Source organism: Patella vulgata, chromosome 2 (genome assembly GCF_932274485.2).
Source record: "Patella vulgata chromosome 2, xgPatVulg1.2, whole genome shotgun sequence".
In the NCBI taxonomy this organism is placed as follows: Eukaryota; Metazoa; Mollusca; class Gastropoda; family Patellidae; genus Patella; species Patella vulgata.
The window spans coordinates 93,102,658-93,384,738 of NC_065880.2; the positions used below are offsets into that span (position 1 = coordinate 93,102,658).

Genomic DNA, 282,081 nt, shown 5'->3' on the forward strand with positions numbered 1-282,081 from the left:
TTGTAAAACTGACTGAAGACTAAAGGGGGGTAACTCATTACAAACTGGTGCACATTTACACCCATTATGATTTAAAAAATATTGATATGATTTAAATAAGTCAAGTATTCATGTTTAAATTACAAAAAAGTAAAATTTATAATTAATTTTTTTTATAACCCTTAATCAACATTTTGAAACGATATTAATGCTAATTCTGTAGACTAAAGGGGGGTAATCGGTGTCTATGTTCCAATATCCTCATTTTTCTTTTAATCCAATGAATTAAGTCCCCATATGAAATGATTTTTACAGAAAGAGAAAACAGTGATTAAAAGAAATTCGTATCCAAATAAATGTCGACAGTCGTTTGAATAAGGTGAGTTAAATTAGGGTCATCAGCTGTTCGAGTAACGGTTTATATAAGGGAGGTAACTAGGTTCTAACCTTGGCATTGTGACCTTGAACTTTGACAGCGAACGGATTGCGTGAGCTTGATGTACTATAATCACGTTTATATACTGTATCGGTGTTGTTATTAGAAAGTCATGCTGGTACAGTTGTACGTCCGGTTTAACAGTAAAAGTCAAAACGAGTTTTAGATATATTTAACTGGTCTGTTCTAGATTTTCGCTGTAATATTTCGAGAGGTCAACTGTCAGTTACTGTGTCACGTTATAAATGGCCATGGCAGCCCCAGTGGATAAAACGAAGAGGACGGGGAGATGGTATTTTGGGGGAATGGCAAGTGCTGGTGCCGCTTGCTGTACCCATCCTCTTGATCTTTTAAAGGTGAGGACGATCCATTAATTTCATTACCCGGTACTTGATTTGATATACGGTTATTGTTCATTGTTTGCAATGTCTGTGTTGGGTAGGCCCTAAGTAGTTTGACTTGAGTGTTTTTGTCCACAGATTTGTCTTGTTATGGACTTTGTTTGTGTGTTGTGCGGTCCTCCTGCGAGAGAGAGAGAGAGAGAGAAATGGGGTTTAAGGTCCACTCAACACAAACTAGCTCATTTCGGGACTAACATGGCTCAATTTTATGTTTCAATAATTTGCTTGTGTTTAGGGTTCTTTAGTAGTGGGAGGAAACCCACACGGCGACCCTTTTCCTTGTCATGTACAACCGGTGATTCGAAACCACGCCAGTTGACTTAATGACAGGCCTTAAGATAAAGCGCGCACATGCTAACTATTCGGTCATCCAATTCCCTGCCCCTGGTCCTCCTGCACTTACACAATCATTTTTGCTTGACCTTTATCAATTTATACTTTTACATCATTGCACTACATGTAGGTACAATGAGATAGGATTGAACTTTAGACCTTAATGTCTGTCCTTGGGTCAAATGGTGTGGTTCTGATCCCACACTCGTATGTGGCAACGAATAGGGTCGCCTGTCCAACCTCGTGGGTTTTCTCTGGTTTCTACCCACTGCTAAACACCCCTACTCATGGGCGAATTATTGAAATAAAATTGAACCATATGTGGTGCAGGACAGCATACCTGGCAGGGGTCAATGTATAGTCATTCGGATGGGACAAAAGATGAGGTCCTGTGTACTCATTGGTGTGCACGTTAAAGATCCCTTGTCAGTTGGAGTGGATGTAAGAGTAGTCTGCAGCGCCGCAGTCCGGGCACAATTTATCTCAAAGCACACTGTATGATGTATGCCTATCTTCAATAGCCCAGTCGGAGCAGAACAGTAGGACGTTAAACCCCACTTCATTTCATTTCTGTAAGCACAGTAGAAATTTTATTTTCTCCCAAACTTGATCTATTTAAAAGTGATTTGAATCTGAGGACTTGAGAAATGTTTATAAATACAACACATACTGGTATTTGATATACTTGTATTTTACACATGTAGGTAGTCTTATTTTGTAATAGTCAGTAATAATGGCTGTTATATACACCTTTGTTAATGATCGTTAGTTACAAGATGATGTTGTCAATCAATAGGTATTAATTACTATTTATCATACCGTGTAATAAGTATAATATCCAATGAATATGGATTGATTGGCATCATATTGTAGCTGTTAATTAAAGCAGGTGGATACAGGTGGCTCTGCTTCATTAGCCCAGTTGGTGCCACATTTCTTTTCATTTAAAGGAGGCTCAGTGAATATTCCTGTCTTCATAAGCCCAGTTGGTGCAGAAAAGTAGGACGTTAAACTCCATTTTATTGTTTTAAAAAGACATCTAGCACTAGATAGAAAATAATTACAGCTACTCAAATTATTATGGATACCTCTCTCTCTCTCTCTCTCTCTCTCTCTCTAACATTGAACTCCTGAACTTTTAGTTAATGAATGAATGCTTTTGTGATGTCAAGTTACTGCATTGAACACATGTTAGCCTGACAGTTATCTCAATTTTACACCCATTTACCCAAAATAATTTCTTGAATTGACATAGTTGTCATTTCTGATCCATCAAATTTATTCATTGATCTAAAAATGAATCGCTGTGAATGGATGATGTGTACATGTAAATTCTACTTTTGTTTTCTTCATACATCTTGACCAGTACCCCATTGGTTAGATATGATACATGTACATCTCTTTTACCCTGGCTAGACATCGTTTACCCTGTCTCCCCCCTCTCTTCATTTAGTTAATTTAACATCTCTACTCCCCCTGGCTAGTTAATTTACACTGCTACTCCCCTGGCTACTCCCCTGGCTAGTTATAATACAACCCACTCCCCTGGCTAAATATCATACACCCCTACATGTCTGGCTGTTATAATACACATCTGCTCCCTATGGTATCATTTAGTTGTACGGTTTTAGGAGAAGTTTATGTATCTAATGTTTAGTTTCAAACCATTGTTGGCAAACTGTTCAAACCGTTGAGAATTGGGTTCCTGTAGGAATTTCCTTGTCACCAATTTTAAAAGGGTTAAAACAGTCTGTCTAGACTACATGTAAATCTAGAGATAATTAATGAGTATTGGGTTTACAACTGTTTTATTTTCACTAGGAGGTGTCGAGTAATTAACAGATTAATTAATTACACCTCTACTATATCCTGGCTATTTATCATATTGATCCACTAGCCATATAACATTTACATGTAAGGTACAAATTCTAAAATTAACACATACCGTATATAATATTGTATACCAACAAATTCTGTCTGATTAGTTCTTCAGATTGTACAAAAATAAATTCCAGTTGATCAACTTGTTGTGTCTGAAACTATTAGATGAAGTTGAAACCAACTAGTTTTGTTTTTTATGGTTGATATGATTATAATAAACTGTCATATTATTGTTATATGATTGAAAGGCTCAGGGCATTATATTACAATAAAATATTGTGACATGATTTTACATCATCTGGTGATCTACATTACTGGAATTTGTATAGATTATTTTTTAAACTATAACTCTAATGAAATTTTAATATATTGTGACAGGATTTTACGTAGCCATCATTTACATTACTTGAATTTGTATAGATTATTTTTTAAAATATAACTCAGGAAATGGATTTATATAAGCTTCGGCTTGTTTTCAGGTCCCATAATTAAATGTTGTATCTTTATAATATGTAAATATTGAATAAATATTGTTAGAAAAAAAAAATATATATATATATAACTCTAATAAAATTTTAAAATGATACCTTATTGATGAGTGATGTTTGTTTTAACATAACGACTTTTATACAATTTGTTTACATGTATGCGTACATTTCTGTACTTTATATTTGTATTTTATTTTGTAAAACGCATGATAATGAGAGTGATTCTTTGCTATTTAGAGGATAAGATTTGGAGCCTTATATAGTAAGTCCAGGGGGGCTGTACCACACATAATTTACACAAAAACAAATATACGGACAAGACATATTACGCAGAAATCACACGAACAATTCAAATGAAGTGAATGGATCCGGGGGCTAGCCATAAGCGTTCACTGCGCTGTACAGTCCCAGACCTGTAATGATACGGATTTCACTCAAATTTGAAAACAATCAGGAATAAAACCCAGAGGAACCCTAAGAGCCTAATCAGCCTATATACATGTATGTAGCCAGGACTTCAGTAACGAGCACAATTACACTTTTAACCATTTATCAATATTTAAATTATGGAGTGTGATTTTCAGCTGTAACATGCTCGACAAGAAACTCTCCTAAATAAAGATGCAGAACAGATTCTTGATGGGGCCCAAGCTCAATCACTGCCTATTCCCAGAAAGATTGACTATACCCCCATTGCTCATTACAGTTTGGGGGGGGGGGGCACAGTGGTTCATGGGTTGCAAAACAGAGGCCTGGGTCTGCACACATTGGCGTGCACAAGAACCTGTGACTGTTGGAATTTGTTGAAAGGGTAGGCAGAAACACTTCCATCTAGACAATATTTGCCCCCCCACAGATTGCACAGATAACCCTGGAAATTAAATTGGTAGAAACAAGACCAAAATATCATTTATTATTTTATTTTATTGGTGAGATTTGTTAATTTTAAAATTGTAATTTTATATCATGTGATTCAGGTACACCTACAAACCCAACAGTCAGAGAAAATAGGATTATTAAAGATGGGGGTACGTGTGGTTAAATCAGACGGTATATTTGGACTGTATAACGGCTTGACGGCATCTATTTTAAGACAGGTATACAGAATTATATTTGTAAAGTAGATAAGTAGTTTGATTGCTCGATACTTTTGAAAAAGATAAACATGCAATTAATTAATATATGTCATCTATTTATTTGTGCTGGAGAAATCGGGCTCACTGTTGGCGTGAGTTTTCAATGACAATAGACAATGTCTAATTATTGTATTTTATACAGTTAGCACTAAAGAATATTCGACCCGTATCCCTAGACAGTACAAAACTATTCCCTCTTAGACTGTCTCAAACCTTGTATTTCATTTCTTTCAAACCCCATTTCATATAGAAATATTTGGTTACATTTAACGTATTTTATATGTAAAACAAGGTTACGTTTAGCGTATTCTACAGGTATAACTAGATTTACAATCTAATAAAACATTAAACCATATTTCACTTCTTTTAAACCCCATTTCATATTTACAAATGTATTTTTACAGTTGACGTATTCTATGACAAGATTTGCGATCTACGAGACTGTGAAGAAGGAACTAATAAAAGATGGACAGACTATGCCGTTTTATCAGAAAATATTATTAGCTGGGGTTGCTGGGGCAACGGGAGGATTAGTAGGGACACCTGCCGATATGGTCAATGTCAGGTAAGTTAGACTAGTAGGGACACCTGCCGATATGATCATTGTTAGGTTAATTAATAGTAGGGACCCCTGCCGATATGGTCAATGTCAGGTAAGTTAATAGTAGTGACACCTGTCGATATGGTCAATGTCAGGTAAGTTAATAGTAGGGACACCTGTCGATGTGGTCAATCTCAGGTAAATTAATAGACTGTTTTATTATTTAATGGAGAATATTTGGGGGATGTCGTTTGTTTGATGACATTTTACATATAGGATTTACAGTTGGTGTGAATTCAGCAAAAATTTATAAACAATTGTTTATTCACTGATTTGGTTGCGATTTGATAATTTATTTTTTCGGTGCTTGATGAAATATTTATTATTAAATTTAGAATGTTTAATTATGTGAAATATATTTTCAGAATGCAGAATGATATCAAATTACCAGCTGATCAGAGAAGAAAGTAAGAACACAGTTAAAATATTCAGATTTTTTGTCTCTCTCTTCAATAGCATATAGTCCAGATCGGAATTCTGAATAATAGTCACGATCATGACTACATTTATTAGAATTCTACAAAGATACGTGAAGAGGAACGGCACCACTCCCATTAAAGAGTAGCTAAGACACGCTGTTAGATCTGTGTGGCTTACTGGATCAAACGATGATAACGGCAGGACAGGAACACATGAATAGATATTTAAGAATCCATGCACACCAGCAGTACAATAGATTTAGGTAGAAGTTCTTTAATATGAATTCTACCAGGGAGAATGAAGTACAATAAAATGGGTTTTAATTAGTATCCAACTGTTCTGGCTAATTAGGTGAATCAAGACTGGTATATTTGTGCGGCATGCAGTGAGTATTGAAGATAACTGGCCTACTATTATATTGAATCCCAACTGGCATGTGACTTCTGTATTTTGTCCTATCTGAATGACTAGACTCTGGTCTTGTTTTTTACCAGTCTCTCCCACCTGCACCACTCACAGCGGAAGGTAAAATTTCCCTCATAGCACACTGTATGATGTTTATCGGTCTTCATAAGCCCAGTTCGTTTCATTTTATTTATTTTTTTATAGTTATAAACATGCTGTCGATGGTTTGTATCGTGTTTTCCGTGACGAGGGATTTCTACGATTATTTTCTGGTGCCTCTACAGCCAGTTCTCGTGCCGTTTTAGTCACGATTGGTCAGGTTCGTATTCTTCTATTTACATTCCAGTAACAAATTCAGATTGTTTAAGTCACATTAAAAAAAAACAACCAAACTATATTCCGTAAAAGTTTTGTGTTTTTAAATTCATATTGTTTAAGTGATATTAATTGGTCACATTAAAAAAACAACAAAACATAATTTGTATTCCATGAAAGTTTTGTGTTTTTAAATTTAGATTAGTATAACTTGTGTGTCTTATATTGTAAAGTCTATTTTTGGAGTTGTTTTGATTCTAAGTAATAAGTAATGTGGTTGCCTGTCTGCAGAGAGTCGTCGAATTTTCTTTGGGTCTATTATTGGAATGTTTTCGATTCTACTTAATAAGTAGTGGGGATGCCTGCCTGTAGAGCATCATAGAATTTTCTTACTCCAGCTTTCTCCCACAGCTAAACACCGCTGCACACAACAGTATTATTAACATGAAATTATACAAATGTTAGTCCCAGTATGACCTAGTTTGAGTTAAATGGAGGTTACCCTATTCTCTCTATCTTTAACTATGTGATCTCAACTTCATTCGTGGCTAAGTAAGCCCAGTTAGAGCAGAACAGTAGGACATTAAACTTCATTTCATTTCTCCATCATTCTCGTTTGTTCACCCTGTCGTCTTTATTTTTTTTCTGTCATTCTGTTGCTTTAATCTCTCTCCCTTACTTTACCTTCATTCTCTTCAATGACCTATATATCTTTATCTTATGTATAACGACTGTTGACCGCTGTCTACGTAATGTTTACTAATCTTCAGTAAACTTTATTTGATATAATATCACAGCTGATCTGCTGTCTGTAGATAAACACAATGACGTAAAACCATCAGCCCGTAAATTAAACCTGATAATAAACCACCGGTCACTGACAACAGACACAGTCTCTCTTTGGTCCCTTTCATTTTATCTGGCAGAAATTTGTCTTTTTTATGTGTTTTCATTAAATTCAATATGTCAGCAAGTCTGGAAATAAGGCGGCTATTGAGGACATTGTTACACGAACAATCCCTCTGGTCCCTATCAGCTTGTCTGGCATTAATTGGCTGTTTTACAGAGTTTTCATTACTTTTTTTAAAATACATATCAAGCAAATCATTGTTATATTGTGACATGTACTGTGTCATTTTGTCTGTGGACATTATGTACTTTTGTCTGGAAGCATGGTGTACTGCAACATATTATCTTGCAGGCATTGTGTACTCAAACATTTTATCCTGTGGGCATTACAGTATGTACTGTGCTATTTTATCCTGTGGGCATTGTGTACTGTGCTATTTTGTCCTGTGGACATTATGTACTCTGTTATTTTATCCTGTGGACATTATGTACTCTGCTATTTTATCCTGATCCCATTGCAGACATTAAAATGTTGAATAGTCCAGGAATTTGATTGAATAAATTTTAAAAGGTCTTTATCACCATTTTAGGGGTTTCACTATATTTAAATCTATTGATTTTCAGCAAGTTCTGTTAGTTAATATTAGAGTTATTGCCCTTATTAACCATACCATATTTTGTATTTTTATATTACAGTTAGCGTGCTATGATCAGATTAAAACAGTATTATTAGGTTCTGGTGTTTTTAGTGATAATTTATTAACGCATTTCTCATCCAGTATATTAGCGGTAAATATTATTATATTATATATATGGAAAAATCCCTGGTGGGGTAGGATGGCTGAATGGTTATCATGTGCGCATTGTATCATTCCCAATAAAAGCATGGCAGATTTCATATACTGGGTATATGGAAAGTAGAGACGGCCAATCTTACTAGAAAAATACTGGATTCCCTGAAAAACACCCATGGGGCAAGCAATAGGCAAAAATTTCAGGGTATCACTAATTATCAGTCCAACAGCTTATTGTCTGCTAGCTTAACTTAGGGAGCGGTTGTTATTTCATGATTGACCAGTTAAGCAGTTTTTCGGAACACTGAGGGGTTTAAACGTTCAACCGACTCTGCAATTAAATGGCAGAAAAAGATGTTGGTAGAAGATAATCCAAGAATTTACTTAAGCTTCAATATGTATGGTAAAATGGACAGTAAGTAACAGAAAAATAGATTCAGAAATGGACCCTCCCTCAGTCAAGTTACATGACAAGCATGGCTTCTAAAAATATCTTAGGGGTTTTTCTCCTCAATACAATGTTTTGAGACGGATTTGAAGGAAATTTTTGATAGAAATGAAATGAAATGAAATGAAGTTTTATGGCACGTCAGCACCCACCGGGCTATATTGCGCCAAACATATGGTGATTTATGTGAGACAAGTTAAATAAATATCACAGATAAAGTATTATATGCATAAATAAAAACAATATCACAGTAAATAAAATTAAAAATAAAATAAACCTTTTATGCATATTAATATTTAAAATACAAAAATGAAATGATAAATATACAATTAAAATTTATGATAAAAACATGTCTCTTTTAAAAAGTCTAGTAGGTTACAATATAAACCCGGTTGGGCATTTTTGATAGAATAATTAGTTTGAAAATATTTTAAGTCCAAATATATCATCAAATTACCCAGTTTGTACATGGGAAGGCATGTTCAAGCACCATTTCATTTCATTTAAAAACAATAAACACGTTACTATAGCAACATTTTGTTTGTAATATTTCAGGGTACTATAGCAACATTTTTAACACAACCTTTAGATGTAATGAAAACTAGATTAATGAATGCAGCACCAGGTGCATACTCTGTAAGTATTATTTGTGTAAAGTTATCAGGTTGATTTACGATAATACCAGCTTGTGAAATGATAATAATTGATGAAATGCTAATAAGGCCATATATATATAAAAGATATTTTTTTCACGTACTCCTGCATCACTGAAAAAGAAAATGTTGAGATTAATATAGAGTCAGTTACATTTTGAATAGCATTTGAGTGTTGGTAACAAGCCCCTACAATAAGTACCTAAAGAGAATTTGTTTAAACATACATTATGCAAGAGCTAAATCTGCCTATTGCAGGTCTTTCTTTAGGCCTTGAAATGTTATATAAACTATTAATTAACTTATCCAGGCCATAATCAACTCTTGATGCCATTCAATGGATTTAAACACGTTTTGTTGTGGATAAAATAACCGTAAAATTGGATAATCGAGACTTAGTTTTTTATCGTACCAACATTAGCAACGACAATCGAGGGTAGCCTAAAATTGAATCGCTAATATCTTGGCTCATAGTGAAGCAATTTGACTGAAATTTTCAGAAAATTCTGTTTTCATTTTCTATATTTTAAGTATTATATCGAGAACTGTCAAGTCTTTATCTAATCTTAGCCTTTAATATTACAGGGTTTAGTATCATGTGCTGTTGATATAGGTAAAAATGGACCTCTAGGTTTTTATAAGGTAAGACATCTATTCAATAAAAATTTGGGGGCCACGGTGGTTAAGTGGGTAAGTTGCTGGCTTTCTAGCCTTGAGGTCGCATGTTTGATCCTTGCATTGGCAGAGAAAGTTCATTGGGATTTTCCGACATTGTTTCCCCTTGTCAAGGCATCTGTCTAGTCATTCGTTCAGGACGAAAAACCAAGGTCCTGTGTATACATTGGCATGCACTTAAAAGATCCCTTGGCAGTTGGAATTCGATGTTAGAGTAGGTCATAGTGCCACTGCCTGGGCAAAATTTCCCTCATAGCACACTGTAAGGCGTATGCCCGTCTTCATTAGCCCAGTTGGAGCAGAACAGCAGGATGTTAAACTCCATTTTATTTCATTTTATTCAAATTGAGCGAGAGTGGAGAAACTTGGTTTATAATTTCATTACATCAATACCTTGGCTAGGTTCAATATATGGGCATTTTCTGCTCAGGTTACGTAGAGTGATAATCAATTTGATTGGTCCAGGAATTATAAAAAGATCAATGTGCAAGGAGATTAAAGGAGCCGTCATTGGTTAATTTGGAGCGAAAGAGCTTTAAAAAATCTTTATATTGTAGGCCTTTACAACTATTTAACGCTCTGTAATGCCATCTGTAATGCCAAGTACTAAGAACAACCTTGTTATCCCAAAATATAAACTCGAGTCTTTTGGAGCTCACTCATTTAGCTGCCAATTTGTGAAACTGGCTACCTGAAAATCTTCGATCCAGTCCATCGTTAGACTCCTTTAAATCCAGATTGAAACTTATTTGAGAAAATTTTTGCGAGAGTGATTGTGTTTTTTATAGCCTATGAGCACGGCTATAAGTGGAATTAGTGCAATATAAATGGACTTATTATTTATACTATCTGTTTCCCCATTGTCAAGTGGTTAGCACGTGCACGCTGTATAAGGTCTGTCATTGAGTCAACTCGCATGGTGTTGATTCCCTGGTTGTACATGACAAGGAGTAGGGTCGCCAGTCCAACTTCGTGGGTTTTCTCCGGGTTCTCCGATTTTCTCCCACTGCTAAAGACCCCTACGCGCAAGCGAATTATTGAAATAAAATTAAACCATATGTTAGTGTTTAAGTAGAATTAGTGCAATATAAATGGACTTATTATTTATACTATCTGTTTCCCCATTGTCAAGTGGTTAGCACGTGCGCGCTGTATAAAGTCTGTCATTGAGTCAACTCGCATGGTGTTGATTCCCTGGTTGTACATGACAAGGAGTAGGGTCGCCAGTCCAACTTAGTGGGTTTTCTCCGGGTTCTCCGATTTTCTCCCACTGCTAAAGACCCCTACGCGCAAGCGAATTATTGAAATAAAATTAAACCATATGTTAGTGTTTAATGGACGTTAGACCCCATTCCTCCCTCTCTGGTTGTTTGGATGATAAAGGCCCTCTGATATTTGGAAATCAAAATAGGATGTTATACCCCATTTTATTTTGATTTCACATGTCATATAATAATGTTTACTTCAATTTGTTTTTCAGGGTTTTATACCAGCATTTATCCGTCTAGGACCTCAGACTGTTATTACATTTATACTCTTTGAACAGATTCGTTTCCATCTTGGAGATGATCCTAAAACATAAGGGTGTATGTAATATTAACGTTATTCAATATAAACACAAGGATCCCATTTTACAAGACACATGCAAACATGTTCCTAACTTTGCATGTATGCTTCTTGAAACTTAAAATTGATTGTAACTTTAGTTTTTAATTTAAAGAATGGCAGCTGAAAGAAGTTTTTAAATCAATTGTCTATTATAAGGTACAATCAAGATTTCAGTTTGAGTAAATTATGCTATAAAATATTTACTGGTTCCGATTATGGTGAACACCAGTTGTGAATAAAATTCAACATTCTTAATGCTATATAATTACTAGTGAATATGGTAAACACTAATTCTAGATACTATATAAAGGTAAACACCAGTTGTGAATAAAATTCAAAATTCTTAATGCTATAATACTTAATGACTGCTTCAAATTATGGTAAACACAAATTTGAAATAAGATGAAACATATTTTACTATGCAATTAATCGCTAACACCAGACACCAAGTAATACAAAGATTTGTTATTGAAAATACTTGAAAAATTCTCCACTACTACTCAAAATAACCAGTGCTAGGTTCCTACGATCACAATTCGTGCTACGATTAAAATCGTGGTTTAATCGTGGTGATCCTATCAGGTCTTATTATGTATTGATGTCAGTCGTAGCAATCGTGTTGACTGTATCGTAATTTTATCGTAGTGCATCGCACGACAGTGGGAACCTGGCATAAGCAAGATTTTATAGAAAAATTTATACATTATTAGATAGCGTGTTTATTTGAAACTTTATACACATTGTTATACCATATATACCATACATAAAAACTAATAAGGGGAACCATCTTAAACTTAAACCTGCCATATTGGTGTGCACCTTACACTTGCCTTATTGGGTAATAAGTGGAGCCATATTGAACTTAAACCTGCCATATTAGTGATATGTTGTTGTATATTAGTTAATATTTTATTATTTATCTTATATTAAAACCGTTCAAAAATACACTAGGCCTAACTGAAATATAAATAATATCAACTTCAATCAGCAAATAAGGACTCTTGTGTGATGTCATTATGGTAACTGTCCACCAATATTTATAAACAAAACTGTCTTGGTATTATAGCCATTCTTCTTACTTTGTCAACTAGTTTAGTCCTGAAATGACCTAGTTTGTGTCGAGTGGATGTTAACCCCTTTTCTAAAACTTCTATCTACACAAAACACAATAAAACTGGCATCACAAGTAGCCTTGGTTAAATAAAGTGAAAATTATTTATATTTTCGGTTGTGCTTTTTAAAAAAAACTATTTTAATATTAGATAATGAATAAAATTTGATTTTTTTTTTATGAAATTCAACATTATTATGTATGAGTTAAATACCAAAGATTAGTGTGTAGAACCATATAAAACTATAAATATAATTGTATTTATTGTATATTAAACATACGTTATGGGAGATTAGATATAGAGCTGGCAGTTCTCAGTATAATTGTTCAAAACTAGATAATGTAAAGGCAATTTGATGAAAATTTCTGTCAAATTAATCTACTCTGAACTGAGAATTTAGCGATTGAATTTTCGGCCTTGCCTTGATCATCATTACTAAAGTCAGTACAATAAAAAAAAGTCTTGATTATCCATTTCATGATTTAATCATGAATGAAAGTTGAGCAGCAAATCGGACCCTAATCCAGTAAATATTGCAGGCTTGCGATGACATCGAGAGTTGATTATGGTCTGGATAAGTTAATTAATGTCTCATTAATATACCTGAAACAAGAGGCCAGGTAAATATACCTGAAGCAAGAGACCAGGTAAATATACCTGAAGCAAGAGGCCTAATATTAAATAATGTTATATTCAATGATATTTATATGAGACGTCCAGAAGAAAATTAAATTTGTTACGCACAATTTGAATAGTGCCTCACATTGTTTTTGATATAATACACAAATTTCCAGTCCTGATAACCTGGATTAATTATAATTGTTCTATGAAGGTAGCTTTATCAATTTGTACTGAGATTTTAGAGATGATTTTGTTGTTTGTAATTTGTTTTTGTTAAGAATTTATGAGTGATGCAATAATGTTGATTATATAAATTACAGGTTAACAAGCCTGTAAATAAGGCACCTGTTACAAATAATAATGTTGATTATATAAATAACAGGTTAACGAGCCTGTAAATTAGGTCACCTGGTACATTGTCAGGCACAGATTCAGGATTTGTCAGATACACCCCTGCAGTATATACCATATACCAGTAGTGTCAGATGCACCCCTGTAGTATAAACCATACCAATAGTGTCAGATACACCCCTGCAGTATATACCATACCAGTAGTGTCAGATACACCCCTGCTGTATATACCATATACCAGTAGTGTCAGATACACCCCTGCTGTATATACCATATACCAGTAGTGTCAGATACACCCCTGCTGTATATACCATACCAGTAGTGTCAGATACACCCCTGCAGTATATACCATATACCAATAGTGTCAGATACACCCCTGCTGTATAAACCATATCAGTAGTGTCAGATACACCCCTGCTGTATATACCATACCAGTAGTGTCAGATACACCCCTGCTGTATATACCATATACCAATAGTGTCAGATACACCCCTGCAGTATATACCATACCAGTAGTGTCAGATACACCCCTGCTGTATATACCATACCAGTAGTGTCAGATACACCCCTGCTGTATATACCATACCAGTAATATCTGATACACCCCTGCAGTATAAACCATACCAGTAGTGTCAGATACACCCCTGCAGTATAAACCATACCAATAGTGTCAGATACAACCCTGCTGTATAAACCATATCAGTAGTGTCAGATACACCCTGCAGTATATACCATACCAATAGTGTCAGATACAACCCTGCTGTATAAACCATATACCAGTAGTGTCAGATACACCCCTGCAGTATATACCATACCAATAGTGTCAGATACACCCCTACAGTATAAACCATATACCAGTAGTGTCAGATACACCCCTACAGTATAAACCATACCAATACTTTGCAAGTATAATTTCTCTAACACATGATCTATAGCAAACATTTCAACACTTTTTAGATTTGTTTATTACAGTATTTTAGCATAATATTAAAATTTGGGCCATATGGTAGTTTAAGCTTTAGATAGAATTGTATATTTTAATTTTTAAGTTTATTGATTAGTGCTAGATGATTTTTTTAAATAATGTACGGTGATTTTTGATTGATTATGATGTTTTTATAAAATATATGTTATTGAAGATTGAAAGCCAATGGGAAGCAAGTATATGACAACAGGAACATATCATCAGAGCGGTGGTGCCAGAATTTAAAAATTAGTGTATGTGCTATTCTTTCAAACCCAGCCATATCCATGCTTCATGAAAGTAGTATCGCCTTCCTAACGTCATGGGTTTTCTATGGGTCCTCAGGTTTTCTCGCACTGCTAAAGACCCCTACAACCAAACGAATTGTTGAAATGTAATTGTATAATATTAGTCTTGAAAAGACACAGTTTATGTTGTAGACTTTAAAGCCATTTCTCTCTCCAAAATCCATAACCCTATTTTCTTTCCCCTTTTAGATTGACACAGTTATTGTGATCCAGTATTTAGGACATACTTGTACTACAAATTGTCTGAGGAAGGCTCCTTGCACTTCTTCCAGGGGGGTGGATGGCCAAATGGTTAGCACGTGCACACTGTATCATGAGGCCTGTCATTGAGTCAACTGGCATGGTTTAGAATCCCCGGTTGTACGTGACAAGGAGTAGGATTGCCTGTCCAACGTCGTGGGTTTTCTCTGGGTCCTCCGGTTTCTTCCCACTGCTAAAGACCCCTACCCGCAAGCGAATTATTGAAATAAAATTGAACCATATGTTGGTCCTGAAATGACCTAGTTTGTGTCGAGTGGATGTTAAACCCCATTTCTCCCTCTCTCTCTCTTCACCTCTTCCATCTTGCTGTGAAATTCTACCGCTACCACTGATATAAATAATGTACTGTGTAGTTGTCTCCCTTGGTGTATATTTATGGGTCGTTATAATATGATTGTTGTTTTTGAATGAGAAGACCGTATATATAATAATTATGTTGTGATGTGTATAAGTGAAATCCGAGATTATAAAAACTCTTTTAAAGTTTTTTTTATCATCCATTGGCATATTTTAAACAGGTACAGGATTGTAACCTTGTGTGTGCAGTATTAATGAGAAATTTTATTATGTAAGAACGTGAGTAAATATCTTCTACTGTTCTTTGAAAGGACGTATGTCGAGCACAAGAACCAAACCGACCGCTATTGAATAAAATATCAACTGAAAAAAAAAATAGAGCTCGGTTCTATAATATGGACGGATCATTTTTGTCAGTAGTTATATAATTTTATTATTATGTTGATTTTCTGTATATTGTCATGGTCAGATCTAAATATTAAGGCCACCTGCAGATTTCGTCAAGGTCACAAGCTGATTGTTGCTGAGGATTGTGGGTTAGGGTTGGTGTTAGTGTTAGCCTTAATATTTAGCTCTAACCATATTGTTATTGTTTATGATTGTATATTTTCGTGGATAACGAAACCAAATATAAAGTTGTTTGTCATCGTCTTGTAAGTGGAGTGCTCTCCCTTTATCAACCCTTGGTTAGGATCATCTATTATTGTTGTTTTAATAGTGAAATGAAAATGCAATAGTTGACAGAGACGCATTAGTATTTGTTGATGTATTCTATATGTAAATCCAGAAATATTTTAATATTTAATTCAATAAAAGGAGTGAATGATTTAACGGTGGATAATATTTCCCACAATATTTTTAAAATAAAGAAATATTGTAATTTTTTTATGGGATAAATAAAGAATTTAAACAAAAAAAAATCCTTGTCTGTTGTTTACAGAACAGATATGGTGTAATAATGAAATTTTCTCATGAATTGAGTGGCATTCCAAAATTGAACAGAAATTCTCACATAAATTTACAATCAATTCATATAAAAATTTTTGATTGTCATTTGAGTCTTTCCTTATTTTAATGTGAATGTTTGAAATGCCTACTTCTCCTACTTATTTCTCTGTGTTAGTATTGTAAAACTATTTGACTTGTATCAACTTGGCAAGGTCAGTACAGTATGCCTTGCATGGAGCTTAAAATATTATTAGACCAGAGCTGGTACTGAGTGACCGATTGGTCAAAGATCTCTATGGAAGCCATGACAAGGAATAATCAGATCTGCTGTTGTTTATAGGTTTTCACTATGTACTTGTGTTGCTTCCCATTGCAGACGAGAAATGAAATGGGAAGGGGTGGGGGGTTCCAGTAATTGTCAAGTCCTACTTTTCTACAATTTGGCTGAACACTATACAGTGTGTTATTAGATCAGGCCCCCCCCCCCCCCCAGTTCACAAAGCATTCTCAGACTTAAATTTACTCAACTTTCAATCACTGTTTATGAGAAATATCTTTGATCAAGAAACAAAAATTTGGAGATCTTATTGATGTATTTGATACATTAAAAACAACAAAAGTTGTATAAAAGGCTATATTTTAGTTAAAATAAGGGGAACAATTTTGAGTAAATTCTTAACTTAAGTCTGGGAATGCTTTGTGAACTAGGGCCAGTTCTTATTTCCAAACTATCCAACCACTTATACACTGTATCTTGCCATGCAATTCCTGTACAACTGTACCACTGACAGGGAAACCACCCTGGAAAATGATGAGGATTTTAAACATCCTATTGTTTTGCCCTGACTGGGCTAATGAAGACAGGCATATACGCCATACAGAGTGTTATGAGGGAAATGTTGCCCTGACAGTGGCACTGGCAACATACTCTATCACATTCCAATTATTAAGGGTTCCCAGGTATCATTTAATCTTGTGTATCTAGCACTAATTTCTTTCACATTTGTTTCATATCAAATCTTTGTTTAAAATTTGTAAAAATCGTTTAAAATCACCCCAAATCATCTAATTTGTACTTGTGTCCAGTTTAAAGCTGACTGATTAATTTTGGTAATAAGTGTCAAATTTACAAGTATTTAATTTCCTGACCACTGTTCAATAATTAATCATTATACATCAATAATCAATTGGGTTGTTTATTTTTTTTACAGTGATTGAGAAATTAAACACTTGTAAATTGGACACTCATTATAAAAATTGAATGGTCAGCTTTAAACTGGACACAAGTACAAATTAGATGATTTATGGTGATTTTAAACGGTTTTTACAAATTTTTAAACATATGTGAAAGAAATTAGTGCTAGATACACAAGATTAAATGATACCTGGGTTACAGTGATTTTACGTGCACACATGACCTCAGTTTTTGTTCCATCCGAATGACTAAACTAGTTTCAACATCCTGCTGTTCTGCACTGACAGAGAGAAATGGGGTTTAACGTCTACTCGACACAAACTAGGTCATTTAGGGACTAAAACATGGTTTAATTTTATTTCAATAATTCACTTGCCCGTAGGGGTCTTTAGCAGTGCGAGGAAACCGGAGCACTCAGAGAAAACCCACGAGGTTGGACAGGCGACCCTACTCCTTGTCACGTACAACCGAGGAATCGAAACCCCGCCAATTGACTCAATGACAGACAGTATGATACAGCGTGCGTGCTAACCATTCGGCCATCCAACCCCCCCCATTATACATTCAAGTTCAATAATACGAATAACTACAGTAACAAACAAACAACAAAGTCAAAAGCTTGATTTGTATAAATATTTATTTACAAATTACTAGCAATTCATTGTTTGCACTTTTGAGACAAACTACATTTTAACATCGTTACATAGTTGTTTATATCTTCATTACATAAACAAATATTGGTCTCCCTATTTACATACACAGGGATCTTAGATAAATAGATTTTACACTCGCCCAGCTGTAGGCAGGTATATAGGGTAATAGATTTTACACTCGCCCAGCTGTAGGCAGGTATATATGGTAATAGATTTTATACTCCCCCAGCTGTAGGAGGGTATATATGGTAATAAATTTTACACTCGCCCAGCTGTAGGCAGGTATATATGGTAATAGATTTTACACCCGCCCAACTGTAGCCCGGTTATAGGCAGATATATAATAGATTTTACACTCGCCCAGTTGTAGGTGGGTATATATGGTAATAGATTGTACACCCACCTACTCGTCTTCTGCATTTATTGAGAGTATTAAAGGATGACGTAAAGCCACCATCCAGCACAGAGTTTCTATTACTGATCGTTATTGACAATAATTATATCTCAACTGAACAGACAACTTTAGCCTTATTGACAATAATTATATCTGGACTGAACAGACAACTTTAGCCTTGATACCGGTTATTCCACAATAATCAGTTTGCTACCTGTAATATTTCCATCTTTACTAACCATATTTCTCATACATATATATTAACATATAATTATGTAAATATTGTTTTTAATCTAATTATGTAATTAATATTATATTAAACTGACTGATATATTTATTCGTCCTCTTGGGTAGTATTTATAAAACTTCTTTAACGATATTAAAAATAGTCATAGGTTTATAAAGAGAGAGAGAGTGAGAGAGAGAGAGAGAGATTGGGTTTAAATGTTCACTCCACACAAACTAGGTGATTTTGGGAAAACATATGGTTCAATTTTATTTCAATAATTCACTTGCGCGTTGGGTCTTGAGCAGTGGGAGGAAACTGGAGGACCCAGAGAAAACCCACGAGTTTGGACAGGCTACCCTACACCTTGTCACGTACAACTGGGGAATCGAAACCACGCCAGTTGACTCAATGACAGACGTTATTATGATACAACGCAAACATGCTAACCATTCGGGGCCATCCAAACCCCCTCCACTGACAATTAGTAAAGAGGTTAATAATGGTTTATCAGTTAAGAAACAGATTGTAATTTTTAAGACCTTAAGAAGTTTAATAAATACGGAGCCAGATTAACAATCAGTAGGCACTTATATCAAATTCGTTTGATTAACAAGCTCAGTGTAATGTAGATACATGCAGTATTATTCATCTTAAATAATCTTATTTAAACTTATTAATAATATAAATAATTTTAACTCGCTCACAAGCAATGAAATATCTTAAGTTTAATTATTTTGTGAATTGCCCCCAGAGGTTAAAATCCAAAATGAAATGTCTTACTTTTATGAAATGAAATGAAATGGGGTTTAACGTCCTACTGTTCTGCTCCGACTGGGATAATGAAGTTGTGCTATGGGGGAATTTTGCCCGAGCAGCCTTACTTTTATGCACCAATCAGATTAAAGTAAGCTTCGTCTTTATGTATGTTTATTGATTGTTATTATTCGTGTCTTGGATATGTGCACTTTGGATCATTAGGTCTGTCACTGGGTCAAGGGTTTGTGGTTTCGGTCCCAAGTTTGTTCATGGCAGGGAGTAGAGAGCCGTCTGTCTAAACTAATGGGTTTTCTCTGGATCCTATAGTATCCTATGCCAAAGACCTGTATTTACACACAAGCGAATCATTGACATGAACAGACAAGAAAAAATGTCGACCTTTAGGTACAGAGTTTCTAGCAGTGATGTTATTTCAAAATTTTTCCTGTCAGACAGTTTTACCAAAAATAAAGGGGCATAACTCTTGTTATTTACGATGATACACCAACGTGATCATTTCAGGAGTCATTTAATTATATCCCAACTTAACGAAACAAACCTTCTGAATACAACAGAAGGCTCAAACAAGGGACATAACTATGATTTACTCGTCTTCCATTCATTAACTGTATAATTAACTCTGGTCTATCATATGATCTAATATCGAGTTAAAGGGACTCGACCTGACATCTGACTGACCTAAAAAAGGATCTCGTCATTTCATTTCGTCAAACCACCGTCACATAACCATTGACAAAAGCAGACGTCAACCCCCCTCTCGTCCACTATTTAGATGTTTGACCCTATATTTATTTACTTTGTATATATCTTTAACGAAGGGCCTTCTAGGCCTATTCTCAACCCTTGTTAAATATAGATGTTATTAATGTTTCTATTAGATTTAAGATGTCCGAAAAGACGAAGGGATACACTTATTTACATGTCCCGCCCACAAGAGACAGAAATCATCCAGTACTTCTTCGTGCACTTATCCAACACTTGATGGATTCGAATATTTGATTGACATTTCATTATAAAATTATTTCATTCATAAAATTTGTTATGAATTTAAAAAAATCAACATTTAATACAAATTCATCAAATCGCTCATAATCAAAATGATAAAATTATAAGCACTTAGAATAAATCAAAAAATCGTATAATATTGATATTAATAAATAAATCTCCATGACAACAGGTCAATCACATGTCATACACAGTTAAAACAATGAATGTGATTGGATGATAAAAATGAGCTTGTCCAATCAAAAGATTTCTTTCTGCCATTTTCAGTAACAATAACAGTATAGAAACAACAATTATTTCAAAACAGGAATAAAATTCTTTAAAAAATGTTTTCTAGTTTTTAGACATGAATTTACAATGCATATGGTGGCTTTAAAAAGCCTTAATTGTAACAAATTTAAACAATTTTGATTTAACATTTGGGCACCGTACACCCAAACAAGAATAGCCAAGGTTTGAATCCCTGAAAATGTTTTTAGAATTTTCCCAAATAGTTTTTAAGAGGTGTGTGTACTAGTTTCGGACGAATTCCCTCACCATGGTTACATCTGGTTACATCAGGGGCGTGGTCAGGGAGCCATGGTTACACCAGGGGCGTGCTTAGGGGGCCATAGACAGCTTGAGTAGACATTCAACAAAGTGGTACAAATATTAGGGGTGGTACAGGTGGGAGGATTCTCTCTCGCAACCATTGAAGATTTCTGTTCATGAATCATGTACCCCACCTTGACAATCGGAGAACTCCTCAGATTTGACCGACTATGTTTTCCTTTCTCAATTTCTTCACCAATTGCTTTCCTTTAGCTAAATTTTGTGCGAAACAGATTATGATTGTAAGTAGCAGCACAAACATATGAGTCGCAAAAAAATTAATAGGAACACGAGTATCTGTCCTGGTAACCTGACTGGCACCTCTCCCTTGAATCATATTAAACGTAAATCAGTTCTGGAAGTTCACAGAAAATTGAAATAATCCAAATATTTCAACAAATTCTGTTTAAATGTCTTGATACGGCTCTAGTAATATCATACACTAATTATTAATTATTAAATATATTACAAAATACATTCCATTAACTGACAGCCATTGTTCTCTAAATTAGCAAATCTTATTTGATTATTTTTATAAATTAAAAAAAAACTATTATTTAAAGCTAAATATATAACATATTGTCATCTAAATAATCCATGCACGAAAAATGAATTCAACTGTCATTCTTCCATATATGGTTTTCATAATCCAAATAAGGAGATATCACAAAACTAAAATACAGCAGTTCCAAATATGGTCATATCCTCTCATGACCATGTATATTTCTCACTGGCACTGTTGCTAGTGTAGACAAGATCATCCAGCAAGTATGATCTTAATTACTCACTTACACAGTTTCTATGTAGGCAAGATCATCCAGCAAGCTGTGATCCAGTCTTGTATTTTGGCACACTGGTATACACTCTCGACGACGTTATAATCGAAAGCTCCATCGCACGTTCTCCGTCAATTTGTTTCTTTAACACTAAAGGCAGATATTTTTGAACTTCTTTAAACAAAAACTAAATCCACTTGAAATGAAAGACAAACGTAAAAATGAGATTCATTGAATGATCCAGAAGTTTCAATATTCAAACGCACCAATCAAAAAGCTTGCTGCCCCCAATATAATGAAAAGAAAAACAATCACAAAATGACGTCTGGTAATATAACAAAGAGTTGTTTCCCTTTCATTCAACCAACATGGCATCTAGCTCTTCCGTTAAATCTTGTAACATATTGTCTATATCGGATAATACATCGCCAGTTTCTGTATTTCGTGAAGTTTTCCTAAAAAAGAAACAAAATTAAACAATTGTAGTAAAATTTGAATAGTATTAACAATGGCTAAATTTTCATTGTTTTTAAAAATAGTTAGTCAAAAGTGTAGATGGAGGTAATAGAAGCGAAGAGAGAGAGAGAGAAATGGGATTTAACGACCACGCGACACAAACTAGGCCATTTCACGACTAATATATGGTTCAATTTTATTTCAATAATTCGCTTGCATGTAGGGGTCTTTAGCAGTGGGAAGAAACCAGAGAAACCCCACGAGGATGGACAGGCGACCATACTCCTCGTCATGTACAACCGGGGAATCGAAACCATGCCAGTTGACAGACATTATGATACAGTGCGTATGTGCTAACCATTCGGCCATCCAACCCCCTCACATTTAGAAGCATCACGATGTGGATCTTCTACTGTTTTAGAGGTTTACGAGATTTACCAAATTTTTTCCCCGCATTGGCCGAGAAAGTTCATCAGAATTTTACGACATGGTTTCCCCTTGTCAGTGGTGCAGGACGGAGGTCCGGATTAGGACAGCTGTTAAGTCATTCGGATGGGACGAAAACCAAGGTCCCGTGTATACAATGGCGTGCAAGTAAAAGATCCCTTGGCAGTTGGAATTCGGAATAAGAGTAGGCTCTTGCACCCCTGTCCGTGCAAATTATCTTTCATAGCACACTGTATGGTGTATGCCCGTCTTCATTAGCCCAGTCGGAGTAGAACAGTATGACATTAAAACCCATTTGATTTGATTTGAATTCATTGATGAATAAACGGAAATGTCTCTACCTGGGTATAATTTCCCTAATAGCACACGCATGATGTACACTCATCTTCATTTATTGTCAGGTTTGGGTATACTACAATGTTTCAGTAAATATACTTACGGAGACAATGGTGGTTGTAATTGTTGTTGTTGTTGTTGATTTATGTTATTAGGTAAACTTGGTTTGTGGGAAGGTACAGACGGCCTTACTACTCCTGAAATAAATAAAGATTTAATCGTCACATTATAGGTTGAATGATTAAACACCGTTATTGTTATAGGATTAAATACTGTTTTAATATATATTATTTCTACTGCCCTTTACTAGGTAATTTAAACGATATCCTAGACTCACAGACACTGGGGAGAGAGAGAGAGAGAGTTTAATGTCAACTCAACACAAACTAGAATATTTTAGGATCAACATATGGTAAAATTTTAATTTTTTTTTCAATAATTTGCTTGTGTGTAGCAGTCTATATAGGTGTCAGAGGACCCAGAGAGAGAACCCACGAGGACTAACATATGGTACAATTTTATTTCAATAATTTGCTTGCAAGTAGCAGTCTATATAGTTGTTGGAGTACCCAGATAGAGAGAACCAACGAGGACAGATCTTATTGATCCCAATCCCAAAATATTCCAATCATTTGAGTTCTCGGATGATGAAATGGCAAATGGCAAGTTGGAAACGCCAACCGGGCTTGAAAAATGTCACGAATCAAGTCAAACCCTGAACTATCAAAAACTACGCAACTTACCTTTAGGTGGTACGACAGGCGCCGATCTACTCATCAAATTATTATGTGGGATAAACTGAGCACTACACGATTCATCGAATAATCCTGAATTGAGATCTATATTTCTCTCTCCATCCATGCCATCCATCGACGTAACAATAGAAGGTTTAGCCACATTTCCTATTCTCTGTTTTATCGTACCAACATTTTCGTTGGCGAACGGAAGAGTATTAGAATCGCCACTCGATACTGAAGAAGTTGACTCAAAACTTGAGGTAGAATCGCTTCGTTTTTCACAAAAGTTCGCTTTTATTATTTCAACGTCCGTCATTTTATCACGACCTTGAGATTTAACAAGGTCACGACCAGGAGAAACATGCCGCCGTATTTGTCCACCAACGAAAGAACGATCACTGAGTTTTTCATGAAGCGACTGGCTCATGTCCTTTTTAATTTTATTCTGAACAACGAATTCTGGTGGAACCGATTTTTCCGTTTTACTTGGGATTCCGTAGTTTCTGATTTTAGGAGTGATGATATCCATAGCGATTGGTGGAGGTGGAGGAGGGAAATCCTCCCCGTCTGACGACAACGTGTCTTGAGCAACTTCCTCGTCTCGTTTCTTGCCAAATCTTTCTGATAAACTTTTCACACAATCGGCAAAATTCTGTGGCTGTGCTTCTGGAGCTGTTTGTTGATTCTTGATAGCAGAATGTTGGGGTTTTGGAGGTGGAGCCTGTTGATAGACAGGTGACTGCTGTTGGTAGACTGGTGATTGCGGCAGCTGCGGTTTTGGAGGCGGAGTTTGTTGTTGAATGACAGAAGTATGCGTTAATTTAGATGGTGTTATCTGATGTTTGATTGGTGATTGTGGCAAGTGTGGCTTGGGGGAAAGTGCTTGGGGTTTTTGCTTTACGGGAGATTGTGTCAGCTGTGGCTTCGGCGGAGGTGCTGGTTGTGTCACTTGCTGTAATTGGTCAGTTTTTTGATGAACAGGGCTTGATTTGTTTGATGTGTCAGCACCATTCATTGGTCCATCTCTGATCGAGTTGGTGCGCTTTGGTGGAGGGGGTGGGTTCTTTTTTGAACGCCCAGTAGGAGATGGTGTTTGCGATGTCATTTCTTGATTGGTTGCTATGAATAAAGGACTGGATGGTCCTTCCATGTTTGTTTTTGGTAAAACAAGGGGTTTAGGGGCTTTTGGTGGGGACACGTGAGGAGTGTCGTAAATATGTTCCTTCTGATACGCGTTATTTTTACTACTTCGCTTTAATGTTCCTCCTGCGTATTGAGAATTTGAACCGGGGAACTGATTGGCTAGTTTCTTTCCATCTGAATTACATTCAGACTCATGTTTTTCGAGTTCCGCAAAATCTGGAGACATTTCATGGCTTGAACGTTTAGTTTTGGCGATGATTTTTGCCACAGGTTTTGGTTTTGCCGCTACTTTTGGCGCCATGGGTGCTATGGCTACAGGTGATTGATGATCTGGTTCAATGAAAACGTCTCCACTCTCAGAAGTCTTACGTGGCATCGTTCCTTGAAAAGAACGGTAGCTGATTGGCTGACCTCCCATGTCAAGCCCTTCCCCGGCTCCATCTACTGACGAAGTACTGGTCTTCGATTGGTTACGATTGACCTGGATCGCGATCACATCAGGTTGATAGCCATTAGAGTTATTGCCTATTTCAATGATTTCTTTAGTGGGAGGTAATCTGGTCTCTCCGCTACCACCACTTCCAATCGTACTGATACTTTCACCTGAAGATGATTTTTTGGGAATAGCTCCAAGAAGTTCATGACTTACAGCCATGTCAGTTGACCATCTTCCACCAGCACCAGGTGGAGGAGGTGGTTCCAGAAGTTCTGTTGTTGATCCATGACGATTGTGTTCAACTGATGATAATCTTTTACTGCCACTCGATATCCTTTTTAATCGTTCAATGGCCAAAATAATCTTCTTTTGATGACCTGAAAGATGTCAACATTTTGTTATTAGTGAAAAAGAAATGAGTTAAACATTCACTCTACCTTAACTAGAACATTTAGTTAACAAATTTAACTTACGGTTCTTCTTGGCCAATGAAAGGATTCAAACTAGTAAAAAGTCTAGTCCAGTGCCGTGAATGCTCAACTACTAAATACACCTTGACAGAGAGCAAAGAGAGAGAGAGAGAGAGAGAGATCAGGTTTAATGTCCACTCAGTGTACACCAGGAGTCTTAAGCAGTGAATGAAAACAGGTTGGACAGGTAGGCAATCCTTCCATTAATAATGATCTACTCGGTCACCAAACCCTCCTCTTCCGCTACCATCGTCTTTTAACAAGTGAAATAGATTATTGGGCTGAAATTCTCTGATCATTATTTGAAGAATTTAAATCCAGTCCGAACAACAAATTTTTAAATCTGAATCTCTAAAATGAATATCAATCCAAAAATTCTCTGTTGATGCATACAAGCCAGAGATGCTTGGTTTGAAAATATGAGCAAGACAGAGAGATAGAAATGGGGTTTAACATCCACTCGACACAAACTAGGTCATTTTGGGACTAACATATGGTTCAATTTTATTTCAATAATTCGCTTGTGCATAGGGGTTTTTAGCAGTGGGAGGAAACAGGAGGTCCTGGAGAAAACCCACGAGGTTGGACAGGCGACCCTAATCCTTGTAACGTACAACAAGGGAATCGAAACCCCGCCAGTTGACTCATTGACAGACCTTATGATACACCACGCACGTGCTAACCATTCGGCCATCCAAGCAAGACATGTTTATGTGGATTGACAAATATCCGTACTGGAATATGCTAAATCGACCATCAAGACATGCCTAATCATATTCAAAATTCCAAATAATATTTAATGTTCTGAGGATATAGCTGTTGTAGTATTCCTAATCATTAATAATAGGTGAGATAAACAAAACCTTTAAAATTCTATCGTTTATCATCATCATTACCTAGTCTCTGTATTCCGATTTCCTCAAGATCTTCCCAGGTAATACCAGTAACATATTCTATATCATCATATTCTTGTCTTACTAACGTATCATAATACTGTCCTAAACCCAACAGATGTAACCATTCCATTAAATCATTCTGAAATAAAACAATCATTGTCAAACTGAAAACATCATTCTCAAATCTACATTCACAAACAGAAAATATTTCATTCGGAAATTTATTTTTTGCAATTCCCAAAAGGTTCAACATGTAATGGCATGAAAATGTTGAACAAAAATGTCCTTTACTATAAATTTCAATTATGCTTTTTAAGACTCCCAATAACCTACTGGTATATCTACTGTAAATGAGCAGGAGAAATGGGTTTTAATGTCCACTTGACATAAACTAGGTCATTTCAAGACTAACATAGCTCAATTTGCTTGTGCGTAGGTTAGGGAGGTGGCCCTACTTTATGTGATGTACAAGTTGGGAATCAAAACCCCTCCACTTAACTCAGTATACGATTTGGCTACTCTACCCCCCTTATTGGAAGAAAGAATCAAACTTACTGGTTTAAAATCTGGTATACCATCAGGAATATTGAGACGGGCTATTTCTGCTTTCAAACGTTTACGATGAGCTGGCTTTGTTATACCTATAGCTGTCAAATCCTGGAGGAAAACAAATTCAATCAATTGTTAATTCACTCTTTATGATTACAGTTATTATAGGAAATTAAACAAAAGGCAGAAGAAGGGAAGAGGAGAGGGAATGTGGGGTGGGGAGTGGAGGGGAGGGAAGAGGGGAGAAGAGAGGGGAGGGGAGAGGAGGGGAGGGGAGAGAAGGGAGGAGAGGAAAGGGAAGGGAAGTAAGGAGTGAAGAGGGGAGAAGAGAGGGGAGGGGAGAGGGGAGGGGAGGGGAGAGAAAGGAGGAGAGGAAAGGGAAGGGAAGTAAGGAGTGAAGAGGGGAGAAGAGAGGGGAGGGGAGGGGAGGGGAGAGAAGGGAGGAGAGGAAAGGGAAGGGAAGTAAGGAGTGAAGAGGGGAGAAGAGAGGGGAGGGGAGAGGGGAGGGGAGGGGAGGAGAGGAAAGGGAAGGGAAGTAAGGAGTGAAGAGGGGAGAAGAGAGGGGAGGGGAGGGGAGAGAAGGGAGGAGAGGAAAGGGAAGGGAAGTAAGGAGGGAAGAGGGGAGAAGAGAGGGGAGGGGAGTGGAGAGAAGGGAGGAGAGGAAAGGGAAGGGAAGTAAGGAGGGAAGAGGGGAGAAGAGAGGGGAGGGGAGGGGAGAGAAGGGAGGAGAGGAAAGGGAAGGGAAGTAAAGAGGAGGGAGAGGAAAGGAAAGGAGAGAAGAAGAGGGGTTTAACATCTCATTAAATAGTTGGAGTATTTTGAAAATAAAATACAGTAATTGTTATTTCTATGGTTACATGTGTAATGAGAAGGGGGGGGGGGGGGAGTTTGCTCAGAGATGTTTTCACCTATACTTATTCATATTTCAGAGAGATTCATCTATAGTTTCCAGGTGATTTAAACAATCTCTCAAATAACAATGAGAAACCGTCAGGCCTCTTCATCTTCCTAAATGTTTGTGTTTTATGATGTCTAAAAGTGAATTGTCCGCAGCCATGGTGTGAAACCCAACATTTTAGGAAGATGTAAAGGCCTTACAGTTTCTGATTGTGATTTGAGAGATTATTAATCTCTTGAAAACAATAATATTGTGAAAGTTGAATCTCAGAAAGATATAGAATGGTTGAATTAGGTTGATAAAGTTTTCTACTATACCTCTGGTGTCATTCTAGATATGGTGGGCATATCGTAACCAGCTTGTTGAAAGTTACTGTAATATTCTTCATATCGTAAATCATGCAACCAGGCATGGAGGACCTCATGATCCTTAAAATATAACAAAACATTTCAAATATAACAAAACATTTCAAATATCAATTATAACAAAACATTAACATAGAATGTTGGGAAAAACAAATATACAAACACTGTTGTCTGAGCTATTTATTATATTTATCTAGAATTAAAAACTTGAAAGTTTTGAGAAGATGTTCTCAAAAACCGGAAATGGAGTTTAACGTCCTACTGTTATGCTCCAACTGGGCTAATGAAGACAGGCATATGTCATACAGTGTGCTATGAAGGAAATTTTGCCCGGCAACAAAATTATGCACGTCAATGTAAACACAGGACCTCGGTTTTTCATCCTATCCAAATGACTAGACAGCTGGGAAACCACGCCGGAAAATCCTGATGAACTTTCTCCGAGGGATCGAGCATGCGATCTTCAGGCTAGCGACCTTCTGGCTAGCGACCTTCAGGCTAGCGAGAAACCGTCTTACCCACTTAGCCGCCGTGGCTCTCCCTTAAAAACTGGAAATATAGTGATACAAACTAACACAACAAATACATAAGTTGTTATAATGCACTTCAGGTGATGTACAGGATGGAGGACAGCTGTCTAGTCGTTCGGACGTGGCAAAAAAAACCAGGTTTTTTTTATAAGATGCATCGAAACTTGATCCATTGATCAAAAATCACATAACATCATAATCACCAAAGTGTAGATTTATTTTATTTGAAAATTGCGGTACAGAACAGTAGGACGTTAAACCCCCTTTCATTACAATTTCATTCTACAATGCACTAGTCTAACCTGGTAATATTAACAGCTTGTATTATAATAAATGTCAATAATTATATAAATACTTCAGAAAGAGTGTTACTTATTAACTTAAACATCTAGACGGCAATTTTAACACCCTTTTTTAAGAGTTTAATTTTCTATGTAATTGTTCTATTACATCTAGCACCTAATTTTATTCCTCTTTCTCTACTTGAGATAATTCCATAAACATAAATAAAAATATTTCTCGTTAAAGATACTCATCATCGACTTCATAATATTATTTCAAGGAGAGAGAGAAAAATGGGGTTTAACATCCACTATGTCATTTTGGGACTAACATATGGTTCAATTTTATTTCAATAATTTGCTTGCGCGTAGGGGTTTTTATCAATGGGAGGAAACTATGGAGACCTGGAGGTCTTATGTTTGATCCCTGTGTTGGCGGAAAAAGTTAATTGGGATTTATCGGCATCGTTCCCTCTTGTCAGTGGTTTAGGATGGAGTGCCTGGCAAGGGACAAGATATAGTCGTTCGGATGAGATTGAAAACCAAGGGCCCCTGTACATATTGGAGTGCACGTAATAGAACCCTTGACAAAATAAGAGTAGGCCGTAGTGCCGCTGTCCAAGCAAAATTTCCCTTGTAGCACACTATGGCGGATGGCCAGTCGGAGCAGAACAGTAGGACATTAAACCCAAGTTTCTGTGTGTTATCGGAAGTAGTATAATCGTTAGAGGAAGAAATACATCAACCATTACGACAGTTTCAAGCGTTTCTAACGAGCATTAGATTAATCTACTAACAATAATTTAAATGTTTTATTGAAATATAGTTTAAAATTAAAACAAGACAGATGTCTAATTAAATGTATCATAAATGGATACAGATCTGATTTTAACCGCCAGGCACTTAAAATGAAATGAAATGGGGTTTAACGTCCTACTGTTCTGCTCCAACTGGGCTTATGAAGACGGGCATATGCCATACAGCGTGCTATGAGGAAAATTTTGTCTGGAGAGCGGCGCTACGACTTAATCTTATATCGAATTCCAAGTGTCAAGGTTTTTTTTAACGTGCACTCCAATGTGTACATCTTGAATGTATGAATATTGTTTATCTAGTAAACAATATCTTTTTATTATTTTCGTGTGCAATTTCTGATTTTTTTACGAGTTCCAAGAAGAATTCATGTTTTGCAAGAAAAAGGACATTTGTAATTCAGTAATCACAGTGTATAATCAACATTGTCAAAACCACACAATTTCTTTTTCATAGCTGCTAATATCCAGAATCCAGACCTCATCTTGATCTAAAAAATATAATACTTACGGGAACTCCAGCCTGGAAAAGTTCTAGCACGTTTATATTGCTGGTTGATCCACTCTCCTCTAGACGATCTAGACTACCTAGACTTGAACTTGAGGTACTATGGTAACTTTGTCTGGATGAAACACCGGATTCATAACTCTGTCCAGATAATCTGTGCTGGTTGTTTACTTGTACATTTACAATATTAGGTATCTAGAAGAAAACAATATAGGTTGCCAGGCCTTAAAACATATTCACACAGCAGCAAAGTTGTCCGAGCAGTCAACTATTGAGAAGAGGGAGAGGGAAAGAGAGAGAGATTAACTCCACTCAACACAACTAGGTCGTTTCGGAACTAACACATGGTTCAATTTCTTTTCAATAATTCGCTTGCGCATAGGGTTCTTTAGCAGTGGGAGGAAACCGGAGGACCCGGAGAAAATCCATGAGGTTGGACAGGCGACCCTACTCCTTGTCACGTACAATCAGGAATCCAACTATTTACAAGTCACTAAGAGCAACAACCGAATAAGTAAATATTATAAATCATTAGAATTTGTTACTCCAGCAGACAACACAATTGAAGGGAATTAAACCCATGACATTTGTGAGTCCAGTGCTCGACCAGCAACCCTAGGGTGAACACTAGATCACAGACACTTTACCCGATTCCAAAATATCAAATATCTATGAAATATTAGTCAATAACAAGAAAATATACAAACCTTATGTTCAACATGTCCGGTACTAAAACCACGACCACTATCACTACTAGCAGCACTGTTCCTGTTCGAATTAGCAGGACTTTCTTTAGCTGGACTTGACCCCCTCATGTCACCGGCCATACTGTAATTTGACCATTCGCCATGATCAGTGTGATTCGCAACAACTCGTCCTCCAATCAACTGCAAGTAGAGAAAATCACACGAACATCAATATAAATGTATTCTATATATTTAAACTTGTATTGTAGTCAAAGATTTAACATAAATGTATTCTATATATTTAAACTGACATTGTAGTCGAAGATTTTATACATAAATGTTTATGTATAAAAACCTGCACACATTGTAGATTCTTTCTATTTTAATCATTTTCTAGTATCAAAATAGTTTAAACCATTCAGTATTTTATAAAATAGTTTGAACCATCTAGTATCAATCTATTTTAATCATTTCTAGTATCAAAACAGTTTCAACTATCCCGTATTTTAATCATTTGTTAGTGTTAAATAGTTTGAGCCATCCAGTATCAAGCTATTTTCAACTAACCATCCAGTATCAAGCTATTTTCAACCATCCAGTATCAAGCTATTTTCAACCAACCATCCAGTATCAACCTATTTTCAACCATCCAGTATCAAGCTATTTTCAACCATCCAGTATCAAGCTATTTTCAACCAACCATCCAGTATCAAGCTATTTTCAACCAACCATCCAGTATCAAGCTATTTTCAACCAACCATCCAGTATCAAGCTATTCTCAACCATCCAGTATCAAGCTATTTTCAACCAACCATCCAGTATCAAGCTATTTTCAACCAACCATCCAGTATCAAGCTATTCTCAACCATCCAGTATCAAGCTATTTTCAACCAACCATCCAGTATCAAGCTATTTCCAACCATCCAGTATCAAGCTATTTTCAACCAACCATCCAGTATCAAGCTATTTTCAACCATCCAGTATCAAGCTATTTTCAACCAACCATCCAGTATCAAGCTATTTTCAACCATCCAGTATCAAGCTATTTTCAACCAACCATCCAGTATCAAGCTATTCTCAACCACCCATCCAGTATCACAGATAGTTTTTGTAAATGTGGAACCAATGTAAACTGTAATATGGCCTTAGATTGATTAACAATACCATTGTGAACAAATGTATGTTTCTACAACTGTATCTTTAACTTATATTTTTCAAATCTTGTATTTTAATGCTTTAAATATCTAAATGCACTTCAATACCCCGTCAGACCTGGGTGGCGTTGTTACTGCTTTGATGCGACCGTAAGGCAACCAGAAAATACACAAGGTGAATACAATGCAAGAAAATGTCCTGAAAAATTACAAGCTTGTAAAAAGCCGTGGTATCACTACTTTCCAGGTCAGATCGCAGAACCTTGCCGTTTACACCTGACTTGGCGCCCATTGAGATCACAACTCAATATCTGGCTATTTTCCGTCGTCATAGCAGTGCAGTAAGGACGCCACCCTGGTCTGATGAGGACATTACACAATGTTCTAGTCATTGGTTAGTGCATGTATGTATAAACATCTCCAACTATACATGTAGATGTGCACTATTTATTACTCATTATATCAGACTGCCAGAACAAGTTTGTGTAAATTTATTTATTTATAATCTTCATGTTTTTGATTCATGTGTTCATCATTTATCATGATCGTGGTATATTACAAGATTTCCTATTTAATCTGACAACAGTCATCTATCATCAACAAGAAGTAAACATCATCTGAGATACAAGATAGTTTTAATGGTAAGAAATGGTGTTTAACGTCCACTCGACACAAACTAGGTCATTTCAAGACTAACATATGACTCAACTTTATTTCAATAATTCACCTGGGCATAGGGGTCTTTAACAGTGGGAGGAAACCCATGGGGTTGCACAGTGACAGCTCCCCCCACCCCTGATTTGATGCAAATATCGTATTTACATAAATAAGGATTAACAACCTACTTTTCTGCACCAACAGGGCTAATAAAGATGGGCATACATATGAAAACAGAGCTACGGCCTACTCTTATCTTTTACGTGCACATCAATGTGTACACGGGACCTTGGTTTTTTGACCCATCTGAATGACTAGACAGCTGTCCTTGTCAGGCCCTCCTTCCTGTACCACTGACAAAGGAAAATCGGCCAACACTGGGAGCGAACTTGTGCTTCAACAAAAGTGATATCACAGACAAACCCTAGGAGAGCTATCCTTCTGTAAATTACAATATGATTTTACAATCTTTCCATTGGAGGCCTCTGGCCATGGATTAGTTTGGTAGGATGTCCATCACTTTATTAACAAAAAAAACACATCGATGTTTCTGGAGTAAACCAGCTCACTAAGAGAATGTTTTTGAGATAAATGACTTTATAATATAACGACAACAATTGGCCATGTTCTAACCTATTGTTTACTGGTAGACAGTTACGACAAGTTTCCTGTTTAAATTGATCATTAGCTAGTCATTAAATGACAAGTTAGCCAGAAAAAAAACAATTCTTAGTAAGATGTTGTCGGTCATCTTTTAACGCTTTCACAATAATTACCATATGTCTATATTAAGGACAGGGAGACTGCACCACACACAATTACACAAGACAAACCTATGGACAAGACAAATATACGGACACCACAGACAACAAATACATATATCAGATCATGTGAATAAATACCAATCAATCTGATTAAAATACAGATCAATATTTCGTTTCGTGTTTTTTATACTTTCGATGGCCTACACTACATGAAGATCTGACAAGTTATAGCGATAGGTCACGTCAGGGGGTCAAAAGACCGACTTATGACCTATGACGTCAGACATTTGATTAACCAATCAGCATTGTTGTTACTAGTGGATTACCCACAGTTCTGTGCAAAACACCCCTAAAGCTCGCCGTAAAAGACCGTTTTATTGGCTTATCCCTGACACCATTCAGAACACGAGTTAAATAACAACTCTTCCAGATCCAAGTGTAGTAAAGACAAGTAAAACGAAATTTTGAACTATAAAAACGAAACGAAATAGGATCTGTGTTTTAACCAGATTGAATACCATTGGTCTATAAACTACAATTTGTACCTGTTTTATTAGCTCAGTCGGAGCAGGTAGTTTGTTAAACCCCATTTCATTTCATTACTACAATTTGTCTGTAAAATGTAAATATTCTTTTCTCTTGGCAGTACCATCCTCGGCAGAGATATTAGGGGAGGGAGCCAAAAATTGAGCAGGAAAATACAGAGGGAGAGAGAGAGAGAGAGAGAGAGTTGGGAGAGAGAGGGAGAGAGAGAGAGAAAGAAAAATGGGGTTTAACGTCCATTCAACACAAACTAGGTCATTTCGGGACTAACATGGTTCAATTTTATTTCCATAATTCGCTTGCGCATAGGGGTCTTTAGCTGTGGGAGGAAACCGGAGAAAACTCACAAGGTTGGACAGACGACCCAACTCCTTGTCACGTACAAGTGGGGAATCGAAACCCCGCCAGTTGACTCAATGACAGACTGTATGATACAGCGCGCACATGCTAACCATTCGGCCATCCAACCCCTCAAGAAAATATAGAGAAATTTACCATCAAGGTCCTAACAGAATAGTTTCATGTAAAGTTAAAGTCACTTTTTAAATTCAATTCTAAAATATTGCATTTTTTTTTTACTGAAAATTTTTCAGCTGTAACTATTGATCATTTTTAATTTGTTACTTGCCAACTTGTTTTTAATTTGTTATTAACCAATTTGTTTGATAATAACGCGTCAAGATTATTTAATAATTTCACTCGACTTCTCAACTTAACTCTTAAACACGACACATTATCACCATTTTCATGGCACCATATAATATCAAATAATAGCTTTTCCTGTCAAAAAAACAATGGACGATAATTATCTGTAGTGATATTACCATGCCAACACACCTATTCTCTTTATCATCCAGACAGATTTATTCCTTTATATATGTTTTTATCACTTTTTTTCTCCCTGACTTTCTAGTGTATGCAGTTAATATATATACCGTGTTTAACCAAATAAACGTCCCTGCGTAACATCTCGAGCAGCTGTTGGATTTTTCTAAATTATAGAGAGAGAGAGAGAGAGGAGGGAGAGAGAGAGAGAGAGAGAGGAGGGAGAGAGAGAGAGGAGGAGAGAGAGAGAGAGAGAGAGAGAGAGAGAGAGAGAGAGAGAGAGAGCGAGCGAGAGAGAGAGAGAGAGAGAGAGAGAGAGAGAGAGAGAGAGAGAGGGGGAGAGAGAGAGAGAGGGGAGAGAGCGAGAGAGAGAGAGAGAGAGAGAGAGAGAGAGAGAGGGAGGGTTTAACCTCCACTAGACACAAACTAGGTCATTTTGGGACTAACATATGGTTTAATTCTATTTCAATAATTTGCTTGCGTTTAGGGGTCTTTAGCAGTAGGAGGAAACCGGAGGACCCGGAGAAAACCCACGAGGTTGGACAGGCGACCCTACTCCTTGTCTCGTACTACCGATGAATCGAAACCATGCCAGTTGACTCAATGACAGACCTTATGATACAGCACGCACATGCTAACCATTCGGCCATCCAACCCCCTGAGCAGCTGTTGGATTTTTTCTAAATCATAGAATGATAATGGTAAGGTTTTAGATTTATTTCAATGTAGCAGAGGTTGGAACAAGTTGAGAGACCTCAAGTCTGAGTCCCGGGTCGCTGACTTTAGGACCGAGTTGATTCAAGTCCCAAGTCTTCACAAAGCCTGAGTCCTGTTTAAGTCGCAAGTTTATCAAATGAGCCAGCAATTCATGGTGGATAAGCTAAGTTAGAGTTATGCCCCTTAGCTGCATCTCCGGTCCTAACATCTTTCAAGTCGCAAGTCGTCACAACTGTCGGGTCAGTCATGCGACTTAAATCGGACTCAAAGGAAAACCTGAAAACATACTATAATGATTTTTATATTAAATACGGTATTTTTTATAAGTTAATATTTTTATACAGGTGACAGACAGTAAAAGCATACTGTGTTATATATCATGACAAGCATTACATTGTTATATAGCCAGTCCCCAATAATATAATTTATAACAAGATTTCAGTGTCCTTGATTCCATACATTGAGAGAGAGAGAGAGAGAGAGAGAGAGAGAGGGTTTAAGACACATGGTTCAGTTTTATTTCTATAATTCGCTTGCGCGTAGGGGTCTTTAGCAGTGGGAGGAAACCAGAGGACCTGGAGAAAACCCACGATGTTGGACAGACGACCCTACTCCTTGTCGCATACAACCGGGGAATCGAAACGACGCCAGTTGACTCAATGACAGATCTTATGATAGAGCACGCAAGTGCTAACCATTCGGCCATCCAACCCCCATTTGACTCAATGACAGACTTTATGATGCAACATGACAGACCTTATGATGCAACATACAGATCAATTTTATTTCAATAAAGGCTATAGCACAATGTTTATTTCGTAGTATAAACAGATCTTTAGAGAACTTGGAATAATAATAGACTATCACAGGGTATAATAAAAGTCGAAAGACATAATTCCTTATAAACATATATAATCTTGGTATTAGGCTGTTTGCATATTTCTTATTCTTATAATTGCTAAACACTTCAAAATATAATTTATCAAATGAAAAATTCGTCTTCCATGAATACAAGATTACAGATAATTATCCCCCAGTGGATCGTAAGGATGATTTACGATGGTTTTACGATTATTTTGTATTGATTTAATGGGATTATATTAAACGCGTTGTGCTCTTATATCAGTCTATAGAATACCCAACCTGACATCTTATACACATTCCTGTATTTAAACTAGCCATATTCTTATTAATTTATAATGATAAGTTGCCAGGTAACTAAATTGTCTGAGCAGTTGAAAAGGGGCATAACTCTAGAAACAATAAATGGAAATTGTTGAAATTCAACAGCCTTCTTCATTTCACTAATAAATAGTGCATATCATAAAGATCGGATGATAAATGTCCTTGTTTTGAGCGCTCTACAAAGTGAAACAAGGGTCATGACCAGAAGTAAATGAAAAAAATTCAATAGGCTTCTGCAGTTCACTAATCTAAATAGTGCATATCAATTTCATAAAGATCGGATGATAACTTTTGTCATTAGAGCTTTCACAGGGTATAAGAAAGTGAAACAAGGGCTAGAGCTAGAAATAATGATTATCGGAAATTATTAAAATTCAATAGGGTTTTTCATCACAACGCATGTATAAATTTGAAAAAGATAGGATGATAAATGTAGTCTGTAGAGTGTTCACAAGAAATTGTGGACGGGCAGACAGACTGCCTGACAGGGTGACGACAATACATGAGCACTTTCAGTCCTAGGATAGTATATTACCAGAATCTACAAATTTATTGAAGCCAATACAAACTTCCAACATTTGAAACGTCTTTAACTCTTAAATTATTTTATGAAACAAGTTATATCTTGAACACTTCAACTTAAACATTCACTTATTGAACACCTACATAAAGTTATATCTTAAACACTTTAAAGATCTGTTTTTACTACGAAATAAACATTGTGCTATAGCCTTTATTGAAATAAAATTGATCCGTATGTTGCGTCATAAGGTCTGTTTAGATTCCCTGCTTGTACATGGCAAGAAGTAGGGTCGCGTGTCCAATCCCGTGGGCTTTCTCCGGATCTACCAGTTTGATTCCAACTGTTATAGACCCCTATGCACGTGTGAATTATTGAAATAAAATTGAATCATATGTTAGTCCCAAAATGACATTCACTTAATGAACACCAAAATCAAGTCTAAACACTCTAGCTCAATATTGTGTCCCAAACAGTCTGAAAAGTTAAAACACTTCAAATTAAACATGAAATACACCTAATGAACATCTCCACCAAATTTAAACATTCTGGCTAAGAGTGACAGTTCGATAAACCTATTTTGACTTTAGTTCACTGCTTTCCCCCTGTAAAGTACATGATATATTTTTTTCAGATGAAACTAAGTGGTTAGTACAAGCTTATGTTGATGTTTAATATATCATATGTGTTTTTATAATTACAACTCTAATCCTCGCGTGGCTTCGGTATTTCTCACCTGTTGGTTCACTCAAAACCATATTTTTATTTCAATTCTACACCTTTCTTCTTTTACTACTAACACTTACGGTACTCTTATCTCAGTTACCATAGTAACCTGTTGCTAAACAACCATTCCATACACTCACTCACTGTAAGCTGCCATCTTTACTCACTTACTATTCTTACAACCAAAACAATCACAAGTTTTTTACAAGATTCCTGGAACATTTTTTATCTATAGTCAATGTTCAGCATTGGTGAAGTTGCCATGTGTGGTTGACATGAATCAATATACACTGTATCCAGATGAAGAAAGTGTGCAGCAAGGGACATTTTTCACAGACAGTGGCGCTAAAGGGTTCTTTTACGTGCACACCAACGTGTAGACAGGACATTATATTTTTGTCCAATCCAAATGATTAGACATTGTTCCATATGAAACCACGTAGGTAATTCACAAGGAACTTACACAGCCAACACCAGGTTTTAAATGAAATGAAATTGGATTTAACGTCCTACTATTCTGCTCCAACTGGGCTAATGAAGATGGGCATATGTCATACAGTGTGCTATAAAGAAAATTTTGCCCGGACAGTGGCACTACGGCCTACTCTTATTTCAAATTCCAACTGTCAAGGGTTCTTTTACGTGCACGCCAATGTGTACAATGGACCTTGTTTTTCCATCCTATCCGAACAACTATACATTGTCCCTTGCCAGGCCCTTGGTCCTGCACCACTGACAAGGAGGAACCACATCCGACAATCCCGATGAACTTTCCGCGAGACACGAGAACAGAGCTGTTAAACTGAGAATTTCAAATTTTCTAAGAAAGTCAAAACATAATTATTTCTATGTCTTTTGCTCAATAGGTTATCAAATCACTACTATACGATCATGGGAATTATTTCCCACCCTTAAAAATCTATGACACAGGAAATAACAACACAATTACCTCCCCTGTTTTGCTATTGACAACATGGGGCAGCCATTTTCCAACGTTGAAATTTGAAGTTAAAAATGATATTTTTGCCAATTTCTCAGCTGGCAATAGCAAATTATAGGATCAATAGGATTATTCTTTAACAAGGTAGGATGGTTTATGGATACCATCTATTTTAAGGCTTTATCTTAATACATTTTAAAAATATAACTTGAAAATTTGCAATTGCAACTAACTTTAAAATAAAACTTTAAAAGCTTATATAGTTAGACAGAACGTGAGTAGGAAAAGATCAAAGAGATTCATTGGTCAATTTACAGAATACTAAAACAACCGAAGAATCTCAAGAGAATTTTATCAGTTGTTTTCATATTTTTACAAGAAAAACATGGTTTGTAAATTAAGTTGGCACTTTAAACTCGTCAAGGCATTAAATATGGAAATTGGCCGATATGGAAGCAAAAAGGTCAGATGTATCCCGATCTGGCAACTTAAATGAGAGTATATTGATTTTAGCAACCGATACGAACTCAATGCTCTAGTGTCGATCATTTCCGCTAGTTAAGAATTCACTCTTCGTCCGATACTGGACATAAACAGATAACATGATTCATGTATCAACTTCTCTAACAAGTTGCGATCATTCATCGATGGAAATTAATCTTCAAATATAAAAGATTCTGCTTTCTAATTTCAGTTTTTAGAGCAGATTAATCGTCTTTCCTTATAACGCAATTTTCAAATAAAATAAATTTTATCGGAACTCTACACTTTGGTGATTATGATGTTATGTGATATTTGATCAGGATTCGATGCATCTTATAAAATAAAAAAAAAATGAGGTCTTTAGGATTGAGAAATGAAATCGAGTTGAATATCCTACTGTTCTGCTCTGACTGAGCTAATGAAGACGGGCATATGCCATACAGTGTGTTATGATGGAAATTTTGCTCAACAGCGGTGCAACAGCCTACTATTATATCAAATTCCAACTGCCACAAGTTCACTGACCTGCATGCCAATGCAGCATAACACCCGAACGACCATACATTTTCCTTTGCCAGGCCCTCTTTCCTGCATCACTACGCTGGAAAACCCTGACAAACTTTCTTGGCCAACACTGGGATTAAACACGGGACCACCAGGTTAACAAGTTAACTTCTTACTCACTGAGCCACAACGGTTCCCCACAATGCACCTTATTAAAAATGGCAATCAGTCTACGTAAGATGGAATAAGGTTTTTAAGATACTAAATATTGATCATATATATTATATCAGTTGTTCTAAACAATAAATGACAGTCAAATTTATTGCTCTATCCAGTTACTAAATTAATACCTTTAAAAGATTATAAAATACATGTACATGTATTTTCTCCAAACCTTTCATAAAAAAAACTCCCAAAATGATTGACTTGTTACCATGGTGACAAAAATAAATGATTATGTTATAAATAAAGAAATGAAGATTTCTAAGTGATATGTGGACAGTAAATTACATCCTATCAGGTATCCATTGACAACTGTCTGGATAACTTTTAGGTTATCATCATTTATTTAAGTTTTTTCTCAATTTATGATTGAGATGAGGTAATTTCATGGCCATATATGGGTTTTAATAAAGGAAATTAAAATGTGGGTTGACGTCCTACTACTTTTTTATACCAACTGAGATAATGAAGACGAGCAAATGCCCAAGTTTCTCAGTTGAAGATTGAGATGAGGTAATTTGACTGTCGTATATTGGTTGTAATAAAGGGAAATATAACGGGGGGTTAACGTCCTACTTTTCTGCACCAACTGGGATAATGAAAGATGGGCAAGTGCCACGTAACGTGTGCTCCATCGTACAGCAACGTTTCTGCCTACTCTTCAATGAATTCCAACTTCCAAGGGTTCTCTTACAGGATTAAACCCAGGCAGCATCTCAAGGTTAGTGAGCCAGCTTCATACCAACCCAACCACCATGGTTCCCAAACAGAAACAGGATTCAACCCAGGCAGCTCCTCAAGGTTAGTGAGCCAGCAGCATACCAACCCAGCCACCATGGTTCCCTGAGAGAAACAGGCTTCGTGTTTTTATCTGTTTAGAACTTGACATCTAGTAGACAGAGGTAGGAACACATCATGGGACCTCGAGTCCAAGTCAAGTCCCAAGTCACAGTCGAGTCATAAGTCAGGAGAACCTCGAGTCCAAGTCAAGTCCCAAGTCACAGTCGAGTCATAAGTCAGGAGAACCTCGAGTCCAAGTCAAGTCCCAAGTCACAGTCGAGTCATAAGTCAGGAGAACCTCGAGTCCAAGTCAAGTCCCAAGTCACAGTCGAGTCATAAGTCAGAAAACCTCGAGTCCAAGTCAAGTCCCAAGTCACAGTCGAGTCATAAGTCAGAAAACCTCGAGTCCAAGTCAAGTCCCAAGTCACAGTCGAGTCATAAGTCAGAGAACCTTGAGTCCAAGTCAAGTCCCAAGTCACAGTCGAGTCATAAGTCAGAAAACCTCGAGTCCAAGTCAAGTCCCAAGTCACAGTCGAGTCATAAGTCAGAAAACCTTGAGTCCAAGTCAAGTCCCAAGTCACAGTCGAGTCATAAGTCAGAGAACCTTGAGTCCAAGTCAAGTCCCAAGTCACAGTCGAGTCATAAGTCAGAGAACCTTGAGTCCAAGTCAAGTCCCAAGTCACAGTCGAGTCATAAGTCAGAGAACCTTGAGTCCAAGTCAAGTCCCAAGTCGCTGAGTCAGCATATCATGGCAAATCAGGCAAATTAGAGTTATATTCCCTCATGACAGATTGAGTCCTTAACTTTCAAGCAGTGAGTTGTCATGACTGCCTTGAGTTCCAGTCAAATCTCAATAAATATTTCAAGTCAGGTCTTCAATGCGACTTAAAGTGGGACCCGAGTTCCCCCCTCTGGTAGTAAAATGTTGTTATAATAAATGTTTTAAATCAATAATAAAACTCATTGTAAGTTTTATAAACAGATGGCAAGCACTTGATAATTCAAATTAGTATCCAATTACAAAACTTGACAACCAAGTCAAATATCAATAAATGGATTATTATCCAGCCTTGGCAAATAAATGTAATGAGAATGTTATTGTTTTCCAGAAATGAATCTCTTTTAAGCTAATTAAATGTCTGGACAATCAAATAGAGTAGGGTAGATTATCCAGAGATGTCAATCATGACTGAAACAACAATGTGTTCAATACACAAAATTAGTCTCTTTAAGTTAATTGAAAGACTGGACAATCCAGACAAATCTCATATCAATAGAATATATTATCATGTCTTTTCAATGAATGGGGAGGAGAATTTATGGTAAATTAAGCAAATACAGCCATGGATTTCATGGATTAGGCTTTGTTTATCGGTTGAAAAATGGCGCGGAAAACTGGTGACCCAGGATGATAAAATCAAACAAAATGTGTGGGAAATATTTACGGTTAATATTCACAAGATAAAAACTGGTATTGATTCATGAATTGTTAGAGTAGTTCTAATCGAGATGTTACACCATAAATATTACCATAAACCAATACCCTCCTGTTATCACCCATTGTCAATAAGCTAGATAATCTATCATAGTACCCACAGTACACAATATAGTCAATATACTCCATCATAACATAAGGTCGAAGGTTATATGAATATATTATCTTGTCTTATTGTCATGACATAAGGTTAAAGTTTATACGAATATATTATCTTGTCTTATTGTCGTGTAGTAATAATTCTATACTTATATGGTCATCATAGAAATAATTGTGGTGGCTTAGTGAATAACGCGCTGGCTCACTAACCTGGTGGTCCAGGATTTGAAATGAAATAAAATAGGGTTTAACATCCTACTGTTCTGTTCTGACTAGGCTAATGAAGATGGAAAAAATGCCATATAGTGTGCTATGAGGGAAATTTTGCCCGGCCATCGGCACTATGGCCTATTCTTATATTGAATTCCAACTGCTCAGGGATCTTTTATGGGCACGCCAATGTATACATGGGACCTCAGTTTTCCATCCCATCCAAACAACTAGACAGATGTTCTTTTCAGGCCCTCCGTCCTGCACCACTGACAAGGGGAAACCACAGAAAATCCTGATAAACTACCTTTGCAAATGCAGGGATGAAACATGCGACCTCCAGGCTAGTAAGCCAGCGTCGTGCCCACTAAGCTAAGGTCCAGGGTTTGAACCCTGTGTTGGCCAAGAAAGATCCCAGGTTCCGTTTCCGTGCTGAGCCGAGAACGTTCCACAGGATTTTACAGCCCTGTTGTTTCCTCTTGTCTGTAGTGCTGATCAGAGCCTGGCAAGGACAGCATCTCATTATTTTACAGCACTGTTTCTTGTCGGTAGTGCTGATCGGAAGGCCTGGCAAGGACAGCATCTAGTTATTCGGATAGCATGAAAAATAACCAATGACAGTAAGAGTAGGCTGTAGTGATACTGCCCGGGTAACGCTTCCCTCATATATCACACTGTATGGCTGTCTTCATTAGCCCAGTTGCTGCAGAAAAGTCGGATGTTAAACCCAATTTTAATTCTCATTCCATGATATTCCAATCAAAAAGTTATAATAATAGTAAAACCATTCCATGATATTCTAATCAAAAAGTTATAATAATAGTAAAACCATTCCATGATATTCTAATCAAAAAGTTATAATAATAGTAAAACCATTTTCAATTCTATTACATAAACACGATACATTACCAATCTGTGTAATTCCTCTACAACACGTAACAAAATATCTAATCAATATAACGTTGAGAATTGAACAGGATAGACAGCTCTCCTTGTAGCGTTAATTCTATCGGGACCGTTCTACCGTTATTCTCGTACTTCCATATGTAAATAGAGCAGTCGTCAATTACAGCTAATAAGACCAATATTTCCAACTCCTGATTATCCTTTATACAACATAGTATAGAATAACAGCTAGGCGAGTGGGACCAGGCCATCCCCCCCCCCCCCATCGTTCGCGCAATACACATTTCTTTTTTGGTGCTCACATTTACTGACACGTCACAATCTAACGTGCAAAAAGCATTACACCTAAATTAGCAGAATACAGTCTCCGAGTTTATGATTATATAAAATTCTTGGATAATCCCCACAGACCTCAAGCCAAACTTATCCCCCACCCCTGCTCACACAGAACATATTCTTTTTTGGCTGCTCACATTTATTGACATAACATTTCACAAACTAACATGCAAAAAGCATTGCACTTAAATTAGCAGAATACTGTCTCCGAGTTTATGATGATATAAAATTCTTGGGTAATCCCCACAGACCTCAAGCCAAAGCTTATCTCCTACTTAATTCGAATGCTGTTTAGAAACATTTCTAATACCGATTCTAAATATTCCTTGCCTTCAATCTGTATCTTTTGGTCTGATAGTTGATTCAGTTCATGTTTTATCAGTGAAATACAAGGCGGCCATTGAAAGATGAAATGGTTCATGAGAACTTCCTCTTATCAAATTAACGTGTAAGTCAGGCATTAATCAATATACAAGTATAGGGGTTAATTGATATTCCCGGACCCAATAGATCTAAAATCCCCCGACCCAATAGATCTAAAATCAATCTTAAGAATTGGGTTGTTTATATGGGATATAGAACTTGTTTTCGAAGCCAATATCTGAAACTCTCAGGAGTTATATTAATCCATGTAACCCCTATCTTTTTATTAACAAATTGTGGTACAGAGAGAGAGAGAAATGGAGTCTAACATCCACTAACATGTGGTTTAATTTTATTTCAATAATTCGCTTGCGCGTAGGGGTCTTTAGCAGTGGGAGGAAACCGGAGGACCCGGAGAAAATCCACGAGGTTGGCCAGAAATTGTGGTACAACCCCTCCATAAAAACGAATAATCAGCCTTTGACTTTGGTCATCTTGGGACTAAGATATAGTTATTTTTCTATAGTTATGTGTATAATGGTCGAGAGGGGAATTTGGCCACAACAGCCGTATATTGGCTTACTCTTCAACAGGAGATCAGACAGGATTGAAGGTTATTTTCATAGCGAGAATTTGTTTATTGATATTTCTAGGTTATTTGTAATGTTACCCAACCCTACCCCTCGTCACACTGGACCCTCTGTTAGCTGCTATTATACCTGCTTTGCACGCAATGATCCACTTTCAATTTCACATCAACTTAAGTTTTATTTCTACACTCTAAAAGTAAGTGCAAGAGGATGGAACTACACAAACAAAGCAAATGAAACGAACTTGCAGAGAAGACAGATAATACACAACACTGCAAGAAATAAACAACACATATCAAATCAAGTGGTTACACAGCCCAGCAGACTTTCCTGCCAAGTTTAATTTCTACATAGACCAGCATACTCTCCTGCCAAGTTTAATTTCTACAATCTGTAAGAGGTTACACAGCCCAGGACACTCTCCTATCGTGTTTAATTTATACACTCTATAAGAGGTTACACAGCCCAGGACACTCTCCTGCCTGGTTTAATTTTTACACTGTAAAACTAAAAGGTATACATATGCTGGCCAGTATATACTCTACTGCCATGTTTAATTTCTACACTCTTGAGATGTTACACAGCCCAACGTACTCTCCTGTCTACTGCACCAAGATGTTACACAGCCCAGCGTACTTTCCTGTCTACTGCACCAAGATGTTACACAGCCCAACGTACTCTCCTGTCTACTGCACCAAGATGTTACACAGCCCAACGTACTCTCCTGTCTACTGCACCAAGATGTTACACAGCCCAGCTTACTTTCCTGTCATGATTAATTTCTACACTCTAAAACTAAGAAGTTATGAAGACCAGCATATACTCTACTGCACCAAGAGATTACACAGCCACCAGCATATTAAGGGATTACACAGACCAGCTAATACTCTACTGCGCTAAGATGTTCAGATTAATTTCTCCACTCTAAGTACAACTGAACAATTAAACTAGTCATTACAATAAAACAGCTGACATCTTGTTTTATGTGGATATTACGAGAGATTTACACACAGTGTTTAGTTAATTACTAACCAATCAATAACTTTTGACTGCTCGGTGTACGAACAAGAGTACCACTATACCCCAGTCGAGCCTTCTGTCAATATCTACTACCAGGCGGAAAATTGTCTTTGAATCTTACTTAAGACCGAGAGCAATTTCAACCTAGCTTTCAGGCTTTCAGCCATCTTGAGAACTAAAATGTCAAACATCGTCCACTTCCAATTATTCAATTCTCGTGGATAATAAATCAATTTGAAGCAAGGACAAGAATTGATAACTGTGTATATTAGACATTACGTGTATATCTCTATGCATAGGCGTACGTTGAAATTTTTGACTGGGGGGGGCGGTGGTGGTTGGTGCCCCAAAAATGTAGTTACATGTAGGTTCTTAGTATGTTTTGCATTTTTAAATTATATGTCATGCAAAGTTTCCCTCATACTGTATCACATATGGTCAGTGAAGTGTCAAAAGGGTGTATCTCGGGAAATTAGTCAAATACACTTTTTTGCATTTTTAAAATCTCCCAATACAATTAATATGCACATTTCTGTCTAAGCTGTGTATCTCTACGCCAATTAGAACTGTTCTGGGTATCATGTGTCCAAATGTTGTATCTTGATTTGTGGAAATTTTGAAATGCAAAAGGTTCTATTTCTTAATCTTTAGAAATTCTTAGATACACCCTTTTGACACTTCACCAACGAATGCCTATCTTCGTCCAATCGACGCAGAACATTAGAATGCTAGACCTTATTTCATTTCATTTTCAAGAGGTTTCATAAAAAATCGTACCATAAAGCTAAGAGTGAATAAAATGAATATATCACCAGAAATTAAAAGTATTTTACCAGAGGCATTCTGTTATTCAAATTCTCTCTCTTAAATCAACCCAATTTGTAGGGAGAGATAAAAGAATGTTCTAGCTCCGTGGGGATTCGTTGTCTCAAACAATTATATCTATTCTATAATTACTGTATAACTACTAGCTTTTCTGTTTAACTAATTATCTCCCCTGTTTTTATTTCCGTTAATTCAATCAACGTCTGTAGAAAGAGATTCTCGATAAATATACGACTACAACTGAATCAACAATGTACACGTATATCTATTGTAACAATACCTCTACCTCAATATTAAATAGGTTTTAACGTTCTACCTTTCAACACCAAGTGGGTTGATGAAGACGAGCCCCAGACCGTGCAGTATGCTATAAGGGCAGGATCCAGATAACCTGGTGGGGGGCTCACGGCAAGCAAAGTGTGGTCCTCCCTAATAATTTTTTAAAAGACTCTAATTTCGATTTCCAGTTTCAGGGGATGTTTAAAGTACTGTATATGGTATACACTATACAGGGTACCTCAAGTTTTTCGTTTCATCCAACAAAACAAAATGAATGAGTGAGAGAGAGAGAGAGAGAGAGAGAGAGGGGAGGGGGCAGGGGCTGGGAGACAGAGAGATTCATCATCCAGACCCAGACAACACAAATTATTTAATATTCCTGGATAAAAATATGCTTGCAATCTAAAAAAAAACATGTCTTCTAGAAAGAGTATGCATACCCTGCCCGAAACATGACACTCACTATCACTAATATATATATTCAAAGATGGCCACCAGTAGCATCACCAGCGAATGAGAAATGGTACCAGATGTTCTATGAAGTGTAATCAACCTGTCCTTGCCTACAGAAGCCATCCATGGATTACAGAACACTTGTGTTAATTCATTTTAAAATTGAAGAGCATCTCTGTATCTCTACCCGTTTATATCAAAAACTCTTGAATATAACTCATCCACCCATTGATTTCGAATAGACTCAATCGATCCAGACAGTGATACACGTCAATCTAATTCTTCAGTAAATTAAAATAAAATCTTCTAGCAGACGACAAATAGTAGATCTTTACCCTTATAAGGAGATAAAAATTGATTAAAACGATTAATCCACCATTAATAAATCAACACAGGGAACTCGATAATTTTCAGCTTACAATACAAACAAATATGAGCATAATATATGGAACAGGAACTGCCATAAGTATATCTCCGAATATAACCTTATATCAAAGAGAGAGAGAGAGAAATGGGATTTAACATCCACTCAACACAAACTAGGTCATTTCGGGACTAACATATGGTTCAATTTTATTTCAATAATTCACTCGCACTTAGGGGACTTCAGTAGTGGGAGGAAACCGAAGGACCCGGGGAATCGAAACCATGCCAGTTGACTCAATGACAGACCTTATGATACAGCGCACAGGCGCTAACCATTAGGCCATCCAAACCCCATTAGCCTACGTGTCTTATCAACTCTGGTGGATGGCAGAGATTTAAACGGATTGAAACATGTTCGCCATTTAACAATTTAATTTTAAAATGGTGAAACGAGGCAGGGTCTCGATTAAAAAGTACTGTTGCTACAATAATAAACAATATATACCATATCTTGTCAAAACTGCGATCAGAATAAAGTAATTTGAATGAAATTTTCAATATATTCATCATGAATTATCTATTTTGGAACTTATAGCAAGAACGGCCAGCTCTTTATCTAAATCTTATAATACATCAGTAATTACTATCTGGTCTCTTCATTTTCTATAGATATGCCACTAGAACGAAACAGAATTATCATCGTGAAATAAGAAATATCTAATCTCTCATCGCTATCATATTGCACCAATTAAAATCTTCAACACAAATTATCTTCTCACAACACTTATCTGATTGGCCGAGTCCCAGTTTTTTTAATTTTCTTTCCAATAAATTTTCATTTTATTTTCACACAGCTAAAAACAGAAACTTATGTCAATGTCAGCATCATGAATAGTTTAGTGCTTTCACCCATTGTTTCAGCATGCAGTACATTTACAAGAATTGATTTCATCTCTGAAAATATAACAGCACTGAAAACAATTCCTGGAGTGGTATACATTGTAGATAGATAACATTTCTGAAAATGTCAACTACTAAAATTAAACAGCAATAATTATCAAACAATTCCTGGAATAATATTTTAACAATGTGAATTATGCTTCAAATTTAACCAATATAAAAAAGGATTAGAATATTCGCAAATAATTTTCTTTCTTAATTAAAGGGCCTTATGGGAAATCAGACAAAGATCTGACAGTTCTCGCTATAATAGTTAAAATATAGATAACGTAAAGAAAATATGCTGAAAATTTCAGTCAAATTGATCCACTCTGAATTTTAGGCCTAGCCTCGATCATCATTACTAAAGTCGATACGCTAAAAAACAAAGTCCTGATTATCCATTTTGACGTTAAATTATCCATCACAAAATGTATTCAAATCCAGTAAAGATCACAGGCTAGCAATAGCATCGAGAGTTGATTATGGTCTTGTTTTGTTAATAAATGTCTAATTAACACTTTAGAAAACATTTCAGGCCTAAAGAAAGACCTGCAATAAGCAGATTTAGCTCTTGCATAATATATTTTTAACTGATAGATAGTTCTGTCTCAGAATTTGCATACAAACTACTATGCATTCTCCCCGCTCCTGCACCCCCCCCCCCCAACACCTCTCAATATAACTACAAACTAACTAGGAATTGTTTTACCAAATGGAAAAGGGTACATTCTAGAAATAGCTAAGCTTAATTATAGCTTCTACGATTTCTTCTTTAAAAACGTACACTGAGGAATTGTTAGGAACATGTAATTCCTTTCACCAATCATTTAGTCAACATTAGTTCAACCATTAAACGTTTATTGTTCACGGTAATTAGTAAAGTACAACAACTCTTTTGTTAATCGAGATTTGATTATTGTAGTGAAAGCGTTTTAATACAAATATTGATTATAGGTAATCTATATCCAGATTGTAATAAAGGAAATAATCAATCGGTAATTACGTACAACGCATTAAATACAGGTTCAATATATGCAATGACATGAAATGATTTTTTTTAACCTCCATCGGACTAATGAAGACTAGTACACCATGTAGTATGCTATGACTGCATTTTTTACCAGGTCAACTCTTTATTTCAAATGCTGACTTGTCAAGGGTTCTTTTATGTGCACACCAACATATACACGGGGCCTTGGGGTTTTTTGCCACATCTGAAACAAATAGACGCGACAAGGGGGAAATCATCAGTCCTGCACCAATGACAAGGGGGGAACCATCAGCCCTGCACCACCAACATGGGGGGAATCATCAGTCCTGCACCAATGACAAGGGGGGAACCATCAGCCCTGCACCACCAACATGGGGGGAATCATCAGTCCTTCACCAATGACAAAGGGGGAAAAACACACGGGAAAATCCATAGAAACTTTCTCAGCCAACAACGGAATCAATGAAATGAAATTTAACGTCCTAAAGTTCTGCTCCGACTGGGGTAATGAAGACGAGATACGCCATACAGTGTGCTATAAGGGAAATTTTGTCCAGACCGTGGTGCTATGGCCTACTCTAGTCTTATATCAAATTCCAAGGGATCTTTTACGTGCACGTCTATGTCTACACAGGAACCTGGATGTTACAATCCAATACATGTATGCGCTAATATTGAAAGGAACCGAAATCTTTGGGATATAAACATACTTTTCTAGTTTCATCAAAATTGGATAAAAAAATATGATTTTTTGTACAATCAGAATGGATTGGAATTTTATGGCACGTCATTGTACAATCAGTGGCTAGAAACCATGAGGCTACGATCTGATACATGTACGTGTTAATATCGAAAGGAACCAAGATCTTTTGTGGATAAACCCATATTTCAAGTTTCGTCAGAATCGGATAAAAATTATGACCTTAGGTAGAGAGTCCACAAACACAACTGTGGACGGACGGACGGACAGGGGCGACAACAATATATCAACATAAAAATCCATTAAGTTATGGTCCGATACATGCTAATATCAAAAGGAACCAAGATCTTTGGAGATAAAACCTATATTTCAAGTTTCGTCAGAATTGGATCAAAATTGTGACCTCGGGTAGATAGTCCTCAAACACAACTGAGGACCGACGGACAGGGGCGACAACAATATATATCAACATGAAAATTTGGGCGTATAAAAATCAGGTATATGAAACATGGATTCTAGGATAATTCTTCCACCAATATTTAGATATTTATCAGGTGGAATGATAAATGGTATTTTTATGAGAATCACCACCAGAAGAACATAAATGGTTTTAAAAAATTTATCAGTAATAATTATACGACAACTGTTATATCATATTTCCTTAACAAATTCTACGTCTCTCTCTCTTCCTCGCTTTACAGATATTTTACGCTTTATTTATTCTATTGCTAGACAGAGAAATAGTTTTACGCGTAAATTAAATAATCTGGCATCGGATCAACCAGTCTCTTGCTATTTTTATCGTATAATTTGTGGTTTAATCATCAGATAAGATTTCTGGTAGAATAATACAAATTATTGTTTTATATCCATTTGTTAAAAATAAATAACAGTAAATCATGATGTGTCGGATATATCTCACAGAATATTACAATTTATTTTAGTTTAAAGCCATATACTGCATTTAAATAGAGTTTCAATATTGTATTTCATTTACACATTGAAATTAAACCTAAAATATCCAAAATCCCATCAATATCAGTATAAAATCAGAGATATAAATAGTGGGATATTCTTGTAATTATTGGATCAGATACCTCTAACAGTCTATAAAATGGTAAGGCATTTGAATTGAGTTTCAATATATCGTATTTTATTTAAACATCGAAATTAAACTAAAAAAACACAAAACACATAAATATCAATATAAAATACGAAGTAAAGATTGAGGGATATTCTTGTATTACGATAATTATTGGATAAGATATCCAATTTTATCTTATTCTAAAGTCTAAAGTATTATTTGAATTTGGTTTTAATTAAATAAACATTGAAATTAAACAAACTTAATAATAAATTATTTTCATGTCCTGATGAAGTCGTGTCAATTTACCCGATTATCCACAAATACCCCAAAACACCAAATGATTTTTAGCTAAATGTTGACTAGCAACTGATTGCAAAGGCAAGGTGCAGGAAATAGCAACACCAAATATGGACAAAAGTTGGAGACAAACATAAGGACAACATTTAAACAATGACTCACTTACCACAATTCTACGAAATAGAGATTGAGGTTTGGTAACTCTGTACGGCCATGATAGTCTCTTTAATACCTTCCTGACGGGGAATTCCTCCATCTTTAAATTATATCAAGATTCAATTAATAGATTCCGTTAATCTATGAGAACATCCATGAACAATTGTTATAATCACTATCACATAGTTGTAATCCATGAACGACAGTTAAAACTTCTGTCAGACAGTTTAAATCCATGAACGATCAAATAGTTTAAATCCATGAACAAAAGCCGAAACCTCTGTCAAATAATTTAAATCCATGAACGACAGTTAAAACCTCTGTCAAACAGTTTAAATTCATGAATGACAGCTAAAATCTCTGTTGTAATTTAAATCCTCTATCATATAGTTTTAATCCATCGTCTCTTTTTAAATCCACGAATTCACAAATCAATATATCAAAAGAAAATGATTTTAATCCAATGAAAGTTTGAGCAGATTTTTTCCCATATTCATAGCAGCAGATTAAGTCATTCTCAAATTCCGTCAAGAAGTCACTTTTTTCTCCAATTCCCAAGAGAAAGTCACTTTTTTCTCACAAATTCCCAACAGAAGTCATTCTTTCTTAAGAAGTCATTTCACGATTCTACATAAAATATAACTTAAATAATAAATACACTTCCTGTGTTTGTAATTTCAATGAAGAACCTCTTCTAAGTTAAGGAACCCATGCAATATGTGACAAAACTTTTCTCCTCGAATATTAAAACTCTTTCAAAGAAGTAATCATTTCAGAACAATCAATTTTTTAGCACATTTTCCAAGTCAACATAAGTTTCCTGTTATAAAAATGTGATAAATGTGATAATCACTATTCAAGCTTACTGTTTTTAAAACCATTTTAATATTTCTTTTATTAAAGACAAAAATCACTTATTTATTAGTAAACACACAAAATGTATCTTGATTACGAATTGTTGATATTTAACTTTTACATTTTGCAAAAAGGTATTTTAAAAGAAAACTGTAAGTATTTTTCTGACATTGATAGCGATTTGTAAAAAAGCTGTTCACTTTTTACTAATTAACGTTATTAACTGAAGAATTTACCAAAAACAACATATTTTCAATTCTGAAAGAGTCCAACAAAGTAACCAAATCGAACAGACAAAAAAACAACATCCTTAAGCGTCACAATTCCCATGCATACCTCAAATACTCTTAATCCTAAAATTCTTAAATAAAACATTTTTCAATGTCTAAACTCCCGATTCAAACCCCAAATTGCAAGATACAATAGAAACTGTTTCGTCAAAAGAAGAAACACAGCCTCACACAAACTGTTTCAAGATGCCTCACCTGTTGTTTTTCCTCCATTTTAAAAATCTGTTACTACGGTAACAAATTATATTAAACATTCTAAAATCATGTGGCCAATATTATTATACATTAAGTAATTCTCTTGCTAGCTTTTCAACACATGCTTGGAATTTTTGTAATTCTGTTTTAAGATGGCTTGGGATTTTAAAACCTGACAAAATTTGGCTGTTTATTTCTGGCGTCGTTTACACAAGGGTTTTCTCGCGTCCTTCTCAAAGAATGAATGATAAACTAAAAGTACAGTATTTTCGTCACGGAACAGGAAGGGACGAATATTGTGATAAAACACATCCAAGAATACTGAGCTCCTGGTTCCCTGGTTGGTATCAAGAGAACTTTTCTAAAACAGATCCAAGAAAAGACAACCAGTTTGAACTACTGTTACAAGCAGCCATCTCAAATAAAATAACCAATTTATTAGCAAATATTATTTTCAAATGCCAAGATTTCAATATAGAGAAAAGGATCCTCTTACAATAAAACAATTTTTTCGATGATATAACGATGTACAATAACAGACATATTGGAAACCAATGGCAACATCTCCAGGGACTATACAGTCTTAGATATCCTTCATTTCCGTGACCAGTCTTTGATCTAATTCAGACAACTTCTGTTTTTATTCTAATTGATATTTTCAGAATGCTTCAAGCTTCGTTGAACACAGTAAAAGAAAAAGAGCAGATACTTCTTGACTTGCGGCTAAATCTCATCTCAGTTTGTATCCGATCTGTAGTATGAGTTTTCTTTGTTTAGAACAAATAAACTTTTGGTGATTAATGGTCTTCAAGATCAAAATACATCTCAAAATGTAAAAAAGAGAATAAATTAATCTTTATTCCAATTCCAAAGAGAGAGAGAGAGAGAGAGAGAGAGAGAGAGTTTAAGTCAACTCAACACAAACTAGGTCATTTCGGAACAAACATAGTTCAATCTCATTTCAATAATTCGAATGCGCGTAGGGGTTTTAGCAGTGGGTGAAAACCGGAGGACCCGGAAAAAAACCCATGAGATTAAGTCAGCAACCCTACTAAATATCATGTGATTTTAAGAGAGAGAGAGAAATGACTTTCGGGCAAACATATTTTTCAATTTCGATAATTTTTCCGCGCGCTTGGCCTGGCAATCCTACTTCTTGTTATGTACAAGCCTAGGATACAAACCAAGCCACTTGACTAAATGACAGACCTTATGATCTGAAGCAATGACGTTAGACCATTTGACTAAATGACAGACCTTATCGTCTAAAACAATGTTGTTAGACCACTTGACCTTATCGTCTAAAACAATGATGTTAGTCCACTTTACTCAATGACAAGACCTTATCGTCTAAAACATATTCATAACAAATACCATTCTTTTACCAGTTGTAATAAACCTTTAAACATTCATTTCCTTGTGTATGTACTGTTTAGTTTATCGTATTTTCATGACCATATCTTTTAAACGATATAAAACAAATTGCCATCAGTTTCAGGATGTTATCTTTTCCCGTCTCTCTAAAAGATTTGTCTCGTCAATATTTGATTATTTCATACAAAACACTTTTCTGCACATTTATAGAACTTTAATCGACAGATAAAAACTGTAATAGCAATTAATGCGAGGAAGGAGAATTTGTCCCGAAAAACATCTTTTCTGCTTTCATCTGTTTTTGATCCCATCTAAAGGACTAGGCAGACTTTGCTTGTGTATGTTTTGGAATCAGTTACGTCTTTTGTGACATAATCATTCATAAAACATCCATAAAATACTATTCACATTTTCCTATTCACCAAATAATTCTATGTTTTAGAACACATCCAGGCTTAAGACACCTAAAACTTTCCATTTCATATCACAACACAATCCAGACTGTTCTAGCCGTGCTTCGGAAACACATCTACATGTTTGTCACCTACTCTCATTCATAAAATATCCCCAGAAATTATTTCGGTATTTAGATCTCAATAAAGTTCCATCCTTTTATCACGTTGAGCCAGAGAGAATAAAACGGTCAGAAACTACAAAACGTCTACAACAGCTTCTGAGAATTGTAAATAATAAATCAGAAGCTGTCAAAGTTTGAACATGGAACAGGTGCCCCCCTCAAACTCTGACAACTTCCCTAACTAACTACTCTATTTAAAATTATATGCAGATGATTTTCAAGTCTTGCAATATATTTATCTAATGCGAAAACTATCAGAAACTAGTCCGTACAATAAAATTACAAGATTCATCTTCAAACTGATATTTGTTTCTGATAATCGCCCGATTACAAGTTCATACTACTTGTAATATATTTATTACACATTTTAGTTTTGTATCAAGTTCTACGTACGTATAGGCTGCTCACAAAACTCATTAATTTTAAATCAATATGAATATGAAACGGTGGAACTTGAAAAGTTTATTAAACATATACATCATGGATATAAAACAAATAAAAATCTTTAAAAAGAGTGAGAGAGAGAAATGGGGTTTAACATCCACTCGACATAAACTAAGTCATTTCGGGACTAACATATGGTTCAATTTTATTTCAATAATTCGCTTGCGCGTAGGGGTCTTTAGCAGTGGGAGGAAACCGGAGCACCCGGAGAAAACACATGAAGTTGGAGAGGCAACCCTACTCCTTGTCACGTACAACTGGGGAATCAAAATCACACCAGTTGACTGAATGACAGACATTATGATACTGTGCACACCTGCTAACCATTCCGCCATCCAACCCCTCTCCAAAAATCTTTAAATAAAATTATTTCATATTCGCCCAACTATAGTTCATAGGTTTCTAATGAATTTAAAAACCCATTTATCAGCTACACACACTAAAGTATGCGAGTTTGGATCGCAGCCATCAGGTACAATACACTCTATAATATACCTGTTGAGTTTTTTTTTTTACTATTTTAACTTGTTTTAAGACAAATTAGAACACGCTGCCCACTTCAGATCCTTTGAAGACAATTGGCGCCAATTAGCTTTCTTGTCTGTTAGCGCCAAAGTTTGGTTTGAATCATTTGGCTGTTGGCAACAGCATCAGAATAAAAAAGTTTCCATATATTTTTGAACGTTTGTTTAAAGAAATGAAGATTTTGTGAATCACATTGTAGCCTATGAATAGAATGAATATTTGACCATAAATCTAAAATAACGGTATTAGGATTATTGCTTATTTACTTCTAACATACCAGAGGAATGTTCAGGAATTTCAGGAATTCTGAGTTAACATCTAACTAATGATCAGTGGAATAATATTTACTGCTAATTATATTTCTTTAGGCCTCTGATCTCCATTTGTAGAATTTTTTCTCCTTGCCAACTACAAGATTGTGCCAGTTAAATCTTTATAAGACAGGAACGTCATTAAAAAAATTGGTTCAATTCCTTTCAGTTTTTAAAAAGAAATTCAATAGGCTTCTTTGTTTCATAAATCTACAAATGACATACATGACCCCACCAAATACAAGAGCACTTTTAAATTTCCTTTAATAAAAAAAAGCTTCCATAAAATTTACAAGTCATTAACTGTTTGGTTTCCTATCACAAACCTACAAACTACAGATAGAGAGAAATAGGGTTCAACGTCAACTCAAAACAAACTAGGTCAATAATTCGCTGGCCCGTAGGGGTCTTTAGCAGTAGGAGGAATCTGGAGGACCCGGAGAAAACCCACGAGGTTGGACAGGCGATCAAACAAACTAACTATCCCTTTTATATAAATAGATGTAGTACAACTATATATACAGTATATGCTACAATGAAATTTGAAAGTTGGATTTTATTTATTTTCCTAATTTTGAATTATATCAACAGAGACATGACATTTCCTTCTAAGATTTACAAAATGGAAATTGCAAATTGTTAAGACATTTCCTTCTCAATCATTGAAATTCTTTCAACTGAAGCCAAACCATTTTGAATTTTAAGTTCTTCAAGATCTAGGGGAGAAAACTAAAAAGTGCAATCATATCATTTTTTTGTTTTTTACTTCATACATTTTTATTTTTTAATCAGAAGAATGGAATTTCGACCCGTCTTTCAATTCTAGTTTATTTAAATAATTTACTGCTATAACACAAACATATTATTCAATTTTAAATCCATTATCTGTGCCAAAAGAAATTAAGAAATAATATCACTAAATCTAATTCTAGAAAAAATGAGTCAACAGCTAGACCATGAAAATATTTTCTAGAAACAATCTGTTGGCGATGTTTATCTTCGTATGATCTAAAACACAATTAAAACAAAACTTATTCATCCAGAGCAGACCTCCAATAAACAACCGTTCTCATTCCTTCCACGACCATAAATAATTCCCCGATTACACACAAAAACTCCCATCAAAATGAAATTTGAATCACAAACACTTTCACAAAATCACCGTAAATCATGTTGAATCTAGTTTCATCTGGAAAATGACGAAAAACGGTCAGGTTCCGCAACAAAAGAGAAGCAATAAAATTGTTTTGATGGTCTGTGAACAGTAGGTCGTAGCTGTGTGGTGATTGAAGGTAGGTATGGCGATGATTTGAATTTAGAAAGGTATTTATTAGCTAATTATTATCGTCGGAGGAATAATTAGTAAGCTACGTCATATCTTAATCTGTTTTCTTCCTGTTTTTTACCAGATGATCTATATAGTTTATTCTTCAATACGTAAAGGTCCACACATTAGTTCATGTTTGATTCCATCCACAGTATCCAATATTTCGTACGTATTTTATAACCAGTGCCATCTTGTTTATAATAATATAGGAGTTCAGATTTGATGACAAATAAAATATGGCACTACAGCGGAGGACAGAATTTGTACCCATCCATCCATCCATTCATAACGACTAAGATTTTACGTATTTACAATCAATATTTCGTTGGTTTAGAATTTGTTTACAATAATATTTTGTAGGTTTAGAATTTGTTTACAACAATATTTCGTATGTTTAGAGTTTGTTAAAGGCTCAATACCACTCTTGTTGTAACTGAATAATATGTCCCAATCTTTATTCTGGTCAACAAATTGTACTATTTTACAATATTCCAATAAATTGATGATTCAAATTTCATCTTAACACACCTAATTTAAAATTGGGAAAATTCAACTAAATGATTTGAAAAGCCTGACGTAAAGCTTTTCAAATGTGACTTGGATTTAAAAATATTTTTGAACCCTCTGGACAAGTAAAATAGGATTTAATGGATAATTTACACAACAGGTAGGACACTAACAGTATTTTGTAGTTTTAGAATTTGTTTACAGTCAATTTTCTATCATTGAGTCAACTGGCATGGTTTCAATTCCGCGCTTGTACGTGACAAGGAGTAGGGTCACCTGTCCAACCTTTTGGGTTTTCTCTGTGTCCTCTGGTTTCCTCCCACTGCTAAAGACCCTTACGTGCAAGCGAATTATTAATGTAAAATTAAACCATATGTTAGTCCCCAAATGACCTAGTTTTATCATGCAGGACGGAGGGCCTGACAAAGACGGCTGTCTAGTCCTTCGGATGAGACGTAAAACCGAAGTCCTGTGTATACATTGGAATGCACGTAAAAGATCCCTTGGCAGTTGGAATTCGATATAAGAGTAGGCGATAGTGCCGCTGCCCGGGCAAAATTTCCCTCATAGCACACTGTATGGCGCATGCCCGTCTTCATTAGCCCAGCATAGGAGGAGAACAGTAGGACGTTAAACCCCATTTCATTTCATTTCCTAGTTTTATCAGTGGACCTTAAACTCTCTCTCTCTCTCTCTCTCCTCTCTCTCTCTCTCTCTCCTCTCTCTCTCTCTCTCTCCTCCCTCTCTCTTTCTCTCGGGATTGTAAGAGTATTAAGAAGAATAAGATTTATGTTTAGACCTTTATAACTGTAGTTGAGTGTTATATGTTATAAATTATAATATTAGTACCGGTTAATCGACTGCTTGTTTCTATTCGCGTTAAATACGCTAATTTAATTCAGGTGTTCTATACACTTCTATGTTAAAATAGTTCATGTATTTATGAGGTTCCACTTAGGCAAAGTCAAATAAACAATACTATTATCTTATACTGTTAATAAGAATATACCACCCACATAGATCCTTCGCTCATATTGAAGCCATATTAATTTCTACAGTAATAAATATGTTAATGAAATTTAAATTCAGGTTTCCAGAAAACAGGTTGTTAACCCTTCTTCATTTAAAGAGACAATACATAGACTTAAAGTTACATACGCAAGAGTTTGACAAGGACAGTTGTCTAATCTTTCGGATGGGATGAAAAACTAAGGTCCCGTATACACATTGGAGTATATATAAAAGATCTCTTGCTAGTTGGAATTTTATATAAGAATAGGCAGTAGCGCCGCTGTCCGGGCAGAATTCACACATAGCACACTGTATGGCGTATGCTGATTGCCTGTCTTCATTATCCCAGTTGGAGCAGAACAGAAGGAAGTTAGATCATTTCAATTTATTTATTAATAGGTACGTAACGTGTTTAAATTATACAAACTAATAGAGAATAATTTCTGTTAGAATTTCACCAGGCCCTCTGTCCTACATAACTGATGGGGAAACCGAGAATTTTGGCGGACAATCAAATTTGCTAACACCTTATTCACTGGATAAGGGGTGTTAGAGAGAGAGAGAGAGAGAGAGAGATAGAGAGAGAGGGTTTTAGTCCACCCACTCAACACAAACTAGGTCATTATTTCAATAATTCGCTTGCGCTTAAGGGTCTTTAGCAGTGGGAGAAAACCCATGAGGTTGGACAGGTGAACCTACTCCTTGTTACACAAGCAAATTATTGAAATAAAATTGAACCATGTTAGTCCCGAAATGACCTAGTTTGTGTTAGGCTGACAATAAACCCATATCTCTCTCTCTACAATGTACAGGGCTTTTTTCACACCCCAACTAAATGTGTTAGAACAGAAACCACACCACAACACCCTCCCCTTGCCTCCCCTCCCCTTGCCTCCCCTCCCCTCCCCCACACACAACTAAACTTCACAGTTCATCGTAAAAGCAAGAAGTCTGAATAACATGGAATAAGCTTTATTTAATTGATATTTGCATCCAGAAGGTTTATTTTTCTTAGCAAGATTTGTCAAAATGAGTACAAATCCTCTCAAAAAGTCACAGAACACAAGCCACACCCCTAGAAAATCTTACAGCTAATTGACACTTAAAGCAACGAGTACTGGATAACAGAGAAAAAACTCTTTATCATTCATACTAAAAGCAGGAATGTCTGGATAATTGACTCTATCTGCTGAACTTTTAATCAAGGAAATATCTCGAAGCTGATCTGACGAGGAAACATCAAAGTTAAAACCATCCAGATCTTAAAACCACGAGATTTACTCCAGTGATGGCTAATAGCTTATCTTGTCTTTATCAAATATTGGTAAATTCTGCTCTTAATAACTTCTGTATATCAGGCTGCAGGTGCCCCGCTAAAAAAAACCTCAGATTCCTGGCAAAGGTTCAGGTTTAGAATCAAGTCTGAAATGATCCACTAAATGTCCTTCAATTTGAAGTCTGGTTATTTTCAAAATCGAAATTTCTCTGTTTTTTTTGTAATTTAATGAACAACCTTTGTATCTGATGTTGGATAATTTTTTCTTAAATTTAAAAAAACAACCGTATAGGCAGGCAACTCAGTGTTTCATTATCAACTCTTCCGACTTTCTTGTGAACCAATTTCGAGATCTGCAGTCTTCAAAACTTAAATTTGCTTTTGGATACTTGAGCCTGCATTCACTGCTGCATTAGCTATATGTAGGAACGTTTAATACAAGAGTACATGGCCTGTTTTAAGATTACGGAAGAGATTTTAAGAAAACCAATTTTACCTCTTTTATTTATCCTACTTTTTACATAATATTTTTTTTAATGAAAGGTCCAATAAAAACTTATAAAGCAAACAAAAAGTTATTTGAAAATGTCCTTGATGTGACCTACCTAAACAAGTAACCCTATAAATTAATAACCTGTTGGTTTACATTATGACTTTTACCGAGCTTTAAAATCAGAAAATGAAAGTAGTATAGTTTAATGTTCTAACACTATTTATTCTAAAAATATTTACATAATAAAGTCTGGCACACAACCCACCGTACAAGTTTTGACACACAGCGGTCAAAGGGTTATGTAGCTGGCAGACGAGCGGCAAGAAACCGGGGGAAATGTTATAGGTGCTGGACCAAAAGTCTTTACAGCCCTTCTGCAATTTTCTAATTTTCTAATGAAAGTAGTATAGTTTAATGTTCTAACACTATTTATTCTAAAAATATTTACATAATAAAGTCTGGCACACAACCCACCGTACAAGTTTTGACACACAGCGGTCAAAGGGTTATGTAGCTGGCAGACGAGCGGCAAGAAACCGGGGGAAATGTTATAGGTGCTGGACCAAAAGTCTTTACAGCCCTTCTGCAATTTTCTACCGTGCTGGACGTACAGCTGGTTGTGAGCTAGGTCTCTACTATGCTGTTTGTCCTCTCCTCTCGATTCCTGCATTGACCGAGATAGTTCATCCCCTTGTCAGTGGTGCATGATGGAGGGCCTGACAAGGACAGCTGTCTAGTCGTTTGGATAGAACCAAAAACCGAAGACCTGTGTATACGTTGGCATGCTCGTAAAAGATCCCCTTGGCAGATTTGAATTCGATATAAGAAGAGTAGTGCCGCTGCCCAGGCAAAATTTCCCTCTTAGCACACTGTATGGCGTATGCCCGCCTTCATTAGCCCAGTCGGAGCAGAACAGTAGGATGTTAAACCCCATTTCATTTTGTTCTCTCCTCATTTTGTTATGCAGTTATCCTGCAGGCTATAGAAGTAATTATTTAGAAGCCTGTAACAGGAGACCAATCAGTCTGAAGAGCTGAATACTTACAAAACTAGTCACTCATTGGTACTGGCCATCCATTATATCATCATTGTAGTTTTATAGAAATTACAATCAAATCTGACACAACGAAAGATTTTACAATTCAAATCACTATCTTTACTAGGTCACACATGTCTTGGAATATATAGATGAAATTAAAATGTTTGTATTCAAGTGTAAATATATTTGATAATCTACAGGGTATATAAATATATAAGCTTGTTTAAAAACTGGTTTCTTGTTACTCTGTTACTTGTGATTCCCAGAGATACAGAACCTGTATATATATTCTCGTAAACTACAATGACATACTTTTATCCACATCAACCCGGAGTGCATATCCACTGCTTCTCTTATTAGCTAAAAGTATAGATGGATGTTGTACACAAAGCAGTGCATACTTACTCCTTCTGGACTGATTAGGATGTTGGATTGTTGAATGGTTAGCATGTGTGCTTTGTATCATGAAGTCTGTCATTGAGTCAGCATGTGTGGTTTTGATTTCACAGTTGTAAGTGGCAAGGAGTAGAGTTGCCTGTCCAATTTTGTGGATATTCTCAGAGTTCTCTGGTTTCCTTCCACTGTTAAAGACCCTTACGGGCAAGCGAATTATTGAAATAGAATTAAACCATATGTTAGTCCCGAAATGACCTAGTTTGTGTCGATTGGAGGTTAAACCCCATCTCTCTCTCTCTAGAATGACTATTAACATCTGTACAGTAGGCAGGTAATATATGGGAGTTATAACATGTGCTGTGCATGTGGCAGGGTATACTTACTCTTTTCTAGAACACCTGATACCAATACTTATTCAACAAAGTTTTAATGGATAACAAATTAGTTTTGTATTTTTATTTGTAAATATATATGACTATCCGTTTTGTTGTATTTTTGGAGAAAGCCTGATGTTACACAGGTGAGACAGTAAACAGATGGTGATGTAATAAGTCACACTGACATTACAGGTAAAAACTTTATACAGGTAAAGATAATACATAATCCTCTATGCATACACAGGTAAAAACTTGGTTTATACAGGTAACAATTATACCAGGTATTATACAAGTAAAAACTACCAACAAATAAAACATCCCTATCACAGTCCTTGATAAACTAATAGGTAAAAAATATATTAACGCATATTCAAACCCATTTTCTCCATTCTACACCAAAATGCCAACAGAAATCATCATGCAAAACCGGCACAAAGAGAAACGGAGAGAAAGGGAGAAAAAGACTAAAAATCGAACGAACCATTTGGAGTGTGATATTTGGTGGTCTGCATCCATTCGGTATGTTAGTATGACAAAAGCTTATCAGGGTACAGTATGACGGTCTAAATTTAAAAAATCGCTTTAAAAGATCAAAGGTTTTCTTTGCATACCAAAATGAATATATGAAGTAAATTTAAAATAGGTTTTAAACCATTTATACATTTAGTACTATGCACACAGTTACAGAAGAATTTTTAACGACACATTTTTTTCACCTGTTGGACAAAATAATCTCTTGTTCATGTGTTGATCACCACACCTGGAATTTTAACGGGATTGTTTTTTTTCCAATCGTTTCTTTTCAGATAATCTAATCCCAATCACATGAACATTTGAAACACTCACATATAAAATAGCATTTATTCATATTTACCAACATGAAACAAAATGGGGTTTAACGTCCAACTGTTCTGCTCCGACTGGGCTAATGAAGACGGGCATATGCCATGCTGTGTGATATGAAGGAAATTTTGCCCTGATAGAATAGCAGCACTATGGTCTGCTCTTATTTCAAATTCCAACTGCCAAGAGATCACTTACGTGCACATCAATGTGTACATGGGACCTCGGTTTTTCATCCCATCTGAACAACTAGACAGTTGTCCTTGTCAGGCCCTCTGTCCTGCACCACTGACCCGTGATAATTACAAGATGATTAATTACCTGAAATTATTTCAAAAGACATATGCTATTTTTTCTCCATATTAACGAGAGAGAGAGAAATCGGGTTTATCGTCCGCTCAACACAAACTAGATCATTTCGGGACTAACATATGGTTCAATTTATTTCAATAATTCGCTTACGCAAGGGTCTTTAGCATTGGGAGGACCCGGAGAAAACCCACAAGGTTGGACAGGCGACCCTACTCCTTGTTCCGTACAACTGGGGAATCGAAACAACGCCAGTTGACTCAATGACAGACCTTATGATGTTAAAAATACTACCAAAATAAAATTTGTACATACTTTCATTAATTTCAAGGCCTTATCTCCATATTTTGTGAGTGGAACCGGTACCAGATAAAAATTCCGTTAACTACTGACGTATATTCAATATTCAATATATAATCAAGCATGTGGTGGTTTATTGGCAGCGTAGATTAATCACGGAAATGTACTGTAATATCGGTAATAAACATCAACGCCTGGGGTATCATATGAACGATGGTTGAATATACATTGCTTATTTTGGAGTAGTACCAAGATGAAGAAATATTTTAGCAGTCGTTATCTGGACACACTAATCAATATATACATATATATCACAATTAGTCAACTGATCCCGATCGTACATTTTTGGCCGTAATAGACAGAGAGAAAGAGAGAAATGGGGTTTAACGTCCACTCAACACAAACTAGGTCATTTCGGGACTAACATATGGTTTAATTTTATTTCAATAATTCGCTTGCGCGTAGGGGTCTTTAGCAGTGGGAGGAAACCGGAGGACCTGGAGAAAAACCCACAAGGTTGGACAGGCGACCCTACTCCTTGTCACGTACAACCAGGGATTCGAAACCACACCAGTTGACTCAATGACAAACCTTATGATACAGCGTGCACGCGCTAACCATTCGGCCATCCAACCCCCCATGTACAGCACTGGTTTTTTTTTTAATTTTTAAAGTGAATCAATTATTTTTCTCACCTTAATCCAAGCTAATATATTCTCAATTGATTATTTAACATTTATAATTAAAATAACTGTATAACTGTAATCAAGACAGTGAAGTCAAACAGAATAATTGTTTTTTATTTTATTTTTTTTTTTTTAAAGAATAAACGTGAATACGTTATAAAACATCGGTTGCATTGAACATTAATCATCAATTTATAGACTACGGCATGTTAAACTGTAAAATCAATAGCTGCCAACCTGTAACCTCATAAAACAACATTTACACAGAACATACAATACATCTTCACACCGAGTGTCGTAATAATGCTTCAACTTTTAACAAATCAATGAAATGTAAAGATCAATTTTTTTTTATGTGACAGATTTCACCTGGAACGATTGTAAATCGACATTCACATCAAATTGATGTAGCAAATAATATTGATTATTTTTGTCTTTCATCGAACCACCTCCCACTATTGAGAGAGAGAGAGAGAGAAATGGAGTTTAACGTCCACTCGACACAAACTAGGTCATTTTGGGACTAACACATGGTTCAATTTTATTTCAATCATTCGCATGCGCGTAGGGGTCTTTAGCAGTCGGAGGAAACCGAGGACCCAGAGAAAACCCACAATGTTGGACAGGCGACCCTACTCCTTGTCACGTACAACTGGGGAATCGAAACCCCGCCAGTTGACTCAATGACAGACTGTATGATACAGCGCGCGCGTGCTAACTATTCGGCCATCCAACCCCCCTCCCACTGTGGAATATAATCATCTAGCCATGAGTAAGTGTGTACCATTTATGTTTTGAAACATGAAATGAAATGGGGTTTAACGTCCTATTGTTCTACTACGACTGGTCTAATGAAGACGGGCATCCGCCATACAGTGTGCTATGAGGGAAATTTGCTCTGACAGCGGCACTACGGCCTACTCTTATGTCGAATTCCAACTGCCAAGAGATCTTTTACGTGCAAGCCAATGTGTACACGGGACCTCGGTTTTTTGTCCCATCTGAACAACTAGACAGCTGTCCTTGCCCAGGTTTTCCGTCCTGCATCACTGACAAGGGGAAACCACTCCGGAAAATCTTGATGAACTGTCTCAACCAATGCAGGGATCGAACACGAGACCTCCAGGCTAGCAAGCCAGCGTCTTACCCATCGTTTATGTTTTGTTTTGAAGTTCTGCTGAGTATATACGTAAAGGAACGGAACGGAAAGCCAGAGATTTTAATACAGTACAATAAATCTCATCTGAACAAACTATAAATTGACATATGTACATTTATACATTTCAGTGGGCATTAATTATTCATTAGTTTGCTTTTTACATTTCAATATTACGTGGTCTATATCTAGTCTAGGAAAGTGAAATCTAATTCTACTGTCTCTAGTGTATAGTTTGTCCTGTATTCATTTTATTCTACAGTTATCAAGTATTATATCTTTTCTAGGAATATTTTATCTAATTGTACTGTCTGCACTGTGTTGTATTGTTTGTTATGTCCGTGTTTTGCTGCACAATTACCTCTACTTCAATGGTACATTCAGCACTGTATATTGTTGTACTGCTAAATATCATGTATTATTATACCCATTGTATTATAAGCAGTAACATTATAAGAAGTTGATTGGCAATATACTGTAGGTGCGTCACATCCATGATGGCGATGTTGATACTGGATGGTATATCTGATATTTGTTGATCAATATCAAATGGAATGTTCATGCCAAATTATAATATTAATATCAAATTACAATATTAATATTAACTGTAAAATTGATATAATATTGCAATGCCAATATTCAATTGTAATATTGATATCAAATTGTAGTGTCAATATCCAACTGTAATATTGATATCAAATTGTGATGTTAATTTCATACATCACTATAATACATGATATCAAATTGTAATAATTGATATCAAATTGTAATATACTTGATATCAAATTGAAATACTTGATATCAAATTGTAATATCTGATATCAAATTGTAATACATGACTATAATTTAGTATTGAATATAAATATGATGTCTTACCTGGGGATGTAAAGAATATGGTGAACTTGATCCTGTATAACTCACATCTGTAATAAACAAACAATCATCATAAAAACACCCAATATAATATACCTGATAAACATTCATTATAATATACCTGATAAACATCCATTATAATATACCTGATAAACATCCATTATAATATACATGTTAGGTACGTGATAAACTTGCGGTAAACAGTATACTTTACACACAAATTTAAAATTATTCTTCAAGGCTTTGGGAAGATAGATGACAATCTTCATGTTTGATTCCAAGCACTTGAAGGTATTATACTCCTAAAGGGTTGGGCACTGGAATCTTCCTGTTTGATTTCAAGTGAACACATTACACTCTTTAAGGTTTGGACACTGAAATCTTTATGTTTGATTCCAAGTGAAGATATCAGACTCTTTATTTAAGGTTTGGGAAGACAAATGAAACTGGAGTCTTCAGATTGATGCAAGAAAAACGTGTGTGAAAATACTAAAATCATTTTCCAAGAGTAGATGTTAAAATCATTCTCCAGGTGTATATAGTACACTCTTCAAGGTCATGGCTTCATACAGGTACTGAAGGTAAAATATTAATTTTCCATCTAAAATAATCAGTTGTATTCACCATGACTACACACACGATGGGACTCAGTGCTCAATCCGTCATTCGGAAGTCCTCAACAATCTCTGTTATGCTGTGTTTGACCTCGGGGATTATACAAAACAAAAAAACATGTTTTATACCGAGTGATTTATTACTTCTTTGATCTAGTCAAGGTCAATTAAATTGATTCAGCATCGTGTTATTCTTATTATTGTCAAGAAGAACATTTCAAGAATTTGTTGTTTTCTACCTCTCTTAATTCTAAATATTTTTTTTCAAACCCTGTCTGGCCATCTATAAATCGAGCATATGTCATATTTAACAAAAGTGGGATTGCGTAACTCATCATATTGTGAATTCCACTGTCCAGTTGTATGAATGACTTGATAATCAAAACTATCGCCTACCACATAAGTGTTTAGCAAGTAGGCAGACATGATAATCCAGACACTTGAGAATAGCGTAGAATTTGCGAAAACTGAATGTTTCCATGCCTTTGAAAAAGCATCACAGAAATTAAGATAAAAATAAAAGGTTTCTAAGAGTCTTTCCCACAGAATTAACACATTTGAATTCACTGCGAGACATAACAACAGATTCAGATATCTTTATTTGATTTGACCGGGATGTTTCTAAAATAAACGTGTTTTATTCTATAAGTATTTTACCGGGATGTTTCTAATATACTTTCAGATCGAATAAACAAGTTTTATTCTATTAGTAAGTTCACAAGAACTGGGCTACAAGTAACAAAAAATTGTAAGATGCGGACAAGACAACTATACAGACAACTAGAAATAAACAAGTGAATGGATCCACCCCCCCCCCCCCTTTAACAAGGAGATCTATAGCCTATGATAATTTGTTTGTGATCTATGATAAACCAATGTGATTTATATTAACGATATCGTGAACCACGTTAACCCTCTTGTTATAACTCAACATCTACACAAACAACACAAACTAATATATAAATATTCATACAATAGTCTGAGAGTTCCGTAAACTCACAATCAGAATGTAAATGAAATAATACAAGGGGTTTAACGTCCTACTTCTCCGTGAAGGGAGGATATTGACCATCCATGACTTATACCATTTAATAAAACTGTCTAATCAATGTCTTTTGATTCAGACACTGTGTGATATGAGCTACATGTATCAGTAGTGATCAGTGTTGTGTATGTGGCAGGATATGTTTACTTTCAAGAACATCAGATACCACTTGTGTCTGTGTTGGTTTAAGTTAGTAACATGTATCATATACAAGGCAGGGAATGTTTACTTTCTAGAACAACTGATGCCACTTGTCCGCCGACTGGTTATATGCTAGTGTCATACATGAGGCAGGGTATGTTTATGCTTTCTAGACCACATGATACCACTTGTCCTACATATGCTTTATAGAAGACCACTTACTTGTCGGCCGACTGGTTATATGCTGTTTGAATGGCATTTAGTAATTGAACACATTAAAATAAACACAATAGTTCTATGCTAGTGTCATACATGAGGCAGGGTATGTTTATGCTTTCTAGACCACATGATACCACTTGTCCTACATATGCTTTATAGAAGACCACTTACTTGTCAGCCGACTGGTTATATACTGTTTGAATGGCATTTAGTAATTGAACACATTAAAATAAACACAATAGTTCTATGCTAGTGTCATACATGAGGCAGGGTATGTTTATGCTTTCTAGACCACCAGATGCCACTTGTTCTACATATGCTCCTCGTCATAGAAAAAGATCTAAATGGCATTGATATACAGAAATATGTGCCGATCTTTAAGTTGAGATACTGCAGTATGGTACATGCTCCACATTGAGGAGGTCCTGGGGGTTCGAGTCTGGTGTTGGCAAAGAAAGATGCCCTAGAATTCTCCAGTCTGTCAGTAATACACAAGTGATCTAGTTGTTCGGATGGGATGAAAGAGAGATGGGTTTAGCATCAACTCACCACAAACTAGGTCATTTCTAGACTAACACATGCTTCGATTCTATTTCAATAATTCGCTTGCACATTGGGATCTTAAGCAGTGGGTGGAAACTGGAGGACCCAGAAAACACACGAGGTTGGACAGGCAGTCCTACTCCTTGTCACGTACAATTGGAGAATTGAAACCATGCCACTTGACTCAATGACAGACCATAACCCCCGCCCCCATCCTAGATAAAAAATAAGATCTAAGTCAGAAATGAAATGAAATGGGGTTTAACGTCCTACTGTTCTGCTCCGAACTGGGCTAATGAAGATGGGCATACGCCATACAGTGTGCTATGAGGGAAATTTTGCCCGGACAGCGGCACTACGGCCTACTTTTACATGCACGCCAATGTGTACACGGGACCTCAGTTTTACGTCCCATCCAAACGACTAGACAGCTGTCCTTGTCAGGCCCTCCGTCCTGCATCACTGACAAGGGAGAACCACGCCGGAAAATCTGGATGAACTTTCTCGGCCAATGCAGGGATCGAACACCCGACCTCCAGGCTAGAGAGCCAGCGTCTTACCCATTTAGCCACCGTGATCCCCCAAGATCTAATAAGTCAGATGACATATAAAATATAAAATATATAAATATATACCTATAAGATTATAGAACCAAATAATTATATTTAATCTATGCTGTTTCAACACGATGTCCGTCCGGTGGTGTTATAAACTACAAGACCACTCCAGTCATATTCAGTGAATTATCATAGGAATCCATGAATAACAAATGACATTTATTCACTGGTACACACAAATAGTACAACAAGCAATAATTCAACAATAGGATGTCCATTTTACAGAAATCACAAAAAATACAGCAGAAGTCAATCCATTCATTGTATCAATAATATACAGTTGAAGCCGTCTGCTAGCCATCAATGACACTCATCATGCACAAAGACACCTCAAATCTCTTTTATTTTTATACGCCCGCGAAATAAAACAGCTGAATAAAACACTTCATTGTATTAAATCACCAAACCACTCGCACCGTTTTGTCTGCGGACACCTTGCAGAATACACAACAACAACTGTAAAAACCAACATAACTTAAACGAGTTTTAAATATCCGTACAGTTAGAGATGTTAGAATGTTTATCACTGGAAGTAGAAGCTGTTAGATTAAACTGGTGAATCTGTCCATCAGTCTTAAAGAAACTAGTCAGTAACACTATCTATAGTCTAGTCTTTATACTATAGCCTTCTCTATACCTCCCAACCTTACAAGCTTAACTTCAATATACTCTGTTTCTAGAAAGTGGTACGTCGTTTCTCACAGTAAGCTACTATTATACTGAGGTGGGGAATTCTATAGTTCCTTTTCAGAAACTGTTCTCCCTTCTCATTGTAGTACCAGTACTCAATAAATATGACCTCATTGTATCTGTTGAAATTCAGAAACTGTTCGGTACTCAATAAATGACCTCATTGAATCTGTTGTAAAATGGAATTAGCGATAGAGGAACTGTGATTTTCAGTTGTTTTAAGAGATAAAATTTTATTGAGGATTGAAAGAAAATTAAAATCACCTGATGGTAATTTAAAGAATCGCATCATTCACATATATCTCACAATACTAATTTTAATATAGACATGGTTATTATTAGATAATCAAACATGATGTAATTAAAGTCTCTGAATTGAATATGTCCAATAATAACTCAATAACATTCAGTATTTACTAAGATAATATCGCCATCTGAAGATATAAATAAGCTAGCACCATCTGTATTGGGGTAGAATCTTTTGATGGGCCTCTTTCAATTGAACTGAATACAAGCTGGAAGATTACCTACATGTACCCAAGATATTTGATTTTTTTATCTATATTAAATGTTCAATAATCAATTTTAGTAGAATTTAGTGTGGATTAAACCTTTATAACTTAGATAATGTTAAAAAAAACTGTTTGGGATCGGCAATTTTAGAATTTATCTATAATCATACCTTGTACATTGATACATTTTTATTTTTACCTGACCTCAAGATAAATAAGAGTTACCTGTACAGGTTCATGAGGTCAACTATGAGACTTATTTTTTTTAGAAAGTGTCAAAAGAAATTAAGCATGTAGATTGTCATGTTGGGTTTGACAGGTGACGTTTCTCAGTCTTAAAACATTTCAATCAATTAGAGAGAGCGAGAAATGGGGTTTAACGTCTACCCGAAACAAACTAGGTCATTTCGGGACTAACATATGGTTCAATTTTATTTCAATAATTGGCTTACGCGTAGGGGTCTTTAGCAGTGGGAGGAAACCGAAGGACCCGAAGAAAACCCACAAGGTTAGACAGGCAAATCTACTCTTTGTCATGTACAATCGGGAAATCAAAACCACGCCAGTTGACTCAATGACAGATCTTATGATACAGGGCACACGTACGTGCTAACAATTCGGCCATCCACCCCCCCCCCACTCCCACCCCTTAACCAATTAAGATTATATTTCTGTCTTCATTAGCCTAGTTGGAGCAGAAGAGTAGGAAGTTAAACCCCATTTCATTTAGATTAGATTAAAAAGTTCCACGTTTCCAGTCAGATCCATTTTCTATACATGACAATACTATTAACATACTTGACACAAACTACATGTAGGTCATTTTTGAACTAACAAATGGGTCTTAATTCAAAGTGGGAGGAAACCGGAAGGTCTGGAGAAAATTCATGAGGTTAGACATACGACCGTACTCCTTGTCACACAGAAGCTGGGAATCGGAACAACTCAATGACAGACCTACATGTACTGATCAAAAGTGTACGCAGTAGTCCCCCCCCCCCCCCCCCCCGCCAACAGGTATCCTTATCAAGCAATATAATGAACTATAAGAAGTAGTAATTGAAATGAAATGAAATGGGGTTTAACGTCCTACTGTTCTGCTCCTAAACTGGGCTAATGAAGACGGGCATATGCCATACAGTGTGCTATGAGGGAAATTTTCCCTGGACAGCGGCAATATCGCCTACTCTTATATCGAATTCCAACTGCCAAGGGATCTTTTACATGCATTCCAATGTATATACAGGACCTCAGTTTTTCGTTTCATCCGAAGGACTAGACAGCTGTCCTTGTCAGGCCCTCTGTTATTATGAATATACTGTTTAGATGCTTATTTCTAAACCAGTTATAAACCGCTGGGGTTTTTAAGACCGGGTCACGTTGGGTTTACACATACTATAAGCCAAACCAGTTTAACTATTCTGATCTCTTCGGTCGCATGTCAGAGTTAACTACGCATAGGTAGCTTCATATTCTTTATTCGATTCTTGCACACTTTTGATAACACTGGCACTGCATTACACTGCTATTTTCCCAGGAATGGAGCCAGGGTTTTTAAGCCAACCCATTCAGGCAGCCAAGATGAACCAGTTTAAAATAAAAAAAGCCTTCTTGAAGACATGTCGCGAGCTGGGTTTTTTAAACTTCTTTATTTGCCCCACATTTGCATTCAGACGACAAAGATAAACTGATTTACCGATCTCCAGGGTTTTTAACCCAGTTAACCTTAAGCGTCGGAATGGGGCTATAATACCTCTACTTGTAAATTTCATTCATAGATATTAAATTTAATCCAACTGACACTTTCATTCAATGTTTTATAGCCTTTTATGGTAATGTTTTTTTTACATCATATGAATAAAGCAGTCAGCTAATAATTCATACATAAAAGGCTTCAGATTATAAAGAATATTCCTAATCTCTCCCCCCTTCTTTATCAATGGGGTTTATAGCTTAACAATAAACAAGTGAGACTTGATAATACTGTTCTGTAGTCTCTATTATCAAGTGACATATAGAGAGGATGTAGGTGTGTGTATAAGCCTTAGGGTAACAAGAAGTGAGACTTGATAATAGTGTTGGGTAGTCTCTATTATCAAGTGACATATAGAGAGGATGTAGCTGTGTGTATAAGCCGTGGGGGTAACAAGAAGAGGATGTGATAGTATTGTCCAGAATATAAATCATGAAACTAGATATCAGGACTTTAAACGTCTGCGTAACATTATAGTCTTTTGTATACAATCAGACATCTTGTTAAACATACACAGAAAAAAATTACATTTTCCTGTTCATTCTCTAGTTTAAATGTTATTTCATTCATCATAAAGAAAACTTGTGACCTTACATAACAGAGAGTCATTGAAATTTGATGGAAAATATAAAGACTCTTTCATCTGTTTTTAACTCATTGACTTTAAATCTTTTATGTTACAGTCACTTAAATTAAATTCCAATCACATTTTTTACGCTCAATGCAAATCAAAAAATACTCAAATTTGATTAACATTTTTTTATACTTTCGATGGTCTACATTACAAGAAGATCTGACTGGTTGTACTGGTAGGTCACTTCAGGGGTCGTACAGGCGGCTTTTGACCCTATGACATCAGACATTGATTAATCAATCATCGTTGACGTTTACCCACAGTTCTGTGCATTGTAAGCCAAGACATCATTGTAAACAGATGGTTTCATTGGCTAATCCCTTACATCCTCCAGAGTGCGAGTTACATAACAACTCTTCCAGATCCTTGAGTAGTAAAGACAGGTAAAACTAAATTTTGAACTATAAAAACGAAACGAAATAAGATCTGTGTTTTAACCAGATTACCCTTGATGCAAACTAAAAAATATTCAAATTAATTATCTAACAATTGATTAACGATGCTGATTGTCATTAGCATATTCAACCGACCTATGCTGCTCGCAATCGTCGCATTTAACAAAACACAGCCATCTTTTATCAGTAGTGGAGAAATCTGATAAATCTGTTTAAATCCAAGCCTGGAGATTATCTGGTGTTGGTAATTTGATTTTGTTTTCTTAATGAAATCCTGATGAACTTCCTTGTTCGCTCCCTGTGTTGGTCAAAAAAATTAATTGCGATTTTCCGTCACAGTTTCACCAGAAAGAAAGAAGGTCTGATAAGGACAACTGTCGAGTCATTCGGATGGGACAAAAATCTGAGGTCCTACGTATACATTGTGCACGTAAAAGATCCCTTGGAAGTTGGAATTCAATATAGAGTAGCCTGTAGCGTCACTGTCCAGGCAATATCCCCCTCATAGCACACTGCATGGCATATGCCCGCCTTCATTAGCCCAGTCGGAGCAGAACAGTAGGACGTTAAACCCCATTTCATTTTGTTAAAAAATTAATCCGAGTAGATATTTAGTGTGTATTAAAACATGAGAAATTTGATATTTAGCGAAAACGCATCAGGGCCATTAAATTTGTAAATATTTTAAATTTTTCACATCATTTACAGAAGTTGTAAATTAACATCTAAAGTTCTCACCTCATCTCTTAATCCTTCAACACCTATAAATCTACGTCTTATATCGGAGTCTGCTGTGAAATTCATTCAATATAGGGGCAACACAAGGGATTATTTTACAAATGACTGATGTTTTTTTTGCGTTGTTATATCAAATGCAAGAATTTCAACAATTTGTAACTTGCTCCTTAAACCATTAAAATTCAAATGTGTTTTTTTTAGTGTAAAGATTTTTTGAATGATGTTATCTTGAAGTCATTATATGGCAATAACTGATGTGTAACTTTAGCAGGTTTTTTGAATTGAGCAGACAACAATGGCCACAGACAAGATGCATTATATTTTATTATTCTGTCAGTTCAGTTAATCTAAAATAATCTATATTTTAGAAGAGGTTACAGATTATCTTTTCTGATAAAATAATCAGTTTTGGTCGGATACTTTGCTACTCTTATATCGAATTCCAACTTTCATGGTTTCCTTCACACCAATATGTACACAGGACTGTTTTTTTTTGTCCGATCCAAATAAATATATGTTGCCCCTTGCCTGGCCCTCCGTCCTGCACCCCTGACAATGAAAAGGGGGAACAACCCTGGAAAATCCTGATGAACTTTTTTAGTCAACACCAGGTTAACAAGTCAACGTCTTACTCACAGAACCACTGTGGCTCTTTCAAACAACAGACAAAACAAACGTGGGAAAAATGGGGTTTAACGTCCACTTGACACGAACTAGGTCATTTTGGGACTAACATATGGTTCAATTTTATTTCAATAATACGCTTGCGCACAGGAGTCCTTAACAGTGGAAGGGAACCGGAGGACCTGGAGAAAACCCACGAGGTTGGACAGGCGATCCTACTCCTTGTCACGTACAACTAGGGAATCAATACCACGCCAGTTGACTCAATGACAGACCTTATGATAGAACGCGCACACGCTTTCATTCAGCCATCCAACCCCCCATATGAATACGAAACTAAGTGAATGTATCGTGTGGAGCCCAGTCATAATTGATTATTGGATCATATTAAATCTATTAGATATGACAATATAATAATTGACCAGTAGTTATTGATATAAACCGTGGTATACGAGATTAGAGACTGTTTGTTATTATGTCTATAGGGAAATACTGACCAGTGTATCATCAATAACCATGGTATATATGTATAACTAATAGGATAAAGTGTGTAATATTATACTCTGTTAATAATATAGCAGATATTACTGATACAAATAATACAACACACAGAGTACAATATAAACACTTCCTTATCAATCAAATCATAGAAATGGGGTTTAACGTCCTTCTGGGCTAATGAAGATGGGCATACGCCATACAGTATTCTATGAGGGAAATTTTGCCTGGGCAGCGGCACTATGGCCTACTCTTATATCGAATTCCAACTGTCAAGGGATCTTTTACGTGCACGCCAATGTAAACACGGGACCTTGGTTTTTTATTCCATCTGAACGACTAGACAGTTTTCCTTGTCAGGCCCTCCTTCCTGCAGCCCTGAAAAGGGCAAACCACATCGGAAAATCCCTATCAATGGGAGAGAGAGAGAGAAATGGGATTTAATGTCCATTCCACACAAACTAGATCATTTTGAGACTACTTCCGATTCAATTTGTTTCATTAATTCGCTTGCGCGTTGGGGTCTTTAGTAGTGGGAGGAAACCGGAGGACCCGGAGAAAACCCACAACACTTGACAGACGGAGAATCAAAACTATGTCACTTAACTCAATGACAGGCCATAACGATGCAACGAACACACATTAACCATTCACCTACCGCCTCTAAACAAGGAAAGAACACACATTAACCATTCACCTACCGCCTCTAAACAAGGAAAGAACACACATTAACCATTCACCTACCGCCTCTAAACAAGGAAAGAACACACATTAACCATTCACCTACCGCCTCTAAACAAGGAAAGAACACACATTAACCATTCACATACCGCCTCTAAACAAGGAAAGAACACACATTAACCATTCACCTACCGCCTCTAAACAAGGAAAGAACACACATTAACCATTCACCTACCGCCTCTAAACAAGGAAAGAAAATCGGAGATAAATAAAATATGGTTTGCGACTATTGATCTACATCAACCAGATTAATAAAGACGGAAATGTTAGAATTTCTAAATTAATATAATGCATATTCCATAATATATACTATGATCCTGATTACTACTATTAATAATAGTGATTATTTTAAAGGGAGATAATAATTTAACTCTTCTAAAACGACATGCAGATATATATAACGTAAAGGGTTATGCTGAAAATTTCATTCAAATTGATCCACTCTGAATTGAGAATTTAGCGATTGAATATTGGGGGCTAGCCTCGATCATCATTACTAAAGTCGTTACGATAAAAAACATAGTCTCGATTATCCATTTCATGATTTAATCATGAATGAAAGTTGAGCAGCAAATCAGATCCTAATCCAGTAAATATAGCAGGCTAGCGATGACATCGAGAGTTGATTATGGTCTGGATAAGTTAATTTATGTCTAATTAATAATTTAGATAACATTTCAGGACTAAAGAAATACCTGCAATAGGCAGATTTAGCTCTTAAATAATGTATGTTTAATATGTTTGTTGATCTAATTGAGAATTTACAACAATGACACTAAAGGTGAATTAGCCTAGTTGTTAATTCTTGTGTATGAGAGAAACGGATAATATAACTCGACATGCAGAAAGGGATTACAGAAATACACAAGAGAAAGAGATAATATTACTAATTATTACTTGACATGCACAGTCAATATTTGACAAGGCTAAAAATAATGAAAACATAAATATAACACACCTATAATAATCACAGAGATCATACAGTCAATACGACAACGTAAATATGACGGCCTGAAATTTATTACGCAGTAAATACGTTTTTAATTATTCAAATACTTATTACACTCTTCAATCATAGAAATTGTCTCAAAACAAAATGATCAATCCTCCAAAATTTGTAGTTAAAAGTGAAGATGTAGTTGTTGGCAGTAGGAGAGAGAGAGAGAGAGAGAGAGAGAGAAGAGTGAGTGAAGAGGAGAGAGAGAGAGAGAAGAGAGAGGAGAGAGAGAGAGAGAGTGTACCATCCACTTGACACAAACTACCTCATTTACGGAGTAAGATACCGTTCAATTTTATTTCAATAATTCGCTTGCACATAAGGGTCTTTTTGCAGTGGGACATATCAATTAACAACAGACAACCCAACTACTTGTGGATCGAAACCACTTACTCAATGATCAAAGAGCTTATGATTTAAAATGTACATGACTCAGCCCCACCCCTCAGCACTATGTAGATGGCAATCAAAGAGAAATGGGCGGAAATGCCACCATTTAGATTCTCTATCTGAAAATTCGCTGACTTCTGGCCAAAAGATGAGGTATGAGGTGGGTGGGTGGGAAAGGGGAGTAACTGACCTCTTCTCTATGGTCAACAATAACCTCTGTACTCACATAAGTCAACTAAACACATGGGTTAGGGTTAGGGTTAGATGTACAGTAAGGAGATCTAATACTGAATTAACATGTGTATTAGCTTCTATTTCTGATGCTTTTTAATTATTTATCAACATGTTGTGTCAATATTAATATTACTATAAATAGAAATATTGGATTTATACCCTAATTATAAAATCGTGTGTGTTTCATGCCATTTTGTCTTTGATATAAGATAATGAGAATATTGATAATAATGGCTGAGAGATCAATATGTCAATATATTCTGGGAATCAGGAGAAATCGTGTGTCTGTTTTTCATAATTGTCTCATGCATGTCTGGAGCCTGTGCATGATATACTGTCTCCTAATGTCTGAAATTCAAAATGAAGATGGAGCCATAGTGGCTATAGGAGTAAGGCATTGGTTCCCTTCCTAGTAATAAGGAACTGGATCACTAACTGGTTTTCCCAGTGGAGGATGGTGGAGGGGCGAGCGGGTGAGAGAGGGGTTTTCTTTTTTGGTGTTTAATAAAAGAATCCTTAATAGTTGGAAATCAATGAGAATGAGAGAGAGAAAGATCAACGTCCACAAACTAGTTCATTTCGGGACTAACATGTGGTTCAATTTTATTTCAATAATACACTTGCGCGTAGGTGTCTTTAGAAGTGGGAGGAAACCGGAGGACCCGGAGAAAACCACGAGGTTGGACAGGCGACACTATTCCTTATTACGTACAAAGAGGGAATAGAAACCACACCAGTTGACTCAATAACAGACCTTATGATACAGCAGCCCGCACATGCTAACCGTTCGGCCATCCAACCCCCCAAACACTAGACAGAAACACCGCTCTCCAGAAAATGTTTCCCACATACCACATTGTGTATGCCTGTCTTCACCAGACGGTGCAGAAAAGTACGATATTAAAACTCTTGTATTTCATTTCATTATAAGTAACAAAGAAAATAAAATATCTCATCTCTGTGTAGAAATTCCGAGACCTTGCATCTAGTAAACAACATATTGAAAATGAATACATTTTTGAGCTCATGTTTCCACAATTTGTGAATTTAGATGCATCAATGCATGGCCACGAATGAACGCAGCAGACTGTCACCAAACTGTTTTTAATTGTCTGCCATCAGAGTTTGACGTTTAAAAACTTTAATATGTACAAACACGGGTAATCGTAATTTAATCCTAAAGATTAAAACATGCTCTCAAATGAATAAATTAAAATATTTAGATTGGAAGGGTTTTTTTTAGTTACAAAGCTCAACATTCTTGCTCTTAGTTTTGAATACAAATTCAATGAATTAAAGGGAGACAACTCTATAAGTACAATAGTCAGCAAGATGAATATGAAGACAAATTAGCTAATTTAATCTAATGTATTAGATGAAGATATTTCTTCTGATCAATGTAAAGAGTATTTTAAATTGAACTAATCTATCAATCGATGATATAAAAGGAGAGAACTCTGTCAGTACAATGGCCACCAAATAGATAAGCTTTTTTTATTCAGTTTAATGTATCAGATGAAAATACATATGGTTCAACTTTAAACCTATGAGGTTGGACAGGTGACCCTATTCCTTGTCACGTACAAGCGCGGAATCGAAGCCATGCCACTTGACTCAATTGCAAACCTTATGATGCAATACACACATGTTAACCATTTGGCCACCCAACTCCCCAGGGAAAAAACCAAACGGTAAGGCAGTTGACTTTACTCCTTGTCCCCTACAAGCCGTGGATTGATACCATGACACCTGACTCAGTGATGATCTAAATTACGTATGCTCGTTAAATCACCTGAGTTCCCATCACACTCTCTTTTGAAGCAAAAGTTACAGTAAATACTCACAATTTGCAACCTGTCAAACAAAATGTTTTTTAAACTGACAAATCAACCAGGAACTATTAAACCTAACGTTGAACAATACGGATATCTGAACAAAAATGTCACATGGTTTCTATATTGACCAATCAACAGTAAGGAAATAATCTCATCTAGTGTCAGACAATAATTGGGATATCAAACAAAATGTCACATGGTGTCATGATTGACCAATCAACAATAAGGTAATTATCTTACCTCTCGAAGGACTATTAGGATATCCTCCTCCTCCGGGTGATGGGGGTGGGGGTAAACTATCATCTGTACTGGAACTGCCGTAAGATCCACGATCGTGACTGTTGTTAAATATCATACTCCGATTTAATAAATCCGGAACTTGAGGCATATTGATTCGTTTTGATTGTTGCTGCATTGCATTCTGTTTTGCTAAAGCTGAAAGAACAAAGATACATTCTAGTTGTTTTAACTAGTGTTTAAATCCTTCATGTGGGTTACCCATCAGGAAGTTTGAGGGAAGGAGGTGAAGGGGGAAAGGGAGGGGGAATTAAGGCTCCCAACATCACAAACAAAGTTATTTTGTAGATCTTTATTTCAAGAAGTCTTCAGCAGAGGGAGGAAACTGGATGACCAGGATTGAAACCCCTCCCAACATCAGGAGTGAAATATCTACTTGATTTCCCCTTCAATGTGATGTTCATTCTGTTTTGTTTAAATTAATTTTAATAAAAAGTTTTCATTCAGAGTCAATCAAATACTACTTGATTAATAAAAAGTTTTTGGAATGTTCAATTCCTTTCAAATGAACAGTTTTTAGATATTTTTAATCTTTTATATTAATATATCAGTTTATTTATGAATTTGGTTGATTTCGTTGGATGAACACTAGTTTGAATAAACACCTACCTTGACTGTCAACAAGTACCACATGATTGGCTGGAAAATAACCTGTTTTAGCCAATCGTCCTTCTTGTACTACATAACCCTTCCATATCCCATCAGACCTCTGTTCCAAAACCTGTAATTAATCAAAATATGGTTTGTTAAAATCTAGAAATTTAACTTATGTGCTCTAAATACAGTTGTCCCTAACCTCCTTCGCACCTAACCTTTGATAGAACTAATCTTCGGGTTGTCGGTTAGAGAAACTCTTATATTTTGTCCTGTTTTTCAGGCAATCCAGTATTTTTCTAGTAAGATTGGATATTTCTATTTTCCATATATACCAAAATTGCCATACTTTTATTGGAAATAACCACCCGATAAATACTTTTCTGGGTACGTATCTTTAAACACATTGAAATGAGTAGAGTTGCCTGTCCAACTTCGTGGGTTTTCTTCAGGTCCTCCAGTTTCTTCCCACTGCTAAAGACCCCTACGCACAAGCAAATTATTGAAATAAAATTGAACAATATGTTAGTCCCGAAATGACCTGGTTTGTGTGGAGTGGAGGTTAAACCCTCTCTCTCTCTCTCTCTCTCTCTCTCTCTCTCTCTCTCTCTCACCAAAGGACGATCCTAATTATTAGTAGTGCAGGACAGAGGACTGACAAAGACAGGTGTCAATGAGGCAAGAAACCAAGGTCCTGTTTATACCATGACCAGCACTTTAAAGATTTAAAATGAAAGTAGATCATATCATTTCTGTCCGGACAAAATTTCTCTCATAATTCATAGCACACTGCATAGCGTCTGTCGTTCTTCATGAGTCTGGTGGGTGCAGAAAAGTAGGACATTAAACACCATTTTTTGTACATCTATCTTGAAATTTAAAACATCAAAAATAATATTTTAGAATTTTTTTGCCACTCAGAAATTCTAATCAAAATTGTCTTTGATGCACCAAATAACCACAAACTAATTCAATTTATATATGTACTACTTAAATATGAAACCACATCACATCAAAGAAAAGTTTATCTTCAATACACAAGTATAGACTGTCAAACTGTTCATGAAACCTCAAGGAATTACGTCACAGTTGTTTTATAAAGAGTAAAACGCTGAACCACAGAATATCTGTCTGGTAATGAGGCATGTTATAAACAGACAGATGATGTGAAAACCATGAATTTTACATTTTAACAAGTGTAAAATGGAAACCCTGGGTATAACATCACCATAAAATATCTTTTAGGAAAATTATGGAGTATAATGTCTTAAGAAATTTAGACATGGCAACTGCCTTTCCTTTCATATTCCTGAAGAAATGGCCAGAGAAATCCCTCTCTGGCCTTTGCTGGATGGTTCCTGATACTTGAGTTTTTGAGGGAGTGTGTCTATTCTTCCTTTTCAATCAAATCTATCCCAAGTACAGCAACATGACAAACCTTCGTTTAATCTTGGGTCTTCCTTGAAATTTGGACAGTGATTAAAAACGGTTAAAGTATTGTTTGTCTCAAAACAGTATTGTTTACATTGTATCTGTTTTAATAGCCTGTTTGTCACACAATTAGTTTTTTCAGCAATATTCTGCTATGCACTGGTTAAATGGGCGTAATAAAATTGTAAGTCCTGACGTAACGTTATGTAAACATATTTGGTTCAATTTGGAGCACTGTTTAAAGCATAATGATATTGTTACACTACTGGTTGTTAATCGAACTATTGACCAGTCATAATTTGGAACAGAAATTTGCTTCCATTACAGCAGTGATAACTGGGATTAGCTCTAATTCTTGTGTAAAGTTTTTTTACTAACTGAATGAATCCAAACCGGGAGGAGATTAACTACTGTTGATGTTTTGTTTTCTTAATTCAATGTTACATAGAGCACGCACATGCTAACCATTCGGGCATCCAACCCCTGACTAGCAAAGGACAATGTAAAGTTGTTTGATTGGGATGAAAAACCAAGGTCCCATGTACACATTAGGCGTACACGTAAAAGGACCTTTGACAGATGGCATTCAAAATAAGTGTGGGCCGTAGTACACTGTGTGGCGTACGCCCTTTTTCATTAGCCCGGTCGGAGAAGAAAAGTAGGACGTTAAACCCCATTTCATTTCGTTTTTGTATGGATAACGAAGAATATAATATATATCCCTCGAATCAGTAACATTATAATTCTTGGCTGATTACAACAAAAACTACACTGCACCGAAATATGAGAGGATTTAATTAATTCGACACGTTTCTCGTGTGTTTATTCAGTGAGCATGTTTCTTTAACTCTGGGACTAACTTAACACCAGAATAAAAACAACAAAAATATCCTCCAAGCATTAACATCGTTGGTTTTAACTCAGGGACTTACTTTACACCGGAATAAAAACAACAAAAATATCCTCCAATCATTAACATGGTTGGTATTATTTACAAAGAAAACTTCATCATTCCAGTGAAACATATCAAGGGGTTATTTTAAGATAATTTATTTCTATTTATAGATCTAGCAGTAATGAGAAACACCAGTTTTAACAGTTTTTATTGTCAGTTAGAAATTACCTTTTATATTCCACTCATAAACAAGTATCAAATGAAATGGAGAGAGAGAGAGAGAGAGAGAGAGAGAGAGATAGATGGGGTTTAAGTCCATTCAACACAAACTAGGTTCTTTTAGGATCAACATATGGTTCAATTTTATTTCAATAATTTGCTTGATCTCAGGGGTCTTTAGCAGTGGGAGGGAACAGGAGGACTCGGAGAAAACCACGAGGTTGGAAAGACGACCCTACAACTGGGGATCGAAACCATGCCAGTTGACTCACTGACAGACCTTATGATACAAGGCGTACGCACTACCCATTCAGGTATTGTGGTCAAACGGGAATATAATAATCTTGGAATACATATTCTTTCATTCATATTTGTTCCATAATTTATGGAGCCACAGTGGCTCGGTCAGTAAGGCATTGGTTCGTTAACTTTGAGGTCCTGTGTTTGATCCCTGTCTTGACATCGGTGCAGGACGGAGGGCCTGGCAAGAGACAATGTATAGTTGTTGGAATGGGACAAAAAACAAAGGTCCTGTAAACACATTGGCGTGCACGAAAAAGAACCCTTGACAGTTGGAATTCGATATAAGTGTAGGCAGTAGTGCCACTGTTCAGCAAAATTTCTCTTTACGCCATATGCCCATCTTCAATAGCCCAGTCAGTGCAGACCATTAAAGTAAACCCAATTTCATTTCATCTGTTCGGTAATTTAATTTTTAAGATTAAGATGGCCTATGATATATCACCCGATGTCACATGGTTAGAATGTCAAAAACTATAGAATAAAATGTTTATTATTGCAATAAACCCAGACAGTACGTACAGTATATATGTATACATACATGTACCAGTGTATTATTGCAATAAACCCCAGACAGTACTTACAGTATATACATACCAGTGTATTATTGCAATAAACCCCAGACAGTATGTACAGTATATACAGTATATATATATATATACCAGTGTATTATTGCAATATACCAGACAGTACGTACTGTAAATTCATACCAGTGTATTATTTCAATAAACACCAGACAGTACGTACTGTATATACATATATACATACCAGTGTATTTATTAATATCTATATACTTACATGTATAGAAACAACAACAATCAACTACATACTATTACAAAACATAAAATCTATTTACAGAGAAACACTTTAAAGCAATACTGTTTGCTCAAGTATAGATCCGTTCAGATATGAATAACGAAGCTTATTATGTGACCTGGTAAACAAGTTGAAATGCACAAGTTAATAGTGCAGAAGGTGTAAATGCTATTTAATGTCTGAATAACATAGGGAGTCACAGTGGCTAAGTTGTAAGAGAGAGAGAGAGAGAGAGAGAGAGAGAGAGAGATGGGTTTAACTTCAACTTGACACAAATTAGGTCATTTCGGGACTAACACATGATTCAATTTTATTTCAATAATTCGCTTGTGCGTAGGGGTCTTTAGCAGTGGGAGGAAACCAGAGCACCTGGAGAAAGCCCACAAGGTTGTATAGGCAACCCTGCTCCTTGTCACGTAAGAGAGAGAGAGAGAGAGAGAGAGAGAGAGAGAGAGAGAGATGGGTTTAACTCCACTCGACACAAACTAGGTCATTTCGGGACTAACACATGGTTCAATTTTATTTCAATCATTCGCGTGCGCGTAGGGGTCTTTAGCAGTGGGAGGAAACCGGTCTACCCCGAGAAGACCCAAGAGGTTGGGCAGGCGACCCTACTCCTTGTCATGTACAACCGGGGAATCGAAACCCCGCCGGTAGACTCAATGACAGACCGTATGATACAGGACACGTGCTAACCATTCTGCCATCCAACCCCCAAGTGGGTAAGATGTTGGCTCGCTAACCAGGAGGTCGGGTGTTTGAACCCTGGATTGGACCAAGACAGTTCATTCAGATTTTCCGGCGTGGTTCCCCCTTGTCAGTGGCACAGAACAGAGGGCCTGTCAAGGGACAATGTATAGTCGTTGGGATGGGATAATAAACTGAGGTCCTGTGTACACATTGGCGTGGACGTAAAAGATCCCTTGGCAGTTGGAATTCGAAATAAGAGTAAGCCGCAGTGCCGCTGTCTGGGAAAAATTCCCCTCATAACACAGCGTATGGCTTATGCCCGTCTTCATTAGCCCGGTCAGGAGCTGAACAGCAAGATGTTAAACTCCATTTTATTTCATTTCAATACCACTAAATATAGCTCCATTGATCTTAATTAAAAGAAATGGGGTTTAACATCCTACTTTTCTGCTCCGATTGGTCTTATGAGATGGGTATATTATGCATAAGCACTGTGCTACCACGGAAACTTTGCCCAGAAAGCTGTGTTTTTGCTTTACTACTCTTTGTCTAATTTCAATTATCAAGGGTTCATTACATTCACCCAAACCAGTACAAGAGTTGGTTTTTTTTATGTCCCATCCAAACAATTAGACACTTTATCCTGGCCATACACTCCATCCAGACAAGGGAAAACCCCGGGGAACTTTGTCGGCCAGTACCAGGATCGAAGTCAGACCTCTTGGTTAGTGAGAGAGTGCCATTCTCAATGAGCAACAGTGGCTCCCTCTTCCCACAGAATTAACCAGTCGTACGTCCATATTTCATGTACTCATTTTTACCGTTTAAATTGAAACGTTCCCATTACATTTTCGCTGGTAAAAACGTGTACATGGAAAACAGGCTCCATTCCCTAAAATATATACGAGATGGCTCCTTTAAATTCTAATGACTTAACAACTCTATAAAAAGAATTTTTGTGATTTTTATCTGCAGTGTCAATAAGTGTCTGAATGATTCAACAATTCAATCGTTTTATATTTATGTAAAAGGATTATCAGAATCACTTTAATTGAAATATCCTGAACAGTAAATTCACTATGTTGTGGAGAGCATAATATATTTGACATAAAAGAAAACACAACCGTCACTTGTGGACTAACATAATAGTCTGATGATTCAACAATTCAATCGTTTTATAGTCGTTATGTAAAAGGATTGTCAAAATGACTTTTGAATGAATTATCCTTCATAATAAATTTCACGATGAAATACATAAAGTTCTGTTATTTCTGGACTAATATCTGGTATTTTGTTACTTCAATAATTGACACACAGGGTCCTTAGCTGTGGAATTGAAATGAAATGGGGTTTAACGTCCTACTGTTCTGCTCCTAACCTGGGCTAATGAAGACGGGCATACGCCATACAGTGTGCTATGAGGGGAATTTTGCCCGGGCAGCGGCACTATCGCCTACTCTTATATCGAATTCCAACTGCCAGGGGATCTTTTACGTGCATTCCAATATATACACGGGACCTCGGTTTTTCGTTTCATCCGAAGGACTAGACAGCTGTTGTGGAATTGAAAGCTCAACATTTGCATCAAGGACAGACCTTATGACACCCAACACCCCCTTTAAACAGTGTGAGCAACCCTACTCCTTGTCACGTACAACCGGAGAATAGAAACCTCACCAGTTGACTCAATGACAGACCATATGATACAACGTACTCACATAACCGTTCGACCATCAAACCCCCACCCAGTAGTATAATACAACCAAATTAGCAACATGGTAAATTTATGCATATTTAGCTTTCTGTTTATCAATAACGTTCCTCTTTGGAACATCAGATAACACTTCCTCTGTTATTATAAACAAATGTTACAATAATTCTATTTACTTACTGTGATTATGTCCCCTTCTTTAAAGGCGAGACTGTGGGGATCATACACACTATAGTAATCCTTCACTGCTCTGGCTTGCACAGCAAAACTCACTTCTGAAAAACATCAGATTCATAAATTTTTAATAAAGTAATTAAAATATTTTATCAAATAAAAAAATGTCACGAATAGGATTAATTAATTCAGAAACTTTTTAGTCCAGATGAAACTGTTACATTTCTTCCTAGAAATTTGAACATTATTCTCTGATATTTATCCCATTCATTATAAGTTACGTAACTGAGGCAATCCTAGGCATACACCCCTAGTAAGGTGTTCAAATTTCAACGCCCAATTTTAAAGATTATTTTCTTGAGAAATATGTTCCTTCCTATTTAATTTCATTAGAAAATTCACAAGCACCACCATCGCCACACCCATGATGTCAACTGGTAGAATGTTGCAGGAGCATTGCAGAGACCAAATGTTATTCATTTGTTGATACTTTAGGAGCGATCTGCCCTCTTCTACCCTAATCAATATTACATTTCAGAATGGCCTACTCCCTTGAGGATTGAAACAGCAAATTATGAACATAGATCAAATAATGTGAACTATTTTAACGAAACAAATATTGCAAAACATAATCACAGACCATATGATGCACATACCGAACACTTTTGATCTTTAGGAAAACCGATCTTGTCAAAATAACAGATGATAAACAGCAGTTTTACAAGCATTTAAGTTGCATAAATGGACTGGAGATTTTGCATCTTGTCAACACAATATTATATAAAGGTCATGCAATTTGAGAATTTTGCTCAGGCAGAAGTCTTATTTATGTCTATTCTTCTTCACAGAATGAATGAAATGGGGTTTAACGTCCTACTGTTCTGCTCCTAACCTGGACTAATGAAGACGGGCATACGCCATACAGTGTGCTATGAGGGAAATTTTGCCCGGGCAGCGGTCCTATGGCCTACTCTTATATCAAATTCCAACTGCCAAGGGATCTTTTACGTGCACACCAATGTGTACACAGGACCTTGTTTTTTTGTCCCATCCGAACGACTAGACAGCTGTCCTTGTCAGACCCTCCGTCCTGCATCACTGACAAGGAGGAAACCACGCCGGAAAATAATCTGGATGAACTTTCTCGGCCAATGCATTCTTCACAGAAAGGTGGGTCATTAAACCCTTGTTCATTACAAGGTGAAATGAAATCAGTTTATTGGCCTACTTTTCTACATCAACAGGGCTTACACAGATGGGAAAATTAAAGATCTCAGTTTTGCATCCCAAGTGCCAACACCACCCTTAACTAGAACAAATCTTCACTGTCAATTTCAGAATTCCATCTGGGACAATTCTAGTCCTAACAGCTCGACTACCACAGGTCCTTAAATATTGGAACCAAATTTCAACAACTATTCCAACTATGCACAACATATTGCACATATATAGTAGCCACCTTCCATATCAATTTTTTCTCATTCAACAAGAATCACCAAAACTGACATTAGGAGTTCACAGCTACTGCTGTTTAAACATTCTTCCTGAATTAACATTTCATTCAATATGGTTGTGAAAATAAAACTTGTTTTTACATCAAACAGAAAATTATTTTTATGAAGGATTTTAGAGGCTATTGTTATTCAATAACTGTGAGAAATCTTCATGCAACACATCAAAATCTTCCCATTCCCTGGTCATATAATTCATGGTCATAGACAACTATAGTAGATTGGGCTGGCATAGATTTCAGATTGTGATATTGCTTGGGTAGTGGCAAACTGTTAATCGTGAAAAGGGCAGCTGGGGGCCTGTAATTAATAACAATACTCATAGATTAGTGAAGAGGTACATCAATTACTTCTTGTAGTGTGACAAATGGTAAATCTTTACTTCAGTAGCTTTAGGACTAGGTGGGTTGGATGGCCGAATGGTTAGCACGTGCGCGCTGTATCATAAGGTCTGTCATTGAGTCAACTGGTTTTGATTCCTTGGTTGTATGTGACAAGGAGTAAGGTTGACTGTCCAACCTCGTTGGTTTCCTGCGGGTCCTCCGGTTTCCCCCTACTGCCCAAGACCCCAACGCGCAAGCGAATAATTGAAATAAAATTGAACCATATGTTAGTCCCAAAATGACCTGGTTTGGGTTGAGTGAACATTAAACCCCATTTCTCTCTCTCTAGCTTTAGGCCTAACACATGGTAATTATTTATTTCAGTAGTAAGAGGAAACTAGAGTTTATTCACAAGGTTATATACAAATGGGTGTAGTACTCATGACTTGCATGCGTGACTATTTTATGATCTAATTAGAGCAAATGGTCACCTCCACCTCAAAGGTGAACTGAACTGTACATTAGTTCATGTTGATTTCACATCATATTTATTTGTCCCAGACCAAAAAATAATAAAGAACCATCTGGTTTGTTGTGCCTTAAACTGGATTTATATCTACTCAGATCATTTGTTCAATGTAAGGGGGCGTATCATTGGTTATTGTTGAGAAAGCCTGGCAACTGACCAATGAAAACAAACGTAAGATGTAGATGTTGAGAGAATGAAGTCAAGGTTACTGTAATAACAGATGTGGGGAACGACCATTTGGTTTTCATTGAACAGGTGGAATTGATTCCCGATATTCTTAAAGCTCGGATGATTTTACAGGAGAATGGGGAAAAAGAACAACAGAAGTTGACTTGATTGCGTAAAAACCCATCAGATTGTCAAATCATAAATTCAATTTGCAAAAATAAAATATTGGGTGTCATTAATGGTGCACAAGATCTATCATATATAATTTGGGTTTTTTAAAAGTTGACAAGTAATTGTGGACGCTGGAAAGATAAGCAGAGAAGGGTTACAACAATATACGACCACATTTCAATGTGGGCTTATAAAAAGGACCCATTTGTGTACTGTGTAGTCATCAAGATAAACTCCCAACAAAATATCTTCATCCATTTTCCATTACTGAATGAAATCATTGTCAAAAAACTGGAACACAAATTTAATAGCTTTTAAAATTATTATCAGAAATCACTGAAATTGAATAGGCTGCTTTATATCACTAATCTAAACAGCATATAAAAAATTTAGAAAGAAATTGACTGACATGACCACATTTGCATGTGGGTTTATAAATTTTAAAAAAATATCCCAGCTGTTGATCATAGAGTGTACTAAAAGCAGAAAGAAAACCAGTTTGGTGCCCAGACCAACTTTTACTTTACTTCTAAATTGTGTGTTAAACGCTGAAATGTGATAAAGAACAAAAGTATTTAGGAATTTTTTCTTGAAGAAATACGCTATAATAATGCACCTACCAATGTCGAGAGCGAGATATTAAACGACTTAAAATACAGACACCCTGCACATGCTTTTACTGTGAAATACGTCACGCGAGTCCAATATTTCACTAGTATAAATAATGTACGATTGGCAAGTTGCCTGTACGATTACTTGAAATAATGGTACGCCAACAAAAAAAAGGGTGACGTCACATCTGTATTTTAAAGAAGTATAAAAACATTTGAGTGCCCTGACAATTTTCTCTTACAAACAAACCAAAGTCTTTACCTGAGTTATAGAAATGCACCTACCAACATAGGATGCACTGGAAGTGTTAAAAAACATTTGAATGCCCTGAAAAAATTTTATTACGGTCTTTTCCTTTACTTCTTAGTTAAAGGGCTGTATAGAAAATTACTTCAGAACTGACATAAATCTCTACTTTGCAGAAATCCTTATACGACATTTAGTAACTGAACATATGATATAAAATACAAATTTATATGGAAAACAATTACTTGGTTTATTTCACACTATGTTTCAACAAGTTCCTCTTGTCATTCTCAAGTAACCCGGTGATTGTTTTCCATATAAATTTGTTTTATACCTTGCAGAAATACTGATAATAATGCACCTACCATCTGGAAGCATTTAGCTACTTACGTGGGAGAATATTATAGCGGATGAACACGAAAACGAAACAATCGCCGGAAAATGCTTCCCACAATTTAGACCAGAAATAGCAGCAAACTGTCAACAGCTTTTTTTAATTTCAAAATATCAACCTTTTAAAAGATTATAAAACCTGAGCTAAAAATATCATGAGGAAATTAGAAAAAAAATATGAATCCCGGTAATACAAGGTAACGGAACTACTCACTGATTGTGACGTTGGTGATTACAACCAAATGTAGAGTTTATGATTGGTTGGTTTATATGACATTTGAGTAAGTAGCTGATTCATAAAAATCTAGGTATAAATGAAGTAATGTTGTTTATCCAATATTTTTGTTGGCAATATGAGATATTCTATTTCCAACATATTGAAACAATATGGCTAGGTCATAATCCCACTTTGATATATTATAAAATCACGCTCGCTATTTTTACTTCTGTTCCGTAATTTAATCAAATTAATTATTATGGAGAGATTAAAATTAATAATTATGGCGAGATTAAAATAAATAATTATGGAGAGATTAAAATTAATAATTATGGAGAGATTAAAATTAATAATTATGGAGAGATTAAAATTAATAATTATGGAGAGATTAAAATTAATAATTATGGAGAGATTAAAATTAATAATTATGGCGAGATTAAAATAAATAATTTAGAAATTATTTATGAAATGGGGTTTAACATCCTACTGTTTTGCTCTGACTGAGTTAATGAAGACAGGCATACGCCATACAGCGGCCTACTCTTATCGAATTCCAATGAGTACTTGTACGGCAATGTGTAAACAGGGCCTCAGGTTTTCGGCCCATCCAAAAGACTATACTTTGTCCCTGACAAGGGAGAGCCTGGCATAAAAAAACTTTCTCTGTTAACAAGGGATCGAAGACAGAACCTCTAGGTTAGCGAGCCAACATCTTACGCAACGAACCACCATGGCTCCCTAATAGAATACAAATTTAAAGGGAATAATAATATATATCCAAACTACAAACTGATTTTTTATCATTTTTAGTCAATAGTTTCATTTTGACTGTTCATAAGAAATATTCTATGTTTTCTAGAATCAATTTCTATCTTAATCACACCCACACCCTTAAATCGCCATTAACTCTTATTGTTCACTCGACTATTTGACTCATCTTTATTCGGAAATTAACATCATAATTGTGTCTATTAATGCCTTCCTTATTATAAATTTTCTGATCCACTTTCCTCATTATTTTGAAATCAAGTTTCAAATTAGATGGATAACGCAACCTAGAAATCATATAATTTGTGTAAGGAAAGAGGTTTGTTTATTTACGTTTAATTTCGCTATCAGTTAGATAATATATCATCTTATTTACATACATCTCAAACGTCAGCTGGTTCCGATATCTCATTACAAAATAACCAACTTAAACCAGTTAATACCTTCAACTAAAACATATAAAATCTAACATTTCAGAGAGAGAGAAAGGGAGAGAGAGAGATGGAGGTTTGAAATGAAATGAAATGGGGTTTAACCTCCATTTTACACAAACTAGGTCATTTTGGGACTAACATATGGTTCAATTTTATTTCAATAATTTGTTTGTGCATAGGGGTCTTTAGGAGTGGGAGGGAACCAGTGGACCGGGAGAAAACCCAAGCGGTTGGACAGGCGACCCTACTCCTTGTCACGTACAACCCGGGGAATCAAAACCATGCCAGTTTAACATTTTAAACCAACTAATCAAAGCTACTGGTACATGTATATCTTTACTGGGTTCTGATTTTCTCACTATATAAGATCATGCCCCGACTTTCTAGGATTCCTACTGTTACGGTTCCTTTACGTGCACTCCGGTGTATATATCAGTGTACCTCACTTTTTGGGACATTACATTAAAATATATCAATAGCTTATTTGGTCTATAGCGGTGTTTGCAAGAAAATGAACAAAAATATGACATTACCTACTTTTTATACTCTTATCAATAGAGGGAGTCACTGTGACTCAGTGAGTAAGATGGCTCGTTAAACCAGAGGTCCTGTGTTCAATCCCTGTGTTGGCCAAGAAAGTTCATCAGGATTTCCTGGCATGGTTCCCCCTTGTCAGAGACAGAAAACATGCCCGTCTCCATTAGCCCAGAAGACGCAGAACAGTAGGATGTAAAACCCCATTTTATTTCATTTCTTATCAGTTGATAATTGAGAATTTCAAAATTTGAAACTACTTGTTATGCTTGATAACGGCTAGAGAAATCTTGTTGAAATCTGCATGTATATGATATAGTGATTGGTATCCATAGAACTGTGTTTTTCTTGTTATAAGTACATGTACAGTACTGATTACCGTCTTCAGTAGGACGTCAAACCCCATTTCATTTCATTTCAAAGTACTGATTTGGGACTTGATGACACAAAGTTTCCTGGCACAGCTAATATCCCACCAAACAAAATAAAATTATCAAGTACTAAAAAAAATCTGATAAATGCTGATGGTTTGTTACAAATTACCACAAGTAAAGATTATATCACAAAACATTCTAATCATCAGAACGCATAAAAACAAAACCCACAGTCATAAACAACAATAACATCTTGTTTATAGGAGAAGATCTGTTGATACCAGTCATTAAATCACTAGTTATCATTAAATACACAGTAGGAGTTGATAAAATACAAATCAAGTTTTGCGTAGATTGTCCCCAGTACATGTAAGTAACAGAACTTTGCCTGCACTAAAAAGTATGTTTATGCATTCATACTGCATGTTCAATCTTCAGGCAAACCATAATAAGTTCTTTTTGCTATCTGCACTGTTCAAGAATCATTTCAATTACTGATGACTATCTACATGTAAATAACAATATCAAATGAAGGTTTTAAACAGAAAATATCCTTCTTGGGAATGCATAAATCTAATACTAGTAGTAATAGAACTCACCAGCATGGATGCCTGAACAATTGTCATAATTTGTGCCACGTAATTTCCTTTCGGTGTCTGCACTGTTCCTTTATCATTTCAAACACTAATGACTAAGTTATCAATTGACTATTTTTAACTGAAAGTTTCTTGAGATTACAGAAATATGAAATATGGTTTCTGCACTGTTTCAGTATCATTTCAAACACTTATGTGTTATCAATTGACTATTTTTAACTGAAAGTTTCTTGAGATTATAGAAGTATGAAAGAACTTACCAGAATTGATTCCTTTCGAACAATTGACACAATTTGTGCCACCTAAACATTCGGGTAAACAAAACTTCATTTTGGAACTAGATCCTACATTTAATAATCCCAGAATTTTAACACTAGAGAGGTTTGAAATAATCAAAACCTCTAATAAACCTATATTTCTATTAACTAACTATAACTGTGGCATATTGTTGATATTGCCCTGTTTGTGTGGTGTATATTAGAAACATATATCACATCAGCCTCCTGATCACCATCTATATTTCACCCTAGCCTCAGAATGAGTCTGGTACACATATACCACAGAAATAGCTGATGTTAAAAATACTTCTCTAGGTGGTGTTTATTGTGTCGTAGAAGAAGCAATTTAATACGCTGGTGTAGAGATATGGTCTAGGTAGAATATGGTTATTACAACAGGTATGTAATACTAATTAGCACCTAGATTTCATCATCATATACCTGTTGTTACTTATTATAGACAGATGTATAAATTGGTGCGACTAGACCACCATCAATATTGTTGTTTGTAAAACTGTACTCAGATTGCGGATATAAAGTTATCGGTAAGCTGGATAGGAAAAATTATAAGATAATTATTTATGGTTGATGATGATGAAAAACAAAAGCAACAAGATTACCAACACACAGAGATGATGAAATGAAATAGGGTTTAACGTCCCACTACCACTGCACTAATGAAGACCGCTATATGCCATGCAGTGTGCTATGAGGGGCATTTTGCCCAGACAGCAGCACTACGACCTGCTTATATTGAATTAACTGCAAAGGGTTCTAGTACGAGCATGCCAATGTATATACGGAACCCCCGTTTTTTTTTTGTTTCGTTCGAACGACTATACGTTGTCCCTTGTGTCTGGCCCTCTCTCCTGTCTAAAGATCAACAGGTAAAAGAAGTAGAAGAAGAGGAGGAAGAGAAAGAAATGGGGAGGAACAAAACAACAAAGATAATGGTTCAATTTTATTTCGATAATTCGCTTGCGCGTAGCGTTCTTTAGCAGTGGGAGGAAACCGGAGGACCCGGAGAAAACCCACGAGGTTGGACAGGCGACCCTACTCCTTGTCACGTACAACAGGAGATTCGAAACCACGCCAGTTGACTTAATGACAGACGTTATGATACAGCGCATGTGCTCACCATTCAGCCCCACCCCACCCCCGATCAATAGTTCAACTACAAAAGTACATCAAAGCATATTAGCAATAAGAAGTGATATCACACATTCCGTGTAGAGTATTAATAACTATTATAAGTCATAGTGTATTAAAATAGAATATTGATGCCATAAACAACTGTTTACATCAAGTGAAACATGTAATATAATTTGACACCATGTTCTAAAATAGACAATAATTACTTTCACTCATGTAACAACGATCATGATTCCTTCAGGCAATTTATACACCAACATCTTTACTTTCTTAAAGGTACACCAAGCCAGATTGGATTTGGTCCCAAACTTGTCAACAGTTTTCATTTTGAGAATAACACATCGTCTCAAACTCTATATGGTGTGTAACGTCTCGTCAACGCCTTTCATTTTGAGAATAACACATGGTCTCAAACTCTATATTTAGAGAGAGAGAGAAATGGGGTGGTTTAACGTCCACTCGACACAAACTAGGTCATTTCGGGACTAACATGGTTTTAATTTTATTTCAATAATTCGCTTCCATATAGGGGTCTTTAGCAGTGGGAGGAAACCGGAGGACCCAGAGAAAACCCACTAAGTTGGACAGGCGACCCTACTCTTTGTCTCGTACAACCAGGGATTCGAAACCACGCCAGTTGACTCAATGACATGCCTTATGATACAGCGCACAGGGGGCACATGCTAACCATTCAGCCATCCAACCCCCCAACTCTATATTTAACTGTTAGTATGAAGGGAAAGGAATGGCGTGTAATGTCTTGTTTCTTAGATTGAGTATAGTCTTAAACTCAGTTTAGAATATGAAAGGAATGGAATTTACTGTCTCGTTAACACATTTGTTTGGTCATATTGAGACTAATATATGGTCTTAAAACTTTCTATTTAACATTTAGCATGAAAGGAAAGGAATGGAATGGCGTGTAATGTCTCGTTACACAATATATGGTCTTAAAACTCTCTCTTAAACTTCAAGTATGAAAGAAAAGTTATGGATTTTAACTAACACGCAGTTATTATCTTCTCTATGCCTATGTGAACCTCATTTTTTTTTGTCCCATCCTAACAACTGGGAACACTTTCCTATCCACTTCCCCTGACTAGTGTCAACCAGGCTTTCCTGTAACCAACAAAACCATATGAAATGAAATGAAAGACGGGTTATGTGCCACCAATGTGTACATGGTACCTCAGTTTTTTGTCCTATCTGAATGACTATACACACCAGTGACAAGGAGGAACCACGTTGGAAAATCCCAATGAACTCTCTCTGCCAATAGTGGGATCGAACATGGGACCTCCAGGTTAGCGAGGCAACATCCTACTCAATGAGCCACTGCGGCCATGAAATGCAATAAAATGAAATGGGGTTTAACGTCCTACTGTTCTGCTCCGACTCGGCTAATGAAGACGGGCATACGCCATACAGTGTGCTATGAGAGAAATTTTTGCCCAGACACCGGCACTGTGTCATACTTTTATATCGAATTCCAACTGTCAAGGGATCTTTTACGTGCATGCCAATGTGTACACGGGACCTCGTTTTTTCGTGCCATGCGAATGACTAGACAGCTGTCCTTGTCAGGCCCTCCGTCCTGCATCACTGACAAGGGGGAACCACGCCGGAAAAACGGGATGAACTTTCTCGGCCAATGCAGGGATCGAACACCCGACCTCCAGGCTAGCGAGCCAGCGCCTTACCCACTTAGCCACCGTGATCCCCTACATTTAGCATGAAAGGAAAGGAATGGAATGGCGTGTAATGTCTCGTTACACAATATATGGTCTTAAAACTCTCTCTTAAACTTCAAGTATGAAAGAAAAGTTATGGATTTTAACTAACACGCAGTTATTATCTTCTCTATGCCTATGTGAACCTCATTTTTTTTTGTCCCATCCTAACAACTGGGAACACTTTCCTATCCACTTCCCCTGACTAGTGTCAACCAGGCTTTCCTGTAACCAACAAAACCATATGAAATGAAATGAAAGACGGGTTATGTGCCACCAATGTGTACATGGTACCTCAGTTTTTTGTCCTATCTGAATGACTATACACACCAGTGACAAGGAGGAACCACGTTGGAAAATCCCAATGAACTCTCTCTGCCAATAGTGGGATCGAACATGGGACCTCCAGGTTAGCGAGGCAACATCCTACTCAATGAGCCACTGCGGCCATGAAATGCAATAAAATGAAATGGGGTTTAACGTCCTACTGTTCTGCTCCGACTCGGCTAATGAAGACGGGCATACGCCATACAGTGTGCTATGAGAGAAATTTTTGCCCAGACACCGGCACTGTGTCATACTTTTATATCGAATTCCAACTGTCATGGGATCTTTTACGTGCATGCCAATGTGTACACGGGACCTCGTTTTTTCGTGCCATGCGAATGACTAGACAGCTGTCCTTGTCAGGCCCTCCGTCCTGCATCACTGACAAGGAGAAACCACGCCGGAAAATCTGCATGAACTTTCTCTGCCAACACAGGGATTGAATATAGGGCCTCCAGGTTAGCAAGCCAACATCATACTCACTGAGCCACTGCGGCCAAATAAAACAACAACATGTGAACAAGGTGTTAAAGTAATATGTACTTTGTTTTGACAAGTAACCAACTGACAAGACATTTCAAATAATTCATTTTTTTCTACACTGCGGAACAAAAAAAACAAAAGCCAAATGAAGTAACCATCGACAAACCAACAAATAGATATTTTTACCAATGAACATAAAAACATGATTGATAATTCTCTCTACCTTTTTTATATTTTCGTCTGAATCTCCTCTTCTTCGCGTTCTCTCGTGCCGAAAATAACAACGAAGGCATGATATCCTGACAGTTTATTTTTCTTCACTCTAATAATAATAATAATACATCAATCCATTTTACAGGTTGAAATTATAATCTGAGTTAGTACGAACGAACTGAGTATGTAATAAACTCTAATAATAATAATACATCAATCCATTTTACAGGTTGAAATTATAATCTGAGTTAGTACGAACGAACTGAGTATGTAATAAACCGAGTACAATCCTGGAGACGTGTAAAAGAAGTTCAATATCTATTTAAGCATCCTTGACATTTTTTTGCACAATTCTGAAAAACTGATAAATTTTAAATACACAGAATAAGTTATTTTTTTTCAGGTATCAAACAAACGTTGTTCAGAAATGTTGCTTCTTTTCCTCCCTACCACGTGAATAGTATTTTGTCCACACATTTGTGGAAAAACGTTGATGTTAAATCATATTGAATCCTTGCTGTTCTCTCCGATCACATTAATAATTTATTGTCCACGCATTTGTTGAACAGAGTCGATGTTAAATTATTAGGAATCTTGACAGTGTTCCCCCTCGACCACATTAATAATATATAGTCCATTCATTTGCTGAACAAAGTTGATGTTAAATCATTAGGAATCCTTGCTGTTCTTTCATCACATTAATAATAATTTGTCAATCCACAGTAGAAACAGAAAAAGTCAGTAAGGACATAAAGAAAACGATCAGTTCTCCTACTCGTTGAGTAAAGTATAATGTCTATTTCTGTAATAGATGTCAAGATTGTACGATACGGTCCGTGCATAAAGATTGTAAGAAAGGTTGTAATACTTTAATGTATATATATAACGTGACTCAAATATCTGTTGAGAATTTTTTTATATTTTTATTTCCTACATAATAGACACCGTAAACCTGCTCAAACATTGACTGTAACTCCACCCACATTGACTTAAAGAGATGGTACATAAAATTAACATTGTATGGTGTTAGACATCAGAGGTCAAACTTATTATACAGTTTTTCTTGTTCAGGTACAAACAACTTAGATTGTAGTCTAAAAAGATACAGAGAGAGAGAGAGAGAGAGAGAGGAAAGAGAGTGAGAGAGAGAGAGAGAAGAGAGGAGAGAGAGAGAGAGGAGAGAGAAAGAGAGGAGAGAGAGAGAGAGGAAAGAGAGTGAGAGAGAGAGAGAGAAGAGAGGAGAGAGAGAGAGAGGAGAGAGAAAGAGAGGAGAGAGAGAGAGAGGAAAGAGAGTGAGAGAGAGAGAGAGAAGAGAGGAGAGAGAGAGAGAGGAGAGAGAAAGAGAGGAGAGAGAGAGAGAGTGAGAGAGAGAGGGAGAGAGAGAGAGAGAAGAGAGAGGAGAGAGGGAGAGAGAGAGAGAGATGGGGTTTAACTTCAGTTTTTATTTCAATAATTCGCTTGTGCGTAGGGGTCTTTAGCAGTGGGAGGAAACCGGAGGACCTGAAGAAAACCCACGAGGTTGGATAGGCGACCCTGCTCCTTGTCACGTACAACTTGGGAATCAAAACATTTTGCCCTGGACTGTGCATCTCCACATATACTTTTCATCGAATTCCCGAGAAATTTCGAGATTTTCCAGCATGGTTTCCTTCCTTCCCCTTGTCAGTGGTGCAGGACAGAGGGCTTTACAAGGACAGTTGTCTTGTTGTTTGGATGGGATCAAAAACCAAATACAGATCTCTTAATTTGACTATTTACTGTAGATCAAAGGTCAGACTTATATTATACAGAATTTTCAGGTACAAAGGACTTATAAATGTCTGAGCGTATCTTGAATAAAAGACAGGGTACTTTTATACCATTTACTGTATTGTATAAATCTTATTCAACATTATAACTTCATACTTGTATGACCGACTTTAGTGGGCAATTTAATAAAGAAATAAAATGAAAAAGAAATAGCTGTCTACTCTTCTTCAAAACCTGTTGTCGAAATGACTTAGTTTGTATTGGATCAATAGCAAATGAAATGAAATGAAATGGGGTTTAACGTCCTACTGTTCTGCTCCTATGGATCAATAGCACCATACAAGGCCTTGCATTTTGTACCGGGCCACCTCGTCCCTTTAACAAACCATATATTAAAAGTGAAAGAATAAAACTATCATTTCAAGATCACCTTGAAAATAAACGTTTAAGCATAATGAAATTAATCGTGTCATTTAAATCTTTATTCATGTAACACAAAAGCCATATTGTATGCTCATAATACGTATCATTTTATTGTTAATAAAAATTAAACCATACGATTGACAAGAAAAAGCTTCTGAAAATGATATTACTGACACGATCCAGCCTCGCCGTTGAGAGAGGGTTTTATGTTCACACAAAACCTAACCATTTCTTTTCTAGACATTTTTACAAAAATAATTCAGACACTTGAAGAAACTGGGAGGAAATTGAAGTACATTATTCGACCTTGCTAACATTATTATTACTAATGAGTAAATGTCCAAATGGACTAAGGGGGGTTGGATGGCCGAATGGTTAACACACGTGTGCTGTATCATACGGTCTGTCATTGAGTCAACTGACAGGGTTTCGATTCCGCGGTTGTACGTGACAAGGAGTAGGGTCACCTGTCCAACCTCGTGGGTTTTCTCCAGGTCCTCCCACTGCTAAAGACCCCTACGTGCAAGCGAGTTATTGAAATAAAATTGAACCATGTGTTAGTCCCGAAATGACCTAGTTTGTGTCGAGTGGACATTAAACCCCATTTCTCTCTCTCTCTCCAAATGGACTAATACCAATATAACCTTGGTCTATTCAGTAGTTCTTGCCAATATTAATGAAAACCCATAGATAACGTTTCTGAAAAAGATGTAACTAACATAAGTCCGCCTCCCAGTTGAAAGACAGAAAACAGAGTCTTTAAAACCTACACAAAACCTAGGAAGTTCATTATTGGACCTTGACTGATCCAGTAGTTCTTGCCAATATTATTATTATTATTGAATACCGTGCCCTAATGGTGTTATGTGTCCGCCTCCCAGTTGAAAAACAGACTGAAGTTTAAAACCTACACAAAACCTAACGAGTTCATTATTTAAATAATATGACAGTGGTCTATCCAGTAGTTCATGCAAATATTATTTTTATTAATTAGTACCGTGCCCTAATGGTGCTATGCGCCGGCCTCCGAGTTGTAGGACAGAATAAAGTTTAAAACCTACACAAGTTCATTACTGGACCAATATGACCCTGGCCGATCCAGTAGTTGGAACACAGAATAAAGTTTAAAACCTAACGAGTTCATTACTGGACCAATATGACCCTGGTCTATCCAGTAGTTCTTGCCAATATTATTATTATTAATGAGAATTCTGTGACATAAATCAAGTCATGTCAGGTTATAATTACCTACAGATTGATCTATTTATAGGTATTATTACCTACATCAATACCTAATTGACCATGAACTATCAGAGGTCAACTTCTACAAGTCTTTAATACCGTACACATGTTTATAGACATCAACTGATTATCAAGGAACATGCAATAAATGGGGGGGAAGTAGGGGAGGAATTAATACATCCATTCATTATTAAAGCACAATATATCAGAGATAGTGGTCAAAACACAATTCAGGCTAATGAAGACGGGCATACCCCAAACAGGGTGTTATGAGGAAAAGTTTGCCTGGACAGTGGCACTACTGCCTACTCTTTTATCGAATTCAATTGTCAATGTGTACAAAGGACATCAATTTTTGGTCCCATCTAATTGACTATACATTATCCCTTGCCAAGGAATTGGGTACCACGCCTTAATAATTCCAAAGAACGATTTCAGTAAAATTGATCCCATAAAGCTTCTGATCCCTTGCAAAATACGATATTGTGAAAGAAAGCTGAATCTCTTAATTCTTGGGGGGGTTGGATTGCCGAATGGTTAGCACATGCGTGCTGTATCATAAGGCCTGTCATTGAGTCAACTGGTGTGGTTTCGATTCCCCGGTTGTACCTGGCAAGTAGTAGGGTTGCCTGTCCAACCTCATGGGTTTTCTCCGGGTCCTCTTGTTTCCCCCACTGCTAAAGACACCTACTTGCAAGTGAATTATTGAAATAAAATTAAAACCATATGTTAGTCCCAAAATGACCTAGTTTGTGTCGAGTGGACGTCAAACCCCATTTCTCTCTCTCTCTCTTTTAATTGTTAATAGGAATATCAACCGAGAAATTGTTCAATTCTGTTCCGTACTTATAATGATATGATGAATGAAAATTTCATAACATTCTGAAGATGATATAAACAAACCAATCAGGCCAAAATAAAGATGGGATTTTAATTAAATGAAAGTCTAGTTAAATTAAAATGAGAGGAACCTGAAATGAATTCTAGCTACTAAAATGATTTTTTTGGAAGAAACAGAATTCTAACTAAGCCATCAGTTAAATTTATTTCCTTTCTTGCCAAATTAAAACATCACATTCTAGTTAAACATACATTATCTTTAGGCCTGAAATGTTATAAAACTTATTAATTAGACATTAATTAACGTATCTAGACCATAATCAACTCTCGATGTCAACGCTAGCCTGCGATATTTGTTGGATTATAATCCGATTTGCTGCACAACTTTCCTTCTCGATTTAACGATTAATTGGATAATCGATTTGTCGTACCGACTTTAGTAATGATGACTGAGGCTATGCGGAACTTTCGATCGCTTATTTCTCGGTTCATAATGGATCAATTTGACTGAAATTTTCAGCAAATTGCCTTTACATTATCTAGTTTTTAACTATTATAGTGTGAACTGCCAACTCATTATCTAATCTCCCATAATGTATCTTTAAGCTAAAATGAATTTGATTTGCTAAATAAAATCATGGAATGAAATTCTAATGAAATTAAAATAAAATTGATTTCCTTTCTAGCTAAATTAAAGAATATAGATGTTTATATGAGGAAATTAAAACATTTACAAGAGCAAATTTAAACATGTTTTAAAAAATTTATATCAGCAAATTGAAACACGTTTTAAAACATTTATATGAGCAAATTAAAACATGTATAGAGCATTTAAGATGAACCTCATGAAAAAGATTTAACCGAAATCTAAAAGAAATATTATCTAAAATATCAGTCGTTAAAAACCAACTTAAAACAAAATGGTGCATCAAGTAGAGTAACATAAAACGAGTTTGTGACCATCAAAAAGATAAAATAAACTAAAACACACTGAATTTAACACTTATCATTTATTTACTAGAAAACCTGGATTTTTTCTTCATCCCTTATAAAAGCTATAAGATAAGCCATACATGTAGCTATAGGCTGTTTCATATATTTGGCACCAGGTGTAAAAATAGAATCTATTATTCCCTTACCATTCAATCACCTTATGATAATCATAATGGGGTTTAACATCCACTCAACACAATCTAGGTCATTTTGGGACTAACATATGGTTCAATTTTATTTCAATAGGAAACCAAAGGACCCAGAGAAAACCCAAAAGGCTAGACACAACCGGGAAATCAAAACCATGCCAGTTAACTCAATGACACCCTTATGATACAACACACATGCGCTAACCTTCGGTCATCCAACCTCCCCCCCACCCCCCTACAATAATAAAACGCTAACCATTCGGTCATCCAACCCCCGGCCCCCTACAATAATAAAGCGCTAACCATTCAGTCATCCAAACCTCCCTACAATAATAAAGTTTAAATCTTGTTGTACAGGTAAGAATATTATTGTAGGGTGGTCCATGATGAGGTACTTGTTCAATGGTTGTGAAATGAAATGGGGTTTAATGTCCTAATACAACACAGTTTACTGGGGGGTTGGATGGCCGAATGGTTAGCACATGCGTGCTGTATAACAAGGCTTGTCATTGAGTCAATTGGCTTGATTTCGAATCCCAGGTTGTACGTGACAAGGAGTAGGGTTGCCTGTCCAGCCTGAGCCTCGTGGATTTTCTCCGGGTCCTCCGGTTTCCTCCCACTGCTAAAGAACCCCACACACAAGCGAATTATTGAAATAAAATTAAACAATGTTAGTCCCAAAATGACCTAGTTTGTGTCGAGTGGTCGTTAAACCCCATTTCTCTCTCTCCATTATTTGCTATGAGAGAAATTTTGTCCAGGCAGTAGCGCTATGGCCTTATCCTTGGAGTTTTAATTTCACAGCTCTGATTTTTGTAAATGAAGAATTGAAGATACTCGTTCCTGAAGCAACGACTGCGAGTTTTACAACATCTTGACATTGCTAGATTACTTTACAATTCCAAAACTTATCGCTACGTAATCTGCAGACACGTGAACAGTAGCATCCAATTAAAGGTTGTGACGTACATGTAGTGATCTCAACGGAAACATTGAACTTTGCAACTTGATTATCACAGGTAGGCATTTTAGCTGGAAAGCGTAGGACTTGGTATTCGCGATGATCGAGGAATCTGATAGGCTCTCAAGCTGGGTGAATACCCAATCGAAATTAATGACGAAAATATACAGGGTATCACAAGATGTACGTAGTTAAAGTGAGATCAAACTTTCTATTGAAGATGGAAAAGATATAGAGTATGCCATCTTTAATTCCAATTAGGATGACATGGGCAATGGTGGAGAATTTTGACTAGATATTCAATTGTGTTGAGTAGGTGGAGAGAGATGGAGTTTAACGTCCATTAGACACAAACTAGGTTATTTTGGGACTAACAGATGATTCAATTTTATTTCAATAATTTGCTTGTGCGTAGGGGTTTTCAGCAGTGGGAGAAAACTGTAGGACCTAAAGAAAACCCACCAAGTTGGACAAGTGTCCCTAATCCATGCCATGTACAAGCAGGGAATCAAAACCACGCCACTTGACTCAATGATAGCCTATACATGATCAAACCCTCAACACCCCCACCCACCAGGTAGCTGAATGACATATTTAAAGTTGCAATTGCAAATTTTCAAGTTATATTTTTAAAATATATTAAAATAAAGCCTTAAAATAGATGGTATCCATAAACAGTCCTACCTTGTTAAAGAATAATCCTATTAATCCTATAATTCACTATTGCCAGCTGAGAAATTGGCAAAAATATCATTTTTAACTTCCAATTCCAACGTTGGAAAATGGCTGAACCATCTTGTCAATAGCAAAACAAGGGAGGTAATTGTGTTGTTATTTCCTGTGTCATAGATTTTTAAGGGTGGGAAATAATCCCCATGATCGTATAATAGTGAATTGATAACCTATTGAGCAAAAGACATAGAAATAATTATGTTTTGACTTTCTTAGATAATTTGAAATTCTGGCTTTAAGAAGATTTTTCAGTATATTCTACCGGTGTTGGGTGTAATTTGATCAATCGATACCTATTACAGTATCTTATTATGTGTAGAGATTTTGTATATAAGCCTCGATGTTAATACTATAGGTGTAACTGAGTAGTATTATAATAGTATTATCTATAATAATCTACTTATAAAACAGTTATATGATATAACCCACACTCTATATACAAGGTGGGATATATAATATTAATATGTGAGATATAACTAGATGGGTGGTATATGCAAATTAAATAGGACTTAATATTGCAGAGTCAACAGTGAGTGGAGTGAGGCTGATGTCTACCACCTAAATAAACAAATGACGCTCATTAACTACTTGTACATTTATCTTTTTTAAAAGTTTTTATTAAGGAAACTTTTGTCTCCCTAAAAATAGGGTTTGGTCAGCCATGTTGGCTAAGTGGGTAAGACGCTGGCTCGCTAGCCTGGAGGTCGAGTGTGCGATCCCTGCATCAGCCAAGAAAGTTCATCGGGATTTTCCGATGTAGTTTCCCCTTGTCAGTGGTGCAGGATGGAGGGCCCTGACTAGGACGGCTGTCAAGTCATTCAGATGGGATAAAAAACCGAGGTTAGTGTAAACATTGGTGTGCACATAAAAGATCCCTTGGCAGTTGGAATTCGATATAAAAGTAGGCCATAGTGCCGCTGCCTGGGAAAATTTCAATCATAGCACAATGTATGGGGTATGCCCGACTTTATCAGTAGGATGTTTAACACCATTTCATTTCATTTTTTTACAAATGGAGTCTAAGAATAGCAAGTCATTCTTAATTCATACCAAACCAACCCCTCCCCCGCCCTTACATGTACATATACCATGAACTACCAGTTCAATACAACAATTATATAGATATATTGTTCCATACAACTTTAACACCAGATGTACCACGATACACCCAAGTTATACAAGGGACATAACTCCATTTTAGCCTTACATTATGTTTGCTCGTTTGGTATTGGGAGAGAGAGAGAGTGAGAGAGAGAGAGATGGGGTTTAACGTCCACTCGACACAAACTAGGTCATTTTGGGACTACCATATGGTTTAATTTTATTTCAATAATTCGTTTCCATGTAGGGGTCTTTAGCAGTGGGAGGAAACCGAAGGACCCGGAGAAAAACCACGAGGTTGGACAGGTGACCCTATTCCTTGTCACTTACAGTTTGGTATTGGGAAGTAAACGGTGTATTTTGTTGGTAGGGTAGTTTTGTTATTAACACACTATACCTGATAGTGAACCAACTCGTATCCTCTCATTCATTGATAGGGAATAAAACCACCGGCTGATCATTGTTGGCATCAGAATTAACGAACAATGGCAGCATCCAGTATACATGTAGGTGTCTGGTAATTCTGACTAATCTGACTTATTTCTGAATTCCAACTGTCGAGGATCCTTTTACTTGATTAGCACTATTTATACTGGGCCTCAGTTTTTTGCCCCATACCAACGACTAGTAGCTCTTTTTCCCAGGCCCTGACAAACGTACTGACAAAGGTACACCAATCTAGAAAATTTTGAGGAATTTTCTCGATCAATACGGAGATCAATTCACTGCCTTACTAAGTCACTGCAGCTCCAACAATCTATATAAATAAATTCCAAGATATCTGTGATCATGTATGTTTGCCCGCGCTCCACACCACCATATATATGGTATAAAATTTACCAGCATGACCCTGTAAATGTTTTAGACCATCGAATTTGGGCTGGGCAAATCACTCCACATCCACATATGTGGTATCAAATTACCCAGCATCACTTAGTGAGTGTTTTAGGCCGTCGAATTAGATTGGGTCCCTGACTAATTTGGGCCCGGGGTGATTTTGGGCCCCGGGAGAAGCCAGATATTCTGCTAGACTATGAATAACAAAGAATAAGTTGTCTTACCTTTGAGTAAATGTTTCAGTTCTTTGGCACCTTTTGTTGTTGTAAATTTATTAACAATATCTAAGGCCGTTTGGTCATAGGAGTTGGGACGGTTGACATCGATACCACACTGAAAATATAATATCAAACAGATAAACACATTGACATCTAATGGTTTGGATTGTTCGTACTTGGTTTTATTTTATTTATACAAATAAACATATTGACATCTATACCACACTGAAAATATAATAATTTACAAATAAACATATTGATGTTTATACCATACTGAAAATATAATAATTTAGAAATAAACATATTGACATCTATACCACAATGAAAATATAATAATTTAGAAATAAACATATTGACATCTATACCACAATGAAAATATAATATTATAAAGAGTGGGTTTAAATTCAGGTTTTGTTCTAATTCTATGAAGGTAGTTTTATCATTTTTTACTGATATTTTAGAGAGAGAGAGAGAAATAGGGTTTAACGTCCACTCGACACAATCTAGGAATAACATATGGTTTAATTTTATTTCAATAATTAGCTGGCGCGTAGGGGTCTTTAGCCGTGGGAGGAAACCGGAGTACCCGGAGAAAACCCACGAGGCTGGACAGGCGACCCTACTCCTTGTCACGTACAACGGGGGATAAGAAACCACACCAGTTGACTCAATGACAGGCCTTATGATACAGCATGCACATGCTAACCATTAGTGCTAACCATTCGGCCATCCAACCCTCCTGATATTTTAGAGATGATTTAGTTGTTTGTATTTCATTTTTGTTAAGAATTTATGAGTGATGCAGTAATGTTGGTTATATAAATTTAAAGGTATCAAGCCTGTAAATAGGTCACCTGTCACAGACAATGTCAGGCACAGATTCAGGATTTGTCAGGTACATCTACCCTGGTGCCTGTCATTTTGTCTGGTGCAGATATGTTATTTTTCAGTGTTCTAAATGATATTTATAAAATTAAAATTTCTGGTATCTGTTTAATACATTAATGCCTAAAATTTTGTCAGATACAGCTAAAAATATTATTACTACCCAAAAGCATTTGTTGGCCTGTGTTGGGACTTGAACATAGGACATTTTAATCGAGATATGAAATGTTATATAAATTATTAATTAGATATTAATTAATATGACAAGACCATAATCAACTCGCTAGACCACTTGATGCACAAGATTTTAAGTAGAACAGAACAGTCAGCCATTTACTGATTTAATTCAAATATAGAGAAGCGAGGCTAAGCCTTGAATAACCAGTACTGTGGTTACGATAATAGACAATCAACGCACACATCTTGTCAAAACTACAAATAGTGATAACTTCACTCAGAGTAAAGTAATTTGAATGAAATTTTCAAAACATTTATTTTGCATTGTCTATTTTTGAGCTATTAGAACAAGAACGGTCAGTTCTTTATCTAAATCTTACATCTCTCTACAAATGTTAAATAATCAGTCTGCATCCATTTTGGCTTGGATTAAGTTGGAGAAAATTTGATATTATCGAAAAATACAAACGAAACACAGAGATTTTATTAGGCAAAAAATAGGGCATGGAAATGTTTTTTCGTTTAATCATTATTAAATCATGCTGGGAATCGGTCTCCTATTGCTTATTTTCTTTGAGTCAAAGCTACGCAATATATAAATTAATCAACTCAGAAATAGGCTTATCCCAGTGGGCAGTATTTTATCAGCCAGGGGGGAGTAACTCTAGATAAATAGTCAACCGGGTAATTAGTAACAACAAATATGATATGCTTAGAGCAGGGATCAGACAGAAGTGTGTTATCTTTGAAACTTGGCCAAGAAACCAGTCACTGTAATAAATTCAGAGATACTAGATCCTTTTCATGTACAGTACCCGTCAGTATTCATTTAGATAAATAAATAACCTTTAATAACTTAAGTCAGTATTCAGTTAATATTATACGAAATTAAGAAAAAGCCATTTTTTTTTTTTTTTCGTAGGTAATAACATTTATTTCATAGGCATAACAACCCATTTTTTGTTTTAGAATAAAAAATATGACACATTTCATAACTTAACTCATCATTCTCATACATGTAATATTAATGACAAGCCATTTTTTATTTTTATTCATAATATAGCACCCTTATTTTTTAGAATAAAAAATATGACATCTATCATATTCCAATATATCTTTTGAAAATTATAATTATGGAATTCAACATAGGAACATGTTTACTCAAAAAAAAAAAAAACCCAAAACTTTTAATAATTTTAGTCTATTGAAATGAAATGAAATAAAATGAATAGGGTTTAATGTCCTACTTTTCAGTTTTGCAGGTTGTTTTTTTTCTTTTCAAGAGATGTTTTTTTTTTTTTTTTTTTCAAGAGGTGTCTCTTTCAAGAAGGGTCTTTTATTTTTAAAATGTCTTTTTGCATTGTAAATTTGAATAGGCTGCGTCTTTTTGCATATTAAAACTGTTGTTAAAGAGGAGTCTTCCTGTACCGTATATTGAAACTGTTTTTGAAGGGAAGTCTTTCTGTATATAATTCTGTTTTTGAGTAGTTATTTTAGCTAGAGAGTATAGTAGGTTAAGAACTAAGATAGTGTTTAGTATGTTATAGTAGTGATAGTAGTTTGTAAAGTACCATTAATATGCTATAAAGCTGGCTGTATATATACATATATAAGATTAAAGGTAAAGAACATATGGTTGATATAAATCACCTGAACAACTAGTAGATACATAGGTATATATCAACACCTGAATTACCTGAATACTACCTGATACTAACACAGGTATATACCAGGGGTTGAGAGAGAGAGAGAGATGGGGTTTAAGGTCCACTGGACATAAACTAGGTCATTTTCTAGATTAACATATGGTTAAATTTTATTTCAATAATTCGCTTGCATGTAGGGGTCTTCAGCAAAGGGAGGACACCAGAGGACCTGGAGAAAACCCAGAACGTTGTACAGACAATCCTACTCCTTGTCACTACAAGCAGGGAATAGACCTTACGATACCCCTCCCCCCCTATATGGGGTTTAACATCCAACTGTTCTGCACAGATTTGGCTGATAAAGATGGACACAAATCATACTATTTTGTTCGGACCTGCTCTTATATCAGCCAAAGGATTGTGATAGTAGATGGAATATAGGACAGAGGAAATGAAATGAAATTTAACGTCCTTCTGTTCTGCTCCGACTGGGTTAATCATGACCAGAAAATAATGGTTTATTTCGTCTGAGAAATGATTGGCCATTTTGGGGGATATTTGTGAGAATAGTAGGTTGAGAAACATATGGTTAATATTATTATATAGCTAATCCCCTGTAGATTTTTACTGATGGTATACAGAGATAAATACAATCTATCAGGTAAAACACAGGTATTCTCTACTGGACAACACCAGGTAAGATGACCACATGGTTATATAGAGATACAATCTACCTGGTAAAAACACAGGTATTCTCTACTGGACATCACCAGGTAAGATGACCACATGCTATATAGATACAATCTACCTGGTAAAAATACAGGTATTCTCTACTGGACAACACAAGGTAAGATGACCACATGGTTATAGAAATATACAATCTACCTGGTAAAACCTGTCTTCATTAGCCCATATACAGGTCACAATTCTATGGAATACAATTACTGCTTATTACTGAGCGACGTTTCAACTAGGCTTCTCTAGTTATTATCAAGTAGCCTAGTCGAAACATCAGTAAAATAAGCAGTAATTGTGACCTGTTTTTTCATCTTCAATTACTAAATGCTATTGAAACAATTCATTAGCCTAGTAGGAGCAGATGAGTAGGACTTTAAAATCCATTTCTTTTTGTTTCATTTCATAAAAATTTGGAATACGATATAAACAGAAATCTTTCTGGCAGAACATGCTGATGGCGGAACATGCTGATGGCGGAACATGCTGATGATGAAACGAAATGGTGTAACTGGTCTAATGAAGACGTGCATACACTATACAGTGTGCTATGAGGGAAAGTTTGCCTAGACCGTGCAATCTGTGCTTACTCGTCATTGAATTTTAACTGTCAAGGGTTCTTTAACGTGCATGCCTATGTGTCCATAAGACATCACTTTTTATCCCATCCAAATAACTAGATCCTGTTCCATCCTGCATCACTGGTGATTTATTGAAAGTTGGTTAGATTAAAAGTCAGAATAAATAAAACAAATCAAAATTGTAGTCTAATTTTAAATAAACTTTCGTATATCTATTCATTCCTATTAAAATACATTTCTTACCGTTCCCATTTTAATCCTCCGTCCAAACTTTCGACCGAGAGGTGCTGATATCGTGTGATATTTTCTCTTGGGTAAAATCAGGGGTTTCACTGTACGTTTTTCTTCTGCCATTTTTTATGATTAACTAAATCCAATATAATTTAAGTTTCGAAATGTCATTCAGAAATCTTTTTAACTTGAAGAATTCTAACAGAACATCCAAATTTATTGTATTGTTAATCAGCATCTAAACAGTTCACAGATTTGTTACTCATCCGATGTCTTTTCAAAAGTTTATGATTTAAATCACAATTTCAATATTTGTCTGGTTTGAACAAAGCATTGTTTAAATGGTTGTTCATACATGTACGAAGCATCAGATATTGAAATGGTAGTTCATACAATTCATCAGGATTGTGTTAAAAAAATCTTAGGATATAAGACAAATCAAAATCTTTTTTTTTTTCCTCCTTTCAAGTTGAAAACTCACAAAAGATAAAATCACTCTTTATAATTTAATAAACACAACAGTAATATTATGATTTTATACACTATGCTAGAGCTCATTTGTGAAATTCACCAATAAATTTCCAAGTGTTCAAGTAACTGACAAATTATTGTTCATCACTGGTATAACTAAAAGGAACAAAACACTTATTAACAAAAATTAATAATAAAAAGAAAAACCTTTAAATTTATTCACATGAAAAACCATAACACTTCCAATTACTGTTCATTTACATGTATGAACCTTCAACACACGAAGTCAACTCAAAACCACAAAAACTTTAGATTTATGATATAATTCACATCAAGTACTATTTAAAAATAAAAAATCTTTTTAGAAATTTGATATATTCCAAAAATATACTCGTGATTAACATTAGTTTCTAGTCCATCATCAGTCAGTTTCACGGTATCAATATCTTGTTATTTCACACATATTTACTACTTCAATATTCCCCATTAATCTATCAATGTAATCCAAACATTTCCACATGGAGAACATATTTTTTATCTTTTTAGTGATATTATATATCTCAACGTTTCTTCGAATCTGGGACAAAGATAAGTAATTTGTAGATAAATTGACTTGAATCGTGATGACGGGTGGCCAACAACCTGTAATTATGGAAGTTATCAACGATCTCAAACTATAACCCAGTAATGAATGGACTCATCTCATTTGATTTTAGTGATTTTTTAAAAAAAATTTAAAGAAAATAATAACATTATCAACATCTTCTAATTCGTTTTTTTCATTGGACGAATTTTCAGTACTGGCAAGTTAAAAAGTCAATACATCTTGACTAAAACAATCAAAAACCGCATAAAACTACTGGTTCCTCTCGCTCTTCAAATCAACCAAGTCATTTTAACTATTTTAGGATAGTATACTACTTCCGGCGGTTTGAGGCATTCTCTAGTGAACAGAGGTTTTGAGAGAGAGAAATGGGGTTTAACGTCCACTCGACACAAACTAGGTCATTTCGGGACTAACATATGGTTTAATTTTATTTCAATAATTCGCTTGCGCGTAGGGGTCTTTAGCAGTGGGAGGAAACAGGAGGACCCGGAGAAAACCCACGAGATTGGACAGGCGACCCTACTCCTTGTCACGTACAACAGTAGTTTTGAAACTTAGCTACAAATCTCAATGTGACGTTCACATCTTATGATATCATTTCACAGTCCAGCCTAAAATCATTTAAATCTAGAGTTCCCTAAATCATAAAATATCGAAATCCTCTTAAATCCTGAGTCTCCATAAATTACGAAACATCAAAATCCATTTAAATCCAGAGTTTCATAAATTAAAAAATATTCAAATCCTCTTGATTTTGGAGTTCCCATAAATTACAAGATATCAAAATCTTCTTAAATCCAGAGTTTGAATAAATTACAAACTGTAAAAATGCACTTAAATCCAGAGTTTTCATAAATTACAAAACATATCAAAATAGTTTCTATAAATTGCAAAACATATCCATTCAAATTTAGATTTTCCATAAATTACAAAAAACATCAAAATTCAATCAAATTCAGAGTTTCCATCAATTACAAAACACCAAAATCCACTTAAATTCAGAGTTTCCATAAATTACAAAATATCAGAATCCTTTAACTGGGAACACAGAACATAGTTTTACTAGGTTTGTAAAGAATCCAACAGTCAAACAAAACAAACACAAGCGAATGTTACAAGTCACTGCTCCTAACCTGTCTTTTTCCCCATATAAATATATGATATATCTACTCCATGGTACCAGTAGAGACTAGAGGAATAGTGTATCTTCTATATAGGTATCAGGAATGCTTGCTTCTCAAACAATTCAACACCTATCAGTCAATCCTGTAAAACCTACTGTACAGTTCGACACTCTCAACACTATACAGAAGAATTTGTATTCTAAAACTACTAATACATGTTTATATATTTATGTAAGCACGCTGGACAATGAAGGCTATCTTAAATTTCTTAGGTATTAAAAATACTAGAACATCTCGGGAATTTTATACCTTATAGCTTTAATCTACCAGTTCTGTGCGTAATCAAACATATATGATGCAAGAGCTAAATCTGCCTATTGCAGGTCATTCTTTAGGCCTGAAATGTTATCTAAATTATTAATTAGACATTAATAAACTTATCCAGACCATAATCAACTCTCGATGTCATCGCTAGCCTGCAATGTTTATTGGGTTAGGTTCCGATTTGCTGTTCGACTTCCATTTATAAGTAAATCAAAAAATGGATAATCAAGACTATGTTTTTTATCCTACCGACTTTAGTAATGATGATCGAGGCTAGCCCCAATATTCAATCGCTAAAATCTCGGTTTAGATTAGATCAATTTGACTGAAATTTTCAGCAAATCCTCTTTACAGTATTTAGTTTTTAATTATTATAGTGAGAACTGCCAGCTCTTTATCTAATCTCCCTTAATGCATCTTTAACCTATATTAGCATGTAATTAAAAGATCCCTTGGCAGTAGGAATTCAACGAAAGAGTAGGCAGAGAAAAACAGGTTGTTAATCACGATTTGATTTCATCTAAAACCATCTATACGATGATTTACGACAAACAATACGATAAATGTTGGGTCACACATCAACACATGAAAGATTAAAACCTACATCTGACATGTCCTTATCAATAATATAACTTTAACTTGATATCTTCACATATTCTGACTCAACTCATGATTACAACATAACAGAAAAATACAAACAGGATTAAAAGCCAACAAAACGGGTAATGAATAAAAAAAATAGTTTGCCATATAAAACCATGAAAATGGAATATGGTTTATTTTTTTCTATGATCTCTTCTTGTGCAATACTATAGGGAGGTAAATTTTGCCTTGGCAGTGGAGTTTTGATCTACTTGTTTTCGAATTCCAACTGTCACGATTTTAGTTTACTTGCACACCAGAAGGTCTATTAACACTTTACTGGTCAGCCCTGCACACTCTACATGTACCTCTTGACAAGCTGGAACAGGGCCTAAACATTCTGAAGATTATTTCTGGAAATTCTTGTTGAGACTGGCTTAACTCATATCCACAAACGGTTAGAAAAAAATACCTCTACCTGACACAGAGTACCAAAAACACAAGTCTACACTCTTTCCAATACATGAAATGTGTTTAATTTACTGCAATTAAAACATTCAAACAATTGAAACATGATTAACTCCTTGAATAAATTCATAAAAAGACAAACAACTTCAGTTGTGAATCAGACTGGAAAAACCTCCATTAATCATAGAAAGATGGCTGAGAACATGAAATGCACGTGCACTAACCACTGGTACCATGTGACCCATTACAAGTTAAATTCCACTGTATGATAAATCATACCCCTTGTAGATATATAACATACCACAACACACCAACTAATTATATCCACCTCTATATCCCATACTGTATTTCACACATACGATATGAAATGCACATGCAATGACAAGCGTGTGCATGTTGTAAATTCCATATTTATATTTGGCGAAACCGTGGAAACGTCTGTAACATTCAACTACACAAATTACTCGTAGATGTTTGGATAAAAACACACAAACTAAAATAATCTCAAACAGTTGGGATTTCCTACATGTAATGCATGTGCAAGTGAGAGCACATGTTTTCTCTATCTAGTTGTATGATGTACTGTAAATAGAGAAACTGATACCAGGGTTAAAACATCTGTAAATATAGTTTATTAGTACTTACATGACATACTCAATAGTCTTACTCGGTATCCTATATACCATATCTTACAGTACAGTTAGTCAACTTCTTCAACCCTCTATGCACCAGAGAGAGAGAGAGAGAGAAGAGAGAAGAGAGAGAGATGAGAGAGAGATAGAGAGATAGAGAGAGAGAGGTTTAACATCCACTCCACACAACTAGGTCAATTCGGATCAACATACAGTTCAATTTTATTTCAATAATTTACTTGCGCGTAGGGGTCTTTAGCAGTGGGAGGAAACTAGACATAGAAAACCCATGAGGTTTGACAAGTGACCCTACTTTTAGTCACATACAAGGGCGGAATCGAAACCACGCCAATTGACTCAATGACAGACCTTATGATACAACACACACACGTTCTAACCTTTCGGCCATCCATATCCCTCCCCCACCACCTCTTTTCACCAAAAAGAACCCATAACAGTATTAATTTGATATAAGAGGAAGCCGTAGTGCCGCTGTCTGGGCAAAATCTCCCCCCATAGCAAACTGTAAGGGGTGTGTTCATCTTCATTAGCCCAGTAGGAGCAGAAAAGTAGAATGTTAAACCACATTTCATTTCATTTCTTCAAACTCTTATTGCCAACTTCAAAATCTTTCCTCTATTTTTTTCAAATTAATGAAATGGGATTCAAGCCTAACATCTTATTTCTGTAAGTTTTTTTTTATATTTTAAAAAGTAAGATATCCAAAAACTGTTCTGAACAGAAGACACTTAATAGAAATTCTGGCTTACATTCCAAGTCTCAAAAGTCAATTACCATTATACAAGTTTTTTTGTGATATCAATATATCTGGATGTTTTTTCTTTTATTCTAGTCCTTCAGATAAGAACAAAAAACAAGGTTCACAGGTTTACATTGAAACAAAAATATAAAATAAATAGTATGTGTGTGTTTTTCAGACAATCAAATGTTCAGGTATCAAAGTATTGATAAGATACACTGTAAAGTTTTTATTTCAACCATTAAGTGTTAATGTACCAAAATCGGGAGACTTTTTTAAAATTCTAGTCCTTCAGATAAAAAGAAAAAACAATGTCCATACATTTTTACACTGAAACAACGAAATAAAACAGATGTTTTTCAGACAATGTACACTGTATCAAAGTATTAACATGTATATGGATTTTTCCCCATCTAGTCCTTCAGATAGGACAAAAAGTAGAAATGAAATGAAATGAAATGAAATGGGATTTAACGTCCTACTGTTCTGCTCCTATACTGGGCTAATGAAGACGGGCATACGCCAAACAGTGTGCTATGAGGGAAATTTTGCCCGGGCAGCGGCACTATCGCCTGCTCTTATATCGAATTCCAACTGCCAAGTGATCTTTTACGTGCATTCCAATGTATACACGGGACCTCGTTTTTTTGTCTCATCCGAAGGACTAGACAGCTGTCCTTGTCAGGCCCTCCGTCCTGCATCACTGACAAGGGGGGACCACGCGGAAAGTAGAGATTCTCACGTTGAAACAAAGATAGAAACGTATGTTTTTTCAGACAATCAAAATAAATGTTAATGTATGAAAGTATTGACATACATGTATATAGATTTATTCCATCTAGTCCTTCAGATAGGACAAAAAACAAGGTTCACAGGTTTACATTGAAACAAAGATATAAAATCGAAATGTATGTTTTTCAGACCATCAAAAATGTGAGTTTAAATTTCGATCATCAAGTATTGCTTGAAAACGTTGAGAGAATACTCTTCAAAACGTCGCCCAAATAAATCAGTAATTGTTCTTCCATAAGTATGTGTTATAGTTTATCAAGTATTAATGTATCAAAATATCTATATAACTGGAGAATTTCTTAAAATTCTAGTCCTTCAGATAGGACAAAAAAAGAGGTTCTCGCGTTGAAACAAAGATATAAAATAGATACATATGTTTTTTCAGTTGATGGAGTGTTAATGTATCAAGGTAAAAGATTAGTTAGAGTATTATTTTATCATATCAAGTTTCTGTCTCCACCTTGCCAGCTATTTTATACCCCATTTACACTCACATATTATAACACATCTTAACGCCCAGTTATAATCTTCTATCTAATATATCATTTATAACACACCTGATTCTAACAGAGAGAGAGAGAGAGGTGGGGTTTAACGTCCACTTGATACATACTAGGTCATTTCGGGACTAACATATGGTTCAATTATATTTCAATAATTCACTTGCATGTAGGAGTGTTGAACAGTGGGAGGAAACCAGAGGACCCAGAGAAAACCCACGAGGTTGATCAGACGAAGTGGGGAATCGAAACCATGCCACTTGATTCAATGACAGATTTCAATATGGTTTCACGCACACGTTAAACCACCAGACCATCCAAAGATTTCATCCACCCCCCACCCCACCCTCTCTACTGAAAGAAGAGTACACAGTTACCATTGAAATCAAATGTATCACATGTTAGTCTCAAATAAAATAAAACCAAGTACGAACAATCCAAACCATAAGACAGAATTCGAAGTCCTAAAAAACGTTATTGGCAAAATAGTGTATTCGAGTGTAATAGTGTAATCAGCAAATGGACTGCTCCTCGTGTACAAAATACACGACAAACAGTGGTAACAGGTGTCCGGAAGAGTAAGCTTACCCTGCCTGGCACCACACCCGCCATAGCTGCATCCAAACTATTAGGCGAAATGTCGGTAAAATAGCGTGATTGGCCAATGAACTATCGGTATGCAAAATGCACGCGATGAAATGTGTTAATGATGTAGTAGACATTATCAGGGAGACAGTAATAGTATACGTGTCAATTAAATATATCTAGAATAATAGCCGAGAGAGACACGTTATATTTACCAATCAAATCAATATGATGGCCATAAAACTTTTTAAAGGTTTTAATAAGTTTAGTGCGCAAGTATCCTTGTAGTTGAAGCTTAGATGACAAATGCCTCGATCTACTTAAAAAATCAGAATAAAAGCAACAAGCTCTAGCGTAACGAATTAGCTGAGATACAAACACACCATAAGCTGGTGATATTGGAATGTTACTACTAATAAATGGAAAGTTAACAATCGGAAAGTCAAAGTCATCACGTTTATCGTACAAATGACTCAAGGGTCGTGTTGATGAGACGTTAAACACCGTTCCATTCCATTCTTTAATATGATTTTAATCGCATGACCTCTTTTATTAGACCCTCACAGCCAGACGTTATTTGAGGTGCCGTGTTAAATACATCTAAATATAAGTTTTTGTGTGAGCTATACACTACATGTATAACTATATATGAGTTACAGACTATAACAGTTAAACTATGTAAATATGTTTATATATGAGTTATAGACTGTTAAACTATGGATAAATATGTTTATATATGACTTATACACTATAACAGTTGAACTATGTAAATATGTTTATATATGATTTATACACTATAACAGTTAAACTATGTGTATAAATATGTTTATATATGAGTTATAGACTATAACAATTAAACTATGTGTAAATATGTTTATATATGAGTTATAGACTATAACAATTAAACTATGTATAAATATGTTTATATATGAGTTATAGACTATAACAATTAAACTATGTATAAATATGTTTATATATGAGTTATAGACTATAACAATTAAACTATGTATAAATATGTTTATATATGAGTTATAGACTATAACAATTAAACTATGTATAAATATGTTTATATATGAGTTATAGACTATAACAATTAAACTATGTGTAAATATGTTTATATATGAGTTATAGACTATAACAGTTAAACTATGTATAAATATGTTTAATGGTATGAAATCTTGGCATTATACAAATGTACATACATTGTAGGTGTCTAAAATCTATTTAAAATAAGATTACAATTTTTTTTTTTTTGTTTTATACGAAGTTGTAAATCAACCAACTTTCTATCATCATCAAGTCCTGTTCTATTTATATCACCCAATCAAACACCAGATGGAAGGCAAAAAAACTAAGACATCAACATTCTGCACATTTATATACCAAAAATAAGTCAAATTTGTTTCCGAAAAACGTACAATTAGCAAGAGGTATAACTATTATAACGGGTTGATGTGATGTGTGTACAAAGCTTCATGAAGATATCTTGAATAGCTTATGAAATATGATACCTTAAATCTATGTCAAATTTATTTCGATGGAATCACAACAATTTTAAAGGCACAACTACTTATACATGTACATGCAGGTTGATGTTTTTAAAAGTTTCATAAAGATCTTCTTTGATTGACATTTAGTAATTAACAAATTAACACAAGGTACAATTTTAATGATACACAATTTACTGAGTTTGAGACTAAGCGACGTTTCGACGAGTATACTCTCATCTTTATCAAGCAAATGATACAGGTATGTGATTTGTGTGTATCCATAAAATTGTACCTTTTGTTTCATAAAGATATCTTGAATGGTTTGCTCCTGTTACAAACCAGGACAGGCGATGGAAGTAAACACAGAAAGACGGACATACATGCATCTTTCCTTAACTTCATTGCAACCTTGTACCAAAATGGATAAATTTATTGGTCAATTAGTTCATATAATTTGAACTCTCACATCAAAGAAAACATGTCAGATGTCAATAGAGTTCAAGACTAAAAATAAACGAGCAACCAGATCGACACGTGATTTTAATCTGAATGAATATTAGATGAAACAGATGTATAATATTAATATAAAGCATGTTTATCAGGTATATCAGGTGTTTAGATCAACAGGTATATATATACCTAGTTATTATACCTGTATCAAATATTCTCTTGAAACAGGTCAAATATAAACCATACTTTATATCATGGATACATTATAATATTCTAGAAATATGGTCGAATATAAACAGTATTTTATATCATGGATATGTTATAATATTCTAGAAACATGGACGAATGTAAACAGTACTTTATATCATGGATACGTTATAATATTCTAGAAATATAATCAAATATTTCACAGCTCGGAATTTCAGGAAATGTTTAGGCAGATTATCCACGAATGGAAACAAGACAATAAGCCTACACTCATAGTTATATTTTAATAATCTTAAACATACATTATGCAAGAGCTAAATCTGCCTAATGCAGGTCTTTCTTTAGGCCTGAAATGTTATCTAAATTATTAATTAGACATTAATTAACTTATTCAAACCATAATAAACTCTCGATGGCATCGGATTTCTCCGATATTAAATAGATTAGAACAGTTCAGCCATATTTTGATTCAAGCTAAAAATGGAGGAGCAAGACTTAGCTTCAAACAATTAGTACGGTGGTTGAAATTATTTTACACGTTTTGTCAAACCTTCAAAGGCTAATATCTTCGCTCGCAATATAGTAATTTGAATGAAATTTACAAATTATTCATTTTACATTATCTTTTTTTGAACTATTTTAGCAAGAATGGCTCGCTCTTTATCTAAATCTTACATAATGTATCTTTAAGGGAAAGGTTATTTGTCGTAATCAGAGTATTTTGGGTTAGGGCAACTTTGTATAATCAACAAGTACAAGAAGTATTTAGTATAATCATTAAGAAGCCATTTAGCGATTGGGAAACAAATTAACAGAACACAATTTCTATGGAAAAATGATCACTAAAACTAGTGATTGCTTTTCCATAGAAATTGTGTTCTGTTAATGAGTGTTTAGTAGTTACAACGATCTAGGGTTAGAGTTAGGGTTAGTGTTAGGTCTTCAATGCTTCAAAGCATTTACGAGGTAATCTTTATTTGTAATCAGTGTGGCTACGAATAGTGTCTTAGAAATCTTAAATAAAACTAGTTCCTCCAAATTGGAAACGAAGAACGTTTGGTCGATAAATAAAATAAACTTACATCCAGTAGAAGTTTGACGACTTCAGTTTTACCAGAAAGAGCTGCTTCATGTAGACAGGTACCTTTAGGTGTTGACCTGTTCAAATCCATTCCTGCTTGTAACAATAATCTGAAAAACAAATAGTACCTTGTCTATATCGATAATGGAGATATCTTTATTGGCTCTAGGACAATTCATCCCTAAACAATTCGTCCTCAGACAATCTGTCCACAGGGGACGAATTGTCCAGGAACAAGTTGTCAGGGGACAAGTTTTCTGGGGACGAATTGTCATGTACCCATCTTGAATACCCTTGTATACTACAATATCAATAAAGTCATAGGTGAATCTGTGAAAGAGATGGCTCAATTAAATGAAATTCAGCATCCTCTGTCGGCAATGTAAACGGGATATGGTGAAGTTAAGACAAGACAACATCCCTTACAATTGTTGCTGAATCTACTGAGAGGTTTCTAATTATTCATATTGAATTCAAGTCAGGAGATTACCTACAGTTGGTTTGTTTTCTTAAAGGGGCATTATGTAAGATTAGATAAAGGGCTGACAGTTCTCGTTATAAATAGTTACAAAATAGATAATGAAAAGAGAATACGTTGAAAATTTCAGTCAAATTCACTTTGAAACGAGTTATCATCGTTAGAAGAACACTGTAGCCTTGATTATCCATTTCTTAATTTAATCATTAAATGGCCAAACTGTTCTAATCTACTTAAAATCGGAGCCATTTGATGTCATTGAGAGTTGATTATGGTCTAGATATGTTAATTAATGTCTAATTAATAGTTTATATAACATTTAAGGACTAAAGAAAGACCTGCAATAGGCAGATTTAGCTCGTGCATAATGTATGTTTAATAGTTTATATAGCATTTAAGGCCTAAAGAAACACCTGGAATAGGAAGATTTAACTCTTGAATAATGTATATTTAATAGATGTTAAATAATCCATATGAGTACATCATAGCATCATCAATTATATTGCCTGAAAAATGTATAGGGGCTTATCTCAGGTGTTATTTTAAAGGTAATCTAAATTAAAGTCTGTAAATTCAATCAAGTAGAATGGCATATCAGTACATGGACATCATACCAAATATTGTTAGACAATTTGAATTCCAGATGGTCATTGACTGGCAAATATCAATCAATTAAGAGCCCTTTTTTCTTTTATCCATTGCCCGATAATAACCTACCTTATCACATCAGCATGTCCATTTCTAGCGGCTAAATGTAGACAAGTCGTAGAAGAGTTATCTTTCATATCATTGGTCGTGTCCGTAATAATCTTCTCACATAAATTACTACGCAATAAAAGATCTACAACCTGAAATATAGGTAGTTAACGCTAGAATCAAATTTCAGAAAATGAAATTTAGAAAATAAATTTTTAGAAAATGAAATTTAGAAAATGAAATTTAGAAAATGAAATTTAGAAAATGAAATTTTAGAAAATGAAATTTCACAAAATGAAATTTCAGAAAATGAAATTTCAGAAAATGAAATTTCTGAAAATGAAATTTCAGAAAATGAAATTTATAAAATGAAATTTGATTAAAATCAGACTTTTTTCTAATCTATTTGTCCTGCATGGTTATTGATTTGTTGTTATTTTTGTCTATGTATCACTAGAAGAATGACCGGCTTCGCTCGGGGGTCATAACCCCAAAACCGGAAGTGGTAGACTAACGCCACCTGGCCTATGTTACTCCCCGGTCCGAGCTACCCCTATACCCCAAATTTCAGACTCGGGGCAGACCTAGTGTAGCCGCCAACCCCGAACAGACAGACAGACAAACAACAGGGACAAATACTAGAATAGATACATTGTATTTGATACATGTACTGTTCAAAGAATAGTCTTTGAACTAAGTTTTCTTCAATAACATAAGAAATATGTGTTATACATGTACATGTAGTTTTTTTTTTTGCTCTATTCAGTTACTAAATACCTTTAAAAAAAGATAATAATTCATTTTTATTTTCACTTGTTTTATATGTTACGGTGTTTTAATTAGAAGTTTTATCATTGTGTCATATTCTACAACGATCAATGAACAAGTTGCCTTTCCACTCATATCAAAACAAATTGTGTACACAAAAATCCATCAATTCTTTTCAAGGTTTTTATTATCCAGACATTTATTTAACGCTGTGATTTTGCTGAACACATCTTTAAAGAATTCGCCAACTGAATAATCAAAATGAAAATAACATCTACATGTAGCTTAGTTAGAGACCGACTCACACTTACCCTCATTCTGCCAAATTCGCACGCCAAATCAAGTGCTGTTTTCTTTTCTTTGTTTAAGATTGTTGGATCAGCATGATGTAATAATAATAAATTTACCTGAAAGAACAAATAAAATCTATATTAATATATTAAAATCAGATGATGCCATTGAACCGTCTCCTTTAGATTTACATTATATGTATTACATGTATTAAATGAACATTCTGTAAGAGCTAAATCTGCCTATTGCAGGTCTTTTTGGGGGACTGAAATGTTATACAAACTATTAATTAGACATTTATTAACTTATCCAGACCATAATCAACTCTCAATGGCATCAGCTGGGTCTGATACAACCGGGAAATTGAAACCACGCCAGTTGACTCAATGACAGATCGTATGATACAATGCACATGCGCTAACCATTCAGCCCCCCCCCCCTCAAATAATATATATTAATACATACCACATCAAAGTTTCCATGTTGACTAGCCAGGTGTAAAGGTGAATCTAAACTATTGGATTGTTCATTAACCGGAGAAGCTTTCTGTAATAACAGATTCACAGGTTCCACTTTACCTTGCCATGTTGCATAGTGTAGGGGAATCATTCCTAAAATATAAAAATACAGGTTGCCAGGGTAACCAAACACAACACAATTTATATGGAAAACAATCACTGGTATAATCAATGGGCTGAATTATGCGTTCTTGTTAATATGATTTTGAGGGAAAATTTCCCTTCTTTTGTTGCATAGAATGAAATGAAATGAAATTGGGTTTAACGTCCTACTGTTCTGCTACTGGGCTAATGAAGGGAAATTTTGCCCGGACGGTGACACTACAGATTGCTCTTATTTTGAATTCCAACTGTCAGGAATTCTTTTACGTGCCCTCCGTCCTACACCACTGACAAGGGGGAACCACCCCGGTAAAACCCTATGAACTTTCTCGGCCAACGCACGGATCGAACACGGGACTTCCAGTTTAGTGAGCCAACGTCTTACTCATTGTATCACTGTGGCTCCCGCTTAGAATGTAAAACCAAATGCCCACTTCAATATTTTATGTGTTGCAGTTCGGAGATGTCCAGGTTGGTGCAAACTTTAAAGAACCCTTGACAGTTGGAATTCACCGAAGGTCAAGTTGAAAAACAGCTGTCTTAGCAAAATATATCTCATAACAAAGAAAAGTAATAATTTTAATTACATGTACCTATCTGAGTTTTTTAAAAATTAACAGAATCTTTTGATTATCTATTTGAGTTAATTTAAAACATAAATAAGTCAACAAGAAGTTTAAACATACATTATGTAAGAGTTTAATCTGTCTATTGCAGGTTCTTTATTTAGGCCTGAAATGTTACCTAAATTATTAATTAGACATTAATTAACTTATCCAGACCATAATCGACTCTCGATGTCAACGCTAGCCTGCGATATTTACTGGATTAAAATTCAATTTGCTGCTCAACTTTCATTCATGATTAAATCATGAAATGGATAACCGAGACTATGTTTTTTATAATACCGACTTTAGTAATGATGATCGAGGCTATGCCAAAAATTCAATCACTAAATTCTCGGTTCAGGCTGGATTAATTTGACTGAAATTTCCAGCAAATTGCCTTTCCATCATTTAGTTGTTAACTATTGTAGTAAGAACTGCTAGTTCAGCATATTCACTTTACATTATCTAGTTTTGAACTATTGCAGTGAGAACTGCCAGCTTTTTATCTAATCTCCCATAATGTATCTTTAACCTACAGATTAAAATGTATACACAGACAAGGTTTATTTGAGGGTTTTTTTTATATACATTTAAAATTAAATAAATCTAATTTAAATAAGTAAACAAAATGTTTAACCTCTAATTTGAATAGGTAAACAAGATCATCATTACTAAAGTCGGTACGATGAAAAACATAGTCTTGGTCCTTGGTATCCATTTCATGATTTAATTATGAATGAAAGTTGAGCAGCAAATCGAATCATAATTAATCCACTAAAGAACGCAGGCTAGCGATGCCATCGATAGTTGATTATGGTCTTGGTAAGTTAATTAATGTCTAATTAATAATTTAGAAGACATATCAGGTCTAAAGAAAGACCTGCAATAGGCAGATTTAGCTCTTGCATTAATGTATGTTTAAATAAATGTAATTTAAATAAGTAAACAAGATGTTTAACCTGTAGATTATAGACAAGGTATATTTATAATAATGTACATGTATATTAATAATACTGTATATTAACCGGAAATAAATAAGATTATAATATTTTTTATCTAATCTCTAGTAGATATCTTATCCTGTGGGATTTTAAACTTTAAAACATAAATATAACTGGCTTATATCATATCAATCCTAATTACTTCACGTATCCTGTAAAAACAGGTGGACATTTTTATTACCAGAAATTAAAGAGACCACTCTTCTACTGTAGGTTGCCAGGCAACGAAACATATCAACCACAGACAATAAAATATTAATTGAAATAAATTCAATCTGTAAACCGGTATTAATTATATTGAGAGCTAATACAAACCTTTATTATCTCGTATGTCTGATGCTCCCCCATGTTCCAATAACATGGATATAACGGCTGTGTTACCCATGAGAGATGCTTGATGAAGGGCAGACATTCTGAAAAATAAAATGTTATAATGATAAAACTGATACCTTATTAACCATCAGATATTTGCTTCATTTGTTTCCATTTGTTTTCAAAATATATAGAGAAATGGGGTTTAACATTCACTCAACACAAATTAGGTCATTTCGGGACTTACACATGGTTCAATTTTATTTCAATAATTCGCTTGCGCATACATGTAGGGGTCTTTAGCAGTGGGAGGAATCCTGTCACGTACAACCAGGAAATTGAAACCATGCCAGTTGACTCAATGGCAGACCTTATCTTAAGGATGCACATGCTAACCATTCGGCCATCCACCCCCCCTCAATGACAGACCTTGTAATCTGAACGTGTATGCGTTAGACCACTTGATCACCCAACCCACCCCAATTGTTTTCAAGCCTTGAACTGTTGAGGAATGAAAAGATATTTTTCAATTGGTAATATTCGTTTTTGTCAATCAAACAGACGTACTGACACTTTAAAAATTAAGCTAAATTAAAAAAAAGTTTGGTAAACCGCCGGTATTTCCCAACATGCATTGGTTTATAAGAAACTATCTAATTTCTGTGAGGTTTTTAAGCTGACAGGCAATATTGAGATAATCCTAGCAGTAAAAAAAAGTCAGTTGCTTTAGTCCAGGTGATAATAATATTGAAGACAGTAGGAGTTGTCTCCCTTATATTGTAATTCAAACACCTTCTATTGATGCTCAATTACCACTCAAGTATAAATTTTCGTCACACAATTGTGATAAAATGTTGAAGATGACAGAATAAGTTGTCTACCATTTATTATAAGTTAAACACCATTTCAATTAAAAACAACAACATGAATTTGTACTGATCAATGTTCATGTAGAGAACAGGGCAGTGATAACAAAAATATTGGACCTGTTAGTAGGAGTTGTTCCCCTTTTATAACAATTTGAGCTTCAATCAATAGATTTTTTATCCAATAGATTGCTTTGTTTTAGTGATTTAAAATGAGGAAATTATATTTTCAATTGACATTAACACAGAAATTACTATCAATGATAATTTCTGAAGGTAAATCAAATTTAATGATCTGTATTTGTATATACAGGTGTGTACAGATGTATTTACAGGTGATATGACGATTTACCTGTACACGTGTACAAACACCTGTAAAACATAAATTATTGATCTAATTAAGTTTAAAGGAGCTAAATTGCTAATATTTGGGACCTACAAATTGACACAAATGGGTCGCAACGTATATAATAATGTAATATGAATGTAAATAAACTGATTTACATTCAATCGTTTCCGTTTTTACTCTAATTTCAAAGCAGTTACATGTATGTTCAGCGAAATACGCCAGAAGTCTCAATCCAATGGCAATCTCTAGCTACTGGTTATTCCAGTCTACACCGATAGTATTTATTGCGCATGTGGGGTCACCGTTTGACATGACTTGTGGAATATGTCTAACCTCGTTCTTCGAGTCGCTGAAACACATAATGGTACACAATTTGTGTACCAATCGTAAAATCTTTATTTTGTCTTAAATATTGGATATGATTTAAATTGACAAATAATTCGTGTTTTCATTGCCGACGGTTTTGGATGATATTCAGTTAGAGACTTAGCTACTTTAACATGTTGATTATTTTGTGAAGTGGGTATTTATCTACCTGTAAAAATTTTAGATCCACAGTTGGAGTCAATGTTGAGAATATTGTGTTCCACTGCTGACAGTTTCAGCCAAAACGGTAATAAAATTAGAAATTAAACTGACTTCAATTTCAATAGTAAAGTCTTATCGTACAGTACATGTCCCATCACAATTTAACACATCAGAAGCCCTATTCAATACTTTATTTCAATCTCAATCAAAGCGGTTTAGTTTCCCTGTGAGATTACAAACGAAATAAAATTTCACGTCTTCCATTTCAGCACCAGCAACGCAAATGAAGATGGGCATATATACATTGTACATGTACATATAAATAAATTATTTTTTAAAGAATAAAAGCATCAAATTAAATCAGTTTTATCATCTACGCCATCGCCATATTTACATGTATTGAATTTTTATATTGTATTTTTTGATAACAAATGAAACAGCTTTTGATGTATTTCCATATAAATTTATTAAAAGTTTTCGAAAATATTGATAATTTTCATCTTTCAATAACCACTCATAATTAAATTTATTTATCTTCTGACAAAAATTTCAAGAATTCTCAGGAGAATTGATTCTTTTAAGTTTTCAGTTACTAAATTCAATTTGACATTTTTCTGGTATGAAAAAAATAATGTCTATTTTATATGTTGAAATTTTATTATAATTCAAAGCAAAAAAAATAGGAGGCTGTGTAACATTTTATATCATAGATGACTGGTTATAATTTAATTAAAGTCAACTGAATGAAAATTTTAAGATAATTATGGAAGATAATTTACAGAAATTAAAGAGACATTCTACGTAAAGGGAGCGAGTGAGTTTTTGTTTTTTTGTCCTTTTTGTATGTGGTTTAACGTCCTACTTTTCTGCCCATACCAGGCTAATGAACATATGCATACACCATACAGCAATTGAATTCCAACTGTCAATGGGTTTTTTTTTTCTGTCCTATCCGAACAATGGGTTTAACGTCCTACTGTTCTGCAGTGACTGGGCTAATCACTGACAAGAGGAAACTATGCCTAGCAGTGAAAGGAAACAAGATTATTTGAGAAAACCCAAGATAATGTTTAAAGTGAAATGTCACATGAAATGACTTTTGGCAGAATGTTAGTGTATATTTTCACCACACTTTTTTTTTTATTTTATGAAGTACTTGTAGGTTACTCATTTTGTTGTGTCTTAACATGCACTTGACACAAGTAAGGTCATTTTGGGACTAACACATGGTTCACTTGTATTTCAATACATGTAATTCACTTGCGCTAAGGGGGAAACCAGAAGATACAAAGACAACTGACGAGTTTGGACTACAACCCAATACCAGCTGGGAATTGAAACCATGTTACCTGACTCAATGACAGACCTTATGATCTAACATGCACCCAACCCCTGTATATACATGTATATCAATATGTCTAATAACAAGAGATACATGTACATGTAGATATATAGGTCGGTCATAATTCAATGAGTATTCATCTAATCTATACAACATATTCTATCAACCATATCTCACATCTTGAATCATTATACAATACAATTTTACAATTCTTCTTCTCTACATCTACCTGTATGTATGTATGTACGTATGTATGTCATGGGTGGGAAAAAAATGAAGTTATCTAATCTTTTTTTTCTTTTTTTATAAACAATATAAATACATGTGTAAATAAACTAGGTTAGATGGAGAACAGACAAGGCCAACTTAAAGATACATTATGGGAGATTTTTATAGAGATGATGAAAGAAGAATATATTGAAAAATTCAGTCAAATTACTTTATTCTGAACATAGTTATCATCGTTGTAATATTTGCCTAGAAATGGTAGCGAAATGTGTCTTCACCTTCGCCGAACGTTTGATTGACAGGCGTTAACTCCACCTACATATCTCGATTATCAAGTAAAGTTTTCAATGGCATACGGAAACGCTTTACAGCGGCCTCGCTAAGTACACTCTATCATTTAGCCTCGATCTAACTGACGTATTTTCATCAGGTTACCCCTTATTTGATTTAATCAATTAGTGAAATCCTATTTAAATCCGAGCTGTAGCTGAGCCATCCGTGGGTCTACAGAGTTGATTTTGGTCTTGTTGTTTAAATAAAGATGTAATTTATAATTCCTATAACATCTGAAGCCTAAATTAAGACTTGCAATAATCAGATTTAGCTCTTGTAAACTTAGCCTATGCTGCTTATTTAAACATACATTATACAAGAGCTAAATCTGTCTATTGCAGGTCTTTCTTTAGGCCTGAAATGTTATCTAAATTATTCATTAGACATTAATTAACTGATCCAGGCCTTAATCAACTCTAGATGGCAATGCTAGCCTGCGATGTTTCTTGGATTAGGTTCTGATTTCCTGTTCGACTTCCATTCATAATTTAATCATGAAATGGATAATCGATACAATGTTTTTATCATATCGACTTTAGTAATGATGATCAAAACTATGTTGAAAATTCAATCGCTAAAATCTCGGTTCATAGTGGATCAATTTGACTGAAATTTTCACATTTCACATTGCCTTTACATTATCTAGTTTTTAACTTTTATAGTGAGAACTACCAGCTCTTTATCTAATCTCCCATAATGATTCTTTTACTCTGTTTTTAATATAATATAATTTAGGGCTGTTGTTTTAGTGATACATGTAATTCACAGTCTTTACTGATTGGCAGTGTAATTTGACTGTCTGTAGAAATCAGTCTGTCAGTCAAATTACATGTACAAGTCATTAAATTAGAATTTCATAGAATCAACCATAAAGCACAATGCTCACACTTAAATTCATAGCCTTTTTGCATAAAAAAACCTTTAAAACTACATGTACATGTACATGTATTTATGCAAACAAATAGGGATAATGATAAAAATTGTCATAATCTTTGGAAAATATATCTTAGGCATGACAGCTTCAAAATCAAGGTGTGATTAGAGCTATGTCTCTCCAGTTAGATGGGTTGCAATTCAGCCCAGCAATTTTTTTTTATCCTCAGAAGCATGAGTTTCTTCAGGTAATTGTTAGATAGTTTTTGATAATTACATATCTTGAATTCAATCTTATTACATTTAATTACTGGCGGAACCTACATGTATGCTTCAGTCGTCATGTTTAATAAATGACATTTACAAAGCAATTACATGTATCTTGTGTTTGTTATTAAGGGTAGGAAGAATATCGTGATAATCGTAGGTTCATATATGATTATGATTGAAGTACCTCAAAAAAATAACCAGTCAGCTAAATTTTCAAGTGTAAGCTTAAACGTGCAACATGAAGAAATCATAATTTAGTGCAAACTTGTTGAAATGGTGAAATCATCTATAATATACATGTTTATATATTCTACAATGTATGTTTCATGAAGCGTATGTGGTCTTTATTCCAGGTATATACATGTATACAATATTTCCGCACCATTACACCTGTATACAGTTAAATATATTACAAACATAAACAAATATTACAAGTATACATGTAATTATGCTACATTGTACACTGTATGAACACACTTGTATAAATTTAATTAAGTTTAACCTCCACTCAACACAAACTAGGTCATTTTGGGACTAACATATGGTTTAAATATATTTCAATAATTCGCTTGCGCGTAGGGGTCTTTAGCAGTGGGAGGAAACCGGAGGACCCGGAGGAAACCCACGAGGTTGGACAGGCGACCCTACTCCTTGTAACGTACAACCGAGGAATCGAAACCACGCCAGTTTACTCAATGACAGACATGATACAGCGCGCACATGCTTACCATTCAGCCATCCAACCCCCCTCTTGATGTACATGTACATGTATAGTCTTTATCAAACACATGACGAAATGAAATGAAATGGGGTTTAACGTCCTACTGTTTTGCTCCTAAACTGTGCTAATGGAGATGGGCATACGCAATACAGTGTGCTATGAGGGAAATTTTGCCCGGGTAGCGGTGCTACGGCCTACTCTTATATCGAATTCCAACTGCCAAGGGATCTTTTACGTGCACCCCAATTTGTACACAGGACCTCGGTTTTTCCGTCCCATCCGAACGACTAGACAGCTGTCCTTGTCCTGCATCACTGCCAAGGGGAACCCCCAGCGGAAAATCTGAATGAACTTTCTCGGCCAATCCAGGGATCGAACACCCAACCCCCAGGCTAGCGAGCCAGCATCTTACACATTTAGCCACATGATCCCCCCAAACACATGACATGTGGCAGTAAATAAACAGAAATTCTATTCCACACAATCATGTCCTGCAAATTCTTACCATCCTTTACCCTGTTTTTTTTCAAATTTCTTTATTTTTGAAAGTATTCACCCGAATCACAACAAGTTGATTTTATTACACCGATAACCAGATGTTTAATGCGTTTATTCATTCCTTTACACCAAATCCTGCTACGTTTTATCTATAAAACCCCATGTAATATTTTTAAAATAACTTTCTTATTGCTAAAACATCTTGTACCCATATATCTAAACACTTTATCTACGATTTCAAACATCAAATGTTTTTTTATGTCATGTTTTTGTTTTTTTTTTACTTCTCTTGTTTTCTGTCTGTATTTTGAAGGGGTCTGGTGAACTTTCAAGAGATGTGAATATTACATACACACTGGGTAATTTCGTTTAATTTTTTGTTTGGTGAAAGGTTTTGTGTTACCTGTACATTTGTACACATCTACATGTACATGTATGTACATTATGCTTGAAGTGTATTTTTTGTTATATTTTTGTTATATTATGCCAGAAGTCTATATTTGTTCCATCATACTGGAAGTGTATTTTTTGTTCCATTGTGACAATAGTGTTAAATTTTATTATACATGTAGATGCTGGAAATGTATTCTTTATTACATCATGTAGGGGGCATTTTCTCTCTTGTCATTTCGAAAGTGTATTTTTGGTCATGTATCATGTAAGCAGTGTACTTACTTTTTACAGGAAGGTGGGGGGGGGATATTTTTTTGTTAAATAGTTGGCAGTGTAATTTTTATTTTTTGTTGTGTCTAATCATTATCTCTACTACTAGTGTTCCCCTCGAATACTGACTTTACTAATCTCATTCATACTTCAAATATTCTTTTTAATTGATCATGATTCTAGTGTAACAGTCTAAATAATCTATTTAATTGAAATGATCCTGATGTCTAAAGACTTTTAGTTTGTATTAAATTCAACTTAAAATGAATCCCTTTAAATTTACCTTGCAGTGGGCATAACTACTTCATTTATTTACATCACCTACATGTACATGTATGTGACCTATGACCTTTACCTACATGTATGACCTATGACCTCAGATTAGATTGAGCTCAAGGAATAACGACAATAATTTCTAGTATTTAAATAGATAATTTATTTTTCTTTTTAACAAACAAAGACCAGCCCTTATCGTATAAATCTGACAATGCTAAACATGTTTTTAAATCCATGTTACAAATAGATCCCTGATCCCGGTCAAGACCCCAATTACTGTATCAAAGGTTTACAGTTTCGACTAAATCTTAAAGTCTGTAAGCAACATTGTATTTCCACTTTAAAGGCCCAATAAGCCAGATTGTTTACATGTTCATCCAATGTATATCTCTAAATTAATGTTTTTTTTAAATTTGTACAATGTTGTTTTAAAGATTACTGTTTCTACAAATGTTTGTAAAACAAGTGAAATGAAAAGAGGTTTAACGTCCTACTGTTCTGCTCCGACTGGGCTAATGCGGGCTGGCTAAGCCATACAGTGTGCTGTGAGGGAAATTTTGCCCAGGTAGCGGCACTATGACCTACACGGGACCTCGGTTTTTCATCCCCTCTGAACGACTAGACAGCTGTTCTTGTCAGGCCCTCCGTTCTGCACCACTGACAAGGGGAAACCACGTCGGAATGCAGGGATTGAACACACCACCTTCAGGCTATGTTTGTAATAAAGTAGGCATACATATCTGAGTGTTCAGAGAAACTTTCATGTTCATCCAATGGTTTTTTTAATCTGTATTTTTTCAAATTTGTATTTTTTTGCCTTTAAAGACTACTGTAATAAAGTATACATGTACATGTATATCGCGTATAAAAAGAAACTTTGATGAAGAATTAGCTGGCTGGTTGGATGAGGAATTATTATTACAGTACTACAAAATATATTATAAAATTCAGTCTAAAGATGACCCTATTAAACCACTTTAACCTTATAAACTTGAATAATATAATTAAAAAAAAGGTACAGGGCGGGGCAGGGCAGGGATCTTTTACTTGTACGCCAATGTACTATTAATTGTGTATGATCTTAAACTCTATAGAAAGTGCAGGAGGACCCCACCACACACAACACAAAACAAGACAAGACAACCCACGGACACAACTTTATTAATATATTAAATATAATAAATAGGTTTAAAGTTCGAAGAAAAAGAAAATGAATAAAATACAAAATCCCCAGACATTTCATACAAAACGTACAGATCAAGTGATTGAACTAACTTTATTTGTTTATTAAATATAAACATTTTTAAAGTTCAAAGAAAAAGAAAAAGAAAAAGAATGAAACAGCTAGACATGATCTGTTTCTCCCGATTACCAATAACCCACTAATCAAGGTCAATAACCCACTAATCAAGGTCGAAACCTCAATTACAAAAGGTCAAGTGTTAAAGGGAATATCTAGAATGTATTTGATGAAATAATTAGACTAGGTTCCTACATGTAGTAATGACATGTACATCCTCCACCTGTACAGGTAAACACAGGTAATATACTCGTTAACTACAGGTAGAAGGTTACTCATCCTACGTTTGCTCAGTGACTCACGATTCAGATAAAACTGTGATTCATACAAGATTTCATTATTCTAGTCCAAAGTACCAGTATTCATTCACCTTGATCAGATAAGAGAGAGAGATGGGGTTTAACATCCACTCGACACCCACTAGGTCATTTCGGGACTAACACATGGTTCAATTTTATTTCAATATTTCACTTGCACGTAGGGTTCTTTAGCAGTGGGAGGAAACCAGAGGACCTGGAGAAAACCCACAAGGTTGGACAGGCGACCCTACTCCTTGTCACATACAAGCTGGGAATCGAACCCATGCCAGTTGACTCAATGACAGACCTTATGATACAGCGCGCAGGTGCTTACCATTCGACCATTCCCCCCCCCCCCACATTGATGAGATAAAAACTAAGTTTAATTTTAATCTATCAAGGTGTGTAGCCAGAGGGGGGAGAAGCAGGGGATCGGGGTGGGGTAGACGGATCATAGATTTCATTCTGATAGTCCACTACATGTATACCAGTATTCATTCACCATGATGAGATAAAACACAGTTCTTTTTACTTAAAAGATAACGACCACTCGACACAAACTGGGTCATTTTGGGACTAACATGGTTCAGTTTTATTTCAATATTTCGTTTGCATGTAGGGGTCTCTAGCAGTAGGAGGAAACTGGAGGACCCAGAGAAAACCCACGAGGTTAGAAAGACTACCCTAGTCCTTGTCATGACCAATCCAGGCATCGAAGACGCAACCTCTAGGCTAGCGAGCCAGCGTCTTACCCACTTAGCTACCGTGGCTCTGTTGGGAGGATAATCATGGCTAGTCTTCACTGGAAAAATCATACAGTAATATTATCACAAATGAAGAGAAAGATCGTCTCACTGATTAAAGTTATATGTACCTGATAAATCTACATGTATGAATTCTATGATATAATTATATGTACCTGATAAACCTATGAATTCTATAACATAATTATGTTTCAAGTTTATTTCAAAGATAATTTCTTTATATAAATGTAATGTGATTAAATTTGTACGTAAAACTTGTAAAAAACCTGATCATGTTAAAATTAAGTTAAATAAAACTAAAATTGTTCATTAAAAGGAGAGTTGAGAGGTAAATAAAGGAGTCACGGTTTTATCACAAATTACTAAAATAAAGAAATACTATATGTTAGTCCCAAAATAACCAGGTTTGCGTTGAGTGGACATTAAACACTGTCATTCTCTCTGCGCCTCCCCCCCCCCTTCCACTCTCAAATCCAGTACGGGAATTCTCATGTTCACAGTAAAACATCAGTTTCGATGATATACCTTTAAGAACATGTACATGTACACACAGTATACATTGTATGTGTTTAACGGGGTTGGGTGGCCGAATGGTTAGCAGGTGCGCGCTGTATCATAAGGTCTGTCATTGAGTCAACTGGCGTGGTTTCCAATCCCCGGTTGTACGTGACAAGGAGTAGGGTCGCCTGTCCAACCTCGTGGGTTTTCTCCAGGTCTTCCGGTTACCTCCCACTGCTAAAGACTCTTACGCGCAAGCGAATTGTTGAAATAAAATTAAACCATATGTTAGTCCCAAAATGACATAGTTTGTGTCGAGTGGAGGATAAAACCCATTTTTCTCTCTCTAACGATAAGTATCCTCTCATGGTTAAATCAAGCATAATAGCATTTCTCTCTCTCTCTCTTTCTCTGTCTCATACAGTTGCAGATCATAAGGCCTGTCATTGAGTCAAGTGGCATAGTTTCGATCACTAACTTGGAAATGTAAATAAAATGAGGGTTTAACATCCTACTGTTCTGCTACTATATACTAGGCTAATGAAGACGTGCATACGCTATACATGTACATGTATGCAGTGTGCAATTTTAAGATTTAATGATTTGAACATTAGCTATAATTTTAATCAGCTCTACTTGTGTAAAGTGAGTGCAGCATGTACATGGTATTAAGTTGAACAGGTCAGTCAGTATAAAGTTAAATCTATTTTTTATACTATAGATTATATCTGTACTAGATATACCACAGTATTGTTTGACATCTGACATTTAATTACACTGTTGATACATGTATATATATATACACCAATTAAACTACAAGTTTAATATCTATATCAACTTAGTACAAATAAAATTTTACAAAGTTAAAACAACTTGGAGAGAGGGAGAGAGAAATGAAATGAAATGGGGTTTAACGTCCTACTGTTCTGCTCTGACTGGGCTAATGAAGACAGGCATATACATGTACGCCATACGGTGTGCTATGAGGGAAATTTTGTCCGGTCAGTGGCACTATGGCCTACTCTTATATCAAATTCCAACTGCCAAGGGATCTTTTACGTGCATGCCAATGTAGATACAGGGCCTCGTTATTTTTCGTACCATCCGAACGACTAGATAGCTGTCCTTGTCAGGCCCTCCTTCCTGCACCACTGACAAGGGAATACCATGTCAGAAAGGAGAGTACTGTACATGTATCATTAATTTGTTTCATATGGTTGGTTAGTCCACAAATGACAACTGAGGTATGGTGTTGACTGAAATCAAGGTTTTTGAGAGTTAAGGATGTGATATTCTTGTAGAGATTTAGTCCAACATGTAATAAGATAAATTTATTCTACTCACCCATCCCCATCTTGAAAGTTGATGTTAAACTTTTTATTGTTACCAATAATTTCTGGAAAACAAAGAAAAACATTTTTTTACAATTATGACAGGTTAACAAGTTCTACATACACTGTACAAGTATTGTGCAGCAAAAGACACAAATCTGTATTACGAACTGTAAAGCAGCTATTTGTACATGTACATTCTACACTTTGTTTTGTTTCCCATGGGCAGCCGAGAGTTTTGTTCCCGGTGGGGCAAGTGAGAGAGAGACATGGAGAGAGAGAGAGAGGAGGGGGGGGGGGAGAAAGGGAGATGAACAGAAAACACATCAGGTTAAGCATGTGAGTGGGGGTAGAACTCATTGTACTTGTATCTATGACAACAATAGATCACGGAGACCCAGTCTTTTAAAATGTATGCTACATGTATACAGTCTATTTTATTGTTATAATAATCAGGAGAAGAAAATGAAGAAATAAGTTCTTCCGCTACAAATTGTCAATCAAATTAATATAATCATTCATCTGTGACAACACATGCATTAAATCATTCAGACTCCTCCCCCTCCCCCTCATTGTTGTTTTAAATGTACATGTACTACAGTCTATTTCATTGATTACAAGGCCAGAAATAATTTCATCTTGTCAAACTGAATAAAACATAATCATATTCATCTGTGAAATTTCAATTTTTATAATTCAATAAACCTAAATGATAATATAATAAGTGATTTTATCAGGAATAATTCAAGTGTAATTTCAACACACAAGGGACTAGTGTATAATTGAAATGTAATATAATAATTTAGAATAAAGTGATTGTATCGAGAATAATTCAGGTGTAATTTAAACACACAAGGGACTATTACTACAAATTAAGCTAGGAGAGCATGTACATGTAGAACCCCTGTTGTGTCGTTTGCTACAATTAAAGTGGCAATCAGCAGGTCCCAAAAGTACTATCCTAAATTAATGAAACCTGTTGTTCAAGTCCGAGAAAACAAATGAGACAATCAGAGGTGCTATATAACATGCTTATGTCAATGGACCGCAAAATCAGTAAATTAGTGAAAAGCCACAGATTTGCTCTTTTTTCCTGGTGAAAGAAATATGTTTCCGTATTATTATGACCACATGTACATGTAGATACAACTTGTTCAACCAGACAGGTATGGTATGTAAAATTCAGAATTTAATAATATGGTAATTAAATTCAGTTCCTATGGCCAGCCCTTCAGCGATTAGCCTGAAACACACACATGTATTAGTACAGTGTGAACTCAAGGGGCCCCATGGCAGCCGCCCAGTGTACCCATCAAAACATGAAGGATAGACGACCCTGAATTTAGTATAGACAGTGTCCCAATCCTTGCTGGGTAGACTGCTAAGGCCCTTATTTAGCCCTTCGATGATACATGTAATATGAATATTTTTTGGCAAGTGATGAAATACGGTCATGATACAACTGTACATGTATAGACAGGCTCTAGTACCCTGGCAAATTAAACATTGTTGGTAAAAAAAACAAACAAAATAAAGAATTTTGATCATTTTGTTTCAGAGAATCTTCTTGGCAAAATATCGAGAGATGATTTGTGTGCGTAGAAACTAGAAATACAAAACGATGAAAAGATGATATGTACAATATGGGTTGCCAGACCTGTGATTTATCAAGTCCATCTACATGTACATGATGGCCCAATTCAATTTGATAGTCTGACCAAAATGGTGAATTCCAATAATACTATAGCGGCATTTAGTAAATAAATGGAGCAATAGTCCCAAAATGACCCTCCCTCCCTCCCTCCCTCTCCCTCTCTCTCTCTTTCCACTAAACAGACTATAAATTTTTTTTAAGGTTTTTGTAAATCTTCATTTTGTTAGAGATAAATACATGTAATCTTGAGCAGGATTAGAAATAATGATTTTAGTCAGGCACTACCCAACTACATGTACATGTTATAATCCTTTGGTAGCATTTAGTGATTGGAAACATAACAGAACTGACACAGTTATATGGAACAACAATCACTGGTTTATTATACACTAGCACAACGTTTCAATAAGTATCCTCACGCGTGAGTATAATAAACCTGTGATTGTTGTCCCATATAACTGTGTCAGTTCTGTTACACATGTAGTACCTGATATTATAAACTTGGTGCCAACCATGTATTAATAATATCAAACACAAAGAAAAACAAACTGCAGTGTGCTGGGAAAAAATCACAGGTAGCTAGTATAGAGGGATTGCATGTGGCCAAGCTTGAATTGGTGTCTGGAAAAAATGACAGGCACCAGATGAATTGTGTGTGACAATGAATGTTCCGGGCTAAATATTTGTCATTTTTCTCTCTCAATTTTAATTCTCTGGGAAAGTGTACTGTTTGTTCTGTCTGTGTACTGTTGCACAGTTATCCTGGTGTGTCTATCAGTAGTTGATGGAAATAGGAGAACCTGAAGAAATCCACCAGGTAACTAAGGTGATGAAATGTGTATTATAAAAACATCACCTGGATCAGCTGTTTTCTACTTCCTGTTTGTATGTACTGTCACTGGTCTATTATTACATATATAGTATGCTAATATAAACAATAAACTGTCTGTCTATAGTCTGTAGACAATCTGGTGTTGATATATAAATACAGGTACGTATATCATGGATGGGTATTGTTACATGTTACAAATGTACATAGGTACATGTATAAATACTGTTTTACAATTCTTGGTACATGTACATGCACTGATTGGATTTTGATGAAGAGTATCTGTACATGTACCTTTACAGTTAGTAGATACATGTACCTGTACAGTAGGTGGATACAGGTACTGATTGGAATTTGACGAAGGATACCATCCTGTACACAGAGATCCATCTACATGTACTTCAAATTTCGAGAATACATTCTTACCCTAAATGGCAGCCATATCCAAAAATTACAGTAGTATACTGTTCTATAATGCGGTTCTACTCTGTTTCAATTGTTTTACAATTGTCTTTTAATCCCTATTTCTTTATCTTTTTGGATTTATTTGATAAAAGGTACCAGAAATGATGCTGCCTGGTAAAAATGTCCCTCATACCACACTGTTCATGTAGGTAGTATGTTCATCTTCAGTAGCCAGGGGGTAGTATGTTCATCTTCAGTAGCCAGGGGGTAGAATGTTCATCTTCAGTAACCAGGTTGATGCAGACAAGAAGGATGTTAAAACTGCATTCTGGCTTTATTTGGTTTTCCAACCTCTGGGGGATCTTAATCGTGTTGTCAATGGTACATGTATACAGAACCTTGCCAGCCCCTACATGTCGGTTCTGCACCACTGGCAACGGAAAATTCGACAATAAAATACAGAGGAATTGTTCAGATTGGAGCCAGGACCTCCTGATTAATAAGCAAACGCCACAGTCACAGAGCCACTATGAATCCCTATATGGAATGCAAGTTACTTAATTCGAGCAAATAATTCTAAGTTCAGATTTGTTACTAAATCAAACTACATACATGTAAGAGAGAATTTATTAATATATCCGTGCACCGGTCTGATAAAATATATAAGTTACTACGATGCCTTTTTCTAGCCACATCCTCATTTCAAAAAGGGATTCTTTTGTCATAATTATGAAGTAATTCTAATTCCAAATGTTCTAACAATATCTTATTCCAATCCAACAAGATAACATGGAATTTATTTAATATGTCAGTGCACTGGACCAATAAAATAGATAAGTTCAATGTTTCACCGTAATCAGTAATCAGTAACCAGACGTCTTTCCTCCATTGATTTATAATCTCAGATCAATAAATGTCACCTCAATCAACCCCCTTTCCTACCTTAAAACCTCCGAGACAAACTGCTGCCCAGTAAATATTTATCTTATAGATTTGTGGATCCACTCGAGACAGGTTTTACATCTTATCATCATTAGTGTGAACCAATCAAAAATATTGTTTCAATCTCCAATCCGACAGTTATAAACCTTGTGTGATATTTTAACGTCATGTTGTGTTTGGTGGCAGTGGGTGTTCAATCTCCTATCCTAGAATTATAAACCTTGTTAACGTCATGTTGTGGTTCGGGGCAGGAATCGTGGCAGTGGGTGTTAAGTCCATAAAGATCAGTATTACATTTAATCCGAGAGATAATGTTACAAGTTCCATGTTTTATGAGTTCTAGATAAAACTTATTGTTCGACTGATGGTCGTTTCTACAAGTAATAAATCCACTGTATTAACAACTCGTCGCCAGTGAGTCATAAAATAAGACTTTTAATACATTTTTTCTCAAGCTTTAGTCTCCCAGAACAACAATGGAAACACATTTCTTTCAAGGAATAAAACAACCAAATTCTAATTTAATCTAAGCAAATAAAAATATCTTTTAAGAATAGGTTTGCTGTACTGTACATTGAATCTTTAATGACTCAGAAAGACTCATGATTAATCTACATGTACGCATGTAACTAAGTACATAAAAAACTAAGTACATAAAAATATCTTTTAAGAATAGGTTTGAGTTCACTGTTCATTGAATCTTTAAGGACTCAGAAAGACCCATGATAATCTAAGCACATAAAAATATATTTTAAGAATAGGTTTGATTGTACTGTATCTTTATGGGCCTATCATAGTTTATTACCTAGTTTGGAGGTCGCGTGTTCGATCCCTGCATTGGCCGAGAAAGTTCATCGGGATATTCAAGCGCGGTTTCCCCTTGTAAGTGGTGCAGGACGGAGGGCCTGACAAGGACAGCTGTCTAGTCATTCGGATGGGGTGGAAGACTGAGGTCCCATGTATACATTGGCATGCATGTAAAATATCCCTTGGCAGTTGGAATTCGATATAAGAGTAGACCATAGTGCCGCCGTCCGGACAAAAGTTCCCTCATAGCACACTGTATGGCGTATGTCCATCTTCATTTGCCCAGTTCGGAGCAGAACAGCAGAACCTTAAACTCCATTTCATTTCATTTCATTACTTTTGTTTGATCTGATTTTATTGTATTATTCTCAGGAAAATGTTGATATATTTATTAATGTTGCCGATACCAACATCTAATTTTTCATGGATTATTCAAACGGAAATATGGTTACATGTAATATAATAATTAAAAAAAAAAAAAAAATTCCCAGCAACGATTCAATCATTCTGATTTACATGGGGGGTGGCCGAATGGTTTAGCGCATGCACGTTGTATCATAAGGTCTGTCATTGAGCCAACTTGTGTGGTTTCGATTCCCCAGTAGCGTTACCTGTCCAACCTGACTGCTGAAAGACCCCTGCACGCAAGCGAATTATTGAAATAAAATTAAACCATATGTAAGTCCCGAAATAACCAAGTGGACATTAAACGCAACTCTCTCTCTCTGATTGACATGTCCAAATAAAGTATTTGATTGGGGCTGATCTGATGTTGTATCTCAATAAGAGTTTTATTTCCAACGATTACATGTATAACCATAAATGTATGTTGGCCTGTTTAAAGGAGCTAAATCGCTAATATTTGGGACCTAGAAATTGACAAAAGTGGGTTGCAACGCATATAATAATGTAATATGAATGTATATAAACTGATTTACATTCAATGGTTTCCGTTTTTACTCCAATTTCAAATCAGTTATGTTCGGCGAAATAAGCCAGCAGTCTCAAGCGAGTGCAAATTTCTAGCGTCTGGTTATTCCAGTCTACATACGCCGTTTGATTTGGTGCAATGTGTCTAGCCTCGTCCCTTGAGTCTCTTGATTCAACTATGGCTGAAGCGCATTATGGTACACGATTCGTGTACCAATGGTAAAATGTTTATTTTGTCTTAAATATTGGATATCAAAAGCTCATCTTTTTCCGGTAAGATCACAGCATCAATGTTGATTTAATTTGACAAATAATTTGTGTTTTCAATGTTGAAGATTTTGGATGATATTCAGTTAGAAACTTAGCTACTTTAATAAATGTATGTTGGCCTGTTTAATAAATATTTTTGTTTGTTTATGTTTATCTCAATATTTTCGTAATCTATGGACTTAAAACTTTGAACACAAAACAAATCAACACATCAATTCAAATTGACAATTTTTTTACCTAAATCAAAAGATCTACATGTAACAAATTTTAACAAAATAATGAACACCCTGTACTGTGGGAAATATTATTGTATGTGTAGGACCTGCTACCATTCAGACTACCACAATACAAATCAACATTAAAGATCCAATGAATTTAGCAATTATATTTTTTACCTGCAATGTACCGTAAATCAAGAAGATCTAAATGTAACAAATTTTTAAAAAAATAATGAACGCCCTTCACTGTGTGAACTATGTACATGTACATGTATATTGATGTACGGAGTATACAGTATGATACTGCTATATAAGTAATTGGATGATTTTACTCTTTCTATCTGGAGATTAAACAGTTTTTTTTCATGGCTCATTGAGATCTGGTGAATGATTTATTTTCGCCTTTTCTTTCTCATCTATCATCCACAGGGAAATGGTTTCACCTTCAAGCTAAAGTCAAAGGTTTAACCATGATTAGATATTTTGCTTCTGGTCAATTTGATGATAAATTAGATAAATAAAAAACCCTTGAATTGGATTGTTTTATCCAGTGATAGAGAGAGTAATTAATTAAATAGCTAATCAGCAAATAATTGAGCCCATGGCCAGCACATGGATTGTGTTAAATATCAATCTAAATATTTTTACTGAGGTTGTTTTCAAGATATGATTTATTGTTGACAGAACATTGGAAGTACATGTACTGGTAAAATGAAATGTGGTTTAATGTCCTACTGTTCTACTTCTACTGGGCTAATAAAGACAGCCATACATACATGTATGGTTTAATTTTATTTCAATAATTCGCTTGCGTGTAGGGGTCTTTCAGCAGTCAGGTTGGACAGGTAACCCTACTGGGGAATCGAAACCACACAAGTTGGCTCAATGGCAGACTTTATAAAACAACGCGCATGCTCTAACCATTCGGCCACTCCCCATGTAAATCAGAATGATTGAATCTTTGCTGAGGGATTTTTGTGTTTTTAATTATTATATCCAAGTTTTTTTCACCGAGGAATTATTTTGTTGATTTCCACGAGTTTGCTATTTAAAGATACAATGTATAAAGACAAATTAAACATCCTGCAGAATTCTATAAAAAATTGAAAAATAGCAGTGAACCAAGTTTAAAATGACAACCTGACTAGATTCTTCTCTGTTTGTCCACTTCTCTGACATAGCTAGAGGTTTTTTTCACCTGATAAAAGAATGTACTGGTGTGTTTTGGGATCATACAGGCCACCTGTACAAACTATGGAGGTCTACAGAATGTCCACACGACATAACCCTATAATGTACCTACAAATGGTATATTGTCACTTAGTGTAAAATAGAGTCTCAAGTCCATTCACACAAACTAGGTTATTTTGGGACTAACATATAGATTGCGTGCAGGGAATGGAGACCACACCACTTTACTCAATGACAGATCTTGGGATCTCAAGCAGTGCACGCTAGTTTAAACCATTTGGCACTCCTCCCCCTTGTGTTAAAGTGAACAGAAATGAGATGAATGGAGCTTTATGTGATAATTTTTATTAAATTCAAATGACACACTGTTCATGTTGAAATAACATGAAATGCACCAAACATTACTGTAGTAAATCTACCACATCTTCAATAGAAAGCTGGCTTAATCTACATGTAGCTGTATCTCCATACATGTACATCTTATCAAGCCCTTCATTAATTTTGATTGGCTACTGACCCAGCCGGGCACCTATCAGATTCCTCGATCATAAGGACTACCAAGTCTTGCGTTTCCAGCTAAAATGTCTACCTGTGATAATCGAGTGGCAAAGTTCAAGGTTCGCTCAATGTCAAGGTTTCCATGTTTGATTGAGTGTGTTTGTGTCACAACCTCTGATTGGACAATGCTATTGTTCAAGTGTCTGCAGTAAAGGGGGATAACGTTCCTATAAGTTCGGGAATGTCAGACCAATATAGCAACGAGTAGATGTTGTGTGTAAAATTTGCAGTTGTTGCTTCAGGAACATGCATACATGTATGTACATGTACCTAACGGTATGCGAATCATTAAAATAAAACTGAACCATATGTTAGTCCCGAAATGACCTAGTTTGTGTAAAGTGCATGTTAAACTCTCTCTCTCTCTTTCTCTTCTCTCTCATCTATGAAAATCCTGCATCTAGAATCCAGAAAAAACTAAAGTCTGGGAAAATCTTTCAATATTTAACCTTTCAAACATAAAAAGGAAATATGAATTAACAACCACATATAAATTCCCTTTATAAATAATCTGAATTAGATGAGTTTTTTTCAGAATTTTTTGAGTTGTATGATACACAGTAACCCAGTTACGTTGATGAAAGTTGATATGATCTAGGAATAAAGCAATGTAACATGTCTGACCTAGACAAGAGTTGGCGTTTTTTACCTGTTGTCTGACCTTTGGTTTGTCGAATAAAATGTCAACATTAGATATGGCAGTACAAGTGAAAGGGGATTAACAGGGTAATGTCAACTCAAATAAATACTTTAGGCATTTTCAGATTTACATGTAAATGTACAGTTGTAAGTTCTTTGTTTTTTATACACATGAAATGAAATGAAATGGTGTTTAACGTCCTAATGTTCTACTGCTGACCCGGCTAATGAAGATGGGCATACGCCATATACATGTACATGTAGTGTGCTATGAGTAGTACGTTAAAGCCCCTTTGGACAAAATTCCTTCACAGCACACTGCAAGCGGCCTGTGCCCATGCTCAATCCTGTGGTTACCATTGGCAACAAAGATCCTTTGACAGTTAGGAAAAGAAATAAGGGTAGGCCGCAGCAGTACTCTTCAAGCAAAATTTCTTCACATAGGTATAGCACACTGCATGGCTGTCTTCATTTCACCTATAGATGGAGAAAATTAAAAATATAAAAAAAAAACCCAACCCATTTTATTTCTATGATTACATGTGTAAACGGCCCCCAACAGATGGGAACAAACATTGCACATGTAGCTAGAAAGATGTGAATAACCTTTACACTTATCTTCCTAATATTTAAAATATGTCAAATAAATTTTGGATAATACAGTCAGTCCCATTTTCTACACTCGACTTGGATAATACAGTCAGTCCCATTTTCTACACTCGACTTGGATAATACAGTCAGTCCCATTTTCTACACTCGACTTTATTCAAACACGGCTACATGTACATGTAGATAGCTGCACATTATATCATTTATATGCCATTAGCAGATAGTTGAGGTCAAAATGTAGCTTCTATAATTAAACTATATATTGACAAAGAGTTGAATTGAAAATTGAATAGGACCAAGGAGTGACCCTTGGGGCACTCCTACAACATTTAAATGCCATTTGAGGAATTTGTATATGCAAATTAAACAATTACTAAACATTTATCGTCACATAATTGCGTTATTCATAGTCCAAATTATAATGGAACACGTTTTTAAGAAGTTTGTTAAAACATGTGTACGTTTCCCGTATAAGTACATTTATAAAGGACTATAAGCACCTGGTACACAGGGCTTTTCATTTCATAGTTGCTTGAAAGAATGTAATGGAGTTGAATGTCTCATCAACACAATACATATAAATGTACTTTTGAAATTTTGAGAGTAGAGAGAGAGATAAATGGGGTTTAACGTCCATTCGACACAGACTAGGTCATTTCGGGACTAACATATGGTTTAATTTTATTTCAATGTTTCGCTTGTGCGTAGGGGTCTTTAGCAGTGGGAGGAAACCAGAGGACCCGGAGAAAACCCATGAGGTTGGACAGGCGACCCTACTCCTTGTCACGTACAACCGGGGATTCGAAACCACGCCAGTCGACTCAATAACAGACTTTATGATACAGCGCGCGCACGCTAACCATTCAGCCATCCGCCCCCCATTTTGAGAGTAACATACACGTAATGTAAGAATCATAAATGACTCAAGACAGGTGAAGGAAAGAGCACATGGCTTCCCATATAATAGTTAATTAAAAAAATGGAATGGAATGTCGTTTAACGTCCTATCAACAAGTATAACATTTTAGTGCAGGCTTAAGGGTTAGCACATGCACGTTGTATCATAATGTCTGTTATTAAGTCAACTGACGTGGTTATCGATTCCCGGATTGTACATGAACATGACAAGGAGTAGGGTCACCTGTTCAACCTCACGGGTTTTCTTTGGGACCTCTGTTTTCCTCCCACTGCTAAAGATCCCTATGCGCAAGCGAATTATTGAGGTAAAATTGACCCATATATTAGTTCCAAAGTTTGTGTCGAGTGGACGTTAATCCCCATCTCTCTCTCTCTTTCAAAGCTTGTGGTCCAATCCCCGAAATCAGATACATGTACTGTTTCTTGCCAGGCCCTCCATCCTGCACCACTGAGGAGAAGAAATTTCTCGGCCAAGTTAACTTTAAAAATGGATCCCAGTCCATAAAATTATACAATCTTTCTAGGGTCCTTTGAATACATCTACTACATTTTTCATATCAAAAGATTATAAACCATTATATCATAACCCATACTCATCATAATACTATACAATAGCTATTCAAACTGGACAATAGAAACAGCTTAATACTCTATTGTCCAGCTCCTTGATCCCCAATTTAACCTCATGTTTATGAATTACATTATTCCTATTCTATTTATGTTACGGATAAAAGAGAAAGCTTTTCTTTTTTAATGTAAAATTTAGACCAGATAATACATTCTTCGCATTCCAAAACTTTCGGTAATTTTGCCAAAAAAGAAACTGTAAACAAATGTATACCTACAGCCATCAAAAATGAAGGTTGAAAAGTTTTTACAATGAAACGTATGTAAATAATTTCAGATCGTCTTTATTTAAATTTCTCAGCTTTCATCCTATGTCTTTTCTACATTTTTAAAATCAAAAAACAAACATCAAAGGATTAAATTTTTGCAACAAATGTGCACCTAATTTCCTATTCAAATGAAACAGGTAAAAAGGAGGAAATTGTAAGGAAATTATTTGTGTAAAAGGCAGGAAAGTCATTAAAGGTTACATGTAAATGAACATAATATGTTTGTCATATTAACATATTAAAGGCTCAATACCACTCTTGTAGTAACTGAATAATATGTCCCAATCTTTATTCTGGTCAAAAAATTGTACTATTTTACAATATTCCAATTAATTTTAATTAATGATACAAATTTCATCTTAACACACCTAATTTATAAAATTGGAAAAATTCAACTAATTGATTTGAAAAGCCTGATGTAAACCTTTTCAAATTGAAATGTGACTTGGATTTAAAAATATTTTTGATTCTCTGGCTCTGGACAAGTAAAATAGGATTTAATGGATAATTCACACAACAGGTAGGTAACTAACACATCAGTACTTAGAATAAGGCTAGAATAAGGCCATTTTTTTATTTTCTGGAGCTATCAAGCCAGCAAGAGTGTTATTGTCCCTTTAAGCTATTGCACAACCTTAATTAGAACCCATGTTCCCATGCCCTTAATTTGTTCCCTCTAAACCCCTTCAAAATAACTATTATCCATACTTGATTTTGTTTACATGTAGATTTCCAAAGAAGAAATTCCTAGAACATTGGTGGCCATAATATTTTCAAGATTTAAGGTTTCAAGTTTCTAGCCCAAAATGTAAATATTTAAAAGATGGTCTGCAGATGCTCTGACCAAACAAAACAAAGAAGAAGAAAAACAGACAGAGGGCAGCACTTGTTGATCGATAATAAACGTCCACTTTGAAACAGGAAGAAGGCAATTTTACCAACAACATGGTGAAATTTTAAAGAAACAAACACAGAGATAGGTTCAAGATGAACTAAGATCGCTTCCAACTTGCTCCATGCCGCCATACATGCAAGACGGTTTATGCTTCCTCTTTCTAGAAATGAAATTTACAATTAAATTAAATGAATTCATTGTCAATAAAATTAAATGAATTCATTGTCAATAAAATTAAATGAATTCATTTTTGTCAATAAAATTAAATGAATTCATTTTTGTCAATAAAATTAAATGAATTCATTTTTGTCAATAAAATTAAATGAATTCATTTTTTTTTCAATGAAACTAAACGAATTCAATCTTTTTCAATAAAATCAAATGAATTTATTTTTTTCCATTAAATTAAATATTTCATTAAATGAATTTATTTTTTTCCATTAAATTACGGTAAATTAAATGACTTTATTTTCGCGGCTAAAATTAAATGACTTTATTTTTTTATATGGAATTAAACAACATCGTTATTAACATGTAACATCAAATTTAATGAATTTATTGCAAAAGAAAGCAATTTCTCCAAATGTAAACAAAAAGTGAAAGTAGAAGTTTGATTTAAAGACATCAAAGTAAAATATATGTAGGCCCTACCAGATTTTCTATTGTTTGTACAAGAAACAAACATTAAACGAGGGTATAAAACTTACCCTGACCTAGATTGTGTGAGAAAATACAAACACAAAGACCATTGAGAAATCTGAACAACCTACATCATGGGCATACAGGAATATTGGATTTTGGAAGGGGGCAGGGGTGGCAAATAATTGGGTGCCCAAATATTACCTGAATGCATGCATGATTTTCACAACTCTTGCTCCAATTTCCATGGCCACTTTTCTGGGATTTTCAGTCAGTTAAATATTTTATTTATAGGATCGATGCCCCTCCCAGAACCTCCCATTGCCATTGAATCAATTTACATCCACAAGTTCACCAGCATTTTACTTATCTTGGACTAAGATATTATAATTTCTATGTAAAATGCCAAATTGAAGGCTCCAGTAGAAGACTGGACTCTTCCAATTCCAACAGTTGAAGTAGGAAGTAGGGTGAAATGTACAGAGGACCCGGACATCCGTTTCAGAGGGTCATTGAATCAAAGAGTGAAATTGAGATTTTTGGAATTTGAAATTATCTGTTAACTTTGTTGAACAAGCTGCTCTAGGTACAATGTACATGTAATCTGATTCTGAAGGTTTATTTCCATCTGTTTTTACATATTTAAATGTTTTCCTTTAGGCCCTATACCTGAGCTTTGGGAATATATACAATCAAACCTGGACATAAGGCAACTGTCACTGTACAAATTATCACACAACATGGGTGGTTGGGTGGCCAAATGGTTAACATGTGCGCGGTGGATCAGAAGGTCTGTCATTGAGTTAAGTGGCATGGTTTAAATTCCCCGATTGTATACGACCAAGGAGTAGTGTCGTCTGTCAAGCCCTGAGGGGTCTTTACTGGTCCTCTGGTTTCCTCCCACTGCTAAAGACCCCTACATGTGAATTATCGAAATAAAACTGAATCATGTTAGTCCCGAAATGACCTATTTAGTGTCGAGTGGACATTAAACAGCATTTCTCTCTCCATCAACGTATCAAGCCTGGACATAAAGCACCGGTTTCAGACATAAAACGTATACATAAATGTTGTGCTACAATTTGTGTCTGACAAAGTCTGTGACAGGTGTCTTACATGTATGTCCAGACTACAATATACATTGATGGAGTTAGTCCTCAGCATCACCACCGCTTTACGCTAACCTGTTGTCCATTAAGTGTAACTAAACTATACGATATACATGTAGATGTATATATAGATAATAAATCCTCTACCTATTGTAATCAGTAATCTTTTACCTGTCTAGGATTAATATCTGTATACACCTACACCAGGTGAGCCATTTAAACACAAGATATATATCAGATATTAATGAACTGAGTATCCAGGTGTACACAGGTGTATACAGGTGATAGCCCTTTGATGTTTATAAATACACCTATTAGACATGCTAAACAGTCAGAAATGAGATCTACATGTAATAAACCTTGAACTCACTTAATTATCAAAAAACATTTTATCATAGAGCGACTTTTCAAAAAATGTACTTGTAAATGATCATATAGGGTGCCCCATACAGTAAGAAATCAGTTTTAATTTTCAAAAAGTAATGAATGAAATGGGGTTTAACGTCCTACTGTTCTGCTCCTACATGTACTGGGCTAATGAAGACGGGCATACGCCATACAGTGTGCTGTGACGGTATTTTGCCTGGGCAGTGGCACTATCGCCTACTCTTATATCGAATTCCAACTGTCAAGGGATCTTTTACATGCACCACTTATACGGATAAATGAACTTTCTCGACCAATGCTGGGATCGAAGTCAGCGTCTTACCCACTTAGCCACTGTGGCTCCCTTCTTTTCACAAAACATGACAGTCATTTCTATGGAATACAACCTCTAGTTTATTATACTTCATAAATGTACAGAGCTATGTTTCAAAAATCGTGTTTGAAAATAATATAAAAAAATACACTTGTTGACATGTTGCGCTCTACATGTATTTAAGATAATCCAGTGATTGTGTTCCGACATATAAATGGTCATTGTGATTTTTTTGTTCTAAATGAAATGAAACAGGATTAACGTCCTACTTTTCTGTACGAGTCGGGGTAATGAAAGACGGTTATCCACCATGCAGCGTACTCTTTGTCGAATCCCGACTTTAAAGGGCTCCTATAACATCTAAGATCTCCCATAGTTTATTCAGTAAACCCCAAGACCAACAAATGTAGAATTAAGAATAAAAATAAAACAATGAAAGTTATGTTGATCTTGTCGGAAACAATTCTTGATGTGAATAACAGAGGATAATCCTTTAACAATGCAGGAATTATCGACAAATACAAGTAACGTCACTGTGTGACATTCTCGTCGAAACCGTGACCTATATTCTCTAACAAACTTTACCCAGTCATCTTATAACTAGATATAACAAAACTACAGTATCATTGCCAACAAGAAATATATTTCCTTCCCCTACATGTGGGTCATCGCCAACAAGAAATATATTTCCTTCCCCTACATGTACATGGGTCATCTGTTGGTGTACAGTCACAGTTAAACATATATTATAGAAGATTAAATAAAGAGCTGGCAGTTCCTACTATAAAAGTTAAAAACTAGATAATGTAAAGGGGAATTTGCTGAAAATTTCAGTCAAATTGATCCACTCTGAACCGAGAATTAAGCAATTGAATTTTAGGCCTAGCCTCGATTATCATTACTAAAGTCGGTACGATAAAAAACATAGTCTCGATTGAGCACCAGATCTTATTCAGATCCAGTAAATATTGCAGACTAGCAATGACATCGAGAGTTGATTATCGTCTGGATAAGTTAATCAATGTCTAATTAATAATTTAGATACATTTAAGGCAGACCTGCAATAGGTAGATTTAGCTCTTGCACAATGTATGTTTAACTTATTTGCACTTCCATTTCAGGTAAAAATTCAGTCATTTTGTCTGTGGTCCCAAGCACACAAAATATCAGGCACTATATATATAATGAACCAGTTACTGACAATTTGAGAAAGAGAGAGAGAGAGAGAGAAATGGGGTTTAACGTCCACTCGACACAAACTAGGTCATTTCGGGACGAACATATGGTTTAATTTTATTTCAATAATTCGCTTGCGCATAGGGGTCAATAGCAGTGGGAGGAAACTGGAGGACCCAGAGAAAACCCACGAGGTTGGACTGACAATTTGAACTCTGTGCCAGACATGTACATGTACATATATTGTAAAATTTATTACAAACAAATCTGTATCAGACAAAATTACAGACACTAGCGGGATCAGGACTGATGACTGACAAATCATGAAGTTGTCTAACAATGTGTGACAGGCTCTCTATTTCCAGACATGGTTGACGTGGATGTTAAAGATCCCTTGGTAGTTTGAATTCTATAAAGAGTAAGCGTAAACACCACGGCACATTGCAAGGTGTATTCTTGTCTTCATTAGCCAATTTAAAAAGTAGGACACAAAACATGATTTTGTGTGGATGTTTTTTTATAAAGAGATATGTTATTGCATCATGCATGTACAGTGAGACTACTGCTGATAAAACATGTACATGTATGATGCAATAGATGCAATACTATATAATTTATTGATGCAATACATGCAATACTATATAATTTATTGATGCAATACATGCAATACTATATAATTCATTGATGCAATACATGCAATACTATATAATTCATTGATGCAATACATGTACATGCAATACTATATAATTCATTGATGAGAGATTAAGCTGAATTTTATCATAATGTAACTGCACAATTCTCATACATTTTTTCCTCTTAAACCAAGAACCCCGTTGGAAATAAACCTAGTTGTAATTTAAGCAGGTTTTTATGGGTTATCCTCGATAGGCTGATCATTCATGACATCATTACTCTTTCTCTCATCAAAGCTTTCTTATCTCGTCATCTCTATTGTCATGTTTGATATGCCTCTTGGAAAAAATAAATATATAAATAATAAATAGCAGTTTTGTAACAGTTAAAGAGAGAAAATTAGGGTTTAACATCCACTTGACACAAACTAAGTCATTTTGGGACTAACATATGTTCAATTTAATTTCAATAACTCACTTGCGCATAGGGGTTTCTAGCAGTGGGAGGAAACCTACAAGGTTGGACAGGTGAGCCTACTCTTTGTCATGTACAAGCGGGGAATCAAAACCACTCCACCTGACTCAATGACAGACCTTATGATACAACATGCACATGTTAAACAACTAGACCATCCAACCCCCTTCTACACTATAGAGAGATCAGAGATAATTTGAGTTTGACTTACTTGGCTTGTCCATTGTTACAGCTATTATAAATATATCTGTACATGTAAGTGTACAAATGTGCATGTGCATGTATCTAGAGAAATGTGCATGTGCATGTAAGATATTTCAAATCTCTATCTAGAGAAATTTGAGATATGTTTTAGCTGTAACAGTGTACAAGCCAAATAATATTATTATTTACAATGATCTGTATCGAGTGCTGTTAAGACAAGACAATGAATCCCATTCTATTAAATTATGCAACTGCCTATGAATATTTCTATGTGAGTGTAGACAATAAGGATATCGTCTGTCTGTCTGGCATCCTGAGAATGGTTTAATGAGAGATTCCGTGTAGATATAATTACTGTCACTCGAGATATTTAGTCATATATACATGTAATTAATTACCTGCTGAAAGGTAATACAATGTAATACAAGGTAATTACCTGCTGAAAGGTAATACAATGTAATACAAGGTAATTACCTGCTGAAAGGTAATACAATGTAATACAAGGTAATTACCTGCTGAAAGGTAATACAATGTAATACAAGGTAATTACCTGCTGAAAGGTAATACAATGTAATACAAGGTAATTACCTGCTGAAAAGTAATACAATGTAATACAAGGTAATTACCTGCTGAAAGGTAATACAATGTAATACAAGGTAATTAGGAGGATAAATCTATTAAATCTTGATAATGATATATGGCTTTCTAAGAGGAAAACTGCAGCACAAAAACAAGACAGAACAAACAGTACTTCTTTGTATCAGATACAAGATAACTGCAGAATAAACACAAGACATAACAAACAGTACTTCATGTATTAGATACATATTTTAACAGAATAACTGCAGATTAAAAAGAGGACTAAACAAACAGTACCATTAGCTGTTCATGTAGATACCGTACCCATTTACAGAGGATGTGATATGTTATGCATTGTAAATGTAAATTTGCATTTTCAAATTAAAATACAAATTTGATGTCAGCCTTTGATGTTGGCGTACCAATATTTCAAATAATGGTTTGGGCAATGTGCCAAGTGTACATTATTTATACTAGTTGAAACATTTCACCCGCATGACGTAATTTCATTGAAAAGTATGTGGTGGACAGTGTCTGTAATCTAAGTTGTTTAATCGTCTCGTGCAAGACATTGTTTAATATATAGATATAACCTTCGTGCTATTGCACTTGTACAATATCAATATACATGTACGTGTATTACTAAATGTCTCGCATTCGACCATTTAACTACACTTAAAATACAGATGTGACGTCATCATTTCAAATCATGATACAGGGCAACATGCCAAGTGTACATTATTTACACTAGATGAAATAATTGACTCCTGTGACGATTTCATCGAAATGCACGAGCAGGATAGTGACCGTATTTCAAATTGTTATATCGTCTTCATGTAATATTGCCCTTTTCCATTAAACCACACATCAAGTTCACCTGCTCCACCTTACATGTACATGTTTGTGTCTTTCAACAAAAACTTTAAGCTGAAAACATGAAAATTTAATTATTTACAAAAATTCTAAAAAAACAAAAAATTCTTACCTTCTTTCAAATAACCCGAAAACACAAAGTATGTCATCTTTATTATAAACTGTACGTTTAGATTCTTATTTATTCACTTTTCAACTCAATTACAACTGTTCACATATTACGATAATCCATAAATATTAGTCAATGAGGTAGGCCTACATTAAATACAGGAACAAAAAATCCTTTTCACATCTCTTAAACACAAGTCTTTAGATACAGAACACAATTCTATGGAACACAATTAATTTTTATATTGAGCAATGTTTTGCTTCGGCAGGGATTCTCTAACCTTTAAATCCATTACTAATTGGCACCGAAATAGTTTAAGTTTGTGCAGATAAAACTCAATTCATAAAACCATTACACCAAATCAGCCAAATTTAAACTCTGTTCAGAAAAACACTAAAGTTCAGCTCAATGTGAAATACTTTTAAAAATCAATTCAGTCAACTTTTACAGCCACTCAACAAACTTTACAAAGATCGAGTGACTGACCAACTTTCAACATATAAAACCAAGAAATGGCATCCCAGATTTTCAATCCTGACTTGTTCCACCTGTTTGTTAATTAGTCATCTTATCTGTTAATTAACTTAATTAATTACTGACAACGCCCTGTCTTGTGTTCGTTGTCTTTTACTGATAAATTACCAAGGCTCCACCTAGGAACAGTAATAGGAACCTACATTTCATAACGCAAATATACATGTATACAGAAACAATTCCATCGCAGCTTATGCCAGATTCCCCCTGTCGTGCGATGCATTACGATATGATTTCAGTGAAATTTCAGTAATAGACCTAAATATATATGGTGAGATTTCAGTGAAATTTGGTCATTTCAGTGAGATTGGGCAAAATTTTTAAATTCTGAAATTCACTGAAATTTCAGTGAAATCTCACTGAAATTTCAGTATCATTTTCTCTGGGGTAAGCAGTAGGGGCGTCTACCTAACCTTGTGGGTTTTCAATGTCCCAGAGTTTCCCACCACTTCTAAAGACCCCTAAATGAAATAATAAAAAAAATGCAACATACCATTATGTTAGTCCCGAAATGACATACATGTACATGTAATTTGTGTTTAGTGAACAGTAAACACCTAGTACAACATATGTTAGTCCCAAAATGACATACATGTAATTTGTGCTGAGTGAACATTAAACCTCCTTTCTCTCTACAAAGGAGTTTTTCTAGTACAAAAAAATGCAACTAATCAACAAAAGTGGAGACTAATTGAATGCATGTTCATCTTGCAACAATATATTTCTGTCCTGGAAATCTGATTAATCTTGATGTTGCTATGATATACGAGACCATCTGTAATACTATCCTTCTCAGACTCTTCTATCAAAATATTCTAATATTTTATTGTAAAGTGATAGTCACTTCAAGTTTTCCAATCAAAAAATGTCTGAAACTGCCAGATTAATTTCAGGATTAGTCATAAATGGAAATGTAAACCAAAGTGGTGTTCTTAATTTTTTGTATGTCTGAAAATCAAATTCACGATGTTACTGAAAATGAGAGAGAAATGGGGTTCAACGTTCACCCGACACAAACTACATGTAGGTCATTTTAGGACTAACATATGATTCAATTTTATTACTATAATTCGCTTGTGGGTAGAAGTCTTTAGCAGTAGGGAGAAACCGGAGAAAACGCACAAGATTGGACAGGTGACCCTACTCCTTGTCACGTACAAGCAGGGAATCGGAACCACTCCACTTGACTCAATGACAGACCTTATGACCCAAAGCGCATGTGTTAACCATTTCTCAGCTCCCACTGAATCCAACCCCTGTCCTCTCCTCCTGGAAAGTTAGCCAGTGACATACGCAATGAGCCACATGGATCCAATTGAATGTAACTTTAAAAACATGCTGGTTAGAAAGCTAGCAAAGTACTCACTGAGTCACATTGATCCAACATGGTGGTTAGTAAGCTAGCACCCTACTCACTGAGACAAATGACTCCAAGTGAATGCCACTTTAAAAACATGCCGGTTAGTAAGCTGAGCCACATGAATCCAAGTGAATGTCACTTTAAAAACCTGGTCCTTATTCATTCTAATTGAAGAGAAATTCTGAATTTCAGCCAACAACCAGTTCTATTATATTTGTCATGAACATTGATCGTAAGTTTCTACCAACTTGCAACCCAGTCAATAAAAAATACATCAATTCATACGATGCAATTTTTACAATCAAAACTACATGTATCCATTCCAAGAATAAATTTTATTTTCTTCAAAATGGAAATTTATATTGAGAAATCAATACCATAAATATATTGATTTTTTATAAATAGAGGAACGAAAGATTCATAAATGTACATGTAGATCTACTTGACGAGAAGAAATTGGTGCAGAATGCCCTCTGACCTCTACTACCAATCATTTCAAAAGAAACCTCAGTTATCTTGTAGTTCAGGAAAATGGTGAAGAATGTCCTCTGACGGCTTGATCTATTTCTTAAGACCAATTCAAGATTTCGTCAAGGTCGCTGAGATTGTTGGCGAGATTGTAGGTTAGGAGAGATACATGTAGAGAGAGAAATGGGTTTTAACGTCCACTCGACACAAACTAGGTCATTTCGGGACTAACACATGGTTCAATTTTATTTCAATAATTCGCTTGCGCGTTGAGGTCTTTAGCAGTGGGAGTAAACCGGAGGAATCGGAGAAAACTCACGAGGTAGGACAGACATTGTAGGTTAGGGTTAGGTTCAGGGTTAAGGTTGGGATTAGTGCTAGCCCTATTTACATCTTGTGATCTTTGACCAAACTTGGCCTTGTGAATTAGATCTAACTGCCCTCTGACCCCTACTACTCTCCAATTCAAAAGAAACTTGTGCCACAAAAACATAAATCATTGCACTTTAAAAATCCAGCCATGTCATTGGGTAAGAAGTAAGAACTAAAAAATTTACTATCTTAATTTTCATGATTAGGTCCCTAGGGCTTTTAGTGCAAAATTATGCCAGGTTGTCCATTTATGACGTACATGTACATGTACCTCAGATCAACAAGACATTTTTTCTGAAAATGTTACAATTTATGGCATTATAATTCTTAACGAAAAAAATGTATTTTTAAAGTGTTTTTAAACAACAAAAAGTATTAATTCAACTGTTTTATTGTACAAGTACATGTACCTGATCAGATGACCAAGATATCTTTTCCAAAAATGTGACAATTTTTGGCATGACATTTTTATCATAATTCTTATGGAAAAAAATGTATTTTTAAGTGTATTTAAACATCAATTTAAATAGGCTTCTTCATCTCCCTGATGTTAACAGCATAAGATAATAATTTCAAACCATACAGATGATAAATGTATTCTGCAGTGTGTTCACAAGAAATTGTGGATGATGCATGGAAGTACGGACGGAAGGGGGTGACTGCAATATTCAACCACATTTCCATATGGGTGCATAAAAACTGTAAACTGTTTTATTATTCTTCGAGGAAACATTGATCAAATTATTAAATTTTATAACATGCAAATTAACTGATACATGTAGTTGGTCAATTTCACTGCCAGACAGTCAAGACAGGCCAATTTGACTGAAATGTAATCCCTGCAATGTGTACTGCCAAGATCCACTCAACACAAACTAGGTAATTTCACAACTAATATAGGGTTCAATTTTATTTCAATAATTCGCTTGCGCCTAGTGGTCATTAGCAGTGGGAGAAAAGCCACGAGTTTGGACAGGCGACCCTACTCCTTGTCACATACATTCAGGGAATTGAATCTACGCCAGTTGACTCAGTGACAGACCTTATGATACAGCGCGCGTGTGCTAACCATTCGGCCATTCAACCCCCCTGTACTGCAGGCATGATCCATTTAATTGAGATTATACATGTAACACTATAACATACTCATACATTTTCTTTTTATTATTATATATGCACATGTGAATAATCATTATCAAAGGCAGGGGGATGAAATCATAAAAACACTTCCAAACTAAATGTTCCACAAAGATCAAACGTTCCGATATATAAAGTCAGGAAGCCTATAAAACAGCTGAATGGTAACCAGATGTGATTGATGGAACTTCAAGGTTATTAATGGAACCTTGTAATACCAAAAAATTCTACTTCCTACAGGAGGCATTAATAAAACCACACCATCCGTGACATTTTTACTTCTTGTATTGACCGCAAATTACCATTTACAATTCTCCAATATAATGGAACTTTTGACATAAAGCCCTTTAAAATCTAGTTTACAGCTCTTTGAGAGCTAGTTCGGTTGAAACAGACCTTAACAATCTAATTTAAAAATTAGGTTAAAACATTTGCCAATATGACAGTTAAATATAGAGTTTTACGTAACTTATTCAAAAGACACTCAAAACATTATTTAAATTGATCAATTATTTTAACTTACATGTAAGTTTATGGTCATTTGTACATGTTCGTGCTTTAGATAAATAAATTAGATTAATTCCATCTGTTGCATACAAGTCGGTCAATTTTCACAAAGATATTTTTTATACTTGGGTGTTCTTAATTACACAAAAACAACGGTCATTTAAAGGGCATTTAGTGAAAGCCATAAACAGACATTCACTAGGTTTATTAACTGTAACGGTTCAATGAGGACACTCTCACCGTTATCAAGCAAGTCATTACCTTACATGTACATAAAAATATCCAACTTCTAGCCAAGTACAAGAGTGAAACAGAACCAACTTCTAGCCAAGTACAAGAGTAAAACAGAACCAACTTCTAGCCAAGTACAAGAGTGAAACAGAACCAACTTCTAGCCAAGTACAAGAGTAAAACAGAACCAACTTCTAGCCAAGTACAAGAGTGAAACAGAACCAACTTCTAGCCAAGTACAAGAGTGAAACAGAACTATGTCACTTGATTCAATGACAGACCCAGAGAAAATCCACAAGGTTGGACAGGCGATCCTACTCCTTGTCATAACCAACCTACCAGGGATTTGAAACCACGCCAAATGACTCAATGTCAGACCTTATGATACAGCGTGCACACGCTAACCTTCAGCCATCCTACCCCTGAACAGTAAGAACTACACTGTACACCACTACGGTAATTACTCTGACAAATACAGCAGAATGTTGTTTAAAATTAATACAAAAAATCTTAGGTCTAAAACATCCATCTTCAATCATTATTTCCCACAAACTGTGAAGACAATAACTTTATATCCGACTGTTTTGGGATAAACTAGCAATCAACAGGATTCACGTTAATGTCTTCCACAGGAAATACATGTAGTCACTAATAACAATTACACCATCTTCTGTGAAAACAAATAACTTTAGTTCCAACTGTGACAAACCCAATATCAAAATCTGTAAATCTTTCAGTGAAAGATAGGGACAGTTAAAGATAGGGATCATGGACATTCATGGTACATTTACATGTACATGTACGTGTACATTGTAAATGTATATGTACCTGGGTACTGACCGAGGCCTCTAAACAAGTGGTCAGGTGCACTGGTCGGTCAGGGACTGGACTCTAGCCTCTAGGTGAGCGGTCAGTGGCACTGGCCTCTAGATGAGCAGTCAGTGACAATGGCCTCTAGATAAGCGGGCAGGGACACTGGCCTCTAGATGAGTGGTTAGTGACACTGGCCTCTAGATAAGCGGTCAGGAACACTGGCCTGTTTGACTAGAATATATAAGGGTCTTAATCCCAGCGTCGTCTAACAAGAACCTTTGAAACTTAGAAACCTGACAAGGAGAGACTGGCTAGTCCAAAGAAAACCAGCCGTCAAATCAAGTACAATTGAGGTGCACATAAAAGAAACGAAAACGGTATAAAATCATAGAAGAGTAGGCGGATATTCTGTTGGTCTCAAATTAGTTTAAGTATTATATTGACACTGAAACATTAAACAACATTTCATTTCTCGTTCCTCTGATAAACAGATGGTCAACAATACTATGTCATTAATTTATTACCATCGTGAAAATAGCCATTATTATAACATGTTAAACTGTAAATCTTCAATAAAAACAAAAAAAAAACCTGTATCTAGATGTCAGCAACACAAGTCATCAATTCTACGTCCTGGCAGTCAACAAAGCAACTTGTAGGACTCCTATACAAACTATGTCCGAACCTTGTAATGTATACCACAACATGAATATCTACTAAACACAACATAATGTCATTTACATGTACAGTACCAAATCAAAAATATTGTGTAAAAAAATACCATCTGTTATGCTTATAAATCTTTACATCGACAACATCACAATCTGGACATCATCTTGTATATATAAATGAAATAAAAACCATACGAAATCAATTCTAGTCGATTATCATCCATAGCATCACAACCTGCATATCTCCAATATAAACCATGACCTTACAACTATGAGTATGACTAATTCTTCTGCGATATAAATCGGTCACATGACACAGTCCCAAGAGTAAGACTGACACAGTATCCGTAACGCAATTAAATGTCCGAGCGTTTTGGAGAGTTTCTCACCCAAACTGCAATAGAAGCTTTTCTAGTAGAACTAATTGTTGCTGATGTTAGCATGAATTCCATTAACAATCTCTTCTTAAAGAGACATGAGCAGATCAATCATGATTATATTTACTGCCATTGATCTTTATTTTACAGATAATATATAATGGTTCACTGCGTTATACATGTACCACGTACATGTATGCCAAATTTACTCAAATTGATATTGAAAAATTTAATTCAGAAAATAAAATCTCAATACATGTATTAACGACTGTATTTATTGTATTCTGAATGATGTCAGACAGTTGGGGGACATGTAATTCGAGAAAGAGAGAGAGAGAGAAATGGGGTTTAACGTCCAATCATCACAAACTAGGTCACTTCGAGACTAACATATGGTTCAATTTTATTTTGATAATTCGCTTGCAGGTAGGAGTCTTTAGCAGTGGGAGCAAACCAGAAGACCCGGAGAAAACCCATGAGGTTGAACAGGCAACCCTACTTCTTGTCATGTACAATCAGGGAATTGAAACCACGCCAGTTGACTCAATGACAGACCTTATGATACAGCGCCACATCCACCCTCCCCCTTTAAAGGACAATATTGGTGCCAGTCATTATCACAAATGTGATAGAGCTGGTTAAACACATTCCAAATAAAATTTTAACACAGAGATCATTGCTACAATAGCTGAGTAATACAGGTTTCCTGAATCGGAAGTGACGAATGTGTTTTCCTGTGGCGTTCGTCACTTCCGATTCAGGAAACCTGTATTACTCAGCTATTGTAGCAATGATCTCTGTATTAAAATTATATTTGGAATGTGTTTAAACAGCTCTATCACATATGTGTTAATTAAACTGGCACCAATATTGTCCTTTAATATAGGACAACCCACATCAATCGCCTATTGAACACAATTTAATGGACCCAACCCTGACTTCAGACGGTATCCATTGATGAAACTTCAACCCTTGTCTAGAGAAGATACCCTACAGGAGAGTACGACAACCCAATCCATCAACTGGGTATACATGTAGAGAGTAATTTAAAGGACCCAGCCCATGTAAAGTGTAAAGACTTCAACCCTTGCCTCGAGAACCCTTGTCCCTCCTTAATATAACAAGATGGTAGGATTTTACATGGGATCCATTGATAAAACTTCAACCCTTGTTTAGATGAATACATGATGAAGATTGAGAAAATACAGACATCCATTTCAAATATAATGGCCAAACAATTTATCATTTATAAATATACATATAAAATGAATGAAATTGAAATGAAATGGGGTTTAACATCCTACTTTTCTGCTCCTTACCTGGGCTAATGAAGACAGGCATACGCCATACAGTGTGCTATGAGGGAAATTTTGCCCGGACAGCGGCACTACGGCCTACTCTTATATCGAATTCCAACTGCCAAGGGATCTTTTATGTGCACGCCAATGTGTACACGGGACCTCGGTTTTTCGTCCCATCCGAACGACTTGACAGCTTTCCTTGTCAGCCCCTCCGTCCTGCATCACTGACAAGGGAGAACCACGCCGGAAAATCTGGATGAACTTTCTCGGCCAATGCAGGGATCGAACACCCGACCTCCAGGCTAGCGAGCTAGCGTCTTACCCACTTAGCCACGTGACCCCCAAAAATATACATATAGCAATTTGATCCACAATTATACATGTACTGGACCTACATGTAACACTTGCTAATCATGATAGACTTTCTAATTTGTATGATGTGAAAATTACAAGTACAAGTATGGTTTACAAAAAACGATATACACAGAAGAATAAAACATCCAACAGTCTGCCAATTAAAGATATAATACATGTGCCAATTGGTGGTCTTTCCTCTGGCTTCAAACTTTATAATATTTTTATACATTTATCAACATGACAAGCCCATAATATTTCAATAATTCGCTTGCACGTAGGGGTCTATAGCAGTGGGAGGAAACTGGAGGACCCGGAGAAAACCCATGATGTTGGACAGGTGACCTTACTCCTTGTCACGTACAACTGGGGAATCGAAACCACGTCAGTTGAGTCAATGACAGACCTTACGATACAACGCACACACGCTAACCATTCAGCGATCCAACTCGCCCAGCCTATAATAAACACTCTAGACCATTGGGTGGCTAAGATATTGAGTGAATTAGACAATGTCTGTCAGCTCTTTATCTGATTTGTTTTTAAATACAAGGTAAAAAAAATCTTAAATTCGATACATGCACGTATCTCTTTGTAGATTTAATACACTCCAGCACACCATATATCAGTCAATGACCACAAACCGATAACATCTAACAACAGTCTGGCATCAAAGAAACAATTCCTGAAATTCTACGTCTTCTTAGTCAATATATCTCTGTATTAATCTGTCACATACACTAAAACACACGATTAGTCAATCACCAGAAACAGATATTTGACCACGATCATTAATAAATAATTCCAGAATTTTCTAACTTTATAGATAAACGTCAATAATTATTGAAATAAGTCTGATACCCTCGTAGAATTCTCCTGTATCAAGTTTCTGCTAAATTCTGCTATAAAGTACGCGTTACACAAATTGAACAAAGTCGTATCATTTCAAGTAGAATTCAAGAGTCTGTATTACCCACTTAACTCAAACTTTCATCAGAATACAAAATGCGTGATAACTACTTTCGACCAAAATCTAATTTCACTGTCAAAAGCTGATCTTAGTCGGATCAATAACGTTAATTTAGTAACGGAACGGAAATATCTATATATGACTACATGTAACTCTCGAGTACGGCCAAAGATTTAAATTCTCTCATGACATCATTATTCATCTGTACTTCGGCAGCTAGGAAAATTTAATACTCTTTTATGAAAAAATATACGAAGCACTAAATTACGGTAAATTACTGGACAGCGAAACAAGCAGGTCTCCGATGATTTCTGAATATGCGATCTGACATCCCCATAGCAACATAATTCATCATAGAAATAAAAAATCTAATTTTCAACAATCATGAAAAACATGAACATAATTATGAAAAAAGATATGTTGATACATGTAATGATTTTGTCAGAAAATTACCAGAGATAATAGTTTTTTTGGGTTTTTTTCATTTTTCACGTTTCATCATAATTTGATCATAACTCATTAGTGAAATATATCTTCTAGTATACAAAAAAACATTGCCTTTGTTTATTCGTTCCCTATTGTTCAGTCAGACCATATAGTCGTATGGTACTAAAAACCGAGTTGGCATGCATGTACACGTAATAGAACCCTGTCTGTGCAGTTGGAATTTGACAAAGAATAGTTGGAAGGGCACTGTCCAGGCAAAATGTCCTCAAAGCACAATGCATGGCATGTTCATGTACATGAATGGCTGTTTTGATTAGAAGGGTTGATGCAGAAAATTAGGTTGCTAAACCTAATTTCATTTTGAAACATAGCACTGACACCAAAAGTAGGTTGCTAAACTTAATTTCATTTCAAACAGAAAAATAGCACTGAGACTAAAATTTTCTGTATCAGCACAATGTACATATTATAATGTACATGTACATGTATGTGTTCCAAAAAATGACTCCATAAGACTATATGTTGGTTTTATACATCTTCAAAACAACTCAAATAACAAACTAGTACAGAAGTCAAGATTGGCGACATTCAGTCTGAGAAAATCCCATAACCTCAAACCCAGTTCATTGATTTTTTTACCTAATTATGAATGAGACTGACACTTAGATATAAGTTAGTCGTAATAATAACTCATGGACATATTATTTTAAGATACAAATATATAGATAAATACATTATACAGAAATTAACGTCTTCGATGACCGATTGCAGAAAATATGTCTAATACAGAATCCTATAAAAATATCATAATACGTCGAACCGAAGACTAAACCCACGCTGATATACCATCAACTAGAAATATTATATACCAAAACTAATCAGACGACGGAACTACATGAATTAAGAACGTCCAATTTGTCTCATTAAAATTGATGAATGTGAATCAATTGATAACAAAATCCTAACTTAATAGCAAAATGGCAGGAACTAGTCAAATCCTAATACAAACCACGACATTCTTTATTGGACAGAATAGGCCATTTTGATTCTTTATTATTACTGATCAATCAGTGTTTAATTATTTTTGTTTGCTCATAAAAACTATTACTCGGTCTGTTCTGTGAACATGTACATTTGTATATAGGGATAAATGGAAGACAGGTTTCTATTTCGAGTAAAATTATGATTCCAAAATGATGAAATGAAAGTAGCTAAATACTAAAATAGTAATAAATTAAACCAAACGATATCGTTCAATATTTTCGATTTTTATGAATAAAAAGATGAAATACTTGGATAAATGCAAAATTGTTTTGAGTTTTTATTTAATATCAGCAAATTTCGGCTTCTCCGTCTTTTTCAGTGTGAAATTTCAAACTCCGTTTTGAGTGCCCAATTCCGTGACTAAACACAAGACAGAGTATAAGCGCAACAGATCTTTCTGCTGATCGCTGTTTCCATTTTCTGGACAGTACATGTACATGTATCTTCTTAATCCAGACTAAAATAATACTGTAGTCCTGTAGTTTGCAAGCGATATTAAGATCACTTAAAAACAGATCAAACATTTTAAATCTATTATCTGAACACTACAATGAACATGGTTCAAGAACTTCACTGTTACAATAATTTTTTGTATTATTCTGACCTACAGTTTGATTTCACCTCGATCTCTAGCTTGATAACGATGAGAGAATACCCTTCAAAACGTCACCCAAATAAATAAGTAGCTGTTTTCTCTATAAGTATGTGTTTTTGTGTATTGCTCTATCCAGTTACTAAATGCCTCTATAAGATTTAACACTGTTCATTATGTATTCCAACAACAATAATAAGCCTTGTTTAAAGCCAACAACCTGTCACAATAAACTACCTGTTCTATCATATCCCACAAACTTACAACTTTAATATTCACAAATATCAATTCATTTACATTCAAATATTCATAAACCGAACAAAATCTCAGACCCTTCGTTTCGTCCATCTCAACAGGTGAGGTCATTGTCACGATTGACCTAGTCTTCCATTCACTCAATAGGTATCATCCATTTACCTGTATAAACTGACTGGATACCTGGACAGGTATGGGTACAGTATGTACCTTGTTCAAATCAACCTAACCATAAGTAAATATAGAAAACTACACAAAGTATACAAAATACGTAGGTATGGGAATCTGAAGATTAAATTTACACGAGGTCAACGGTCATCATCTACTGTACATTTAACTAAAACCATTCCCATTTATAACATGTACACATGTATATTCGATATCATCATATCTAAAGGGAGCAATAAACAGTTTTTGAATTTCGTCAAATAATTGGACAGAATTTAAGAACAATTTGAGATTAAATTCTATGTTTACTAACATATTCACAATTTTTGAAATAAATGTTGCGGAGATAAGAAACGAGAGTAAGGGATCAACATCTCCTCGCTGGCCATGAGGACTGCAAGGGGAGCAACCACTCTCCCTTAGCACATGGTTCAACAATTTCTTTTAGCTTGTACGATCATAGTCTTAGCAATTTTATTTGACAATTTTGTAATATTTTTGATCACAGCTTCGGGCCTAGTACATGTAATTGAAAGAATCATTTGACCTCCTTGTGTTTTGTTTTTAAAAACCAAACCATAATGAATAATGAATATCAAATTATTCGGTAGTGTACAGTACATGTATCTATGCCACTTTTTTTAGATACTGGGTATGTGCTCATGATCAGTAGCCCTAGTTTTAGAACCTGTCTACATCTTCATGCAGTTGTTCCTTTAACAATTTGAACATGTTGATCTATATACATGTATGTAGAGATACAATGTATATACATTTATAAGATAAGATAAAGGTGTCATGTTTATATTATCTACATCAATATCATATATTATACAGTGTATCTGATTGACATGTAAACCCTACACTGCTGTACTAGACCATCATCTTGTGTCTGGTTCTTTGACATGGTTCAATCCCTCTGTGGTACATGTACATTTGTACATGTATCCTTCATTTCATCTGGCACACATTTGTTTTAGGGATGTGTGTGTGTGGCAGAGGGGGGGGGGCTGTGTTATATTGATGTTTGTAATACATGTGTAGTACAAAGTTAAAACCATCACTTCATTGTCTGACATTTAGTCAGGTACAACGAAAACTATTGATTTCAGGCCTACCAATTTTGTTACCCTAATAATATTTAAATATCCGAAATTGTACAACTATTAATTGCAACTCTATGAAAAATTGTACTAATTGACTTCAGTTTTTCTTGGGAGCCAAATAACGACCCATATCTCTTACTGTTTTATTTTCTTTCTTTTGTGGCTACCTTTTAACTGAAACCCTATAATCATGGTCAAAACCAAATGTCAAACGAGCCAAAAAACAATAAATCTAAAGTTTCAAGATACAGAAAACAATAGCATGTGCCATTTTATAGAAGTCTATGAATTGACAGCGTGAATGCATGTTTCTCGCTTTATCCCCCGTCTGTATACGAGACCTTTTGTTCCTCCAAAATGTGAAGAGTTCCAAACCTGCGTCAAACGGAGAAGGTCAACGAGGGAAGAATTTGGTTGGCATGAAAAGTACAGATGTTTTTCGTAGAAATCAAAGACAAGCATTTGCTTAAAATAAGCACATCTAACATTGTTATTATCTTACTATGTTTCCAAACATTTCATCAAATGAAAAATTGGAAAACAGAATATGTGAAAGTTTAGGAATATTTTTTATTTTATTTGAACTATAACATTTCAGATGAAACCAAACAAGGTCTAAATGAAATAAGATTTAACGTCTCACAAGTAGAAACACTTTTCTGAAAGGAGAGAGAGAGAGAAATAGGGTTTAACGTCCACACGACACAAACTAGGTCATTTCGGGACTAACACATGGTTCAATGTTATTTCAATAATTCGCTTGCGCGTAGGGGTCTTAAGCAGTGGGAGGAAACTGGAGGACCCGGAGAAAACCCACAAGGTTGGACAGGCGACCCTACTCCTTGTCACGTACAACCGGGGATTCGAACCTGGGACCTCCTGGTTAAATTTTCTATCAACTGTCTCTTTAAAGTTTAAATTCCAAGTTTTATGTTACCTGGTGTGTGTTCCGAGATATTACAACAGATTACTGCTGGTGTCTAGTGGTAACACCTGGTTAATGTTACACTAATTACAGGTGTGACATTTTATTTATTCAGGTAAAAACTCTATAATATCTTCATATAGGTACATTAAATACAATATTTGTAAAGAGTAACAGCTGATTGTCAGTTATTGATACAGGTGTGGGAAGTATCTAGTTTATTCGGCTAAGGTAAAGATGAATGTTCTCTCACAGGTCATTTTGGGACTAACACATTGTCTACGTATACAGCTGTGGGAAGTATCTGGTTTATTAGGATAGGGTGAAGATGAAAGTTCTCTTCCAGGTCGTTTTGGGACTAACACATTGTCCACGTATACAGCTGTGGGAAGTATCTGGTTTATTAGGATAGGGTGAAGATGAAAGTTCTCTTACAGGTCGTTTTGGGACTAACACATTGTCCACGTATACAGCTGTGGGAAGTATCTGTTTTATTAGGATAGGGTGAAGATGAATGGTGCTGAATGTTCTCTCAAGTCATTTCGGGACTAACACATTGTATATCTATATACATTGTAGACTTAGAAATTTTCAGCCAGCTGTCATGTGGTATGAAATATAGTTGTAGTTTTATAGCAGTAAGTACTGAGGTCTCCCAGGAGATCTGAACATTTACTCTGTCAATGTCATAAATTTAGGAATTTTTACGGTAATGGCCGCCAGAACCAGGATAATATGCTGATACTGGTCTCAAGGGGTTAAACTATGGAATCAACAATTGATCAGTATTCTGTCCTTGTTAAAGGAACAGCTGTGGATATAAAATATCTACAAATATTTCAGCTTTATCTTATGAAGGCGGGTTTGTAACCCATGTTGTCAAAATATAGCTGAGAGGATGGAAATTCATTAATAAAGACACAATCTGCACAACAAGCCAAAAATGAAATGGGGTTTTACCTCCTACTTTAAGCACCAGCAACAAGCGAAATTTGTCACCTGTGGCTAAAACGAAAAAATAGATACAAAGTACATGTACGAGTTTTACATGTATGTTAAAGGAGCTAAGTCTCTAACTCAATATCATCCAAAATCTTCAACATTGAAAACACGATTTATTTGTCAAATTAAATCAACATTCATGTTGTGATCTTACCGGAAAAAGATGGGCTTTTGATATCCAATATTTAAGACAAAATAAACATTTTACCATTGGTAGTGTACCATAATGAGCTTTAGCCCCAGTTGTATCAAGAGACTCGAGGAACAAGGCTAGACACATTGCACCAAATCAAACGGTGTATGTAGACTGGAATAACCCGACGCTAGAAATTTGCACTCGCTTGAGACTGCTGGCTTATTTCGCCGAACATAACTGATTTGAAATTGGAGTAAAAACGGAAACCATTGAATGTAAATCAGTTTATATACATTCATATTACAGTATTACATGTATATGCGTTACGACCTACTTTTGTCCATTTCTAGGTCCAAAATGTTAGCGATTTAGCTCCTTTAAATTAAATCAATCCGAGTATTAAAATCCCTTTGAAGATTCGGTTGGCTTGCACAAATAGTATAGCAATTTATTTTGTTTAAGATACTTAATTAGTAGTGCTGGCATGATATATCATTGAATTGACGTACATCGCGATTCACCTTCTTACTACATTGTATTTGTGACTCCAATAAAAATATCAATTTTTCATTTACATGTATCCTATTGTCTTGGTAAATACTGACCTGGTTATGAATCGTGATATCATAGTACCTGAATCGTAATATGTATCGTGACTGCAGTCGCAATATCCACCACTATTTAAAGATATATTACGGGAGATTAGATAAAGAGCTGGCAGTTCTCACCATAATAGTTCAAAACTAGATAATGTAAAGGCAATTTGTTGAAGATTTCAGACAAATTTTACCACTCTGAACCGAGAATTTAACGATTGAATTTTGGGCCTAGCCTCGATCGTCATTACTAAAGTCGGTACAATAAAAAACATAGTCTCGATTATCTATTTCTTGATTTAATCATGAATGAGCGTAAAGCATCAGATAGGATCCTAATCCAGTAAACATCGCAGGCTAGCGATGACATCGAGAGTTGATTATGATCTGGATAGATAAGTTAATTAATGTCTAATTAATAATAATTTAGATAACATTTTAGGCCTAAAGAAAGACCTGCAATAGACAGATTAAGCTCTAGCATAATGTACATGTATATTTAATTAGTAGGGTCAGACCAACAGAAATGAATGTAAACTTGTTAACTTCAGTTAGCACTGATTGATCTGAATAACCTTTGATTGTGTACCGCGATGTGACAACAGTTGGCGGTCCTGCACTGTACCACTAAGCTGTCACCCAACCGTAGATAGGGTGATAGAGTGATTTCTGACAACTATTGATATTTCATGAACTTTATTTGACTGTCTAGAGTGTAATAATATTGGTGATAAGTGTACTGCATGTTTACATAGTAAATAGCTTACTTACCTACAGGGAGGGAGAGAGAGAGAGAGAGAGAGAGAGAGAGAGAGAGAGAGAGAGAGAGAGTTTAATGTCCACTCACACAAACTAGGTCATTTCGGGACTTACTTATGGTTCAGTTTTATTTCAATAATTTGCTTGTGCGTAGGGGTCTTTAGCAGTGAGAGGAAACCATAGGGACCCGGAAAAAACACACGAGGTTGGACAGGGGACCCTACTCCTTGTCACACACAACCGGGGAATCGAAACCCCGCCAGTTGACTGGATGACAGACCATATGATCTAACGGTAACGCACAGTCATTTTAACAATCGGCTTTCCAACGCCCTAATATTAGTAGAAGTACTGGGTGTTTGTAACTACAGGTACCGGTACATGTACCGCATGTATGTGTATGTTGTACAATATCAGTAGACAGACTGAGTGTTCATGTCTACATGTAGAAAGACTTGGTGTTCATGTATAATATTAGTGTGTTTATAATTTTATGACAATAATATTTGATGATTGATATGATAACAACCAGTTTACAACAATCAACTATAAACTAATGTTTTAGCTTTAGGCTGTACCAATACATTGTACATACAACAAGGCCTTTACCAATACATGTATATTATCATAATATACAGGTAACATGGTCTGTACAGCAAATAATATACATCTACATGTACATGTATACAGGTACATGTATAACCAAAACAAAAACACACCTGATCTAAATAAATTCAATTTTAGACTACCTGTATATTATTTCTAGGCCATATTTTCAAGCTTTTTATTACACAGAGATGAAAGTGGCTAGCGCTAAAAAACCCGGATATATAATTTTTCCATAATTTGATTGAATTTGTAATAGTCCATCTATGCAAGTCTTCCAAATGTCTAACATATTAATGAAGTAATAATGTGTTGGTATGGGCATATTTCTGTTTAAAAGACAAAATGACAATTCCCGGGTTTAAATAACAGAATCATCCCGTGATATACGGTATAATGCGTCTTCGGGCATAATTTTTCTCTTTAGAATATCAGTTTTTTTTAATTTTGAAAGATTGATTTTTTAAAAATATCCGGCGGAATTTTCACCAAAATCTTAAAATCCGGAATTCCGGGAAAATCCGGAAGACTTTCATCACTGATTACACAAGCATGAATATCTGTGTTTTTATTCAGGTACATGTACATGTATCAGTATTTTACCTAGATGATTTTATACGTATATATAATTTATCAATAGTGTATTTAGTTTGGTTTTTTTAGAGGCAGGTGTATCAATATTTTATAGCTACAACAGGTATCAATATCTTACCTGTACATGTACCAATAGTTGTATTATAGCTACATGTACATATACGTGTAAAACAGGTATCAATATTTTACCTATAATACAACAATCGGTACATGTAGGTACAACAGGTATCAATATTTTACCTGTATAATACAACAATCGGTACATGTAGGTACAACAGGTATCAATATTTTACGTAGTTATTTTACCCCCCTGTTCTGTAATTATTCAGATTTTTTCCACAGAATTATCACTACATGTGGTATCTGACCTATTAATATCAAGTCAAGCATAAAGATATAAGTTTTATATTACAATATCAAGACTAGACAAATTTAAACTGTGTCGTCTCTAGTCTACCATACATACATCTATCAGTCGCCACACCTTCTTATTGTACCATACATCTACATGTATCTATCAGTCATCACACCTAGCTTCTTATTGTCTTTTATTTCACTTGATGAAAAAAATAGAAACACTCCAATTTCATATAAAACGTATAAACAGCTAAATCGACATTTGTATTTCTTAAGGCCAGCTCAATTTTTGTCAAGGTCATTGAGATGTAAATAAGGTTAGGGCACATGATTGTAGGTTAGGGTTAGGGTAAGCAATGAAGCTACAAATTGTAGGTCCAGGGTTAGGGTTAGGGTTGGGATTAGTGCTAGCCCTGTTTACATCTCGTGACCTATGATGAAAAATTGAGCTGGCCTTATTATTTAGTACTAACCCTTATACACAATACATTGTACTTATATGTACATCGTCATTTGTCTTTCTCAAGACAACTTGTTGAAACGTTATTTGTGAAATCTTGTTGAAACGTTGCAGTGTAGTGATCAATAGTGATTATACCCATACGAAGTAGTTGCATCCATACTAAGTATTCTAACACACTGTTAATTTAGCTCTTGTAAACTATCAATCATTTGAAAAAAAAATAAAAGATTTTTAATGTTTGTGAGTATTGTGTTAATAAAGATTATTTTGAAGTTTTTGTATTACCATAACAGTTCCACTGTTATTATGACTACGTTATTAAATGTTTTGTCATATTTTAAGTAATGTTTTTAGATCTGTACAAAACAGATGTTGTTACGTGTAAAGGTGTACGTGTAGGTACATTTCAAAGTCTCTGACTGTCCATCATAAAAGGAATGTCAGTCCAAAAATATTTAGAATAAGCGAATTAATAATATATACACTGTATATGATTATAAAGGGCTAGATGTTTTCAAGTAACATATTTAGAATATTAGAAGGATTATTTGATTAATTAACCATTTATAATAAAGACCAAGTAGATTTGTCAATATATCATTTGTTGACATAAAGAAAATGGATGGTCACAGTGAATCACCCTGATAAAATCTCCGATCAACTTGGACTGACTTTACCCCTCCAGGCTATATTAAGTTAACTAAACACAACTGTCTGTATTTACATTGGATAGTTTGGTTTTAAAATTTGTACAGAAACATGCTTGTAGACGTCACAGTTATACAAACATGTTGTTGTACATGTAGATGTGGTGTGGTTTCCCCTTGACAGTGGTGAAGGACGGAGGGCCTGACAAGGAAATATGTCTAGTCGTTCCTCACTAGCCTGGAGGTCAGGTGTTCGATCCCTGCATTGGCCGAGAAAGTTCATGCCGATTTTCCGACGTGGGTCTCCCTCGTCAGTGGTGAAGGACGGAGGGCCTGACAAGGAAATATGTCTAGTCGTTCCTCACTAGCCTGGAGGTCGGGTGTTCGATCCCTGTATTGGCCGAGAAAGTTCATCCAGATTTTCCGGCATGGTTCTCCCTTGTCAGTGATGCAGGACGGAGGGGCTAACAAGGAAAACTGTCTAGTCGTTCGGATGGGACAAAAAACCGAGGTCCCGTGTACACATTAGCGTGTATGTAAAAGATCCCTTGGCAGTTGGAATTCACCGCTGTCCGGGCAAAATTTCCCTCATAGCACACTGTATGGCGTATGCCCGTCTTCATTAGCCCAGTTCGGAGCAAAACAGTAGGATGTTAAACCCCATTTCATTTCATGTCTAGTCATTCGGACAGGGTCAACATCAAGGTCCTGTGTGTATACATTGGTGTGCATGTAAAAGAACCCTTGGCAGATGGCATTCAATATAAGAGTAGGCCATAGCGCTGCTGTCTGGGCCAAAATTTCCCTGATAATACACTGTATGACGCATCCTGATCTTCATTAGCGCAGGCGGAACACAACAATGGGACGTTGTTAAACCTTATATCATTTTATTATAAGCAAGGTACATGTACAGTGTAGTGTACTGTGATGACAAGACTTTAAACCCTATTCAAGATAAGATCATGTGTTTAAAACGTGGGTGTTGATCATCCCATTAATCTGATACATGTACAATGTACATAGAGATAAACAGCTGATCAAATTCTCAAATATTAAACTAATATAAAATAGATATTTATAGATATATATGGACGTGTGTGTACATGTAGGTGTTATCCTTTGCTTGGGTATCCATAAAATTACTTTGAGTTTCATGTAATACACATGTTCAATTATTAAATGCATTTCAAAGAAGAGAACATTCAGCTATTCTACATTTACATGTACAGTACATGTACACCACTCCAATATATTGTAGCGGTCATCAACATACATGTACAGTACATGTACACCACCATATTGTAGCGGTCATCAACATATGTACATGTACACCACTCCAATACATTGCACATGTACATGTAGCTGTCATCGACATGTGCATTCGTTGGAGTTGTCAATGCTAAATATTGTCATACAATTGTACATTATATGTACATGTTATTCTTTTGAAAACATCTTGCTTATCTGAGGTGCGCCTAAACAAAGTCCATTAAAATCGATTTTCTGGCACAATTATAAAATGAAAGTTAGTCCCAAATGACCAGGCCCCGAGTCCACAAAGCATTCCCAGAATTTACTCAACTTTTAATCTTTGTTTATGAGAAATAACACAAAAGTTTCTTATTGATGTATTTGATACATTAAAACAACAAAACTTTATAAAGGGCTGTGTTTTAGTTAAAATATGTTGAACAATTTTGAGTAAGGTCAGGCCCCGGTTTCACAAAACATTCTCAGACTTAAGAATTTACTTACATGTACCTTATGTTAACTAAATATAGCCCTTTATAAACTTTTGTTGTTTTAATGTATCAACTACATCAATAAGAAACTAAAAACAAACTTTTGTGTTTCTGAATCAAAGATATTTCTCATAAACAGTGATTGAAAGTTGAGTAAATTCATAACTTAAGTCTGAGAATGCTTTGTAAACTCGGGGTCTGAGAATGCTTCGCGATTGTGTCATGTGGATGTTAAACCATGGACCTAATTATAATACAATAAACTCTCTCTGTGCAATGTTGCAACAATTAGTCCTCTTTTGTAACAGAATTCCTCTACCAGTACACACTTCTTTATAATCTTTTACTGAACAAGTTTAACTATTTTCTCCTGGTATTTTACTACAGGTTTATAATTCTTCAAGAAAGAAAGAAAGTAAAAGTGACAGGTGCTTGTTACGGTGTGTAATATACACTAGATGTTGTTTATCATAGTTATAACAGATGGTCTATTTCAACAGTGCACATAAATAACTTGAGTTATCTCTTAAACATCATTTAAACAACATATATTATCCTCTAATTAGTCTCTAGATAATATTTAACACATGTACTTCAGTTTCAAACACCTTCCCGCTAAATAGTGGCCGTCAGTTCCAACCCCTTACATTACAAACATGCTATACACTGTACATGTATAACCAAGAATTTGAAAGCAATGCTTGTAGAATATAGACAACAATATTCAGTAGGTAATATTGCATGAAAACGATATCTGTATGTGTATCGAAACGTAGCATGTTAATAAATTCAGAAGTAGTATATCCATATAAGTGTGTTTTATTTTTAGTGAAATCTATTTCTATATGTCTTATAAGGATTAGGTAATAAAATGATTAAATCTTATGAATGAAAATTATGAAAATATATTCTACAAGCATTGCTTTCAAATACTTGGTTATTCATTAGTGGCAACATTTTAATAATCGTTTATTGGGTAACTAACTAAAACTTAAACTGGTACAGGACATTAATGTCCTAACAACCAGGTCATTTAAATTACACCCAGGTTTCATATTGAACAGATATATTATTTTATCATAAAGACTGCAAGTCATCTTGTTCATTCCCTTTTATCTGTAAATTGATTTTAATGTTGTTGCTGGTCAAATATATTTGTATCCAGATTATATAGTTGTTCCTGATTTTATGAAAGTAACCCACTAGGTTATAGATGTATGAGTCAACTGGCGTGGTTTCGATTCTCCGGTTGTACGTGACAAGGAGTAGGGTCGCCTGTCCAACCTTGTGGGTTTTCTCTGGGTCCTCCGGTTTCCTCCCACTGCTAAAGACCACTACCCGCAAGCGAATTATTGAAATAATATTGAACCATACGTTAGTCCCGAAATGACCTACATGTAGTTTGTGTGAGTGGACGTCCCTGTCTGTCTGTCTGTCTGTCTCTCTCTCTCTCATTCAATGGTTTCCGTTTTTAAATCAGTTATATATGTTTTTAAATCAGTTATGTTCAGCAAAATAAGCCAGCAGTCTCAAGCGAGTGCAAATTTCTAGCGTCTGGTTATTCCAGTCTACATACGCCTTTTGATTTGGTGCAATGTGTCTAGCCTCGTCCCTCGAGTCTCTTGATACAACTGGGGCTGAAGCGCATTACGGTACACGTTTCGTGTACCAATGGTAAAATGTTTATTTTGTCTTAAATATTGGATATCAAAAGCCCATCTTTTTCCAGTAAGATCACAGCATCAAAGTTAATTTAAATTGACAAATAATTTGTGTTTTCAATGTTGAAGATTTTGGATGATATTGAGTTAGAGACTTACATGTAGCTACTTTAAGTCTTGTCATTTGTTATGTAAAAACCGTTTCCCTCAATTGCTGATTAACCTTAAAACAGATGTTTCCATTCTGAAAAACCAAGGGGGTTCTTTCCTGGTTTCATCATAGAAATCTCATTAACAACTAGAACCTATCACATTAGCATTCACCCCTTCAGACCCCCTACTCTGATTTCATCTGGAATAAAACAACAATCTGACTATGATGTGTAAGATTACGAGACCGTACATGTACTTTGTGATATTTTTTGCTCATACAACAAAATGTTTTTACATACATGTACAAAGAATAACCTATACAGAATACACATTATCTTCAGATCCTAAAAAAAATGTTGATTGTTGATTTCTTTCTAGTTTCTCATTAATGGCTGGGCTTTCCACTAAGTCTCCCATGTAGCTGGAAATGAAATGAAGTGAAATGAAATGGGGTTTATTTAATGCCCTACTGTTCTGTTCCGACTGGGCTAACGAAGATGGGCATGGAGCGGCATTACGGCCTACTCTTGTATCGAATTCCAACTGTTAAGGGATCTTTTACATGCACGGCAATGTGTACACAGGACCTCAGCTTTTTGCCCCATCCGAATGACTAGTCAGCTGTTCTTGTCAGACCCTCCGTTCTGCACCAATGACAAGGGAAACCACGTCGGAAAATCCTGGTGAACTTTCTCAGCCAATGTAGGAAGAGTCACCGTGGCTCCCATGTAGGTGGCAGTGACCAGGAGAAGATTCAAAGAGTTTGAAAATTGGTTCACACTAACTTTGTTCAGTGTGGAACCCATTTCAACTTAACTTTGTATAAGCACAGGTTAAAAATGAACAGTACAGTGAAACAACTATTGCTGTTATACATGTACATGTAGTTAAATACCAAATTGATTTGTTTTACCAAATGATATGTACATGTAGACTACATGTGAACTTCCTAACACAAAATACCTTTAACTTGTTATAAAGTATGGGTGATCAACTGTTGGTTTAATATTTCACAGAATATATTTAAAATATTTAAACATATAAAACATGCATTATGTAAGAGCTACATGTAAATCTGCCTATTGCAGGTCTTTCTTTAAGCCTGAAATGTTATCTAAATTACTAATTAGACATTAATTAACTTATCCAGACCATAACCAACTCTCGAAGGCATCGCTAGCCTGTGATAATTACTGGATTAGAACCCGGTCTGCTTCTGATTAAATCAAAAAATGGATAATCGAGACTATGTTTTTTATCGTACAGACTATAGTAAAGATGATCGAGGCTAGGCCCAAAATTCAATCGTTAAATACTCGGTTCAGGGTGGATCAATTTGACTGAAATTTTCAGCAAATTCCCATTACAGTATCTAGTTTGTATCTTATTATAGTGAGAAGTTGAGAACTACATCTAATCTCCCATAATGTCTCTTTAACTCTTTATAAAGCAATGCCAGACATGTTTACCAGGCATATCATGTCTGCATGTTTAAGATAAAAATGTGCTACTTTACACCATGGGATTTTGACTGTAAATGCTGCATGAAGTACAGACATGTTTTATAGTACATGTATAATTAGGTATTAAACTAAATGGTTGCAAGATGCACGAACCATAAAATTTGGCATGAGATACCAATATATGATTGTATACACAAGTTACAGTATCAATATATCATGAAAGTTGAATCTCTACTAGGAATATTCAGTCCAAATATAATTCAGTTTTCATCAATATTTACAAAGATACATGTATGGTTGATGTACATGTACATGTATGATGAATTGATAATTTGTCAACATGTATGTGTGGCACATATTGTACTGTACAACTGTATTGTCAAAAGACAGCCAATGCTAACTATATATACAGTTGTACATTACATTATTATAACCATTGCAAAAATCTTTTGATGTGATTCTTTTTAACAGGATTGAATCCATGGCAGGACTTATCTGTACATGTATCTACTGAACCAGCACTTGCCAAACCACAATTTACCAGTCTTTATTAACCCAGTTGATGCAGAGAAGTAGGATATTAGTTAAACCCCATTTGATTCTACAATAAATTCTTTTCAGTTACCTGCCTCAACTTTATCAAGTACATGTACAATTTAACGTACACTTTCAATATATACAGTATACAAGCCTGTTCATAAGGCACTTACATGTGTACAGTATACCAGACTGTTCATAAGGCACCTACGTAGTATGGACTCTCAGATAAAATTTATCACACAACATTTATATCTGGTCTGAAAATTGGTGCCTGACAAAGTTTGTGACAGATCCCTTAAGATAAGATGTTATTGTACATGTACATTTTGTATAACATATATTGTAACATGTACATACATCCACCAAGTACAGCATACAAAGTTTACAGTTTAAACAAAAGTTGATCATACAATAATACGATAAGATCATTTATGAACGTACATGTAAAATGCCCTGGCTTGTATGTACATATACATATGGTTCTAGGACAATTGTCCTGTACCCCGTACATGTAGCAGTGCTTTGTAATTGTATCTTGTATGTGGATAGTAGGAGATGATGTTAACACCCTGAGGTAATTTCAACTTGTAAAGTCAAGAAATATCTCGAGACTAACAAAAGATTTAAGCTTTTCATCTCTTGATTCACTAGTAATCATATTGTAAAACCTGCCTCACCTCCTTCACACTTTCACAGGTAGAATAACAATACAATGACATTAACCTCAGGTCATGCTCATAAATTTTAATAATTCAGGTGTTAATTTGAATCCTTTTAATGGGACTGACCTCCTGTTGTTCTTCAGATGGACTTATATGGGTCTTTGGTGCAACTTTAACTAGGCTAGAATGATTGATGCCCACTTCAGTTGTCATAATCTGTTCTTTCACGTACAATAATACGAACTTAATCTAGTGCACCAATGCCTGGTTCATTTGTCATAATCTGTTCATTTACAATAATACAAACTTAATCTAATGCACCAATGAAGTTTTAATAATTTCCTGGACTATTATATTAAACCAATTGTAGTCGATGTATAACAATGTACTAGTAGTGTGCATCGATGAATTCTTGAATTAATAATACGCTGGATTATTATTTTTTTAATATTAAATAAATAATGACCAACTGTGTCCGATATAATCTGTACTGTATTTGTTAATAGAGGGAGGGAAAGGAAAAGGGGTTAACGGCAACATAGTATTTTGATCATTTTGTGACAAATAAATTTAAACGTATGTTTTACCCTGACAGCGCCATTTTCCGTCTTCTCAATTTTCAACGTGAAAATTTGTGGAACTCTGTTTTTAATCGAATCTGACCATGTACAGTAGTTGGAACTATAGAAACCTCAGGTGCCACTCGATAATTGGCATTCTTATTAAATATACCGGAACTCGTCAACCGGTTAGGGTGATGGCAGGTTAAAGATTTACTAGCCAGCTAATCTTTAAGCGGTTAATTTAATGATTGGCAGTCACCTAAACAACCTAAAACCGAGAAACCGTGTACAGATTGGCGTGCACATACATGTAAAATACCCCTTGGCAGTTGGAATTCACTATACATGTACATGAAAGAGTAGGCTGGCAAATACATGTACCGGTTTAATTAACCCAACTGGAGTAGAACAGTTAGAAGACGTGGATCAATAAATCATCACTTAATGAGTTGATATTAAAAATATGATACCTGTATAAATCTACTTAATAATAATAGTCTTTACATATTAATTAATGTGTTCACATGTATTAATATTAAACTCATCTACACCCAGCTACATGTACTGTGCATTATCATCAACATCTACAATCAAATGTACATGTATTTACACTATCATTTCTTCAGTTTCAAAGAAAAATTACATTGTATACATGTACACGTAGGTACTGTATATTATATACATGTACTGGTACCACACACATTTATAGAAAACAGAACAGCTATGTACTAATATTTTTAGGAGACTTTTGGAAGACTCTTGGAGGTACAACTGTACATGTACATTGTAGGTAGCCGTTATAAATAGATTGTTTATACATTTAGTTTATTACTCTATCAAGTAACAATGTACAATATAATATGAAAGTGGTTGAAGATGAATTTCACTTTCTGCTGTGCTGTCCAGCTTATATATCCATCCGTAGAAAAATTTTTTCGCGATATTTTTGTCCTTTTCCATCACTTCAAAAACTAAAAAACCTCATGAGTCACGGTATTAATACATAAAACTGCTTAATCTTGGAAAATATCTGTATCACTCAATAAAAATTAGAGAAAAACCATTAGATAACCATACCTAATGGGAAATGGGAAACTTCTTTAGGTTTGTGTTGGTGTTTCTTGGAGGGGAAGGTTTGGATGGGATTATTTAATTATATATTTATATATATATGTATTTATTTTCAGTGATATGGGTATACAATAGAGTTTATAAAGGGGGAGGGGAATTATATATTGTATACTGTTATCTATGTATATATATAATTTACAAGGCATACTATTTATATATATATATGTTTTTGGCTATAGCAAACTTTTTGCTTCGCCTGTAATAAAAGTTCAAGTTCAAGTAGGCTACATGCTACATTGTACATGTACATGTAAATTCATGATAATATACTATAAATGTCTTTAAGAGACTTTATACCGTACAAATATATGCTACCGTAATTACATTTACAAGATTACATGTAAATATCCATTGTATGCTGACAACTACATGTATTATTTTATCATTGATGATGGTGATGATAATTTATAAACTTATTGCTGGTATTTTAACTTTGTGCTGGTCTGCTGCACATGTCTTAACATTACAATCAATGGTACGGACATAGGGCCTCATTTTTTTCTCCCTTACGAATGACAAGATGTTTCATCCTGCACCACCCACAGGGAAACCAGGTAAAAAAATACCACAGTATCTCAGTATCTTCTGGTTAGCCAGCCAGCCGTGAGTCACGGTGGCTCAGTGAAATAAGATGTTGGATTGCTGACCCAGAGGTCTCGTGTTTGATCCCTGCATTTGGCAGAGAAAGTTCATCAGGATTTTTTGGCGTGGCTCCCCCTTGTCATTGGTGCAGGACAGAGGACCTGACAAGTTGTCTGGACGGACGATAAACTGATTCCCGTGTACACATTGGCGTGCAAGTAAAAGATCCCTTGGCTGTGGGAATTCAATATAAGGGTACATGTAGACCGTAGCGCCGCTGTCTGGGCAAAATTTCCCTCATTGCACACTGTATGGTGTATGACCATTTTGATTAGTCCAGTCGGACATGTCAAACCCCATTTCAGCAAGCCAGTCAATGTGATAATCAGTGAACCAGCCATGTTGTTTATGAATTACATGTAGGTCAATCTATATGAGGGATTAGCAGGTTGTTGACTGTTTAAAGGGATTATTTTCAGTGGACCATGGATTTTACATAATATGGACAGCATTCAGTTTAATATGTACAATCTGGTAGTACAAACATATAAAATCCATTCATTTGATCTGATATGTGCACTTTGATTGTGGTGTCTGTTAAATATTGTGTCCTGTCTATAGGTTTGTCTTCTGTACATGTAATTGTTTGTGATGCGGTCTCCCTCAGAGAGTCCCTGTGCTTACTACAAGTACTAGCCCCTTTTAAACAGACAAAGACGACCACTTTCCAGGGGCAGATCAGGATTTTCAGAAAGGGGGGAGGCGTGCTGTCCCCACTTGGGGAGTGCGAAGCCCGGCAATCAACCAAGTCACCACACAAGGACACAGGAACCACCGACTGATGACGGGAATCACTACCATTTTTAAGTATATTTGTTCATCTTTCCCGCGGGAATATATGGGGCAAAAAATTGTTCGCTACCGCAAAAACATGGGGGGGGGGGGGAAGAGCATGCGCCGAGTGCCCCCCCCCCTTGATCTGCACTTTCTATTAGGGGTGGGAAGTTTTATATCTGAATATGTTTAATATTCAAGATACATTATGTAAGATTTAGATAAAAAGCTGACCGTTCTTATTATAATAGTAATAGTTCAAATATTGATAATGAAAAATGGACACATATTGAAAATTTCATTCAAATTACTTTATTCTGAGCGAAGATACAATGTATGAGTGTTGGAAGTTGTAGGGTAGATTGTTTATTATCAAAGCAACGGTAGCCTACTTGATAACCAAGACGTACATGTAGTCTCGATTATATATTTTATTGTTGAATTTTTAAATCTCGCTCTTACATACATACATGTATAATGCATCTTTAATACCAATTTTCTTGGTACTTTTTAATTTCTTTATTCTGAACAAAGTTATGAGAGTTTGAAGATGTAGTGTACACCGTTTATTATTGAAGAATTGGTAGCCTACTTGATAAAGCAGTGGACACATTAGCCGATTCGTTCGGCCGAACCAATCGGCGCCGAATTTTATTCGGTCGAATGGGTGGACACACTAGCCGAATGCTTCGCCCGATTCAACCTGTCGATTGCATCACCTTTCACGTCACATGATTAAACATAGCGGCGTCTATGTCTTCAATCTATCACGTGACTTCTCGATATGAGTGGTGATTGGCTAATGAATTCTATATTCAGCCGAATGCTTCGGCGAAGCGGACACACCAGGCGAATATAATTCGGACGAATATATCAAACCTGTTTGTTTCGGGCGAATCATGCAGCCGAATACAAATTAGGCCGAATGACAGTGGACACACTAGGCGAATTTCGACGCCGATTGATTCCCTGGCTTAACAGGGAATTAGATGTACGCTTGATTATCCATTTCATTGTTAAATTTTTAAATCTTGCTCTAACAGCACATCTTTAATATCCATTTTCCTGGTACATGTACACCCATGGTGTATTGAAGAATACAGTGAATATCAAGTTATGTCATTGTTTAAACTGTGAGATACAGAGGGTTAATATTCATTTATATCATAGACACCTTTAGTGTACATCACATACACCACAGTTGTCTGCATTATAATTCACAGGGCAGCAGGTTCATTTATAAACTTGCTTATTACACTGGACACTGGATCCAAACAAATTTTTAAGTTTTAAAAAACAATTCATTAAAGACGGTTAACAAGCCGATGTTAGTTAGCTAGAATAATTGTTAATCTACACTATTTTTCTGATTTAAAGCAAAACTGTGGTTTTAGCTAAAAAAAAAAAAATGTTGTATTTTGTTTGTTTGTTTTAATTTGCTTCAGTTGGGTAATTTTGTGTTGCTTTACAATACATGCGATGATGTGTGGATTGGCTGCATTCTGCTCTCAGTCTTACACTTGACTTACAGTAGATCTTACAGTCAGGGTATTTCCATTTTAATGAAAATGGACTGCTAGAGTAGATATTACATCCTGGTGCAACTTTCAAAAAGTGTATAATTACATGTATTAATAGTAATACATGTAGTGTAGGGCTAAGATTAGGACGAAAACCGCGCAAAATTTAATATAACCTCTATTTTTAATCCTATATGAATGGGTCGTCATTTAATTATTAGAATGATAAAATTTCCCTATATATTCAACTGATACTGATACCATATTCAATGGACCAGTGTAACAGCTGGTTGAGGGTTCAGTTGAATGTCACAAAAATCTTTCTTAATATTGCTAAACAAAAGATACAGAATTTATAAATGGTATACCGAATGAAAGGAGAATTTATTTTGTAATATTTCACCGGAAAGGCGGCTGCGTCTTTGTTGACTGATGACAAACTGTTACGGCTTTCAAAGGAAAATCAACAACAAAGCAACTTGCCAACTGTCATGTCAACTTTGCGAATGTCAGTTTTTAAGGAGGGGGCTACGTAACGTGTGTGACTAGACTAGCCCTGGTGATTACAACTGACAACACGGTGACGGTCTATTCTTTTCATTCACACATCGACTCACATCGAGCTATGCACCATTGAGCTGACGAATACAATGCGATCAATAAGACGGGTTGAAAATGAAAGAAAGTCGACAAACTTACTTGTTTTGGGATTTTTTCCAACTTTTTGAAGAAGTTTATTCAGAGCACTAATATCCTGCTCCTTCACAAATTGTATCAAGTCTTGATCTTTCCCCATGATTATATAAAATCCAGTCAAGAATTTCACACTGTTGTCATTTTCAGACTTCTCTCGTCTAGAAAAGCTGTGACTCTCTTACGCCGAGACAGCTTTCAAATAACCGCGCTGCAGGTCGCAAAAGGTTCTTTTAAAAACTTTTCACGGTCGTCTGGCAAGTACCATAAAGCACAGAGATGTAATATCCAAACTTTCAGAGGTTCACATGTAATCCAAAATTGATAAAACACAATAAACAAACTTTTAAAAGTAACTTTCTTAAAATAAAGAAATGGACACAGGTTATTTCTCTGCCAGCACCTGGCAGCCAATGTTTACACTGACACTTTACTACGCCTGCGTGGTAAACTCAACCAATCGTAATCACCGTTCTTTCGTCACGCACTAATAAAAGAAGTAACGTCTAGTTTGATTGCTTGATTAATTTGGCGTGATCCACCCTCTGACCACGTGTGAATGTTGATATATTTAGCATTAATTACTAATTGGTAATTGCACGATTATTGATAAACACTCGAGTTAAATGAGACAATTAGATGATAACGACACTTTCCTTAAACGGTTCTCAAATCATTGTTGTTATTCCAGCTGTAAAACAAACAATGTGATGTCTTGTTTTTATGTTTTATTTTGTCAATCTTTGACTGGGCCTAATTTATTTTTAAAGATATATAATTTTGAAAAACAACGATAAGAATTTAAGGCGTAAAAATAATGAGTGAAGATGTAAACATTGTAAACTTCTGTAATAAATAAATTTGCTTCCACGTCTTTAGTAAAAAAAAAGGGGGGGGGGGCTAAACGCTAGATAGCAAACCTTTTCTCTCAACCCTCCGTCAGTATATCTCAACGCTTTTAGCTACGTTCTCGTAGCTAGCTAAACGCAAACACTAAAAACCCAAAGCAATTCAGCGTGTACGGCTTTCTACTAAGTGAATTTACAAAAAGACTCACCCACTCAACAATTAATTATGCTATTGGCAAGTAGAAATCAACAAAGCCACATCCCACCCTACCCTGAATTTCTTTTTTCTTTTTTCCAGTTCAACAAACCATTGAATGCATGTCTATCATACAAAATAATAATATAGAAGCCGACTAATAAATTATATTTTTATTAAAATTATGAATTTGTTCACATAAGACTAAACATTATTTTTTAATAAAAGAAGGCTCGAACGATTTGAGTAAGATGTGATAATCAAAGTGATGAAGGTGTCGGCTCTCTGGTAAATTACCTTGCCCCAATTACATTTGCATTGTGAGTCCAAAGTAGATCAGGTTATGAAATGGGGTTTAATTACGTACTAACTTTCTGTCCCGATTGGGCTAATGAAGACAAACACACACCGGCGTCATGGCGAATTCTTCAGGGGCGGACATGTTCTTGAGACAATGTTTGTTGGTGGTGGGGGCGGCCGGGGGGGGGGGGGGGTGCTTGGGGTTAGGAATACGGTCAACCCTAGAATCCCACCATCCGGCCTTGAAAGAGAAAAACCTAACACCCCGCTTGATGGCAATTTTTATTATGAATTAATACGATCACATTGTGATTCAATTTCATTGATGCAAAGCATTAGTTGTGATATCACATAATATGTCTATATATCATTATCTCGCGCTTTGAATGCCTATCCCATCCCACCATCTGATGATAAAGGATATAGCACACGAACGTTAAACTGTTCTCATAAAAAGTGTTTTTACCAAAAGCCCCCCCTCCCCAACACACACACACCCCATCCCGGATGTGCCACTGCTTTTATTTTATATTCCAATCCTTAAGAATTCTTATAAGTGCACTCCAATGTGTCAACGGGACCTCGGTTTTTCTTCTCACCCGAACGACTATATGTTTCCCTTGCCAGACTCTACACTCTAAACCACTGACAAACTATCTCGGCATACACTGGGATCCAACACGGGATCTTTAGATAATTGAATCAATCTGTGGCTAGGTGGTTAAGACGCCGGCTCGCTAGCCTGGAGGTCGGGTGTTCGATCTCGCATTGCCCGAGAAAGTTCATCCAGATTTTCCCGACGTGGTTTCCCCTTGTCAGTGGTGCAGGACGGAGGGCCTGACAAGGACAGCTGTCTAGTCCTTCGGATGATACGAAAAACCGAGGTCCCGTGTATATATTGGAATGCACGTAAAAGATCCCTTGGCAGTTGGAATTCGATATAAGAGTAGGCGATAGTGCCGCTGCCCGGGCAAAATTTCCCTCATAGCACACTGTATGGCGTATGTCCGTCTTCATTAGCCCAGTATAGGAGTAGAACAGTAGGACGTTAAACCCCATTTCATTTCATTTCATTTCGAATCAATCTTATTCACTGAGCCACAGCGGCTTCCAGTTGATCACGGTTTATTGTTCCGTGGTTTAGAGTAGCTACTGAAATTCAATGTCCGAATATCAACAATTTCATGTAAATCTCTATAATAGTCTTCAATCGAATAATTTCGTTTCTCAAACTCAAGCGATGGAAATGAGCGACGTAGTTTGTTTTTATTGCAATACATTAAAGTAGTCACAATTTTAAAATCTAGAATAGGCCTACACTTTATTTATTTTTAGCATGGCTTAGAGTAAAGTGCGCCAAACTGTAGAGGGGAGGGGGGGGGGTGCCCCGGGCATCCTTTATCACGGGGTCATCCAATCACAGAATCATACAAAATTAAGTTTTGTAAAATTTGAACGTATTACTGTTAGTACAAGCTGCCTTTCCTAATTTTGATAAATATTTGATTTCATCCGTTGTTTAAAATATCTTCCTGTCACATGTATGAGACACTGGACCTACGAATCCCCGACAGGAGAGAATTTTGGTCAATATTTTAGAGGTGTATTATTCTATCGTCGGATATAACAGACTTCGAATGATTCTTGAATTCTTTAATATACCGGAACATAAATAGTGACTGTCATCAATGTACAAATTTGTTATATTTAAGGAAAATCAGATAACAGTCATAAACAGGATAAAAGTAAATGTTGTAATTAAAAGTGACATGGCGATAGACAGATTATCACACGATTACAATTTCTTCTGTTTTAGAAAAAAAAGCATCCCTGTGTCTGTATATAAACGATAGGACAAAAAATAATATATTATTAGTTGATTGATCTAAAAATAAAAAACAATAATATTAAATATTGAATTCGTTCAACATAGTGACAGAATTTGAGCAGAAAATACTAAAAGGTAGTGTCTATAGCCAAGATTATCACACTATTACAATATCTACCAAAGTATAGCAAAACCTGACCGACAAGGAAAGATATATCATTGATGTGCGCTTTGTACACATCACCCAAAATTTTAATGTTTTCATAAAAAATTGACAAAATTATGGATAAGTGAAATTTTGATAAAAAGCGTCTGACTAATCACCGACATGAGTCGACTAGAGCGTTTTTTTATTTGCCGATATCGCAAAAAATGACCGTCAAGGAAATGTCTTACAGATATACATATACATATTATACACCTCCGAAATTCAAATGATTTCTTACGAAATTTAAAACATTATGAACAATTAAATTTGGACAAAAATTGTTTTGCTAATCGCCGAAAAGAACCAACAAGAGCGTTCTTTTGATAATTTAACTTATCCATTATTTTGTTAATTTTAATTATGAAATTATTTAAATATTGGATTTGAAGTGTAGAAGATGCTTTCTATAAAGTAATATATTTCCATTTCCCAGGCCTCACGAGAGCGGGGTGCAGCTGGTGCACCGCCCCAGAGTCTATGGAGCCCATGAATATCAAAGTTTAATTTCATTTCATTTCCGTCCGTCCGCGGACGGGGGGTTGGATGGCTGAATGGTTAGCGTGCGCGCGCTGTATCATAGAGTCTGTCATTGAGTCGACTGGCGTGGTTTCGAATCCCCGGTTGTACGTGACAAGGAGTAGGGTCGCCTGTCCAACCTCGTGGGTTTTCTCCGGGTCCTCCGGTTTCCTCCCACTGCTAAAGACCCCCTAAAGACCCCTACTCGCAAGCGAATTATGTAAATAAAATTAAACCATATGTTAGTTCCGAAATGACCTAGTTTGTGTCGAGTGGACGTTAAACCCCATTTCTCTCTCTCTCCCCCGTCCGCGGACTGTCCCGGGTTCTGTCCCGGTGTTGGCCGAGTACGTTCATTAGGATTTTCCAGCGTGGCTTCCCCATGTCAGTGGTGCTGGATGGGATAGCCTAGCAAGGACAGCCGTCTAGTCGTTCGGGCGGGACGAAAAATCGAGACCCCTTGCTTAGACAGTTGGAATTCGATATTAGAATATAGGCCGTAGCACCGATGTCCGGGAAAAATTTCCCTTATAGCTCACCATATGCCATATGCCCGCCATCATTAGACCAGTCGGAGCAGAACAGTAAGACGTTAAACCCCATTTCATTTCATCTATTCACTTTTTTAAGACGAGAGGGGCCCGACTCCCGAATACCCCCATCCCTAAGTTCGCACATGACATTATTTAGTTTGACATTATAAGTACGGGTCTGGCGTTGATAAAAGACAGCATGTATGATAATTAAATATATATATCTTATCATAAAATAACCACACCAGATGTATATTTACACACTAATCATATCGTGCACGTGCATCTGCGCGTGTTGTTGGTATCGTATGTACAGCTGTGATTTAGGATAGGCAGACATATCTAGAAATGTTAAAGATATAAATTGATATAACTGCCATAAACTGGAGACAGATATAAGTGAGGCATATGTGAGAAAGAGAGAGAGAGAGAGAGAGAGAGAGAGAGGGGGCATTCATTATCATTATATCGAGGTATAATGATTTTCATAACCTGTAAACACTCTGTGATTACAATCATTATTACAATCATTTTAAGGACAATATTGGTGTCAGTCATTATCACATATGTGATAGAGCTGGTTAAATACATTCCATTCCAAATATAATTTTAAAACAGAGATCATTGCTACGATAGCTGAGTAATACAGGTTTCCTGAATCGGAAGTGACGAACGACAAAGGAAAACACGAGTCATCTCTCTATATAACTGACTAATGTGACGAGTGATAACAGATACACGGCCGAATTTCTGCTCACTAATGGGCTAATGGATACAGAGAGTGATGGTGTTTAACATCCGCTCGGACTAACGTGTACAGCGCAGTGGACCTTTACGACTGTCCCCCGATCCATTCATTTGAATAGATATTTGCTGCTTACTCTTGCAATGTCCGCAGGTTTGTCCTGTCGGTTTTTTTTGTGTGTGGTGCGGTTCTTCTTCATTTGCAATAAATAAAGTTATTATCATTAACGGCTCCAGGAGAGAGAGAAAGGGGAAAGATGAAAGGGAGACAACCTCAGTTTATGAGTCGATTTTTGAGGATTTAAACCACCACCGATTTGACCGCCGACGTATGTTCATTCGGGTCTATTTGTCCGACCCTTAACTTTTCCACAGATTTTCGATGGGTTGAAAGTTTTTCACAACAAACAGAGGAACAGCTAGCCATGTTTCTGTCCTAATGTTTGTATGAGGTTGACCACTGACATTTTGAGATACACAAACATGGAGGTTGCATTCTATAAACATGTAACTATCCACCGTACGTGTCATCGTAATCAGCCCCTTAACTGTCATCAGGCGCGAATAAATATAGTTACTTAAATATTATACGCAGCTGTCTGAATTTTTTTGGCGCCCACGGCCCTCGATTCCATTATGTCATTATTCTTCCGCCACTCCTGTGGGAGAGGAGGGGCTGGTGGGTTGCCGAATGGTTAGTAGCTGCGCCCTGTATCATAAGGCTTGTCATTGAGTCAACTGGCGTGGTTTCGATTCCCAGGTTGTACGTGACAAGGAGTAGGGTCGCCTTTCCAACCCCATTCTTCCTCCACTCCTCTGTGGTCTTATACTATCTCATCACTATCATATTCACAGTTGTAGCGAATCCCCCTGTTAGTAGTGCCACTAGTGAGGGGGTGTGGTATTATCTCTTTCGTCACTATCATATTCACGGTATCTATTGAATCGTTCAGTTAGTAGCAGGATTAGTCAATGTTTCGTAGGGCGACAACTCTTGTTGTTCTTGGTGTTTAACATCCGCTTATCTTAGCGCACGTGTTTTTCTTGTGGGAGGCAACCGGAGTACCCGGAGTAAACCCACGAGGTTGAGAAAGTGCCCATATCTCCGAGGTACATACGCTCACACCAGGTATCAAAACCAATATCGCACACACCAGGTATCGCAAGCCACAGGTGACCGACCAACTAGAGCCCAAAGCACGACACTCTAAACCATTCGTTGACAAGAATTTGCACCCATCAATAAACTCAAATGTCAGGAAACTTAGGCCCAGTTCCAAAAAAATTAAAAGCTTAATTACATATTATACGTTGCGATCCGAAATATATTTCGCACCTACGACACTCGATTCCATTATGTCATCATCTTTCCGCCACTCCTGTGGGAGAGGAGCGGGTGGTGGATGGCCGAATGGTTAGTAACTGCGCGCTGTATCATAAGGTCTGTCATTGAGTCAACTGGCGTGGTTTTGATTCCCAGGTTGTACGTGACAAGGTTTGGGGTCGCCTTTCCAACCTCATTCTTCCTCCACGGCTCTCGATTCCATTATGTCATTATTCTTTCGTTCTTGATCTGTGGTCTTGTACAATCTCATCACTATCATATTCACAGTTGTAGTGAATCACCCTGTTAGTAGTGCCACTAGTGAGGGGGGGGGGGGGGAGAGAGACTGTACACATTTGTTGTTAACTCTCACAAAACAGGGTAATTAACAGACTCTCTTTGACTCCGCTTTCCGACCCTCTCGTTCACAAGAATTTGCTCCCAGATCAAGACCTCCAAAGCCAGGATATTGACTCAAATTTTCAAATTCACTCAAAGGGAGTACCCTACCCTAAACTTCAAATTGCTCAGTTTTATAGGCACCTCTCTAAGATTGACAAAATTGAATAACAATCACTATATTACATGAACTTTATGTCAACTTGAATAAAACTGCTTTACGACGAGATAGCGAATGAGTGAGTGAATGAAAAAGACTTTTTTGGCAAGACAGCTCCAAACAGGCTATATTGTGCCAAACATATGGTGAATAGTATGAGACAAACTATACAATATCACAAAGTATTCATGTACACAAATAAAAGCAAATATCACAGAAACTCAATCTGGTTAAAATACAGATCTATATTTCGTTTCGGTTTTTTTTATACTTTCGATGGCCTACACTACATAAAGATCTGACAAGTTATAATGGGGGTTTACGTCAGGGGTCAAAGAGAACGGCTTTTGACCTTATGACTTCGAACATTGATTAATCAATCAGCGTTGGCGTTTCCAGTGGTTTACCCACAATTCCGTGGATCAAAAGGGCAAGAACTCGCCGTAACAGACCGTTTCATTGTCTAATCCCTGACATCATCCAGAACACGTCAATGATAATAACTCTTCCAGATCCTAGTGTAGTAAAGTCAAGTTAAAAGAAATTTTGAACTATAAAAAAACGAAACTAAATAGGATCTGTGTTTTAATCAGATTGTTAAAAACTATAAATATAAATGTTAAATACAGGAAAATGTGTTTGATGGAGCTGTTAAAGAGAGAGAGAGAGAGAAATGGGGTTTAACGTCCACTCGACACAAACTAGGTCATTTCGGGACTAACATATGGTTTAATTTTATTTAAATAATTCGCTTGCGCATAGGGGTCTTTAGCAGTGGGAGGAAACCGGAGGACCCGGAGAAAACCCACGAGGTTGGACAGGCGACCTTACTCATTGAAACGTACGACCGGGGATTCGAAACCACGTCAGTCGACTCAATCAAGGAGCTGTTAAAATAAAGAATGATACACGAATGTTAACCGCTCGAGCCATGACAGTTTGGCACCTGCTGATATTAAATATTTAAGTTTTTTAGGAGATTGTACACCAGACTTTAACATGAATGAAACAGGCGTGTTTCCTGATTTATCTTTACTGTTTGGATCTAGTCCCAGATGTACTAGATACTGAACGGTGTCTAATGTACCAAAAGCACAAGCGATGTGTAATATGCTTTTATTATCATCATCCCTATCGTCAATATTACCCCCTTTTGACCTTAACAATTCTATTTTCTCAATGGATTGTATTTGACTTGCACCACACTTTAAGATGCATGTTACGCCATTAATACCTTTAGTGTTGACATCCAACCCAAGATCTATCAGGTATCTTACTGTGTCTAATGTACCCGATATACAAGCCAAGTCTAATATACCGCGGTTCTTATCATCAATATCATAAATATTACCTCCCTTTGACCGTAATAATTCTATTTTCTCAATGGGGTCTGTTCTTGATTGGCTACACTGTAGGATACACGTTCTACTATGAAAACCTTTAGTGTTTATATCTAACCCTAGACCTACTAGATGTCTAACTGTATCTAATTTACCAAAAGCACATGCTATTTGTAACATACCATTATTTTTATCATCCCTGTCATTAATATTACCTCCCTTTGACCTTAAAAATTCTATTTTCTTAATAGTTTGTGTTTTAGCTTCACTACACTGTAAGATACATGTTCTACCATTAAAGCCTTTAGTGTTTATATCTAATCCTAGATCTACCAGATGTTTTACAGTACCTAATGTACCACAGGCACAAGCCAAGTGTAACATACCATTATTTTGGTCATCCCTATCATTAATAATAGCCCCCTTTGACCTTAAAAATTCTATTTTCTCAGTGGCGTGTATATAAGATTGACTGCATTGTAGGACACATCTTCTACTTTTAAAACCTCTAGCGTTTATATCCAACCCTAGACCTACCAGATGTCTAACTGTATCTAATTTACCAAAAGCACACGCCAAATGTAAAATGCCATCACTGTAATTATCTGTATCATTAATATTACTTCCTTTTAGCCTTAAAAACTCTATTTTATCAATAGGTTGTATTTCAGATTGACCACAATGTAACAAACATGTTCTACCATTAAAACCTTTAGCGTTTATATCTAATCCTAGATCTACCAGATATCTTACAGTGTCTAATGTACCATCAGCACAAGCCATGTGTAACATGCCATCCCTCTCATTATCCTTATCATAAATATTACCTCCATTTGACCTTAGCAGTTCTATTTTCTCAATGGCTTGTGTATGACTTGCACCACATTTTAAGATGCATGTTTGGCCATTAATATTTTTCGCGTTCACGTTCAGTCCCTGATCTGTCAGATATCGGACAGTCTCTAGTGTACCAGCCATCCCAGCCAAGTGTAACATACCACAGTTATAGGTATCAGTATCATAAATATTAACCCCCTTTGACATCAAGAGTTCTATTTTCTCAATGGCCTGTGTTTCAGATTGACTACATAACAATATACATGTTCTTCCATATCTCCCTTTAGTATTGATATCCAGGCCTTGATTAATTAGATATCTTACTGTATCAAGTGTACCCCATTTACAAGCCAAGTGTAACATACCATCGTCTTTTACATCTGTATCATGAATATTGCCACCCATTTTCCTTAACAATTTTATTTTATCAGTTGCTTGTGTTTTAGACTGACTACACGCCATTATACAAGATCTACTTCTAAACCCCTTAGTGTTGATATCTAACCCTATATTTACAAGATACTGAACTGTTTTTAGCGTCCCTAAATCACAAGCCAAATGTAATATACTATTGTTTTCATCGTCGATATCTGGAATATAACCTCCCTTTGACCGTAAAAAGTCTATTTTTTCAATGGGTTCAATGAGTGATGTACTACAAAGTAAGATACATGTTCTACCATGTACGTCTTTACTGTTGGCATCTGTACCCTGATCTATTAAATGTCTAACATCAGCAACTGAACCATGTCTACAAGCTTCCAGTAACGCATTCTTGTTACCACTCTGGTCATGGTAGTCTTTAAAGTTTGACATGTGCACCATGGCCTTTCCGGGTGCTAACCGTTGTGGTAAATGAGTTGAAGAAGCTTGTTCTTGTAACAATAAATTTTGAAGTTGGTAGAAATCGGGAGAGTGGGTGCCTGGTCTGTTTATCCGTCCATCTGTTCTTCTCTTAGATGAGTCTTTAAATTAATATGAAGGAAATAAACATTTTCAGATACAAAGAATTATCTGATTTGATTAACAGAACAGACAACCTAATCCTTATACGACATATAGAAATAAATTTCAATAAAATTAAAAAGCTATTGAATTATTTAAAACTTAATAAAACATGGAACGAAATGTGGTTTAACGTCCTACCGTAAAGAAAACATTGGTATTATTCTTACCCGTTAAGGAAACCATATTTCTTTTGTTTGATGATCGTTTATGTATGAAGGTATCACCAAGACATTGCACTGACTGTAAAAATAACAAAATTGAGATATGGAATTATAAATAACATTATTTGTCATAAACAACAGAAGATGCGAAGTTTAATTGATTATGAAGTAATCTCAACATTAAAGTATATACTGCAAAATAATGGTTCAGATAGAAATCTGAGATTGATACGCCTTTTATACGCCCACATGTTCATGTGCATGTATTATGTCATCGCCCTTGTGCGTTCCTCCACGATTTGTTTGTGAACACTCTACAGGTCACAAATTTTATCCGATTGTGACGAAACTTTAAATATAGCTTAATCTCCAAAAGATCTCGGCGCCATGCGATATTGGCATGTATCGGATCAAAACTTCATGGATTATGGCCCCTGATTGTACGAAAAATCGCGATTTTATCTTATGGTTCCCCTATATTTCACAATTTTTATCTGATTGATACAAACTTTAAAATATATCGCCGTTACACCATGATGATGGTTGATGTCGAATTTCGTGAAAATGAGACCAAAACTGCCGGTCTATGTACGCAAATACTGTAAAAGTATGTAATATCAAGGCTGTGGACCCTTTAGAAGTCGCAATTTTTATCCAATATTGATGAAGTTGTATGTTTATAATGCAAAGATCTTAGTTCCTTTCGTATATGGATATCTGGCAGTAAATTCCTGGATTATGTCCCCTGTTTGTACGAAAAATCGCGTTATTTTTAGCTTGTGGAACCTCTATTGGTCACATTTGTTGTCTGATTGAAAAAAATCCCTTTAAATATACCACCTTAACACCCTAATGATGGTTAAGACCGAAACTGCCCGACAAAATGGCTGCTAATTGTACGCAAGTAGTGTAAAGATATGCAATACCACGGTTGTGGACCCTTTAGATGTCACAATTTTTATCCGATCTTAAAATTTATATGTTTATATCCAAAAGATCTTGGTTCCTTTCAATATTCACGCATATCGGACCGTAATATCGTGGACTATGGCCCGTAATTGTAACAAACGTTGCATTTTATTTTAGCCTTTTTTGTATCCATCTCTTGCAAAATGTGGGCGTGTTACTAATGCAAGTCAAGGATAAACACAAGTAGCAAATTATGAGCTGTAATATGATATAAGTCTCCCCAGTTTCAAAATAAGCTGGCCATGGTGTTTGCATGTAGTCCTGGGTCTGGAAAATTTACCAAAACTTTGCCGGTTTAATTAAAACATATCCCAGACTAGAAAATGTTTAAAGCAAACCACAAATAAAATATTAGAAAACGATAGGTGTGGTTAAGCTATAAAGCATTACAGGTGAAATTTATAATATAAATAATTTAAAAAAAAATTGTCACGGTTGGTCAAGTACGTTTTGTATTGACTGGCTCGGGTAGTAATTATATCTAGTGTACTTGAGATACCTGCACTTGATTCTCTTGTCACTGTTAAAAGGTGTGACTAGACCCGGTACGAAATAGTGAGGCTGATATCCCCCTCCGCAATCCCAAAATAAATAGATGACATATGTTAATCTTTGAAATGAAATGAAATCGAGTTTAACGTCCTACTTTTCTACTCCGAACTTGGCTAATGAAGACGGGCATACGCCATACAGTGTGCTATGAGGGAAGTTTTGCCCGGACACCGGCACTACGGCCTGCTCTTATATCGAATTCAAACTGTCAAGGCATCTTTTACATGCACGCCACCCTAGGTTTTTTGTCCCGTCCGAACGACTAGAAAGCTGTCCCTGTCAGGCCCTCCGTCCTACATCACTGACAAGGGGGAACCACGCCGGAAAATCTGGATGAACTTTCTCGGCCAATTTGTTTAAATCTGCTTAGTGGACAAATGTTAATATAATAAACATTTAAAATTCTACTGGACTGCATTATACAAGGCATATCAAGTATTTGGACATACACAAAACAAGCAAACATGAAACATGCCTTAGATAATCACATTACCATTAAATAACTTACCAGTACAACATACAGTCGTCAGATAACACCAGTTAAGAAATCAGATGATTTACCATTACAACATACAGTCGTCAGATAAGATCAGTTACAGAAATCAGATGATTTACCATTACAACATACAGTCATCATATAACATTAGTTACAGAAATCAGATGACTTGCAATACTTTAACAAACTAAAATCATATCTTTATAACCATGTCTGTAGTGAAAGGCAGGTATAAATAACTATATAAATCTAGGTTAAAATTTCTACAACAATATCTCGAGCATAAAGGATGTATTATGGAATCACGTGATATATTGAATAAAAAAAATAATATAATAACGTTATATAAACTAGTAAACTACACCCTGCTATCGCCATATCTATTTATAATAGGTGTCTCCATGACCAGCTCAAACTACACCCTGCACACCGCTATCACCATATCTATTTATTATAGGTGTCTCCGTTACCAGCTCAAACTACACCCTGCACACCGCTATCGCCATATCTATTTATAATAGGTGTCTCCGTTACCAGCTTAAACTACACCCTGCACACCGCTATCGCCATATCTATTTATTATAGGTGTCTCCGTTACCAGCTTAAACTACACCCTGCACACCGCTATCGCCATATCTATTTAATATACGTGTCTCCGTTACCAGCTCAAACTACAAAATACTTTTTCATTCACAGACCATCAATGGCCTGAAGAATTATCGGCCACGGGGACATAGTTGTTTGCACGTGAAAGATACCCTGACAGTTGAAATACGATATAAGAGTAGGCCGTGGCGCTGCTGTCCGGACAAAATGTCCCTCCTAGGACACTACATGGGGTATGCCCGTCTTTATTTACGCGGTTGGTCAGAACAGTAGGACGTTAAACCCCAGAGAGAGAGAGATTAACGTCCACACGACACAAACTAGGTCATTTCGCGACTAACATAAGGTTCGAATTTATTTCAATAATTCGCTTGCGAGTAGGGGTCTTTAGCGGTGGGAGGAAAACGAAGGAGCCGGATAAAACCCACGAGGTTGGACAGGCGACCCTACGCCTTGTCACGTACAACCGGGAAATCGAAACTACGCCACTTGACTCAATGGCAGACCTCCTGATCCAACGCACACGCGTTAACCATTCGTCCACCCAACCCCCTCCTTTAAAGGACAGGGTTTTAGTATAATTTTGAGACCTATAGTGACGTATGTAATAATGAAGTGGGATAATGTTCGGTTCTTGGTGTCTAATGTTATTTTACACGGGTCGACTATTTTGTTAAAAGTCGGTCAGCTATTTCTCTCTTGTGTACATTATCTACATAGGACTTCAATTTATCGATATATTTTCACATCGCTATTATCAATGTCAGCACGAGTTCCGTGCTAGGGTTAGGGGCATATGTTGTAGACTTTTAAAACTCTATGTGTTGTCCCTGTTTTTATACGATGCGTTAAAAAGACCTTTATTTGTAAACGCCCACCTTTTGATGTGAAAGTGGTCACAATAATCTTTAACCTCTCTTTGCCCGATTTGGCGTGGAGTGTTAAGTTCATGAGAGGACGAACCACGAACCCAGTCAATATTCAGCGTTCCGCAACCTTTTGCTCTGGAGTTACCTTCTTTGCTGGAAACGTTCTGAAGTATTAAGTTTATGAGAGGACGAACCTCGGACCCTATCGATATTCAGCGTTCAGCAACCTTATATTTCTGGAGTTATCCTCTTTGCTGGAAACGTTCTGAATGATACAAAGGCTGCAGTTTGTAACGCATTTACATATATATCAGATTACGGGGTTGCATCGGAGAACGGTAGGACGAACCATGCGCGACTACACATTCCCATGGGATGGAATCCATTTCGGTTGAATCTCGGGACACTGGTAAATAAATTAGGAAAGAAAATGTTATTCAGATATCCCCACTGAAATATTTTTAACGTTTGAGGATTTTGTAACAAGAGCAGGAAATCAGTTCTGTCAGCTGTGATAGAGATAGTTACAGCCTGCTAACCGAGACTAAAGAGGGAGTGGATTCTTGACAACAATGGTGGTTTTGATTTCGAAGTTTCAAATAACATTATGCCCCCGTCAGACCGAGGTGGGGTTCTTACTGCGTTGCTGCGACCATACATCGACCAGAAAATGCTCAAGGTCGCCGACAAACGTGAGCAAAAAGCGAAAAATGTCAAAAAAATTATAAACTTGCAAAAAAGTCGCGTTCTTACAGTTTTCCATACAAAAGTCATGACTTGGCGATCATACAGACCATAGAGCGATATCGGGCGTTTCCACCACGCTTTTGGCGATCTGAGACCACTTTCCGTCGCCGTAGCCGGGCAGGAAGGATGCCACCCCGATCTGACGGGGTCATTAGTTTTTTAACCTTTATTATTGTATTTGCAGACCGTCAGCACAAATTTGAAGGTAGTTCTTGTTCGGACAAGAGCAGTTCGCGTTACATTATCGAAAATACTCTTTAGAACTGTGTGATGTTGGGAATCTAGGCCTAGTTAGAAAGCAAAACACAACAGACAATATAGCACAAACAAGTGTCAAAAGAAAGAAATTTGTCAAATAATAGATAACCCTGTCCCACTCATGTCAACTTCTAGGTTTGTGTTTAGCCTGGATAGAATAAGATAAATTTCACCTAATGAACGCCTACATCAAGAATGAACATTCTACCCTAATTAGAAGAAGAGTTATTGTGCCCCAAAATTTGTGAAGGACAGACGTTTCTTATTGGCATTCTCTTGGAAAGGCTGGGGACAACACTCCAGTCCAGAAATAATACATATTATACGCCCAGTCCTGACAAAAATACAAATAAAACAGTAATCAAGATAAAAACATTAGTTTTAATAAACGGATATAGATATGATTATAGATCAGTTGGTAATCTATACAAGCAACGGAATAATTAATAATGGACCAATGGTGATAAAATGGATAATATGGATATCATTATAGATCAGTTGGTAATCTATAGAAATACATGAATATTATAAAGAAGCAATATATTATATCACATTGGAATATTGAATGGATACCAGGGGATGGTAATCTATACCAACAATGGTGATACAGGATACCAGGGGATGGTAATCTATACCAACAATGATGAAACAGGATACCAGGGGATGGTAATCTATACCAACAATGGTGATACAGGATACCATGGGATGGTAGGTACGTTATACAGATATACATAGTATTATAGATCAGTTGGTAATAATATGTACAAACAATTAATATAGATAGTTAAATATTACAAACACACGAATAATAATGGATCAATGATGATAAAACGAAATGGAATATAAATTATCCAAAGGACAATTAAACAAATAGAGATACTATTACATGAACATTAGTTGATGATTAATAACACGTCAGTACCAAACAGGTTAATTGAAAGCAGATATAGATATTAATACATGAACATTAGTTGATGATTAATAACACGTCAGTACCAAACAGGTTAATTGAAAGCAGATATAGATTTTAATACATGAACATTAGTTGATGATTAATAACACGTCAGTACCAAACAGGTTAATTGAAAGCAGATATTAATACATGAACATTAGTCGGTGATTAATAACACGTCAGTACCAAACAGGTTAATTGAAAGCAGATATTAATACATGAACATTAGTTGATGATTAATAACACGTCAGTACCAAACAGGTTAATTGAAAGCAGATATTAATACATGAACATTAGTTGATGATTAATAACACGTCAGTACCAAACAGGTTAATTGAAAGCAGATTTTAATACATGAACATTAGTTGATGATTAATAACACGTCAGTACCAAACAGGTTAATTGAAAGCAGATATTATTACATGAACATTAGTTGATGATTAATAGCACATCAGTACCAACAAGTCAATAGTATTAATGTCAGTCTGTAATATGTAAATAATCTTCAAACCTTGATGAAAGCAGCTATCATTGCTGTTAATCGCAGGAAACATAAAATCAATAACAGTAAGTTTTTATGTGTGTTTCAATCTGTAAATTTTTAAGATGTAAGTACTCTTCTGATACGATATATTGACCACATGAACCACGACAATTTCACAACTTTAGAGACTAAATAGTCACCTTTTTGACGGGATTGTACACCGGACTTAAAACTGAATGAAAGAGGCGTGTTTCCTGATCCATCTTTATTGTTTATATCTAGTCCTAGATTAACTAAGTATTGAACGACGTCTAACGTGCCGAGTTCACAAGCAAGGTGTAACATACCTCCATTATTAGCATCCCTATCATTAATATTACCTCCCTTTGACCTTAAAAAGTATATTTTCTCAATGGCTTGTATTTTAGATTCACTACATTGTAAGATACACGTTCTACCATTAAAACCTTTAGTGTTGATATTCAAACCTAGACCTATCAGATGTTTTACAGTATCTAATGTACCAAAAGCACAAGCCAAGTGTAACATACCATTATTTTGGTCATCAGTATCATTAATATTACCCCCATTTAACCTTAATAATTCTATTTTCTCAGAAGGTTCTATTTCAGATTGACTACAATGTAAGATGCACGTTCTACCTTTAAAACCTTTGGTGTTTATATCCAAACCTAGATCTATCAGATGTTTTACAGTATCTAATGTACCAAAAGCACAAGCCAAGTGTAACATACCATTGTTGTTAGTATCAGTATCATTAATATTACCCCCATTTAACCTTAATAATTCTATTTTCTCAGAAGGTTCTATTTCAGATTGACTACACAGTAAGATACACGTACCACCTTTAAAACCTTAGTGTTGATATCCAACCCTAGATCTATCAGATATCTTACAGTATCTAATGTACCATCACAACAAGCCATGTGTAACATACCAAAGTTATAGGCATCCGTATCATAAATATAACCGCCCTTTAACTTTAGTAATTCTATTTTCTCAATGGGTTGTGTTTCTGAAGAACAACTATGTAATATGGGTGTTCTACCACTTTTACATTTGGCCTTTATATCTAAACCAAGGTCTATCATATATCTGACAGTCTCTAGTGTACCAGACATACAAGCCAAGTGAAGCATATCATGGTTATCATCTTCAGTATCACAAATATTACCCCCCTGTGATATTAGCAGTTCTATTTTCTCAATGGCCTGTGTGCGCGATTGACTACATAACAATATACATGTCCTTCCGTATCTCCCTTTAGTATTGATATCCAGGCCTTGATTAATTAGATATCTTACTGTATCTAGTGTACCACTATGACATGCTAAGTGTAATATATTATCATTTTTTACATCTGTATCAAGAATATTGCCACCCATTTTTCGTAACAATTCTATTTTATCAGTTGCTTGTGTTTTAGACTGACTACACGCCATTATACAAGATCTACTTCTAAACCCTTTAGTGTTTATATCTAACCCTATATTTACAAGGTACTGAACTGTTTCTAGCGTCCCTAAATCACAAGCCAATTGAAAAATACCATTGTTTTCATCATCGATATCTTGAATATTACCTCCCTTTGACCGTAAAAAGTCTATTTTTTCAATGGGTTCAATAAGTGATGTACTACAAAGTAAGATGCATGTTCTACCATGTACGTCTTTACTGTTGACATCTGTACCCTGATCTATTAAATGTCTAACATCAGAAACTGTTCCATGTCTACAAGCTTCCAGTAACGCATTCATGTTACAATTCTGGCCATTACCGTCTTTAAATGTTGACATGTGCACCATGGCCTGTCCGGGTGCTAATCGTTGTGGTGGGTGAGGAGTTGAAGAAGCTTGTTCTTGTGACAATATATTTTGAAGTTGGTAGAAATCTGGAGAGTGGGTGCCTGGCCTGTTGATCCGTTCATCTGTTATTCTCTTAGATGAGTCTATAAATTAATATGAAGGAAATAAACAATATACTACCCATGTGTATCTTGATTTTATTAACAGATCAGGCATTATATTTACAATTTTCACGATAATGTCACACAAAAAGTGTCAAAGTATGTAATACCAATATTGTGGACCCTCTATAACCCAACCGAAGCTGCCCTTTGGTAACATTAAGGTAAATTAAAAGTAAAACACTCGTTAAAAGGAGTACGCTATCAACAAATAATAGAAAACGTTTCTAAAAAGATGGGTTTTAAGATTCCGTTTAAAACTGTCAATTAACCCTAACCCAGTGCTTGAGTTCTATAGGAAAATCATTAGAATAACACAGTTCTGCTGTCGGAAAAACAAAGGGGCGTCTACCGAAATGAGAGTTTGCAGTTACTGATTTAACAAGCCAACAGTGAGGCTGATGTCCCCCGCCGAAATAGGAAAATAATTAGAGGACACATATAAATTTATCACAAATTATCTTTTACAAAGTATTGAACAATCAAACAGTATATCTTTACTTATAGTCTAACAATCAAAGTAGGAGAGTTATTGTTTTCCAAAGTCTCGACCAATCAAATTGCGTATCGCTCTGCTTACCCTGAGCAGAAAATGCTCATTATCAAACTTAGTCAAGGTATTACTGTAATGAAACTATACACCAAGTTTCATCAATCTCACTTAATTAGAACTAAAGTTATCGTGTCCCAAAGCATCAACCAATCAAATTGCTTATCTCTGCTTACCCTAAGCGGAAAATGCTCATCTTCGAACTCCATCAAGGCATTGACCTAATCAACACATACACCAAGTTTGAACATTCTAGCTCAATTAGGAAGAGAGTTATCGTGCCCCAAAATATCAACCAATCAAATTGCTTATCTCTGCTTACCCTAAGCGGAAAATGCTCATCTTCGAACTCCATCAAGGCATTGACCTAATAAACACATACACCAAGTTTGAACATTCTAGCTCAATTAAAAGTTATCGTGTCCCAAAGCATCAACCAATCAAATTGCTTATCTCTGCTTACCCTAAGTGGAAAATGCTCATCTTCGAACTCCATCAAGGCATTGACCTAATCAACACATACACCAAGTTTGAACATTCTAGCCCAATTAGGAAGAGAGTTATCGTGTCCCAAAGCATCAACCAATCAAATTGCTTATCTCTGCTTACCCTAAGCGGAAAATGCTCATCTTCGAACTCCATCAAGGCATTGACCTAATAAACACATACACCAAGTTTGAACATTCTAGCTCAATTAGGAAGAGAGTTATTGTGTCCCAAAAAGTGTGACGGACAGACAGACGGACAGACAGACAGACAGACAGACAGACGGACGAACTCATTTTAATAGTCCCCTGCTTTCTTCGAAAGGCGGGGGACAATAAGGTACTTAGTTTCGGAACGAAGAATTCTGGTAGGGTGGTAAGGTTGAATTAATTCTTTAATATATTGAGAGAGAGAGAAATGGGGTTTAACGTCCACTCGACACAAACTAGTTCATTTCGGGACTAATATATGGTTCAATTTTATTTCCATACTTCGCTTGCGCGTAGGGGTCTTTAGCAGTGGGAGGAAACCGGAGGACCCGGAGAAAACCCACGAGGTTGGACAGGCGGCCCTACTCCTTGTCACGTGCAACCGGGGATTCGAAACCACGCCAGTTGACTCAATGACAGACTTTATGATACAGCACGCACGTGCTAACCATTCAGTCATCCAACCCCCCTAATAAATTGAGGATAGTCATCATATGACAAAGCACAAAAGGTCAGCATGAGAATTTTAAAATCGATTCTGGTCTTAATCGGTAGCCAGTTTAGTTCTTTCAATACGAGGGTAATATTTTTGGTGTATAATTTAGTTCTTGTAACAATTCTCTCAGCTTTGTTTTGAATCTTCTGTAGTCTACTAATTTGATATGCTGGTAAGTTGTAGAGTAACGAGTTGCAGTAGTCGAGACGTGAGGTCAAAAAATAGTTAATTAACAGTTTTGTAGAGTCAATGTCGAGGAAATTGCGGTTGGAAGCTTTACAGATTTAGGAGATTTAAGCATTCATGTTCATATTATTCAAAATTACACCAAAATTTTGAACATCATTAACCAGGTTAACAACACAATTAGCGATTGAGATATTCTGGACAAAAGATGATTAGCAGTCACAACTTTTACCTGATTTTGATGAAACTTTTATATTTTAGCTTACCTTTCAAGGAAGCCATATTTCATTTGTTTATTGGTATTTTTAGTATGAACATATCAGGAAGACATACCATTGACTGTAACAAAACAATGTAGATATGAAATAATGTGAGGTTTAATTGATTATTATGAAATAATTATATTCATAACACGACTTTATGGTGCCAAGTAATAAAACAGCCTTTTCTAAGCAACATCCACCCATATTTTACAGCAGGACATTCAGTAATGCTCATCCTCTCATTGTAAGCAAGATACGCCCACATTTTGCAAGAGAACAAGCTAACACATAAGTGATTTTTCTTACGATCAGGGCCCCATGGTCTAAAATGCGTGAATATAGACAGGAGCCGAGGTTGTTGGGTTATAAACATACATTTCAAGTTCCATGAAGTTACGGTTTTATATGAGAAAATATTGACAGGAACCAAAATCCTTGGGTTATTAACATACCTTATAAGTTTACTCAAAATCAAATGATAATAAATGTCATTTCGATTGATTATATGTAAAAGTACAAAGTCCTGATAATGTTAAAGTCAAGATACCTCTAAGGCCAAAGTTAAATGTAACACGTTAAAAGTTATTATTCAATGTCTTATAGGAAAAATGTCAACATTTTACATTTCTCTCATTACATTTTATGCAAATATAGGATATCACGTGACTTATTAACATAAACTGAAACGACGCCGAGATCTTGATCCAGCGGGCGAACCGGAGTAGACGGCAACAACCAATGATCGTAGACCAGATATACTACTCTTTGCCACATAAAATCATGGGTTTGAAATCGATGATAGATGAGTTATAACACACGCCCAATAGTGACACCTGTTAAAGCTGAGGAGATGAGCTCTACTAAAAAACCCTAAACCTGCCTTCTGGGAACGAAACAATGGCGTATAATTATATTGAAATCATGATATCTTTTAGTATAAATGGCCTGGATATTATTACCTGTGACGTACCTCTATCATAAAAGATTAAGTTGACCTAAATAATGATTACAATATCTACACAGTTAATTGTACACCAAACAAATATATTTGTGTGATCTCCTACTAAGATCATTAATTATAATTTGTCTTTGATATATATATGATCTATTACCAAAAGATATTACAAGAAAATCAGCCACAAATTCTCACATAACTAATTATACACCATTCAGGTTGTTCACTATTCAAGCTGAAGTACACTGTCATATCAAAACGCTAACCAACCAAGTCATGCATGAATAAACGACAGATATATTTAAACCTACGTGGATGAAAACATTGCATCGTCACAGATCAATTATTTCTCCATAGACTTGAATGTTATTTCTCTTGTTGCAGTAGTATTTCGATTATCGGGGGGTTGGATGGCTGAATGGTTAGCACGTGCGTCATTGAGTGTACTGGCGTGGTTTCGAATCCCTGGTTGTACGTGACAAGGAGTAGGGTCGCCTGTCCAACCTCGTGGGTTTTCTCCGGGTCCTTCGGTTTCCCCCCACTGCTAAAGACTCCTATGCGCAAGCGAATTATTGAAATATAATTGAACCATGTGTTAGTCCCGAAATAACCTAGTTTGTGTCGAGTGGACGTTACTCTCTCTCTCTCCCTGAAGAACATACAGACTCGAACGACAAGAAACGAGTGTGTAGTTATGTGAGTGACGGAACTTGGGCACCTTTCTGATCTATTCAGTAAGTCGTTTTCTAGAATAATTTGATTAAAGTTCTGTTTAGTATACATGGATATAATATTCGTATCGTTTAGTGTGAATCAAAAGTATTACCAACTAGCCTGATGGTCACTATACCTAAGATATCCCCTTAAACAAGGATTTATGAATCATTTCATTCTACTCGAAACAATGTTAAATTAGCTAGGTCTCTAACTCAGTATCATCCAAAGTCTGCGACATTGAAAACACGAATTATATGTGAATTTAGGAACCATTAACATTGTGATATGAACATATATTTTAAATCTCATCAAAATCGGATAATAATTGTGACCTGCAGAATGTCCACAAACAAAATGTGAATGGACGTCCGTACGACCGGTGGTGATGTTGCGATCTTACCATTGGCACACGCAGTCAAAATAAACATTTTACCGTTGGCACACGAATCGTGTACCATAGGGCTATCTGTAACAAGGGACTCGAAGAAAGAGGCTAGACATATTCCACAAGTCCAACGGTGACGCCATATGCTATAGAGTAGACTGGAAAAACCAGACGCTAGAGATTGTCATTCGATTAAGACTTCTGGCGTATTTTGCCGAACATAACTAGGGTGACCCGTGCACTCTACAGAAAGTTGGTCTCGACACGGCTAAATGTGCACGCTTCAATTGCGTGTCTCGAACTGATTTCTGACTACCCCGCACTCTCTTTGAGTCGATAAATAGCCATGGCACGTGCAATTCTCTACAAATATATCAACTATTACAGCCGTAAAAAATCTATTGTTGACGATTTTGAATAGCAGTAAAATTTAGCTTATTGGTTATTACAGAAGCTTTAGAAATAACGTTTGTTTTATTTTTTAAATTGCTTTATCATTAACTGTACCGTTAAGAGCGGCATCTTTTGGTCTAGTACAAATAATATCTCTGAAACACTCGGGTTAGACAGGAACATCATACTAGCAGTAGTTTCATTTTACTTTTACAAGTTTCTTAAAACAATTTTTGAGTTGTCTAAAGTACTTATTTCTAGATTCAATTTCTTGTTCTAGCTTTCTGTTATGTTTCGTAAAAAAGTAGTCTTGATTATCCCGACCTGTCAATCAGACGTAGAATGGTCGATGGACTGGTTAAGCGAGACTAATGTCAAAACAAGGGCACGTAACCTATCTTTTACTCAAAAGTGTCTGGATGTTATGGACGACAATTGGAACCAGTTTTCGGTCTATTACTTATAGATGATTAATGGTCATAACTTATTAAGTACAACATGATCCTTTATTTAGTGACATAATTGTGTGAAACTGATTTGAGGCTTGGCATATATATAAATATTGTGGCGTAATTGTCGAGATATTTGGAGATATTTATTTATGATGGGTCACTCTAACATAACTGAATGCTAAGGAATATCAAATATTTCAACATACATAATAACACAAACTAACATGACTTAGATAATCACATTACCATTAAATAACTTACCAGTACAACATACAGTCGTCAGATAACATCAGTTACAGAAATCAGATGAACTTACCATTACAACATACGGTCGTCGGATACAGAAATCAGCTGAACAGTTTTGTTTTAATGAACTGTTATCCATTAACAAACTAAAATCATATCTTTATAACCACGTCTAGTGAAAGGCATGTATAAATAACTATATAAATATAAGTTAAAATTTGTACAACAATATCTCGAGCATAAAAGATGTATTATTCGACGACCGCCATTTGGAATCACGTGATATATTGAATACATTCATGTTATAAAAGATTTATTATTGACGACTGGTGTATGACAATAATAACGTAATAAAAACTACTAAATAACACCCTGTATATTGAAGGGTTGTCCAACATGTCAGTCTTATCGACTATTGACGTGTTCTGAATTCTGTGAGGTATTAGCTAATGAAACGGTCTGTTACGGCGAGCTTTAGGCATGTTTTGCACGGAACTGTGGGTAAGCCCCCTAGAAGCACTATTGCTGATTGGTTAATCAGATGTCTGACGTCATAGACTCAACTGCGGCTCGTATGACCTCTGACGTGACCTATCGCAACAACCAGTCAGATCTTCATGTAGTGTAGGTCATCGAAAGTATAAAAAAAACGAAATATAGATCTGTATTTTAATCAGATTGGAATATGTTGAGAGGTGGCCCCTGATAGAAATGTCCTTCATGTACAAATTCAGTTTTAAAAGGCACAGCAAGATCCATTTTTGGCTCCGAAAATGATCATATGATGAAGTTGAATTTTTGACCCTATGCCATATTTTTTTATTCGAGGAACTACCCTGAGGCAGTGTAGGAACTTGGCTCTCTTGACAGCCCATTTCCTTATTATGGGCAGCATAATATTTCCGGCATACATAACATAGAAGAAATAATTCTAAAATTAACAAGAATTTTTTAATGCTGCCAAAGTTAAAAAAAAAATCAGAGAGCTGGCCTTTAGTAAAGGTATTACAGCTATATCAGACTCAATGCAGCTTGTTTGAGGATTTCTGAAGCTCATCGCTTAACTTAATCAACTGGAGTATCACCGCACAACTGTTTCCTGCTAATTTGATTGTGGTCGAGCACACACACAGGGTTTCCACCGATATTTCAAAGACACAATTTCTTCCCTCTGTTTTTTCAATAGTATTTTATTTTACTTAGCCGTTCCAATAGGTATAAGTTGACACAACGCGGTCTTTGTATGACTTCTCCTTAGATGTGGCAGCATGCATCCGTTTGGTATATTCCATTTAATGCAGCTTCGTCAAGAAATCAGCTCCCATTCGGTTCTCACATCACTTATTGCTATGTGATGTGCTAAAAGGTGGGCATTAATGTCCTTAGTACATTTTTTCAATCGTATGAAGTGATTCTCTTGGTCATATCTGGGATATATACCACATTTAATGGCCAAACATGAGGAAAACAGCAATTTTGCGCGTTTTCGGGGACGGCCATCTTGGATTGGATATCAAGCCTCATCAAAGAGACTAGTTTTGCTCGAGGGGGTTTCAAGCTGCTACCAGTGAGCACGGGCAAATGATTTGGTGAAGGAACGGAGATAGCTGGCTTACCCTGAATGAAAGTAGTAGGCCATTTCATAGAGAATGAGAGATTTACAATAGGGAAAATTCACTCGCTTTGATTGAAGAGAGGTGACAGATTTTATTTCTTATATCGATAGGGGGAGTCGAGCTGTGCATAAAACCATTTCGATATTTTCAACTACCCTCGCATCATAGAAAATAGAGCTAATCTTCGCTGGTGTATATTTTCTGTTTTATTCACCGTATCTTACAATTTTGCTGATCATTGCTCCCAGCGAATAGATGCGACTTCATGGTCTTTACACTGGGGCACAGGAAGACCCCCACTTACATCACCAGTCACCACCATTTTCATCCAAACCCTAGACTCGCCACAATAGCTGGCTGAAAATTGACCATAAATGACCCGAAAAATTGGCCAAAAATCATTCAGAGGCTGTTTCTCAATAACGGTGAAATTTTGACATCGGCCCTTCTGGCTGTGAAGTAGTCAGTCCATAAAATCCTCCGGAGATGAACTCGATCTGCCGACCCCCAATCCTCCCGATTCTGCAAGATTTTGCATGGTTTTCTCATGGAATGACTCTTAATAGCCTGATATAGATATGATTATAGATCAGTTGGTAATATGTACAAGCAATGGAATAATACAAACACATGATTAATAATTGTCCAATGGTGATATAATGGATAATATGGGATCGTAGGTAAATTATATAACAGTAACGATTACAATAAAAAAACAAATATAGTTCATTATAGATCATATAGACAGTATTATAGATCAGTTGGTAATAATATATACAAACAATGGATATAGATAGTTAAATATTACAAACACACGAATAATAATGGATCAATGGTGATAAAATGGAATGGAATATAAACAAATAGAGATATTATTACATGAACATTAGTCGGTGATTAATGACACGTCAGTACCTAACAGGTTAATTGAAAGCAGATATTATTACATGAACATTAGTCGGTGATTAATAACACGTCAGTACCAAACAAGTTAATTGAAAGCAGATATTAATACATGAACATTAGTTGATGATTAATAACACGTCAGTACCAAACAGGTTAATTGAAAGCAGATATTATTACATGAACATTAGTTGATGATTAATAACACATCAGTACCAACAAGTCAATAGTATTAATGTCAGTCTGTAATATGTAAATACTCTTCAACCCTTGATGAAATCAGCTATTAATGATATTATTCGCTGGAAACATGAAATCAATAATGGTAAGTTTTTATGTTGTTTCAATCTGTAAATTGTTACGATGTAAGTATTCTTCTGATACGATATATTGATGACATGAACCTCGACAATTTGGCACCTTTAGAGATTAAATAGTCAACTTTTTGACGAGATTGTATATCAGACCAAAACCCTAATGAAACAGGCGTGTTTCCTGATCCATCTTTACTGTTTATATCCAGTCCTAGATTAACTAGGTATTGAACGATGTCTAACGTGCCGAGTTCACAAGTAAGGTGTAACAAACCTCGATTATTAGCATCCCTATCATTAATATTACCCCCCTTTGACCTTAAAAAGTCTATTTTCTCAATGGCTTGTATTTTAGATTCAATACATTGTAAGATACACGTACTACCATAAAAACCTTTAGCGTTTATATCCAACCCTAGATCTATCAGATATTTTACAGTATCTGATGTACCAAATCTACACGCCAAGTGTAAAATACTATTGTTGTCGTCATCCCTATCATTAATATTAGCCCCCTTTGACCTTAAAAATTCTATTTTCTCAATGGCTTGTATTTCAGATCCACTACACAGTAAGATACAAGTTCTACCATACTCGCCTCTGTTGTTGATGCACAACCCTAAATCTATCAGATAACTTATCGTATCTAATGTACCAAAAGCACATGCCATGTGTAACATACCATCATTGTAATTATCTGTATCATTAAGATTACCCCCCTTTGATATCAATAGTTCTATTTTCTCAATGGCCTGTGTTTGAGATGCGCTACATAACAATATACATGTCCTTCCACATACCCCTTTAGTATTGATGTGAAGGCCTTGATCAATTAGATATCTTACAGTATCAAGTGTACCCCATGTACAAGCTAAGTGTAACATACCATCATTTTGTACATCTGTATCATGAATATTGCCACCCATTTTCCTTAAGAATTCTATTTTATCAATTGCTTGTGTTTTAGACTGACTACACGCCATTATACAAGATCTACTTCTAAACCCTTTAGTGTTGATATCTAACCCTATATTTACAAGATACTGAACTGTTTCTAGCGTCCCTAAATGACAAGCCAAATATAATATACCATTGTTTTCATCATCGATATCTTGAATATTACCTCCCTTTGACCGTATAAAGTCTATTTTTGCAATGGGTTCAGTGAGTGATGTACTACAAAGTAAGATACATGTTCTACCATGTACGTCTTTACTGTTGGCATCTGTACCCTGATCTATTAAATGTCTAACATCAGCAACTGGACCATGTCTACAAGCTTCCAGTAACGTATTCATGTTACCAGTCTGGTTATTATCGTCTTTAAATGTTGACATGTGCACCATGGCCTGTCCAGGTGCTAATCGTTGTGGTGAGTGAGGAGTTGAAGAAGCTTGTAACAATATATTTTGAAGTTGGTAGAAATCAGGAGAGTAGGTGTCTGGTCTGTTTATTGTTCTCTTAGATGAGTCTATAAATTAATATGAAAGAATTAAATGATATACTACCCATGTTCATCTTGATTTTATTAACACACAAAAAGTGTAAAAGTATGTAATACCAAAGTTGTGGACCCTTTATAACCCAACCGAAGCTGCCCTTTGGTAACATTAAGGTAAATTAAAAGTAAAACACTTGTTAAAAGGAGTACGCTATCAACAAATAATAGAAAACGTTTCTAAAAAGATGGGTTTTAAGATTCCGTTTAAAACTGTCAATTAACCCTAACCCAGTGCTGAAGTTCTATAGGAAAATCATTAGAATAACACAGTTCTGCTGTCGGAAAAACAAAGGGGCGTCTACCGAAATGAGAGTTTGCAGTTACTGATTTAATAAGGTACTTAGTTTCGGAACGAAGAATTCTGGTAGGGTGGTAAGGTTGAATTAATTCTTTAATATATTGAGGATAGTCATCACACGACAAAGCACAAAAGGTCAGCATGAGAATTTTAAAATCGATTCTGGTCTTAATCGGTAGCCAGTTTAGTTCTTTCAAAACGAGGGTAATATGTTTGGTGTATAATTTAGTTCTTGTAACAATTCTTGCAGCTTTGTTTTGAACATTCTGTAGTATACTAATTGGATATGCTGGTAAGTTGTAGAGTAACGGGTTGCAGTAATCGAGACGTGAGGTCAAAAAATAGTTAATTAACAGTTTGGTAGAGTCAATGTTGAGGAAATTGCGGATCCGTCAAATTTTGTGAAGTTGGAAGCTTTACAGATTTAGGAGATGTTAGCATTCATGTTCATATTATTCAAAATTACACCAAGAATTTGAACACCATTAACCAGGTTAACAACACAATTACCGATTGAAATTTACAGGTCACAAGATGATTAGAAGTCACAACTTTTATATTTTAGCTTACCTTTCAAGGAAGCCATATTTCATTTGTTTGATGGTATTTTTAGTATGAACCTATCAGGAAGACATACCATTGACTGTAACAAAAAAATGTAGTAATGAAATAATGAGAGGTTTAATTGATTATTATGAAATAATCTCAACAGTAAATTATATTCATAACACGACGTTATGGTGCTAAGTAATAAAACATCTTTTGCTAAGCAACATCCACCCATATTCATCAACAGGACAATCAATAAGGCTCAAATAATAATCAAATAATAATTGTAACCTCCTAAAGGTCAACAAGTTACAACCGTGATTTTTCTTACAATCAAGGACCATAACCCAAGACGTTACGGTCCCATATACGGAATTATCGATAGGAACCATTATCGTTGTCATATGAACATATATTTTAAGTTTAATCAAAATCGGATAATAATTGTGACCTGTAGAATGTCCACAAACAACATGTGAATGGACGTCCAAACGACCGGTGGTAATGTTGCAATCTTACCAGAAAAAGATGAGTTTCTGATATCCAATATTTAAGACAATATTAACATTTTACTATTGGCACACGAATCGTTTACCATAATGCGTTTCAGCACTATCTGTAACAAGGGACTCGAAAAAGAAGCTAGACATATTCCATAAGTCACGTAAAACGGTAACGCCATATGCGCACTAAATACTATAGATGTAGACTGGAATAACTAGGCGCTAGGGATTGCCATTCGATTAAGAATTCTGGCGTATTTTGCAGAACATAACTCTGAATGCCCTACTTGAAGGTAATATACAAGGCATATGAAATATTTCCACATACATAATAACACAAACAAACATAGCTTAGATAATCACATTACCTAAAATAACTTACCAGTACAACATACAGTCGTCAGATAACACCAGTTAAGAAATCAGATGATTTACCATTACAACATACAGTCGTCAGATAAGATCAGTTACAGAAATCAGATGATTTACCATTACAACATACAGTCGTCATATAACATTAGTTACAGAAATCAGATGACCTGCAATACTTTAACAAACTAAAATCATATCTTTATAATCATGTCTAGTGAAATGCAGGTATAAATAACTATATAAATCTAGGTTAAAATTTGTACAACAATATCTCGAGCATAAAGGATGTATTATACATTTGGAATCACGTGATATATTGAATACATCCATGTTATAAAAGATTTATTATTGACGACTGGTGTACGACAATAATAACGTAATAAAAACTACTAAACAACACCCTGTACATTGAAGGGTTGTCCAACATCTCAGTCTTATCGACTATAATATGTTTAGGTTGTTAGAATCCCCGTTAACAGATGAAACTTTAAATTCGTGCATATCGGACCAGAACTTCGTGGATTATGGCCCCTGGTTTTACATTATCTGTTTAGCTCGTTCTCTGTCTATCTCTTGCATGGCAGTCACTCGTTACTTTAGTGAATCATTATTTAGTTTATATCATGTAAAACACCATATGTTTGGAGAATTATTGCCCAGTTGGCGCTGATGTGCTATTAAACCACATTTCAGTCATTCTTATTGTTCATATAGGTCACACATGCATGTGTGAATTTAGGTACGGTTAATATCTCCTCATATTGTTGGATGATGATATATACTTGAATGTATGGTTATAATATCTTATTAATACTCACTACTTACTAATATATTTAAAGGGACATTGTCACTCTTGCTGTAACTGAATAATATGTCAAAATCTTCATTCTGCTCAACAAATTGTACTATAATGCAATATACATGATCTTATCACACTATTTTAAAAACAAAATTGAAAAATTCACTGTCCGAGAGACTGGTAAAACATTATACAAAGCGGAAAAGGGGGAAAACCATTGTAGCGCACGAGTAAAGTGTCGAATAATCTTCTCTCTGTGATGTTTATAGATGTTGCCATTTGTTTTGTGGAAGGATATTATAGGAAGATAATCCAATTTAACATTTGAGTTTAAAACAGAAACTGAATAATGAAGACTAATATGTTTGTAAATTATTATTTTATTGTTATTTAATTGTTTTATCAATTTATCAAAGCAGCTATGTCTCAACAACATATTTATTGACTAAATCTCATAAATATCTAGCATCCTTCAAGAAATACATCTTCAGATTTGTGAAAATCATCAGTGTTTATCTATAGTCTCGATCATTCAGACCAATATTCTACAATTATTAGTCTGCGTGGGTTGGGGGGTGGTGGGTTGGATGGCTGAATGGTTAGCGTGCGCGCGCTGTATCATAAAGTCTGTCATTGAGTCGACTGGCGTGGTTTCGAATCCCCGGTTGTACGTGACAAGGAGTAGGGTCGCCTGTCCAACCTCGTGGGTTTTCTCCGGGTCCTCCGCGCAAGCGAGTTGTTGAAATAAAATGAAACCATATGTTAGTCCCGAAATGACCTAGTTTGTGTCGCACAAAACAGCTATGTCTCAACAACAGATTAGTAACTAAATCTCATAAATATCTAGTATCCTTCAAGAAATACATCTTCAGATTTCTGAAAATCATCAGTGTTCATCTATAGTGTCGATCATTCAGACCAATATTCTACAATTCTTGTCAACATTTTCTCATACTTGAACGCACAACCTGCTATATTGTAAATATGTTGCTTGGACCAATGAAATCATCAAGGGCAAATAATTTGAATACTCCCTAGTTAGTGGAGTAGAGCGACATGATTCGACTAGGGATTGCGAGGGAGGATGCCCATGACCCCATTTCACTTCAAGTGTTCGGAAAAGGCTGATAACTCGGAAACGGGGCGCTGAAAATAGATAGTGCATTTGAAAATTGAACCAAATCCATTATAAACTGTTGTCTCTGCTATGCGAAGAAAGTTTAAGGGAACACAAGAGGGTTGGTGGGCGTCGTGAAAGAGATGGCGCTCAACGGTGAAAAATCGACAGGGATCGACCTCTCAAAAACCAATCATTCAACCCAATTTCGTTTGAAACTGCTGTCGCTATAACGATAACGAATCAACAAGCCCCACATTTATACTCCCACATTTTCGTCCGTTTACTTTTGTTTGTGGATCCTCTACAGGTAACAATATTTATCCGATTAAATCAAAACTTAGAATATAGATATATAAATCTCTTAACGATCTCGGTCCCTGTCAATATTTGCACATATTGGACTGTAGTGTCTTGGATTGTTGTCCCGGTTTGTACACAAACCCAAGATTTGAGCTTGTGGAGCCTCTAGAGGTCACAATTTTTATCGATTTTGATGAAAATTAAAATGTATGTTTATACCCAAACGTCCAGCCTAGAACGAAATACATGTTATACGTCCAATCCCGAAACAATAAAACACCAGTAAATATAATTACATTAGTTTTATTACAGTAAATAAACAAATATACATATGATTATAGATCATTTGGTAATCTATACAAGCAATTGAATATAATATCATTAGTTTTATTACAGTAAATAAACAAATACATGTTATACGTCCAGTCCCGAAACAACAAAAAACACCAATAAATATAAGAACATTATAGATGTTATTATAGATCAGTTGGTAATCTATAGAAACAATGGAATAATACAAACACGTGAATATTATAATGGACAAAACATCCAAGGTAAATTATACAACAATTAAGAAAATAACATTAGTTTTATTACAATAAATAAACAGATATAGATATTATTATAGATCTATAGAAATAATGGAATAATACAAACACATGAATATTATAAAGGACCAATGGTGATTGTATGTAAATTACCCAGAGGATGAATAAACAAATAGAGATAATATTACATGAACATTAGTTGATGTTTTATAGCACGTCAGTACCAAACAGGCTAATTGAAAACAGATATAGATAATATTATTAACTGTGTCAACTCTCCAAACGGGAGGTGGCAACAGGTGTTCTAGAAAGAGTAAGCTGAATATCTAACTTTAAAACAATAATCTTCAATTGATCAAACATCCAATTAAAGCTGAATTAGAATGGTATATTGTATACATAATTTTCAGATATTTATGTTAGGAATTCCCTTTATTTATCCCCACACAATTTATATAACTTTTGATTGTAAATCCTCAATTCAAACTCTATAATCATACTCGATATGTTTATATTAAAATATGCATGGTTAACAATTTGAAAATCATCTGGCATTTGGAGAAATTTGAAACAAAACTTGGGTTTGAAAATCGTGTTTACATTATAGAAATAGAGCCTACATACAAGATATGCCTTTTAAATCTAAAACCAACAATGGTACGTTGTTATTTTTGTGCCAGTCCGTAATTTGAAAATATGTAAGTACTATTCAAACCTTGATGAAAGCAGCTATTGGTGCTATTATTCGCTGGGAACATAAAATGAAATGAAATGTGGTTTTATGGCACGTCAGCTCCAACCGGGCTATATTGCGCCAAACATATGGTGAAATTATTCGAGACGAAATAAATGAAATCACAGAAATATATTTATATCCAAAAATAAAAACAAGTATCACAGATAATATATAAAATTAAAAATAAATATCAAATACTTTATGAATATAAACAATTAAAATGAAAGAAGACGGGTTACATATATACAATTAAAACTTAAAATAAAATTTTGTCTCTTTTAAAAAATTAAGGATCTTACAATATAGCTCCGGTTGAGCAAATAAATGTTGTAATGTCTGACAACGGTAATATTTTGATCTAATATTTCCAAGATACTTGCACTCAATCAAAATGTGCTTCACCGTCAAAGAAACATGACAGTGTTCACATTCTGGTTGAGGCTCTCGCTTCAAGATGAAAATGTGAGTTAAAAAAAGTATGACCAATGCGAGAGCGACACAAAACAACTTCATCCCTCCTGTTAGTTCTATAGGAGTTGGGCCAATCTTCTACGAGAGGCTTAATGTGATGAAGTTTGTTAGTGCCTGCAAGATCCCACGACCGTTGCCAACGGCCATAAATTAAATGATTAATTGAAGGTCTAAAATCCTTATATGGAATTAAAAAGGGTGATTGGGGAAGACCTAAAGCAGTTTTGGCAACGGCCATAAATTAAATGATTAATTGAAGGTCTAAAATCCTTATATGGAATTAAAAAGGGTGATTGGGGAAGACCTAAAGCAGTTTTGGCAGCAAAATCTGCTTGATCATTTCCCCTTATATCTACGTGACTGGGAAGCCAGCACAAGACAACGTCCTTACTGTTGAACTCGTAAGATAGTAGCAGACGATATGATTATATACTTGTCATGTAAATCAATTTCTAATTAATAATTTATATAACATCTGAGGCAACAGAAAGACCTGCACCAGGCAGAGTTAGCTCTTATATGATGTATCTTTAGTTGTATTACAGTATAAAATAAAAAAATATGATCGACAAAATTGTTCTTTGGAATTAACAAAAGCCGACTGCCGTAAAATGGGGGAAATGCTTAAATCGCTTATTCTGTTGGTGCATTTCAGCATATTTCACTGTAAAGTATGGTGTAATAATATTATGGCATTGACTAATAATTGTTTATAGATTCATTTGTGACTAATGATTAACGTTTTTTTATATGAATAAAAAAACAGAACAACAAAATCCTGACGCTGAACTGTAGTTATAATTTTAGTCACGGAAGTGAAGGCAACGTGAAGATCGAATAGTAAGTACTACAATAAATGGCATTATCTCATTCATACAGAAACTGTATATTTTACTGTAAAGTATGAATGTATTTTACCTCATTCATACAGACACTGTATGTAATAAATCCATACTCAGGTGTTTATAGCTTTGGTTTGATATCATTTGATCCGTTAAAATAATGAAAGATTGGCGAATATTAAAATTGTATTTTTTTTTATCTGTAATGTTTAACTCATGCCTAATTCAGGCTTATTTAACTATAAAGTATGGATTAAGCTGTTAAAAGAGTGTAAGAAAATCGACTTTTAACCACTCGAGCCATGAAAGTTCGGCATCTAAGGACATTAAAAAAATTAGTTTTTGACGAGATTGTACACCAGACATAAAACTGAATGAAACAGGCGTGTTTCCTGATCCATCTTTACTGTTTATATCTAGTCCTAGATTAACTAGGTATTGAACGATGTCTAACGTGCCGTTTACACAAGCAAGGTGTAATATACCTGTGCTACTATCATCCCGGTCATGAATATTACCCCCCTTTGACCTTAAAAAGTCTATTTTTTCAATGGCTTGTGTTTCCGATTCACAGCAATACAAGATGCACGTACTGCCGAACCTCCCTTTAGTATTGATATCCAACCCAAGATCTATCAGATATTTAACAGTACCTAATGTACCAACGCCACAAGCAAGGTGTAATATACCATGGTTATCATCATCAGTGTCATTGATATTACCCCCATTTAACCTTAATAACTCTATTTTCTCGCTAGCTTGGGTTGTAGATTGGGAACAGGTCAAGATACAAGTTCTACCATACTCGCCTCTGTTGTTGATGCGCAACCCTAGATCCATCAGATGTTTTACAGTATCTAATGTACCCGAAATACAAGCAAGGTGTAACATACCATTGTTATCAGTATCTCGATCATTAATATTACCTCCCTTTGACCTTAATAATTCTATTTTCTCAATAGGTTGGGTTTTAGAAGTACTACACTGTAAGATACATGTTCTACCTTTTAAAGCTTTAGTGTTTATATCCAACCCTAGATCTATCAGATGTCTTACTGTATCTAATGTACCATCAGCACAAGCCACGTGTAATATACCACCATAGTGAAATTTAGTGTTATATATATTAGCCCATTTTAACATAAATAAATTTAATTTCTCGGTGGCTTGTATTTCAGTAATATCCAAACCTAGATCTATCAGATATCTTACAGTATCTAATGTACCACTAGCACAAGCTATGAGTAATATACCATATTTTTTACCATCAATTTCATAAATATTACCACCCTTAAAACTTACTATTTTTATTTTCTCAATGGGTTGTATTACTGACGTACAGCAATGTAATATGGGTGTTCTAAAGTTCTTACATTTGGCGTTTACATCTAAACCAAGGTCTATCATATATCTGACAGTCTCTAGTGTACCCAACATACAAGCCAAGTGAAGCATATCATGGTTATCATCATCAGTATCATATATATTACCCCCCTTTGATATCAATAGTTCTATTTTCTCAATGGCTTGTGTTTCAGATTGACTACATAACAATATACATGTCCTTCCGTATCTCCCTTTAGTATTGATATCCAGGCCTTGATTAATTAGATATCTTACTGTATCTAGTGAACCACTATGACATGCTAAGTGTAACAAATTATCATTTTTTACATCTGTATCAAGAATATTGCCACCCATCTGTCTTAACAATTCTATTTTATCAGTAGCTTGTATTTTAGACTGACTACACGCCATTATACAAGATCTACTTTTATAACCTTTAGTGTTGATATCTAACCCTATATTTACAAGATACTGAACTGTTTCTAGCGTCCCTAAATCACCAGCCAAATGTAATATACCATTGTTTTCATCATCGATATCTTGAATATTACCTCCCTTTGACCGTAAAAAGTCTATTTTTTCAATGGGTTCAATGGGTGATGTACTACAAAGTAAGATACATGTTCTACCATGTACGTCCTTACTGTTGACATCTGTACCCTGATCTATTAAATGTCTAACTTTGGCAACTGAACCATGTCTACAAGCTTCTAGTATCACATTCTTGTTACCAATCTGGTCATGGTAGTCTTTAAATGTTGACATGTGCACCATGGTCTTTCCGGGTGCTAATCGTTGTGGTATTTTAGTTGAAGAAGCTCCGTCGTCTTCTAGTAGCACTATATTTTGAAGTTGGTAGAAATCTGGAGAGTGGGTGTCTGGCCTGTTGATCCGTTCAACTTTTGTTCTCTTAGGGGAATCTATAAAGTAATATGAAAGAAATAAATGATATACTTCTCTCTTGGTTTTCTTGATGAGACTATCAAGCGGTTGTCATGAAAGATGCACCCACATTTTACAAGAAATGGAAAGAGAAAAAGGTTAAATAAAGTGATTTTTTGAACAATCAGGGGCCATAATCCCGGAGGTGTCGGTCCGATATGCATGAATATCTACAGGAACCTAGATCTTCGGGTTATAAACATATATTTAAAGGTGCGGCCATTGTTTCGGGCAGTTTCGATCCGATTTATACGAAATTCAAACACAACCACCATTATGGTGTAACGATGATATATTTAAATGGCTTTTAGAATCGGATAAAATGTGTGACATCCAGAGGGTTCGCAAGGAAAAAATGCGATTGTTCGCAAAATCAGGAGCCATAATCCAGAAAGTTACGGTCTAATTCGCGCAAATATCGCCAGGAGTCTAGATCGTTGGGACATAAAGACATATTTTAAGTTTCATCAAATTCTGATATAAATTGTGACTTCTAGACGGTATTACACACTTTTACGCTATTTGCATGCATGAAGCGGTCATTTTGTAGGGTAGTTTCGGTCCGATTATCACGAAATTCGAACTGAATCGTTTTTAGAGTGTACTCTAAATGTTTTGTAAAATCTGATGTGACCTCTAGATGGTACACAAGGCGATATTTCGTACACCAGGGGTCATAATCCAGGAAGTTACGGTCCGATATGCGCACATAGCGAAAGGAACCAAGACCTTTGGAATATAAACATACGTTTCATTAAAATCGACAGGCACCCACATCTTTGGGTTATAAACATGCATTTCATGTTTAATCAAATTCAGATGAAAATTGTGTGACCTCTAGAGTGTTCAAAAACTAAAAACGTCAGTGGCCATAATCCATGAAGTTATACCAATATCGAAAGGATCCGAGATCTTTGGGAGATAAACCTATATTATGTCAAGTTTTGTGAAAATCAGATGAAAATTGTGACCTGTAGGGTGCCCACAAACAAATTGTGAACGGACGGACAGGAGCGACGCCATCATACGTCAAAATCGGAAGAAAAATGTGAACGGACAGGGGCTACGACATAATTGTTACAAAATACTGTTGGGTATTTTGATAATGGTTTATTTTACATATTCAGGTAAGCACTTGCACTATTGAGTTATTTAACTTACTTTAATGAGACGTTAATTGGGTCCACCTGTTGTAACACGTATTGTGTAATATTAATCCTCAATAACCATTTTCTCTTTTATTGAGATTAAAGTTAGGGAATCTTGAGTTGACAAGTTTAGCTCTATTGTAATTACAAAGGCCAATTAATTCGGTTGTAACAACACACATTACATAATGTCTTCATTAGGTTATATTATTCAAGTCTTGTTGTTTACGCAATAGATGGCCTGTTAATCAATCCGATATGACATCGTTGTCCAATCGGCTCAATTGTATGGCAAGAGTTAGTCAATCAAGATTGCCTTGTAAGATCACGTGACATGATGTTACCACACATTATTTAAACGACCGCGCTAAGGTTAGAGTATGGTGGCTGATTGGTATCATGTCGTAATGTCGTGATGTCGCCTTTCATAACGCGACAACCCGACATCACGACATTTCTACCCGACATTACGACAACCCGACACCATGACATTTTTACCCGACATTACGACATTAGTGATGTGATGTCGGGTAAAAATGTCGTGGTGTCGGGTTGTCGCGTTATGAAAGGCGACATCACGACATTACGACATGATACCAATCAGCCACCATATTAGAGGGAGGCTCAAAGTTAAAGTTCGAGACAGGGAGTCAGAAACTAGAGGTCAAGTTAGGGGTCTCCCCCTAGCGTGGGTTTCCACATCCCACGAGATTCCACGAGATGTAGTTTACATACCAGAGATGTTACAATGTTCTATATATATGTTTGATTCCTGTATTACCTGTATATATGTTCCAGTATTAAAACCTTATTATTAATTACAAGAGTTATGTATTCCGTTACATAATACGTCAAAATGGGATCAAAATTGGGACTTACAGGGACGAAGGCATAATACGTTCACATGAAAATGTGGGACATATAAAAATTAATTTAAAATTGAAGTATATGGTGTATTATCAACACGGATCTTCTAGGGTTAATATTTTTTGATATTAAAGATGCATTATGTAAGATTTAATAATTATAATAGTTCAAAAATAGATAATGTGAAATTAATATATTTCAGTCAAAATACTTTAATCTCAGTGACGTTATGAGTGTTCGAAGATTGACAATTACTATTGCTGCAATAAACACAGACACAATTATCCAATTTATCATTAAATTATTAAATGTATTAATAACACTGTATACAACAGTTGAAGCCAGACATGTAATATGCAGATTTAGCTCTTGCATAATGTATCTGCAACAATTATATATGGATCTTGAATTGATTTACAGAAAATAATGTTACAAAATATTCGCTATGTTTAATTTTAGGTTACCTTTCAAGGAAGCCATATTTCATTTGTTTGTTGGTATTTTTGGTATGAAGCTATCAGGAAGACACACCATTGACTGTAACAAAACAACGTAGATATGAAATAATGAGAGGTTTAATTGATTATTATGAAATAATCTCATCAGTAAATTATATTCATAACACGAGTTTATGGTGCAAAGTAATAAAGCATCTTTTGCTAAGCAACATCTACCCATATTTTGAAACAGAGAACAGGACAATCAATAAGGCTCATCTTCTCATTGTTCAACCTTTTCACGTGATTTTTCTTGCAATCAAGGGCATATAACCCAAGACATCACGGTCCCATATTCGACAGTATCGACAGGAACCATTATCGTTGTGATATGAACATATATATTAAGTTTCATCAAAATAGGATAATGATTTTGAGCTGTAGAATGTCCACGTGGTGATGTTGCGATGTTACCGGGAAAAGATGGGCTTCTGATATCCAATATTTAAGACAAAATAAACATTTTACCATTGGCACACGAATCGTGTACCATAATGCGTTTCAGCGGCTATTTGTAACAAGGGACTCGAAGAAAGAGGCTAGACATATTCCATAAGCCACGTTAAACGGTGACGCCATATGCGCACTAAATACTTTAGATGTAGACTGGAATAACTAGACGCTAGAGATTGCAGTTCGATTAAGACTTCTGGTGTATTTTGCCGAGCATAACAATGAATGCTCTACTTAAAGGTAATATACAAGGCATATGAAATATTTTCACATACATAATAACACAAACTAACATGGCTTAGATTATCATATTTTTGACGGGCGGATGCGGTCACAATGGGCCATTTATATGACTTACTAATTCCATTTATATGACTTACTAATTCCATTTATATGACTTACTAATTCCATTTATAAAGCTTTATAATTAATTACTTACTTAGGCACGTGCGAACGCTGAAACCCCTCGAAGCGTGTGACTGAATTGAATATTATTTTCATAGCTTGATAAATGATTTATAAAGTCTTGTAAATATTATGGTAGCTATATAAATCTATTTTCTAAGTCTTATAAATGAATTATCTAACGAACTAAATATTCGGGAAAGTTCGTACATCTGCCCGGAAATTCCCGAGGATGCTTCGGCCAGCCAATCACAGGTCGTCTTACTGAATGGCAAGCCCCTCCCACTCCCGTCCGCGGTTTTCGAGTTGTGTGCGTCGGTGTCATAATATGACTATGACAGGAACCAAAATCCTTGGGTTATTAACATACCTTATAAGTTGACTCAAAATCCAATGATAATAAATGTCATTTCGATTGATTATATGTAAAAGTACAAAGTCCTGATAATGTTAAAGTCAAGATACCTCTAAGGCCAAAGTTAAATGTAACACGTTAAAAGTTATTATTCAAATGTCTTATAGGAAAAATTCAACATTTTACATTTCTCTCATTACATTTTATGCAAATATAGGATATCACGTGACTTATTAACATAAACTGAAACGACGCCGAGATCTTGATCCAGCGAGCGAACCGGAGAAGACGGCAACAACCAATGATCGTAGACCAGATATACTACTCTTTGCCACATAAAATCATGGGTTTGAAATCGATGATAAATGAGTTATAACACACGCCCAATAGTGACATCAGTTAAAGCTGAGGAGTTGAGCTCTACTCAAAAAACCCTAAACCTGCCTTCTGGGAACGAAACAATGGCGTATAATTATATTGAAATCATGATATCCTTTTGTATAAATGGCCTGGATATTATTACCTGTGACGTACCTCTATTATAAAAGATTAAGTTGACCTAAATAATGATTACAATACCTACACAGTTAATTTTACACCAAACAAATACATTTGTGTGATCTCCTACTAAGATCATTAATTATAATTTGTCTTTGATATATATAATATGATCTATTACCAAAAGATATTACAAGAAAAACAGCCACAAATTCTCCCATAACTAATTATACACCATTCACGTTGTTTATTATTCAAGCTGAAGTACACTGTCATATCAAAACGCTAACCAACCAAGTCATGCAACAGCCTGCACTAATAAATCTTTATAACACGGACGTATTCAATATATCACGTGATACCAAACGGCCATTCTTGTATTATACAATTTAACCTAGATTTATATTGTTATTTATCCCAAGTTTTCACAACAGACCTGTGTAACTGATGTTATCTGACGAATGTATGTTGTAATGGTAAGTTCATCTGATTTCTGACGACCGTATGTTGTAATGGTAAGTTATTTAATGGTAATGTGATAATCTAAGCTATGTTTGTTTGTGTGTTATTATGGATGTTGAAATACCTTGTAAGTAGTGCATTTGCTAAGCGTGCTTAAAAGTAAAATATTGTTTCCAGGTGGAGAACCACAAGTCCCATTTTAAACGGATATCACTATACTAGATATTAATGCTGGGGATTTCTGTATCTGTCGCACATATCTAACATATTTCAATAATAGCGTAACGAAAACGACTAAATAACACCTTGCACATTTAAGGGACAATAACACTCTTGCTGGCTTGACAGCTCCAGAAAATAAAAAATAACCTTATTATAAGTACTAGATGTGTTAGTGTCCTACCTGTTGTGTAAATTATCCATTAAATCCTTTTTACTTGTCCAAAGGGTTCAAAAATATTTCAAAATCCAAGTCACATTTGAAAAGCTTTACGTCAGGCTTTTCAATTCATTTAGTTGAAATTTTCCAATTTTTTAAATTAGGTGTGTTAAAATGAAGTTTGTATCATCAATTAATTGGAACATTGTAAAATAGTACAATTTGTTGACCAGAATAAAGATTGGGACATATTATTCAGTTACAACAAGAGTGGTATTGAGCCTTTAAAGGGATTAGCAAGTATCGTATATATGGATAAATATATTTACATTGTTAACCCACGTTAACAGATCATACTGCAAGAAAGTGTTTTCATTCACAGACTATCAATGAACGAATGAAATGTGGTTTAATGGTCCGTCAGAACCATGCGGTCTTTATTTCGCCAAACATATGGTGAAGTATTTCTGTACATTTAAAATAAAATAAAATATTTTGATTCTACTTCATTAAAATACACGCACTCATCAAAATGTACGTAACTGTAAATGGAAAATGATAGTGTTCCCATTCAAGATGAAAATGTGAGTTTAAAATGTATGACCTATGCGAGAGCGCCACAAAATAACTCCATTCCTTCAGAAAGAGAAACTTTTTGTTTGCGTCTGCAAAATAGAATAATAATCACCATATTTAGACCGTAATTCTTATCAGAGATTGCCACATCGTGCAGCTAGTATCTCACAGACCATCAAGGTGTACATTGTAAAATATTGGTATTTCAATATCTTATAATAATTCATACTTCACACATGCATGTATTAATTTAGTGATGGTCAATATATCCTCATACTGTTAGATGATGAAATAGAATTGAATGTATGATTATAATATATCATATTGTTAGATGATTATATAGACTTGAATGTATGATTATAATATATCATATTGTTAGATGATGATATAGAATTGAATGTATGTTTATAATACATCATATTTTTAGATGATGGTATAGACTTGAATGAATGATTATAATATATCATATTGTTAGATGATGATATAGAATTAAATGTATGTTTATAATACATCATATTTTTAGATGATGGTATAGACTTGAATGAATGATTATAATATCTCATATTGTTAGATGATGATATAGACTTGAACGTAATCATCGCCACTGATAATGAGTGCCATAAATTGCATCAGCACTGGCTCCTCACACCAATCGCTGATAATGCTCCAGTTACGATAACTAGTGTGGTTACAAAGCACATTAATTTCAATCTGAATGCAGAGTACTTAGTACTAACCAAAAATGTCTTAGCTGACGGTGTTTCGCGCCTTCATGAAAGCCACACATTTGAAAACATCATGCCATTATACAGCCTTGGCATTTTGGAGTTTAGTGTTCATGAACTACTTCAACACATGTCATTTGCATATTTATCTTCCAGGTGGCCCACAACCGCAACAGGCTTTTAACCTATCAGTAACTAAGCTACAGAAAAAAGGATGGATAGACAGCATAAATAAAACTTACCAGGCCCAATTGAACTGCTACACAAAAATTTGCAGACCTATTGTAATATGCCTTGGGTAGCATTACAATTTGTTATGACTATTACTATATTTTCGTCTCTGTTACTCCGGGGGATGGGGACATTGAGTTTACCCAACCCCATTTTCCCTAAATGCTAATTGATTTCATGAGAAACCGGAATATACTCTCAGAGGAAGGTTCAGCTCGAGTAAGGAGCTTTATTGTAGAGTTTAGAACCTTATTTGTTGTTCCTTGTTTTGTGTGAATAAGATAAATACGAAGATGGTTCATGATGCGTTTAAAACAGAAAACCTCTCATTGAAGACTAATTGAACATGTTTCAAATATTCAAAACCTTCTATCTCGAGTCAAGGCGATTTTTAAGAAACTTATTTTTCAGTGTTGTATATTTCTTTTATTGTTGAAGATGTGTTACAGATTTGGATATAGAGCTGATCATTCTTGCTATAAATATAGAAAAATGGTTATATTTAAAAATGTCATTAAAATGACTCCATGCTCTGCGAATCTATGAGTGTTGTGGAAGATGTAGCGTAGATTGGTTATTATCGTAGCAACGGTACTGGACAAACGAGACTAACTCTCGATTATACATTTTAAGCGTTGAATTTTTAAATCTCTCGGGCATTCTAATCCATTTCAATTTCTGCCATCAGATGTTCTAGAGAGGTGTACGTGTCATGTTAATATATGTGGGGGGATCACATGGCTAAGTGGGTAAGGCGCTGGCTCGCTAGGCTCGAGTTCGGATGTTCGATCCCTGCATTGGCCGGGAAAGTTCATTCAGATTTTCCGGCGTGGTTTCCCCCTTGTCAGTTCGGACGAAAAACCGAGGTCCCTTGTAGACATTGACGTGCAAGTAAAAGATCCCTTGGCAGTTGGAATTCGATATAATGAATGAATGAAATGTGGTTTTATGGCACGTCAGCTCCAATCGGGCTATATTGCGCCAAACATATGGTGAAAAATTCAAGACAAAATAAAGGAAATCACAGAAATATATTTATATCCATAAATAAAAACAAATATCACAGATAATATATAACGTTAAAAATAAATAACGTTAAAAATAAATATCAAATACTTTATGTATATAAACAATTAAATTGAAAGAAGATAGGATACATATATATATACAGTTAAAACTGATAATAAAATTTTGTCTCTTTTAAAAAGTTTAGTATCTCACAATATAGCTCCGGTTGAGCAAATAAATGATGTAATGTCTGGCAACGGTAAAATTTAGATCTAATATTTCCAAGATACTTGCACTCGATCAAAATGTGCTTCACCGCCAGCGGTCATAAATAAAATGATTTATACATGATTTAAAATCTTTATATGGTATTAAAAAGGGGGATTGGGGAAGATCTAAAGCAGCTTTGGCAGCAAAATCTGCTTGATCATTCCCCTTTATATCAACGTGACTGGGGAGCCAGCAAAAGACAATGTCCTTGCTGCTCAACTCGTAAGATAGTAGAAGACGATAAACATCTGCTACTAATGGGTGTTCAAGCTGTTTATTGTTAATTGCTTGAAGCGAGGACAGAGAATCAGTAAAGATGATGTGCTGTAGTAAATGTGATGATTGAATGAACTCCAAAGCCTGAAGAATGGCCTGGAGCTCAGCTGTAAATATTGAAGCAGCAGGTGGAAGACACACAGAAATGGTCTCAGTTGGCGTCACTGTAGCCGAAGCCACCCGATCACCATCTTTAGAGCCATCAATGTAAATAGGAGCATATCACCATATTTAGACGTTCGCTCTCTAAAAAGAGATTGGAACACCGTCGAGCTAGTATCTCTCTTCTTATGTTGAGTAAGATCGAAATCGATCTCTCGGAGAGATATAGCCCACGGCGGAGACCTAAAGAAAGGGGTATTCGCAATACTGTCAAGGCTGATACCAGCCTCCGACATGGGGGATTGTATGCGAATACCGAATGATGGAATAACCTTAGTCTTTCGCAGATATAAATGCTCATGATAAGGTCTAAATATGGTATTATATGAAATATGATTTGGAAGTGATGCAATTTTCGTAGCATACTGCAGGGCAAGCTTATCACGTCTGTTGTGCAATGGAATTCGATATAAGAGTAGGCCGTAGCGCCGCTGCCCGGGCAAAATTTCCCTCATAGCACACTGTATGGCGTATGCGCGTCTTCATTAGCCCAGGTTAGGAGCAGAACAGTAGGACGTTAAACCCCATTTCACTTCGTTAAAGGGACAATAACACTCTTGCTGGCTTGATAGCTCCAGTAAATATATATTAGCCTTATTCTAAGTATTAGATGTTTAAGTGTCCTACCTGTTGTGTAAATTATCTATTACATCCTATTTTACTTGTCCAGAGGGTTCGAAAATATTTTTAAATCCAAGTCACATTTAAAATGGTTTACGTTAGGCTTTTCAAATCATTTAGTTGAATTTTTCCAGATGTTAAGATGAAATTTGTATCATCAATTAACTGGAATACAGTAAAATAGTACAATTTGTTGACCAGAATAAAGATTGGGACATATTATACAGTTACAACAAAAGTGGTATTGAGCCTTTAATATGTCTAAATAGTTAATATTATTATAACATTTGAAACCAACTGAGGACCGACTATAGACGGATTGGGCTTTAACATAAATATTTTTAATTATATAATCCTCAACCTCAACAGTAGAATTGATAATAAACTAATAATTATATCCAACCTCGTGGGTTTTCTCCGGGTTCTCCGATTTCCTCTCACTACTAAACGAACCCCACGCGCAAGCGAAATATTGAAATAAAATTGAAGCATGTGTAAGTTCCGAAATAACCTAGTTTGTGTCGAGTGGACGTTAAACTCCATTCTCTCTCTATTACAATATGCACCTTTATAGTCTGTGAATGCCAAATCTCTTGCGGTATGATCTGTTAACGGGGATTCTAACAACCTAAACATATACTTGTCGATAAGACTGAGATGTTGGACAACCCTTCAATATACAGTGTGTTGTTTAGTAGTTTTTATTACGTTATTATTGTCATACAATAGTCTGCAATAATAAATCTTTTATAACACCGATTGTATGCAATATATCACGTGATTCCAAATGGCGGTCGTCGTATAATACATCTTTTATACTCGAGATATTGTTGTAGAAATTTTAACCTAGATTTATATAGTTATTTATACTTGCATTTCACTAGACAAAGATATGATTTGAGTTTGTTAAAGTATTACAGTTCATTAAATCACAACCCTTCAACTGATTTCTGTAACTGATGTTATCTGACGACTGTAGTGTATGTTGCATTTCACTAGACAAAGATATGATTTGAGTTTGTTAAAGTATTACAGTTCATTAAATCACAACCCTTCAACTGATTTCTGTAACTGATGTTATCTGACGACTGTAGTGTATGTTGTATTGTTAAGTTATTTAATGGTAATGTGATTATCTAAGCCATGTATTAAGTTTGTGTTATTATGTATGTCGAAATATTGGATATTCATTGTAGGGGTTTATAAGTTTATTTTATTAATATTGTTTCGAGTAGAATGAAATGACTCACAAATCCTTGTTTAAGGGCATATCTTAGGAATAGTGACCATCAGACTAGTTGTTAATACTTGTGACACAAGCCAACACAAAAAGACACGAGCCAACTTTTTCGCAAATCAATAGTTGAAGCAACAAGATTGAAAGGATATTAGGTGATTCAATTTTGGCAAACCTTTGATAATGCAATACTCTTCCCCCAGCACTACAGACAAACCTTGGATAAAGTAGTTCGCTACACCCAGCACTACAGGTGTAGCACCGTGGGTCGTCTGTTAGATATGGAGAGCGGACCAACGTTAAAAACGGGTCGCTACATCCTAATAATGACTCATGCACTCTTTACTTACTACATAGCCTTATGTTCGTCTAGTATGTAATTGTCTTCTTTGTTTCCTTTTCATGTTGTGTATTTTCTTCTTCTTATCTAAGTAGTTAAGACGTTTGTCTTACCAGGAATAACAATTCAAAAGTTCAATTCTACATTTTGATGTCAAACTGGATACAATGCATAATATATTACACTAAAGTTATTCTCTCAATGTCATCCCACTCAGACTCTGCTGATAGAAATTGCTACATCATATGGTCTAGGAACTCAGATGGTAACCTCTCCCGAATCCAGGAACTCTTTTATAGGACCCATATGGACATCACACACAGACCAGGTTATCCATGACCTTGAATCTGTGCAATTACTGATGTGATTTGTTACTTAAGTCAAATGATGCAATAAGTAGGCATGAATTTCGAATCATATGTAAAGCATGATAATCTGATTCACCCATTTTGAGACAATATGACTTCTATAGAATGTGTCAATCTAATAATTAGCCAAAGATATTAATTAATACAATGCTACTAATTTAAAGAGCAACAATTCTACCAATCTTGCTACACAGACAACCCTTTGATAATGTAGTTCGCTACATACAGCACCACAGGCAAACACAATGCACAGTTTATTTTGAAATGGCAAACACGTGTATCTTATTACGGCTAATACTTTGCTAAATTGACGTATCATGCCGTCGCCCCTGTCCATGGGTCCTTCGGGGGTCCGTTCATTCATATTTTATTTGTGGACATTCTACAGGTCACAATCCATTTTTATCAGATTTTGACAAAACTTAAAACATATGTTTATATCCCCGAGATAACGATTCCTGTCGATACTGGCGTATATGAGGTTCATCAAATTTATCCGGTAATGGGTGAATAATTCATGAATAGAAAGTCCTAGAACGCCAAATATCACAATGATTTACACTATTTGCGTAATGGGGAGCATTCATTTGCATTAAATTGCAACTCAACCATACTATATTGTAATGGTTATACATTTGAACGGTTTTTAAAATCAAATAATAATTGTAACATCCTATAGGTCAACAATATCGGCAGGAACCAAGATCCTTGGGTTATTACTGATTACTCAAAATCAGATAATAATAATGACCACTTTAACACTATTTGCGTAATGGGGAGCAGTCATTTTCACGAAATTCGAACTCAACCATAATTATAGTGTAATGGTGACAGATTTGAACGGTTTTTAAAAGCAAATAAAAATTGTAAACATGTCAACCCGATATTTAGCATTCGGCGGCTTTTCTTTTCAAAGTTATCCCCTTTATTGGAGGTCCTGTGGACGCAAAAGATGCTACAGTTTTTGAGAGATTTTTTTTTCATATTTATTGTGAAGCATAATGGTCATGACAGGATATGCACTATCGATATTCAGTTTAACATTACTGTCCGTTCCGGAGTTATTGTCAATTTCGTCTCAGGCACTCTTATCTCCGTGCATTCCACAAGATTTTTGGTCTGTGGTGATTTTCACAACAGGAGTTACACAAGCTATTTGAATTATATAAAAAAAGAAAATCATTTTTTGCAAAACTATCTGCTCAGACCACCCCATCTGAACTCATCACCCCGTGTGGTACTACATTGCACAAGAGTTTCACAATATATTTTCCAAACTTTTGTTAAGTTCTCTGGACCCAGTACTACAGACAAACGCCATGCCCAACTTATTTGAAATTGGAAAGACGATTATCTTATTACAGCTAATAATTTGCTAATTTTGTTCGTCTTCCAAATTTTATAATTTCTATCAGAACCATTATTTTGCAGTATATAATTTACGGAGGCGATTACTTCATAATCAATTAAACATGGCATCTTCTGTTGTTTATAGAATGTAATGTTATTTATGATATTTAATCATAACATGATTTCCACATCTAAATTTACTTATGTTTACAGCCGATAGTATATCTTCATACCAAAACGATCATCTCATCAAACAAATGAAATATGGCCTCCTTGAAAGGTAATCTAAAATTCAAACATACCAATGTTTTCTTTAAGTTTACAATAGCTAATATTTTGTAACGATATTTTCTGTTCTGTTAATCAAATCAAGATCCAGGATATATTTAGAAGATGCACATGGGTAGTCTATTATTTATTTTTTTCATATTACTTTATAGACTCGTCTCTAGATGAACGGACCAGACACCCAGTCTCCCGATTTCTACCAACTTCAAAATATACTATTAAAAAAAAGTAGGGGATATTTGATTTTTAAGTGTTATTAAAGTCACCTAATGAAACTGACGAAGAAACAAATGACAAAATGAAATGAAGTTCACATTCATCGATTTATTCCAAATGATCGTTAGACTAAGTAAGGCACAGGCTGACCATTATAAGGGTAAAATGATACCCGGGGTCAAACAGCAAAGTTACCACAGCATCACAACCAAGTCAGTAACGGGTAAATCCTCCTCTGTTTGCCAAACAAGCATTGATCCGACGTGGCATACTCCTAATGAGACGTCTACGGTCATTTTGGTCCAGATTGTCCCATTCCTGTTGCAACGCAGCAGCAAGTTTTTGGACATTGGCAGGACGTTGTTGATGTTGACATAACCTCTGTCCAAGCATGTCCCAGACATGCTCGATGGGGGAGAGGTCGGGACTCAGTGCTTGCCAAGGTAATGTGGTGATGTTCTGTTGTTGGAGGTAACCTGTAACGATCCTGGCCCTGTGACATCTTGCGTTGTCATCCTGGAAGATGAAACGGCGGCCATGACGTCGTGCGAACGGCACAACATGGACTGCCAAGATGTTGTCCCGGTAGTACTGGCCTGTAACACGCCCTGCAACAACATGTAAAGCCGTTCTTCCAGCAACAGTGATGCCTCCCCACACCATAACAGAACCACCCCCAAATCGATCATGTCTGATGACGTTAACGTCTTGGAAGCGCTCGTTTCGACGACGCCACACCCTCCTACGTCTGTCCAAAAAATCAACACTGAACCTTGACTCATCTGAAAACATCACATTGCTCCAGCGTCGATTATCCCAGTGTTGACGATCCCTACACCAACGACGTCTTGCCTGAATGTGATGATCTCTCAAACAAGGGATCACGCGAGGACGTCGGGCGCGAAGGTGACCCCTATGCAGTCGATTCCGAATCGTCTGGCCACTCACTCTCACACCAGTGTCTGTTTGAAGACGAGCGCTGATCTGATTTGCTGTGATGACACGATTTCTCAAGGCCAAGGTACGGATAAATCGATCCTGGGCTTGAGTTGTCGCCCTTGGTCGACCTGAGCGTGGTCTGTCCTGTACAGATTGTGTATCACGGTATCTGGACCATAGCCTGCTTATGACAGACTGAGAAACATTCATCGTCCTCGCCACAACCGCCTGTGTTGTGCCGATCTGTAGCATGCCAAGGGCACGTAACCTTTCATTTTGGGTAAGCCGACGCATATCAAAATTTGTTTTCTGGTCACTAAAACAATTAAACTGATGTTTCCACCCTGGAATTCAATGCCACAATGACTGTAACATTCAAAGTCAGAGTCGTGCAAATCTTGGGTTGGACCCCCATGATGATCCCAAGCATCACCTGCATTCCATGCGGTAGCTATTGGTGCGTTTGGGCGTCACATGTAACTGGAAATGTTTCTTCTGTTAGGTTCTATAGTGACTTTTTTCGTAGTCATTTGCATATTTTAGTATTATGCCCCCAAAATCAAATATCCCCTACTTTTTTTGAATAGTATATACTGTCACAAGAACAGGCTTCAACTCATTTACCACAACGATTAGCACCCGGACAGGCCATAGTGCACATGTCAAACTTTAAAGACGATAATGGTCAGACTGCTAACAAGAATGCGTTACTAAAAGCTTGTAGACACAGATCAGTTGCTGATGTTAGACATTTAATAGATCAGGTTACAGATGTCAACAGTACAGATGTCAACAGTAAAGACGTACATGGTAGAACATGTATCTTACTTTGTAGTACATCACTCATTGAGCCCATTAAAAAAATAGACTTTTTACGGTTAAAGGGAGGTAATATTCAAGATATCGATGATGAAAACAATGGTATATTACATTTGGCTTGTGAGTTAGGGACCCTAGAAACTTGTAAATATAGGGTTAGATATCAACACTAAAGGGTTCAGAAGTAAATCTTGTATAATGGCGTGGAGTCAGTCTAAAACACAAGCAACTGATAAAATAGAATTGTTAAGAAAAATGGGTGGCAATATTCATGATACAGATGTAAAAAATGATAATATGTTACACTTAGCATGTCATAGTGGTACACTAGATACAGTAAACTATCTAATTCACCAAGGCCTAGATATCAATACTAAAGGGAGATATGGAAGAACATGTATATTGTTATGTAGTGAATCTGAAACACAAGCCATTGAGAAAATAGAACTCTTAATGTCAAAGGGGGGTAATATTTGTGATATGTGATACTGATGATGATAACCATGATATACTCCACTTGGCTTGTATGTTTGGTACACTAGAGACTGTCAGATATATGATAGACCTTGGTTTAGACGTAAAGGCCAAATGTAAAAGTTGTAGAACACCCATATTACATAGTTGTACTTCAGAAACACAACCCATTGAGAAAATAGAATTACTAAAGTTAAAGGGGCGGTTATATTTATGATACGGATGCCTGTAACAAGGTATGTTACACCGTGCTTGTGCATTTGGTACATTAGATACAGTAAGATATCGGCTAGATCTAGGGTTAGATATTAATACTAAGGGTGTTAAAGGTAACAGGTGTATCTTACTGTGTAGTGAGTCTAAAATACAAGCCATTGAGAAAATAGAATTTTTACGGTCAAAGGGTGGTAATGTTAATGATAGGGATGACGACAATAATGGTATGTTACACTTGGCTTGTGCTTGTGGCACATTAGATACTGTAAGATATCTGATAGATCTTGGTTTTTATATAAACGCCAAAGGTTTGAAAGGCAGAACATGTATCTTACAGTGTATTACTTCTAAAATACAAAGTATTGAGAAAATAGAATTATTAAGGTCAAATGGAGGTAATATTAATGATAGAGATGGTATGTTAAACCTGGCTTGTATTTCGGGTACATTAGATACTGTAAAACATCTGATGGATCTAGGTTTGCGCATCAACAACCGAGGCGAGTATGGTAGAACTTGTATCATGACCTGTTCCCAATCTACAACCCAAGCTAGCGAGAAAATAGAAATTCTAAGGTGAAATGGGGGTAATGTTAATGATAGGGATGACACAAATAGTGGAATATTACACTTGGCTTGTGTTGATGGTACATTAGACACTGTAAAACATCTGATAGATCTGGGGTTGGATATAAACACTAAAGGGAGGTTCGGCAGTACGTGCATCTTGTATTGCGTTGAATCGGAAACACAGGCCATTGAAAAAATTGAATTACTAAGGTCAAAGGGAGGTAATATTCATGACAGGGATGATAATAATAGAGGTATATTACATCATGCTTGTGAAAACTGCACGTTAGACATCGTTCAATATCTAGTTAATCTAGGACTAGATATAAACAGTAAAAATGGATCAGGAAACACACCTTTTTCATTCAGTTTTATGTCTTGTGTACAATCTCGTCAAAAACTCTTTTTTGTAATGTCCTTAGATGCCGAACTTTCATGGCTCGAGTGGTTAAAATTCGATTTTCTTGCACTCTTTTAACAGCTTAATCCATACTTTATAGTTAAATAAGCCTGAATTAGGCATGAATTAAACATTACAGATAAAAAAAAAATACAATTTTAATATTCGCCAATCTTTCATTATTTTAACGGATGAAATGATATCAAACCAAAGCTATCAACAGCATGTATACTTAACATACATGAGTGTGGATTCAGTTTTTGTATGAATGAGGTAAAATACATTTATACTTTACAGTAAAATATACAGTTTCTGTATGAATGAGATAATACCATTTATTGTAGTACTTACTTTTCGATCTTCAAAGCTACAATTTCATATTTTTAAGTTATATTTTTGTGTATTAAAATAAAGCCTTAAAATCGATGCTGTCTATAAACAGTCCTACCTTGTTAAAGAATAATCCTTTTAATCCTATAATTCACTATTGCCAGTTGAGAAATTGGCAAAAATATCATTTTCAACTTCAAATTCAAACGTTTGGAGATAGCTATTCCATGGTAGGGAATAGAAAATCAAGGGAGGTAGTTAGAAGGTAATTGTGTTATTATTTTCGGTGTGAAACATTTTTGAATGTGGGAATTATGATCGTATAATAGTGAGTTGACAACCTATTGAGCAAACGACATAGAAATAATTATGTTTTGACTGTCTTAGAAAATATGAAATTCTCGCTTTAAACATCACGTTGTTGCCTTTACTTCCGTGACTAAAATTATAATTATGTTTTGACTGTCTTAGAAAATATGAAATTCTCGCTTAAAACATCACGTTGTTGCCTTTACTTCCGTGACTAAAATTATAAGTACAGTTCAGGGTCAGGGTTTTGTTCTGTTCTGTTTTTTTATTCATATAAAAAACGTTAATCATTAGTCACAAATGAATCTATAAACAATTATTACTCAATGCCATAATATTATTACACCATACTTTACAGTGAAATATGCTGAAATGCACCAACAGAATAAGCGATTTAAGCATTTCACCCATTTTACGGCAGTCGTCTTTTGTTAATTCCAAAGAACAATTTTGTCGATCATATTTGTTTATTTTATACTGTAATACAACTAAAGATACATCATATAAGAGCTAACTCTGCCTGGTGCAGATCGTTCTGTTGCCTCAGATGTTATATAAATTATTAATTAGAAATTTATTTACATGACAAGTATATAATCAACTCCCTGGACAAACGGATTAATTTCATTAAAAAATGGATAATTGGGAGATTTTTTCTGATGATGGTCATAATTTTGCTCAGAATAAAGTAATTTGAATGAAATGTTCACTATATTCTATTTTCATTATCTATTTTTGAACTATTATTATAAGAACGGGAATCATTTTATCTAAATCATACATAATGCATCCTTTATATCTTATTTGCTGATGTTTTACTAGACCGGTGGAATGAGGGGAATGTTTTACTAGACCGGTGGAATGGGATGTATGTTTTACTAGACCGGTGGAATGGGATGTATGTTTTACTAGACCGGTGGAATGGGATGTATGTTTTACTAGACCGGTGGAATGAGATGTATGTTTTACTAGACCGGTGAAATGTTTTACTAGACCGGTGGAATGGGATGTATGTTTTACTAGACCGGTGGAATGATATGTATGTTTTACTAGACCGGTGAAATGTTTTACTAGACCGGTGGAATAAGGGGTATGTTTTACTAGACCGGTGGAATGAGAGGAATGTTTTACTAGACCGGTGAAATGGGATGTATGTTTTACTAGACCGGTGGAATGGGGTGTATGTTTTACTAGACCGGTGGAATGAGATGTATGTCTTACTAGACCGGTGGAATGGGATGTATGTCTTACTAGACCGGTGGAATGAGATGTATGTCTTACTAGACCGGTGGAATGAGATGTATGTTTTACTAGACCGGTGAAATGAAAGGTATGTTTTACTAGACCGGTGGAATGAAAGGTATGTTTTACTAGACCGGTGGAATGAAAGGTATGTTTTACTAGACCAGTGGAATAATATGTATGTTTTACTACTAGACCGGTGAAATGTTTTACTAGACCGGTGGAATGATATGTATGTTTTACTAGACCGGTGGAATAAGATGTATGTTTTACTAGACCGGTGGAATGAAAGGTATGTTTTACTAGACCGGTGGAATGAAAGATATGTTTTACTAGACCGGTGGAATGAGGGGTATGTTTACTAGACCGGTGGAATGAAAGGTATGTTTTACTAGACCGGTAGAATAAGAGGTATGTTTTACTAGACAGTTGGAAATGGATATAAGAGTAGACCGTAGTGCAAAATTTCACTCACAGCACACTGTATGACGTAAGCCCATTGTCATTAGCCCAGTCGAAACAGAACAGTAGGACGTTAAACCCCATTTCATTTCATTTCACATGTTATCTTAAATATAAAGCTGATAAATACAACGTGTGTACATCACTTATACATACGTATAACTATTCCAAACAATGTGGACACAGATAATTTATATGTTTCAAACTTATAAATAGAAGATTTGATCTCGATTACCATGAACATTTCGATTGGGTACTGACCCAGCTAGGGAGCCTATCAGATTCCTCGATCATCGTGAATACCATGTCTTACGCTGCCGAACTGTGATAATCAAGTTGCAAAGTTCAAGGTTAGTTTAATGTCAAGGTGGAGGTTGCCATGTTTGATTTGAGTGTGTTGTGTCATAACTTCTGATTGGACGTGTCTGTGATAAAGGGAGATAACGTAGCTATAAGTTCGGGAGTTGCAAAGCAATCTAGCAACGTCAAGGTGTTGTAAACCTCGCAGTCGCTGCTCCAGGAACATTTCGTTAAAGTAACGATCGCGCATATCGGATCGTAACTTCCCGAATTATGGCCCGGGAGTGTACGAAAAAGTCGCCTTTTTAGCTCTAGAGGTCACAACTATTTTCCGATCTATCAAAAACGTTCGAATATATCACAGTTACACCATAATGTTAGTTGACCGAAACTGCCGGACAAAATGGACAAAAGTATGTAATACCATTTTTAAAAAAGCAGTTGAAATTTACCACGACAGACACACTGAGAAACAAAATAACCGCCCCTCGTATTCAAATAGCGTAAAAATATGGTATATCAATGTTGTGGACCCTTTAGCGGTCACAAATTTTTTTTTGATGAAACTTGGGGGGTTGGATGGCTGTACCATAAAGTCTGTCATTGAGTCGACTGGCGTGGTTTCGAATCCCCGGTTGTACGTGGCAAGGAGTAGGGTCGCCTGTTCAACCTCGTGGGTTTTCTCCGGGTCCTCAGGTTTCCTCCCACTGCTAAAGACCCCTACGCGCAAGCGAATTATGTAAATAAAATTAAACCATATGTTAATCCCGAAATGACCTAGTTTGTGTCGAGTGGACGTTAAACCCCATTTCTCTCTCGCTTTGATGAAACTTGAAATGTTGGTTCCTTTCGATATTCACGCATATCGGATAGTAACTTCCTGAATTATGACCCCTGATTATACGAAAAATCGCGTTTTTAGCTTGAGGTCCCTCTAGATGTCACACTTATTATCGGATTTAAAAAAAAAAACGTTCAAATATATCACTGTTACACTGTAATTTTGGATGAGTTCGAATTTCGTGAAAATCAGACCAAAAGGCTGCCCCTTCGTACACAATTACCGTAAAAATATGGTAGATCAATGTTGTGACCCTCTTGGGGTCACAATTTTCTTCTGATTTGGATGAAACTTGAAATGTAAGTTTATAACCCAAACATCTTGGTTCCTGTCGATATTCGCGCATATCGGATCGTAACGTCCTGAATTATTATTATTATTATTATTGTTCGATTTATATAGCGCTTCATTACACGTGAAGTGTTTCTAAGCGCATATCACAAACATATACTTCAAACACACAAAAACAATCAAAATCAGGAGAACATAATTAAACACAGCTGCCTGGTAGGCGCTATTATTCAAAGGTTTATATCCAACAAATCAACCGGCTAATCTCTATGGCCCTTGATTGAACAAAAAATCACGATTTTAGCTTGTGGTACCTGTAGAGGTCACAATTTTTATCTGATTTAAACAAAAGGTGTGAATATGTCACCATTACACACTAAAATCTTGGATCCTTTTGATAATCACGAATACCCGAACTAAACTTCCTGGATTATGGAGCCTGACTGTTCGAAAAATGGCATTTTTAGCTTGCGGATTCTCTAGAGGTCACATTTTTTTTACAATTTTAAAAACCGTTTAAATATTTCACCATTCCATCATAATAAAGGTTGAATTCAAATTTCGGGAAAATCGAAATGACACTGTCCAACAAAATGGCCGCTCTTTGTACGCAAATTGTGTAAAAGTATGCAATACGTGTTCGACCCACTAGAGGTCACAATTTTTATCCGATTCTGATGAAAATGAAAAAAAAATATATTTATATCCCAAAGATCTCAGTCCCTTTTGATATTTGCGCATTTCAGACCATCACTTTCTGGATTATGGCCCCTGATTGTACAAAAAATCCTGTTTGTTTTTAGCTTGTTCTCTATCCATCTCTTGCAAAATGTGGGCGTATCCTGCCTGGCAGCCGCTGGCTTTGTAAAATCAGGGGCCATAATCCACGAAGTTATGGTCCGATATGCACGAATATCGAAAGGAACCGAGATTTTTGGGTTATAAACATAAATTTCAAGTTTCATTTAAAATTTCATTAAAGATCACAACCTTGGTATTATATACTTTTAATATATAATTCATATAGCGTGGTTTCGATTATCCAACCCATTGAACGTGACAAGGAGTAGGGTCGTCTGTCCAGGTTTTCACTGGATCCTCCCACAAGCGTATTATTGAATTAAAATTTAACAGTAAGTTATTCCCGAAATGACTTAGTTTGTGTTGAGTGGACGTTAAACCCCATTTCTCTCTCTATTACAATATGCACCTTTATGATCTGTGAACACCCAATCTCTTGTAATATGATCTGTTAACGGGGATTCTAACCACCTAAACATATACTTGTCGATACAACTGATGGCATGTTGGGCAACCCTTCAATGTACAGTGTTGTGTCTAGTAGTTTTTATTATGTTATTATTGTCATACAACGGTCGTCAATAATACATCTTTTATAACATGGATGTATTCAATATATCACGTGATTCCAAATGGCGGTGGTTGTATAATACATCTTTTATGTTCGAGATATTGTTGTAGAAATTTTAACCTAGATTTATATAGTTATTTATATCGATACAACCGATGGCATGTTGGACAACCCTTCAATATACAGGGTGGTGTTTAGTAGTGTTTATTACGTTATTATTGTCGTATACAAGTCGTCAATAATAAATCTTTTATAACATGGATGTATTCAATATATCACGTGATTCCAAATGTATAATACATCTTTTAAGCTCGCGATATTGTTGTACAAATTTGAACTTAGATTTATATAGTTATTTATACCTGCCTTTCACTACAGACATGATTATAAAGATATGATTTGAGTATATTGTACTAGTAAGTCATCTCATTCCTGTAACTAATGTTATCTGGCGACTGAATGTTGTTCTGGTAAGTTATTTAATGGTAATGTGATTATCTAAGACATGTATTAAATTTGTGTTATTATGTATGTCGAAATATTGGATATTATTTGTAGGGGTTTATAAGTTTATTTTATTAACATTGTTTCGAGTAGAATGAAATGACTCACAAATCCTTGTTTAAGGGGATATCTTAGGTATAGTGACCATCAGGCTAGTTGGTAATACTTTTGATTCACACTAAACGACACGAACAAACTTTTCGCAAATCAATAGTTGAAGCAACAAGATTGAAAGGATATTAGGTGATTCAATTTTGGCAAACCTTTGATAATGCAGTACTCTTCCCCCAGCATTACAGACAAACCTTGGATAAAGTAGTTCGCTACACCCAGCACTACAGGTGTAGCACTGTGGGTCGTCTGTTAGATATGGAGAGCGGACCAACGTTAAAAACGGGTCGCTACATCCTAATAATGACCCATGCACTCTTTTCTTACTACATAGCCTTGTGTACGTCTAATATATGTAATTGTCTTCTTTGTTTCCTTTTCATGTTGTGTATTTTCTTCTTCTTATTTAAGTAGTTAAGACTCTTATCTTCTCATTATTTAAGACGTTTGTCTTACCAGGAATCACAATTCAAAAGTTCAATTCTACATTTTGATGTCAAGCTGGATACAGTGCATAATATATTACCCTAAAGTCATTCTCTCAATCCCATTCCACTCAGACTCTGCTGATGCATGTTTAAAGAACAACAATTCTACTAATCTTGCTACACAGACAACCCTTTGATAATGTAGTTCGCTACATCCAGCACTACAGGTAAACACAATGCACAGTTTATTTTGAAATGGCAAACACGTGTAGCTTATTACGGCTAATACTTTGCTAAATTGACGTATCATCGTGTCGCCCCTGTCCGTTCATTCATATTTTATTTGTGGACATTCTACAGGTTACAATCCATTTTTATTAAAATATATATCCCTGAGATAACGATTCCTGTCGATACTGGCGTATATGGGGCCGTAACGTCTTGGATTATGGCCCTTGATTGTAAGAAAAATCACGTTTTTTTAACTTGACCTTTTGGGTTCATCAAATTATCCGGTAATGGGTGAATAATTCATGAATAGAAAGTCCTAAATATCACAATGATTTACACGATAACATGATTTTACACTATTTCGTAATGGGGAGCATTCATTTTCACTAAATTGGAACTCATCCATATTATAGTGTAATGGTTATACATTTGAACGGTATTTAAAATCAAATAATAATTGTAACATCCTATTGGTCAACAATATCGGCAGGAACCAAGATCCTTGGGTTATTACTGTTTACTCAAAATCAGTTAATAATAATGACCTCTTTTACACTATTTGCGTAATGGGGAGCAGTCATTTTCACGAAATTCGAACTATAATTATAGTGTAATGGTGATAGATTTGAACGGTTTTTAAAATCAAATAAAAATTGTAACCATGTCAACCCTATATAAGCTATGGCTTTTACCGGTATTTACAAATTGTTTTGAAGCAAAGAAGACAAGCCATATTTAGCATTCGGCGGCTTTCCTTTTCAAAGTTATCCCCCTTTATTGGAGGTCCTGTGGACGCAAAAGATGCTACAGTGTTTGAGGGATTTTTTTTCATATTTATTGTGAAACATTATCGTCATGACAGGATAAGCACTATCGATATTCAGGTTGGCGGAACTTGTCAATTTCGTCATAGGCACTCTTATCTCCCCGCATTCCACAAGATTTTTGGTCTGTGGTGATTTTCACAAGAGTTACACAAGATTTTTGAATCATATTATTTTTTTTTTTTATTTTTTTTTTGTGCAAAACTATCTGCTCAGACCACCTCATCTGAACTCATCTCCACGTGTGGTACTACAATGCACAAGAGTTTCACAATATATTTTCCAAATTTCTTCTCAGACTGGCAAATCTTTGGTCAGTTCTCTGGACCCAGTACTACAGACAAACACCATGCCCAGCTTATATTGAAATTGGAAAGACATATATCTTATTACAGCTAATTTTGTTTGTCTTCCAAATTTTATAATTTCTATTAGAACCATTCATTGCAGCATATACATTGCGGAGGCGATTACTTTATCATAATCAATTAAACTTGGCATCTTCTTGGCATAATTTTTTATTATTCCATTAATTCCACATCTAAATTTACTTATTTTTACAGCCGATGGTATGTTTTCCTGATAACTTCATACCAAAACGATCATCAAACAAATGAAATATGGCTTCCTTGAAAGGTAATCTAAAATTCAAACATATCAATGTTTTCTTTAAGAATATAATAGCTTATATTTTGTAACAATATTTTCTGTTCCGTTTATAAAATCAAGATCCAAGATATAATTATTTGTACCTGAAAATATATGGGTAGTATATTGTTTATTTCTTTCATATTACTTTATAGACTCTAAGAGAACAACAGATGAACGGATAAACAGGCCAGGCACCCACTCTCAAGATTTCTACCAACTTCAAAATATAGTGCTACTAGAAGACGACGGAGCTTCTTCAACTAAAATACCACAACGATTAGCACCCGGAAAGACCATGGTGCACATGTCAACATTTAAAGACTACCATGACCAGATTGGTAACAAGAATGTGATACTAGAAGCTTGTAGACATGGTTCAGTTGCCAAAGTTAGACATTTAATAGATCAGGGTACAGATGTCAACAGTAAGGACGTACATGGTAGAACATGTATCTTACTTTGTAGTACATCACCCATTGAACCCATTGAAAAAATAGACTTTTTACGGTCAAATGGAGGTAATATTCAAGATATCGATGATGAAAACAATGGTATATTACATTTGGCTTGTGATTTAGGGACGCTAGAAACAGTTCAGTATCTTGTAAATATAGGGTTAGATATCAACACTAAAGGTTATAAAAGTAGATCTTGTATAATGGCGTGTAGTCAGTCTAAAATACAAGCTACTGATAAAATAGAATTGTTAGGACAGATGGGTGGCAATATTCTTGATACAGATGTAAAAAATGATAATTTGTTACACTTAGCATGTCATAGTGGTTCACTAGATACAGTAAGATATCTAATTAATCAAGGCCTGGATATCAATACTAAAGGGAGATACGGAAGGACATGTATATTGTTATGTAGTCAATCTGAAACACAGGCCATTGAGAAAATAGAACTATTGATATCAAAGGGGGGTAATATATATGATACTGATGATGATAACCATGATATGCTTCACTTGGCTTGTATGTTGGGTACACTAGAGACTGTCAGATATATGATAGACCTTGGTTTAGATGTAAACGCCAAATGTAAGAACTTTAGAACACCCATATTACATTGCTGTACGTCAGTAATACAACCCATTGAGAAAATAAAAATAGTAAGTTTTAAGGGTGGTAATATTTATGAAATTGATGGTAAAAAATATGGTATATTACTCATAGCTTGTGCTAGTGGTACATTAGATACAGTAAGATATCTGCTAGATCTAGGGTTAGATATTAATACTAAGGGTGTTAAAGGTAACAGGTGTATCTTACTGTGTAGTGAGTCTAAAATACAAGCCATTGAGAAAATAGAATTTTTACGGTCAAAGGGTGGTAATGTTAATGATAGGGATGACGACAATAATGGTATGTTTCACTTGGCTTGTGCTTGTGGCACATTAGATACTGTAAGATATCTGATAGATCTTGGTTTTTATATAAACGCTAAAGGTTTGAAAGGCAGAACATGTATCTTACAGTGTAGTACTTCTAAAATACAAAGTATTGCGAAAATAGAATTATTAAGGTCAAATGGAGGTAATATTAATGATAGAGATACTGATAACAATGGTATGTTACACCTGGCTTGTATTTCGGGTACATTAGATACTGTAAAACATCTGATGGATCTAGGTTTGCGCATCAACAACAGAGGCGAGTATGGTAGAACTTGTATCATGACCTGTTCCCTATCTACAACCCAAGCTAGCGAGAAAATAGAAATTCTAAGGTTAAATGGGGGTAATGTTAATGATAGGGATGACACAAATAGTGGTATATTACACTTGGCCTGTGCTGATGGTACATTAGACACTGTAAAACATCTGATAGATCTGGGGTTGGATATAAACACTAAAGGGAGGTTCGGCAGTACGTGCATCTTGTATTGCGTTGAATCGGAAACACAGGCCATTGAAAAAATAGAATTACTAAGGTCAAAGGGAGGTAATATTCATGACAGGGATGATAATAATAGAGGTATATTACATCATGCTTGTGAAAACGGCACGTTAGACATCGTTCAATATCTAGTTAATCTAGGACTAGATATAAACAGTAAAGATGGATCAGGAAACACGCCTGTTTCATTCAGTTTTATGTCTGGTGTACAATCTCGTCAAAAACTCTTTTTTTTAATGTCCTTAGATGCCGAACTTTCATGGCTCGAGTGGTTAAAATTCGATTTTCTTACACTCTTTTAACAGCTTAATCCATACTTTATAGTTAAATAAGCCTGAATTAGGCATGAGTTAAACATTACAGATAATAAAAAAATACAATTTTAATATTCGCCAATCTTTCATTATTTTAACGGATGAAATGATATCAAACCAAATCTATCAACAGCATGTATACTTAACATACATGAGTGTGGATTCAGTTTTTGTATGAATGAGGTAAAATACATTTATACTTTACAGTAAAATATACAGTTGCTGTATGAATGTGATAATACCATTTATTGTAGTACTTACTATTCGATCTTCAAAGCTACAATTTCATATTTTTAAGTTATATTTTTGTGTATTAAAATAAAGCCTTAAAATCGATGCTGTGTTATTATTTTCGGTGTGAAACATTTTTGAATGTGGGAATTATAACTATGATCGTATAATAGTGAGTTGACAACATATTGAGCAAACAACATAGAAATAATTATGTTTTGACTGTCTTAGAAAATATGAAATTCTCGCTTTAAACATCACGTTGTTGCCTTTACTTCCGTGACTAAAATTATAAGTACAGTTCAGGGTCAGGGTTTTGTTCTGTTCTGGTTTTTTTATTCATATAAAAAACGTTAGTCATTAGTCACAAATGAATCTATAAACAATTATTAGTCAATGCCATAATATTATTACACCATACTTTACAGTGAAATATGCTGAAATGCACCAACAGAATAAGCGATTTAAGCATTTCCCCCATTTTACGGCAGTCTGCTTTTGTTAATTCCAAAGAACAATTTTGTCGATCATATTTTTTTTATTTTATACTGTAATACAACTAAAGATACATCATATAAGAGCTAACTCTGCCTGGTGCAGGTCTTTCTGTTGCCTCAGATGTTATATAAATTATTAATTAGAAATGTATTTACATGACAAGTATATAATCAACTCCCTGGACAAACGGATCGTTTTGATTGAAACACGATCGCTATTTTATAATTTCATTAAAAAATGGATAATTGGGAGATTTTTTCTGATGATGGTCATAATTTTGCTCAGAATGAAGTAATTTGATTGAAATGTTCACCATATTCTATTTTCATTATCTATTTTTGAACTATTATTATAAGAACGGGAATCATTTTATCTAAATCATACATAATGCATCTTTTATATCTTATTTGCTGATGTTTTACTAGACCGGTGGAATGAGAGGAATGTTTTACTAGACCGGTGGAATGGGATGTATGTTTTACTAGACCGGTGGAATGGGATGTATGTTTTACTAGACCGGTGGAATGGGATGTATGTTTTACTAGACCGGTGGAATGAGGGGTATGTTTTACTAGACCGGTGAAATGTTTTACTAGACCGGTGGAATGGGATGTATGTTTTACTAGACCGGTGGAATGATATGTATGTTTTACTAGACCGGTGAAATGTTTTACTAGACCGGTGGAATGAGGGGTATGTTTTACTAGACCGGAGGAATGAGAGGAATGTTTTACTAGACCGGTGAAATGGGATGTATGTTTTACTAGACCGGTGGAATGGGGGGTGTATGTTTTACTAGACCGGTGGAATGAGATGTATGTCTTACTAGACCGGTGGAATGGGATGTATGTCTTACTAGACCGGTGGAATGAGATGTATGTCTTACTAGACCGGTGGAATGAGATGTATGTTTTACTAGACCGGTGAAATGTTTTACTAGACCGGTGGAATGGGATGTATGTTTTACTAGACCGGTGGAATGGGATGTATGTTTTACTAGACCGGTGGAATGGGATGTATGTTTTACTAGACCGGTGGAATGATATGTATGTTTTACTAGACCGGTGGAATGGGATGTATGTGTTTTACTAGACCGGTGGAATGAGGGGTATGTTTTACTAGACCAGTGGAATGATATGTATGTTTTACTACTAGACCGGTGAAATGTTTTACTAGACCGGTGGAATGATATGTATGTTTTACTAGACCGGTAGAATAAGATGTATGTTTTACTAGACCGGTGGAATGAAAGGTATGTTTTACTAGACCGGTGGAATGAAAGGTATGTTTTACTAGATCAGTGGAATGATATGTATGTTTTACTACTAGACCGCTGAAATGTTTTACTAGACCGGTGGAATGATATGTATGTTTTACTAGACCGGTGGAATAAGATTTATGTTTTACTAGACCGGTGGAATGAAAGGTATGTTTTACTAGACCGGTGGAATGAAAGGTATGTTTTACTAGACCGGTGGAATGAGGGGTATGTTTACTAGACCGGTGGAATGAAAGGTATGTTTTACTAGACCGGTAGAATAAGAGGTATGTTTTACTAGACAGTTGGAAATGGATATAAGAGTAGACCGTAGTGCAAAATTTCCCTCACAGCACACTGTATGACGTATGCCCATTGTCATTAGCCCAGTCGAAACAGAACAGTGGGACGTTAAACCCCATTTCATTTCACATGTTATCTTAAGTAATATAAAGCTGATAAATACAACGTGTGTACATCACTTAAACATACGTATAACTATTCCAAACAATGTGGACACAGATAATTTATATGTTTCAAACTTATAAATAGAAGATTTGATCTCGATTACCATGAACATTTCGATTGGGTACTGACCCAGCTAGGGAGCCTATCAGATTCCTCGATCATCGTGAATACCGTGTCTTACGCTGCCGAACTGTGATAATCAAGTTGCAAAGTTCAAGGTTAGTTTAATGTCAAGGTGGAGGTTGCCATGTTTGATTTGAGTGTGTTGTGTCATAACTTCTGATTGGACGCTACTGTCTGTGATAAAGGGAGATAACGTAGCTATAAGTTCGGGAGTTGCAAAGCAATCTAGCAACGTCAAGGTGTTGTAAAACTCGCAGTCGCTGCTCCAGGAACATGTCGTTAAAGTAACGATCGCGCATATCGGATCGTAACTTCCCGAATTATGGCCCGGGAGTGTACGAAAAAATCGCCTTTTTAGCTCTAGAGGTCACAACTATTTTCCGATCTATCAAAAACGTTCGAATACATCACAGTTACACCATAATGTTAGTTGACCGAAACTGCCGGACAAAATGGACAAAAGTATGTAATACCATTTTTTAAAAAGCAGTTGAAATTTACCACGACAGACAAACTGAGAAACAAAATAACCGCCCCTCGTATTCAAATAGCGTAAAAATATGGTATATCAATGTTGTGGACCCTTTAGCGGTCACAAATTTTTTTTTTGATGAAACTTGGGGGGTTGGATGGCTGTACCATAAAGTCTGTCATTGAGTCGACTGGCGTGGTTTCGAATCCCCGGTTGTACGTGGCAAGGAGTAGGGTCGCCTGTTCAACCTCGTGGGTTTTCTCCGGGTCCTCAGGTTTCCCCCCACTGCTAAAGACCCCTACGCGCAAGCGAATTATGTTAATAAAATTAAACCATATGTTAGTCCCGAAATGACCTAGTTTGTGTCGAGTGGACGTTAAACCCCATTTCTCTCTCTCTCTCTCTCTCTTTGATGAAACTTGAAATGTTGGTTCCTTTCGATATTCACGCATATCGGATAGTAACTTCCTGAATTATGACCCCTGATTGTACGAAAAATCGCGTTTTTAGCTTGAGGTCCCTCTAGATGTCACACTTATTATCGGATTTAAAAAAAACCCGTTCAAATATATCACTGTTACACCGTAATTTTGGATGAGTTCGAATTACGTGAAAATCAGACCAAAAGGCTGCCCCTTCGTACACAATTACCGTAAAAATATGGTAGGTCAATGTTGTGACCCTCTTGGGGTCACAATTTTCTTCTGATTTGGATGAAACTTGAAATGTAAGTTTATAACCCAAACATCTTGGTTCCTGTCGATATTCGCGCATATCGGATCGTAACGTCCTGAATTATGGCCCTTGATTGAACAAAAAATCACGATTTTAGCTTGTGGTCCCTGTAGAGGTCAAAATGTTTATCTGATTTAAAAAAGAGGTGTGAATATGTCACCATTACACACTAAAATCTTGGATCCTTTTGATAATCACGAATACCCGAACTAAACTTCCTGGATTATGGAGCCTGATTGTTCGAAAAATGGCATTTTTAGCTTGCTGATTCTCTAGAGGTCACATTTTTTTTACAATTTTAAAAACCGTTTAAATATTTCACCATTCCATCATAACAAAGGTTGAATACGAATTTCGGGAAAATCGAAATGACACTGTCCAACAAAATGGCCGCTCTTTGTACGCAAATTGTGTAAAAGTATGCAATACGTGTTCGACCCACTAGAGGTCACAATTTTTATCCGATTCTGATGAAAATGAAAAAAAAAAATATTTATATCCCAAAGATCTCAGTCCCTTTTGATATGTACAAAAAATCCTGTTTGTTTTTAGCTTGTTCTCTATCCATCTCTTGCAAAATGTGGGCGTATCCTGCCTGGCAGCCGCTGGCTTTGTAAAATCAGGGGCCATAATCCACGAAGTTATGGTCCGATATGCACGAATATCGAAAGGAACCGAGATTTTTGGGTTATAAACATAAATTTCAAGTTTCATTTAAAATTTCATTAAAGATCACAACCTTGGTATTATATACTTTTAATATATAATTCATATAGCGTGGTTTCGATTATCCAACCCATTGAACGTGACAAGGAGTAGGGTCGCCTGTCCAGGTTTTCACTGGATCCTCCCACAAGCGTATTATTGAATTAAAATTTAACAGTAAGTTATTCCCGAAATGACTGAGTTTGTGTTGAGTGGACGTTAAACCCCATTTCTCTCTCTATTACAATATGCACCTTTATGATCTGTGAACACCCAATCTCTTGTAATATGATCTGTTAACGGGGATTCTAACGACCTAAACATATACTTGTCGATACAACTGATGGCATGTTGGGCAACCCTTCAATGTACAGTGTGGTGTCTAGTAGTTTTTATTATGTTATTATTGTCATACAACGGTCGTCAATAATACATCTTTTATAACATGGATGTATTCAATATATCACGTGATTCCAAATGGCGGTGGTTGTATAATACATCCTTTATGTTCGAGATATTGTTGTAGAAATTTTAACCTAGATTTATATAGTTATTTATATCGATACAACCGATTGCATGTTGGACAACCCTTCAATATACAGGGTGTTGTTTAGTAGTTTTTATTACTTTATTATTGTCGTATACAAGTTGTCAATAATAAATCTTTTATAACATGGATGTATTCAATATATCACGTGATTCCAAATGTATAATACATCCTTTATGCTCGCGATATTGTTGTACAAATTTGAACTTAGATTTACATAGTTATTTATACCTGCCTTTCACTACAGACATGGTTATAAAGATATGATTTGAGTATGTTGTAATGGTAAGTTCATCTCATTCCTGTAACTAATGTTATCTGGCGACTGAATGTTGTACTGGTACGTTATTTTATGGTAATGTGATTATCTAAGACATGTATTAAATTTGTGTTATTATGTATGTCGAAATATTGGATATTATTTGTAGGGGTTTATAAGTTTATTTTATTGTTTCAAGTATAATGAAATGACTCACAAATCCTTGTTTAAGGGGATATCTTAGGTATAGTGACCATCAGGCTAGTTGGTAATACTTTTGATTCACACTAAACGACACGAACAAACTTTTCGCAAATCAATAGTTGAAGCAACAAGATTGAAAGGATATTAGGTGATTCAATTTTGGCAAACCTTTGATAATGCAGTACTCTTCCCCCAGCATTACAGACAAACCTTGGATAAAGTAGTTCGCTACACCCAGCACTACAGGTGTAGCACCGTGGGTCGTCTGTTAGATATGGAGAGCGGACCAACGTTAAAATCGGGTCGCTACATCCTAATAATGACCTATGCACTCTTTTCTTACTACATAGCCTTGTGTACGTCTAATATATGTAATTGTCTTCTTTGTTTCCTTTTCATGTTGTGTATTTTCTTCTTCTTATCTAAGTAGTTAAGACTCTTATCTTCTCATTATTTAAGACGTTTGTCTTACCAGGAATAACAATTCAAAAGTTTAATTCTACATTTTGATGTCAAGCTGGATACAGTGCATAATATATTACCCTAAAGTCATTCTCTCAATCCCATTCCACTCAGACTCTGCTGATGCATGTTTAAAGAACAACAATTCTACTAATCTTGCTACACAGACAACCCTTTGATAATGTAGTTCGCTACATACAGCACCACAGGCAAACACAATGCACAGTTTATTTTGAAATGGCAAACACGTGTAGCTTATTACGGCTAATACTTTGCTAAATTGACGTATCATCGTGTCGCCCCTGTCCGTTCATTCATATTTTATTTGTGGACATTCTACAGGTTACAATCCATTTTTATTAAAATATATATCCCTGAGATAACGATTCCTGTCGATACTGGCGTATATGGGGCCGTAATGTCTTGGATTATGGCCCTTGATTGTAAGAAAAATCACGTTTTTTTAACTTGACCTTTTGGGTTCATCAAATTATCCGGTAATGGGTGAATAATTCATGAATAGAAAGTCCTAAATATCACAATGATTTACACGATAACATGATTTTACACTATTTCGTAATGGGGAGCATTCATTTTCACTAAATTGGAACTCATCCATATTATAGTGTAATGGTTATACATTTGAACGGTTTTTAAAATCAAATAATAATTGTAACATCCTATTGGTCAACAATATCGGCAGGAACCAAGATCCTTGGGTTATTACTGTTTACTCAAAATCAGTTAATAATAATGACCTCTTTTACACTATTTGCGTAATGGGGAGCAGTCATTTTCACGAAATTCGAACTATAATTATAGTGTAATGGTGATAGATTTGAACGGTTTTTAAAATCAAATAAAAATTGTAACCATGTCAACCCTATATAAGCTATGGCTTTTACCGGTATTTACAAATTGTTTTGAAGCAAAGAAGACAAGCCATATTTAGCATTCGGCGGCTTTCCTTTTCAAAGTTATCCCCCTTTATTGGAGGTCCTGTGGACGCAAAAGATGCTACAGTGTTTGAAGGATTTTTTTTCATATTTATTGTGAAACATTATCGTCATGACAGGATAAGCACTATCGATATTCAGGTTGGCGAAACTTGTCAATTTCGTCATAGGCACTCTTATCTCCCCGCATTCCACAAGATTTTTGGTCTGTGGTGATTTTCACAAGAGTTTTGAATCATATTATTTTTTTTTTTTTTTTTTTTGGCAAAACTATCTGCTCAGACCACCTCATCTGAACTCATCTCCACGTGTGGTACTACAATGCACAAGAGTTTCACAATATATTTTCCAAATTTCTTCTCAGACTGGCAAATTTTTGGTCAGTTCTCTGGACCCAGTACTACAGACAAACACCATGCCCAGCTTATATTGAAATTGGAAAGACATATATCTTATTACAGCTAATTTTGTTTGTCTTCCAAATTTTATAATTTCTATTAGAACCATTCATTGCAGCATATACATTGCGGAGGCGATTACTTTATCATAATCAATTAAACTTGGCATCTTCTTGGCATAATTTTTTATTATTCCATTAATTCCACATCTAAATTTACTTATTTTTACAGCCGATGGTATGTTTTCCTGATAGCTTCATACCAAAACGATCATCAAACAAATGAAATATGGCTTCCTTGAAAGGTAATCTAAAATTCAAACATATCAATGTTTTCTTTAAGAATATAATAGCTTATATTTTGTAACAATATTTTCTGTTCCGTTAATAAAATCAAGATCCAAGATATAATTATTTGTACCTGAAAATATATGGGTAGTATATTGTTTATTTCTTTCATATTACTTTATAGACTCTAAGAGAACAACAGATGAACGGATAAACAGGCCAGGCACCCACTCTCAAGATTTCTACCAACTTCAAAATATAGTGCTACTAGAAGACGACGGAGCTTCTTCAACTAAAATACCACAAAGATTAGCACCCGGAAAGACCATGGTGCACATGTCAACATTTAAAGACTACCATGACCAGATTGGTAACAAGAATGTGATACTAGAAGCTTGTAGACATGGTTCAGTTGCCAAAGTTAGACATTTAATAGATCAGGGTACAGATGTCAACAGTAAGGACGTACATGGTAGAACATGTATCTTACTTTGTAGTACATCACCCATTGAACCCATTGAAAAAATAGACTTTTTACGGTCAAATGGAGGTAATATTCAAGATATCGATGATGAAAACAATGGTATATTACATTTGGCTTGTGATTTAGGGACGCTAGAAACAGTTGAGTATCTTGTAAATATAGGGTTAGATATCAACACTAAAGGTTATAAAAGTAGATCTTGTATAATGGCGTGTAGTCAGTCTAAAATACAAGCTACTGATAAAATAGAATTGTTAAGACAGATGGGTGGCAATATTCTTGATACAGATGTAAACAATGATAATTTGTTACACTTAGCATGTCATAGTGGTTCACTAGATACAGTAAGATATCTAATTAATCAAGGCCTGGATATCAATACTAAAGGGAGATACGGAAGGACATGTATATTGTTATGTAGTCAATCTGAAACACAGGCCATTGAGAAAATAGAACTATTGATATCAAAGGGAGGTAATATATATGATACTGATGATGATAACCATGATATGCTTCACTTGGCTTGTATGTTGGGTACACTAGAGACTGTCAGATATATGATAGACCTTGGTTTAGATGTAAACGCCAAATGTAAGAACTTTAGAACACCCATATTACATTGCGGTACGTCAGTAATACAACCCATTGAGAAAATAAAAATAGTACGTTTTAAGGGTGGTAATATTTATGAAATTGACGGTAAAAAATATGGTATATTACTCATAGCTTGTGCTAGTGGTACATTAGATACTGTAAGATATCTGATAGATCTAGGGTTGGATATTAACACTAAAGGTTTCAATTTTAGAAGGTGTATAATACTGTGTATTCAATCTGAAATACAAGCCACCGAGAAATTAAATTTATTTATGTTAAAATGGGCTAATATATATAACACTAAATTTCACTATGATGGTATATTACACGTGGCTTGTACTGATGGTACATTAGATACAGTTAGACATCTGATAGATCTAGGGTTGGATATAAACACTAAAGCTTTAAAAGGTAGAACATGTATCTTACAGTGTAGTACTTCTAAAACCCAACCTATTGAGAAAATAGAATTATTAAGGTCAAAGGGAGGTAATATTAATGATCGAGATACTGATAACAATGGTATGTTACACCTGGCTTGTATTTCGGGTACATTAGATACTGTAAAACATCTGATGGATCTAGGGTTGCGCATCAACAACAGAGGCGAGTATGGTAGAACTTGTATCTTGACCTGTTCCCAATCTACAACCCAAGCTAGCGAGAAAATAGAGTTATTAAGGTTAAATGGGGGTAATATCAATGACACTGATGATGATAACCATGGTATATTACACCTTGCTTGTGGCGTTGGTACATTAGGTACTGTTAAATATCTGATAGATCTTGGGTTGGATATCAATACTAAAGGGAGGTTCGGCAGTACGTGCATCTTGTATTGCTGTGAATCGGAAACACAAGCCATTGAAAAAATAGACTTTTTAAGGTCAAAGGGGGGTAATATTCATGACCGGGATGATAGTAGCAGTGGTATATTACACCTTGCTTGTGTAAACGGCACGTTAGACATCGTTCAATACCTAGTTAATCTAGGACTAGATATAAACAGTAAAGATGGATCAGGAAACACGCCTGTTTCATTCAGTTTTATGTCTGGTGTACAATCTCGTCAAAAACTCTTTTTTTTAATGTCCTTAGATGCCGAACTTTCATGGCTCGAGTGGTTAAAATTCGAATTTCTTACAGTATTTTAACAGCTTAATCCATACTTTATAGCCTGAATTAGGCATGAATTAAACATTACAGATAAAAAAAAATACAATTTTAATATTCGCCAATCTTTCATTATTTTAACGGATCAAATGATATCAAACCAAAGCTATAAACACCTGAGTATGGATTTATTACATACAGTGTCTGTATGAATGAGGTAAAATACATTCATACTTTACAGTAAAATATACAGTTTCTGTATGAATGAGATAATGCCATTTATTGTAGTACTTACTATTCGATCTTCACGTTGCCTTCACTTCCGTGACTAAAATTATAACTACAGTTCAGCGTCAGGGTTTTGTTCTGTTCTGTTTTTTTATTCATATAAAAAACGTTAATCATTAGTCACAAATGAATCTATAAACAATTATTAGTCAATGCCATAATATTATTACACCATACTTTACAGTGAAATATGCTGAAATGCACCAACAGAATAAGCGATTTAAGCATTTCCCCCATTTTACGGCAGTCGGCTTTTGTTAATTCCAAAGAAAAATTTTGTCGATCATATTTTTTTATTTTATACTGTAATACAACTAAAGATACATCATATAAGAGCTAACTCTGCCTGGTGCAGGTCTTTCTGTTGCCTCAGATTTTATATAAATTATTAATTAGAAATTTATTTACATGACAAGTATATAATCATATCGTCTGCTACTATCTTACGAGTTCAACAGTAAGGACGTCGTCTTGTGCTGGCTTCCCAGTCACGTTGATATAAGGGGAATGATCAAGCAGATTTTGCTGCCAAAGCTGCTTTAGATCTCCCCCAATCACCCTTTTTAATACCATATAAAGATTTTAAATCATGTATAAATCATTTTATTTATGACCGCTGGCAACGGTCTTGGGATCTTGCAGGCACAAATAAACTTCATCATATCAAGCCTCTCTAAGGAGACTGGCCAAGCTCCTATAGAACTAACAGGAGGGATGAAGTTGTTTTGTGTCGCTCTCGCATTGGTCATACTTTTTTAACTCACATTTTCATCTTGAAGCGAGAGCCTCAACCAGAATGTGAACACTGTCATGTTTCTTTGACGGTGAAGCACATTTTGATTGAGTGCAAGTATCTTGGAAATATTAGATCAAAATATTACCGTTGTCAGACATTACAACATTTATTTGCTCAACCGTAGCTATATTGTAAGATCCTAAATTTTTTAAAAGAGACAAAATTTTATTTTAAGTTTTAATTGTATATATGTAACCCGTCTTCTTTCATTTTAATTGTTTATATTCATAAAGTATTTGATATTGGATTGTTTTGATTGAAACACGATCGCTATTTAATAATTTCATTACAAAATGGATAATTGGGAGATTTTTTCTGATCATGGTCATAATTTCGCTCAGAATGAAGTAATTTGATTGAAATGTTCACTATATTCTATTTTCATTATCTATTTTTGAACTATTATTATAAGAACGGGAATCATTTTATCTAAATCATACATAATGCATCTTTTATATCTTATTTGCTGATGTTTTACTAGACCGGTGGAATGAAAGGTATGTTTTACTAGACCGGTGGAATGGGATGTATGTTTGACTAGACCGGTGGAATGATATGTATGTTTTACTAGACCGGTGGAATGGGATGGTTGTTTTACTAGACCGGTGGAATGATATGTATGTTTTACTAGACCGGTGAAATGTTTTACTAGACCGGTGGAATGGGAGGTATGTTTTACTAGACCTGTGGAATGAGAGGAATGTTTTACTAGACCGGTGGAATGAGGGGTATGTTTTACTAGACCGGTGGAATGAAAGGTATGTTTTACTAGACCGGTGGAATGAGGGGTATGTTTTACTGACCGGTGGAATGAGGGGTATGTTTTACTAGTCCGGTGGAATGAAAGGTATGTTTTACTAGACCTGTGGAATGAGAGGAATGTTTTACTAGACCGGTGGAATGAGGGGTATGTTTTACTAGACCTGTGGAATGAGGGGTATGTTTTACTAGACCGGTGGAATGAGAGGTATGTTTTACTAGACCGGTGGAATGGGATGTATGTTTTACTAGACCGGTGGAATGAGGGGTATGTTTTACTAGACCGGTGGAATGAGGGGTATGTTTTACTAGACCGGTGGAATGGGATGTATGTTTTACAAGACCAAAAGATCCCTTGGCAGTTGGAATTCGATATAAGAGTAGGCGATAGTGCCGCTGCCCGGGCAAAATTTCCCTCATAGCACACTGTATGGCGTATGCCCGTCTTCATTAGCCCAGGTTAGGAGCAGAACAGTAGGACGTTAAACCCCATTTCATTTCATTTTTACTAGACCGGTGGAATGGGATGTATGTTTTACTAGACCGGTGGAATGGGATGTATGTTTTACTAGATCGGTGGAATGGGATGTATGTTTTACTAGACCGGTGGAATGGGATGTATGTTTTACTAGACCGGTGAAATGGGATGTATGTTTTACTAGGCCTGTGAAATGGGATGTATGGTTTACTAGACCGGTGAAATGGGATGTATGTTTTACTAGACCGGTGAAATGAGAGGTATGTTTTACTAAACCGGTGAAATCTTTTACTAGACCGGTGAAATGAGAGGTATGTTTTACTGACCGGTGGAATGAAAGGTATGTTTACTAGACCGGTGGAATGATATGTATGTTTTACTAGACCGGTGGAATGATATGTATGTTTTACTAGACCGGTGAAATGTTTTACTAGACCGGTGGAAAGAGAGGTATGTTTTACTAAACCGGTGGAATAGGATGTATGTTTTACTAGACCGGCGGAATGAGAGATCTGTTTTTGTCGGGTTTATACTGTAATAAAACAAATGTTATTAATCTTCATTGCTATTGTTTTCTTGACTGGAGGTACAGTGCTTGGATCCATTAATTCAATTATACAATAATAACACTTTGTCAGAACTACATGTTGTCTTGGGAGGCTAAGCGTTTAAGACGCTGGTTCGCTAGCTTGAAGGTCCCGTGTTCTATTCCTGCATTGACCGAGTACGTTCATCGGATTTTTCCGGCGTGGTTTTCCGTCAGTGGTGCAGGACGGCGGACCTGACAAGGAAAGCTATCTAGGCGTTCGGATGAACTAAAACCCTAGGACCCGTGTATACATTGGCGTGCACGTAAAAGGTCCCTTGGCAGTTGGAAATGGGTATAAGAGTAGGCTGCCCGGGCAAAATTTCCCTCACATCACACGGTATAACGGATGCCCATTGTTATTAGCCCAGTCGAAACAGAACAGTAGGACGCTAAATCCCATTTCATTTCATGTTATCTTAAATAATATAAAGCTGATAAATACAATGTGTGCACATGACTTATACATACGTATAACTATCCCTAACAATGTGGACACAGATAATTTATATGTTTCAAACTTATAAATAGAAGGTTTGATCTCGATTTAACGCCGTACATCTTATCAAGCCATTCTCGTAAAACCCTGAATATTTCGATTGGGTACTGACCCAGCTATGGGCATATCAGATTCCTCCATCATCGTGAATACCATGTCTTTTGCTGTCGAACTATGATAATCGAGTTGCAAAGTTCAAGGTTCGTTCAATGTCAAGGTGGAGGCGGCCATGTTTGACTTCTGATTGGACGCTACTGTTCACGTGTCTTTGATAAAGGGAGATAACGTAGCTATAAGTTCGGGAGTTGCAAAGCAATCTAGCAACACAAAGTGTTGTAAAACTCGCAGTCGTTGCTCCAGGAGCATGTCAGTAACGATCGCGCATATCGGGTCGTAACTCCCCGAATTATGGACCGTGAGTGTACGAAAAATCGCGTTTTTAGCTCTAGAGGTCACAATTATTTTCCGATCTAAGAAAACGTTCGAATATCACAGTTACACCATAATGTTGGTTGACCGAAACTGCCGGACAAAATGGACGCTCCTTGTACATAAATAGTGTAAGAGTATGTAATACCATTTTAAAAAAAGCAGTTGAAAGTTACCACGACATACCAAATGCAATATATTGTCTGCAAGCCGACGATGGGGCTTGGCCACCATTTTACAACCGGGAAGATTAAGCCTACGGCGACATATACCAATATACCGGAGAGTTGTTGTTTTACTTGATTCAATATCGGGAGATAAGGGAGTGGTGGATTATCATTTCAAAAATAAGTATGATAAATTATAAGTGAAATAATAATCTATTAGATAAATACCAGCTGAAGTACAGTCTCAGTCACCCAGAACTTCATAGTCTTCAGCGTACAGAGTTTCTGGGACCGTTCTCAATATTCGACGTAAAGTCCATTGCTCATGCGTAACCGGGAGTTGGGTTTTTAATTTAGTTGATTATCCAGTATCTTTGGCCACGTCAAGTAAGAGTTGTATTAATATAACCAAGCATGAATCGAGACGACGAATTAGGATTAATTGAAAAAAACAGATATGGATCATGAAGAGCGAAATTTTACAATAAAAGAATTAAGAGTGTTGAATATTGAACTGGCATGCAATTAAATGGATTATTTGAAATGGCATTTTTAAATTAATTTCATGTGCGTCATCATCTTGTTTTATAAAGAGTTACCTCCCTTAGACGTTTATGATAATGACCTATTATTCTCAAATGTTGAAAACGCATCCAGGGTAATATTCGTAGAATATTTTTCTGGATGATAGAGACTAGCAGAAGTAGCACGTGATACAGCCCCCATTTCGATCGGTTAATCAGCTGACCGTGACAGTTGTACCATATTGCAAACAATGAGTATTCAATCTATCGGATTTATCCTCGACCATATCAAAACTTTAATTTACATATAGCTACGATGACACCGTTGATAAAGAGTGCGGGTGTGTGTGTGGGGGGTGGGGGGGTGGGGGGCTCAATTGCATCAAATTGGAATTAAAAGCCGTGATATAATGTAATGAAATTAGAGTCAATCTGTCAAACAGATTAAAACACAGATTCTATTTCGTTTCGTTTTTTATAGTTCAAAATATCGCTTTACTTGTCTTTACTTTACTAGGATCTGAAAGAGTTGTTATATAACCTGCATTCTGGATGATGTGAGGAATTAGCCGGTGAAACAGTCTGTTACGGCGATTTCTTGGCGTGTGATGCACGGAACTGTGGGTGTCCTACTAGAAACATCAACTTTGGTTGGTTAATCAAATGTCTAACGTCGTAGGTCAAAATCCGCTCATATGCCTCCTGTTACGACTTTCCGCTTCAATTGGTCACATCTTCATATAGCAAAGGTGGAAAAAAAACGAAACGAAATATAGATCTGTATTTAAATCAGATTGGAAATAAAGTTTAACGACCCACTTTTGTCCGCCGATTGGGCTAATGAAGGCCGGCGGGACGATCTACCCAATACCACCCGAATACCACCCCAATATCACTACATATTACCAAATACTACACCATAATGGTACCAAATGAGCATATTACTTGATTTTTTTAAAACATAGTGAGATATATCGTGGGGAATGTACTTCAAGTGTGATTATCGATGTCTGACTGTTCCATTTGCTTCCTTATATCACCCAAATCAAGCAAACAATAACCCAATACTATCAAATACTACTCAATATTATAAAACACAAACCTATTATCGTCAATTAGCAGCACATCAGTATAATAATTGCAACGAATATTCGCTAATTTACAGAAAATTGAAAAATTTACGCAGTAATCTCCCTTTACAACCGATAAATAGATTTTACATTGATTAATCATCCGTTTGTTTCCAAGACGACGAAGTTAAAATAAGGAAAACAGGTTATTATAGATGCCTCTGCTATAGGGAATTCATACAATATTACACGTTAAAAGCATATTAATATATAACATAACTTAAAATAAAAAGAGTTTGAAAAGAAGTTAACAAAGATTTAAAAATGCATTAAAATAACACCAGTTTATAAAATAAACAGCCAAATATCCAAATAAAAGAGTATTTTAGAGGTTGATTTAAAAATGTTCATTTAACGGTCTCGTGGCCTACTCAAAGGTCTTCTTACACTATATTTCTTCATCCTGGTGATATTAGTATGATAACACGCTGTCTATTAATGACTTATTAACGCGTTTTCTTTGTCTTTTAAATGATGCCTTTGAAAAAAAAACCTCTTGTCAAAATTTCACCGATTCTTCGAATATTGTCACTATTGATCAAATTGTAATTATTCTACGGTATATATTCACAGGTGACGATGTCGGGGGGATATCATTACCACCTAAATGAATAGATGCGGTCTCCAGTTTCCTCCCACATATGCATATGTTTATATTTATTATTTCATGTCAACGATTATGTTATTGCGTGAAATGAAATAGGGTTTAATTAGCGTCCTACTTTTCTTCTCCTACTGGGCTAATGAAAACGGGCATACGCCATACAGTGTGCTATGAGGGAAACTTGCCCGGGTAGCGTCACTATACTCTTATGTGGAATTCTAACTGCCAAGGGATCTTTTACGTGCTCGCCAATGAAATGAAATGGGGTTTAACGTCCTACTGTTCTGCTCCTAACCTGGGCTAATGAAGACGGGCATACGCCATACAGTGTGCTATGAGGGAAATTTTGCCTGGGCAGCGGCACTATCGCCTACTCTTATATCGAATTCCAACTGCCAAGGGATCTTTTACGTGCATTCCAATGTATACACGGGACCTCGGTTTTTCGTCTCATCCGAAGGACTAGACAGCTGTCCTTGTCAGGCCCTCCGTCCTGCATCACTGACAAGGGGGAACCACGCCGGAAAATCTGGATGAACTTTCTCGGCCAATGCAGGGATCGAACACCCGACCTCCAGGCTAGCGAGCTAGCGCCTTACCCACTTAGCCACGTGGTCCCCTTGCTCGCCAATGTATACACGGGTCCTCGATTTTTCGAACCATCCGAACGAATAGACAGCTGTCCTTGTCAGGCCCTCCGTCCTGCATCACTGACAAGGGGGAAACCACGCCGGAAAATTCCGAAGGACTTTGTCGCCCAATGCAGGGATAGACCACGGGACATCCAGACCAGACAGCCAGCGTCTTACCCACTGTGGCTCCCTATATTTAATGTTTCATTATTTGTTAGCGTAGGAAAGCATCATTTATAGATACTAAACGTGTATTATATCGCCATTTATAAAACATGTATGATATCGCCATTTAACATGTATTATTATGTTCTTTCGTAATAATTTCATGGCTGAATGGTTTATGTGTGCGTCCGCGCTGTATCATCAAGTCTGTCATTGAGTCAACTGAGGTGGTTTCGATTCCCTGGTTGTACGTGACACGAAGTATGGTCGCCTGTCCAACGCTGGCTCGCTAGCCTAGAGGTCGGTTGTTCGATCCCTGCATTGGCCGAGAAAGTTCATCTGGATTTTCCGACGTGGTTTCCCCTTGTCAGTGATGCAGGACGGAGGGCCCAACAAGGACAGCTGTCTAATCGTTCGGATGGTACAAAAACCCAAGGTCCCGTGTTATATTGGAATGCACGTAAAAGATCCCTTGGCAGTTGGAATTCGATATAAGAGTAAGCGATAGTGCCGCTGGCCGGGGAAGCGATGGTATTCCTGTCAGTAACACAGCATCCATAAACACAATACTTAAATCTTGAGTGACAAGGAGTAGGATCGCCTGTCCAATCTCGTGGGTTTTATCCGGGGGTCCTCCCACTGCTAAAGACCCCTACTCGCAAGCGAATTATTGAAATTAAAATTAAAACTATACGTAAGTCCCGAAATGACCTAGTGGACGTTGAAACCCCATTTCTCTCTCTCTCTATCTATCTCTCTCTCTCTCTCTCTCTCTCTCATATTGCGAACCTTGGGATACATAACAAATTTATTACATAATGTTTTCAAATTTATATTGATAAATACTAGCAAAAGTACAACGTGGCACAGCCTCAATTTCGAACAGCTGGCGTGTAGTTGTAACTCCACTCACCAAACGCTCCGTCACGCGTTGGCCGAACTGCACTCAACTATTTCAGAAATATTTAAAGGGGAACTACAATGATTTCAACCAAGGGGTATTCATTAAGTCGATTGTATTTATGCTCGACTATACTGAAAATTTACATATAGCTAGTCCATTACGATAACAAAATTGATGAAGTGTGTGTGTGTGTGTGGGTGTGTGTGTGTGTGACTAAATAATAGTTTCAGGTCCTCACGATGATCAACGGGTCCCGGCAATAATAAACAGGTCCCCACAACGATGTGCCAATGATAAATATCACTATTATTAATTTCATCAATTTTTGCAATATCTAGTATTGTTTAGAATACAAAAAAATAATACTCTCTATAAATACCGAAAAAGGTTGACTGCAGGAGTGGATTATGACGTCCCCATAAGTATGTTAATTGTATTTCCTGAATTGAATTATAAATATTAACATAGATTAAGCCGTGAGAACTTCGATATTGTCCTAAAAATTAAAATAATGCATCGTTACTTTAAATAAACTTTATAACTCTCTGTGCTATTTGTTTGTATATGCGTATACACTGTTTTGTTTTGTGATATAATTTAACCTGTCGCATATTTCACCTTATGTGTGATGCAAAATAGCATTGTTGGAGCTGACGTGCCATAAAACTCCATATCATCCATTCAAATTAAAATAAAATCAAAATAACCGTCTCTTTAATATAGCCTTTAAATCTCTGTTTCCTTCATTCATTTAAATAAACTAAACACCGTGAAAATATGGTAACAACTTATAAACCGTCTCTTTAATATAGCCCGGTTGAGGCTGACGTGCCTTTAAAGTTCTGTTTCATTCATTCATTGAAATAAACTAAACACTGTAAAAATAAGGTAACTTATAAACCGCCTCTTTAATATAATAGATTATTGCATATTGACTAAATTCTTATCAATATATCGACATTACACAATATTATGTGAATAATAATCTTGTCTACAGTTTATCAATTTAGTTTGTCTAGTATAGTTTATTTAATGTCTCCTACAATATAGCCTGGTTGGTGCTGATTAAACAGGATTTCATTTCTACGCTACGATTTCTACCAATAATACCCAAATAAGGTAAGATGTTTTAGAGATCAAATTTAAAATGGCATTGTTGTCCGGAAACTTTCCACTCTTCATCAAATTCAAACACGTACAGAACTAATGATTATGGGAAAAGATGTCTGCCGCCAGAGTTCATCACTTTCCAAACATCCTTATCCAATGATATATATGAGTGTTGCATCCATTACTACCACAGAAGTGTCTGATTCACCAATAGCAAGTTTTCATGTCACCAAGCTATTACACGCGGTGTATTGAATTTTTATATTTTCATCCGATAAAGATGCGAGCTGAACACAACACCAATGTAAACCTAACGTTTAACATATAAATTTTATTTATCTTTTTCAGTTCGTTATTTAACAATGATGGGTATTACTAATAGAGCTGTGGCTTGTGTTCTCGTTCTCAGTATTTCCATCTATACTTACATCTTTATTATCTTCTCTAGCAGCCATGAACCAAGAATTTTGCTTAATTCTGAATATGTTGGGCTAGATCAAGACTCTGAGACAGAAATTGAGTTCCGATCTTTTAAAATCGATGAAATAAACTGTAAGAAGATCATTGAAGGCGATGACATGGAAATACACAAATTCCTAAACCGAACACATGACAGCATTCCTAATAACGAAACCTTGAGGAAGCACACCATGAACTGTGAGGCGTTTAAAAGAATCTATGGTTACGATGCCATTATAAATACCGAGGAAGAACAACAGTTCCCTATTGCATTTAATATACTTTTATATAAAGACGTGGCCCAAGTTGAAATCCTTCTTCGTGCGATTTATAGACCACAAAACTATTACTGTTTACACGTGGATGGGTTTTCACCAGATGTTGTCCACAAGGCAGCGGAAGCACTAGCTGATTGTTTTGATAATGTCTTCATAGTTTCAAAAACAGAGAATATCAGTTACGAAAGTTTTCAAAGATTGCAGGCGGATATCAACTGTATGTCAGATCATTTAGCTAAATCAGACTGGAAATATCTCCTGAATCTTCCCAGTCAACAACTGCCATTGAGAACAAATGCAGAGATTGTCCAAATACTGAAAGCTTTGAACAATACGAATTATATGCAATGTATATTGGGGAAACGGACACTTCCAAATCGTTATACTAACAAATTTGAAAATGTGTACAGGCCAAATGGTCATTATGAAGTCGTAATGACCTATAAGCGACATAAAGACCCCCCACATGGCATTGTCGTTGTTAAAGGTAGTGCCTATGGTATATTTACGCGCGGGTTTGTTAATTACGTAGTCAAAAGTCAAATAGCTAAGGATTTGCTAGAGTGGTGTCGTGGAGTTCTCTCCCCTGATGAATATTATTGGTCTACGTTAAATCATAACCCACATTTACAAGTTCCCGGCAGTTATAAAGGTAACTATTTATATTATGATAATAATGATGTTTGAAAAGTAATAATCTCTGGTACACCACACGATATTGGGGTTTGAGTGACCGAATGGTTAACGCCGGCAAGTTGGATCATAAGGCCTGTCCATTAAAAACCTAAAAAAGAAATGTCTGAAAGCCCTCAACATATTGAGAGTCCTTTCAAATACTGACTGGGGAGCAGACTGTAAGGTCTTGCTCAGATTATATCGAGCTTTAATAAGATCTAAACTCGATTATGGGTGTATTGTGTATGGGTCTGCCCGCGAGTCTTATCTCAAAGAGCTCGACACCATACACAACCAGGGACTTAGAATCAGTTTAGGAGCATTTCGTACATCTCCAGTGGACAGTTTATACGTCGAGGCGCATGAGCCCTCACTGCACAACAGACGTGATAAACTGGCAGTATGCTACGAAAATAGCATCACTTCCGAATCACATTTCATTTAACACCATATTTAGACCTCTTTATGAGCATTTGTATCTGGTGAAGACTAATGTTATTCCATCATTCGGTATTCGCATACAACCCCTTTTGTCTGAGGCTGGTATCAGCCTTGATAGTATTGCGAATACCCCTGTCTTTAGGACTCCACCGTGGGCTATATCTCCCCCAAAGATGGATTTCGATCTTACTCAACATAAAAAGAGAGATACTAGCTCTACGATGTTCCAATCTCTCTTTAGAGAGTTAAGGTCTAAAGATGGTGATCGGGTAGCCTCGGCTACCGTGACGCCATCTCAGACCATTTCTGTGTGTCTTCCACCTGCTGCTTCAATATTTACAGCTGAGCTCCAGGCCAGAGGTATATTGTAAGATCCTAAATTTTTTAAAAGAGACAAAATTTTATTTTAAGTTTTAATTGTATATATGTAACCGGTCTTCTTTCATTTTAATTGTTTATATTCATAAAGTATTTGATTTTTAATTTTATATATTATCTGTGATGCTTGTTTTTATTTATGGATATAACTTTTGTGATTTCATTTATTTTGTCTCGAATAATTTCACCATATGTTTGGCGCAATATAGCCGGGTTGGAGCTGACGTGCCATAAAACCACATTTCATTCATTCATTCATAAGGCCTGTCATCGAGTCAAGTGGCGGGGTTTCGCGATTTCCCGCTTGTAGGTTAAAGGAGTAGGGTTGTCTGTCCAACCCCATGGGGTTTCCCCGGTTTCCCCCCACTGCCAAAGACCCTTACGGACAGGAGAATTATTGGATTTGGATGGGACGAAAGAAACCGATGTCCCATGTATTGGCGTGTACGTAAAATAACCATTGGCAATTGGAATTCGATAAGCGTAGAACGTAGCGCCGATGTCCGGGCAAATTCTCTTCATACCGCACTATATGACGTATGCCCGCCCCATTTTATTTCTATGGAACGCGTACACTAACTTATGGCAAGACAGTGGTTACATTGTAGTTACATACAAATACTGTGCACTGTGCTCTTATTTTATGGTATTTATATGAAAATAACTTTGTGATATTTCAGTGAAATGCCAGAGTAAGTTGTTGTTATCTGTGTATGTCAGCTGGTTTGAAAAAGGTACTGATGTGACAAAATGTCCAGGCAAGGTAGTGAGATTTATTTGTGTTTTTGGAATAGCAGCATTACACCAACTAGTGGACAGTTCTAGAAAGGAATTGTTTGCCAATAAATTTGAATTACAGTTCAGCTACCCAGCAATACAATGTTTAACTGAATGGCTACGTAATAAAACACTTTCCCCACAACCAATTGATGAACACTTTTACAAGAAATTATACAGTGAAAGAACGATTCCCAAAATAGCTTAAATAAGACCTTTTCCACTTTTACATTGTTCGATATTTATCACAAGAGCTTAACCGCTATTCTTTGGCACCTAGAAATGGGCAAAAATGTGTCGAAACGCATATAATAATTTTATGAAGGTATATAAACTGATTTACATTCAATCGTTTATGTCTTTACTTTTTTTTTCTAATCATTTATGTTCGGCGAAATACGCGAGGGTTCAAATTGAGGGAGAGAGAGAGAGAGAGGGGGAGGGAGGGTGGGGTTTAACATCCACTGTACACAAACTAGGTCATTTCGGGACTGAATGGCAGTCTTTGGCGTCTGGTCATTCCAGTCTACTCCGATAGTCATCCCTTGAGGGACATGTTAAGCCTCGTTCACCGAATCGCTCATTACAAATGGCGCCTGAAAGCATTCTTGTGACAAGTTTAAAATTTGCATTGCGTCCTAAATATTGGATATGAGAGAGAGAGAGAGAGAGAGAGAGGGAAATGAAATGGGGTTTAACGTCCTACTGTTCTGCTCCTATACTGGGCTAATGAAGACGGGCATACGCCATACAGTGTGCTGTGAGGGAGGGTGGGGTTTAACATCCACTCTACTACACAAACTAGGTCATTTCGGGACTGAATGGCAGTCTTTGGCGTCTGGTCATTACAGTCTACTCCGACAGTCATCCCTTGAGGGACATGTTAAGCCTCGTTCACCGAATCGCTCATTACAAATGGCGCCTGAAAGCATTATTGTGACAAGTTTAAAATTTGCATTGCGTCCTAAATATTGGATATGAGAAGCCCACCTTTTCCCAGTGAGATAATAACATCAATATTGATTTAAATTGACCAATGCATGATACATCGTTAGGGCCTTGGTTACATACTTTAAATTATGGTTGTTTAGAAAAAAAGGATATAACAACTATCGGTTTTCTGTACTATTTTTTCTGTCGATACCTGTATACTAGATTTACCTGTAGATCAGAGCCTCGCGATCTAAGAGGTCTCTTGTCAAGGTGTAAACTGTTTTATACTCTCATAAGCCTTTCATACACGCACTGTAGTCTTAAATATACGTCATCATCATCATCATCATCATCATTGACTTTACCCAATTGTCTTTAAAACACGGGTTGTCTTCCTCTAGTCTTGGGGTAGGGGATTGGAGGGGGTTGGGATTTAGTAAGTGCTATAGTCTAGGGCTTCCCCTGATCCTTCATCTAAATCAGGCATTTCCAACAGGTGCAACTTGAAACGATCATAAAGATGAATATTGAATTTCTCTTAAGAGCAGAAAAGTAGGACGTTAAACCTCAATTAATTCACGCTATAGTGTAGGCGAAGGTTTTGGCGTGCACGTGAAAGAACTACTGACTTCATAACAAAGGAACATAACTATAAACTCGGCTATCACACATCAGGAGTGGTGTCTTGACCCACAGTTATCCCCCTTTATATGAATTCAATAAAGGGATGTATGGCAGTGCGAATCCTATTCTAGATGTCATCCAGAATTTTGTTTTCCTCACTCTTTCCCACCAATAAAACAACAGAAGCATGAGGTGGTGATATACATCCGATAGTGCATTGTTCATCCAAATCGACAAAATGAAACTGAATCATGCCTTCTCAGTACTTTAGTCATTCTGAGACTAGCAAGCGACAGCCTATGTCTACTTCGTGTGCGAGAAGAAAAATTAACAGTGGGGAGAAAGCACCGGACCAGCAGAAAAAAACCCACGCGGTTTGACAGGCGACCCTATTTCTTATCATGTACAAGCTGGTAATGGAAACAACGTCACTTGACTCAATGATAGATCAGGCCGTTGCCCCCTCCTCCACACACCCAACCCAATCGTGCTGATATAAAACAAAGACACGGTAGTATAAGGTAAGAATTTTAATCCATATCACAATCACTTGAGCTGCACGAAAGCTAATAGCATCTCGTGTAGTAGAGACAAAGAAAACAACTGGTTAGCCTTCGTAGTATCTGGACAATTGAAAAACTTTTTTTTAAATACAAAAGGAATTGATTTTCTAAAATTCACATGGAACTGATGTGGTTAAAATCAACAAAACATCCCATTCAAAAGGTGGGTTTTCGCTTTCATCGGTATACATTTTATATTAAATTTAATTTAAAAAAGTATTTTAAAAAAAACAGGTACAACAACAAATAGTTATTGAACAGGTACGATCGTACTATGGGCCAGGAACTGACCATGTTGTTGGGTGAAATTTAAAAACGTAATTCACCCAATCGATGCAGAATTGCACCGCGAGAAGAAGAACAAGAAGAACAGGAGTTCCTCATCCAAAAAAGCAATATTAGAAACTCTGGAAAATACATCTGCAATTTTTAGCATCGGGGAATACAACCGGTGGTTATTTGTTGACAAAGTGGTGAATATTCGCGTAGTTTTGCTTAAGCTATGTGCTTTTAAAAATGCATTGATACCCAACTGCCAAATATCTATAGACAATTTAATTACAGTAAAACTTTTTGATTTAAAGCGAGACAACATTGTAGCTGGTTTTAGACAACATTTTTCAAAACAGGAGCGTTTTACATAAATCCCATTCCTATATCCCGAATAAAATCACAGTTTGAGCACTGACATCGCGGTGTTTATACAAATGCTACTGCCTATTCCCAAATCCTATTTTTAAGATATCCTGAATAGAATATTATTTATAACAAAAATGGATTGACCACTACTGATTTTTATTTGGTAATTGTCCTTTTGTTTAAATTTGTGTCGGGAGGCTGTAATTATTTTATTTACAATGTTGTATTCTGTAAAATTTACAGATATGAACAAAAACAAAAAGGTCGATGCAGTTTTAAAATCATTTTTTACCGTTGCAATGACGCAAACTGTTTGGCGCTGTGCAGGTTATAATTTCCTGTTAACGTTATATTTTATTAACAAACATTATTCAAGAGCTAAATCTGCCTATTGCAAGTCATTATTACGGCTTCAGATGTTATAGAAATTATAACTTAAACCTTGATTGACATGGCAAGTTAAAAATCAACTCTGTAGACCCTCGGATGGCTTGGACATAGCTTGGATTTAAACAGTCGTCCATTTAAAATTAAATCAAGAAATGGCCAACCAAGCTAACGCTTACTGTTAGTGACTAACGTCACTACCGGACACTGGTGAGGGTACCATAGGCCTACCAAGCGAGGGTACCATAGCCATTGAGTATGTTACTTGATAATCAAGAATATGTGGGCGGAGTTATCATCTGTCAATCAAACGATCGGCAATTCTCGTAGACAGTTTATGTCCATTTCTAGTCCAAAGTTCCAACAGTGACAACTCCGTTCAGAATAAAGAAATTAGACTGAAATTTTCAATATTTTCTTTTTTTATCACCTATTTTTGAATTATTATAACAAGAATGGCCAACTCTTTATTAAACTCTTAACTAATGTATCTTTAAGATATGACACCTCACGATGAGAAGATATGAAAAGAAAAACAAAATCGTAAAAATATCAATACTTAAAAGGAATAAGATAAACAACTTTAAGATGAAATTATAAAAATGTTTGGCGCTGTACTGGTTGTAATTTTGTGTTAACGTCGAACTGTATTCCTTTATCATATGACACTTCCTTCACAATGTGACATTTCCTTGATCGACAGATAAGAACAACTCGTAAAAAATACCGATATTGTTAAGCAGTAAGATTAGATCAGTCGTTATAGTAAGCCTTTCTGTACCACTTCACAGATGACAACACTGTTATTAGCGGGATCTTCCTTTGGTCTTCAGGTTGCGCCTGATAAAACCTACGTATTGTTGGTTTACACCCAGTTCAACACTACGTAAATCCTAGCTCACAATCCGCCATACGTGCTCCTACGGGCAGTCTGTGGGACAGGGGTCGGTCGAATATCCACTTTAAAAAAACGTGTGTTATAGCAATTGAAACATCTCTATTTCAGTGTACCCATTGAAAATCTACAATGTTACCTTACTTCTCAAGTTTAAACTCAGAGTTTGCATAGATAGCACACCGATAATTCACATCCCCATGAAGAGCATGGTCATTAACTTATATCACTTTAAACACCTTTGTCAATATAGGGTATAAATCCAACCTATTACATCTCGTCCCTCATTGTTTGAAATCTCCTGTACATTAAACATAGCTGTAAAATCAGTACGTTCTGACATTTTCGCTTAAATGGAATAACCACCGAATCATGTCATTGACTCGACGACGTATTTACATTTATCACCTAGAGATATGTTTTATAGATGAATTAGCAACTCCACCAACTATAACGATTTGGAACCCTTTCATTGTTGCTTTTATTCGTGAACTTAGTAATGCATAGAACTTACATCAAACATGTTTGATATTTGTCACTTCACTGGAGCGGATGACCAAACTATTAGGGTCTGATGTTCGTACTGGAAATAATTCATGAATCACGTAATTTCACGATACTTAGATAATAAAACAAGCTAGGGTGAATTTGGGCTCCATAACAGGCTGTATTGACACCTGATCCGTTTCAGAACTCCATGGAGATTTGATAGTTATATAAACATTGTTTGAATTCGACGTCTGCTCCATGTCAAGCCTATTTAATTCCACATGGATTGCATCAGACCGTGTAACATACAAAATGCAGAGTCTGTTACCTATCAATTGATTCTTGTAGTACGCGAGGGTATCATCATGTAATACCCCCTCACGAAATGATATGATTATTCAACATATGGTAGTCTGTATCTTACAAGAAATAAAGTTTATTAGAGTTATTCCCCTTTGGGACGTCAGACATATTTCTGAACTTGACGTTAAATGTAATTATCACAGTTCCATGTTACAATATAACGGTTGGGTTGTTTAAACCTTCACTTTCCAACATGTCTTGATCGACCTTTTCTTCTAATCCCGGGATTATTTTGATCATGTCCCCGACGCGTTCGTTACGTCTTAAATATAACGTAACGCATACAACTGCTGCCATCTCCGCAGAAACGAACGCAAGTCCCGCAGAAAAGAACGACCAACCGTAATAATATAAAAATCCACCTTCTTCCTTCTTGGTATTGGACCTGTATCCAACCTCATCGTTTATAGACGAGATATAGAGAATAATTCCAACTGCTAGCGCAAGACCTGAAAAATAAAAAAAATAGAATAATTCCAACAGCTAACGCAAGACCTGAAAAATGCAAAAAAAAAAAAAAAAAAAAAAAAAAGACGGATATACGCCAGTACATTTTGCCCAACAGCGGCACTACGACCTACTTTTATATCGAATTCCAACTGTCAAGGGATCTTTTACGTGCACGCCAATGTGTTCACGGGACCTCGGTTGTTCGTCCCATCCGAACTAATAGACAGCCGTCCTTGTCAAACCTCCGTCCTGCATCACGGACAAGGGGGAACCACGTCTTACCAACTTAGCCACCTTGACCCCCAAATAAGTAAACAATAATAAATGCATAATATGATTATGTTTAATAGTAAAAGATAACTTTGGTCGTCGAGGAGTCGTGACCAGATGATGGTTTCTGGAATTGGGTCGCAAGTGACAAAGGTTTGGGAACCACTGCTCTCTCTATATATACTTGAATGCTCAAAGGATGCAGTATGGGGCTCAAGGGCATTCCGCGCCTAGGGACGATCATTGGTCTGGTGGCATTGCACCAACAACTAGTAGTTTTATAAGTATGTCATCAAAGAAGTGTAATTCATTTAAAAGTCTTAATATAGGTGTTTTTAAAATTCATTTTGTGAATTCCCGAAAGTTACACCCTAAAGTTGTTACGTAAGCAATGTGTACCGATTCATATTTCTGTCTGGTTGTGATTTTGTTTGAAATTTGAGAAAATAGATTTGACCACCCAGTACGATTGATTAAATTTCGTGTAAAATACAAACATTTTTCAATATAATCATCTTAGTTTAAAGGGACGCTTTGCCACAACATTTAACACACAGAGACGGTTTGCCGCAACATTTAATTCAATTAAAGGGACGCTTTGCCGCAACATTTAATCCAATTAAAGGGACGCTTTGCCACAACATTTAATTCAATTAAAGAGAGGCTTTGCGGTAACACTGAATGCACTTAAACATACATTATGCAAGAGCTAAATTTGCCTATTGATGATCGAGGCTAGACCTAAAATTCAATCGCTAAATTCTTGGTTCTGAGTGGATCAATTTGACATTTTCAGCAAATTCCCTTTACATTATCTAGTTTTTAACTCTTTATCTAATCTCCCATAATGTATCTTTAAATAACTAACCTAATTTGTTTATATAGCGCTGTAATAATTGTGGATCCATGACGCAGTTTGAGACCATACCTTTATATTTCGCGCTCATTACATTGAAATTAAAATAAGTTTAGAAGGTCGTTAAAATGATCTGACTGTGATCCATTGAACTCCTCTTGAAGAATGTGCAAATAATAGACTGGGGCCATAAACAGATTTGAGTATAAATTCCGCTATGTATTAAATACGTTCCTTAGCAACATCACCCAGTCTTAATACTTTCCTTTTTAATATATCACACTAATTTAAGAAATGGAAAAATGGCGGCATTCGTCTGGAGATTGAAATTAAAAAAGGGGCCTAAATATACAAAAATGCTATAAATAAACGACGGTAATAAAACTGTCTACGTCCAAATCGGTTTTAGTGCAAAAGAAACGACGGTTGATTTCCTTAACTTGGTTACCGTTGCTCTTTAAATGCCAAGATAAATTACTAGAGTCATCTTCAAAGACTAGTTAATGCTTTCGAGGTAAAAATGGGTTAAGATTGAAGCTATAAATAAACTGTTACATTGATTACGTCGACCGGAAATTGAATACTTCGTCCGATTTTTCAGCACATTTTACTTTGATTCTAACGATTGCGACCAGTAAATGAATATTTGCCAATAATCTTATTCTATGTAGAATTGGGTGGCCACCAGGTCGGGTATTTAAAAAGATAAATGCTTTTCTTGTTAAATCAATTGTGTGGTGTCCCTTTTAAGGCAAATTTACAACTGATTATGTTATTGAAGCCAAAATCTTGGTGATCTTTGGAGGAAAGTGGTGCATTAGGAACAAAAATTAAAAAGCTCAAATTGCATTCACGAATATCCCGAAGCAACTATAATTCGATTGACTCTAAAAGTCTAGAATTGTCGATTATGAAGAGGAAGAAAAAGATTTTGTAGTTATTTAAGTTCAGTTTTATCCCGAATCAGAATTCTTTTTTCGAAATTGCTTGTTAAGACAATTACCATTACTAACTAAATTGGCTGTGAATTACGGAATCATTTAACTGGAAAATCTTCAAATGTTGCAGCAACCATAAGAAAATCACAGATGTGATGATGACTGTAAATTGTAAATTAACTCTACAAATTTGAGGTTGATTTCAACAAACTAACCTTTCAAGATCAGTGAAGATGAGATCATTATCCCGTTTGTGAGATTGAAGACTAGTATTACAACTTGTTCACTTTAGTTGATATAGTTTGTAAGACAATTTGAAACAACCTGATTGAAATGCTTTCGATGACCTACACTATATGACGATCTGGTCGGTTCTAGTAGAAGGTCGCGCCAGGGGTCGTACCAGCGGATTTTGACCCTATGTCGTCAGACATTGATTAATCAATCAGCGTTGACGTTTCTAGTTTTTTACCCACAATTCCGTGCATCACACGCCAAGAACTCGCCGTAAGAGACCGTTTCATTGGCTAATGCCTCACTTCAACCAGAACGAGTGTTATATAACAACTCTTCCAGATCCTAGTGTAGTAAAGACAAGTAAAACGAAATTTTGAACTTTAAAAAACGAAACTAAATAGGATCTGTGTTTGAATCAGATTGAATTTGAAAGTCTGGTTAACAGAATGTCAGGGGTGTAGACGAATAGCGTTTTGTGTCGTTTGAAAAAACGATTTTGTCAGAGAGTATTTAAATACACATGACATCACCTCCGGATAAAAAAGTCCCCACTGATAACATGCGGTGATCTTTAGACTCAAGGCCGATTATACCACAATTACGGTAACTCTTGAAATCTAAGTCTACACCATCGTAGCCGGTGGCGTTCTCAGGGCAGGCTATGCTTACAGATATGGAAATTATACACAAATTAAATGTAAACGGGTTTAACCTCCTACTTTTCTGCACCAACCGGGAAAATGAAGATGGAATGTTTGTAGGTGTGTCGATATGCGGTAGTTCACTAGTTGTGTGTATTAGGTCATCTTTTAGCCTAAATTGTAAATAAAAATCCTTTATCTGCGGTAAAAGTTCCAGGGGAAGTTTTCCTTACATTCAGGGGGTTTCTACTACATATCAAACTCACTTGCATTAACTGGTGCACTGTGAACTAAATAATAGGAGCGGTTGATAGATTGTGATAATATTTGATACCACTCTCGGGAAATCAATGTTCAAAACGTAGTATTGACCCTTTCCTAGATCCTGCTCAATCTATATCATTCTTAAACACGACTGCTTGCAAACGGGATTTTAATTTAGTTCTTTTGTCTTAACGTTTTGTTCACGAGTAAAATTGAAAGAAATAAAAACGAACTCAACACTTCACTCTTATAGTATTTTCTTACGAAAATATACAATAAACCCCTTCATTTCGTTTTATAAAGACCCCTACGCACAAGCGAATTATTGAAATAAAAAATTAAACCATATGTTAGTCCCGAAATGACCTAGTTTGTGTCGAGTGGACGTTATAACCCATTTCTCTCTCTCTTTTTCGTTTTATACGCCTACATATAATGTGCATCTAACATTTCTTGTAAACCTTAACTTTTCTGATTTTTTTCGCATTTAGTAGTGATTGTACATTTCATCATGAGCAAGATATTAAAGAGATATATACGAGTTATTATATTGATTTTAGTTAGTTAGAAACTAAAGATCTGTACTTATCATTAAGCATCTCTTTTGTGGAATAAATTATCTATTATTTAATGATCTTGTTATACCGACCCTGTTTCTCGAAATCTTAACTAAAGATAAAATCCAAATATTAGTAGATACTTCAATTTTAATTGTCTAAGCACTAAAATCAATCTAATATTATCCAAATCAAATTACAAAAATCTGGATTTTGGTTATAGTTTTAAGAACAAATATGAAAACAATAAAAATAAAACACCGTTATCCTATATTCAGTGATAATATAGATTCTATATATCTCCATGAGTTACAGATATTATAAAGATATATAGGTATTATCAGTAAATTGATTCAATGGTTGAATTGATTTTATACACATGAGTTATAAATTAATGTTTGAGAGGTATAACAAATGAATAGACCTATATATTATGGATCGCAATGAATAAGAGATTAAAGATATCTTCGTTAAAGACAACGTTTTTGGATTTGCTACTGAATATTGACAGAAGGCAGAAACTCTACGATAATTCCTACAGTTGTGATTTTCCAATCGTAAATATTCCCTTATCTCTAGCTTAAAATGTGTGTGTGTGCGTGTAGGGGGGTTAGTCATATCACGGTTAAAGCTATAGGTTAGAAGATTTATGAGGACTTACAACTAATGAGACACGGCTATTTAAAACCCCAAACTAAATGTTGCATTCAAAAAATTCTCCTATTACCTTGTATTCGATAAGTCAGTTATTTTAGCGAGCTTCCCTATTTCATTGT

General features: G+C 35.8%; 8 protein-coding genes across 21 annotated transcripts; 3 read left to right on the forward strand and 5 right to left on the reverse strand.

The window, feature by feature from the left end:
• Positions 1-446: 446 nt before the first annotated feature.
• LOC126810035 (mitochondrial dicarboxylate carrier) lies at positions 447-16,256 on the forward strand. Its single transcript, XM_050534954.2, has 9 exons — positions 447-771; positions 4,496-4,615; positions 5,059-5,219; positions 5,621-5,662; positions 6,285-6,399; positions 7,941-8,033; positions 9,042-9,122; positions 9,725-9,781; positions 11,295-16,256. Exons 1-9 carry the CDS (start codon positions 661-663, stop codon positions 11,394-11,396), a joined length of 882 nt encoding a protein of 293 aa, XP_050390911.1. The 5' UTR covers positions 447-660; the 3' UTR covers positions 11,397-16,256.
• A 1,842-nt stretch (positions 16,257-18,098) lies between these two features.
• LOC126812413 (caskin-2) lies at positions 18,099-187,593 on the reverse strand. 5 transcript variants are annotated; one of them, XM_056099108.1, is made up of 20 exons: positions 187,248-187,593; positions 138,659-138,710; positions 127,510-127,607; positions 125,431-125,576; positions 124,986-125,081; positions 123,928-124,058; positions 122,734-122,842; positions 108,411-108,519; positions 88,107-88,201; positions 81,880-81,991; positions 81,214-81,408; positions 67,757-67,803; positions 31,476-31,655; positions 30,772-30,963; positions 28,590-28,700; positions 27,381-27,482; positions 26,826-26,964; positions 23,887-25,836; positions 23,247-23,340; positions 18,099-22,359 (listed from the first exon to the last, which is right to left on the reverse strand). In XM_056099108.1, exons 1-20 carry the CDS (start codon positions 187,342-187,344, stop codon positions 22,260-22,262), a joined length of 4,155 nt encoding a protein of 1,384 aa, XP_055955083.1. In that variant the 5' UTR covers positions 187,345-187,593; the 3' UTR covers positions 18,099-22,259. The 5 variants fall into 5 exon arrangements, with proteins under 5 accessions (XP_055955083.1, XP_055955084.1, XP_055955085.1 ...); XM_056099109.1 differs by lacking the exons at positions 122,734-122,842; positions 123,928-124,058; positions 124,986-125,081; ... (2 more) ...; positions 138,659-138,710; positions 187,248-187,593 and adding an exon at positions 112,672-112,691; XM_056099110.1 differs by lacking the exons at positions 108,411-108,519; positions 122,734-122,842; positions 123,928-124,058; ... (3 more) ...; positions 138,659-138,710; positions 187,248-187,593 and adding an exon at positions 99,170-100,017.
• Positions 187,594-194,315: 6,722 nt separating this feature from the next.
• LOC126812518 (putative ankyrin repeat protein RF_0381) lies at positions 194,316-200,012 on the reverse strand. The gene is made up of 3 exons (XM_050538944.1): positions 199,673-200,012; positions 197,650-197,722; positions 194,316-197,439 (listed from the first exon to the last, which is right to left on the reverse strand). Exons 2-3 carry the CDS (start codon positions 197,663-197,665, stop codon positions 195,188-195,190), a joined length of 2,268 nt encoding a protein of 755 aa, XP_050394901.1. The 5' UTR covers positions 197,666-197,722; positions 199,673-200,012; the 3' UTR covers positions 194,316-195,187.
• A 3,758-nt stretch (positions 200,013-203,770) lies between these two features.
• On the reverse strand, positions 203,771-211,583 carry LOC126812522 (ankyrin repeat and KH domain-containing protein 1). Of its 4 annotated transcripts, none has more exons than XM_056098651.1 (3): positions 210,972-211,583; positions 207,757-207,829; positions 203,771-205,545 (listed from the first exon to the last, which is right to left on the reverse strand). In XM_056098651.1, exons 2-3 carry the CDS (start codon positions 207,770-207,772, stop codon positions 204,404-204,406), a joined length of 1,158 nt encoding a protein of 385 aa, XP_055954626.1. In that variant the 5' UTR covers positions 207,773-207,829; positions 210,972-211,583; the 3' UTR covers positions 203,771-204,403. The 4 variants fall into 4 exon arrangements, with proteins under 4 accessions (XP_055954626.1, XP_055954627.1, XP_055954628.1 ...); XM_056098652.1 differs by having other exon boundaries at positions 210,917-211,583; XM_056098653.1 differs by lacking the exon at positions 210,972-211,583 and adding an exon at positions 208,866-209,521.
• A 385-nt stretch (positions 211,584-211,968) lies between these two features.
• On the reverse strand, positions 211,969-217,191 carry LOC130010259 (putative ankyrin repeat protein RF_0381). Its single transcript, XM_050538954.2, has 3 exons — positions 216,968-217,191; positions 216,104-216,176; positions 211,969-215,205 (listed from the first exon to the last, which is right to left on the reverse strand). The coding sequence occupies exons 2-3, from the start codon at positions 216,117-216,119 to the stop codon at positions 213,779-213,781; spliced, it is 1,443 nt and encodes a 480-aa protein (XP_050394911.1). The 5' UTR covers positions 216,120-216,176; positions 216,968-217,191; the 3' UTR covers positions 211,969-213,778.
• A 2,272-nt stretch (positions 217,192-219,463) lies between these two features.
• On the reverse strand, positions 219,464-228,579 carry LOC130010238 (putative ankyrin repeat protein RF_0381). Of its 3 annotated transcripts, none has more exons than XM_050538949.1 (3): positions 228,467-228,579; positions 226,542-226,614; positions 219,464-224,040 (listed from the first exon to the last, which is right to left on the reverse strand). In XM_050538949.1, exons 2-3 carry the CDS (start codon positions 226,555-226,557, stop codon positions 222,035-222,037), a joined length of 2,022 nt encoding a protein of 673 aa, XP_050394906.1. In that variant the 5' UTR covers positions 226,558-226,614; positions 228,467-228,579; the 3' UTR covers positions 219,464-222,034. The 3 variants fall into 3 exon arrangements, with proteins under 3 accessions (XP_050394906.1, XP_050394907.1, XP_055954625.1); XM_050538950.2 differs by having other exon boundaries at positions 228,371-228,483; XM_056098650.1 differs by lacking the exon at positions 228,467-228,579 and having other exon boundaries at positions 226,542-227,379.
• Positions 228,580-245,725: 17,146 nt separating this feature from the next.
• LOC126812519 (putative ankyrin repeat protein RF_0381) lies at positions 245,726-263,001 on the forward strand. 5 transcript variants are annotated; one of them, XM_056099051.1, is made up of 4 exons: positions 245,739-245,829; positions 246,418-246,629; positions 257,871-257,943; positions 258,111-263,001. In XM_056099051.1, exons 3-4 carry the CDS (start codon positions 257,928-257,930, stop codon positions 260,159-260,161), a joined length of 2,067 nt encoding a protein of 688 aa, XP_055955026.1. In that variant the 5' UTR covers positions 245,739-245,829; positions 246,418-246,629; positions 257,871-257,927; the 3' UTR covers positions 260,162-263,001. The 5 variants fall into 5 exon arrangements, with proteins under 5 accessions (XP_050394903.1, XP_055955026.1, XP_055955024.1 ...); XM_056099049.1 differs by lacking the exons at positions 257,871-257,943; positions 258,111-263,001 and adding exons at positions 248,021-248,093; positions 248,261-250,672; XM_050538946.2 differs by lacking the exons at positions 246,418-246,629; positions 257,871-257,943; positions 258,111-263,001 and adding exons at positions 248,021-248,093; positions 248,261-250,672 and having other exon boundaries at positions 245,726-245,829.
• Positions 263,002-269,068: 6,067 nt separating this feature from the next.
• Positions 269,069-272,537, forward strand: LOC126809906 (beta-1,3-galactosyl-O-glycosyl-glycoprotein beta-1,6-N-acetylglucosaminyltransferase). Its single transcript, XM_050534763.1, has 3 exons — positions 269,069-269,200; positions 269,540-270,580; positions 272,103-272,537. The coding sequence occupies exons 2-3, from the start codon at positions 269,554-269,556 to the stop codon at positions 272,405-272,407; spliced, it is 1,332 nt and encodes a 443-aa protein (XP_050390720.1). The 5' UTR covers positions 269,069-269,200; positions 269,540-269,553; the 3' UTR covers positions 272,408-272,537.
• The last annotated feature ends 9,544 nt before the right edge of the window (positions 272,538-282,081 follow it).

Coding starts and splice junctions, on each gene's coding strand:
- LOC126809906 (XM_050534763.1), top strand. CDS start 269,554: ATGATGGGTATTACTAATAGAGCTGTGGCTTGTGTTCTCGTTCTCAGT. Junction 270,581..272,102: donor AGTTCCCGGCAGTTATAAAG/GTAACTATTTAT, acceptor GTGATATTTCAG/TGAAATGCCAGAGTAAGTTG.
- LOC126810035 (XM_050534954.2), top strand. CDS start 661: ATGGCCATGGCAGCCCCAGTGGATAAAACGAAGAGGACGGGGAGATGG. Junction 772..4,495: donor ATCCTCTTGATCTTTTAAAG/GTGAGGACGATC, acceptor CATGTGATTCAG/GTACACCTACAAACCCAACA. Junction 9,782..11,294: donor GACCTCTAGGTTTTTATAAG/GTAAGACATCTA, acceptor TTTGTTTTTCAG/GGTTTTATACCAGCATTTAT.
- LOC126812413 (XM_056099108.1), bottom strand. CDS start 187,344: ATGGGGAAAGATCAAGACTTGATACAATTTGTGAAGGAGCAGGATATT. Junction 125,577..127,509: donor AGACATACGAGATAATAAAG/GTTTGTATTAGC, acceptor TTTATATTTTAG/GAATGATTCCCCTACACTAT. Junction 81,992..88,106: donor AAGAAGGGGACATAATCACA/GTAAGTAAATAG, acceptor GATTAATTACAG/GTTTTGGAACAGAGGTCTGA.